The 243,793-nt window shown below is 45.7% G+C and overlaps 3 protein-coding genes and 2 long non-coding RNA genes across 7 annotated transcripts; 4 read left to right on the forward strand and 1 right to left on the reverse strand.

Annotated features, from left to right (window-relative positions):
* Nucleotides 1–40,009: 40,009 nt before the first annotated feature.
* LOC122096763 (formin-binding protein 1-like) lies at nucleotides 40,010–66,129 on the forward strand. Its single transcript, XM_042667322.1, has 3 exons — nucleotides 40,010–40,074; nucleotides 53,968–54,483; nucleotides 66,018–66,129. Exons 1-3 carry the CDS (start codon nucleotides 40,010–40,012, stop codon nucleotides 66,127–66,129), a joined length of 693 nt encoding a protein of 230 aa, XP_042523256.1.
* Nucleotides 66,130–72,303: 6,174 nt separating this feature from the next.
* On the forward strand, nucleotides 72,304–144,904 carry Golga4 (golgin A4). 3 transcript variants are annotated; one of them, XM_042667330.1, is made up of 25 exons: nucleotides 72,304–72,400; nucleotides 79,194–79,286; nucleotides 86,064–86,129; nucleotides 87,339–87,650; nucleotides 89,606–89,653; nucleotides 91,268–91,324; nucleotides 94,237–94,335; nucleotides 95,102–95,234; nucleotides 97,389–97,573; nucleotides 98,380–98,463; nucleotides 100,900–101,047; nucleotides 110,926–111,104; nucleotides 113,308–113,439; nucleotides 116,519–116,674; nucleotides 117,525–121,726; nucleotides 122,892–123,013; nucleotides 123,529–123,659; nucleotides 126,493–126,609; nucleotides 127,939–127,959; nucleotides 128,660–128,728; nucleotides 129,649–129,724; nucleotides 132,345–132,448; nucleotides 136,260–136,346; nucleotides 141,696–141,758; nucleotides 144,306–144,904. In XM_042667330.1, exons 1-24 carry the CDS (start codon nucleotides 72,332–72,334, stop codon nucleotides 141,723–141,725), a joined length of 6,720 nt encoding a protein of 2,239 aa, XP_042523264.1. In that variant the 5' UTR covers nucleotides 72,304–72,331; the 3' UTR covers nucleotides 141,726–141,758; nucleotides 144,306–144,904. The 3 variants fall into 3 exon arrangements, with proteins under 3 accessions (XP_042523264.1, XP_042523266.1, XP_042523267.1); XM_042667332.1 differs by lacking the exon at nucleotides 141,696–141,758; XM_042667333.1 differs by lacking the exons at nucleotides 72,304–72,400; nucleotides 79,194–79,286 and adding an exon at nucleotides 82,495–82,603.
* A 972-nt stretch (nucleotides 144,905–145,876) lies between these two features.
* LOC122096774 lies at nucleotides 145,877–161,081 on the reverse strand. The gene is made up of 3 exons (XR_006145385.1): nucleotides 161,070–161,081; nucleotides 155,950–155,958; nucleotides 145,877–146,005 (listed from the first exon to the last, which is right to left on the reverse strand). It is a non-coding gene; the product is annotated as an uncharacterized LOC122096774 (long non-coding RNA).
* Itga9 (integrin subunit alpha 9) lies at nucleotides 156,328–240,665 on the forward strand. The gene is made up of 28 exons (XM_042667334.1): nucleotides 156,328–156,409; nucleotides 156,994–157,100; nucleotides 157,557–157,680; nucleotides 163,731–163,798; nucleotides 168,400–168,529; nucleotides 172,408–172,493; nucleotides 173,416–173,484; nucleotides 175,327–175,464; nucleotides 176,167–176,272; nucleotides 176,834–176,928; nucleotides 181,605–181,695; nucleotides 183,068–183,113; nucleotides 187,503–187,657; nucleotides 190,472–190,632; nucleotides 207,870–208,022; nucleotides 208,728–208,804; nucleotides 215,760–215,910; nucleotides 224,849–224,935; nucleotides 225,707–225,786; nucleotides 226,955–227,044; nucleotides 227,305–227,413; nucleotides 228,221–228,328; nucleotides 232,267–232,392; nucleotides 233,793–233,912; nucleotides 235,800–235,901; nucleotides 237,912–238,031; nucleotides 239,781–239,890; nucleotides 239,973–240,665. The coding sequence occupies exons 1-27, from the start codon at nucleotides 156,400–156,402 to the stop codon at nucleotides 239,877–239,879; spliced, it is 2,808 nt and encodes a 935-aa protein (XP_042523268.1). The 5' UTR covers nucleotides 156,328–156,399; the 3' UTR covers nucleotides 239,880–239,890; nucleotides 239,973–240,665.
* A 41-nt stretch (nucleotides 240,666–240,706) lies between these two features.
* LOC122096742 lies at nucleotides 240,707–242,797 on the forward strand. Its single transcript, XR_006145381.1, has 2 exons — nucleotides 240,707–242,109; nucleotides 242,435–242,797. It is a non-coding gene; the product is annotated as an uncharacterized LOC122096742 (long non-coding RNA).
* The last annotated feature ends 996 nt before the right edge of the window (nucleotides 242,798–243,793 follow it).

A 243,793-nucleotide genomic window follows, 5' to 3' on the forward strand; every position in this document is an offset into this window, starting at 1 on the left:
TTTTTGCATATCTGTTGGTTACTATTTATCTGCTTTTGTCCAGAGAAGCTGATCTGAGACCCTTCCCAGATCACGCTTACTGCCATGTGCAGTGTGGCAAAGGAATGGCTTGCAGAAAGAAGTAATGAAGTCTGTGTGTCTAGCCTCCATCTACGGATGTGGCAGTTTTCAAGTTAAGGCACTAAAGGTGGCTAATTTATGATCCCTAGTGAGCCCATGTTCTTCCCATAATGAAAAAGCCCTAAAGCTGGACAGAAAGAGATGAGATCTTGGGGGTAGCAGCCCTGAACTCCCATTCTGGTAGAAAGGATGTTCTCCCTAGGAGAGTTTAGGGAGTCTGTGATGAGAAACAAAGTAGTCACCAGGACGGAATAGGCAAAGCCCAAAAGGCAGGGACTAACAGAACACTCCCCTCCCCTCATCCAAAATCTAAGACCACTGGACAATAAATGGTTGATGTGAACATTGCTCTGCCCTTTGACTGTGCTTGGACAATGTCCCTGCTTCTGTGTGTGTGTCTGTGTGTGTGTGTGTGTGTGTGTGTGTATGCGTGCGAGCATGCATGCACGAGCACACACACACACACACAATGGATGAACATAGAAATATTATTTTAAAAATCATCTCTAAAACAAGTCAATGATGACTCACGACTGTAATCCTAGCTATTCAGGAGGCTGAGATCTGAAGATCTCAGTTCAAAGCCAGCCCCAGCAGATATATTTGAGAGATTCTTTTCTTTCATGAACCAGCAAAATCCGAGAAGTGAACATGTGGCTCCAGTGGCAAGAGTGCCAGCCTTGAGAAGAAAAGCCAAGTAAAAGTGAGAGACTAAGATAAAGCCCTAATGCTAGCAAAAATCAAGCAAATAACTAATTAAAAAAATCATCTCAGAGCTTTCCTCATCTCTAAAATGGAATGATGAACAAGATAATGGAAGAATGAAGGAAGAGAATCCTGAAGGGCCTCAGTTCACCCCATTTCACCCCCAACACCTAGCAAATATACAAAATCACTTGCTCATTAGAGCCCAACAAACTAGGCCTGCCTACCCATGTTGTTTTAGTGCCACCTGCTGGTGCAGATGCAAAATGCTGCATGTTGCCATCCTATGAGACACTTAGGCAAGTGTCTTACTTGCTCCACAGACCTCTGGCCTCATTGGGTCTCATCTTATCTATCTGCTACATAAACACAGTAGACTCCTTCTGCTCCATATCCTGCATCTTCCTGGCTTGTAATTTTCAGATTATTTCTTTTCTATTACTTCTGCTGATCCTAGGGCTTGATCTCAAGCCAGGGTGCTGTTCCTTAATATTTATGCTCAAGGCTAGCACTCTACCAATTGAACCACCCCTCTACTTCTGGCTTTTTGGTGATTACTTGGAGATAAGAGCTTTATATGAGCTAGGTGTTAATTGCTCAGGCCTTTAATCCTAGTTATTCAGGAGGCTGATATCTGAGGATGTCAATTCAAAGCCAGCCTGGGCAGGAGAATCTGTTAGTTTCCTATCTCCAATTATTTACAGAAAAATCTAGAAGTGGTGCTGTGGCAAAAGAGTGCTACCTTTGAGCAAAAGAGCTCATGGATAGCTCCCAGATGCTGAGTTCAAGCCATAAGACTAGCAAAAAAAAGTCATAGATTTTTCTTTTTGCCTGGTCTGGCTTTGAACCCTGATCCTCAGATCTCAGCCTCCTAAGTAACTAGGATTACACACAAAGGCCCCTCTTATAGAGGTTCTGCCTCCTATCACCTTGACCTTCAGCCATCCTGTATGCAAGCCCCTAGACATCATCTCATCCTGCCTTGAGCAGTTAAGCACGTGGGCTACTGGGCATCACACTGTGGCCCATCACCCCTGGAAGACTTGTACATGAACACTGGACTGAATAGACCTCAGAGATATTTCCTTTTCTTTTTAGTCCCCTTCTTTGTAGAGATCTTCATTTCTTTGGTTTTCATTCCCAAATAATTTAATAATCTTACTGATATCTCTTCTTTCAAAACTGATCACACCTCTTTTGTGTGCCTATTTTTAAGGCCCTGATATGGATCTTGTGTCCTGTTGTGGCTTCTCCTGACCTGAGCGTACTCAGGAGGACTAATGCTTGTGCAAAAGATCTGATAAGTTTACAGGTTTATGAAGGAGTCTGGACGGATTCAATGACTGGATGGGTTTGTACTGATTTATACATAACACTAATTTAATATTTCATATTAATGAAATACAATCTTACTGATTACCCCAAAGCATTATATGTGTACTTATATACATATAGGTGTTTATATGTTTGTCTTTGAAAGAATGGCAGTTTTTATTTTAGAACTATTATCAAACACAAGAATAGTAATTAGTATAGTTGATATTTCCAATGAAGAAAGCAGATTTTTTTTGCCTCCAATCAACAATATTTATTGAGCATTTACAGTGTACTGAACACCATAGAACATACAGAAAATATTGTCCCTGCTCTGGAGGATCTTACATTCTGAAAGAAAAAAATATATCTTTTTTTTTCTCGGTCGTGGGGCCTGAACTCTGGGCCTGGGAGCTGTCCCTCAGCTCTTCAGCCTGAGGCGAGCACTCTACCACTTGAACACAGCACCACTTCTGACTTTTTCTGTGTATGTGGTGCTGAGGAATAGAAACTAGGGCCTCGTGCATGCAAGGCAAGCACTCTATGACTGAGCCACCTTCTCAGCCCCACCTGTCTTTTAAAATGGCACTTTTATTTGGTGTCTTCTGTAACTTTCTGAGGAAATATTTTGTAGGGTGAGATTTGATATAACTCAGACCCATCATTACTTAGAGAAGATTTAAAGGCAAACAATGGCAGAGCATTCAGGATAGAGTTTATAGGAGATACACAATCTCATTAAGTAAGGTGAGATGTGCTGCAGTAGAGGATGGTTAATAGTTTGTGGGATGCAAGCAAGGAAAGCAAGGGATCTTAGACAGTGAGTAGAGCCAGAAAAGTCATGTGACCTTTTCCGAAGTACATGGCCACCAAGGAGGAATGGTTGGTGACAAGACAGAAGGCTAAAAAAAAAAAGAACGGTAATTCTGTGCACCTGGCAAATAAAATTACCAAAATCGAAGGCAAGCTGAATCAAAAAATTCTCAAAAACCAAAACTGATTTAGAAGCACAGAATTTTCAGTTAATACTAACCATTGTCATGGTGGGTCAAAAACTTTGTGGCTTCCTAAGTTAGAAAATGCTATATATCAAAATTTTAACTGGAACATTATTTTCCAAATCAATTTTCCCCTCCCCAAGGAAAAACTTGGGTTTGTAGGAAGTAGTTGGTAGATAGATTAGTATTTTTGTTATTGTGATAAATTTTGCACTTTAAACTTGGTAAAAGCCCATTAGCTGCCAAAAGGGAGTAAGGAACAAAGTTATAATAATGTACAATTTCTTTTGAGGCATATCAAAACCAAAAGAATAATTTACATGAAAAGTTGTAGAGAAAACGGTAAAAATGATTACCAAACAGTTCGTTTTCACTGCATCTTTACTTTTACATTTTTGTTCATAGGTTGTCTAAAACAGTTAAATACAAATAAAATGTGTAGCAAAAATAATGAGAGCAAACAGCAGGTAATATTACAAATAATGGAATGTGAACCATTTCTGCCCTTATCCAGAGTTAATTGGGACACAAACTTTGTCTCAAATAATACTTCTGGTACTGTAGTCTAAGGTGTGCACACTGAAGTAGACTCTTCCACAGAAATAGATGATTCCAGAATGTAACAGCCATGGAATATCTGTACCATAGCCCTGCTACTGCTCCAAAATTTTCGAATATCCAGAATAACTACACCTGTGCCTGGAACCAATTTTCCCTTTTATTCCCCACCAGAACAAACCAATATGTAGGAAGATTTCTTCACTTCGACATGGAAGCAGTTTTAACACACACTGGCCCTTGTGAAGTCACCATGTACCAAAGTACATGCCAAACATTTACAACTTGTAAAAAATTCTACATCTTCATATTGGCCATTTGAAGATGAAAACAGATAAATCACTAAATGTTAACAGGCAATATCTATTCCCCTAATATTAAACAACAACAACAAAAAACCCTGAGAAATATAGAAATTCAAATAGAAGCAACATAAACCCGTCATAAATCATAAACAAACTATTTGTGGGACAGCATGCATGGCAAATAGTCTGCTGTATAAATTTTAGAATGAGGCAGACAAAAGTTGGAAGGCCATTTAATTTTCCCCTCCTTCTCCTGCTTTCACTTCATCTCCTCGGTTATCATATCTACAATGTCAACTTTTCTCTCAGTAACTACTTTATTAGCATGCAGTCTTTGAACCCCTCTTCACTTAATGTATCAAGTTCAGCAATGACTTCATCAAAACCTGTCTTTGCAAGAAAGCAAGCTTTCTCTGGGGAGTTCAGAATCTCATAATAGAACACTAAGAAGTTAAGGGCCAGACCCAAACTGATAGGTTTATCAGTTGTGAAGCTTGAACTCTGGGCCTGGGCACTGTCTCTCAGCTCTTCAGCTCAAAGCTAGTGTTCTACCACTTGAGCCATAGTACCACTTCCTGTTTTCTGATCGGTTTATCAGATATGAGTCTCAAATATTTCTTTATTGCTATTGTTTCTAACATATTTGTACGATGATTTCTTTTTTGCTGTGTATGTCCCTCCCCGATGGTATCTGGTAAAGAACTGCTACACTTGTGTTTCGTTGAAAATCAATCTTTCTATGTTACCTAGAATGGCCTTCATCTCCTGAGCTTGAATGATCCTCCCTACTCAGGCTTAGAAGTTGCTGGACTATAGTTGTATCACTGGGCCTGGAAAGATTAGGCCTACACAGTTTTTTGAGAAGAGCTCCTAGGGAGCTAAGAAGTTAGGAATTCTCTGGTGATGCTGCATTATCAGTAAAGGAACTGTGTTTTCCCAAATGATGCCTGACTATTCCTGACTGTGGCAAATGCCAGAGGTCAGGACACAAGCCTGGTTTCTAGAAGTGGCCCTGACTCTTCCCACACTTAGGACCTGGGATAACAAAGATTTATTCCAAAGTCTAATGGGTAACACCTGGGAAGATAATATGAGGTAGCTTAGAGTGACTGAGAGGAACTTTTAGGATCATAGAAAAGGGAGGAATTCACACTGAAATAGGGTATGCAAATGGAAAGACCAAAACACACTGGTTTGGGCCAAGCCATCAAGCTTCACAGAGACCTATCCTTCACTTCACACTTGCACCTCACCCACATTCCCCCGATCTCCCCAAGCCACCATTAGTTTGAACAGTAATGGTGGTGAGGTGCCTGTTCTAAGACCACTCCTCCCACCCACAGGATGCTTTTCACTATTTAGCTGAACAAATTGTTAAAGAAAAGATAATGGGAACACCATGAGTTCAAGCCACAAGAGCAACAATGAACATCAAAGAAAAGAAATGAAAAGTAAAGTAAAGAACCTTAAAGGAAAGGAAAAATTTGGAAACAGCCAAAAACTACTTAAGATTCCAAAAATGGAATTTGGACATTTCTGGGAAAGTGTTAGATTTTTTTTAAAAATTTAATTGGTGCAAGGATTATGCTGTATATCTAGCAATTCTGCTACTTTATTGCAGTGTATACATTAAAGCATGAAAAATGATCCAAGAATCAGTTTAGTGCCTGCGAATACCTTTTTATATTGAACAGGGAGCTATTCCAAAATGTAAAGAAATCAGATATAATTTACATTCAACAGAACTTATCTGTTAAACACGAACAGAAAGAAAAGTCTCATAACCTCAATTACATTAGTAGATCTAAGAATTAAAAAGCCAACTTATTTCATGCTTCCAATACTTGTCCATTTCTCAGATAGTCTAACAATGTGTCAGGAGACACACAGTGATTTTCATTAAAAAAAAAAACAAAAAACTCACCTATGCTCATGCGAAGTGGGTGAAAACCTCCCTATGCATCCCTGCAGTCCTAAGATACAGGGCCTAGCACTGGTGGAAACCTACTTCCTCTCAGAGTGGCACGATGCATTGTGGGAATTGTAGTCTATGTTGCAGCACAGATACTTTGAAAGTGCAGGTTTTTTATTCTTTTTTTAAAAGCAGGGCAAAGATCCTTCTGCGCATGTGCCTCCCCACCCACTGTGGGTGGTTCCAGCCTGCAAATTCCAGTTTCTTTCCCGTTGCCTTGCTGCTGGAAGTTTTCTCTTCAGTGGAGCTTGGGAGGTGTAACTTGAAGGGATCTCAGGCTGCAGAACCAATAACAGGTAGGAACTGCGAGCTGGATGCAAAACACAAGGCAAAATTGATCCTCCACATGTTCCTCCAGCATGAGGCTAATGATTTGTTCAGGGCTCAAGCGTGTGCTGCCACAACCCTTGTGCCTCCAGGTGCCAGAAACTGGCTTGCAACGTTCTGACAGCAAGTTGGGTGGTTCTCCAGAATAGGAGAAAGTGTGCATTTATATTTCCATGATGGTGATATTCTGCTGTTAACGCATGTGACCTTACTATCTTTGCCCAGGTGTAAGATGAGCATGGTAACAATTGTAGCAAAATTGTGAGGTGTGTGCCTGATTTGACTCCATTTATATTGCAGTTGTTTTTGGGGTTCCTGTGTTGTTTCTCCTACAGGTGTCTCTGCGCTTCTCCTTCCTTGTTAGCTTTCTTAGTACTCCTGGCTTTAGTTCACACGTGTTTGTACATGACCTTTCTAGCAACAGGTCTACATGGGATATTACAGTAGTGTGTGATGGTCCTGTTTTTTTTTTTTCTTTTAGTTGAGCAATGAATCTTAGCAATGTTTGAAGGAGGATACCTTGTCAACTCTGACAAGCCCTACAGAGCAGAGGCAGAAAGGCAAAGGAAGGACAACATGTTTTCAGCTTCCTTGCCTTAGCAAAGATTGGTTGTACTTCCTAGAACACAAGACTCAGGTGGTACTCTTTCCTCTAACTCTCCCAATCACTTGATGCTGTTGGAAGGTTTACACTAACTAGTAGGAGGGGAAATGAACTTGCCTGAGGAATCAGTCAGAACCTAGTGCTCAGAAGGGACATGGGGCTGTGGTTTGTGGTGGAGGAATTATTGTCACAAGTGAAACTATCTATCTCTGTTCTTACTAATTTATTCAGCCTGTTCACACTATCAATTCTTGTACATGATCTCTCAAATGTCTCACCTGTGGATATACTGATAGTAGCCTTATAGCATTGGCTTTTACCTGCAGTTGAGAATGTGTTTGTCACGAAGTGTTACAGAAGGAAATTAAAGTACTGTTTCTTGCTCAAAGTGGTGTGTTTTTTAGATGTAACGTATAATGAGGTTTTAGGTAGTGTTCTCTATTTTGTCTCAATCTGCTCAAAGAAGTATTATTTCACTTAAGAAATTCTTCATGGAAATTGAAGTCAATGAAGCTTGAACATTCCTTTAAAATATGTTAGTGAAACATGTTGATCCCTTTTATGCTTTGCACTTCCTATGGATTTTCCTAGCTTAAAATGTTACTGGCATGGATATTCTCCACTTTATCTGTCCTTGACAAGTTACAATTTCTCCACTAGATTACTGAGCCTAATTTACATCATTTAAAATGAGAGACTGCCTAAATACGTATTCCAAAACAATTGTTCAATAGAATTTAAATACAATACAATAAAATGCTCTTTTTTGTGTGCTAGACCTGGTTCTTGGACTCAAGCACTGGACATTGACCCTGAGCTCCTTTTGTTCCAGCATAATGTTCTACCACTTAAGCCACATCTCCACTTCTAGGTATTTTAGTAGTTTATTGGAGATCAGAGTCTCTTAGACTTTCCTGCCCCAGCTGGCTTCAATCTGTGGTGCTCAGATCTCAAACTTCTCAGTAGCTAAGATTGCAACCATGAGCCACCAGAGCCCAGTTACAAAATAAACTCTTTTAAACATAGATTATGTTTGTAATGAAATAATATGAAATAGCAGACTTTAAATTTAAGGAGGATACTCTAAATCCCAAAACAAAAAGAAAATATCCCACCCTGAAATCTACAACGCTTGTGGTTTTGAGTAATGGAATATGGATAATTAGCCTACAGAAAATTCTTGTAACTTTTTAAAAGTAAGAAACCATTCTTGTGATGTGGAACAATCCAAAATGAATGTACAAATATTGTTTTTAAGTGATTCATACTGTTTCTTAGCACAAAGGACCTAACTGAAGTTTACAGAGTAGATTTTCATATTTCATATGTCACTGTAAAGTTTATGTTATTTTATATAAAGAGTTTCTCTTCCATATAGTTATGTAAAAAAAAATCCTCTGGATAGTAGCATTTCCTGTGTAAAAGCCAAACAATAAATATACGAAAAAGCATATAGGTATTTAAATCATTTTTTATTTTTATAAATCTGTATTTTGGGGTGTCCTCAGCTTAGAATTTTGTGTTAGTATTATTTGTGCAACATAAGATTTTAATCTTCTGGTTCTTTGCTGTGATTGGGTGGTTGGTGTTCTGTCACTCCTATGACAAATATTTCATGTTTCATCCTTATTAAGCCCTTTATCTCCCAGAGAATGGCCACAATTCTTCACAGAATTGTTTAGGAAAGTGACCATTAGGGACTTCTCAAACCTGTATTTACATAACCTTTACTGATTACATAAAGTAGGCTAAATGACAAATTTCAAGTTATTGATCAAGGGTGGTCCAAGAATTTGGATGCAGGTAAATGTGCCATTTGAAAACCATTACTGAAATATTATAATACAAGTAATATGTATTATACATTTTCCTGTACAATTTTGCATGAGGTAATATTGAGTTATAACGTATATTCTCTCCATGGAGTTTAAATATATAAATTAATAAGACAGAGTGCAAAAGATACCACCTCACTCCAGTTAGAATGACTATAATCAAGAACTCTAGTAACAGATGCTGGAGGGGATATGGACAGAAGGGAACCCTACTGCATTGTTGGTGGGAGTGTAAACTTGTTCAACCACTTTGAAAAGTAGTATGGAGGCTCCTCAAAAGACTCCACATAGAGCTCCCCTATGACTCAGCAATCCCACTTTTGGGCATTTACCCAAATGTTCACAAACAAGACCACACTAAAGCTACCTGCATGACTATGATTATTGCAGCATTATTTACCATAGCTAAGATATGGAACCAACCCAGATGCCCCTCAGTAGATGAATGGATCAAGAAAATGTGGTATATATACACAATGGAATTCTATGCCTCCATCAGAAAGAATGACATTGCTCCATTTGTTAGGAAATGGAAAGGCTTGGAAAAAATTATATTAAGTGAAGTAAGCCAGGCCCAAAGAAACATAGGTCCCGTGGTTTCCCTCATTTGAAATAACTAGTATATGACTGAGTCAAGCAGAAAAGGTCAGTTAAGTTGATGTTAGGGAAATGAATCCTAAGATATGTATTCAAATGTTTTTTTTCTTTCATGCAATTGTTTCTAACACATTTATAAGATTATTTCCTTGTTGTTTTGTATGTCCCTCCCCCACAGTATAACCCCTGCTTTCACTGTATTTGATGTTGCCATAATTTGTGGAGGGGAAGGGAAAAAACAAATCCTTTAAAGAGGGATACAGGTGGACCCATTGCAACAATGAGACGTACAGTTGCTATGTCGAAAATGAACTTTACAACTTTGGTGGGGGGGAAAGGATGTGGGAGGGGGTGGGGGGAGGAGGCGGTGGGAAGGGGAAACAAAGGAGGAGGCTACAATGCTGGATAAGAAGTGTAGTCATTATCTTGCCCATGTAATTGTAACTCCTCTGTACAGTATGTTCACAATAATTTTTTTAAAAAAGTTCAATGGAGTTCCAGGACCCATTTTAATGAATAGAAAAATAATTCATACAACCCTAAATGTATTTCCTTAATAACTAGTGGTATTAAAGGTGTGGATTTTTGTTTTAATTATTCATTTATTTTTAGGAACATTAGTTTTTATGAATTCTGTATGTATATTAACCTAGAATACTGTTTGTCTACCAACTAATGGACTGTAGAGTCATCTTCAGTGGAGCATTTAATACTCTACTTGAGACATCAAATATTCTTCACCCATAAGAAGGCTTTGTGCTTTTTCACTTCATGTATAATGTTTTGAGCAGGAAAATCTGGGCATAATCACACAGGTTCTTTCCTGACTATGTCAATTGCCTTTTCTCCAAGCCATGCTTCCAGAATCTTCTCTTCATTGTCAACAGCAAGAAAGATTGAGAGGATCTCTGGTGAGTTGCTTTTTATATCTCATTTTTTACATTTCATTTTAGGAAGCTAAGTTTATCCAAGATTTAAAAACCAAAAAAAAAAAAAAAAAAAAAAAAAGATTCAGCTTCAAGAACTTGCTCCTAAATCAGGTAAAGATGGTTTTTAGAATGAGTAGATTATAAAATGTTACAATCTGTCTTATTGAGGGCAGACTTGCTTGGAGTTTTCTGATATGAGATAAAGTAGTCACACTTGTTTTGTGATTCAATGCCATTGAGGGGGTCACTTGTCATGTAAAGTGGGCATTTGCTGACAACTTGTCAGAGATCCCCTCCTTATTAGTAATGCTGAATTATGTTAAAGAGGTTTTACTGGAGTTTCTGAAATAGTGTGGTCATACACACAACTTCAAATGTTAGAGATTATTTAGTAAGATATATGTAATTAAATTACTCTCCATACATACTTCTTGGACTGCTTCCTGGTCTTTGATTACATAAAACCTGATAATATTTCCTAGAAAGCCCTCTGTATTTTTTCTAAGGTGTCCTCACAAGATTTTTTTTCTCTGCTCTCTTCATTCTGTTTCCTACTCATCATTTCTCTCTTTCTCTCACTTTTTATATATTTTCCTCCCTGTGTCTTCATCTCTTTCAGTTCCCCTTCTCTCCGTCTGTCTCTCACCATTTTTCAAATGCTGTATCTGGGAACTTGTTTGTTTTACTGATCAATTTTCCTTTGCTGACATGGTTCTTGGAATTGAAATTATTCTTACCCCTTTTATCTTTATGTCTGAGATGAAGGTTTGTTGTGTTGCATGCTTGGTGTCTAAATTCAAAACTGATGGGATACACCTACCTCATTCTCCACTGTGCCTTTCTTGTGCTAGTGTTGGAACAGGAACTCACAGGCCTCACATTCTGTCAGCTTCCTCTTTCAGTGTTGGCACTACTTGTTTTTATTCAAATCTTTTTGCATTGTAAAATAGTTTAGAGAGGGGTTACAGTTATGTGATTATATTTCCTATGGAGCATTGTTACCTGCTCCTTTGTTTTTTCCCTACCATTTCTTTCCTCTTAACCTCTGCAACCCCTCCCACCCTCCCTCACACAAATGGCATAGTTCGTTTTCAACCTAGTGCCTTGTACATCTCATTGTTACAATGGGTCAGCTTGTATCCCTATTTAAGCCTTTTGGTTTTTCCTTTCCTATCCCCAAATTAGAAAAATGTATATACAAGATGCAGGGTACTGCAAACAAATACAGTGAAAACAGGGGTTATACCTTGGGGGAAGAACATACCAAAGGAACAAAAAAAATCACATAGTACATTATAAAAGTGCATTAAAAACAATGGCAAGAAAGAGAAAAACCACTTGGGTTTCTGTCTTAGGGCTCATTTCGCTTCATATCATCTTATATGGTCATATGTACATAGCTTTTGACCATTTCTGCTTGTCTTAGACATGTACTAGTTATTTCAAATAAGGGAGACCATGGGACCTATGTTTCTTTGGGCCTGGCTTACTTCACTTAATACAAGTTTTTCCAAGTCTTTCCATTTCCTAATAAATGGTGTGATACCATTTTTCTGATGGAGGCATAGAAAAGCATTGTGTGCGTGTGTATGTGTGTGTGTGTGTATACACACACGTATATATGTATAAATGCATATTATGTATATATGGATATATATATATATATATATATACCATATTTTCTTGATTCACTCATCTACTAAGGGGCATCGAGGTTGGTTCCATATCTTAGCTATGGTAAATAAAGCTGCAATAAACATAGGTGTGCTGGTAGCTTTAGTATACCCTTGTTTGTGATCTTTGGGTAAATACCCTAAAGTGTGATTGCTGGGTCAAAGGGGAGCACTATGTGGAGTCTTTTGAGGAACCTCCATACTACTTTCCAAAGTGATTGAACAAGTTTACACTCCCACCAACAATGCAGTAGGGTTCCCTTTTCTGTCTGCATCCCCTCCAGCATCTGTTGTTATTAGTGTTCTTGATTATAGCCATTCTATCTGGGGTGAGGTGGAATTTCAAGGTTGTCTTAATCTGCACTTCTTTTTGGCTAGAGAAGTTGAGACTTTTTTTGATTTTTGTGTTTTTTTTTTAGAATGAAATTGCTCCATTTGTTAGGAAATGGAAAGTCTTGGAAAAAATTATACTAAGAGAAGTAAGCAAGGCCCAAAGAAACATAGGTCCCATGGTTTCCCTTATTTGCAATAACTTGTATATGTCTGAGACCAGCAGAAACGGTCAGATAAGTTGATTTTAGGCAAAAATGAACCCCATTAAGGATTCAGATGTATTTTCTTTCTTGTAATTGTTTCTAACATATTTATAAGTTGAGCCTTTTTTTAAATATGTCTTTTGGCCATTCTTATTTCCTCTTCAGATTAGATTCTTGTTAAGTCTTTAGCCCACTTATTTATTGGGCAGTTGTTTCTCTGAGGATTTGTTGTTGGGGATTTAATTTCTTGAGTTCTAAGTATATTTTAGATATGAGACCCATGTTCATTTTATGCCTAGTGAAGATCTGCCAATCTGTGGGTTTTGTATTGATCTTGTTAGCAATGTCCTTTGCCATGCAGAAGCTCTGCGGTTTCATGCAATCCCATTTGTCCAACCTTTTTTTGATTTGTTGTGTTTCTGGGTCTCTATTAAAATTTTGGCTGGTGCCAAGTACCACTAGAGTTTCTCCTATTCTTTTCTGTAATGTTTTTTAGGGTGTTTGTTTTGAATGTGAGGTTTTTGATCGTTTTGGAATTGATTCTGGTGCAGGGTTATATATACGGATCTAGCTTTAGTTTTCTACAGGTAATGAACCAACTTTGCCACCACCATTTACTGACGAAGTTGTCTTTCCTCCATTCTATTTTTGAGCTCCCTTCTCAAAGTTTAGGTGGATATAGGTCTGTGTGTTCATTTCTGGGACTTCAGTCCTATTCCATTGGTCCTCAAGTTTGTTCTTGTGCAATTACCAAGCTGTTTTGATTACTATGGCTTTGTAGTACAGTTTGAAATTTGGTAGTGATATTCTACCAGCATTGTTCTTTCTGGTATGGATCATTTTTGCTATCTGGGGTCTTTTATTGTTCCATATACATTTCTGGCTTGTTTTTAATATTTCATTGAAGAACTCGGACTATTGATAGGTATCGCATTGAATTTGTAGATAGCCTTTGGAAGTATTGTCATTTTCACAATGTTGATCCTCCCATTCCGGGAGCATGGTAGGTTTTTCCACTTCCTAAGTTGTGCTTTAATTTCTTTTTTGGCACTATCTCTTGAGCCACACCTCCTCCAATATGTTGATTAGCTGCTTAATTTGAGTTGTCTACCCAGTTGTCTGGCTTCCAGCCTCCTTAATAGCTAGGATAGGATAAGCATCTTGAGCCAGAAGCACTTGTTTTGTTTTGTTTTTACTTACTTGAATAGTTATCATTAATAGTTAATTGGATACTACAATAAAGTTAGATTATTGTTAACAGCATATTTAAAATTAATATTCAACCTAAGCTCCAGTATTTCATGTTTCAATTAAGTGATGTACTTTATTTCTAATAATTGTAGCTGTTCTTCTAACTGTGCTACATTTTCTTCACTAACTTTATGCTCACACAACTCCATGAAGAAATTGTTTCAAATTTAATTGATCTATTGTTATAGTGGTGATATATAGAGAGACTACCATTTCTTGGGCCAGGTATTGAGTACATTTCCTTTCATGCTGTGTCTTCCATACCCTCACTCTCTCCCAATGTTTCCCTGCCATCTTGACTCATGATTTGTATAGCTTACTTTCATCAGTGCCTAATGACCTCCACAGATGCGCTTTTTACCCCATTTCCTTCTAGTTCTCTGGCTTTCCCCCACTCTCCAGAAAAGATCCATGTGAATACACCATATATATTTAAACTTTTTTTGCCAAACCTGGGGCTTGAATTTGGAGCCTGTCCTGGGCACCATTCCTGATCTTGATTTGCTCAAGTCTACAACTCTACCACCTGAGCCACAGTGCCATTTCCTAATTTTTCTATTTATGTAGTGCTGAGGAATGGAACCTAGAGCTTCATGCATGGCAGGCAAGTACTCTAACACTTAGCTATATTCCCAGCCCCTATGTGTTTTTATTTCAAAGGTGAAGTAAGAAAGAGGCTACATTTAATATTCTATAAATCACAATGACGGAATACATTTCTTTGAGATCCATTGTAATTTCCCTGTGTTTATTTCACTCATAGAATACTATAAATATATCTTTTAATTTTCATGTATTTATAACATAACTTTAATTTTTCATATTGTTTTCTACACCATTTGTCTTCTGATTTACTATTAATCTTGGAATATGTGTCTTGATAAATGCAACACCATAGTATTTTTTTAAGTTTAAGATAATGGCATCCATGTGTGTGTTCGTGCTGATTTTTTGTCTGGTTGTTATATCAGTTAGTAAGAGGAGTATTAGTTCTACAATAGTAATGGTAGATTAAAGTATTAAAACTGCATGGTCTTTTAAACATGTCTTTGTACCTTTGCTTTTCAGCATAAATTTTTACTATCATAATGTATAATCTGTCTGTCATTATCAATGATCTATATATCTGTGGTCATATATTTTGGGCTGATGCTTATTTCCTACATATTATCACTATTTGTATTTTTCATCATTAACTTTTGCTCATGGTATCTTTGTATATTTTTTTTAATTTTTATTTCTCTCTAGTCCATGACTTTGGATTGCTCATTAAGTTTTCTTTCTTCTGTTCATGTCAGACAGTGCCTTATATATTTACTATATTTTACAATATAAATATGGTCTTATTTTGATGGATATTTTACTATTTAACATCTGTTTGTCTCATCTGATATTTATTTCTTATTTTGCTTCTATGTAACCTGCACACACCTCAAATTCACTGTAAATCACCTCTCATATAAGCTGCAGGCATTCTCCTGTACACTGTGAATTACCTCTGATACCAATTACAAATTAAATCTGATGTAAATAGTTGTTATACTCCATTGTTCATAGGATAAAAATAAGACTGCATGCTTAATACAGGTGCCCTACTTTTTCAAAGGTTTGTTTCTATGTTCCATTGAATTTGTGCAACTCAAAATTATGCAAGGACTACAAGATTTTTAAAAAAGAGTCTTATTAATATTCTTCATACAGAAATAAGCAGACATTTCATGTAAAGAACAAAGGCCATTCTCAGGCTGAAGCATAGCGCTTTAGCAGAAGTAAAATGTGCAGGAAAATTGTTATACTATAGAACTGCAAGAAAATGAACTTTCTACCCTGTGGGATTCTTTGTTAGGAACACAAAGGAAATTAACTTGCTGGATGCATTTTTACTACAAACATTAATCTTTACAATATTATCATAGTACTAGCAGATAGCATAATATAGTTACTTTTCAATGGGATTGAATGGAATTTATAACCTATGTATAACCTTTCTATTTTCCTTTTAAATTTTTGTAGAAATAATTCTTTGAACTCAGACCCCCATATTTGTGAGGCAAGAACAAAATTAATTGATCCATATGCAGGATTCACAAACTTTGTTTTTAAAACACCTATGTGTTTGTATATTGAATTTGCATTCCTTATGAATTATGAATATGGTACTATAAGTTTTCTTTTCACAAGAGAAATTACATACAATGTTTTCTATACATTCTTTTACCTACACATGTACCATTCCTTTAACTACACATTTACCTTTTTAATAATCTTCTCCTCTGTGTAGATCTATGTTAGCAATTTTTATTTTTCTCTTGATGCACAATAATTTTTTTTTTGGTCCGGTTGTCGGGCCTGATCTCTGGCCCTGGGCCCTATCCATCAGCTCTTCAGCTCAAGGCTAGGGCTCTACCACTTGAGCCACAGTGCCACTTCTGGCTTTTTTCTTTTTTGCTGAGGTGCTGAGGAATCGAACCCTGGGCCTCAGGCATGCAAGGCAAGTGCTCTACCGCTGAGCCAGTCACCTTCCCAGCCCCGCAGAAGAATTTTTATAGCACTTAAAATGAAGATGTGTTAATAATGCATTATCTTTCCCTAGGAATACCTTCAATCTATATTGTTAGAAGAGGCCCTTTGCCCAATGGATTGTGTATTGAAGTCTATTTTCTTTAAACACTTTATAGATATATTTTCTTTTTGTGTGTTAGTCATCATTCACCTCTGATATTATCAAGAATATTTGTATTCCTTTTAGACACTGTACAACAAATTAGTGCTGTATTTTATTCTAATTCTTAAAACTACTATATTTTTTAGATCATGTCCCAATTCATAGTTTTATTCTCTATCCTTCTTGTGGTGGTCATATTTCACATTTTTGGGGATCATCTTGAGCGTTCCTTAAGCCTCTATCCGTTTACATCCATCCTTCAACTAAGGCCTATTAAAATGCAAAGCTGATTAAGAAACATTTTATGGTAATAAGTAAGTATTTGGTGTGGTAGGAAGTAGTCAATGTTCACAAACGTTCATGCTGGCAGTTCATTTTTACATATGAAGGAAACAAATGGCTATCTATGACCATACTTTTATATCTAGAAATTTAATAACAAAAATAATTAACATCAGATGTTTTATTGTGAGAACTAAGTCAAATCTTATGAGAGCCAAATCATTCATTTACTATTTTTTGAGTAATTTACTCCTTTTAACATTTACCTGGATGCTGTGCTTTTTATAGATCTACTAATGTGTTATGTATTGCATATGATGTAATGGCCATGTTGTGACTGTTTATGAGAGCACTATTTAATAGAAACTCTAAATAGTATTGTCAGTAAGGCAGAATATGAAAATGCCGAAAACATATTTATTTACTTCATTGTTACCCAGATATGTAGTAAATATTACCAAAATAAGCTAAACACACACTTTCAGACTCCTACTTATACTTATTGTTGTCTTGCTAGGTTATTAGCTTCTTAGAACTGTTTTCTTGTCTTTATTGCTGGAACCAGAAATGGGTTCTAATGTATTAGAAAAACTTTGTATGTGTAATTACCAAGTTACTATGGAGGCAAATATTTCTACTTTGATTATATATTCTCTCATTTTATAAATAACACAGAAAGTTCCAACCACATTCTGTAATACAAAAGCATACATGTAGAAGAATGAAATTCTAGCTTTGGTGTTCTCATGACTCAGGGATTGATGGAATGTGCCCTTACAGAAGCTGGTGTCATTTGATGATGTGGCTGTGGAATTCAGCTGGGAGGAGTGGCAGGAATTGGATATTTCTCAGAGGACCCTGTATAGAGATGTGATGCTGGAAACCTATAGCATGCTGGTGTCCTTAGGTGAGCCAAAAATATCACATTAACTTGAAAAGTTAAGTATGGCTTGACCTCTGGGGGTTGGTACAGTGCCTCAGCTCTTCAGTTCAAGGTGAGCACTCTATCACTTGAGCAACAGCGCCTCTTCAAGCTTTCTGGTGGTTAAATTGGAGATAAGTATCTCACAGCTTTCCTACTAGGGCTAGCTTTGTATGGCAATCCTCAGATCTCAGCCTACTGAGTAGCTAGGATTACTGGTGTGAACCACTGGTGCCCAGAAAATGATTTGTTTTTAATAGATATGTGAATATTTCTTGAACTTTCAATGTCATGTGGATGCAAGATTCCAGTCTGTGGGAAGTGTCATTTGTTTTGAATGAAATCTTCAGGTAGATTATATACATACTGAGGCAATTTTATTTTCATTGTTCAAGAATCCAAATCAGCAGTTTGATAAAAGTTCCAAACTGTCTTCCGTAAAGAGAAGACTGTCTTCCCAAACTTGAGGTCATTATTGTGGGTAGATATACAATCTAGGAAACACATACATACATATATACATACCTATTTATCATTATTGGAAGTATGAACTGGAAAAAACTAGAGGGAGTATTTATAATCCAAACCTAGTACTAGATGCAGTGGTTCATGCCTGTAATTCTTAGGTGTGTGAAATATGAGGCTTTCAGTTTGAAGCAAAAAATGCCAGTGAAGTCTCCATGAGACTCTTATCTCAAGATAACCACTCTTAAACTGGAAGTGGAGCTAGAACTCAAACTAATAGAATGCTCACCTTGAGAAAAAGAATTGCATTCAAGTCACACAACATGCAAAATTAATTCAAACCTCGGAGAAATTCAACCATGGAGCCAGTGAGAAATGAAAGAAGATTTGGGAGCAACCTTGTTAACAGGATATCTGAAATCTTAAAACAATTTTGACACAGCATGAGCAATAGGTCTTTACTCTTATTAACAGGGCACACTGGTCCTAAACCTCAATTGATTGTCAAGCTGGAGCAAGATGAATAGCCATATATGAGAGAAGCCTCAGACAAGAATTTCTCAGGTGAGTTAAAGCATCTTGCATAGTGATCTTGGATCCAGAACTAAATTGGTAAATTCGTCTTGCTATGTACCGGCCAATAATATTCCTAATTCCCTTGAGTCCCATGTGTAGCAGAGAACTAGGTGATCTTTGTGTTAGACTTGTGAATCAAAAATGCATGTAGATGCACACTGAAATGTAAAGGTAAAGTTAGCAATTCTTTCTCTTTGTGGAAATTATTTTGAAAAATGAAAATTAGAAATGTGAAAAATGAGATTTAGTTTACTTTGAAACTAGGACTAGGGAGGTATAGCAAATGACTATGCCAAGGCTGCTATCCTCTGATAAGGATAAGGAGGGTAGAGGCCAGAATACAGAATCAAAGCTTTCAGTCTAGAGAGAATGATTAACTAGGTCGTGATCTGATGTGGCTTTAGTTCACGAGTCTGAGGGTTTAAAAGTCGGATGAGATTCTGTCTAAGGTGGAGGGAAACAAATTTTAAAATTTCTAAAGATATTTAATTCACAGTGAGAACTTATAACTGAAGAAATGTGGTTATAAAACTTTATTCTCAGGTGTAAGCAAAGGTTTGTATAAAAAAGGTACAATCTCCAAAGTTAGAAAATACTGTTCTCCTAATGTTTGAGAAGTAAAGTAGCACAATATATAAATTATTTTAAGAAAGTAAAACAATACAAAGCATCTATTCCCCTAAGATCAAGCAAAACAATTTTTGGGAAAAAATGAAGAATGCTGCATATTAAATTATACAGGTTAAAAAGCTAGCAGTAAATAGTTTAGTAATTTATATAAATAATTCCTCTGACATAAAAAAGAAGAAAAACCTGAAACACAGAAAAACATTTTCCATCATAAACTGTCAGTGTTACTCTTTTTTTTTTGTTGTGAAAACAATTTACAGAGGGGTTACAATTACATGGGCAAGGTAATGAGTACATTTCTTACCAAGCATTGTTGCCTCCTCCTTTGTTTTCCGTTACCATCCCCTCCCATCATTCCCCTCCAGCCCCCCGCCCCAGCCAAAGTTGTAAAGTTCATTTTTCGACATAACGTCTTGTACATCTCATTGTTGGAATGGGTCCACCTTCCCTCCACAAATTATACCTACATCAAACACAGTAAAAACAGGGGTTATACCATAGGGGAGGGACATATAAAGCAATAAAGAAATATCATATATATATATACATATATGTTAGAAACAATAGCAATAAATAAAAACATATGAGTCCTTATCTTGGGGTTCGTTTTGCCTAACATCAACTTATTGACCATTTCTGCTTGTCTCAGACATATAAGGGGAACCATGGGACCTATGTTTCTTTGGGCCTGGCTTACTTCACTCAATATTATTTTTCCACGAACTTTACAACGTTGGTGCGGGGGGGGGGGGGGGGGGGGGGGCTGGGGGGGGGAGGAAGGAGAAGGATTGGGATTGGGGGGGAGGGGGGAGGCTGGGAAGGGATGTGAAGGGTAAACAAAGGAGGAGGCTGCAATGCTTGGTAAGAAATGTACACATTATCCTGCCCATGTAACTGTAACTCCTCTGTACAGTATGTTCACAAATAAAATTAAATTAAAATAAAAAAAATATTATTTTTCCAAGTCTTTCCATTTCCTAACAAATGGAGCCATATAATTCTTTCCGATGAATGCATGGAATTCCATTGTGTATATATACCACATTTTCTTGATCCATTCATCTACTGAGGGGCATTTGTGTTGGTTCCTTATCTTAGCTATGGTAAACAATGCTGCAATAAACATAGTTGTGCTGGTACCCTTAATATGGTCTTGTTTGTGATGATTTGGGTAAATGCCCAGAAGTGGGATTGCTAGGTCATAGGGTAGCTCTATGTGGAGTCTTTTGAGGAGCCTCCATTCTATTTTCCAAAGTGGTTGAACAAGTTTACACTCCCGCCAACAATGCAGTAGTGTTCCCTTCTGTCCATATCCCCTTCAGCATCTGTTGTTATTACAGTTCTTGATTTTAGTAGCTCACTGGTAGTGTGTTTGCCTTGCATGAATAAGGCTCTGGGTTTGATTCTTCAGCACCACATAAACAGAATTAACTGGGAGTGGTGCTCTGGCTGAAGTGGTTGAGAGCTAGCATTGATCTGAAGAGCTGAAGGACAACACCAGGCCTGGAGTTCATGCCCCATGACAAAAAAGGGTGTAAGGAAGAGTATTACTTTCTTAATCAATACATTGTGGTGAAAGAAATTTATTTCTCATAAATCAATTCCTACTTTAATATTTTAAAATCTGTAACAGTTAAGATGGGAAAAATGTCTTTACATTAAGGAGTACTTGGATCTTATTTATGTTTTTTTCTTCTTTATGTGACTCATTTTAGACGTTCAAAAAATGGAGCATGTGATTAAGACTTACCAGGAAGGTCCAGATGAATGTCTGCATGACGTAGCTCTCACAAATATTAACACAATAGAGCAAAGAGTGAGATTAGTGACAACTTCTAACTTGACCTCAAAACAGAAGCCAGATCTGAATAGGAATGATGAGAACTCCTTAAGGATGAGGACGGACGAGTTCATTCAGTGTCAGAACATGCTCCACTACAGTGAGCCTGGTAAGATGCCGGCTGCATATATGCCTAATGTTTCTCCTGTAGTTAAACAATCGCTTAGATATTCAGAGGCTTTTAGTCAAAATTATGATGGTCCATATTTTGAATATGGAGGAGAGAAGATATTACATTCAAAGATGATATTCTTTCCACATAATTGGGTTTGCATCAGAGATCCCGCCTCTAACCATAATGAATATAGAGAAGAATATGAAAAATCTGCTCTTCTTGCCCAAGAACTTTGTCAGGGAGGGAGGTTTCCAGTCACTATGCCTCAGAAAAGAGACACAGGAGAGAATCCTTATACAAGTAGTGAATGTGAGAAATCATTCAGTAAGGATTTACACCTTACAAAACCTGAGAGGAAATATCCAGAGATGCCTGATGAGTTTAAGCAATGTGCAAAATCTATCTCTAAGAAGTCAAAACTAAGTTCTGACGAACCTAAAACAACACCAGAAGAGAAACCCTATGAATACAAAGCATGTAGGAAATTTTCCACTCAAAAGTCAGGTCTCAGAAGGCATCACAGAACTGATAAAGAACAGAAGTTTGATTAATGCAACAAATGTGGAAAATCATTTAGAATGAAGTCATACATCACTTTGCATCAGAGAATACACACACGAGAGAAATCTTATGAATGTGATAAATGTGGAAATTATTTCAGACAGAAGTCAGACCTTACTGTTCATCAGAAAACTCATACAGGACAGAAACCTTATGAATGTAATGTGTGTAAAAAGTCTTTCACCTGTAAGTCACACCTTACTGTTCATCAGAGAACACACACAGGAGAGAAACCTTATGAATGTAAAAAATGTGGAAAGTATTTCAGATTAAAATCACAACTTACTGTCCATCAGAGAACACATACAGGGGAGAAACCTTATGAATGTAACAAATGTGGAAAGTATTTCAGATTAAAATCACACCTTACTGTCCATCAGAGAACACATACAGGGGAGAAATCTTATGAATGTGACAAATGTGGAAATTATTTCAGACAGAAGTCAGACCTTACTGTTCACCAGAGAACTCATACAGGAGAGAAACCTTATGAATGTAATGTGTGTGAAAAGTCTTTCACCTGTAAGTCACAGCCTACTGTTCATCAGAGAACACACACAGGAGAGAAACCTTATGAATGTAACAAATGTGGAAAGTCCTTCATCCGGAGTTCATACCTCAGGAAGCGTAAGAGAATCCACACACATGAGAAACCTTAGGAATGTGATAACTATGGAAAGTCTCACCTGAAAGAAAAATAAGTTTGCATGATAGAACCAAAACCTGATAGAAGCCTTGTGAATGTAGCAAATGTGCAGCCTTTTAGCCAGAAGGCATATCTCATGGTTCCAAATTGAATGCACACAGGAGAAAAATCTTATGAATGAAAAAAATGTGGAAAGTTTTTGAGAAGTCATAGTTAAATTTTCATCAGAAAACACACAGGAGAAAACGAAACAAGTATCAAAAAAGTCCTTCACTTAGTAATTATGCATGGATGAGTGTTTATAGAGCACAGACAAGAAAGACAAGGTATGAATAATACCAATGTAGAAAATCCCACTTCGACAGCATAGCACAGTGTTCATAGGAGAACTGACTCTCATAGGAGAAAAGAAAACTAACAGGTCTAAAAAATACGCAATTTTTAATAGAAGTCAGTCCTCATTACATCCAAGAACATAATAAGGAGAGAAAATGCGAGTATAAGAAATGTAGACAAAGATTTAGCCAGAAGTTTCAGAGGGTTCTCTACATATTTCAGAGACCTAGAGACAAGGCAGAATGTCAAGTGAGCATTAGAGGACGTCTTTCAAGCAAAAATGAACCTTCAGCCAGCATTAGAGCACTCACACAAAAAAGAAACCCAGTATATGGAAACCTTTGGCAGAAACCTCTGTAAATTATAGAGAAATCCTTCATGGCAGAATTAAGCTAGGTGTAAGGGGAAACCACTCACTGAGCCAACATTTCTCATCCTCTCATTGTGTAGAGTAGGGATGATGCCCCTTCATATTATTCAGGGGTTGGACCAAAGGGATGGGTATCAATTACTTCCAGTCTTGACAAAGAATTAAGATAGTGAAATTGTTGACTTGTGTCTTTTATATTGAGGAATGGATGTTCAAGGAAATTTAATAAACACTTCTCAGAAATAGGAGCTCTGGACCTTTGAGATTGAACTCAGATCATCCGGAGTGGTTTGGTAGTGATAGATGGGGAAGGACTATCATGCTTTAATCCAAGGACTTGAAAGCATCAATTTCTCCACTGCTCCCCAAAAGTCTTACACTATATGTGTGGTCTATGTATGCATTATAACACTATTATTATTCCAATTCATTTTTTTAATGGAAGGTCTGTTGGATGATAATACTCCTTGTTTATTACAAAATGTACACAAGAATAAAATCTGTCTCATCATCTTTCATCCCCAAGTTCATGAAACATTCAGAAAACCTGAAAGAATACATATTTGGGAATACATTTTCTTTGTGTGTGGGTACAAGTCTTGTAGATTGAAATCAAAGCCTAGCCACTTTCCTTAACTACTTTTTCTCAAGGCTAAAATCTTGCACTAGAATCACAGTTCCATTACTAGTTTCTTTGGTGGAAAAATGAAGACATGATTCTTAAGCATTTGGGTTTGGATGAGTAATGCCAAAATGATTTTACTACATGCTGTTTTCTATTTACTACTGATGAGTCTGTTGTGAATTTTTAACTTGTACACCATGCTATCGTTCTTCTGAGTAATAAAACACTAGTGTGGATATTGTGGAGAGTCTGTGTTTTCTCACTGTTATGGAGGGTGAAAGTGAATTTCTGAAGAGGACAATATTGCTTTTTCTAGTTCCAAATTTCTAGTTCTATAACAATTTATAAGTTATGGTTTTGCTAAATTTAATTCTGTAGCAATTAAAAAAAACTAGACTCATGGAAAAAATGATGGACAAAAGCTAGCTAGAATACTTACAGATATCCATGGGATTATAGAGATAAGCAGAAAGAGGTAGGATTGTGCTAGATATTTGGCAGGGTAAAATACAGGCGAAAATGATCCTTGTGCGCTGCCTGGTGTCACATGACAGGGGTGCCTGGGTGGAGGGAACTGGTCCAGGTGCTCTGAGGGAAGCCCAGTGAAGAGGGGGAGGGTGTGCAGGAGGCTTTCACAATAAATTTCCTTGTATGTTTTTGGGTCCTATAAACATCCCCCCCTTACCTGACCAGGATAGGGGTCATTACATCATGCTATATGTCTGTTCATGTCTTGACTCCTGTTTACTAAAAAGTTTCTTCTTGTTGGCAGTTTTTTTTTTGAACTGACTATGTGGTTCTACCATGATTAGGCAAAGTATTACTGTTAAAATTCCAAAAACTTTAAATGGCCAATTTTAGCATTTAAGTGTGCTCTATAATCTGTGCACAAACATCTCTGTCTATCTATATGTAAGATATGTAAATAGTAATGGTTCCAAAGTTACCAAGTATTCTGCTTGCTAAAAATCTTTGTCAGTGGAAGTTGTCATTTAATCTGAATTGCTTTGTGACCTGACTATAAGCCAAATAAAAAAAACAGGCAGTTTTAAAAGGCCATGGGAAAGGAGTTAGAAAAGATGGTTTCCTTTCCAAAGTCAATGAAATTGGTAATTAAGTTGGCTGTGATTTATGTTATTTCTTATGTCTATCTATGCTAAGATTAAATATTGTACCTCTGACCATGACTGGTAAACTAAGCCTAAGGTTTTAATTCTCTGTTTCCTCTGCTGTGCACTGATCAACTCCCTTTATATTCAAGGGACCACAGTGTGTCAAGATGCAGTTTGCTCCTATGCATGGGAAATACCCACATAACAGAACAAAGTTGTCACAGCTGCCTAAACCAGTGACACCAGCCTGCAAAAGCCAGTGTGGTCTTTCACCAGTGGTCTTTAACTAGTGCATATAGAATTTTGCAGGTAACCAGCAAGAGATGCGACAGTCCATACACACTGGGAGATGCCACATCCTTGCCTAGACTCCAGCCTTGCTTAATCACACATGATGAAAAGCCTGCGAATTTCGGTAAAAAGAGAATAAAAACAAGCCAGTTAAGATATTTGTTTCTGGATTGACAAAAAGAGATTTGTTTCTGTAATGTTAATCACCACCATGTTAGACCATGAGGGGTGTATGAGCAAAAAATCTAAGTTGACTTAATCTCTAAAGGGCAAGAGATACTAAGTCTAGATTCTTGGTACAGAGCTACTGCATTAAAATAAACTGCTAATTTGCTAAATGTAACTCATATTGTAGAAAAAAATGGCCAGTTTAAACCTTCAGCCAAGAGGTAAAGGGTGTTGCCCAGTGTTTCAATGAAGAATTTAAATGCAAAGTAAAATGACTTTTCAAAAAGATTTAAAAATGGCCTCCCCATTGTCAGAAATTTGTGACGTTGTGGGGAGTGGCAGGCTTCCCAGAAAAAGGAAAGTTTAAAAGGAAAAATTGTCCTAAAGGTTGATTACAACATGGAAAATAAAAATTAGGATTACCAAAATGATTGTTTAACCTACTTTGCCATTATAGGTTTTTTATAACAGTTTCCTAAATGCCCACAATAAAGGACAGAGGACAAGTTTGTCAGATGTAATGTTGGCCCTGAATAAGTTCAAGGTAAGACCATGCTTTTAAATCTCCTTCCAGTGCCCATCGTTGGTGCTTTTACTTGGAGTAAATGTGGCCATAAGTAAAGACTCATTAAGCTGAAAAGTGGTGTGAAGACAGGCTGGGCAGACAAAGGTACTTGTGAGATTGTCATCTCTAATGTGCCAGCAGAGTGCTGAAAAGCAGAGTTGGTTTGGAGTTCCAAGTGGCAGAGGGCTAGTCTTGATCTGGAGAGTTGAGGGACAATACTCAAACCCTGAGTTCAAGTCCAGCAAGCAATGAAGGAAACTACTAAACAAGTACTTATCCCACCATGGAGAAAGGCATTCCTGGAACCCCGGGAATGTTGGAACATGCAGAGGCAGTAAGCCACTGGTCTTTGGATGGCAGAAATGGTATCAGATCCTGGAGTCACTTCTGCTTGGCCGTTCAAAGCTTGATCAGAGTCTGGAAGTCATGGGAAGATAATTTGTAGGCATGCCTAATACCCATGTCTGTCTGACTTGGCAGGGACTTGCCAGTCATCTATGGTACTGGGTTATAAAAGCTAAAGTTGTAAAATGTGAGGGATGATTGAAATCCCAAATGCTCTGTATCTGCTCAAAGTCCTAAATGGCAATCACTTTTGAGCTGGCCCAGCCACATTAATTTATCCATTAAGGAAAAGTGGTTGTGACCTGAGATTAGGTCCCTAATGAGATTTATCTAAAGGCCTACAGGGGAAGGCATCTTTGGAACCACTACAGATCAGGCTCCTCAGTCAACCAGAAAAATGCATTTACAAACCAAAATGTTAAACAAGATATGCTGCTATAGCCCAAGAAAGGGTCTGTACATTTGTTAAAGGTTAATGTTGTATGACTTTAAACAGGCTGCACAGAGGCAAGGGGCAGTACTTAGAATGTCAATCACTTGTAGTTTAAAATATCTACTGGGTTTTACTACAAAATTCTGACAAGCAATTGTTAGTCAATTATTAAGAAGTTATAGGTACCTCTATCTCATTGATCTCCTTGTTTCTTGAATTGGAAATATAAAGGGCTTTTATGACAAAGATTCCTTTTGCCACAGTTCAAAGCCATCCTGGGCACAAAGAATCTGTCTAAAACTCTATTTCCCAGCTAATCAGCCAAGAGCCAGGCTGGAGACATGGCTCAAGAGACTCTCACCTCCAAGGAACTCTTAGGTGGTAGAGCATTAGCCTTGAGCAGAAGTGCTCAGGAAAAGTGCCCAGACCTTGAATTCAAACCCAGTCAATGACAACTACGAAAACCTATCCCAGCAACAGACATTGAGACCCCCCCCCCCCCAGGACAAATTTAGTCCAGACAATGGACAACTATGGAGAGGAGTAAGAGGAGATTACTTCCTAAATGGAGTTACTTTATGCTTGCCCTTTCAAAATTAATCAGAGCAGGGAGATCAAGAGAAATAGTTGCTTGTCCACCTAATGTCCACACCTGTCTAACTTGTTAGTGGACAGAAAGTTCCAGTCTTGCTTTGTTCCCTGCTATTTGTATTTATAGTAGCCTCTGACTGGTACTCCCAAGCAGTCCATTATGTTCTCTGCTACCTGATTTCCCAAAAGACCTCAGACACCCTCTTTCTGCCTTTCTGCCCTGAGGATTTCTCCTCCTCTGTAATGGGCCACAACTGGGCTTATGCTCCAAATGGAACTTTTCCAGCCCATGGCCAATATGTGTTCTCCAATGCCATTTGTGTTAATGTTTAACTTGTTACCTTGTTAACTTGTTACCTTGTCAGTTTTTGCCTAATCTTTCCAAAAGTCTCTTTTAACAGGATAACAGCCCCCACCAAGCACACCACCTGGGAACAAGTCAAGGCCATCCTGTTACTACAGGCAACTGGACACATTATTTGGCCAAGCACCCCTTACTACTTTGCCCATTTACAGCAGGAAGACACTCTAGAAGAAACGACCTCCACACATATCCCCCGGCCTGGTACCCCTATTTTTATTAAACAACAAATTGGGGAATGTAAGCATTATGCCTTCCTATGGTCCTCAGTCCACACAGACCTGAGTTCCTCCCAACCCTGAAGTTCCCACCATCCAGCTGCCCCCTCCGTCTCTCTGCCCACACCCATGTAAGCACCCACCTACCTCACTTCCTGCCACAGACCCACCTTCTACCTGGATAGGGACAGATGCCATGTGCTCCATCTCCCAGGACAGAATGGCTTCTTTAATAAACCTTATAATAATCTTTCTCCAGTGCCTGCCTTCCTATGTGTGGTCCCCTGGGATGAGTGTGAAGGATCTTTTCACCTTATAGAGACCCAGTCCCTGCCACAGTCCCTAACTCACTGAGAACCACACAAGCTATTTTTCCTTCATCACACTCTGTCCACTTCACTGTCCTGATGACATCACTCCTTATGACCACTTCCGCAGGATCCTCCAAATCAAAGGGACAAAATTATCAGTACTCTCTTTCTCTCTCACTGTACTCTGAAAACCCATCTATAATTTCTGGATTTCCATGGCTAACATTCTCTATTTGGACATCAATATAAATAAAAAGATGATGTATAATTTCGGTTTCATGAAATTCTATCACTATATTTACCTTTCCTTTTGTTTATGTTGGTAGTTAGCTTTAAACTCATGGTGCTTTAATTCTTGGCTTTTATGTTCAAGCTTGACACTCTACTCATGCCACATATTGTATCACGAGTCCCCTTGTCTAATAAAGGCAGTGAAGGGGTGCCCCCTGTTATATTTATTCTTCCAAGATGTTTACAAAAACTACATTGGAATAACTATGATATTTTAAATAGAAAAAATTATATGTATATATTTTTGTCAATTGTGGGGCATGGACTCTGCACCTGGGCTTTGTCCCTCAGCTGTTCATCTCAAGGTTAGCGCTCTAATACTGAGCCAAGCACCACTTCTGGATTTTTGTATTTATGTAGCATTAAGGAATCAAACCCAGGGCTTCATGTATGTGAGGCAAGCACTCTACCATTGAGCCACCTTCCCAGCCCTATAAAAATGTTTTAAAAAATGGTTTCATCGCAGAACCTTAAATAAAAACTTAGTAATTTAATGGAATTTTGTTGCACATTTAAAAATAAGTAAAACATTGCAGAATTTTTTAAAAGATGAGGAATATAGATTAAGTAACATTGAGCATCTCATGTGTAAAAGCAACATTCAAAAAATCTGTATGAACATACTTTCATACCAATAGCTCAGATTTCCCATTCTCAGGAATTTGGACATGCAGCTGAGCATGTCCCAACTGTTCACAAATATGAACCTCTTGGCACTGAGTGACAGTTTGAGTAGAAGTCAAAACTTCATTCATCATCTCATCATCATGGTACGAGGTCATCATAGAATGTTTACATTGAGTGCCTGATACCATACACACTTCCATAGACAGTATTTTTTTCAAAAAGTGAATCCCACAATCTCATGTTAGTAGAATGTCTAGTTATACAATCATTTTAAAATGACAAAAAAATGAGCAGCAATCAAAATATACTTTCACTGATTATGAAAATTTCAATGTAAATTAAGGATATAAGTGACATGTAAAAAAAATAAAATTGTATTGGAGGAAACCCCATGTCTGCAAAGCCGCAGGAGCCTGTGAGCTGGGAGATCCAGGGACAGAGTCTTAGTCCCGCCTCACAGATACTCCATGAATATTATATGTTGGAATCATGTATTTCTGTGGAAGAGTCTATCTCAGTGTTCACACCTTTGACTTCAGCACCAGATCTGCTCTTTGAGACAAAGTTGTGACTCAATTAATTCCAGGTAAGGACAAAAATGGCTCACATTCCATTATTTGTAAAGTGAACTGATGTTTGCTCTCATTATTTTTGCTACACATTTTATTTGTATATAAATGTTTTAGCCAACCTAAGAACAAATGTAGGAACAAAGGTGCAGTAAAAATGAACTCCTTGGTATTCATTATTCATGTATATCAAGCAGAGCATTAAACAAAAAATCCTATGTATTTAATTGGTTTTTCGATTTTTTTTTTGCTTTTGTAATTTTTTTTCTTTTCTGATACGTGCCTCAAATACCCGTACTGTTAAAAAAAAAAAAAGTGAACAGGCAAATAACTTGAGCTGATGGCTAGCTTTGTTTAATGTTTTTTGAAATTTTCATGAACAATCCAAACATAATTGTTAAGAACACATGTATTAAGTTCATGTAAGTGGAATAAAAAAAATTTGAATGGACTTTTTTCAACTACTTTCTCTACAACTTTTTATATAAACAATCTTTTGGTTTTGAATCTCCTCTAAAGAAATTGTACATTATTAAAAAGTTGTTCCTTAGTCGCTTTTGGCAGACATTGGACTTTTACGAAGTTAAAGTGCAAAGTTTATCATAACTACAAAACATAACATAAACATAACAGAAAAACATAAAAACAAAAATCTAACTACTGGCAACCTCCTATATTCCAACTCTTCACCCAACTCAAAAACATTTTTTTTCCCTTTGGGGTGGGGAAAACTGATTGGAAAAGTAGTATATTCAAGTTAAAATTTTAGTATCTGGGGCTGGGAAGGTGGCTCAGTGGTAGAGCGCTTGCCTTGCATGCACTAGGCCCTGGGTTCAATTCCTCAGCATCACATAAGAAAAAAGAAAAAAGCCGGAAGTGGTGCTATGGCTCAAGTGGTAGAGTGCTAGCCTTGAGCTGAAGAGCTGAGGGACAAAAAAAAAAAAAAAAAAAAGAGCTGAGGGACAGCGCACAGGCCCAGAGTTCAGGCCCCATGACCAGAACCAAAAAAAAAAAAAAAATTGTAGTACCTGTCATTTTCTAAATTAAGAACCCACAATGTTCTTGGCCCATCGTGACAGTGCGTATTAACTGAAAATTCTGTGCTTCCAAGTCAGTTTTGGTTTTTGAGAATTTCTTGATACAGTTTGCCTTCAATTTTTGTCATTCTGTTTGTCAGGTACATAGGATTACCTTCCTTTTTGTAGCCTTCTGTCTTGTCACCAAACATTCCTCTTTGGTGGCCATGTACTTGGGAAAAGGCCACATGAACTTTCTGGCTCTACTCACAGTCTAAGAACACTTGCTTCCTTTGCTTGCCTCCCACAAACTATTTCCAACATCCTCTCCTGCAGCACATGTCTCCTTAGTTGATGTGATTTTGTATCTCCTATAAATTCTATCCTGAATGGGCTGTCTGTCATTTTTGCCTTTAAATCTTTCTTCTTTCACTAATGATGAGGCTGTTATACCTAAATCTCATCTTACAGAATATTTCCTTGGTTCTTTACAGGAAACATCAAAGAAAAATACCATTTTTAAAAGCTGTTTTTATTCTTACAAAATGTAAGTTCTTCCAGAGCAGGGACAATATTTTCTGTATGTTATATTGTGTCTAGTACACTATAAATGCTCAATAAAGAGTGATGATCTGAGGCAAAAAAATCTGCTTTTTTTATTTGAATTATCAGCCATACCAATTACTATTCTTGAGTTTGATATAGTTTAAAGTAAAAAGTTTGCAGTTATTTCAAAGGCAGACATATACACACACATATATGTATATAAACACACACATATATTGCTTTGGGGTTAGCTATAAGATTACATTTACATAATTTGAAATATAAAAATCAATGCTATGTACAAATCAATACAAACTCATCCAGTTAATTGAATTCACTCAGACTCCTTCATAACACCTGTAAACTTATCAGATCTTTTGCACAAGTTTTGGCCCTTCTGACTAAGCTCATCTCAGAAGAAGCCATGAGGGAACAGTCACAAGGCCCATATTAGGGCCTTAAACATAAACACAAAAGTGGTGAGATCCATTTCCAAAGACAGAATATCAGTAAGATTATTAAATTATTTGGGATTGAAAAATGAAGAAATGAAGATCTCTACAAAGAAGGGGACGAAATAGAAAGGAATTTAGTTCATTCAAAAACTAAAAACACAGTTACACAGTTCACCTTGATGTGAATAGTTTCTCTGACATATCAGCACCCTTAGCAAGGACCCCTGGTTCTCTTACTCAGCTTCTTCCTCCCTTATAAACTCCAAATATGTAACCCACAAAATGGAAAAAAAAAAATGCTGGTCATTGTGAAGTATTCAAGGAGGCCTCAGGACATAGTATTTGGCCAGACACCTATGGTTCAAATCTGTCCTCCTATCTATTCTGGAAGCTGAGTTCTGAGTCTGAGGGTGCGAAGTGAGCCTGAGATAGGGAGGTCATTGAGATAAATTTTTTAACTCATCATGAAAACGCCTGAGGAGGAAATGAGGTTCAAGTGCTAGAGTGCTCATCTTGAGCAAAAAAGCTCAGACTAGCACATAGGCCTTTAGTTCAAGCCTCAGGACCAGCATCAACACAAACAAAAATGCTTACTAAGTACCAGAAAAAACAATACATGTAAATAAAAATATCTAAAGCTGTTATCACAGGTGGTTTATATCTGTAAACCTCATATCTGAGCATTGAGCTTTAAAGGTAGCCAGGACAAAATATCCCAGGCGAACTTATCAACAAGTAATCATCAAAATGTGGGAAATGGAATTTGTGATGTGGCTCAAGTCATAGAGCAATAAACATGGGAAAAGAAGCTCAGGAATAGCACCCAGGGAATGAGTTCAATCCCTCATATTGGATATTTAACTGTGATGTATGCACATGTATCCCAGTTGTAGTAAGTGTGCATAGTTGTGCAAAAGGTACACTTTTAATAAATGCTCTTAGATGCAAAAAATGAGATTTTTCTGATGGGGCTGTGTAGGTATTTCTCACTTTAAATCTTTTACTAAATATTCCACTTCATTTGATTTGAGGACAACAGAGAACTCACTTTAAATAACTTTAGTAAGCCAAGTTTGTTTGAGAAGGCTTATAAATTATAACTTAGGAGGTGAAGCCAAGAATTTCCTTAGTTTGACAGCAACTCAGGCTAAATACTAGGGTCTTGCCTCCAAATTCTTCATCTATCTATCTATTATCTATCTATCATCTATCTATCTATCTATATCTACTGTCTATCAATCTTTTGTCTGTCTCTTTATATGTGTGTGTTTCTGAGTTTGTGTATGGATGTGTGTATATATTTATGTTTATATAGATATATATCCACATATATAAGCATACATACTTACATATATACACAAATAATATACTGCTAGGTTTGTGGAAAGAATGTTCACAGCCATGGTAAACCAGGATTGTGCTTAGTATCTTCTTCTTTCTCTTTCAATACATATTGGTCCAAATAGAAGTAGACATATTTTTATAAAACTGAGCATTTGAAAATTAAACTTATTTTGTACTGTAACACACATGAAAGAAAGAAACAGATAGCTAACAGTGGCTTTTGCCTCTAAGTCTAGATACTCATGAAACTGACATGTGAGGATCAAGGAATAGAGGAAGCTGAGATAGAAAAGCCTACAAGACTTTAGTTCCAATTATCCAGCAAAAATATGAGTAGGAGGCATTGGTTAAGACTTAGAGAGCTAGTTATGAGCAAGGAAATTCACCAAGCACAAAACTGGTAAAAAAAAAAAAGAGAGAGAGAGAGAGAGAGAGAGAGAGGAAAGAATCTACCATTAAAGCCAAGTAAATTAAAAAAAGATATCTGCAACAGAAAGTTTGCACAGATTTTTGTATCATGAAAATTCTTCAGCATTTATGTGTTCAGTAACAGTATAAGGACTTTAATTATTTGAATGTTATGACAGATTCCACTAAATGTAGGATTAAAACATGGCCTAACAAACTGCAAGATGGGACACCATCTTTGCCAGTTGTATATCTGAAAACAGAATAATAACCAAGATACAAAGAGAGCTCAAATAGCTAAACTCCCAAAGAACCAATCATCCAATTAATGAACCAGCAAAAGAATGGAAGAGACAAGAGTGAATTGAGCTCCAAAAGAAGTACAAATGAGAGCATCTGTAGATGAAGCAATGTTCAGCATTCCTGGCCATAAGAATATGGAAATTGAAAGGACATTGACATTTCATCTCATTCCAGTCAGAGTGACAATCAGCAGGTAAACAAGAACAACTGCTAGTGAGGATGGCAGGAAAAGGAACCACAAGGTTCCTATTTGTGTGAGTATAATTTAGCGTAACCACTAGGGAAAAAAACTGGTATTGAAGTCCCTCAAAAAGCAAAAAAAATAGAAGTCTCAGAGGATCCTGCCATACTAACCAAGAATTTAAGGATAGAATAGAGGCATTCATACAATTATCTCTATTGCTGCACTACTCCCAATAGCCAAACTGGAAGTACTAGATGAGTAGATAATGAAAATGGGGCTTAGACCTGACACATTCAAGTAATTTATATCTTGTATCTTATTCCTTCTGCTCACAATAATATGCTTTCAGAACTATCAATATCCAGGTTACAGAGGCATGCGGTGTGTCTCCCATCAAATAGAAGAGAAATCAGGGACCAAGAGTTTTGAAATATGTCTGAGCCTAGTGTTAGTGAGTTACAAAAACAGTCCATTTGTCTCAGGAAACTGCGCTCTACACAGTGAGCAGGGATGAATGTGAAGATTTTTAAAAAGTGGAAATGGTTGAGAACTCTAGAATATTTCACAAAATTCCAGGCAATCCATGTATGCTTGTTCCATGAATGAGCAGATTTTTATTACTGAATGTAAAGTATATGTGCTGGAGATCTTACCTCTGACACAACTTGAGGAGTTGCACATTTCCTGATTAGGCTATCTCTGCTTGTCTTGGTCACTTGAATGCAAAGAATCACAACTCAACTTTCATGTTGGTATTATGGTTTAGTGGTAATTCTCATCCTGGTAGGCAAGAGGACGAAATGAAAGACACCGAAGACTACATTTACAGAAGATTGGAAATAAGAAGTGAGTACTTAAGAAGGGTGAAGTGGGGTTATAGGGAAATTGGTGGAGAAATGAACAGGAGAAAAGTGGTGCTAATACAGTGATGAATCCAATGTATAACTCACAAAGTGAAGAATTGTAAGAGAAGGCTCATAAAGGAAAGATTGTGAGAATATTGACTATATTGTATTCATTAGCTGATTTGTTAAATAACAACTCTTTTGTTCAACTATATATGGAAAATTAAACAAAAAAGAAAATGTGGCATACATACATAGTATACACTAATTCAGCTACAAACAAAAAAGACATTTTTCATTTATTGTCAAAAGTCTACAAATGGCTATCAACTTCTTAATTCAAATAAATTAGGTTTATATGCACAACAGTTACGTGTTTTTGCTCTTCTAAAGAATTGAGCCTTGGGTTGGGAAGGTGGCTCAGTGGTAGAGTGCTTGCTTTGCATGCCTGAGGCCCTGGGTTCGATTCCTCAGCACCACATAAGAAAAAAGAAAAAAGCCGGAAGTGGCGCTGTGGCTCAAGTGGTAGAGCGCTAGCCTTGAGCTGAAGAGCTGAGGGACAGCGCCCAGGCCCAGAGTTCAGGCCCCAGGACCGGACCCCCCTCCCCCCAAAAAAAGAATTGAATCTTAAAAATATTCTTATGCCTATTAGTCATGGCCAGTAGACACATGAAGAAATGTTCAACCTCCCTAACCATAAAAGAAATGCAAAACAAAACAACTTTGAGATATTACCTCACCCCACTTAGAATGTCTATAATGAAGAACTCTAATAACAGATGCTGGAGGGGATGTGGACAGAAGGGAACCTTACTGCATTATTGGTGGGACTGTAAACTTGTTGAACCACTTTTGAACATAGTATGGAGGTTCCTCAAAGACTCCACAGAGAGCTCCTATATGACCCAGCAATCCCACTTTTGGGCATTTACCCAAAAGATCACAAACAAGACCATACTAAAGCTAACAGCACAACTCTGTTTATTGCAGCATTATTTACCATAGCTAAGATATGGAATCAACCCAGATGCCCCTCAGTAGATGAATGGATCAAGAAAGTATGTATATATACACAATGGAGTTCTATGCCTCCATCAGAAAGAATGACATTGCCCCATTTGTTAGGAAATGGAAAGACTTGGAAAAACTTATATGAAGTGAAGTAAGTCAGGCCCAAAGAAACTTAGGTCCCATGGTTTCCCATATTTGCAATAACTATTATAGTCTGAGACAAACAGAAAGTTTCAAATAAGTTTCTGTTAGGCAAAATGAACCCCAAGATAAAGATTCATGTTTTTTTTCTTTCTTGTGATTGTTTCCAACATATTTGTAAGATGATTTCATTGTTGCTTTGTATGTCCCTCCCCCATGGTATAACCCCTGCCTTCACAATATTTGATGTTGATATAATTGGTGGAGGGAAAAGGAAAAAACAAACTCTTTAAATACGGATACAGGTGGACCCATTGCAACAGGTCGTTAAATCGAAAAATGAACTTTATAACTTTGGTGGTGGGGGGAGGAGGATTGGGTGAGGGGGCAGGGGGAGGATGGGAAGGGATGGGAGGGGGAAACAAAGGAGGAGGCTACAATGCTTGATAAGAAATGTACTCATTATATTGCCCATGTAATTGTAACCTCTCTGTACAGTATTTTCACAATAAATTTTTTTTAAAAAAACATTCTATAAAAACAAAAAAACAGAAAAGAAAAATGAATTTTACAACTTTGGCAGGGGGTAGAGGGGTAGAGGAGTAGGGGACTGGGGGGGTGGTAAGGGAGTGGGGGGTGGAAAGGGGAAGGGATGGTATGAGGAAACAAAGGAGGAGGCAACAATGCTTGATAAGAAATGCCCTCACTATCTTGCCCATGTAATTGTAACCCCTCTCTATGGTATTTTCACAATTTTTTTTAAAAAAAAGAGGGGCTGGGAAACTGGCTCAGTGGTAGAGCGCTTTCCTTGCATGCATGAGGCCCTGGTTCAATTCCTCAGCACCACATAAGCAAAAAGAAAAAAAAGCAGGAAGTGGCACTGTGGCTCAAATGGTAGAGCGCTTGCCTTAAGCTGAAGAGCTAAGGGACAGCGCCCAGGCCCAGAGTTCAGGCCCCACAACCAGACTCCCCCCCCCCCCAAAAAAAAAGAAAATGTGGTATATATGCATAATGGAATTCTATGCCTCCATCAGAAAGAATGACATTGCCCCGTTTGTTAGGAAATGGAAAGACTTGGAAAAAATTATATTAGGTGAAGTAAGCCAGGCCCAAAGAAACATAGGTCCCATGGTGTCCCTTATTTGCAATAACTAGTATATGTCTGGAACAAGCAGAAACACTCAGATAAGTTGATGTTAGGTGAAATGAACCGCAAGATAAGGACTCAAATGGTTTTTCTTTCTTGCTATTGTTTCTAATATATTTATAAGATGATTTCTTTGTTGCTTTGTATGTCCCTCCTCCATGGTATAACCCCTGTTTTCACTGTATTTGATGTTGGTATAATTTGTGGAGGGGAAGGGAAAAAAGAAATTTTTAAATAGGGATACAGGTGGACCCATTGCAACAATGAGATGTACAAGACGTTATGTTGAAAAATGAACTTTACAACTTTGTAGGGGGGACAAGACTGGGGGGGGGGGGAGAACTGGGAGGGATGGGGGATGGGGAATGGGGACAAGATGGGAAGAGATGGGAAGGGGAAACAAAGGAGGAGGCAACAATGCTTGATAAGAAATGCACTCATTACCTTGCCCATGTAATTATAACCCCTCTGTATGGTATTTTCACAATAAAAACTAAAAAAAAAAAAAAATGAATACTCCTCAAGCCCTAGCTAGGCCATTAGAGGAGGCCTCATGCCTTCGTTACACTATTAGAGTAGGCCTTCTAACTAGGAATACAGATGATGTGAGAAAGAATAGTTCTGCAAACTAAGAACAGCATATTGTATTCAGGGTCACCTAAGAAACAAGTAACTACAAAAACATAATCAGACAAAATGGAGCATCATGCCATGGGGAAACATGACAGAGCTACTCAATTTCCAAGAGACAGAAAGAGGACTGAGAAGAAGTGTGTGCTCACTCAAAGATCACTTAATACAGCACTTCCGTGCTACACCTCCTTCAAAGACACACCTTCAGTGATCTGCTTCTTGGAGTTCATCCCCAGAGTCAACTCCTTTCTCCAAGTCTCCATCTTTTCTTGTATCAACAGGAATGATGGACCTGCCCTCACCATCGCTTCCCTGTGGGAAGAGGGGAGAGAGGAGGGGCACTTCCTGGCACTGAGGGAGTCCCCGTGATGGCACCCACAACAAGACACATCAGAACAGGTAAATGGAGGTCCACTCGGCCATGCCACTGTAGCAGGTGCAGTGCTGGGTTGGGAAAGGCAGCAGTGAATGTGGCTCCAGGTCCATGACCACCAGAGGACACAGTGGAACTGACCAACCCCGGGGCCATACTGGGGAAGGGTAGCAAGAAGGCCTCTGTGGCACGCCTCCCCCCCATTCATTCTCCAGAGGGCTCTAAGGCACCATGCATCCAGGTTTCTATAGCTCTGCAAGTGTGCATATGAGTCCCCTCACCCAGCTTCCAGTGCTTTCACATATGTTTCCGGTCCCTTGAGCCCCGCTTCTGGTCCTGTGTGTGTGTGTGTGTGTGTGTGTGTGTGTGTGTGTGTGTGTGTGAAGTGGCCCACTTACCTTGAACCAGCCGGTGCCTGGGAGGGCATCAAATACATGTGTGGTCACACACCCACATGGTCTACGATGATGGAGATCCATGTAGCCAGGCCAAAGACACCCCTGGGTTTCCCATCGCAGGGGCAGGTGTAGCACCAATTGCGGGGAGGACAGCAGCGAACACAAACTGGGTCCTGAGACCATCCGTGGATGCAGGGGAACCAAGCAACCTCAGGCCGGAGCCAAGGGAGGATGCATGGCAGACTCTGAGCATCCTGCTTCCTTCTTGGGTGGCCACTGTGGTTGTGTGTGTTCAGGCACATCCGGGTCTCCATGAGTGTGTGCGTGTGTGCATGTGTGTCCCTCACTAGCGTGCATGCTTATGTGCATAACACATACATACTCTCACCTTTGTGTGCACGTGCGCCCCTCCCTCACATTTCAGGCTGGGTTTCTTAATCTCCCAAGAGGTTGGAGATTAACAAAAGGATTGAGAATGTTGCTTAGTGGTACAGTGCTTGCCCTAACATATGCATGAAACCCTGGGTTCGATTCCTCAGTACCACATAAACAGCAAAGAGCTGAAAGTGGCACTATGGCTCAGGTGGTAGAGCGCTGGCCTTGAGCACAGAGAGGCTCAAGGCCCTGTGTTCAAGTCCCAGGATTGCAAAAACAACAACAACAAAGCTCACTGGAAAACGGGGTACAAAAACTATTTTATAGATAGTGCTCCAAGCCAGCAGGATGCCATGGTAGACCCCCCCCCCCCTCACTGGATGCTTCCAGCAGAAACTGGTAAAGTCTCACCTCAGGTCTGGGTTACAGTGATCGTGGGTCCTCCAGCCTCTCAGGAGATATAGAAGCCCAGCCTGGAAGTGTGAAGGAGGGGTGCGCATACATGGTGAGAGTATGCACGAGCGATGCAAATGAGCATACACCCTGGTGTGGGACACTCATGCACGCACGCACATGCACGCAGACTTGGATGAGCCTGGACCCACGACCAAAGAGCCCACCCAAGAAGGAAGTGGGAAGCTCAGAGTCTGCCCTGCATCCTCTCCCAGCTCCGGCCTGAGGTTGCTTGGTTCCACTGCATCTACTGACAGTCTCAGGACTGTTTTCGCTGCCATCCTCCCCCAACTGGTGCTGAACCTGCCACTGCTCCAGGAAACCCAGGGATCTCTTTGCCTGGGCTTCATGGATCTGCTTCTTCATAGTCCGTGTGGATGTGTGGCTGCATGCCTTTGATGCCCTCCTGGACTAGGGCTGGTTCAAGGTAAGTGGGCCACTTCACCGCACCCCACCCCACCCCCCTACCCACCGCGGTGGAACTGACCACCCTGGGGCCATACCAGGGAGGGAAGGCAGCCAGGCCTTTGAGACCCTCACCTTCATTCTCTGTGGGCGTCCAGGTCTGGAAGTGCGCACGCGCGACCCCTCACCCAGCTTCCCGTCATTTCCCGCATGCTTCCTGTCAGCGGCTGGGGTGGGGGGTGCGGGTTGGGGTGGGGAGGGTGAAGTGGCCCACTTACCTCGAGCCATCCCGAGCCAGGGAGGGCATCACACCATGTGCGGTCACATGTCCACATGGACTACGAGGATGGAGATCCACGCAACCAGGCCGAAGACACCCATGGGTTCCCATCCCAGAGGCAGGTACAGCACCAGTTGGGGAAGGATAGCAGTGAACACGTCCTGGGGCCTGAGACTGTTGGGGGAAACATTGGAACCCAGCAGCCTCAGAGAGGATGCAGGACAGACTCCAAGCATCCTGCTTCCTTCTTGGGTGGCTGTATGGTTGCCGGAGTCCAGGCTCATCCGGATCTGCGTGTGTTTATGTGTGCACGCGCACGTGCATGGGTGGCCCTCAGAATGTATGTGCATGCGCATTGCACATGCTTACCTTTCACCGTTATGTGTATGTGGCACGCCCCTCTCTCACACTTCTGGGCTGGGCTTCTTAGTCTCCTGAGAGGCTGGAGGTTAAGGGCTGCAAATGTGGTTTAGTGGTACAGTGCTTGCCTAGCACATGCATGAAACCCTGGGTTCTATTCTTCAGTACCACATAAACAGCAAAAAGCTGGAAGTGGCACTATGGCTCAGGTGGTAGAGTGCTGGCCTTGAACACAGAGAGGCTCAGGGACAGTGCCCAGTCCATGAGTTCAAGCCTCAGGACTGGCAAAAAAGAAAATTAAGTGAAGTAAGCCAAGCCCAAAGAAACATAGGTCCCATGATTTCCCTTATTTGCAATATCTAGTATATGTATGAGTCACACAGAAAAGTTCAGATAAGGTGATGTTAGGAAAATGAACCCTAAGATATGTATTTTAAATGTTTTTTTTTTCTTTCATGCATTTGTTTCTAACGCACTTATAAGATTATTTCTTTGTTGCTTTGTATGTCCCTCCCCCACAGTATAACCCCTGCTTTCACTGTATTTGATGTCGGTATAATTTGTGGAGGGGAAGAGGAAAAACAAGTCGTTTAAATAAGGATACCAGTGGACCTGTTGCAACAATGAGAAGTACAAGATGTCATGTCGAAAACGAACTTTACAACTTGGGAGGGAGGTTTGGTGGGGGGGGAGGGAGGATGGGAAGGGATGGAAAGGGTAAACAAAGGAGGAGGCTACAATGCTTGATAAGAAATGTACTCACTATCTTGCCGATGTAATTGTAACCCCTCTGTACAGTATTTTCACAATAAAAAAAAAATTTAAAAAAATTTTAAGAGTTCCAGGAAGATGGCAGAGGAGAAGCTGGAGGCAAAACAAGCTCTCGCATAGAAAGCAGTTTTAGAGTTCAGTGAACAGTCCTAAGCCAGAGAATCACACCAAGTGTGCCATCACAGGACAGAGAGTTAGGCCAGAGAGGGAAAATCCAGGCAAGGAGACACTTCTGAGCTCTTGCCAGCTGCTGCCGCTGTGGCGACAGCGGCGGTGGTGGTTGTGGTACCACCATACCTGAAACAGAGAGAGTCTGGGACAAAAGAGCCAGATGCGGTGGGCGAGCGGATTCTATTCAACACCAGCAAGAACCGACAAGGAGCGGACATCTTCATCCTGCAGTTCGCAGACCAGAGACGACCCAGGAACCAAGACCAGGCGTGAGTAGAAGCCCGACATCCTCACTCCTCCTCAGGGAGCAGAGGAGAGAAGGCCACCCCTCCCGCCCCAGCACCGGAGATCTCCATCTTGGATACAGACAAAGCTCAGCGGAGCTGCTAGCTCCAACTCAGGCCTTGGAATAAAACTAGGGTCATTTAGCAGGTCACAAGAACCTAATGGCGTGACCTGCCAGACTCAGCTCCACCCAGGGAAAAGTCACCCAGTTCGGGCGTCAGCCCTAGAAGTGGCTTTCTTCACCAGGTAATCAGAGCCAGAGGCTGCCCCTCCCTTTAGCAGCCTCGACAATCAATTGAAATTCAGTAAACAGAAAACTTGAGAGTGGCTCCAGGCTGGGCTCTGTGAGTTTCTCACAAACTAGCCCCCGGGAAAAGCTACTGTTTGCTGAAAGGTCTCAACTCTAGCCAGAACCTAGCCTCATCACAGCATCTCCAAACTTGAGGAAAAAGCCATCTCCCTCTTTTGTGATACTCAAAGCACACCCCCCTCCCATTGAACTAACTTGGGAGGAGGATCGAAAAATCCTGGGTAAAGCAGAGCATTTTTCTGCCTGTCCAAACAAACTGACTTAAGAAACCAACCAAGCCACAAGACCTCAAGCAGACCAGAGACTCCAACCAGAGGCTGATTACAGACACAAGGGAGATACAGGATTTTTCCCAACACTCCCAAAAAAATCAAAGAACTTTTCTTTTTTTTTTTTTCCTCTTCTTTTTTTTATACCTTGTACAAAAAAAATCTTTTTTCTTTTCTAAAACGTTTTCTAATTTTTAATTTTTACCTTTTTTGATAAAAAATGTTTTCTAGTAACTTTTTTCCCCCTTATAATCTTTATTTTAGGGATACATGTGTGTGTGCGTTTTTCTTTCTTTTTTCTTTCTTCTTTTAAAAACAAATTTTCTTTTTGTTTTTGCTTAGCGCGACTGAACTTCTGATCTTTTTTTCTTTCTTCCTTATCCTTCTCACCTTTTCCTCTCTTTTGTTCTTTTCTATGGGACTAAATTGTTGTTCTGCACATCCTCAGATAAACCCGTAGTTGACTATTAGACCCTATCGCCCATTGTGTACACACTTAATCCACAAATTTATTACTCAATTCAAAACTTCTGAGACTTAAATTCCTTAATTGCAATACTACTTCTTTATACCTATATAATATTTTAAGTATTTTTATTTTTAAATTTTTCACATCTCCTTTATATCCCTCCCCTTCTCTCATTATATTCACATTCTTTGAATAGTTTGTTCTCGAATCTGAACATTATTAATTTTTATTTTTCTATTTTTTCTGGTCTCTTTTTTTCCCTTTCTCTTTCTTCTTGTTTTCTCTCTCTCTACTTTCATCCTATCCAACCTATTTCCTGCTTTGAGAATAGGACTTAGTTAACTCTCCCTGTACCTTCCCACATCACTCTATTCCTATTTTTTACCCACATCTCTCCCTAACCCTAATAATTTCTGGTTTTCCAAATTCTTCTTTGCGGTTCCTAGCCCATTAATATATAGTTGTTTGATGTTGAATAGAGGTATCTGTTGAACTAGATTGTATCTGAAGACTATTGACTATGCAAATTCAGACTTTGGTTGATGCTTGCCTTAAGTTAGTGTTCTAGCACAAAACTGGTGTTACTTTCATCCCAAATGGGCAGAGTAAGCCAGAAAACCACAAGAAAAATGGCAAGTCTGGGTATCTCTACTCCCACTCATGATAATCAGGGGACAGAACAGATAATGAATAATCCAGAGGAGAGTTCCCAAATAGCGCTACAAACACTGCTGGCAAACATGATAAATGAAAAGACTGAAAACATACCAAGAACTCTGTATGAGCGTGATAGGGAGAGAGAGGAGGCAAACAAAAGGTCAATGCAGGAAAAGATTGAAAACCTACAAAGGACTCTGTATGAGCATGAGAGGGAGAGAGAGGAGACAATCTAAAGGTTTATACAGGAATATCATGAGCGTGAGGAAGCTACTCAAAAACTGATACAGGATTTGTGTGAGCAGCTTGAGAATACTCAAAGAGAAAGGCAGGAATGGTGTGAACAGGCTGAGAACACTCAAAGAGAACTACAAGAATGGCATGAACGGGAGGAAGCTAAGCAAAGAGTAATACAGGAATTGAGAGAGCAGGATGAGAATACACAAAGATCACTAAAGACATTCATGGGATCCATTAACAAAGAGCTGAAGGAAGTCAGGGAGACCACAAAGGGAATGCTGAATGGAACCAAACAAAAGGAATGGGAATCCAAGGAAACCATAACCAATCAACTAAGTGATTTGAGAATAAACACTGAACACCAAATTAAGGAAGTAAAGAAGTCCATACAAGATCTAAAACAAAGCTTCAACAAAGAATTTGAAGTCATCAAAGCTGACCAATTAGAAGTAAAAGAAATAAAAAACAAAGTAGAAAGTCTTGACAGCAGGTTAGACCATGCAGAAGATCGAATCTCGGGAATTGAAGATGGCCTAGATATTATAGAGAAAGAACATACAACCATCCAAGACAAGTCCAAGAAATATGATAGATCTATCCAACACTTGGAAGACAACATCAGAAGGCCTAATCTAAGGATAATGGGTGTAGAAGAGCACCTAGAAACAGAAGTTAATGGTCTAGGAAATTTGTTTAACAGGATCCTAGCAGAGAACTTCCCAAACATGCAAAAAGATAGGCCTATTCAGATAGAAGAAGCTTTTAGAACTCCAAATAGACCAGATCAGAATAGGACATCCAACCTTCACATTATAATCCACACAGGATCAACTCAGAACAAGGAAAAGATCCTTAAAGCTGTCAAGGAGAAAAGGGTAATCACCTATAAAGGGAAACCAATTAGAATCACCTCAGATTTCTCAGCAGAGACAATCAAAGCAAGAAGAGCCTGGAATGATGTATGCCATGCCCTAAAAACAAACAACTATCAACCAAGAATACTGTACCCAGCTAAACTCTCCTTCATAACTGAAGGCCAAATAAAAACCTTCCATAGCAAAGAAAAATTGAAACAATACATCTCCACCAAACCAGCCCTACAAAAGATTCTTAAAGATGTCCTACACATAGAAAACCAACAAGACCACAATAAAGGCCAAGAAACTGCACCCAAAATGAGAATCCAAGAACCATAGGAAGAACCCAGTGTTCGCAACCCCCAAGAAGGTGGATAACATGGCAGGAACTCCCAAATACCTCTCAGTCCTATCTCTTAATGTTAATGGACTGAACTCTCCAATTAAGCGACATAGACTGTCTAGTTGGATTAAAAAACAAGACCCTTCTATCTGCTGCCTTCAGGAGTCACATCTTGCCTGTAAAAACAAACACATTTTCAATGTTAAAGGCTGGAGCAAAATCTACCAAGGAAATGGCCCCCATAAACAGGCGGGAGTTGCAATCCTAATATCAGATAAAATAGACTTCAAATTAAAATTCCTGAGAAGACATAAAGAAGGCGCTACATACTAATTAAGGGATCTCTCCTTCAGGAGGATATTACAATTCTAAATATCTATTCGCCAAACAATGGAGCACCCAAATTTATCCAAGAAACACTACTTTCCCTCAAATCCCACATAGATCCAAAGACATTAATTGTTAGGGATTTTAACACACCACTCTCCCCACTAGATAGATCAACTCGGCAAAAACTCAACAGAGAAACCGCAGATCTAAACAGCGGCATAGATCAACTAGATTTAACAGACATCTACCGAATATTTCACCCAGCAGCATCAGAATACACGTTTTTCTCAGCAGCACATGGAACATTTTCTAAAATAGACCACATTTTAGACCACAAAGCAAACTTGTCCAAATTCAGAAACATTGAAGTTATACCTTGCATTCTTTCTGACCACAAGGGAATAAAATTAGAACTCAACACCAAAAGCCACCAAAGAAAGTCCAGTAACACATGGAGGCTGAACAACACACTGCTGAATCATGAGTGGGTCATGGAAGAGATTAGAAAGGAAATTCAAATGTTCATGCTATTCAACAAAAATGAGCACACAAATTACCAGCTCCTCTGGGACACAGCAAAGGCAGTACTCAGAGGCAAGTTTATAGCTCTGGGCTCCTACATCAACAAATTGGAGAGATCTGAAACCAACAATTTAATGACACATCTAAACCTCCTGGAAAAAGAGCAGCAAGATAAACCCCAATCCAGTAGATGGAAAGAAATAATTAAAATTAAATCAGAATTAAATGAATTAGAATCCAAAAAAACTATAGAAAGAATCAACAAAACAAAGAGTTGGTTCTTCGAAAAAATTAACAAAATTGACAGACGCTTAGCAAATCTTATCAGAAAAAGAAGAGAACACACCCAAATTAATAAACTCAGAGATGAGAATGGAAACATCACCACGAAAACAACCAAGATTCAGAACATTATAAGGGAATACTTCTCAAAACTTTATGCTGATAAGTTTGAGAACTTGACAGAAATGGACTTTTTCCTAGCAAATATTGACATGCCAAAACTAAACCAAGATGAGTTAAACCAGCTTAACAGGCCCATATCAATCATTGAAATAGGAACAGCAAAAAGAGACCTCCCAGCTAAGAAAAGTCCAGGACCAGATGGATTTAGAGCGGAATTCTACAAGGCATTCAAAGCAGAGCTCACACCAATACTCCTCCAACTATTCAATGAAATTGAAAGAGAAAGTTCACTACCGAACACATTCTATGAAGCCATCATAACCCTCATCCCAAAACCAGGCAGGGACTCATCAAAGAAAGAGAACTGTAGACCCATTTCTTTGATGAACATTGATGCAAAACTTCTCAACAAAATTTTGGCCAATCGACTTCAACAATTCATCCAAAAAATCATACACCACGATCAAACAGGATTCATTTCAGGGATGCAAAGCTAGTTCAATATATGCAAATCAACTAATATTATTCATCACATCAACAGGAGCAAGGATAAGAACCACATGGTTATCTCAATAGACGCAGAAAAAGCATTCGACAAGATCCAACACCCCTTTATGATGAAGGTTTTGGAAAAATTAGGAATCCATGGAACATTCCTCAATACAATAAAGGCTATATATGACAAACCTACAGCCAGCATCATACTTAATGGTGAAAAACTAAAGCCATTTCCTCTTAACTCAGGAACAAGACAAGGATTTCCACTCTCTCCACTTCTCTTCAATCTAGTATTAGAATGCCTAGCTACAGCAATAAGACAAGATGCAGACATAAAGGGGATCCAAATAGGGAAAGAAGAAATAAAACTCTCCCTCTTTGCAGATGACATGATCTTGTATTTAAAGAATCCCATAGACTGCACTCCCAAATTACTCAAGCTGATTCAAAACTTTGGCAAAGTAGCAGGGTATAAAATTAACCCCCAAAAATCAATGTTTTCTGTATGCCAACAATGAGAAAAGTGCGGCTGAAATTAGGAAAGTAACTCCATTTGTAATAGCCCCACAAAAAATAAAATACCTAGGAATTAACTTAACCAAAGAAGTGAAGGACCTCTATGATGAAAACTTTAAAATCTTGAAAAAGGAAATCAAAACAGAATTTAGAAAATGGCAAAACCTCCCATGCTCCTGGATTGGAAAGATTAGCATGGTGAAAATGGCAATACTTCCGAAGGCTATCTACAAATTCAACGCGATACCTATAAAATTTCCTACCTTATTTTTCAAGGAAATAGAAGAGGCAATCCAAAAATTCATATGGAACAATAGAAGACCCCAAATAGCAAAAACGCTCCTCAACGGAAAGAACAATGCTGGTGGATTATCAATACCAAATTTCAAACTCTACTATAAAGCCATAGTAATCAAAACAGCTTGGTACTGGCATAAGAACAGACCTCAGGACCAATGGAATAGAATTGAAAACCCAGAAATGAACCTACAGACCTATAGCCAACTAATCTTCAATAAGGGAGCTAAAACAATAGAATGGAAGAAAGACAGCCTCTTCAGTAAATGGTGCTGGCAAAATTGGTTAACTACTTGTAGAAAACTAAAAGTAGATCCTTATATATCACACTGCACCAGAATCAACTCCAAATGGGTCAAAGACCTCGGAGTCAAAGTAGACACTCTGAAAACATTACAGGATGGACTAGGAGAAACCCTAGGCCTCCTTGGCTCAGGCTGAAATTTTCTTAATAGAGACCCGGAAACACAACAAATCAAAGAAAGATTGGACAAACGGGATTGCATGAAGTTGCAGAGCTTCTGCATGGCAAAGGACATAGCTAGCAAGATCAATAGAAAGCCCACAGATTGGGAGAAGATCTTCACTAGTCATACAATGGACAAGGGTCTCATATCTAAAATATACTTGGAACTCAAAAAATTAAATCCCCCAACAACAAATCATCAAAGAAACAACTGCCCAATAAATAAGTGGGCTAAAGACTTGAAGAGAAACTTCTCTGAAGAAGAAAGAAAGAAGGATGGCCATAGACACATGAAGATACGCTCAACCTCCCTAGCCATAAAAGAAATGCAAATCAAAACAACATTGAGATACCACCTCACCCCAGTTAGAATGGCTATAATCAAGAACTCTAACAACAACAGATGCTGGAGAGGATGTGGACAGAAGGGAACCTTACTTCATTGTTGGTGGGAGTGTAAACTTGTTCAACCACTTTGGAAAGCAGTATGGAGGTTCCTCAAAAGACTTCACATAAAGCTCCCCTATGACCCAGCAATCCCACTTTTGGGCATTTACCCAAATGTTTACAAACAAGACCACACTAAAGCTACCAGCACAACTATGTTTATTGCAGCATTATTTACCATAGCTAAGATATGGAACCAACCCAGATGCCGCTCAGTAGATGAATGGATCAAGAAAATGTGGTATTTATACACAATGGAATTCTATGCCTCCATCAGAAAGAATGACATTTCCCCATTTGTTAGGAAATGGAAAGGCTTGGAAAAAATTATATTCAGTGAAGTAAGCCAAGCCCAAAGAATCATAGGCCCCATGGTTTCCCTCATTTGCAATATTTAGTATATGTCTGAGTCACACAGGAAAGATCAGATAATTTGATGTTAGGAAAATGAACCCTTAGATATGTATTTAAATGGTTTTTTTTCTTTCATGCATTTGTTTCTAACTCATTTATAAGATTATTTCTTTGTAGCTTTGTATGTCCCTCCCCCACAGTATAACCCCTGCTTTCACTATATTTGATGTCGGTATAATTTGTGGAGGAGATGGGGAAAAACAAGTCGTTTAAGGATACAGGTGGACCCAATGCAACTATGAGAAGTACAAGTTGTCATGTCAAAAATGACCTTTACAACTTTGGTGCGGGGGGGGGGGGGGTCGGGGGGGGGATTGGGTGGAGGGGCGAGGGGAGGCTGGGAAGGGATGTGAAGGGTAAACAAAGGAGGAGGTTACAATGCTTGATAAGAAATGTACTCATTATCTTGCCCATGTAATTGTAACCCCTCTGTAAAAAAAAGAAAGAAAGAAAGAAACCGTATTGCATTGTTAGTAGAAATATAAAGTAGTAAAACCATTCTGAATGGTGGTTTGGAGATACCTCAAAAAATTAAACAAAGACTACGATCCAGCCATACCACTCTTGGCCATCTTCCCAGAACATCACAAGTCAGAATATGGTGAAGATACTTGCACATTTATGTTCATTACTGCACTACTCACAATAGCCAAGTTATGGAAACAATCCAGATGCTCTACAACAGATTGTGAATTTAAAAAAATGTGTTGCATAAAATCAAGAACTCTAACAACAACAGATACTGGAGGGGATGTGGACAGAAAGGAACCTTACTTCATTGTTGGTGGGAATGTAAACTTGTTCAACCACTTTGGAAAGCAGTATGGAGGTTCCTCAAAAGACTTCACATAGAACTCCCCTATGACCCAGCAATCCCACTTTTGGGCATTTACCCTAATGTTTACAAAAAAGACCACACTAAAGCTACCAGCACAACTATGTTTATTGCAGCATTATTTACCATAGCTAAGATATGGAACCAACCCAGATGCCCCTCAGTAGATGAATGGATCAAGAAAATGTGGTATATATACACAATGGAATTCTATGCCTCCATCAGAAAGAATGACATTTCCCCATTTGTTAGGAAATGGAAAGGCTTGGAAAAAATTATATTAAGTGAAGTAAGCCAGGCCCAAAGAAACATAGGTCCCATGGTTTCCCTTATTTGCAATATCTAGTATAGGTATGAGTCAAGCGGAAAAGGTCAGATAACGTGATGTTAGGAAAACGAACCCTTAAATATGTATTTTAATGTTTTTTTCTTTCATGCATGTGTTTCTAACGCATTTATAAGATTATTTCTTTGTTGCTTTGTATGTCCCTCCCCCACAGTGTAACCCCCGCTTTCACTATATATGATGTCAGTATAACTTGTGGAGGAGATGGGGACAAACAAGTCGTTTAAGGATTCAGGTGGACCTGTTGCAACAATGAGAAGTACAAAATGTCATGTCAAAAACGAGCTTTACAATGTCGGTGTGTGGGGGGGGGAAGGGTTGGGTGGAGGGGAGGGGGGAGGCTGGGAAGGGAGGTGAAGGGTAAACAAAGGAGGAGGCTGCAATGCTTGGTAAGAAATGTATGCATTATCCTGCCCAAGTAATTGTAACCCCTCTGTACAGTATGTTCTCAAATAAAATAAAATAAAATTTAAAAAAAAATGTGTTGCATATACACAATGAATTTGGTCATCCACCAAAAAGAATAACATTGTGTCATTTTCAAGGAAATGGATGGATCTAACACAGATCATGTTAAGTAAGGTAAACCAAGGTCAGAGAGACAAATAGCACATTTTCTTCTCATATGTGAAAGCAAGATCTAAAATATAACTCTGGCTTAATTTCCAAGCTACTTGGTATAATAATGTCTAGCAAGCAAATGTACAAAATCTAGTACTCATCTACACAACCATAACATACTTTTCTCTACCAGTAATCCATCTTCTTGAATAAGAAGTAAGACATAGAGCATGTCGGCACCAGTGGTTCATGCCTTTAATCTTGACTACTAAAGAAACTCAAATCTGGCTCAAATGGTAAAGTATTGGCAGAGCAAACAAGCCAAACAAAGCAATCACAAAGACATAAGATCAAACTTCAGTGCCATTAAAAAAAAAAAAAAAAGAAAAGGAAGGGGCTGGGAAAGTGGCTCCGTGGTAGAGTGTTTGCCTCGCAAGCATGAGGTCCTGCGTTCAATTCCTCAGCACCACATAAACAGAAAAGGCCGAAAGTGGCACTGTAGCTCAAGTAGTAGAGCACTATCCTTGAGCTGAAGAGCTGAGGGACAGTGCCTAGGCCCAGAGTTCAAGCCCCACAACTCACAAAAAAAAAAAAAAAAGACCGGAGAAAGCTATGTGCTAAGGACGCAGGAAGCCCTAGATTTAATCTCTACTGGTTACTAAAAAAAAAAAAATACAGTAGGACAGTCCATTAAATTTAAGGGAAAATATAATGAACACACACTAGAACATACTATACAGAGACTCTTAGATTTCTGAAACTCCATAATCAAATTATTCAAACTTCAACTGATCCACAGAGCAAAGAATGCTATCAAACACATTGAATCATGAGTAGAGACTACATACAATTTTGGACCATTTGAAAATGCTGAAGACTTTTAATTTAACCACTCAATACTTTTCTATCTAGGCAGCAATGGTTTGGCCATTAATTCTTAGTATACTCCAGCGTCTCTACATTTTTGAGAAGGCAAAGTAATAATCATTTTCCTCAATAACTGAAATCACTAAGATTTATTGAGCATAACTAAAAGGGAAATGGCCAACTCTCTGAAGACTATAGACAGAAAGAGAGAACAAGATGCATGCCCTCTCTGTTAGGATCCCTGCAAACTGCAGAGTAGTGTGTTCTGAATCAACCAAATACTTGATGAGTTAGGAATCTGCGAATATAAAATGAATTATAATGACACCATTAAAAACTTTTAAATGGGCCAGGCACCGGTGGCTCACACCTGTAATCCTAGCTACTCAGGAGGCTTAGATCTGAGGGTCATGATTCAAAGCCAGTATGAGCAGGAAAGGCCAGGAAATTCTTATCCCCAATTAACCATCAGAGAACCAGAAGTGGTGCTGTGGCTCAAGTGGTAGAGTGCTCATCTTGAGCTGACAGAGCTGAGAGACAGCACCCAGGCCCAGGGTTCAAGCCCCATGACCAACAAAAAAAAAAAAAACTTTTAAAAGGGACCTATGCTTCTTTGGGCCTGGCTTTCTTCACTTAGTATAATTTTTTCAAAGTCTTTCTATTTCCAAACAAATGGGGCGGTGTCATTCTTTCTGATGGAGGCATAGAATATATGTATGTGTGTGTGTGTGTGTGTGTGTGTGTGTGTGTGTGTGTGTGTGTATACACCACATTTTCTTGATCCATTCATCTACTGGGGGCATCTGAGTTGGTTCCATATCTTAAATATGAAAACTTCAGGAAGTGGGATAGGTTGGGGAGGTGGGGAGAGAAGGGATGATAGCAGAAAAACAAAGGAAGGGGTAACAATGCTCAAGAGGAAATGTACTCATTACCTTACTCATGTAACTGTAACCCCTCTGTACAGTATCTTTACAAAAAAAAAATTTTTAAGAAAAAAACTTATAAATTGGAAAGAAAGGAGAAAGATGGGTTAATAAAGAGCAATAGAAAGTAAATTTGATCAGAGTACTATAGGATGGATGGATAGACAGATAGACAGACAGACAGAATACAATGAAATACCTTTGTACAATTCATTTATGTTAATAAGAAACCAGAAAATAAAATAAATTAAGTTAATCTTAGTGCATTCATAATCTCTTGGAAGAGATTATATACATCTGATTTTGGTATTTTGATAAAAATGTTTAGTTGAATATAAAGAAACACAGCAGGAGAATGGTATTATAACATTAAGTAGACTAATTGAGTAAGGAAAGTGGAACTTTGGAAAGCTTTACAGATTGCAAAATCTCAGAGCTGGACATTATAGGATGTATAGAAGTTTATTAATAGAAAACAAAAAAGGAACATTTAAGTAAACATAAGTTAAAAATTTTTTTAATTTTATTTTATTTTATTTGAGAACATAAGTTAAAATTTCATAGGCCAAACATATGTAAGATACAAAAATATGTGTTTTAAAAGCCCATAGTATTCTGATATGACTCAATTGAGAAAACTAAAAGTAAAAAGTAAAAGAAGCAGTTAACATGCAAAAGGAAAGGGGAAAGGAGCTTAGATGCTATGATAGGAAGCTAGACTTCATTCTGAAAATACAGGAGACATTGATGTTTTTTGAATAAAGAGCAGTTGAAAAGAACAGATCAATATTTTATAAATTAAAATATGATCATGTGAAAGCTAGATTATTAGAGAATTGAGACAGAATGATCAGATACAAAATAGCTAAAAAAGGAAACTTCCAAAATTATCAGATCTATAGATTATAAACCCTGATTCCCTTCCACTTAGGTAATATTGTTTTATGTACTTTAAAAAAGAAAAGAGTATGTATTTTAAATACTCTATAAGGGAGGACATTTACTAATTCATTTCCCTACTTATTCCAAATCAGAGAAGTTTTACTGTGTACATCTTTGACTTAATCTGCATTTCCAGTCTTGAAATTTTGTACCAATGTCACTAAAATTACTTCCACACTGTTATCTCAGGATAAATTGCAAGGGGGAAAAATTAACTTGCTACACATTAAATATGACCCAATAAAGTAACTGCCATAGGGTTTTCATTTTTATTCTTATCATTACAAGTTCTTCCTGTAATTCACTGCAACTTTTTTCATTATACTGGAATATCTTTGAAAGGTCTATAATTACTTTCTTCTGTTCCTCAATCTCTTCATTTAGTTTCCTGTTTTGGGAGAAATACTCTCTTTCTAATCTGAAAAGTTAAAGTGTCATATCATAATTTTCAACTATTACTATATACCTTTAAAACAAGTGGCTGATGTATATCATGATTGCATGCCAAAATTTATTTTAAATCCCACTGTGGAGAGCTGCGGGAGCCGACCAAAGATGGCACGGCCGCATGGCACGGCCAAGCCAAAGATGGCGCTGGCTTCCGCCTTCCGCCTTCCCGATGGCGAGTGCTCTCTGTGAAAAACAACTCCTTATATGGCTATGACTTGGCTCCTAGTTTGCTTCCGTGTTTGCAGCCCTATTGGTATATGCCACGTGGCACCTCGGGATTGGCCATCCAGGAGGCTTATAACTGGAGTGCGGGTGCGGGGCGAGTGAGAAGCTAATAATCAAGGTTCCTGAATAAACTGCTTTGAGAAGAATCCCGGGTCGTGTCTTCCTTGCTGGTCGAGGTGGATGCGACAAGTGGTGGCCCGTACGGGGATTCTTCTCGCCCCCTGCACCTGAGCTGGGGCACCGAGCTCTGGGATCAGTTTGACAACCTAGAAAAACACACGCAGTGGGGAATTGATATTCTTGAAAAATACATCAAATTTGTAAAGGAAAGGACTGAGATTGAACTCAGCTATGCAAAGCAACTCAGGAATCTTTCGAAGAAATACCAACCGAAAAAGAACTCAAAGGAGGAGGAAGAATACAAGTACACGGCATGCAAGGCCTTCCTTTCCACCCTGAACGAGATGAGCGACTATGCTGGGCAACACGAGGTCATCTCTGAGAACATGACATCCCAGATCACTGTGGACCTGGCCCGCTATGTCCAGGAGCTGAAGCAGGAGAGGAAATCGAACTTTCACGATGGGAGGAAGGCACAGCAGCACATTGAGACCTGCTGGAAGCAACTTGAATCAAGTAAGAGGCGGTTTGAGCGGGACTGTAAGGAGGCGGACCGGGCACAGCAGTACTTTGAGAAGATGGACGCTGACATCAATGTGACAAAGGCAGATGTTGAGAAAACACGGAAGCAAACTAGGAGCCAAGTCATAGCCATATAAGGAGTTGTTTTTCACAGAGAGTACTCGCCATCAGGAAGGCGGAAGGCGGAAGCCAGCGCCATCTTTGGCTTGGCCGTGCCATGTGGCCGCGCCATCTTTGGCCAGCTCCCGCAGCTCTCCACATCCCACTTTTCCTTTTTTTAATTAAAAGAATTATACTTTCTTAAATGGCAGACTTAAAGAAATAATACTTCTGCTTGGATAGCAGGCATTTGTACTATGTCTCATGTTACAGGCAAAACAGATTTGGGTACTGTTGGTGTAATCATCATTATTTTTGACAAACAAAACCCATTCACCACAGATTAGTTCAGAAACTCCCTCTGGGCTAAGAAAATCCTAAGAAAATGATTAAGATTAAGAAACCATTTTTAAATTAATGTACAACAATATCAATGGAACAAATACTTTATTCCTGAAAGTCTACTCAAGTACTAATGTGGTAGAATAGAAATCCAAAAGGAAGAATAATTAAAACATATTAGTGTTACCTTTAAAGACAAATGAATTTCTTTTTTATAAGTTTTTATTGTGAAAATACTATACAGAGGGGTTACAGTTACATAAGCAAGTTAATGAGTACATTTCTTATCAAGCATTGTTGCCTCCTCCTTTGTTTTTACAAATGAATTTCTTTTCAAAATAATCGACTTCCTATTTCAATGTTGCTCAGACTGATATTAAACTATGTTTAGATTCTTGTGTGGACATATGATGAAAGACAACCTATCAATATCATAGCTTAAAATTTACTGAGATAATGCACCAAATGTATAACTTAACTCAAATAATGTTGCCACTATTTTAACTTGCAGTCTTCCTACTAACTGTGGTAGACTAATTCTCTTTTATTTTTAGCCTGTAATATAGAACAGAAGATGATTTGGTATAAACAAATCCACAGTCCAGCTATAATCAATTCTTTTTTTTTTTTGTCAGTCGTGAGGCTTGAACTCTGGGCTTGGGCGCTTGTCCCTCAGCTCTTCAGCTCAAGGTGAGCGCTTGAGCCACAGTGCCACTTCCAGTCCAGCTACAATCAAATAAGGACCTAATTTTTTAAAGATCACCTGACTTCACTTGAACAGGTGAGGGGGGGGCAATACAAACAATTCTAGGGCAAACTAATTCTTTCATGTATTTTCTTTTTTTTTTTTTTTTCACCTTTTCTTTTTTTTTTTTTTTTAATTTTATTTTATTTTATTTGAGAACATACTGTACAGAGGGGTTACAATTACATGGGCAGGATAATGCATACATTTCTTACCAAGCATTGCAGCCTCCTCCTTTGTTTACCCTTCAACTCCCTTCCCACCCTCCCCCCTCCCCCCCCACCCAATCATACCCCCCCTCCCCCCCCATTCCGACATTGTAAAGCTGGTTTTGACATGACATTTTGTACTTCTCATTGTTGCAACAGGTCCACCTGAATCCTTAAACGACTTGTTTGTCCCCATCTCCTCCACATGTTATACTGACAACAAATATAGTGAAAGCGGGGGTTACACTGTGGGGGAGGGACATACAAAGCAACAAAGAAATAATCTTATGAATTCGTTAGAAACACATGCATGAAAGAAAAAAAAACATTAAAATACATATTTGAGGGTTCGTTTTCCTAACATCACATTATCTGACTTTTTCCGCTTGACTCATACCTATACTAGATATTGCAAATAAGGGAAACCATGGGACCTATGTTTCTTTGGGCCTGGCTTACTTCACTTAATATAATTTTTTCCAAGCCTTTCCATTTCCTAACAAATGGGGAAATGTCATTCTTTCTGATGGAGGCATAGAATTCCATTGTGTATATATACCACATTTTCTTAATCCATTCATCTACTGAGGGGCATCTGGGTTGGTTCCATATCTTAGCTATGGTAAATAATGCTGCAATAAACATAGTTGTGCTGGTAGCTTTAGTGTGGTCTTTTTTGTAAACATTAGGGTAAATGCCCAAAAGTGGGATTGCTGGGTCATAGGGGAGTTCTATGTGAAGTCTTTTGAGGAACCTCCATACTGCTTTCCAAAGTGGTTGAACAAGTTTACATTCCCACCAACAATGAAGCAAGGTTCCTTTCTGTCCACATCCCCTCCAGCATCTGTTGTTGTTAGAGTTCTTGATTTTTGCTGTTCTAACTGGAGTGAGGTGATATCTCAATGTTGTTTTGATTTGCATTTCTTTTATGGCTAGGGATGTTGAACATTTCTTCATGTGTCTATTGGCCATCCTTCTTTCTTCTTCAGAGAAGCTTCTCTTTAAGTCTTTCGCCCACTTACTTATTGGGCAGTTGTTTCTTTGAGGATTTGTTGTTGGGTGGTTTAATTTTTTGAGTTCCAAGTATATTTTAGATATGAGACCCTTGTCCGTTGTATGGCTAGTAAAGATCTTCTCCCAATCCGTGGGTTTTCTATTGATCTTGCTAGCTATGTCATTTGCCCTGCAGAAGCTCTGCAACCTTATGCAATCCCATTTGTCCAACCTTTCTTTGATTTGTTGTGTTTCCGGGTCTCTATTCAGAAAATTTCGGCCTGAGGCAAGGAGACCCAGGGTTTCTCTTAGTCCATCCTGTAATGTTTTCAGAGTATCTGCTTTGAGTTCAAGGTCTTTGATCCATTTGGAGCTGATTCTGGTGCAGGGTGATATATAAGGATCTAGCTTTAGTTTTCTACATGTAGTTAACCAGTTTTGCCAGCACCATTTACTGAAGAGGCTGTCTGTCTTCCATTCTATTGTTTTAGCTCCCTTATCGAAGATTAGATGGCTATAGGTCTGTAGGTTCATTTCTGGGTTTTCAATTCTATTCCATTGGTCCTGAGGTCTGTTCTTATGCCAATACCAAGCTGTTTTGATTACTATGGCTTTATAGTAGAGTTTGAAATTTGGTATTGATATTCCTCCAGCAGTGTTCTTTCCGTTGAGGAGCGTTTTTGCTATTCGGGGTCTTTTATTGTTCCATATGAATTTTTGGATTGCCTCTTCTATTTCCTTGAAGAATGAGGGTGGAATTTTGATAGGTATTGCGTTGAATTTGTAGATAGCCTTGGGAAGTATTGCCATTTTCACGATGTTAATCTTTCCAATCCAGGAGCATGGGAGGTTTTGCCATTTTTTAAGTTCTGTGTTGATTTCCTTTTTCAAGATTTTAAAGTTTTCATCATAGAGGTCCTTCACTTCTTTAGTTAAGTTAATTCCTAGGTATTTTATTTTTTGTGGGGCTATTACAAATGGAGTTGCTTTCCTAATTTCAGCCGCACTTTTCTCATTGTTGGCATACAGAAAAGCCACTGCTTTTGGGGGGTTAATTTTATAACCTGCTACTTTGCCAAAGTTTTGAATCAGCTTGAGTAATTTGGGAGTGGAGTCTATGGGATTCTTTAAATACAAGATCATGTCATCTGCAAAGAGGGAGAGTTTTATTTCTTCTTTCCCTATTTGGATCCCCTTTATGTCTGCATCTTGTCTTATTGCTGTAGCTAGGCATTCTAATAGTAGATTGAAGAGAAGTGGAGAGAGGGGGCATCCTTGTCTTGTTCCTGAGTTAAGGGGAAATGGCTTTAGTTTTTCACCATTGAGTATAATGCTGGCTGTAGGTTTGTCATATACAGCCTTTATTGTATTGAGGAATGTTCCATGGATTCCTAATTTTTCCAAAATCTTCATCATAAAGGGGTGTTGGATCTTGTCGAATGCTTTTTCTGCATCTATTGAGATAACCATGTGGTTCTTATTCTTGCTCCTGTTGATGTGATGAATAATATTAATTGATTTGCGTATATTGAACCAGCTTTGCATCCCTGAAATGAATCCTGTTTGATCGTGGTGTATGATTTTTTGGATGAATTGTTGAAGTCGGTTGGCCAAAATTTTGTTGAGAAGTTTTGCATCAATGTTCATCAAAGAAATGGGTCTATAGTTCTCTTTCTTTGATGAGTCCCTGCCTGGTTTTGGGATGAGGGTTATGATGGCTTCATAGAATGTGTTCGGTAGTGAGCTTTCTCTTTCAATTTCATTGAAGAGTTGGAGGAGAATTGGTGTGAGCTCTGCTTTGAAGGCCTTGTAAAATTCTGGTGTAAAACCATCTGGTCCTGGACTTTTCTTAGCTGGGAGGCCTCTTATTGCTGTTTCTATTTCAATGCTTGATATGGGCCTGTTAAGATATTTTAACTCATCTTGGTTTAGTTTTGGCATGTCAATATTTGCTAGGAAGAGGTCCATTTCTGTCAAGTTCTCAAACTTATTAGCATAAAGTTTTAAGAAGTATTCCCTTATAATGTTCTGAATCTTGGTTGTTTCCATGGTGATGTTTCCATTCTCATCTCTGAGTTTATTAATTTGGGTGTGTTCTCTTCTTTTTCTGATAAGATTTGCTAAGGGTCTTTCAATTTTGTTAATTTTTTCGAAGAACCAACTCTTTGTTTTGTTGATTCTTTCTATAGTTTTTTTGGATTCTAATTCATTTAATTCTGATTTAATTTTGATTATTTCTTTCCTTCTACTGGATTGGGGTTTATCTTGCTGCTCTTTTTCAAGGAGGTTTAGATGTGTCATTAAATTGTTAGTTTCAGATCTCTCCAATTTGTTGATGTAGGAGCTCAGAGCTATAAACTTGCCTCTGAGTACTGCCTTTGCTGTGTCCCAGAGGAGCTGGTATTTTGTGTGTTCATTTTTGTTGAATAGCATGAACATTTGAATTTCCTTTCTAATCTCTTCCATGACCCACTCATGATTCAGCAGTGTGTTGTTCAGGCTCCATGTGATACCGGACTTTCTTTGGTGGCTTTTGGTGTTGAGTTCTAATTTTATTCCCTTGTGGTCAGAGAGAATGCAAGGTATAACTTCAATGTTTCTGAATTTAGACAAGTTTACTTTGTGGCCTAAAATGTGGTCTATTTTAGAAAACGTTCCATGTGCTGCTGAGAAAAACGTGTATTCTGATGCTGCTGGGTGAATTGTTCGGTAGATGTCTGTTAAGTCTAGTTGATCTATGCAGCTGTTTAGATCTGCGGTTTCTCTGTTGAGTTTTGGCCGAGTTGATCTATCTAGTGGGGAGAGTGGTGTGTTAAAATCCCCAACAATTAATGTCTTTGGATCTATATGGGATTTGAGGGAAAGTAGTGTTTCTTGGATAAATTTGGGTGCTCCATTGTTTGGCGAATAGATATTTAGAATTGTAATATCCTCCTGAAGGAGAGATCCCTTAATTAGTATGTAGCGAACTTCTTTATGTCTTCTCAGGAATTTTAATTTGAAGTCTATTTTATCTGATATTAGGATTGCAACTCCCGCCTGTTTATGGGGGCCATTTCCTTGGTAGATTTTGCTCCAGACTTTAACATTGAAAATGTGTTTGTTTTTACAGGCAAGATGTGACTCCTGAAGGCAGCAGATAGAAGGGTCTTGTTTTTTAATCCAACTAGACAGTCTATGTCGCTTAATTGGAGAGTTCAGTCCATTAACATTAAGAGATAGGACTGAGAGGTATTTGGGAGTTCCTGCCATGTTATCCACCTTCTTGGGGGTTGCGAACACTGGGTTCTTCCTATGGTTCTTGGATTCTCATTTTGGGTGCAGTTTCTTGGCCTTTATTGTGGTCTTGTTGGTTTTCTATGTGTAGGACATCTTTAAGAATCTTTTGTAGGGCTGGTTTGGTGGAGATGTATTGTTTCAATTTTTCTTTGCTATGGAAGGTTTTTATTTGGCCTTCAGTTATGAAGGAGAGTTTAGCTGGGTACAGTATTCTTGGTTGATAGTTGTTTGGTTTTAGGGCATGGCATACATCATTCCAGGCTCTTCTTGCTTTGATTGTCTCTGCTGAGAAATCTGAGGTGATTCTAATTGGTTTCCCTTTATAGGTGATTACCCTTTTCTCCTTGACAGCTTTAAGGATCTTTTCCTTGTTCTGAGTTGATCCAGTGTGGATTATAATGTGGCGGTGGGATGTCCTATTCTGGTCTGGTCTATTTGGGGTTCTAAAGGCTTCTTGTATCTGGACAGGCCTATCTTTTTGCATGTTTGGGAAGTTCTCTGCTAGGATCCTGTTAAACAAATTTCCTAGACCATTAACTTCTGTTTCTAGGTGCTCCTCTACACCCATTATCCTTAGATTAGGCCTTCTGATGGTGTCTTCCAGGTGTTGGATAGATCTATCATATTTCTTGGACTTGTCTTGGATGGTTGTATGTTCTTTCTCTATAATATCTTGGCTGTCTTCAATCCCTGAGATTCGATCTTCTGCATGGTCTAACCTGCTGTCAAGACTCTCTACTTTGTTTTTTATCTCTTTTCCTTCTAGTTGGTCAGCTTTGATGGCTTCAAGTTCTTTGTTGAAGCTCTGTTTTAGGTCTTGTATGAATTTCTTTACTTCCTTAATTTGGTGTTCAGTGTTTGTCCTCAAATCACTTAGTTGATTGGTTATGGTTTCTTTGAGCTCCCATTCCTTCTGTTGGGTTCCATTCAGCATTCCCTTTGTGGTCTCCCTGACTTCCTTCAGCTCTTTGTTAATGGAGTCCATGAATGCCTTTAGTGATCTTTGTGTGTTCTCTACCTGGTCTCTCAATTCCTGTATTACTCTTTGATTAGCTTCCTCCCGTTCCTGGGATTCCTGCAGATCTCTTTGAGTGTTCTCAGCCTGCTCACGCCATTCCTCCCTTTCTCTTTGAGTATTCTCAAGTTGTTCACGCAACTCCTGTATCAGTTTTTGAGTAGCTTCCTCACGCTTATGATATTCCTGTATAAACTTCTGGGATGCCTCCTCTCTCTCCCTATCACGCTCATACAGAGTCCTTTGTACGTTGTCAAACTTCTCATTTATCATGTTTGCCAGCAGTGTTTGTAGAGCTATTTGGGAACTCTCCTCTGGATTATTCATTATCTGTTCTAACCCCTGATTATCAAGATTGGGAATTGAGATACCCGAATTTGCCATTTTTCTTGTGTTTTTCCGGCTTACTCTGCCCATTTGAGATGAAGATAGCACCAGTTTTGTGCTAGAACACTATCTTAAGGCAATCATCAACCAAAGTTTGCATTTGTACAGTCAATAGTCTACAGATACAATCTATTTCAACAGATACATCTATTCGACATCAAACAACTATATGTTAAAGGACTTCGAACCGCAGAGAAGAATTTGGAAAACCAGAAATTATTAGGGTTAAGGAGAGATGTGGGTAAAAAATAGGAATAGATTGGTGTGGGGAGGCACAGGGAGAGTTAACTATGTCCTAATCACAATGCAGGAAATAGGTTGGGTAGGATGCAAGTAGAGAGAGAGAGAAAAAGAAGAAAGGGAAAGGGGAATGAAAAGAGACCAGAAAAAAAATGGAAACGTAAAAATTAATGTTATTATAGAGATTAAAAGACCATCTATTTAGAGAGGAATGTGAATATGTTGAGAAAAAGGGAGGGACATAGAGGAGATGTGAAAAACTTTTAAAAAAATGCTTAAAATATTATATAGGTATAAAGAGGTAGTACTGCTATTAATGAATTTAAGTCTCAGAGGTTTTGAATTGAGTAATAAGTTTGTGGATTAAGTGTGTACACAATGGGGGATAGGGTCTACTAGTTAACTACGGTTTATCTGAGGATGTGCAGGACAAGAGTTAAGTCACATAAAGAAGAACAAAAGAGGAAAAGGTGGAAAGGATAGGAAAGTGAGAAGAAAAGATCAGAAGTTCAGTAGAGCTAGACAAAAAACAAAACGATAATTAAGAATGAAAGAAAAAGAGAAAGAAGACAAGAAAAGAAAGGAAAACACACATTCACGTTATTCCTAAGATAAAAATTATGAGGGAAAAAAAAGTTACTGGAAAACAATTATTTTTTCAGAAGAGGCAAAAATTAAAGATTAATAAAAGTTTTAGAAAAAGAAAAAAAAATTTTTTATATATATAAGGTAACAAAAAACGAGAAAAAAAAACAAAAGAAAAAAAGAAAAGAAGAAAAAAAAAAAAGTTCTTTGATTTTTTGGGGGGGGGGGAGGGGTGGGAAGAGTCCTGTATCTCCCTTTTGTCTGTAACCAGAGTCTGGTTGGAGTCTCTGGTCAGCTTGAGGTCCTGTGGCTTGATTGGTTTCTTAAGTCAGTTTGTTGGAACAGGCAGAAAAATGCTCTGCTTTACCCAAGATTTTGAGATCCCCCTCCCAGGTTAGTTTACTGGGAGGGTGATCTGCTTTGAGAATCACACAAGAGGGGGATGCAGTGATGGGGCTAGGTTCTGGGTAGAGTTGAGGCCTTTCAACAAACAGTAGCTTTTCCCTGGGGCTATTTTGTGAAAAAAACTCACAGCACCCAGCCTGAAGCCATACTCAGGGTTTCTGTTTTCCAATTGATTGTGGTGGCTGCTAGAGGGAGGGGCAGCCTCTGGCTCTGGTTACCCGGTGAGGAGAGCCACTCCAATGGCTGGCGCCTGAGCTGGGTGACTTTTCCCTGGATGGAACTGAGTCTGTGAGGTCACTTCGCCGTTAAGTTCTTGTGACCTGCTAAATGACTCGTTTTATTCCAAGGCCTGAGCTGGAGCTAGCCGCTCCTCTGAGCTTTGTCGGTATCCAAGATGGAGATCACCGGTGCTGGGGGGGAGGGGTGGCCTTCCCTCCTCTGCTCCCCGAGAAGGAGTGAGGAAGTAGGGCTTCTACTCACGCCGAGTCTTGTATCCTGGGTCGTCTCTGGTCTGCAAAGTGCAGGATGAAGTTGTCCGCTCCTTGTCGGTTCTTGCTGGTGTTGAGTAGAATCCGCTCGTCCGCTGCATCTGGCTCCTTCGTCCCGGACTGTGTCTCAGGTATGCCCCCGCGGCGGTGGTCGCTGCCGCGACCCTGCCGCCGCAGCGGCAGCTGCTCAGATGTGTCTGCTTGGCTTCCCCTCTCTTGACTAACTCTCTGTCCTGTGATGGCACACTTGGTGTGATTCTCTGGCTTGGGACTGTTCACTGGAACTCTGAAACTGTTTTCTATGCAAGAGCTTGTTCAGATTCCAGCTTCTCCTCCGCCATCTTCCTGGAACTCCTCATGTATTTTCTTTTGGATAAAGATACTCCAAGGTAAATTGGCTGGCTTTAAGACGAGCATATTTACAAGGAATAGTGCCTCGGACCGGCTCTGTCGGGACGACGGAGGACACCTAGTGGAGGTAACTGGAATAGGTGGGGAGATGGCAAACAGACAACTCACACACAAGAGGAGTGGATGCCTAGTGGGATTTATTGCAGAGGATAACAAGCTTTTATAGCAAAAGTCTCCATGAGAAAGGGAAAAAGGTTACACAATCTTGCTGCAAGGCTTCGTTCTTGGGTGGTCACCAGCTGGTCGCCTGATCTTGTTTTTTGGATGATGAGCTATGACGGTAGGCAGTTGTTTTTGGCTTTACCTCTATTTTTAAGAAATACAATTGGTTTCAATGTTTATCACCTATTAACCATTAACCAGAGCATCTGGGCAAGGTGCTGAACAGAAAGGCATGAACTCTAGTACTTCATAGTTACTTTTGTTTAGTTTTGTACTTTATACGTTTCAAATCTTTTCTAAGCAATTGTGCTTCTTTGCCATTCTTTAGAGGGTCCCCAATTTGTGGCCAAAAATCATGATATTCAGTATACTTTGTTAAATTCGGCCATATATCAAATTTAAGCTCATAGTGTCTTTTCTGTAACCCTTTCACATAATCATTTACTCTTCTCCATAGAGGCCTTAACTGTCTCATAAGATCTTTCTTGTTCCTTCTTTGATAGTAAGCACCAAGGAGGCCTAGATCTAGCAAGTCTCTCAGTAAATGAAAGAGAGTAATAGGAAGTTCTTTCTCCTAAGTAGTTTACCCAACGGTTGCCATTGAAACCAATTGTATTTCTTAAAAATAGAGGTAAAGCCAAAAACAAGTGCCTATCGTCATAGCTCGTCATCCAAAAAACAAGATCAGGCGACCAGCTGGTGGCCACCCAAGAACGAAGCCTTGCAGCAAGATTGTGTAACCTTTTGCCCTTTCTCATGGAGACTTTTGCTATAAAAGCTTGTTATCCTCTGCAATAAATCCCACTAGGCATCCACTCCTCTTGTGTGTGAGTTGTCTGTTTGCCATCTCCCCACCTGTTCCAGTTACCTCCACTAGGTGTCCTCTGTCATCCCGACAGAGCCGCGGACCTAACAGATTTCCCAATAGTACTGTAACACACTAAACAAGCTCTGGACAGTATGGTAACAGGTACCCAAACAGGTACTCTATGAATCGTGCATGTACCCTGAATGTACCCTAACAAACTCCAACCTACATGTACCCTAAATGTAAAACATTTCTTAATAAATACTCTAATGACTAATACATTGTCTAAACCACACAGGTAATCTTATGTGTACCCCAAATGTATAACCTGCACATGCCCTAGTACTGGCCCTAGTCCTAACATGTATCTTAACCCTAACATATACCCGATTATACACCCTAACTCTGGCCCATACTCACACCCTAACATATACCTTGACTGAAATCTATACACCAACTTGTACCTTAACTCTAACACCTTATGTACCTTAAAATGTACCTTAAGCCAGGTGCCGGTGGCTCACGCTTGTAATCCTAGCTACTCAGGAGGCTGAGATCTGAGGATTGCAGTTCAAAGCCAGCCTGGGCAGGAAACTCTGTGAGATGCTTATCTCCAATAAACCACCAGAAAACTGGAAGTGACACTGTGGCTCAAGTGGTAGGGCATTAGCCTTGAGCTGAAGAGCTGAGGGACAGCGCCCAAGCTCAGAGTTCAAGCCCCATGACCGACAAAAAAAATGTACCTTAACCCTAAAATTTATGGTAAACATCAACATATATCCTAACAAGTACCCTAAACACGTACTCTAAGTGATCCTTACATGCACTCTAACATGTACCCAAAATGTACCCTTAACACATACTCTAATATGTACCCTAACACATATCCTAACCCTAACAATCCCAAACACATACCATAACCATACCATGTACTCTAATGTATACCCTAACCACTAATATGTATAGAATCAAGTACCCTAACTCGTATTTTAAACAACATGCCCTAACATGTACCCTAATGTACCTTAAACCCAAACACTATCTTAACATGTTCCCTAACAGGTACCCCACCATACACCCTAACTGTGACCCATAGTCCCATCTTAACATATGCCTTAGCCCACACTCATACCCTCATACCCTAAGCCACTCAGCAATATTATGCCTCACCCTAAACCATCTGCGAACCCAAATCCATAACTGCATAACTAACACTTTCTATAATCCTAACGCCCACCCCAAACCTACATTAACCCTTTAGTATCAAGCTCCCTAATCCTCATTTCTGCGCTCTTGGCCCTCCATTTGTGTGCTTTGCCCCCCCCCCCCCAATCCCGCTCCCTGGATTACTTCCCCACTCTGGTCCCACCACTCTCCTCCTTTGTCCCTCCCTTCCTTGCTCTTGCACCACCCCTCCACAAGTCCCACGGCAGGCCCCCTCACTTTCGGGTTCTTGCCCCTCCCTTCTCTAGCCCCACCTCCAACAAGGCCTGCCACTGGATCACTCACTTCTATACCCTTGTCCACCCTTCTCATCCTTTATCCTCCCACAAGCCCCACCCCACATCTTCCATCTTCCCATAAGCCCCGCCCCTGGACACTCAATTCCTTGCTCTTGCCAGCCCCTCCTGTGCTCTGCTCTTCCACAAGCCCCGCCCCTGGGCCACTCACTTCCGTGCTCTGCTCCTCCTCACCCAGAGGGCGCAGTGAGCACTGACTCCCACCAGAGGACGCTCTAGGCTTGCACATTGTCCTCCTTTCCTCAGGACCTGGGGTGCAGTGAGGGCTAATTCCCACCAGAGAGTGTGCTATGCAGGTGGGAACCTTGTCACAGACCAGTGGGACCTGATGTGTCTGACAGGGAAAGAAAAGGCTAGGTTATGCCTTCTGCTTCCCTCCAAAGATCCTTATTAGAATGTGGACCTAACTCCAAGCTATAGGAACTGATTGGCTTCTGAGGCATAAAATGGAGTGCTTAGTGTGGAGGTGCTGCTCTAGCCTGAACATAATACCACTGGAATTCACCAAAGCAAACTGAAATACTTTGGAATGCCTGGTAAAATGTCTGTGAGGTGTATATAATGAAAACATTGACATGTGTCCTCTCACCCCCTAACCACCATGCCCTATGAAGGACATAGCTGACAGCACAGTAAAGACTTGGTGCCATTGATACAGGCCTGGGAGATGGCCAAATTTGTTCTGACAGGTACCAAGTTACCCAGCAGGAATGCATAAGCTGCTCTTCCTTACAGTGTTCATGCCCCTCTCCAGTCTCTGGAATGAACATGACTGAAAGTACAGGTTAAAAACTTGGTACAGCTGGACACTGGTGGCTCACTCCTGTAATCCTAGATATTCAGGAGCCTGAGATCTGAGGATCACAGTTCAAAGCCAGTCCAGGCAGGAAAGTCTGTGAGACTCATCTCCAATGAACCACCAGAAAACCGGAAGTGGTGCTGTGGCTCAAGTGGTAGAGCACTCGCCATGAACTGAAGAGCTCAGGGACAGCGCCCAGACCCAGAGTTCAAGCCCCACAACCAACTGAAAAATTAATAAAAACTTGGTACAGACTTTCAGATGAAGCTGGAGAGTAAGTTGGACCTGAGTCCATGAAAGCACTTTCTGGGGAGGGGGTGTCAGTCAAGCCACTTCTACATTGGGCCATACACCCAGATACTCTACTCACAATTCCTAGTGTATGGACTCTACACGTTTTCTTCTGATACCCTGCATATTTTGCCCTAAAGTGCTTACAGTCAGAGGAAATCAACACACAACAAAGGGCAGGCATGCTGGAACTGCTCCACAGGTAAGTGGGATTCTGTATAGCTGACAGGGAAAGTACAAAATAGAAACAGTCACATAGAAGCTCCTTTCTAGAAAATGACACATACCAGTCTAAAGGAACTGATTGGGTTATGAGACATAAAGGGGTGTGGCTCAGTACTGAGGTGCTTGCCTAGGTGTAGGAGACCCTGAAAACACAATAAAATTTAACTGCTGAGCACCAGTGGCTCACCCCTATAATCCTAGCTACTTAGGAGGCTGAGATCTGAGGATCATGGTTCAAAGTCAGCCCCAGGCAGGAAAGTCTGTGAGACTCTTATCTCCAATGAACCACCAGAAAACCAGAAGTGGTGCTGTGGCTCAAGTGGTAGAGCACCAGCCTTGAACTGAAGAGCTCAAGGACAGCGCTCAGGCCCAGGGTTCGAGCCCCATGACCGACAACAAACAAAAATGAAACATACATGCTCCTGGATTGCGACTCGCTGGAAAAAAATCGTTGACATAAAATAAGCACCATAGCTTCAATAAACTTCAGTAGCAGAAAAATTACCAACAGCAGATATATTTTTCCCTGGTTTTGACTATTTCTGTAGGATAATACCTAGAAGTAATGCTAGGATACCTGGAAATAATACTCAGAAAAAGATTCTGGCCACCATTTCTTTGTTTAGGGTGGACCTCTAGCATGCTAGGTGAGTGTTCTGGCCCCAAACTCCACCCACAGCCCTGTAGGGCTGACACCTAATGCAAGTAAGAGCATTCATTCAGTCAGTGGCTAAGGCATGCTGCCCATGCAGCCTGGACACACAAGTGTGGCCAGTATGGTCACTGCCTCCTAGGGGAGGCAGTCTACACATCCAGAATCACCTATGAGAGTCAGTGCTAAGGCATGCTACCTATGCAGCCTCCACACACAAGTGTGGCCAGCGCGGTCAGTGTCTCCTAGTGGAGCCGGTCTATACATCCATCATCACCTGTGAGAGCAGCCAGCCTTACAAAGCGGGAACTTCCAATAATCACAAACTATAACATGTAACAGTCTTTATTTTTTTCAAATTCTTTGTTGTAATTATGTGGTTACATAATTTCCCAAAATTCACAGTATTGTGGGATAGTGATGCTTAGTTAAAGTCACAACCACATTCTAACTTTCATAGGGCAAATTGTCTATCATGTTCTATAACATTTATGAGTTCTGTGAGCTTTGCAATAGAGTTATTTCTTCCACATTGGGTGATATGTACCTTTTTTTTGTTTTGCATAGCATCAGCTGTTCCCTATTTCTCCCTTGTTCCCTCCTTCCCATCACTGCCATTGAGTTGCTTAGTTCATTTTGATTAATGCCCAGCGCAGCTGATGGTTCTTGCTGTTGTATTTTTTTCCCTGATTTCCTCTACTTCTGTGTCGTCCTCCTGGTTTCCCTCCGCTGTGCACATATATACCATACATGTGATCAGCAGCATGGGGTTATTTAGTAGTGATTTGACCAGATGAGTAGAAGTCCTCTGGTTTTTTTTTGGGGGGGGGGAGGGTCCGGTCGTGGGGGCTGCACTCTGGGCCTGGGCTCTGTCCCTCAGCTCTTCAGTTCAAGGCTAGGGCTCTACCTCTTGAGCCACAGCGCCACTTCTGGCTTTTTTCATTTTGCTTATGTGGTGCTGAGGAATTGAACCCAGGGCCTCATGCATGCAAGGCAAGTGTTGTACCACTGAGCCACCTTCCCAGCCCCTCTTTGTTTCTTAAGTCTTGTTAATTTTGCATATCACCTTACATTTTGGATTTAACATCCACTTATCAGGGAGACCATGTGCCATTTGTCTCTTTGCACTTGGCTTACCTCGCTCAACATGATTCCTTCTAGCTCCATCCATTTCCCTGCAAATGCCATTATTTTGTCATTTCTAATGGCTGCATAATATTCCATTGTGTATAGATACCACAATTTTTGGATCCATTCATCTGTGGTGGGGCATCTGGGTTGTTTCCATATCCTAGCTATTCCGAACAGTGCTGCAATAAACATGGAGGTGCACGTGTCCTTGCATATTGGTTTCTGTTGTTCAGGGTAGATGCCTAGAAGTGGTATGACTGGGTCATAAGGGAGGTCAATATTTAGCCTTCTGAGGACCCTCCAGACTGCTTTCCAAAGTGGTTGTACAAGTGTACATTCCCACCAGCAGTGCAGTAGGGTTCCTCTTTCTCCACATCCCCTCCAGCATCTGTTGGCTGATTTGTGGATGTGGGACATTGTGACTGGGGTAAGGTGGTATCTCAGGGTTGTCTTTATTTGCATTTCCTTCACCACCAGGGATGATGAACATTTCCTCATGTGTTTCTTTGCCATTTTTATCTCTTCTTCTTAGAAGTCCCTCTTTAGTTCCTTTGTCCATTGAGTAACTGGTTTGTTAGGTTAGGGAGGGATTCGTTTCTTGAGTTCCCTGTATATACTGGATATTAACCCCTTGTCTGATATATTGCTGGTAAATATTCTTTTCCCAGTCAGGGGACTGGTGTCATAGCTTTCTCTCAACCAACAGCTAATAAAATGACAAGCAGCAGATAAAAGCTAGTCGTGGGGGCCGTTGTATAAACCATAACCCTGAGAACCAAGCCTTCTCCCCGGGTTTCCTCGGCAGCCCGTCCCCCGTGCCCCGCAGCTCGGTGGTGCGGGGCTGCAGCGGAGCGCCCAGGCCGGGATGTGAGGTCAGCATGAGGGAGTCGCCGTCCTGGGGATGTCCTGAGGGGGACCGAGGCAGGGCCTCGTGCGGAGGGCGGGGCCTAGGAACCGAGCGGCGCCCGCGGCCCTCAGCCCAGGACACCCGGGAGCGGAGTGGGCACCGGGGTGCCAGGAAGCGAGCAGTCCTCACCTGCGGACAAAAGGGCGCGGGGAGCCGGGCCCTCACCTGCCGACGACTCAGGGAGCGCTCAGCCTCAGAGAGCGAGCGAGGGCGGGTCTGAGAGCAGAGAGGACCACTGGGGGAGGGCAGTGCGTGAGGGGCGGGACTAAGAGCAGAGAGGACCACTGGGAGAGGGCAGTGCGTGAGGGGCGGGGCTAGGAGCAGAGAGGACCACTGGGAGAGGGCAGTGCGTGAGGGGCGGGGCTAGGAGCAGAGAGGACCACTGGGGGAGGGCAGTGCGTGAGGGGCGGGACTAAGAGCAGAGAGGACCACTGGGGGAGGGCAGTGCGTGAGGGGCGGGGCTAAGAGCAGAGAGGACCACTGGGGGAGGGCAGTGCGTGAGGGGCGGGGCTAAGAGCAGAGAGGACCACTGGGAGAGGGCAGTGCGTGAGGGGCGGGGCTAGGAGCAGAGAGGACCACTGGGAGAGGGCAGTGCGTGAGGGGCGGGGCTAGGAGGGAGGAGCACCGGGGAGAGAGCAGTGCGTGAGGGGCGGGGCTAGGAGGAGGGAGAAACGGGGCGAGGGTGGTGCTGAGGAGCGACGAGGGCGGTGCACGAGAGGGGCGGGGCTAGGAGGAAGGAACAAGTAACGGCTAGGGAGGTATGTGAAAGGGTGGGGCTAGGAGGAAGGAGCACTAGGTGGAGGGCGGTGTGTGCAAGGGGCGGGGATAAGAGGAGCTGTACAGGGCTCGTGGGGCCAGGGCGGTGCGTGCGAGGGGTTGGGCTAGGGGGAGGGAGAAGCACTAGGGCAAGGGCGGGGCATGCGAGGGGCGGGGCGCGGAGGGAGGAGCCTGTAAGGCTAGGGAGGTACGCGAGAGGGCGGGGCTAGGAGGAGGAAGGAGCAGTAGGGCGAGGGCGGTGCACGTGAGGGGCGGGGCTCGGAGGGAGGAGCCTGTAAGGCTAGGGAGGTATGCGAGAGGGCGGGGCTAGGAGAAGGAAGGAGCAGTAGGGCGAGGGCGGTGCGTGCAAGGGGTGGAGCTATGAGGGAGGAACACCTGGAGAGAGGGAGGTGCGTGCGAGGGGCGGGGCTAGGAGGAGGGGCAGGGCTCGTGGCGGGTGAGGTTAGGGTTAGGACAGGGCACTGACAGAATTCCAGCCCCACTGAGACGCCAGCCGGCTGCAGGCCCTGCAGCACGCCCCGGACCCCAAGCTCCAGGACTGTTCACTTCCCGTTCTTGCTCCTCCCCTCTCGCACTCTGCCCCCCCCATCTGTGTTCGGGATGCATGGTGCACGGGGTTATATCTCTGAGTTCAGGGTGCATGGTGCACGGGGTTATATCTCTGAGTTCAGGGTGCATGGTGCACGGGGTTATATCTCAGTTCAGAGTGCATGGTGCACAGGGTTATATCTCTGTGTTCGGGTGTATGTGTGTATATGTGTGGCATATATATGTGGTGTGTACGTGTGTGTGATGTGTGTGTGTGTGTGGTGCTGGCGCTGGCACTCTGGGCTTTGCACATTCGGCTGTGTTCTTCAAGGCTGTGTGTCCATGGCGGTCTTCCTTCATGTTCTGCGGTCCGCGTGGACTGTCCCCCGTGGCGCCCCGTAGCGTTCCCTCAGGAGCGCCCTCGCTGGCCGTGCAGGCGCACTGGGTCCAGGGCTCACCTGCCGCCGTCAACACCGCGTCCCCCGCGGTCTCGCTTCGCGTTCCGCGTTCCGCGTGGACTGTCCCCCGTGGCGCCCCGTAGCGCCCCCCTCCGGAGTGCCCTCGCCGGCCGCGCAGGCGCACTGGGTCCACGGCTCACCTGCCGCGGTGGCCGCCGCGTCCCCCGCGGTCTCGCTTCGCGTTCCGGGTTCCGCGCGGGCTGTCCCCTGCGGCGCCCCGTAGCGTCGCCTCCGGAGCGGCCCCGCCGGCCGCGCAGGCGCAGCGGGCCCGGGCTCACCTGCCGTTGTCGCCGCCGCGGCCGGGCCGGACTGGATGGGGGGCCGCCGAGGCCGGGCAGCGGCACCCGGAAGTGAGAGACGCGGCGGCCCCGCCGGTCCCCGCCGCGCGGCGCGAGAGCGAGCGGCCGGAGGCGGCGCCCCGGCCCGGCGCCCGCGGGCCCACGCGTAGCGAGGCATCCGACCCGCCCGGCCCCGCTCGCGGCCGGCGCCGCCGGCGCCATGTTCAAGAAACTGAGGCAGAAGATCAGCGAGGAGCAGCAGCTCCAGCCGACGCTCGCCCCCGCGCAGGTACCGGCGCCCTGGGGAAACCGAGGCCGCCGCTCCGGGTGGGGGGGGGGGGAAGGAGAGCGCGGGCGACCTCTGCCCTCCGTCCGGGTCCCCGGCGACCTCTGACCCCCGAGGTCCCGGCGTCTGGCGAGGGCCGCGGTCGCGCGCGCGTGACGCGTTTCTCCCGCTCGGCCCGGGGCGGGCGCCGCAGCCGCGTGACCTTGGCCGGAGTCGGGGATCCCGCGGCCCCCTGGTCCCCATGCCTCAGCTCCAGTCACAACCCGCCCCGGCCTGGCCCCACTCCCCACTCGGGACGGCCCCAGGCCCTGCTCCTTGGCGGTGGCCCCGGGACTCCCGCCTGCTTGGCTTCCGACCCCAACTCCTCCGTCCTCAGCGCTGTTGAGAGAGTAATTCATCTCATTCTTTAATTGGATTTTTTTTTTTTAATTTTGAATCTCCTATTGTTAAATTCCCCAGGACTGTTCCTTACTAACTTCTGATCTTTCATAGCATTCTTATTGCTGTATAAAGTTCCTATTTTTTTTTTATTTCTTTAAATAGGGCTTCTTTCCCTTTGTTTTCATGCTTTCTTTCATCTGTATTGGCTTTATTAGTTCTAGATCTGTTTTATATTGTTGAGCCTGTTTTTTTTATATTGGAATTTTTTGTTTTCCTTTACACATCAAATTCTCTGGACTATAAAATCCAATTTTCAAGGCTCTCAACATCTGGTGTTGTGTGCAAGTGTGTCATAGAGACACATTAGGATTCATTCTACTTACGGGCTAGAAACCGGTTATGAGGAGAAACAGGCACACATTAGTTATCGTAAGTCTCTTTAAAAAGTTAACTCGGTTTTTTCTAGAGAGGCGTGCTGTTTGGGGAAGGAGTCATATGTTCTATTCCTAAATTTCTCAAACCAAAGCAGGGCTGAAGATGTGGGCTCGAAGGTTTTTACTGTACACTATGTCAAGTATCACTTACACCCTCTAAATTTAGCCTCACTCCTTGCCTTTCACCCTTCTTTCTCCGTGTTAGAATCACTCAGTCTGAAGCCTCATTGCTTCAGAAAATGAACCCATGGTTCTTCGGTGGCTACAAGGTTAAGTGGACATGATATTTGTAGTTGATCTGTTTTTAGTCCTGCCTCTGAACTTTTGCATCTTGCTTATCCCTTTTGCTTTAAATCCTAAGACTTGCTTTGATTAGTGTAGTAGGCACTTAATATGGAATTTCCTAGTAATAAGAAAACCTCAATTTGGTGGTTTTGTTATCTTTAAGTGTGTTATGCAACATGAGATTAATTCCTTTCTAATCCCTATTTTGAGGGTAAAGTTGTTGAAACTCTTTGAGTTATTCTGGATTTAAGAGTAACTGTGTTTATCAACTTTGTTCTTACAAAGATTTGTAACAGTATGATGAAACCACTTCAAGTAAGTTGTGAATCAGGGACTGGGAGAAACCTGTTGATTGACAATATAGGTCAGAAAGTATCTCAAGAGCTGTTTGGTAGGAGTCAGGAACCAAGGTTGTAGTGCAGTGGTAGAGTATTGGCTAGCATGGGTGAGTCTTTAGCTTCAGCACTAATTTTGAGTATGAGTAGGGCACCAAAAGCCTCCACAAAGTTTCTGTAAAAATCCTAGCAACTTAGGAGGCTGAGGTCTAGTTTAAATCCAGCCTGGGCAGAAAAGTCTGTGTAACTCTCCAGTTAACCATCAAAAAGCTGGAAGTGGAGTAGTGGCTCAACTGCTAGAGCACCAGACTTGGATTAAAAGGCTAAAGGACTGTGCCCAGGCACTGAGTTCAAGCCCCAGTACCAGCACACACAAACACACACACACACACACAACCTATTTTAGTGGTGTCTCCATGTGAATTTTATTACTGATTTGGGGGCTTTTTTTGTTTTTGTTTTTTACTGTGAGTCCAAGATAAATCTGAGCAAGAGTCACATAAAAAATACTGCAGAAAGCCAGGTATGGGTGGCTCACACCTGGTAATCCTAGCTACTCAGGAGGCTGAGATCTGAGGATTAAGGTTCAAAGCCAGCCCCGGCAGGAAACTCCAAGAGACTCTTATCTCCAATGAACTACCAGAAAACCAGAAGTGTTGCTGTGGCTCCAGTGGTGGAACGCTGGCCTTGAGCTGAAGAGCTGAGGGATAGTGTCCAGGCTCAAGAGTTTAAGCCCCAGGACCCACAAAAAAAAAAAAAGGAAAAGAAAAGAAAAGCTGTGGAAATGAATAAGGGAATTAGAAGACCTTTGTACTAACCTAGATCTTAGAATACGTAACCGGAGCAGGCTTCAGATTAGATTATAAACCTTCCCTAAGTATCCCAAGATTCTCATGTTCACATAAGGAAATTGGGGATGACACCTCTCTCCTGCTTACCTTTCAGGAGGGTTATAAGGATGAAAAGTAATGAAAGTCAGAAATTATTTGTAATGGTTGAACATTTATTTATTCAGCAGTTGCTGTAAGAGAGAGTCATGCTGGGTGCTCTATTTGTCTTTCTTGCGATAAGTAACTCTGCGTGGTTGAAAGACAATACTTCCGGCTTGATGAGGACATGCCAGGATTTGTGGTGCGCGTGGGAAAACGTTTCTGGAGACATTAGGGCAGCACCTAAGGAATCTTCATAGGCAACAAAAGCAATGGTGTTAGTCAGGCGCCTGTCAGCCCAGCTACTCAGGAGGCTGATCTGAGGATCACAGTTCAGTGCCACCCTTGACAGGAAAGTTCATGAGACTCTTATCTCTAATATAAAAAAGCTAGAAGTGGTTTGTGGCTCAAGTAATAGAATACCAACCTCGAGTGAGAAAGCCAAAGGACAGCACCTTAGGCCCTGAGTTCAAGCCTCAGGTTTGAACATACATACATACATACACACACACACATACATACATACAAAAATGGCACCCATAAAAAGTACAATGGTATTGAGATGATAGGGCTTCAAGATAGTCCTAAAAGTGACTGCGTTCATTTTCTGACGTGGATAAGAAATTACAACGATTTGAATTCTTAATAGCCTGGTTCACAGTCAGAAGGCTGGAAGGACAAAAGTAGGTTCTCTGCTCATGGTCGTTTTGGCTAAAGTCAGGTATTGACCCGCTTCTGTTTTTTGTTCACTCTTGCCAGTGTTGCCTACAGTGATCTCTGTTCTCCTCTGCCCCTAGTTTGGAATCTGGATGACTGAGTGTTGGAATGCAAGACTAAGGGACTATGAGGAAATTCAAGAAGTTTTCTTTTTTTTTTTTCTTTTTTTTTTTTGGGGGGGGGGTCGGGTCATGGGGCCTGAACTCTGGGCCTGGGCGCTGTCCCTCAGCTCTTCAGCTCAAGGCTAGCACTCTACCACTTGAGCCACAGGGCCACTTCCGGCTTTTTTCGTTTTGCTTATGTGGTGCTGAGGAATTGAACCCAGGGCCTCAGGCATGCAAGGCAAGCGCTCTACCACTGAGCTACCTTCCCAGCCTGGAAATTCAAGAACTTTTCTACGTGTTCATGAGAGTAACTTAGGTTAGCTGGGCACCTTGTGGCTACCTCTGTTCAGAAGACTGAAACCTAAGGATCAAAGTTCAGAGCCCGCTTGGGCATAACAGTCTTGGAGACTTTTATCTCTAATAAGATAATAAAAACCAAGGTCCTCTTCCACGAGAACAGTTATGAAAGAATTCGGTCCACTCTTGGTTGGAGTACTGAGGTCCTTATTTCTTACAGAGCATCAAGGAGAGGGTCACTTTTAGCTCCTACAGGCTAACAGTTTCTTAGCACTGTGTCTTTGCAGACATTTTGCTTTCTTCAAGTGCAGTAAGAGTGCATCCCTGTCCTCTCAGGTCTGACTCTCTAGATCCATATTTGGAGGGCATAGGTGATGAGGTTAGGTTTACCCAACTAATCTTTGGTTGCTGCAGAGTGACTGATGAGTAATGTAATGTAGTCACCACAACAGGCACAATTTTCGCTGCTCTGGTATGCAATCAGCTGGCAAACAGTCACATTCATTTTGAACCTGGGCATATGATTCCTGGTTTCCCTAGCAAATGGCTTGGAAATCTGACTTCTCTCGACTGAGTTTTGTTAGAAGGAATGTAAATCTCTGTAGTATCTTTTTTTTCTCCCTTGAGGTGCTGGGGTTGAATCCAGGGCTGTGCACATGCTAAGCAAGCATTTGTCCTCTTAATCCCTGTTTTATGAGGCAGGGGTGTGTATGTGTGTGTTGGAATTCTTAGGTGCAGCAGAATTTATTATTCTAACTTGGTGAGCAGAAAAAGAATTGATTGAAACACGTTGAGGTGAGGCACCAGTGCTCACGCCACTGTAATCCTAGCTACTCAGGGGACGGAGATCTGAGAATCACGGTTTGAAGCCAGCCTGGCAGGAAAGTCTGCACAGCTCTTATCTCCACACAGAAGTTGTAAGTGGAGCTGTGGCTCAGCTGGCAGAGCCACTGTCTTTGAGGGCAAAAGCTAACAGGCAGCATAAAGGGCCTTCCTTCAAGCCCCGGTACCAGCCACACATATAACAATAATACATTTGATAGCTGACCATTTTCTTGAGGTTTTTATAAGCTGGCAGATCATTACATCTGGCCTCAGCAGGGAGATTACTGTAACAGAAGACCTTGTAACCATTGTAACTTGGACCCAGTATCCCTTCCTCTACCATGCAGCTCATGTGCACACGACTGCCAGAGGCTCTGTTCCTAGGCTGGCCAGATGAGGAGCGTCCATAGTTTGTGTCTCTTTTTTTATTTTTTTTGGGGGGGGTCCGGTCCTGGGGCCTGAACTCTGGGCCTGGGCACTGTCCCTCAGCTCTTCAGCTCAAGGCTAGTGCTCTACCACTTGAGCCACAACGCCACTTCCAGCTTTTTTCTTTTTGCTTATATGGTGCTGAGGAATCGAACCCAGGGCCTCTTGCATGCAAGGCAAGCGCTCTACCACTGAGCCACCTTCCCAGCCCCATAGTTTGTGTCTCTTAAGTCTCATGTGGGTGTGTCTGATTGGCTGACTTCAGGTTTCCTCCTCCAGACCGGAAAGACTGGGTTATTAAGCTTTCTGAGTTCTAATGTACAGACTTGCAAGACGTGTCTATAGAAAAATAAATTACTAGACTTGTGTTGTGTAGATGGTTTCCCTCTTCCTCTAAGGTAAACTGTTCTTTTGTTGGTGGTGTCATTGTTGTTTTTGTGCCTGTGTCAGGACTTGAACTCGTTTGTGTTCTCGTGTGGCTTTCTTTCTCATGGTGGGCACTCTTGCACTTGAGCCATGTCTCTGGTCCAACCTCTTGCTGGGTAATTGAGGAGGGTGTGTCTCAAACTGTCTGTGAACTGAGATGCCTCAGGTCTCAGACTCCTGAGTAGCAAGGGTTATAGGCACTAATCCTTCGTATCCAGTTTAAACTGTTCCTTTGACATAAAGAACTTTCCCATTCATAGACTACAGAAAAACAGTTGTATTTCCTATATGCTTCCATTACAAACTTCCAGTCCTCAATGTAGCTTCAAGTATGAAGTAAGGATGTGTTTGATGTCTCCCCTCACCCCAGCAGGTGGCCAGTTAGCCCACATCTGTGCTGATGTAAGAGATGCGTTACACTTCTCCAGAACTTAACTATTGAGTGCGTGTGTGTATCACTGCAGTATTGCTTTTAATTCCAGAGAAGTGACAGATCAGAGTCCTGCTCGTTCATTCATCTATTCATTTATTCAGTGCCCTCTGTATACACTACAAAAGGCATACACTACTCATTTCTGTGGACAGAGGAGCTCAGATCTGTGCTGCCACAGCTTTAAAGGAGGTTGGTCTTGCAGGTTTGGGCTCACCTTTGAGTAGACCTCAGACATCTCCTTTACTTTTCTGTGGTGAGTTTATAGTGAGGTTTGTGGTGTCTGGGCTTATCTCAGTATATGCATCTGGAGTGGATCCAAGTAGGTCTAGAAATGGGCAAGTGATATTATACCATGCATTTCATATAGTACTGGATACTTAAGAAACCTTAAACATGAAAAACCAAAAACCTTTTTTTAAAGAAATGAACTTTCATCACTGAACTCAAAGTTAGAACTCACTTTGTTTCATAGAAAATTTGCAAAGATCATCATGCTCATTTGCTTCTCAGTTGACTTTAGCTTCCTCAAATATTGTTATTTTAAAGTCCCATCATAGCCTTTTATATTAAAAGAGACACTGTGCAAAACAAGTTTATTTTGAGAAGAGTATGGTTGCACATGTCTGTAATCCCAGCACTGTGAGGAGGCTGAGACAGGAGGTTTCCAAGTTTGAGGTCAGCCTCAATAAGAGAGTGAATTGAAGGTTCCCTGGGCTGTGTGGTAATAGACCAACACGGTGTAATATTGTAGTTATAGATGGTAACAGAGTCTGCCTCATGGGCAGCCTGAGTCTTACAGTTGGTTCTGTTTTATTCTTTACTTTTTAAAACTGTGTTTGTGACGGGCACCGGTGGCTCACGCCTGTAATCCTAGCTACTCAGGAGGCTGAGATCTGAGGATTGTAGTTCAAAGCCAGCCCAGGCAGGAAACTCTGTGAGACTCTTATCTCCAATAAAAACCACCAGAAGACTGGAAGTGGTGCTGTGGCTCAAGTGGTAAAGCACTAGCCTTGAGCTGAAGAGCTATGGGACATCGCCTAGGCCCAGAGTTCAAGCCCCATGACTGACAAAACAAAAAACAAAAAAACAAAATTGTGTTTGTTTCCTTTCAGTGATTCATAGGCATGGGTAGAATAAAGAACTGACAGTGATCAGTAGTGATCAATATAGTCTTTCTAATTTGTATAATGATTTTGAAATACAGGGACCCTCCACCTCTTCAACACCAACCAGAGCTAGAAGCAGAGCCTCTTCATTTACAGAGCAACTTGATGACGCTGCTATCCCCAACAGAGAGGTAAGATCACATCTTCTAATATTACTCTTCACAAGAAGTCACTCTAAAATGTCATGCCACTGATGATAACAAAGTGAGAAAGGGTTTTGACAGGCCAGCAATTTAATTCCTGGGTATGGATAACACCGTCTTTTGTTTGGAAATAGAACTGATGCTTTTGTTTTTCCTTTGTGTGCCTGTATCAGGACTTAAACCCAGGGCCTTGCACTGGCTTAGTTTTTCCACTCAAGGCTAACACTGTACTACTTGAACCACATCTTCACTTCCAGCTACTTGCTGGTTACCTGGAGATCTGAAGAGAAGAGTGTCTCGGATTTGTCTGTCTGGGCTGGCTTTGAACTAGGATCCCGCAACTTACGCTTTTCTACAGTGTTTGTCTGAGAACTTTACTTTCAGAGGATGACATGCTTTTGGAATAATCTGGTAGAAGTTGTTTCAACATGGTGTAAGGAAATTTCCTGTTCCAACTGGTTAATGAAAGCTGAAAAGTAACTTAACTGGGTTCATATAAATGGTGGGACTTGTTTGGGCCAGTACTGGGGCTTGAACTCAGGGCCTGGGCACTGCCCCTTAACTTTTTCACTCAAGGCTAGCACACATATATTTGAACTACAGGTCCAACTCTGGCTTTTTTCCTGGTTACTTGGAAATTAGTGTCACATGGACTTATCTATCCAAGCTGACTTCAGACCTCAGTCCTCAAACTTCTGAGCACCCACCTCCAGACTTCTTTTTTCCTAAGATTTTCTATTACTTTTTATGTTCTGTCGCACAAATACAGAAAAGAGATGACTTGCATTCCAGCTGTAGAGTAACTTAATAAAAAGTGAATCTCCATGTTACCACCATTGCTTTAGTGCTTTCTCCCTTTCCCTAAGAGATTACCATGCTGATTGTGTGTGTGTGTGTGTGTGTGTGTGTGTGTCCATGCATGCGTATGTATACACTCATGTGCACATTCTAGAACTGTGGCTTAGACTCTGGGAGTGAAGACTGTCCCTTAGCATTTTTGCAAAGGACTGGCACTCTACAATTTGAGCCTCAGTTCCATGTCTAGATTTTTAGTGTTTAAATGAGAGTCTCACATAGACTTTCCTGCCTGGGCTGACTTGGAACCTTGATGCTCAGATCTCAGCCTCCTGAGTAGCTAGGATTACAAGCATGAGACACCAGTGCCCACCCACATAAACTTTGAATAAGATACTTAAATTCCACGCAAAAAAGGAAAACAACAAAGTAAAGCACAACCAGGATCGCAAAACAAACCTAAGAATTTTGGTTGGACTGGGCACTGGTAGCGCATGCCTCTAATCCTAGCTACTTAGAAGGGTGAGATCTGAAGATGGTGGTTCAAAGCCATCCAGGGCAGGAAAGTTGTGAGAGACTTACCTCCAGCGAACCACCTGAAAACCAGAAGTGGCACTGTGGCTTAAAGTGGTAGAGCACTGGCCTTGAACAAAAGAGCTCAGGGACAGCGCCTTACAACTGACAAAAAATCTTTTTTGGTTGGGGTAGCATTGAATCTGTGGATTAGTTTGAAGGAAGTCTCAATATTGTGAATCAAAATTGGTGATTTTTTTATAAAAATAGTATCATAGTGAGGCTTATACTCAGACATTTATAATGCTATTTATCGGATATGTTTCTTGGAGTGGAGTTAGATTATGTGCAAATTTAAAATGTTGAAGCTATTTCTAGTGGTGCTACCCTTGGGCTGGACAGTGACTATGAGTGCCGTGTTCGCTCTTCCCCACGTGTGGGCCAGCCCCTAACATAACTGCAGACGCATGGGAAGGATGGAGCATTTGGCAGGAGTGAATCCAGGGGCAGCCCTTGGCACGCTCTGGGACACCCACAGAGCCCATTCAGATGCCACCAGCTTCATTCATCATAACCCCGTGTGTTTTTGTGTTATTTCTATGCAACTTTAACACAGGTACAGATTTGTGGAATTTCTACCATCAAAAAAAATCACTCTAAATATGATTTACTAAGCATTCACGATTATCAGTGTTTTGGTGTGTAGCATAGAAGTATAAAAGAATATACCAAATAGATCAAAAGAAGTAGTGCGATAGAATTTATCTTTAAGACATGCTTTTCTTTTTCCAAGGTTTTGGCTGCACACAGTGGCTCACACCTGTAATCCTAGCTACCTTGGAGGCTGGTGGAGATCTAGGTTCAAAGCCTGCTTGGGCTGGAACTGGAGGCATACCTCAAGTGGTACAGCACCAGCCATGAGTGGAAAAACCAGAGGAAAGTGCTAGGCCCTAAGTACAAGTCCAGTACTGGTGTGCACACACATATACACAGTTTCTTCTCGGCATACTCAAAAAATAATAGGTTTGCACATATTGTACAGATATTTGTGTGTGTTTAAGTATATATGTGTATTTGGTCTTCTAAACACTACGTTGCAGCCTGTTTGAGTACATAAAAGATGAATGAACTGGTACTGTGGGTATGCATGACTCAAGCAGTAGAATGGTTGGCCCTGAGTTCAGTCCTCAGTACTGCCAAAAAAAAAGGGAGGGGCCCATATTTATGAATGTTATTCCAAAGTTTGTATTCTTTACATTTTTATGATCATTTTACTCAGGTATGATCAACATCTAAAAAACTATATGTATATCTCTTGTATGCAACTAAATAAATTTGGGAATTAAATATATACTGGTGGAGCTATCACCTCCCAAACTTTCCTTTTGTGTCCATTATTGTCATGACAATTGTTAGGGCTAAGGAGAGTTCACACTAGTTGTCCCTTTATAAAACATTTAAGTACACAGTAAAATATTGACAGCTGTCAGCATTATACTTTATTAAAGAGTCATAGAACTTACCTTGCATAACTGAAGCCTTCTATTTTGTGTTATTTATAGTGGTATGAAATTTTACTTCAGATTCCAAACATGATTTACACTATAGTCCTGTTTGCATATATTGTTTGTCTTCCAGTTAGCAACTTGTTTATAAGTTGGGTATTCAAATCCAAACTAATCAGTTCATCTCTTATGGCTGACCATTTCTAGCAACTGGGTATCCCTATGGGGGAGGTGGTGTGGTGGTGTTGGTGGTGGTGGTGGTGGTGATGATGATGATGATGATGATGATGATGGTGGTCACACAGTGGGAACACATTTCAACATGCCAGTATGACTTGTATTTCATCATGCGTTTTATTTTTGTACCTCTGCTGATTACACTGAATGAGACAGCTACTAGCTGGGATGATAGCAGAGCCTGCTTTTCTCTCTGAATATACTATCTTTGCTTTGGATTCCTCCAAACAGCCTAAAACACAGAATGACAGTGTGGTGAGTCCTTCCATGGCTTTTCTGCATTCCCTCTGTAGGACAGCAGCAATAACGTGGCAATTGCACAACTAGATTTTCATCTTGCTCTAGTCACTGACTCTTTCTCTAAAGCATCTTTCTAGTGGCCTCTTGCTAACCTACTACTATTAGAGCCAATGGCTGAGTTGTGGTGGCTGCGGTGCTTACTGACAGCTTTGTAACAGCACAATAACACAGTAGCAGCAACACAGGAACAGTCTGCACTAACACACACAGGCCAGGGTTACTGGGCCCAAACTCCCCAGGTTTCTCCCTCAGGAATGGTTACTCTTAACTGAAAGAAAGAGAAAGGAGTACATTGTTTGACATCTCTATTTTGCTACTAGTAGTATGCCAAGATTATTTTGAGATGTGATTTACATTTTGGAAGAAACAATTCATTATTACACAAATTCATCATGAACAGCTCTGGGAAAGTATATGGCTTCTGTGATAACAAGCAACTGTTATTTTGCAATCACCAGTAATAAGTAATTGCACTATACTTTGCAACTGTTGGTTTTATGAGTGTAAGACACCTGAAAGAAAATAATGTCATTTATCTGAATGGATTCAATTTTAAACTGTGTAAATTTTTTATTTAGGGAAATTAGGCATTTTCTTCGTTAGGGTCTCAGGTCAATTTGTAATTAGCAAGCTAAAATTTAGAAATATTTACCCAGTAAGGACAGCTTTCAGTGTTAGAGTAGAAATGAATGGAACAGGGACAGGGGCTCACGCCTGTAATCCAAACGACTCAGGAGGCTGAGATCTGAGGACTGTGGTTCAAAGCCAGTGGGGCAGGAAAGTCCATGAGACTCTCCTCTCCAGTGAGCCACCAGAATACCAGAAGTGACACTGTGGCTCAAGTGGTAGAGTGCTCGCCTTGAGCTGAAGAGCTGAGGGACAGTGCTCAAGCCCAGAGTTCAAGCCCCACGGCTGACCAAAAGAAAAAGAAAAGAAGAAACTAATGTGATTTGTCATCAGTGCCAAATCATCATTTCTGAACTTGGTTTCAGAGAAGAAAGCTGCTTAGGAAAATAATGGGGTAGTGGGTAGTAAGAGCTATATTAGACATGGATGTCTGAGAAACTGGCATGTCATTGGCTCTGGCTACAAGTAATACCGCATTGTTCCTAAACTGGGGAGTGAATCAGGAGTTCCAGTCAGAGAAAGCTGAGCAGTTTACTTTTAAAACACAGAGGGGCCTGGTGCTGGTGACCTGTCTTCCTAGCCAGTCAGGAGACAGAGGTTTTAGGATTGTGATTCAAAGCCAGCCTAGGCAGAAGTCCATGATACTCCTATCTCTAGTCAGCACAAAAATGGAGCTGTGGCTCAAGTGGTAGATAGCCAGCCTTGAGCAAAAAAGCTGAGGGACAGTGCCCAAGCCCTGAGTCCAAGCTCTTGTATCTCTCTCTCTCTCTCTCTCTCTCTCTCTCACACACACACACACACACACACCAAAACACAAAAGGATATGTTTTATACTTGAAGTAGTTGGAATAGAAACTTTAGGAAAGAACAGTGTCCGGTGCCACCCCTGCTCAGGAGGCTGAGATCTGAGGATGACAGTTTTAATCCAGACCCTGCAGAAAGTCCATGAGACTCTTATCTCCAGTAAATTACCAAAAAAGCCAAAAGTGGAACTGTGGCTCCAAGGGGTAGAGCACTAGCCTAGAGCAAAAAGAAACCCAGGGACAGCCCCCAGGACCTGAGTTGAAGCCCCAGGACCAGCAAAAGAAAGAACTTACATTTCCAACTTTCATAAGTATAGAACATAAAGTTCATTTGAATCTAGTATCTGTTTTCAAAAATGTTACCACGGTAAAAGTGGAAGGCTTTAGACTCTTTGAAAATAAATTTCAGAGCTAGGCATGGTAATGCCAGCTACTTGGGTGGCCTTGCTACTTCAGAGATGGAGTGAGTCTAGAAGGTCCCCAGGTCAGGACATTCTCCAATCTCAGATAACAAAATACGAAATGAACAAGAAAGGGAGGAGGAAAGAAGGTAGATAGGAAAAGGAAGGGAAGGGTTGGGGAGGGAGGGAAACAGGGAAGGAGAAGGAAAGACAAGGGAGAAGGAAAAAGAAAGAGAAAATCTTTAGTAAACTAAAAGCCTTTTCCTAACACATTAAGTTTCATATTTGTCTGATAAAAAAACTTTTCTCCCCATATGATGAATGTATAGAGTAGTCTATGTCATAATAAAAATGAAGTGAGAATCTAATTCGATGATAAGTTTTTACTGTATCTTTAGGGCTTGGCAGTCAAAAAATGATTATAGAAAGATTGAAGATGATGTACTTAAAGACAGGTTTGGTAGGGAACCTGTGTGTACGCATTAAAATTTGTTTCTTATTACCAAAGAATTTCCTCCAGGAAACGGTGTTGATGACTTTGAGTGTCGCCCAGTGTTGAGCTAACGCCATAGACGTCTCTTGGGAGAAGGCCTTTACACTGTCTCGACTACATAAGGACTTAGCAAGCACTTATCAAGAGCTTACTAAAACAGATATTAGGTGTTGAGCACCAGACTGAAAATGTAGAACGGGTCCTCTGAGACTTTATAATTTAATGTGCTGACAAACAGGTCAGTGTGTGTACTTACAGTGCAAAAGAGATGAGGTTTCGTACAAGCAAACATAAACATTAAGAATGCATTTGTGTAACAGGTGAGCCAGATGCAGCAATGCAAGTGAATTTGAAGCCAGGTCCTTGTGGTTCATCCCGATAATCCTAGCTACTCAGGAAGCTGAGATCTAAGGATTTTGGTTCAAAGCCAACCTGGAAAGGGAAAGTCCCTGAGACTCTATCTCCAGTTAATAACCAAAAAGCCGGAAGTGGAGTTGTGCTCAAATGGGAGGGTGCTTGCTTTGAGCCAAAAAGCTCAGGGACAATGAACACTCACTGAATTCAATCCCCAAGACCAGCACCATCATCCCAAAAAGAAAGAAAAATAAAGTCCAAGAGTCTCCCTCCACTCTCCAGTTGGCCATTAAAAAGCCAGATGTGGGTTTGTGTCTCCAACCTGGAGCAAAAGAAGCCAAGGGGCAGCACCCAGGCCTAAGTCTAAGCCCCTGTATCAGCACACACACACCAAAAAGATACATTGTTTGGAAGTGAAGCCAATCATTTGAGCATTATTTTATCATGGGGAACAATCACATTGCCTCTGTTTTATAGTTTCCTCTTTGAATCTTGCTGATTGAATCCCTAAGGAATTTTGTCGTGGGAGACTAGTGAGTACTGTGTACTAATCTTTGCTATTGGGTTTCACATAGTACAGCAAAGTGGATTTTCTAAATTGCCATACTAATTTTTCCTTGCATGAAAATATTCTAATAAGTGTGCAGTTACTAATTGTGTTTAATTGCTGAAAGTATTTTATAGGTCCTGATGCCTTTCGAAAATATTCCTTTATAATACTTCTTTCTTTTTCTCAGAATGCATCCACCCATGTTGTGAAGTCCTCAGACAATGTTAACAGAAGTGAATTATCTACTCCTCAGGTCTGTCACTAATGGTATTTTTTAAAAACAAGTTCCTTCAGAGTATGGGCCTGTCTGTTATGGTTACAGTCCAACATTCATTCAAACGATGATGTTCAAATATGTGATACCATATGTTTACTAACTATGGATTTGTTCTTAGTTTCTTAGGAAAGTTTACATTTATTTACTTCTTTATTTATTTTTGCCCTGGTACTAGGACTTGCACTCAGGGCCTTGTACTTTTCCTTAGTTTTTTTTTTTTTTTTTTTTTCCTCAAGGCTAGCACTCTACCACTTGAACCACACCTTCACCTCTGGCTTTTTGGTGTCTCCTTGGAGATAAGAGTCTTACAGACTTCCGCCTAGGTTGGCTTTGAATCATGATCTTCAGATCTCAGCCTCCAGAGTAGCTAGCAGTACAGGTGTGAGCCACCAACTCCTGACTAAAAGTTTTAAATGAAAGTAATGTCCTGTTATTTCTCATTTATAAAATTAATGGCACGGTGAAAGTGAAAACTTTAAAAATGATAAAACCAATTCCTTTTTACAGATTTTTCTCCTACAGTATATATTATCAAACTGAAAGATGGCACATTCTAATCTGAAAGAGTGTGGGAAAAACAAATCAAAAAGTACAAATTGAAATCTGTCAGTATCACAATTTAGTAATACAGAACAGAACCTATATTTATTATCCAAATCCACTCAGCTACCCAACCTAGAGACAGATATTGTTTAGTAGTCCATGAGGGCACCACGGGCTAGTCTTATGGAGTGCTGTGTAAATGGAATCAAAACCAAAAAAGAAAGAGAGGGGGGAATGGAAAGGAGAAATAGAAGGGACTGGTGTCTATCCTTCAAGGCTTATTCTAAGTCAATGAAAATGTACGTATAAGCCGAGCACCAGTGGCTCATGCCTGTAGAGATGGAGGTATGGTTCAAGTGATAGAGTGCCAGTGGTGAACGCAAAAGTGAAGTAACTGTCTCAGCATGTACACACACAAAAAGAAGTTACCTAATGTCTGTCTGTCTTCTCTCTTTCTCAAAAAACAATGTTTTATAGACACTATCAACAACTGAATTTGTTACAGCACAGATCACTACTGGGTCATAGGAGATAATAGAAGGGTGTGTGTGCGTGTGTGTGTGTGTGTGTGTGTGTGTGTGTGTGTTTGTGTGTGTGTGTGTGTGTATGTGTTGGAACTCACCTCCCTTGTTCTGGTTGCAGTCAGGTGACACTCAGACTTTTGCTCAGAAACTCCAGCTGCGGGTGCCTTCCATGGAATCTTTGTTTCGAAGTCCTGTAAAGGACTCTCTCTTCCGATCTTCTAAAGAGTCTCTGATCCGAACATCTTCCCGCGAGTCCCTGAATCAGCTGGACCTGGAATATTCTGCAGCCTCCTTTGATTCGCCTTCCGACATGGAGAGTGAGGCTGAGGATTCCTTAGGGAATTTTGATAGTCTCAACAAAGAACAGTTGATTCAGCGATTGCGAAGACTGGACCGAAGTTTGAATAGCTATAGAGGAAAGTATTCTGAGGTAGGAACCTGCCCTTTTGGCTTGTGCCAAAACATTTCCCCTCTGGCCACCTATTCTCTCATTTATAGGAGAGAGAAGGTAAATGAGTTTTACTCCTGATCTGTGGCAGTATTTAGTGGGAAATATTCCATGACATAGAGATAGAGGGCCTGTGACAAAATGCAGGGTAAGGTTTTGGAGGAGAATGTGGTCTACAGTGCTTTTCTTTTCGTTGTTGTTGTTATTGGTCGTGGGGTCTGAACTCTGGGCCTGGGCACTGTCCCTCAGCTCTTTAGCTTAAGGCGAGCACTCTACCACTTGAACCACAGCGCCACTTCCAGCTTTTTCTGTTTATGTGGTGCTGAGGAATCGAACCCAGGGCCTCATGAGTGTAAGGCAAGCACTCTACCACTGAACCACCTTCCCAGCCCCATACTGCTTTTCTTTTTAAATATCCCTTCACCGTTCTTAGCTCCCTGTTTCCAAGGTTACACAAGCAGAGAATTGAGTATCCCCAAATTAAGCTCTTTTGCCAACCAAATTCTTATTACTGATGGGAGTTAGTTTTCAGTAGTCTTAATTGGTTCATTCTAAAGTCTCTTGTATTTAAACTCTTTGTCTAAAATGAATCTTTTTGGGGGGAGGGGGAAGGTGTCAGTACAGGGACTCAAAACTCAGGGCCTGGGTGTTGTCCCTCAGCTCTTCAGCTCAAGGCTGGCGCCCTACCACTTGAGTCACAGCTCCACTTCCAGCTTTTTGCAGGTTAATTGAAGATAAGAGTATCACAGTTTTCACGCCCAAGCTGGGTTCAAACCATGATGCTCAGATCTCAGCCTCCTAAGTAGCTAGGATGGCAGGTGTGAGCCACCGGTATCCAGCTCATTATAATGAATCTTTTAACGCCTAAACCCTTGAGGATGACATAGTACAATCCGAGCACTTTGTTTTTAAGATAAAATTTATCAGTTGTCTTGCCTCTTGGGTTCCTTTCTATTGCGGTTAGAGTAATTCTTTAGGAAAGCATTTGTGGATTATATTACCCATGGCTTTAGGCAGTTAACTGTCACATCAACCTCTGAATTAGGTGGAAAATCCAGACAAATGTGCCTAAAGTGACATTATAAAGATATAGAATTTTGGGGCTGGGAAGGTGGCTCAGAGGTAGAGCGCTTACCTTGCATGCATGAGGCCCTGGGTTCGATTCCTCAGCACCACATAAGCAAAAAGAAAAAAGCCGGAAGTGGTGCTGTGGCTCAAGTGGTAGAGTACTAGCCTTTAGCTGAAGAGCTGAGGGACAGCGCCCAGGCCCAGAGTTCAGGCCCCACGACCAGACCCCCAAAAAAATAAAGAATTAAAAAATATAGAGAGAGAGAGAGAGAGAGAATTTTACCATTATTAGATTTTTTATATTTCATATTTTGTATATTATTTAATATTAACTGTTGTGTATCTCATTGGGTTTAATCATCTATAAAGGACTCTGATCATTTCTGACATTTTTCTTTTTTTTTTTTTTTTTTTGGTCAGTCATGGGGCTTGAACTCTGGGCCTGGGCGCTGTCCCTCAGCTCTTTAGCTCAAGGCTAGCACTTGAGCCACTGCACCACTTACAGTTTTCTGAGTGGTTAATAGGAGATAAATGTCTCAAAGACTTTCCTGCCCAGGCTGGCTTTGCACCATGAACCTCAGATCTCGGCCTCCTCAGATCTCTAGCCACTGGTGCCCAGCTCAGGAAGTGTCTGAGTCTCTCTTTTAATTTTATTTGAGTAGTTGTACAAAGGTGTTTGAACTCAACAAATCAGTTTATAAGTACAATACATTTGGTCATTGTTACCCATTCCATCATTCTTTCTCAGCATCACAATCATTACCCTGAAGTAGTTTATTAACTTCTACAGCAGGATGGTTTAGCTAGGTTTGAAAACTTAAATTCCATTTGTTGAGAAATGACTAATGTTATTGGTGTATTTGTTGTAGCTTGTATCAGCTTACCAGACTCTTCAGAGAGAGAAGAAGAAGCTACAAGTAAGTAGAAACGCTATACTGGCTATTTTTGACTCCTACATCCTTTTAAAAGTAGATAAGATCTTCCAAGGAGATGCTGCTAGCCCTTTTTAGATTATACTGTTTAAATCATACTGTTTAGCCCACTTGACCACTTCTGGAGATTTCGATCATCAGTGGAGGGCCCCAGAGGTTTTTCCTTATTATTTAGGGAGGTATAGATCCCTATACTGGTCAAGAGTTTGAGATTCATTTCAGTGTTTTCCCAGTAATTTGGTCTTCCAAGTAAAGTGTCACACAGCTTTCTTGGTTTTGGGTTTTCTTTTCTTTCTTTCTTTCTTTCTTTTTTTTTTTTTTGACATATTCAGTACTTCCTGGTTGTTCTTCAGAGCTAGACACTGCATTTGTGCATTTGTTATTTGTGCTGTAGCCTTACATTACACTACAAAAATCTCCAAGAAAGTTTACTCCAGTGTACAAGCCGTATTAAATACTTTGAAGAAAAATGGACCAATCAGATATAGTCTACCAGTGCCCAGCTCTCACTTTGTAAGTAGGCTTAAGTTACTGGAAAGGCACTCCCCAAAACAAACAAAAAGCTCCTTGCCAACAATGAAGCAATATATTAATTGCTATAAAGTGAAATACAGCACAAATATATTGCCATATATGTTACTGAGTTGTTGTTAACATGTATTTCTACAACTGGAAGTGAGATTTTTTTTCAACCATCTGTTTGTTTCCTTTATTTTCTCAGTAGACATCTCTGATGTTTTCAAAAGGCTTTTGTTATTTCTGTATCAAGGTCTTTCCAAACAGTTTCTTCCAGAAAGAATAACGGTTTTTGGAGGCTACTCTAGCTCTCAGTCAAGTATTTGAGATAAGAAACTATATTCTTCTGGATGACCCCCTTTCCTTTCTCTCTCCCTCCTTCCCTCCCTCCCTGTCTCTCACTGTCTCCGTCTCCATCTCAGTTCTTTTGTGCCAGTACTGTGGCTTGAACTCAGAGCCTGGGCACTATCTAGCTCAAGGCCTGCACTCTGCCACTTGAGCCATACCTCCACTTCCCGATTTTTGCTGTTAGAGATACAAGTCTTACAGACTTTTCTGCCTGGGCTAGCTTCAAACCATGGTCCTAATATCCCAGCCTGCTGAGTTGCTAAGAATTCAGGGTAAGCCACCAGCACCCAGCTTGTACTGTTGTATTTTTGAGATGGGTTCTTGCTTCTTGCCTGGGCCTGCGCTCGACCATCAACCACAATCTACCAATTATAGGTTTTCCGTCACAACTGGGTTATAGGCACACACCACCTCACCCAGCTTCTTTCTGTTGAGATGAAGTCTCACAGACTCTTCTTGCCTTGCCTGGCTTGGAATCTTGATCTTCCATTCTCAGCCTCCTAAGAAGCTAGAAGTGAGCATAAACCACCTGTGTCCAACTAACTTTTAACAAACCTCACCATGGTCACAAATCCTTGACATTTTCAGTCCTGGCCTCCAAAACCGCCTCTTCTTTGAATAAGTAGTTGTAATATTTTAAAAAGTTTGTTGGTGTCTTGTTTTGTTTTAACTAGTGTTGTATGCTATGTCATGCAGATCTTTAACTGATTTATTCTTGTGTTGTTTCATATGAAGGGTATATTAAGTCAGAGTCAGGACAAAGCACTTCGGAGAATTGGAGAATTAAGGGAGGTAAGTTGTAATGATTAATACTTGCAGACAGAACTTTGTTCTTTTATACTTTTGTTCTTTTATACTTACCAAATTATTGGATCTGCTAAATTAGTTTCATATCCACATTGTTATAAGAACACTCAGCCAGCTCAGCCTCACAGTTTTTGTAGGAGTTTTCTATGATAGAGGTTATGTTAAGGTTAATGACATAAGTACACATCTTACTTTGCCAGGTGCTGGTAGCTCACGCCTGTAATCCTGGCTAGTCAGAAGGTAGAGACCTGAGGATCAAATGGTTTAGAACCAGCCCGGGCAGGAAGATTCCCGTGAGACTTTTATGTTCAAACGCCACAACCGATCGCAAAAAAAAAGGAAAAAAAGAAAAACTTTATATATACCTTACTGTGCAACAGAGTGTGTTCAGCTGTGTGAACAGTCATTGGCAACTTCCAAGACTAAACTCTCTCTACCATTCTTTGATTGTTTGTGACAGTCCTGGGGCTTGAGCTCATGGCCTAGGTACTGTCCCTGCTTTTTTTTGTGGTTCATTGGATATTAGAGTCTCAAGGACTTTCCTGCCCCAGCCGGCTTTGAACTGCAGTCCTCAGATCTCAGCTTCCTCAGTAGCTGGGGTGACAGGCGTGAGCCACCAGTACCCAGCTTACCTGTTGAATATTCTAAGCACCTTTTTGTTTTTCTTAACCAACAATCTGGTAAAATTAAATAATGTTCTTTGCACTTCTTGGGTGTGATTGTCCATAAAGACTAGGTGGCCTTCCTGTGTGTCTTTCTGCCCAGCCATGTGTGGGAGTGGGCGGAACCACTCGTGGTTGTATCTGTTACCCTCAGAGTGCTTGGTGGGTGTTGTCCTCAAGTGCATCTGGTCCCTGGCTTTTCTCTGCTTGTTCCTGTACAGGCCTTGGTAACTCACTCTTCCCTTCTCCCTAACCATTTGTGTTTTGGTGTGTGGGGATATCTTAATACATATTTTTGTTGTGAAAATTCTTCACAGCTTTCAGCTTGCTGTTGTTTGTTTCCTCATGTTTTCTTTTTCTTCTTTTTTTAAAATTTTTTTTGTCAATACTGGAGCTTAAACTTCAGGTCTGGAGCTACTATAGTAGGCTGCACTCTCCAGCTTCAGTCACATCTCCAGTTCTGTTTTCTTCATGTTGTTTTCAAGACAGGGTCACAGGCTGGAAAGGTGGCTCAGTGGTAGAGCGCTTGCCTTGCATGCATGAGGCCCTGGGTTCCATTCCTCAGCACCACATAAGCAAAAAGAAAAAAGCCGGAAGTGGCGCTGTGGCTCAAGTGGTAGAACACTAGCCTTGAGTTGAAGAGCTGAGGGACAAGCCCAGAGTTCAGGCCCCACGACCGGGTACCCCCCCCCAAAAAAAAAAAAAGACAGGGTCGCAAACTTCTCTGCTCTGGCTGGCCTCAAATGGCGGTCCTTCTGCTTGAGATAGAATTGTAGGAGCAAGCCACCAGCTCTTGACTTCAACTTGATACTTTTGTTTCTAAATTGTTCAATTTTCTTTGCGTGTTTGTATGTGTATGTGTGTGTACACGTATATATGTATGTACGTACTGGTATTGGGGTTTATACTTAGCTATCTTCTTCACAGCTGGTGCTCTGCACTTGAGCCATGCCTCTAGTCCAGTATTTTGCTGAATAATTGGAAATAGTCTTGATGTTTCTTCCCGGATGTGTTTGAATCTTGATTGTTCAGGTCTCAGCCTCCTTCTTGAGTAGTTAGGGTGACAGGCATGAATCACCAGCTCACTTAGCGTTTTTGCTTAAAGCTGATACTTGACCACCTAAGCCATTCTAGTCAGCATTTTTCTGGATTCCTCCCTGGGCTGGCATCCTGAGTGGCTGTGGTGACAGGCACAAGCCATCAGCACACTGTCTACATCTTCATATACTTTTGTGTGAGTGTGCTGTTCCTGGGACTTGAACTTAGGGCCTGGGTGCTGTCCCTCAGCTTAAGACTGGCACTCAACCACTCAAGACCAGCACTCTACCACTTGAGCCATAAATCCACTTCCAGCTTTTTTTTTTTTTTTTTGGTCTGATTAATTGGAGAAAAGAGTCTTAGGGACTTACCTGCCTAGGCCTAGGCTGACTTTGAACCACAGTCCTTAGATCTCAACCTCCTGAGTAGTGAGGTTTATAGGTGTGACCACTGGTTCCCAATGATCTTCATATTCTTTAAGGAACAAAATTATTGGCCTATGTTAATGAGTTAACCAGTATTGGTGTCTTATGTGCCGAGTATTTTCTAATTAGTTCTAATTGTTACTTCTGGCATCCTATTTTAATTTGTTTTGTTTTGGTCTATCATGGGGCTTGAACTCTGGGCCTGGGCGTTGTCCCCCAGCTCTTCAGCTCAAGGCTAGTGCTCTACCACTTGAGTCACAGCACCACTTCTGGTTTTCTGGTGGTTAATTGAAGATAAGAGTCTCACAGACTTTCCTGCCTGGGCTGGCTTTGAACCCTGATGCACAGATCTCAGCCTCCTGAGTAGCTAGCTTGACAGGTGTGAGCCACTAGCACCCAGCCTGGCATCCTGTCTTAAGAGGTGAGCAAGCCAGGGGCAAGTGGCAGGAGGCTGAAACCTGAGGCTCTAGGTTCAAAGCCAGCCTTGGAAAACATATCTGTAAGACTCTTCTCTAATTAACCAGCCAAAAGCTGGAACTGAAGGCTAATTCAGGTAGTAGAGTGCCAACTATGAGAGGAAAACAGAGCAAGAGAACAGAGCCCTGAGTTCAAGTCCCAGTTCTGGTACCAGAGAGAGAGAGAGAAAGGGAGAGAGACAGAGACAGACAGAGTGAGAGAGAGGGGCATAGGCAAATCTGTGTTAGCTATATCTTTAAATTTTGGAAACTTTTTGTTTCTTTTGTTTCACACTGACAACTATAAAATCTTTTAGGAGCTCCAAATGGATCAGCAAGCGAAGAAACATCTCCAGGAGGAGTTTGATGCATCTCTAGAGGAGAAAGATCAGTATATCAGCGTTCTCCAGACCCAGGTAGAGGATGGAACTGAGAAGTTTTAATGAATTAGGTTGTTTTCTGTTTGAAGTGAAAGGCTGTTTTCACAAGTGTTTGCCCCCCCACCCCCTTTTAAGGATAACTTGGAGTGTTACATCTTTTGATTATTTGTAATGCCACAGACAAATGTCACAGATTATAATCAGCTACGTTGGGAATATATTTTATATTCTTCCTCCACTGTGGTAGCACTGCTACTGTTTACTCTGTCGCCTGTCGGTTTGTTTTTATTTTGTTTTATGCCCAGACTAGGGTATGAACTCAGGGCCTCATACTCTCACTTGGCTTTTTCACTCAAGGCTGATGCTCTACCACTTGAGCCATATCTCCACTTGTGGCTTTTTGCAGGTTGGTTGGAGATAAGAGTCTCTCAGATTTCTCTGCTGGTGCTCACTTGGATCTCAGCCGGATGAGCCAGCGATGCCCAGCCAGCCTCTGTCATTTTGTTGATGTGGTGGTAGTGGTGGTGCCCATCCTCAGGCTTGAACTTGGGGCCTGGGCTCTGCTCCTGAGCCCTTTTTGTTGAAGGCTAATGCTCTACCACTGGAGTTACTGCTCCGCTTCTGGTTTATGCCAAGTGCATGGGAGATAACAGTCACATGGACTTTCCTGCCCAGGCTGGCTTTGAACCACGAGCTTCAGATCTCAGCCTTGAAAGCTGCCAGTGCCTGGGTCCCCTGTATTTTTTTAAAAGAAAATATTACTTCTGTGCTTTCCTCCCCATAATGAAATACTTTATTTTAGGTTTCTCTCCTGAAACAACGATTACGTAATAGCCCTGTGAATATTGATGTACTAAAACCTCTCCCTCAGATGGAAACTGAGGCTGAAGTTGACACTAAGGAAGAGAACACAGAGGATAATGTAGAGGCAATAGGTAAGCATCCTTCCTGTTGAAAGTTTAATTTGAAAAACAGATGAGAGCCAGACACTGGTTGTCATCATAGCTACTCAGGAGGCTGAGATCTGAGGATCACAGTTGGAAGTCAACCAGCAAAGAACCACAGTATGGCTCAAGTGAAGCATAAAAGCTAAAGCAGATTGGAAGGTCCTGAGTTCAAGCTGCAGTGCTACCACCGAAGCAAGGAGAAAGCAGTAGACGACAGAATTGAGACATACAGGACAAGAGCTGATTAAAAAAAAAAAAAAAGTAATGAAGTAAGTGCCCTCAGTCTTAGCATTCCCACAAAGATGCAGAGGTTTCTGTTGTCCTTTAGTAATTTGTTGGCTAACTTTTAGGAGAAAGTAAGTAATTGTTTTCAGACTTGATAGTTGCATAAGCTACAAGAAGCAGTTTGTTTTCAATCTAATTGAAAATGATTATGTTATACTATTATGTTGATAGCAGTTCCTAGATTTCCTAGAAGCATGTCAGTCCATCTCAAGGTTAATAGATAATTCTAGGGGCTGGGAAGGTGGCTCAGTGGTAGAGCGCTTGCCTTGCATGCATGAGGCCCTGGGTTCGATTCCTCAGCACCACATAAGCAAAAAAAAAAAAGCAAAAAGCCAGAAGTGGTAGAGCGCTAGCCTTGAGCTGAAGAGCTAAGGGACAGCGCCCAGGCCCCACAACCGGACCCCCCAAAAAATAGATAATTCTATTTACAATTGTTTGGATATTTTATTTTTTTATTTTTTATTTTTTTGGTCCGGTCGTGGGGCCTGAACTCTGGGCCTAGGCGCTGTCCCTCAGCTCTTCAGCTCAAGGCTAGCACTCTACCACTTGAGCCACAGCGCCACTTCCAGCTTTTTTCTTTTTTGCTTATGTGGTGCTGAGGAATTGAAATCAGGGCCTCAGGCATACAAGGCAAGTGCTCTACCACTGAGCCACCTTCCCAGCCCTGTTTGGATATTTTAAATTTCATTGTTTATATTTATATGCGTCTATATTTGAATATGTCCATATTATTATTATTTTGTTTTAACTGGAAAATATAGAAAAGATTTTATCTCAAAGTTCGATTGTTACCCTCCCTAAATTTTGAGTCTTCCGTCTTCAATAAAAATTCCTACTTTTTTTATTTCCTAGGTATTTGATTGATTGTTTGTTTTTTTTAGACAAATTGGCTATCCATTTTCATTTCCTAGGTTTTTGTTTGCTGAGACAAGTTAGTTTGAAGCACGTTACAGATGTAACCTTCCAGATTAATGGGATTACAGGCATGTGCTGCCACCTTGCCATCCTGGTCTTTTCCCTTTCAAAGAGACTAAACATTATTTTAGTCTAGCCAGAATCAGAGTATCTTACTGAGCAGCTATCTGAGCAGTCAGTGTATCAGAGGATTTGCAGTTACTCTGAGACGTAAAATCTCACTCAGAAATGTAATGAAATGCAGAAAGCCATATCCGCTCTCAGGAAGAGATTAGAGCGTGGTTAGAATCAATGTTTAATAATCCTTTGGAGTTGGTATTGAAGATCACATAATTATGAATAACAGAAAGTAGTTGCCAAACTTGTTGGTTAAGAAAGGTGGATGCAATCAATGTTAGTTCTCTTCTGTGCCATTGTAGCCTCAAAAAAGGTGAATGCAGCCAGTGCCTATAATCCTAGATACTCAGCAGAATTCAAAAGTCTAATGAACTGCCGAGAAGCTGGAGTGGAGCCGTGGCTCAAGTGGTAGAGCACTCATCTTGAGTAAAAAAGCTCAGGTTCAAGGCCCAGGACTGGCCCATGCAAGCACCTACACACACACCTACACCTGAATATACTACCCCTTGTCTTCAAAAAATAGAGGTTTGTGAGAGGCCTGTCTGTTAGCTAGCCAGGCTTATCCTCTCCTCCTTGATCTAGCTTTTAGAGTATTGCAGTTTGGTAAAGGAATACCCTCCAGGGACTAGGAGTGTGACTTAGTGGGGGAACAGCTGCCTTATTAGCGTCCAGAAGACTCTAGATTCAGTGTTCAACACCCTCCCCTCAAGAAACGTTCACAAGCAATAGTATGCACGCCCGTGCACTAACAGAACTGCACCTGGAATTCCCTTCTATCTCCTCACTGATTGACCCTGTTCATGGTGCTTTACCGTTCCCTACTAGGAGAAGTCCCTTCTGCAAAAATGCTGGAAACACTTCAGCAAAGGGTTAAGCGTCAAGAAAATCTTCTTCAGCGTTGTAAAGAAACCATTCAGTCACACAAAGAACAGTGTACACTACTAACCAGTGAAAAGGAAGCACTTCAAGAACAGCTGGAGGAAAGGCTTCAAGAGCTGGAAAAGATGAAGGTAAAATTACAATGTTTCTTCTATAAAGTTCTGGAAAGATAGATCTCTCAGTTCCAATCTGAACCTTCCCTAGAAAGCCTCATCCTCTGTAGGCTGTGTGGAGAGGCATACTTCTCTGGATATACATCCTAGCTTTGGTAGCATTGATCTCCTGTACACTTCCGTCCTCCTAGCTGGGTAGCATTGGTCTCCTGTATACTTTAGTCCTCCTAGCTTTGGTAGCCTTGGTCTCCTGTACACTTCGGTCCTGCTAGCTTTGGTAGCATTGATCTCCAGTACACTTAGGTCCTCCTAGCTTGGGTAGCATTGGTCTCCTGTACACTTTGGTCCTCCTAGCTTTGATAGTGTTGGTCTCCTCTACACTTCCATCCTGCTAGCTTGGGTAGCATTGGTCTTCTGTACACTTTGGTCCTCCTAGCTTTGATAGTGTTGGTCTCCTCTACACTTCCATCCTGCTAGCTTGGGTAGCGTTGGTCTCCTGTACACTTTGGTCCTCGTAGCTTGGGTAGCGTTGGTCTCCTGTACACTTAGGTCCTCCTAGCTTGGGTAGTGGTGGTCTCCTGTACACTTTGGTCCTCCTAGCTTGGGTAGCATTGGTCTCCTGTACACTTCAGTCCTGCTAGCTTGGGTAGCATTGGTCTCCTGTACACTTCCGTCCTGCTAGCTTGGTAGCATTGCTGTGCTTGGGTCTTTGTGCACTTCCATCCTACTAGACTGTTAAGCTCTAACCAGGTTACATACACTGTATAAAATTGCCCTATAAAGATCAGTTTTATTATAGAAAGGAATTTATCTTTGTGTTTTAGGAGCTTCATATGGCTGAGAAAACAAAACTTATCACGCAGCTGCGTGATGCGAAGAACTCCATTGAACAACTTGAACAAGATAAGGTATAAGGACACCTGTGGCCCTCCTCTGAATTGACTGATAGCTGTGAGAAAGCTTTCCACAAGAGAGATCATGAAAATTTTGTTTTGTTTTATGCTTTGTTTTTTGTGACAGTACTAGGGCTTGAACTCAGGGTCTGGATGCTGTTTCTGAGCTTTTTTACTATAGGCAAGCACTCTTGTCACTTGAGCCACAGCCCCACTTTTAGTTTTTTTGTTGGTTAGTTGAAGATGAGAGTGTCACAAATTTGTCCTACAGTGACTAGCTTAGAATCATGATCCTCAGATCCCAGCCTTCTTAGTATCTAGGAACTGGCATTTGGCACTCTTTGTTTTTACAAAACTGTAACCATATTACCATTACCTCTAGCAATTAAAATATTCTTAGTATAATCTCTCAGTTTCAGATTTTTGTTTCATTTTATGAATCAAGATCTAGATAAAATTCTTTTTTTTTTTTTTGGTTCGGTCATGGGGCTTGAATTCTGGGCCTGAGCACTGTCCCTCAGCTCTTCAGCTCAAGGCTAGCGCTCTACCACTTGAGTTACAGCACTACTTCTGGTTTTTCTGGTGGCTTATTGGAGATCAGAGTCTCACAGACTTTCCTGCCGGGGCTGGCTTTGATTCGTAATCCTCAGATCTCAGTCTACTGAGAGGCTAGGATGACAGCATGAGCCACCAGTGCCCAGTTTAAGACCTCTATTAATAATTTATAGTTTCAATTGTCCTTTATTTGTTGTTCCTCCCCACTCCTATGGTGATTCAGTTTCTGAAGAAAATGAAGGCCCAGGGGCTGGGAAGGTGGCTCAGTGGTAGAGCACTTGCCTTGCATTCCTGAGGCCCTGAGTTCCATTCCGCAGCACCACATAAGCAAAAAGAAAAAAGCCAGAAGTAGTACTGTGGCTCAAGTGGTAGAGCCCTAGCCTTGAGCTGAAGAGCTGAGGGACAGTGCCCAGGCCCAGAGTTCAGGCCCCACGACCAGACCAAAAAAAAAAGAAAATGAAGGCCCATGGGCTGGGAAGATGGCTCAGTGGTAGAGCGCTTGCCTTGCATGCCTGAGGCCCTGGGTTCGATTCCTCAGCACCACATAAGCAAAAAGAAAAAAGCAGGAAGTGGTGCTGTGGCTCAAGTGGTAGAGCGCTAGCCTTGAACTGAAGAGCTGAGGGACAGCGCCCAGGCCCAGAGTTCAGGCCCCACGACCGGACCCAAAAAAGAAAAAAAAAAGAAAATGAAGGCCCAGGATTTTGTTTTAAAATTCCTTATTAGTAATGGCTATTGTTTGTTAATATTAGTTATCTGGAAGAGTCGTCCTATAAAGCAGGGATTTGGAGACCCTGTGGGTAAGGTAATGTTCTTCTTGAGAACATGAAATAGTTGTTACAAAGTCTGAACACCTTTTCAAGGACAAGTTAAACTACTCTCAGTTACTTAGTGTCTAATAATCGATTTCAAATGTAGTAACCCCACCCCCACCACCTGCCCTGTGGTCTTCATTTCTAGTGAGCATGATCCCTTCATAGACACACTGGCAAGTCAGAGGGCTGGGGCTCCTTAGTCACTGACAGTCCCAGGAGGAGGACAAAGGAACATCCAAGCAGATTACTCTACCTCAGTTTGATCCATCCTTTCTGAACAGTCAGTGGTTATATACTTCATTGTGGTCAGGAGGCAAGTTCAACAGCCTATGTCTAATTCCTTAGAAATGGCTTATTAGAGTAGGGGAAATTATAGCACATTTATAGAAAGGTTATAAAATCTTTTTTTCTTTTTTTTTAATTGAAAATACCATACAGCGGGGTTACAATTACATGAGCAAGGTAATGAGTACATTTCTTATCAAGCATGGTTGCCTCCTCCTTTGTTTCCCCTTACCATCCCTTCCCATCTCCCCCTCATACCCCCTCACACCTCACCCCCCTAAAATCTTTTATTAAAACATGGTTTGATACTTAAAAGGATTACACTTACTGTGAACCTTTTTAATCAAAAATACCTTGAGATACACTGAGCACCGGTGGCTCACGCCTATCATCCTAGCTACACAGGAGGCTGACATCTGACCATGGTTCAAAGCCAGCTGGGGCCAAAAAGTCCCCATGAGACTCTTATCTCCAATGAACCACTCAAAAACCTCAAGTGGAGCTGTGACTCAAGTGGTAGAGCGCTAGCCTTGAGCACAAAGAAGCTCAGGAGACAACACCCAGGCCCTGAGTTCAAGCCCCACAACCAATTTTTATATCTATATGTACATACATGTACATTGTGGTACCATACCGGGGTAACTAAGGAACAGAGCAGAACAGAACAGAGTTTGTAGAACTGAGTTTGTGAATACTAAAGAAATTCTTCACCTTGCACCTGGTTTTGGTTTTAATTTTGAGCAGTTTTAATTTTGATGCAGTTTTGTTATGAAATGCTTTAGTCTGCACTTCTGTTCAGGGAATGGTCATAACAGAGACAAAACGTCAGATGCATGAAACGCTGGAACTGAAAGAGGAAGAAATTGCTCAGCTTCGGAGCCGAATCAAACAAATGACTACCCAGGGAGAAGAATTACGGGAACAGAAGGAAAAATCTGAGAAAGCTGGTAAGAATGCAAGGTTACTGATTTTGTGTTGGAGCTCAAAAGTTATTTAGAGTACAGCTGGATGCTGGTGGCTCATGCCTGTCATCCCAGCTACTCAGGAGGCTGAAATCTGAGGATCGTGTTCAAAGCCAGCCTGGGCAGGAAAGTCCGTGAGACTCTTACTCCCAATGAACCACCAGAAACCTGGAAGTGGTGCTGTGACTCAAGTCTGGAAGGAAAGAGCTCAGAAAGTTGTTTGAAGTATTTGATCTATACTTTTTAAATTTAGTTCCATGAGGTCAGGCCAGGTGTCAGCAGTGCTAGGCTGAAAAGAATGTAGACTGATGTGTTCCCCATGGTGCTGTTCTGAGTACATATTGGGAAAGAAGCGATTTGGAGGGAGAGAGAACAGGGTGAGCAGGCTATAGAGGATAAGAGGTTTGAGCTAGGCTTCAAATAATGAATAGGCTGGACCTAACCAGAAGTGAGAACAAAGAAAAACAGACCCAGTGGCCATAGAGGATGTGTGAATCTGCTCATAATCATCATTTTTTACTGAAGTGAGGAAAGAAGTGATTCTATCAAGGAAATGATTCTTGAAATCATTTAGACTCTATTTAGACTTAGATATAAAAGGCAACAGGAGCCCGGTGCCTGTGTTTCATGCCTATAATCTTAGTTACTCAAGAAACTGAGATCTGAGGGTCTCAGTTCAAAGCTAGCCCAGAAAGGAAAGGCCATGAAACTCTTATTTCCAATTAACCCTCAAAAAAAGCCAAAGTGGAAACTGATGGACAGTGCTTAGGCCTTGACTTCGAGCCCTAGAGTGACCATTAAAAAAAAAAAAAAAAGCCATAGAGGCTGGGTGCCGGTAGCTCACTCCTGTAATCCTAGCTATTCAGGAGGCTGAGATCTGAGGAACACAGTTCAAAGCCAGCCCGGGCAGGAAAGTCCATGAGACTCTTACCTCCAGTAAACAACTAGAAAACGGAAGTAGCGCTGTAGCTCAAGTGGTAGAGTGCTTGCCTTGAGCTGAAGAGGCGGGGACAGCACCCAACCCCAGAGTCAAGCCCCATGACCAAAAAAAAAAAAAAGCCATAGAAAGCTGGACATCAGTAACTAATACCCTTCATCCTAGCTACTCAGGAGGCTGAGATCAGAAGATCATGGTTCAAAGCCAGCTTGGGCTGGAAAGTCTGATAGACTTTAATCTCCTGTTTAGTACCAAAACAAACACACACACACACACATACACACACAAGTGGAGCTGAGGCTCAAAGTGGTAGAGTGCAAGCCTTGAGCAAAAAGAGCTCAGGGACAGGGCCCAGGCCCTGAATTCAAGCCCCAGGAGTGGCACCCAAAAAGGCAATAGGAAAGCACAGTGAAATAGAAGACTGTGTTTTAAATAGAAGAGGTATGAAATGGGAAAATCAAAAGTGGAGAGAAAAGCGGAAATCCAAACTCAAGGGAAAGAGAGCTTCTGTGTTTTGACGGCACCATTGAGCACTGTAATAGCACAGAAATCTTTCTAAGATACTAACATAGTATCAAATTTTTTTCCTCTTCAGGTAAATTCTTTTTGTTGTTGTCGTTGGTTGTTGGTTGTGGGGCTGTCCCTGAGCCTCTTTGTGCTCAAGGCTACTGCTCTACCACTTGAACCACAGCGCCACTTGTAGTTTTGAGTGGTGAGTTGGGATAAGAGTTTCCGGGGACTCTTCTGTCCTGGCCGGCTTCGAACTGTGATCTTAGCTAGGATTACAGGTGTGAACCACTGCCGCCTGGTCCCTTCGGGTAAATTCTCATCCATAGAGTCTTGTCCTTTCTATCAGTTGCCTTATTTATGTATCTATGTATTTGCTTGTTTATTGTACAGGGTTTGTACTCGAGACCAGGACACTGTCCCTTAAGAGTTTTTGCTCAAAGCTGGCCCTATACCATGTGAGCCACCCCTCCACTTCCTGCTTTTTGAAGGTTCATTGGAGATAAGTCTCTTGGATTTTTTTCTGCCCAGGCTGGTTTTGATCTGTGATCCTCAGATCTCACCCTCTAGAGTAGCTGGGATTATAGGAATGAGCCAGCTGTGCCTGGCTTGTTAGTTCACTTATAATTAACATAGCCAATGTTGAAAAAAAGAAAAAAGGAACCCACACACCATTGTTAACTTCTTGCTTCCAATTTTACAAAGGGAATAAAATATTCTCTTTGGATTAAAAGTTTCCAGAGTTCACTTACTTTCATAAGCCTTGTTGTTTTTCCACGTACCCTGTCTTTGCTGAAATTGTTTTCTATGATGGGCTACATAGAAAACCTGTATTAAACCAGGCCAGCAGCTCACGCCTGTAACCTAGCTACTTAGTGGGCTGAGATCTGAGGATTGTGGTTCTGACACAGCGGGGCCAAACAAAGCCCAGAGACTCTTATTTCCAGTTAGACAGCAAAAAACTGGAAGTAGATTTGTGGCTCAAGTGATAGAACTCCAGCCCTGAACGTATGTATGGAACCAGAGTGAGAGGCCCTGAATCCACGCGTCAGTCCTGACAGTTTTGAAAGAGAAGAACTTGAACTAATAATTCACATGTCTTGCTTTTTAAATAATTATGTGTGTTCAGAAAATGTTCTTATTCTTTTGTATACTGTAGGCCAAATATACCAAAGACATTGAGCAGGTCATAGAGATTTGATGTTTATGGGACTATCACCATAGTTATGTATTTAAGTGTGTGTTATGTTTATGCATTTCTGTATGACAAACCAAAATCGTGTGTGTATTTAAGTGCTTTGTTACTTGCTAATGATTTGTGTAACAAACTTTCCTTAAGTCTCATAAAACATCTTTATTTTATGCATCCACACATGCCAATAAGTGAATCATGGTGCCTTTCCCAAGCCTTGTATGAACAGGACTGGGGTAAGGGCCAATATTTTTTTTTCTTATCATGGGTACTTAGAATAAGCTTTACAAAGAAAATTCCATGTATCTCAGGCAAGAAAAGGATGAGTTCAACTGGATTTTTTTTCAAAGTATGCCATGCTAGATAAATAATGCATACCTATTTTGGCACCAAATGAATATCTGATGGGAAATTTATTATAAATGCACCTGAATTGGATTCATTTATAGACCTGGCAATATTACATTACTCATTCACTACCCTCTGGCAGAACGCATTTCTTTGATGTAGGTATGGGGGTTTGGTACTCAGTGCCGAGATGGCGTCCCTTAGATTTTTCCTGTAGGGCTGGTGTTCCATATGTAAGCCACACTTTCACTTCCAGCTTTTTGCTGGTTCACTAGAGATAATAGTCTCACAGACTTTGCTGTCTGCCTGGCTTTGAACTACAATCCTCAGTCTGCCCCGTAGCTAGGATCACAGGCATGAGCTGGCCGAGGAAGGGTTTTGTCTCCAGTTTAGTAGATTTTCTTGTCTTTAAATCTTGACTTAGGCTGGGCTCTGGTGGCTCACGCCTGTAATCCTAGCTACTCAGGAGGCTAAGATCTGAGGATCACAGTTCAAAGCCAGCCCAGGCAAGAAAGTCCGTGAGACTCTTCTCTCCAGGAAACCACCAGAAAACCGAAAGTGGCGCTGTGGCTCAAGTGATAGAGCACTCACCTTGAGCTGAAGAGCTCAAGGACAGCGCCCAAGCCCAGAGTTCAAGCCCCATGACCAACCAAAAAAAAAAAGTCTTGACTTTTTCAAGATTCTGATGTTTAAGGTATTTAATAGGTAAATGGGCCTTGGGCTTTGGTGGTCAAACCCGTGCTATGGCTCATTGATGGAATGGACCCTGGGATGCATACTTTGGGAGTGCTTCTGCCTGTGTAGGAACTGCAGTACCAGAAACGACCACTGGGTGGAGTATTGGCTCGTTGAAGCAAGCCGCGTCAACTAGCTGTGGGTCTCAGAGAGGAAGTTACCTGGGGCTCCTGAGAGCTGGTGGGTGTTACAAGTTGTTAAATCAATAGTTACAACAAACACATGCTAACATTTATTTTCATGAAACATACCTACATTTTCCAAATGGCCTTTTTTTTTTTTTTTACCATTTTTGTCTATTGTTTGGTTTAATATGGTATAACTGGATTTCATGCTTAATCAGTTGATTCTGATTAACTAGAAAGAACTTCTGTTCTAGACAGATTGATATTTGTGAAGGAGAAGATCTCACTGATTCTCGGAAAGGGTCTTTGGAGCACGTGTTCTTTGTGTGTGTCCGTGCAGCTTTGTCAGCACTGGGGATTGAACTCAGACCCTCAAGTTCTCACTTGGTTTTTTCACTCAAGGCTGACTCTCTACCGCTTCATTGATCCACTTTTGTGTTTGGGCTGACCTTGAACCACAGTCCCCGGGTCTCAGCCTCCAGAATAGATAGGGTCACAGGTCTGAGCTATTCCTTTACTCACAGAAAGAGGCTTGATAGTTAAATAAACATTGACAAACTTTATTGATTTTAATTAGCTTTATTGCCTTTTTACTGCATTTAGTTTTCATTTTGTTGTTCTAGTCTTTTTTTCTTTTTAAGTTTAATACCACATGTGTTTTAGCCCTTATTGCTGGGATGAAAACACAGCTTGTTTACATACTTTTCCCCCCTAGTCATAGGTCGTGAACTTAGGGCCTGGGAGCTGTCCCTGAGCTCTTTTGCTTAAATCGAGTGCTCTACCACTTTGAGCTCTTACATACTTCTTTTTTTCTTTTTTCTTTTTCTTTTTCTTGTCTGTCCTGGGACTTGAACTCAGGGCCTGGATGCTGTCCCAGAGCCTCTTAAGACTAGTGCTCTACCACTTGAACCAAAGAGCCACTTCCACCTTTTTTGAGTAGTTTATTAGAGATGAGTCTCATGAAGACTTAATCTGTCCAAGCTGGCTTTGAACTCTGATCCTCAGATCTCAGCCTCCTGAGTAGCTAGGATTACGGGATCTGGCTTTACATACTTTTTTTATTTGCCAGTACTGGGATTTGAACTCAGAGCCTGGGTGCCATGCCTTAGCCCTTTTGCTGAAGGCTAGCACACTACTGCTTGAGCCATAGCTCCACTTCCAGCTTTTTGATGCTTAGTTGGAGCTAAGAGTCCCAGGGACTTTTCTGGCCAGGCTGGCTTTGAACCACAATCCTGGGATCTCATCCTCCAAGCTAGCTAGGATTACAGACAAGAGCTACTAGATCCTGGCTCACTCATTTTTCATGTTGTTAGCCAGCCTTTTACCACCAATAATTCGTACTGAGATTAGCATCCTTTCCACACTTCTGCATCTTTATTTGTTTCCGGAAGAAAAAGTAAGAGGAGATCCTGTTAGCCTAAACACAGAATTCTCTAGAACCGAGGACCGCAGTGTTACTTGGAACCACAAAATTCTGGCTGAGCTGTTAGCTCTGGATACAGAGAGGGGGAATTAGTGAAGTAGGTAAATCAGTGCCTCATTTTCCCTACTTTTATTTGAGAATCCATTGTTTAATGCATCTCCCATCCATATTAGTTTACTTTTGTGGAACACTTTCCATACGTCACCCTATGCCAAGTGTATGTGAGGCCATTCATGAACATCCATGAACACTGATGAAGGGAAGGAGTGGGCGGATCATTGAGCTTCAGATTGACAGCCTTTCTTACCTAATCCAGGAAAGAAGTGCTCGTATTTATCATCCCTCCCCTTGGACCGTGTGTGAACTTCTTGTAAAGGGAAGGCAGGTGCAGGGCAGGTCCTGCTCTGCGTCTTGCCAGATACTACCTCATTAAATCTTAGCCAGAGGTATGTTCAGAGTCAGCTCCAAGTTGTCAGTTTGCTTTGGTTTTTCATATGAGGCCAGGGTTAGAACTCAGGGTCTTATGCTTGCTGTGGGTCATGCGCCTAATCCTCTCTGCTTTGGTTATTTTCCAATGGGGGTCTCACATTTTCTTGGTGGGATGATTTAGACTGTAATCCTCCTACTTTGACACATAGATGGATGACGGGGGCTGTTACTTGTTTTCCATGAAGTCTTACAAACATTGATTCCACACTGGCCTTGAGTCAAAATCCTCCCCCTCCCTACCTCCCAAGTAGATAGGAGTCCAGGAATGAACTGCTGGGCCCAGCCTAAAATGTCTTTTGTTTTACATAGAAATTGCCTGAGATACATTGAATTTTGCTTGGAAAGAACACAACGTGTTCTTGCAACCCTCGGAGATAGTTCACGCTTACCCTTCCTGTCTAACCATGTATCTTGGTTTTTCCTCTTGCACGTTGGCAGACTTGTAATCGGTGGTTGTGTGCATGCTTTCTCTCTCCTCACTTATCCTTTGTAGTAAAAAATAAGTTGATGTGAACAGTCAGAACATACTTGTAGCACTTAGGTTGCAATCATAGCCTTCTGTGCAAAGAGTTTGGAAAGTAGTACAGTGTTGCAGATTATGAAAACCTCTTCCTTGTGTCTGGCAGTTGCTAGACCAGCTGAGATGCTACTGGTTTGTAAGTAAACTCTCAGTAGATCTTCCTAATGCCAAGATGGGACTGTGTTACAGAGTATGTTTATTATACACACACGCACACACACGCACACAGGTGTAACATGTGTTATTTACAGAAGAACTTAACATTTCTTTGGAACAAGATGGCAGAAGAAAGTGATTTTTAGTGTCAGAAGTTTTGTTGAGGGTTAGAAACCAGGGCAGATTGAGACATTCTGACTTGATAAGAAATACAATTACTCAGCGAGCTAGATCAGTGTTGGCATGTTGGCTGTGATCCTAGCTACCTCAGAGGCTGAGATGTGAGGATCGTGATTCAAAGTCCGTCCTGGCAAGAAAGTCCCAAGGCTCTCAGCTCCAGGTAACCAGCAAAAGCCAGAAGTGCAGATGTGGCTGAAATGGTGGAGCCTTGAACAAAGAGTCAAGTGGGGCTTGAGGCACCAAGTTCCAGTCCCAGCACCGGCATCAGACAGGAAGACACTTAATGCATTGCATTCTGTTAAGAGAAGCCATTTGTCACTGACAGGTTCTGAAATTCTGGCTTAGTAAGAAATACTATTACCCTCCTGAGCTAGGTCATTATATTACCATATTCGGATTTCTTAAATATTGCATGGATTGTTTCCTATGTCCTTTGTACACATCTGCCATTAATAAACCTATACAACTCAAATCATTTTATTATCTGTTGGGAAATTTGGGTGCTCCCGTCGTTGCATTTAAATGAGGATTACAAGAAGGTGAAGGTTTATCTTTCTAGACAGGAGGTGAGGTGGTTTGGTTTCTGACATAATAGAGAGAAGGGATAAAACTCAAAAGAACTGCCGGGCGCTGGTGGCTCACGCCTGTAATCCTAGCTATTCAGGAGGCTGAGATCTGAGGATCGCAGTTCAAAGCCAGCCCGGGCAGGAGAGACTGTGAGACTCTTATCTCCAATAAACCACCAGAAAACCGGAAGTGGCGCTGTAGCTCAAGTGTAGAGCGCTTGCCTTGAGCTGAAGAGCTGAGGGACAGCGCCCAGAGTTCAAGCCCCACGACTGACAAAAAAAAAAAACTCAAAAGAACTGTGAAACAAAAACCACCCTTCAACCATTGTATGGTGTAATGAAATGGTTTATGAAAAGCATTTTAGTGGATAAAACACTAAAGTTAGGATATAATATCAGATGTATCCTAAGATTTACTGAACGTCTTTAGAAAATAGTAGAAAATTATATCTAAATAGAAACCAGGGGCATGGATTTGTTTCATCTAACAGGTGAGAAAACTACATTTAATTTTGTGTTATTCTAAATTCTGGTATTAAAAGAACAGAGACAGAACATATTGTGTGGTATTGACTACATACATTCTCCATTTCGCTTAACTGACTGAAGGTTTTCATCTGAACAGTGTCAGAGAATCAAAACTATTTTCAGGTTCAAAACGATCTACAGAGCATCGACAAGATGTTTATATGGCTGGGTGCTGGTGGCTCATGCCTATAATCCTAGCTACTCAGAAGGCTGAGATCTGAGGATTGTGGTTCAAAGCCAGCCAGAGTCCGTGAGACTCTCCAATAAACCACTAGAAAATGGGAAGTGGTGCTGTGGCTCAAGCGGTAGAGTGCTCAACTTGAGCTGAAGAGCGCAGGGACAGCGCCCAAGCCCAGAGCTCAAGCCCCACAACCGACCAGAAAAAAAAAAAAGATTTATATGACATACTTAGAGGCTAAGATGCAGTTTTCTGTGATGATTAACAATAATGAAACAGTAGCTGGAAGTCAGTGGCTCTAGCCTAGATAGATCCTAGCTACTCAGGAGGCTGAGATCTGAATCAAGGTCCAAAGCCAGCCCAGACACAAATCCAAAAGACTCTTGGCTCCAAATAACCAACACAATGTCAGAAGTGGAGCTGTGGCTCAAGTGGTAGAGCAGCAGCCTTGAGTGAAAAGGCTGAGCGCACCTTGGCCCTGAGTTCAAGTCCCAGTACCAGTACACAAGAAAATGGAAATACACTTTTTCATTACTTGCACACTTTTTGCTTTCTGTCGTTAAGTCTTGAGCACAAACTAAGATTTTTTTTTTCAATTTTTTTTTTTTTTTTTGTCGCTTGAACTCAGGGCCTGGGCACTGTCCCTGAGCTTCTTTTTCTCAAGCGCTGTACCACTTGAGCCACAACGCCACTTGCAGCTTTTTCTGTGTATGTGCTGCTGAGGAATTGAACCCGGGGCCTTATGCATCCAAAGCAAGAACTCTACCACAGAGCCACCTTCCCAGCCCTAGATCTTACAGCTTCTCTTTCCCACAGTTAGTACTCTTTTTAATTGGCAGTATTGGGGTTTGAACTCAGGGTCCTGTGCTTGCTGTCCAGGTGCTCTACCACTAAAGTCAGAGTCCCATCCCTTTTTAGTTACCACTCAGCTAGGATCTCATAGTTTTGCCCAGATCCCATGTACAGCAGTGTTCCTGCCTTCTCTCTCGGCATGGTTGAGCTTGTAGGCCACCAGTGCCTACGTTACATTGATAGAGTCTCACTAACTACTGGCCCAGCCTGGTCCTACAACATGAGCCCAAGCAGCCTCCTCACTCTTCCTAGTTAGGTGAGGAAAGTAATCTTGTGATCATAGGAAGAATGACACTATTTCTGTTTGCTTGACACTAGAAGGTAGAGTCACACAAAAACAGCATTTTTCTGTTTGACTTATTTCTAAAGATGACCTGGGTGTTTGTAGGCAAACGCCAGTGTACTCAGACTGAGAGAGCTGACAGATAATCTTGGCTACTTGAGTGTGCCTCTGGGATTTAGGGTTTAGTTAAGCATTGGCTTTCTACTTCAGGGTTATAAAATGAGTAATGGCTGCCAGAGAACGTATTTATTAAACTGTGGAGCAATAATTTCTGTTTCCTAGTTGTTGGTAGAGATCAGCCTCTGTGTCTTTCTATACCTAATACAATTTATTGTTTTTTTAAAAAAATACTTCAGTCTGAGGGTAGTAATGAATCCATCATCCTAGCTACACAGGAACCATCAACACCCACGAGTGAGAAAGACATCCTGTTATGAGTATAGCATGTTAAGAACTGCAGAGCAAAGAAAAAGCAAATTGAGATTATACTGCATGGAGATAGGGCCTGGTGTCTCTCATTTCTTTGAATCTGTTGTAAGACACTAGTTGTAAGCCTAAGGAACTTTTTTTTACTTTAGTACTTATTTTCAAGCTCTTGAGGTTTGGGTCATAAATAAGAGCCCTGATATCAAGGGGTTTAAAAACAGCTCGAAAATAAATTGATTTCCACTGACAGTCCTTGTGAATCTGTTAAGCAGAATTAGCTCTGGCTTAGAATGGATGAAGTAATTTTCTTTTAACCTGTCCTGCTGCCGCTGCTTAGTGCCCCTCAGTTGAATGTATGAGACTTCAGCTCGGTGGTAGTGTCTCCTGAAGACACCTGTCTCTGCTCTTCTCCTTATAGCTTTTGAGGAACTTGAGAAGGCCTTGAGTGCTGCCCAGAAAACAGAGGAGGCACGCAGGAAGATGAAGGCGGAGATGGATGAGCAGATCAGAGCTGTGGAGAAGAAGAGTGAGGAAGAGCGCGCCGGTCTTCAGCGTGAACTAAGTCGGGTGAAACAGGAGGTCACGGGCCTCGTGAAAGTAAGGAGTCTGCATTGAAATGGGCTGCAGACATTTTGAAACTGATAACTTGCCTTTGTGTTTTTGTGCCGGTCCTGGGGCTTGAACTCAAGGCCTGGGCACTGTCCCTGAGCTTTAGGGCTCAAGGCTAGTACTCTACCATTTAACCACAGCTCCACTTCTGGCTTTTTTGATGGTTCATTGGAGATATGAGTGCCAGAGACTTTCCTGCCCAGGCTGGCTTCGAACCTCAATCCTAAAATCTCAGCCCCCTAAGTAGCTAGGATTGCAGACATGAGCCAGCCAGCGCCTGCTGTTTTTGCTTATTTATGTGTGCTGATAATGGGGTTTGAATTCAAGGCCGAGGCCCCATTCCTTAGCCTTTTCATTCTATCACTCGAGCCACAACTCTGCTTGTGGCTTTTTGCAGGTTACTTGTAGTTAAGAGTCTCATGGACTTTTCCTGCCTGGGCTGACTTCAAAGCTTGATCCTCAGATCTCAGCCTACTGGGCAGCCAGGCTTACAGGTGTGAGCCACCAGCACACAGCTGAATCTGAATTTTCCCCCCAGTTGTGGGGCTTGAACTCAGGGCCTGAGTGCTGTCACTGGCTCAACGCTGGTATTCTACTCCTTCAAGCCTCAGTTCCACTTCTGGTTTTTAGGTAGTTAATTGGAGAGTCTCTTTCCGGCCTGGGCTGGCTTTAAACTGAGATCCTCAGGGATCAGTCTCCTAGGTAGCTCGGGTTACAGGTGTGAGCCACTAGCACCTGGCTGAGTCTGATATTTTTTAAATCTGCTCTTTTTTTACACTGTAATCTTTCACTATAAGAAAGTTAATTTGTGCTTTAGACCTTGATCATTTCATTATGTTCGGGAAATAGCTTTAAAAAGTGCTATGATAGAGAAGTGAATTTACTCCAGAGGTTACTCTCTGGAGTACATTAAGCTTGGACTGTTCTCCAGGACACCATGTGGCTTACCCGGCTCCCTGATTTGTCAGGCTCCTTGAAGGGAGGCTGCCAAGCTGGTGCTTCTGCAAAATATCTTCTACAGAACTTGGTCAAGAAGGCACTTACCTAGTGTGTGTGTGCATTTGCCTGTGTGTGCGAAGTAGCCAGGCACTGGTGGCTCATGCCTGTAATCCTAGCTGCTCAGGCTGATGTTTGAAGATGATTCTTTCAAAGCCAGCCTGGGGAAGGAAACTCTGTGACAGACTCCTGTCTCCATTGAACTAGCAAAAGCCACAAGTGAGGCTGTGTGGCTGAGATGAGGTGATAGAGTGCTAACCTTGAGGAAAAATGCGAATGAACATTGCCCCAGGCCTGAGTTCAAGCCACAGCACTGGCACAAAAGAAGTGAACTGTTCTGGTTTTTGCTGCCTCTTTTCTCTGGCCTGTTTTGCTTTTGTTTCTGTTGTGCCCATACAGAAAAGTTCTTTTTGTGGCAGCTAAGCCTTTTCTTTAAGTGCCACCTGGATTCGTTTTCCATTGACGAATATATAAACGGAGAGGTAGCTGGCAAGGCCTGGCGTCAGGTTCAAGGCCTTGGGTTCAATCTCTCACACAACAAAAAACAAAACCACACACAAGCTCAGCTCTGAGTTCATGGCTCTGAGGTTTTGTTTTGGGGTTCTTTAGTATTTTGTGTTGTGTTTTGTTTTTAAACTGGGGTGGCCTCAAGCTCACAACAGAGACCACTCTATCCTCGAACTCACAGCCTTCCTGCCTGACCTCCGTAGTGCTGGGGTTACAGGAGTCACCCACACCTGACTGATTTTCTTGATTTTTATGTGTTTTTTCCCTCTGACACTCTCATGTTTACATTTGCTCATGGTTACATCTTTGATCCAACTGAAATTTATTTGATATGAAGTGTGAAGTAGGAGGGATTGAACTAAAACATTTTCTAGGTAAATAGTAAGTACTCTCAGATATCATCTACTGTTTGGTCCCCTGCCCAGCAGCTGCGATTTTTTTGTTGTTGTTGTTTAAATCCTTAAATAGTTGTACACATGGGGTTTTAGTTGAGCATGTCAGTTTGTAAGTACAAGGTGTCACAATCGATATCTCCTCTCTTATCCCTTCTTGATCCATCTAGGGGATCTGTTCCGATTTTTACTTCTGAAGTCACTACCTTGGTTAACCCATAACAAAGTATTACTTTGTGGAGGAGTTACGTATTTAATTCTGCAGCTTTTCACTTCATCCATTTCCTGATTTTCAGAAATCCTCAGAAGAACAAATTGCTCAACTCCAGAAGCTACATGCAAAGGAACTAGCTGAGAAAGAACAGGAATTGACTGGGAAATTTCAGACCCGTGAAAGAGAATTACAGGAACAAATGAAAATAGCCCTTGTAGGTAACCTGTTTTCTTTGGTGGTATATGAATCTCACATTGTTAATCAATTGCCTTGCAGCAGGTGTAGGAAGATCACAAAAGACTGTTAGAGCTTAATTTAGTCTTGTGTGATTGTCCAAGCTCTCATTTGTCAGAATTGTTTTCATCTATTCTTCCTGCCCTAACAGCAGGAAGGAAAGGAGATGATAGGTTACTTGAAGGGGTGCCTGCACACTTCCGCAAAAGGCCTAAAAACTACACAGTGTAATACTCGGAGTCCATGGGCCCTGAGTTTTGTCTGAAATATATTTGATTGTCTCTGGGTTTCTTGAAGGTGTTTTGTGTGTGTGTCCTGATGTGGGGCTTAACTCAGGGCCTGGGTGTCATCCTTGAGCTTTTTGTTGCTTAAGCCTAGCATTCTGCCACGTTTTTGTTGCTTTAGCCTAGCATTCTGCCGGTTTTTTGAGTGGTTAATTGGAGATAAGACTTCCCTGCCCGGACTGACTTCAACCTGATCCTCAGATCAAGGACTTTCCTTCCCCACTATCCAGCTGTGATCCTCAGATCTCAGCCACTTGAGTCGCTAGGATGACAGACATGAGCCACCAAGCTATCTGAAATGCATTGTAAAGCAGTAAATTCTTTGAAAATAAATTTAATTGGACTCCGTTGGTTCACACCTGTCTGTAACTGTAGCCTGTCAAGAAGATGAGGTCTAAGAATTGTGGTTCAAAGCCAATCTGTGTAGGAAAGACTTTGTTTCCAATTAGCCACCAAAAAGCCAGAAGTGGAGCTGTGGCTCAAGTGGTAAAGTGCTAGCCTTGAGCAGAAAAAGCTAAGGGACAGCACCCAGAGATTCAGCCCTAGTACCAGCACAAATGCATGCATGCCCACACACACGCACACAAACATGCACACACACATGTGTGCAGACACATCCTCAACAGACTGATACTCAGCTCATGGATCCCAGCGTTTTATCTAAAGTTCATTTTAAAGAGATAAATACTCTCCATTCATATGATGCTTAAAAAATAAATTTAAGGGCCAGGAAGGTGGCTTAGTGGTGAGTGCTTGCCTAGCATGCATGAAGCTCTGGGTTTGATTCCTTAGTCCTACATAAACAAAAAAAGGAAAAGATGTACATAATTAAATTTAAAATGACTGAGCTAACAAAAGCAGCAATTCAGTTGTGCAGACAAACTGTCATAGTGTGATTCAATCATTAAAAAAAAATTTCTATAAAATGCAAGTGCCTTTTTGTCTGAGTTACTATTAAAATATGAACTATCAAAAGTTAAATTTGTTTTTATATGAAGTTATTCATAAAATGCATGAAGTTAATATATTATTTTAAATGCATTTAGTGCAAAAGGGTGAGAGATATTTCATTTCTAACCCCCTGCCTTTCGTGAATGATTTTCTTTACTGTTAGTCAAATCTGAGTCTCCAAGAATCCCTCAGAATTTCTGCACTAGTGGTTCTTGCCCTGTAGTAGCAAGACTCCTTCCCGCTTGGCTCAGGAAGGCAGTGTGATTGGCTGAAGTTAGGTAATTAGTATATGGCTGTGAAATTTACTCATCACTGGATATATATGTCCTCTTGCGTGGTCTAGAAAGAAATCCCCACAGTTTACAATGGTGTTTAAAGTATATCAGGACAGCATAAAATAAAAATAGGGTAAATGGAAATTAAAGACAAAAAGAGACATAAGTATAGCTAAAAATAATGCTAAAAAGGGCCTTTTCATAAAGCCTTGCTATGGATTTTCATGCTGGAATAATTGGATTTTAGGGCAGAAGGCCTTGAATGTTGCCTTATCATTACTGTCTTTCAGTAAGACTGTATTCAGGTATAGGACTATGTTCAGATATAGTCCCTATAGAATAAGGAGCCAAGCTCCTCTCTCTCTCTCTCTCTCTCTCTTTCTCTCTCTTTCTCTCTCTCTCTCCTTTTCTCTCTCTCTCTCTTTCTCTCTCTCTCTCTCTCACACACACACACACACACACATTTTCCCACCTTTGAGCAAACTCTAAAGCTTTCCTCTTTTTATTTTTATGACCATATAGAAATTAATTTTAACTTTATTATCTCCACCCTGTATGGTGGCTGGAGCCTGTAATCCTAGCTACTTGGGAGCAAAGATAAGGGGATGGTAACTGAAGGCCAGCCAGAGCATGCCGTTGGCTAGGTTCAGTGCCACGCACCGTCTGCCCTGGCTACGGGGGAAGCACAGTGGCTGGGTGCGGTCATCCTCAGCTTATGGAGAGGCACAAGTCAGAGAATCACAACTCAGGCCAGGCTAGGACCCTACCTTGAAAATAACTCTGAGGATGGAGGTTCAAAGCCAGCCCAGGCACGGAAGTCCATGAGACTCTTATCCCTCCCCCCACCCCCCCAGCCCGCACAAAGGCCAGAAGAGGAATATGGTTCAAGTAGGTGAGGACCAGCCTTGAGCAAACAGTAAAAGGGCAGTGCATGGGCCCTGAGTTCAAGTCCTAGTGCCAGCAAATAAGTCAATTAATAAGTAACCAAGGCATAACATGTTTGGAAGTGTGGCTTATGTGTTACACACCTGTCTTGTTTGCACAAAGTCCAGCGTTCCATCCTACTCCCACCAAAAAATAAAATACTACTTACATTAAACAAACTAGTATGTCGAAACAAAACATTTTGAAGTCAACATTACAAAAAGTTGATGTTTTCTTCAGTCAACTTGTAATACAGAATCATTTCTTCAGAGCATTGTGCATCACCAGAGTATAATGACATTGACATTCACTGTGACAACTTAATGTTAAAAGTGCCCCTTTAGCTTCCCTAGCCAAAACCAGTTCTACACTTTCATCATTTTTCTGGTTCCTTGGAGGTGAGCGTCTCAGGGACATTCCTCCCCAGCTGGCCTTGAACCGTGATCCTCAGAGGTCAGCCCTCCATACCTAGGACAACAGACGGGAGCCCCCACACCCAGCTAACACAGCACCTCTTTTAGCACTGCATGTAGATCAAATGAAAAGCATGATTCTTGTAGAAGTATTTTGGGAACACTGGAGATTGGCATGGGTTTAAGATGTTATTCTGTTGTTTTCGGCACAGGAAAGAAGTCAGTCAGAATATTTGAAGATCACTCAAGAAAAAGAATGCCAAGAAGCTTTGGCCCTGGAAGAGTTAGAGTTGCAGAAACAAGCAGTCCTCACAGAAAGTGAAAATAAACTAAAGGACCTACAGCAGGAAGTACAGACTTACAAAACTGTAAGTTTGACAAGCACGTCCCATAGCGGTGAACTTGTGCATGAAAATCAGTTCTCTATCCATATAGAGATTTTTGTGTGTTTACCGTCACATTTTCTTTATTTTTTGCCTTCAGAGTCAAGATGACTATTTTATGAAATATTAGTAATCTTTGGAAAATTTATGTTTTAAGTACATACTTTTTGTTGTTGTTGTTGGGTTTGGGCCTGGGCGCTGTCCCTCTGCTCTTCAGCTCAAGATGAGTGCTCTACCACTTGAGCCACAGCACCACTTCCAGTTTTCTGAGTGGTTCGTTGGAGATAAGAGTCTCACGGACTTTCTTGCCTGGGCTGGCTTTGAACCATGATCCTCAGATCTCAGCCTCCTGAGTAGGTAGGATGACGGGTGAGCCACCAGCACCCAGCTAGTACCTACTTTTTAAAAAGAGAAATCTTATCATTTTGAGGTAGAAAAATGTATTTTTTTCAAAATTACTTTATAAAAGCTATAAAATATTATTGTATGCCTTAAGGTAAAAGCAGGAGGTGAAGATCCATTTTCCTAAAAGTTAGTACAATTTCTGTTGTAATTGGAAATGAGGTAGTAGGAGGTGGCTACCCAAATAAACTGAAAGAATTTAGAATTTCAACTTGTATTAAAAATGCTGTGTTCATAAAAATGATTGTTAGTAATTGAGCATAAACATCCTGCTTGTCCTTATCTTTGGTATGCTACGTAAAGTTACCTATATTTTCATTTTGAAATACTTCATTTTGAAAATGAAATATTTTCATTTTGAAAATACTTAGTCTGTATATCATTTTTAACAAAGTATGTTCTTTAATAAAATTATATCCATTTTCATTCACAGAGAATTCTTGAATTGGAAAGTTCCTTGGATAAAAGCCTACAGGAAAGCAAGAGTCAGTCCGAGTACTTAACTGTTCATTTGGAAGCTGAAAGAAATAAGTACAATAAAGAAATTACAGTCATGGTTGAAAAACACAAGACAGAACTGGAAAGCCTAAAACATCAGCAAGAGAACTTGTGGACAGAAAGATTCCACATTTTAAAGCAACAGCATCAGACTGAAATGGAAACACTTAGAGAAAAGTGTGAAGAAGAAAAAGAAACATTACTGAAAGACAAAGAAGTTCTTTTCCAGGAGCACATCGAAGACATGAATAAAAAAACATTAGAAAAGCTTGATGTGAAACAAACAGAACTGGAATCACTGTCCTCTGAACTCACAGAGGTCTTAAAAACCCGTCAAAGCCTGGAAGAGGAACTTTCTGTGCTCAGAGATCAGGCAGAGCAAACAAAACAAGAATTGGAGGCACAGCTGGAGGCAGAGAAGAAATGCCATGAACAACTCATGGACAGTGTCATGCAGGAACACGCAGTGTCTCTCCAGAGGACAGAGATCACATTGCAAGACCAGATCAGTGAGCTGGAGCTCCTTGTGAAGGAAAAGGACAGGAAGCTGAGCGAGCATCAGGTGCGTATGGAGAATTTAGAGGCAGAGATTCAAAGGTCTGAAGGGGAGCGTCAGGAGGCCACTGCCAAGCTGGAGCTTCTTCAGTCACACCAGGAGCAGTCAAAAGCAGATGCGGAGCAGTGGGCTCAGCTGCAACAGAAATTACTAGATCTGGAAACAGAAAGAAATCTTCTTACACAACGGGTGGTTGACGCTGAAACACAGAAGAGTAATGTTTGTGTGGAGTTGGACACTCAGAAAAGTCAGGTGCAGACATTAAGGCAGCAGCTGGAAAGCCAGAGTACTGAAACAGAGCAGAAAGTACAGTCTTTAACCCAGTTCTACGAGTCTCAACTTAAAGACAGTAACATGGACCACGAACAAACAAAGCAAATGCTGGTGGAGAAAGAAAATACCATTTTACAATTGAGAGAAGAACAGAGCAAAGAAATGGACATGCTCAAGCAGAAATTGTCAGCCAAGGAGGAGCAGATTAGGATTTTGCACGAGGAACATGAAAGCAAATTTAAAAAGCAAGAAGAAAAGATGGAAAAAATGAAGCAGAAAGCTAAGGACATGCAAGAAACCTTAAAGAAGAAAATGTTGGATCAGGAAGCCAAACTTAAAAAAGAGCTAGAAAATACCACTCTGGAGCTCAGTCAGAGAGAAAAAGAGTTCAATGCCAAAATGTTGGAAATGGTTCAGGCTAACTCAGCAGGACTCAGTGATGTGGTCTCAAGACTAGAAATAAATCAAAAGGAGCAAGTAGAGAATCTTACAAAGGTCCATCAGCAAGAACTTGGTGATGTCATATCAAGTTGGGAAAAGAAACTGAGCCAGCAAATGGAAGAAATCCAAGAGAAACATGGAGTCCAATTAGTGGAGAAGGAGCAGGAAGTCACCGAACTGAAGAGAAGGATCCTTTTAGTTGAGCGCCAGAAAGAAGAGATGGAAAAGGAAATGACCCAGCTGAAGGAAGAACATATGAAGCAGGACGCCAGATTAAGCGAATTCCAGGACCAGTTAAAGCAGAAGTCCGTGTACCTGACGAGTCTCTCACAGAGCGAGTCACAGTTGAAAGCGCAGCTTGAAAACGTGCAGGCCGACTTGAATCATTCTCTGAAGGAAACAGCAGTTCTTCAAGGGCAGATCGTTGAACTGAAACAGCTGGGAGAAAAAGAGCAACTTAAGCTCTCTGAGTTGTCCAACAAATTGCAAGTCACACAGGAAGAATTCCAGGGTTTGCAGTCTTCACATGAGACCTGTCAGGAACGCCTAGAGGCCAAAAGCTTGGAACTCAAAGCATGGCCAGCACAGCTCACATCTCAGCTGGACAGTTACTGTAAAAAAATGGAAGCCATATTTGAAGCAAAGACAAGTGAGCTCCTCCACATCAGCAGTAGTAAAACGAATGCCATTCTCACTCGGATTTCTCTTTGCCAACACCACACAACTAAGGTGAAAGAGGCACTGCTCAGGAAAATCTGCAGGATTTCTGAACTAGAAGCACACCTGACACAGCTCACAGAGGAGCGAAATACACTAACTAGATCTCTCCAGCAAGCCACACGTCAGTTAGAAGAAAAAGAAAATCAGATTAAGAGCATCAAGGCCGACGTGGAAAATCTTGTCACGGAAAAGGAAGCTCTCCAGAAAGAAGGAGGCAATCAGCTACAGGCTGCCTCGGAAAAGGAGTCTTGTATCACACAGCTGAAGAAAGAGTTATCAGAAAACATCAATGCCGTCACCCTGATGAAAGAGGAGCTTACCGAGAAGAAATCAGAGGTCAGCAGTCTGAGTAAACAACTAGCTGATCTGAACGCCCAGCTCCAGAACAGCATCAGCCTAAGTGAAAAAGAGACAGCCATCTCCTCACTAAGTAAACAGCACAGCGAGCAGCAGCGTGAGTGGCAGGACCAGGTGCAAGCTTTGTCTTTGAAAGTGGATGCTCTGAGTAAAGAAAAACTTGCCGCCCTTGAGCAGGTGCACCACTGGTCCAACAAGTTCTCCGAATGGAAGAAAAAGGCTCAGTCAAAATGCACACAGTATCAGAACACGATCAAGGAATTGCAGTTACAGCTTGAGTCAAAAAGCAGAGAAGCTAGTGAGAAGGAGGAGCAGGCCAATTTACTGAAGGAGGACTTTGATCAGCAGAATAAAAGATTTGACTGTTTACAGGTTGAGTTGGAAGATAAGAACAAGTTTGAGAAAAGGGTGTATACATTGGAGGCAGAGTTGAAGACCCAAACAGCAAGGATTGCTGAACTAGAGGGCCATGTTGCTCAGAAAGAAGTTGAAGTTGAGTCTTTGAATGAACTTCTTAAAACTTGCAATCAACAAAGGGATAGGGAGCAGGAAGAATTGGTTCAGAAACTTCAACACTTTCGAGAGTTGGGAGAAGAAAAGGACGGCAGAGTTAAAGAAGTTGAGGAAAAGGCCTTAAGACTTGAAAAGCAAGTGTCTTCCATGGAAGCCAAACTGGAAATGAAGAGGGAAGAACTAGAACACGTGACAAAAAATGCCCAAAGCAAAGATGAAGAGTTAAGGGCGTTAGAAAATAGATTTGAACTAGAAAATGCTGCCAAATTAGCAGAGCTGAAGAGAAAAGCTGAACAAAAAATTGCTGCCATCAAGAAACAGTTGTTGTCTCAGATGGAAGACAAGGAACAGCAGTATAAAAGAGACACAGAAAGCCGTCTGAGTGAGCTCAAACTAAAACTGCAAGAGCGAGAAAAGGAAGTTCAAATCTTGGAAGAACAGCTGAAGAAGTCATTGGGAAATTCTCCACAGTCAGACACACCAACTGTGTGCAAATCGGTAGAAAATATGCCCGCGCATTCTGGGAAGGAAGAGGCTGCGTCCCAGGGCTGTATGCAGAAGGCATGCAGAGAAAAAATCAGAGCTCTGCAAAGCAGTTTAGTTGAAAAGGACAAACTGTTGCAAGGGAAAGAGGAAATCATATCTTCACATTCAGAAATGCAGAGCAAATACCAGGAACTCTTAGTAAAATTAGAATGTGCTGAAGCGAAGCAGTGTGAGGATCAGGTTGTAATCAATTGTCTTCAAAAAGAACTAGAAGGAAAAAGGAAATTTCCCTTGATAGCGCCACAGGACATAGTAGGAGAGGGAGGAGAAAATGGCCCCGGGCCAGAGCAAAACTGGGAAAATACAGTTGATGTTGTCCAGAAGACTTTCCAGAAGAAAGACCTGGCCTGTCAGACCCTGGATCTGGACACCTGCTTAGTAAGAGAGAGGGAAGTACATCAAAGCAAAATAGATGAGTTGACCTTAAAGTACAAAACACTGCAGGCTCTATACCAACAGATGGGTGGGGACAGCCAACCCATGGAGGTCTGGGGAGACGAGGCTGAAGAAAAGTCAAGATCAGGTATGTTCCAACCCAGATCGCTCAGTAACACCGCATCTTCGCACAGTGACCTAGAGTTGAAGTTAGCAGGGGCAGAGAAGGAAAAGCAGAAGCTGAGCAAGGAGATCGTGAAATTGCAGAAGGACCTCCGGATGCTGCGGAAGGAACATCAGCAGGAACTGGACATACTGAAGAAAGAATGTGAACAAGAAATGGATGAGAAAATCAAGTAGGTTCCTTGTACGCCTGATCAAGTTAGCATAATTCATTTGGGTATTTTCACCTACCGAAAGTACTAAACATGGATCCAAGTTAAATACAGAAGAGAGAAAACAGTTCAGGATTGTTCCCTGGCTATTTAGGGGGAAGAGACTTGCACGCAAGATCACAGTTAACTAAGTCCATGTCCAAGTACTTTCTGTTGCTTATGACTTTTAGTAGTAGCATGATTATTATATAACATAGATGTGTGTGATCAGGGAGCTGGGAATGTGGCTTAGTGGCAGTGTGCTTGTTTAGCACACATGAAGCCCTGGGTTTGATTCCCCAGTACCACATACACAGAAAAAACCCGAAGTGGCACTATGACTCAAGTGGTAGAGTGCTAGCCCTGAGCAAAAGAAACTCAGGGGACTGGGAAGGTGGCTCAGTAGTAGAGTGCTTGCCTTGCATGCATGAGGCCCTGGGTTCGATTCCTCAGCACCACATATCCAGAAAAGGCTGGAAGTGGCACTGTGGCTCAAGTGGTATAGTGCTAGCCTTGAGCTGAAGAGCTGAGGGACAGCGCCCAGGCAGAGAGTTCAGGCCCCACGACTGGCAAAAAAGAAAAAAAAAAAGCTCAGGGACAGCACCCAGGTCCTGAGTTCAAGTCCCAGGACTGGTCAAAAAAAAAGAAGTGCACTATCGAAATTTAAACTGTGGAAGAAAAATTCTCTAATCCCCAGGACCGATCTCTCTGGAGATTATTGTAGTTTTAGGGTATCCTTCCAAAAGTTTTCCTTCCTAGAAGAGGACACACACACACACATAAACTTCAAAACTATTTTCAGTCCAGCATTCATGCTATAATCCTCCCTACTTGGAGACTGAGATCTAAGGAGTACTTTTCAAAGCCAGCCCAAGCAGAACAGTCCAGGAGACTTTTACCTCCAGTTAACCACCAAAAAACTAGAAGTAGAGGTGTGCCCAAAGTGGTAGAGTGCCAGCCTTGAGTGAAAAAGCTAAGGGACAGCGCCTAGGCCCTGAGTTTCAGCCCAGTCAATATCAGCATTTAATACCAGTGATGACATTCTGCGTGGCAGCGGTGAACTTTTTATGTGTGTGTGTACGTATATGTATGTGTGTGTATGTATATATATATGTATATAGTATGTCTATACATCTTTCTTACTCAGACAGGAACAGGAAGACCTTGAGTTGAAGCACAATTCCACATTGAAACAGCTGATGAGGGAGTTTAACACCCAGCTGGCCCAGAAGGAACAAGAACTAGAACAGTCCATCAAAGAAACTATCAGTAAGTACAAAAAGGAGTCAGTCACACTCAGCAGAGACAACCTTGAGCTTATTCCTATTTGTGGTGTCCTAAGTCACTAAACTAGGAGAAAGTAAGTTCTCCACTAAATTCTCTAGAACATTCTCTCAACTACCCTGCCAGTGAATTGTCTTAAGGAAGAGGAGGAAGTGGCGCCGTAGCTCAAGTGGTAGAGCACTCACCTTGATCTGAAGAGCTGAGGGACAGCGCTCAGGCCCCACGACCGACAAAAAAGGAAGGGGAGCTAACAGGTGAACCCTGAAGTGTTAGCTAGTGATTACTTGTCACCATACTTATGTTTGCTGTGAGGGTATTTTCGGGCACCTGCTTGTTTTGAGGCTCAGCATCTCATTGATTAAGCATCCTCAAGTGCATATACAAAATTGAGTTTTGCCAGATTCAGTGTGGAATGAAGATTCTTACATCCATTAATTGGGGTTCACGTATTCACCCTTGACTCATACACTTTCCTCTCTGTTTCTGTTTTTATTTATCAGATAAAGCCCAGGAGGTTGAAGCTGAACTTCTGGAAAGCCATCAAGAAGAGACAAATCAATTGTACAAAAAAATTGCAGAAAAAGATGATGATCTAAAAAGAACAGCGAAAAAATATGAAGAGATCCTTGATGTACCTTACTTTATTTCTCTTTTGCAATGTTGCCATAGTAGATTTCATGGTAGTGGTAAAGATTTCCTATTCCTAATGTCTAACCTGGTTTGTTTGGCTTTGTGTTGTTTGTGTACAATGTCACTCTGATGCCATAGTGCAATTTACAACGGACATCTAATCGATCTCTGCTGGGATTATAGTTTCCTGTTAAGGTTCTGCCACCCAATCAGTGCCATTCGCTTGCTAAATTTAAAGCAATAGTGAGCTACTGGGGGAAGTGGAGATCATTTTTTCCTCCTTTTTCCACAGACTCAATCAGACTAGACTAGAAGGAACTAGAATAAGAGTTCAGTAAGCCAGGTGCCAGTGGCTCACACTTGTAATCCTGGCTACTCAGGAGGCTGAGATCTGTGGTACTGTGGCTCAAGTGGTAGAGCTCTTTGCCTTGAGCTGAAGAGCTGGGGGACAGCGCCCAGGCCCTGAGTTTCAAGTTACAAATATCAGCACCCAAAGTAAAAAAATATTTTTGAGACTTTGTGTTTAGGAGAAGTCTATGTAATGGAGTAGTGTGTTTAGTTGTGGCCTCTTAGCTGGGATTTTTCCCAGAAAAGGCCAACTCATTCCATCCCTCCTTGATTTAACAATTTTTATTTATCTCAGTAGGAAAAAAAATAAAATGCCTCCGTGAAATGTTTTGTGTTTATGGAAGATTAGTTCAAATATTTACATTACTAATGGCTAAAGATAAGCTAGTGAATACTTCAAATAACAAACCCAAGAATATTATAAGCAATATACATTATTCTGTTAGATTCCTTTTCCACTAAATCCTCCAACCGTTATTTATTTCATTATATGCCAAGAGCCATTTGATGATTAAGAATCCAAATTCATCCAGCCTGAGATAAGAATCATAGTTCAAAGACAGCCTGGGCAAGAAAGTCTGTGAAACTCTTTATCTCTAGTTAACCAACAGAAAGCCAGAAATGGAGGTGTGGCTCAAGTGGTAAAACACCAGCCTTGAGCAGAAAAAAAAACAACTAAGGATGAGATGCTCTTGAGTCCAAGCCCCATTACAGGCAGCAGAAAAGAAAAGAAAGCAAAATCAGACCACGTCTGGTGATATGGTGGCGATGGTTATAATGGCAATGATGCAGATGGTAGAAAGATTGTGGTCCTTTGCTGTCCTTGGGCAAAAAGTACCTTATGTGCCTGAAACATAAACTAAAAAAATTAGCTGGGCGCCAGTGGCTCACACCTGTAATCAGTCCTCACCACCCAGGAGGTTCATGTTCAAAGCCAACCCAGATAGAAAAGTCCTGAGACTTATTTCTAATGAACCACCAGAAAACCGAGGTGGACTGTGTCTCCAAGTGGTAGCGTGCTAGCCTCAGGTGGAAACGCACAGGAACAGCTCCCAAGCCCTATGTTCAAACCCATGACCAACACAAGCAATACAGAAAAACATTCATGAGCTCAGGATATAGTTTATGTCCCATGTGTTCTAACGTCGGTAGTATTAAGGGAAAAAGAACATTCAGAATGAGAATCAGGCCCCAGGTGACCCTGTCAGCAGTAGAATATGATGTGTGGCTTTCAGTGCTTTCTTTGTATAGTCTGTAAGGTTTATTATGCAGAGATTTAAATAATTGTACATTCTCTGTACTGCACCAGAGTGTGTCTATGCTGCTTTTAAAGATACTCTTTTTTTTGAGTGCTTAAAAAATGGTGGAATTTAGTAGTTTAGTTATATCTTCTGTTCAGGGGCTGGTAACGGGACTTGAACTCTGGTCTACTGTGGTGTATGTAGTTTGATCACAATAGTGTTGTAGGCCTTAGGATCAAAATCTGATAACAGTCAGTTGTAGGTGGAACAGAAACTTGGAAATCTTTGATAAGTGAGGGTAGAAGAAATATCCTGGGGATAGTAACCAGCAATGCAAGGAGCTTGGACTTTATTGAGCATAAAGGAAACAGTTTTCAGCCTAGTTATGAGTTCAAAGCAAAAGCCTGTGCATCTCAAGGCTTATTTTTCCCAAAAGGACCGTTTGTACTGTGCTGTTGTTTTGGTTTTGTACCTGTCCTGGGGCTCGAACTCAAAGATTGGTCCCTGTGTTTTTCAGCGCAAGGCTGGCACACTTATCACCTGATCCACAGCTCCACTTCTGGCTTTATTTTTAATTTTGGTAGTTAATTGCCATGGATTTTCCTGCCCAAGCTGGCTTTGAACCAAGATCTGAAGACCTCAGCCTCCTTAGTAGTCAGAATTACAGACATGATCTACAGGTGCCCAGCTCTAGGGTGTTTAGGTGGGTTTTTGTTTTTGTTTAGTCATTTCTGTTGTTTGTTTTTTTCATTTTTGTGCTAGAACTAGGGCTTACAATCAGGAGTGCACACTCTTGGTTAACTTCTTGTGCTCAAGGCTGGTGCTCTACCACTTGAACCACGTCTGCACTTCTGGATTTTTTTTTAATTTTTTTATTTTTTGGGTCCGGTCGTGGGGCCTGAACTCAGGGCCTGGGCACTGTCCCTCAGCTCTTCAGCTCAAGTCTAGCGCTCTACCACTTGAGCCACAGCACTACTTCTGGCTTTTTTCTTTTTGCTTATGTGGTGCTGAGGAATCGAACCCAGGGCCTCAGGCATGCAAGGCAAGTGCTCTACCACTGAGCCACCTTCCCAGCCCCCACTTCTGGATTTTTTTGTTGTTTAATTAGATATAAGAATCTTGTAGATTCTTTTCTCAGGCTGGCTTTAAAACCTCGCTTCCTTAGTAGCTAGATTACTGGCATGAGCCACCCCGTCTGGCTACAGTCTTCTTTTGATGTTAACACACTGTTCTCTTATCCTAAAGGCTCGTGAGGAAGAAATGACTGCAAAAGTAAAGGGCCTGCAGGCTCAACTAGAAGAACTACAGAGGAAATACCAACAGAAGCTACAGCAGGAGGAGGAGGGGCCTGGCAGTGATCAGGTGGGAGGAGTGCGCATGCGTTTCATGTATTTCCTGAAATCATTGTCATTTCTGTGACTCTGCTGGCTCATAAATAGACCTAATGAGACTTTTCTGTTTTCCTTTTTTCTTTTTCTTTTTGTCAGTTGTGGGTCTCAAACTCACAGCTTGGGCGTTGTCCCTGAGCTGCTTTTGCTCAAGGCGAGAGCTCTACCACTTGAGCCACAGCACCACTTCCGGTTTTCTGTTGGTTCATTGGAGATAAGAGTCTCACAGACTTTCCTGCCCGGGCTGGCTTTGAACCTCAGTCCTCAGATCTCAGCCTCCTAAGTAGCTGAGATGACAAGTGTGAGCCACCAGTGCCTGGCTTATGAGACGTTAATCTCCAGAAAACCAGAAATGAAGCTGTGGCTCAAAGTGGTAGAGCACTAGCCTTGGGTGAAAAAGCTCAGGGACAGCACCCAGGCCATGAGTTCAAGCCCCGTGACCGACAACAAAAAAAAAAAGAGAGACCAAGAGAGTGAAATTATAGAAATAGTACATGAATACATTGCTGGTTGGAAAGAGTCAGATGAAGTACACAGAATAATAAAGCCCTTCCTAGGAGGTGATTGTGACTAATGGATTACTATCTATTACTTTATAGATAGAAATCATAATTGGGAGTGTGGTGACGTTCCACTCCTTTTTCAGTGTGTGTGTATGTTTCAATGTAGATATAGATCAGGCTTAAAATAAGTTTCAAAGGCAGTTTTTGGCTTGCTTGCTTTGGTTTGTGTGTGTGCTGGTCCTGGGACTTGAGCTCCTGTCCTGGGTGCTGCCTTGGCTCAAGTATGCTCTCTTCCACATGAGCCACGGTTGCACATCAGAGTTTCTCGGCCTTTCCCACTCAGGCCGCTTTGAACCTCAGCCTCCAAAGTAGCAAGGACAATGGACATGAGACCCTGAAGCCTGCCTTCAGTGAAAGTCGACCTCCCTTAAGTACAAAGCCCTGAGTTCTTACTACCTTTTTTTTTTTTTTTTTTTGTCGGTTGTGGGGCTTGAACTCTGGGTCTGAGCACTGTCCTCAGCTCTTCAGCTCAAGGCTAGCATTCTACCACTTAAGCCACAGCACCACTTCCAGTTTTCTGGTGGTTTATTGGAGATAAGAGTTTCACAGACTTTCCTGCCCAGGCTGGCTTTGAACCGCAATCCTCAGATCTCAGCAGGCTCCTGAGTAGCTAGGATTACAGACATGAGCCACCGGCGCCCGGCAAATTCTTACTTCTTGTCATGTCTTATCCTTCTGTTTTATAGCTTAGGGTTTTGTGTGTGTGTGTGTTACTCATTTGTTTATTTTTCCATTTTTAGGTAACAATTATGGAGTTACAGGTAAGCTTAGTTGTTCATAGAAATTGACTAAAGATATTACATTTTACATCTCTTTTAATAAGTTAAGACATAAGGAGGGTTTTTTTTTCTGCTTTTTTGTTGTTATATGTTAAGACAGATTTTTTTTTTTGGGGGGGGGGGGGTGGAGTCCAGTCATGGAGCCTGAACTCTGGGCCTAGGTGCTGTCCCTCAGCTCTTCAGCTCAAGGCTAGCGTTCTACCACTTAAGCCACAGAGCCGCTTCCGGCTTTTTTTCTTTTTTGCTTATGTGGGCCTCATGCATGCAAGGCAAACGCTCTACCACTGAGCCACCTTCCCAGCCCCAACACAGATTTTTTGTTGTTGTTGTTGTTTGGGGGGGGGGGGGGAGGGTTGGTCATGGGTTTTGAACTCAGGGCCTGGGCGCTGTCCCTGAGCTCTTTTGCACAAGCCCAGTGCTCTATCACTTTGAGCCACAGCTCCACTTCCAGTTTTTGAGCGGTTCATTGGAGATGAGAGTCTCACAAGGACTTTCCTGCCTGGGCTGGCTTTGAACTGCCATCCTCAGATCTCCACCTCCTGGGTAGCTGGGATTATAGGGGTGAGCCACCAGCGACTAGTGATTTTTTTTTTTTCATTTTTAGCAAGGATAAGTTACTAGAATGTGTCTAGTGGTGATGCACAGTTTCATTTCAGCTCTAACTTTTTGTTTTTTTTTCCAGACGCAACTAGCACAGAAGACTACTATGATCAGTGAGTCAGAATTGAAAGAACAAGAATTCAGAGAACAGGTATGGGCTGATGGTTGACTTTTATTTTGAACTAATCTAGTTCATTCTATTATGTAGTTGCATCTCAGCAAATAGAAACAAAAAACAGTAAGCCGGGTGCTGATGACCTGTGCCTAAAGTTCTAGCTACTCATAAGGCTGAAATCTGAAGCCAGTCCAGGCAGGAAAGTTCATGACACTCTTATCTTCAGATGGATGAACAAAAAGCCAGAAGTGGAGACATGAGCCTTAAGCAAAAACAGCCAAACAAGAGCTCAAGGCCCTCAGTGCATGCCCCAGTACTGGCAAAATAGATGAATGAATAAAAAATATGTGGAATAAAGTACTAGTGATTTCATAGCTGTCTTTGACAGTCTTCTGGGTGTTTTGCTATGTAGTCCAGACCTGCCTCACCTCATTGTCCTTGGCCTCCCTGGGCCTCCCAAGTACCAGGATTACAAGTTTATACCACCAGACTTGGCCAAACTTTTGCCCACATACAAGGAATATTAGGTCCCAAGTGCAGTCACTTTATATTCATTATCACATATGTTTAAACAAAAAAATTTGTATCCTGCTGTTTCTAATGTTTAACTGTTTGTTGTTGGGGATGGTAGTCACGGGCCTTGATCTCAGGGACTGGACACTCCCTGAGCTCTTTCCCTCAAATCAAGGCGAGCGCTCTACCACTTGAGCCACAGCACCACTTCCAGTTTTCTGGTGGTTCATTGGAGATCAGAGTCTCATGGATTTTCCTGCTCAGGCTGGCTTTGAACCACAATCCTCAGATCTCAGCCTCCTTAGTAGCTAGGATGACAGGCGTGAGCCACTGGCATGTGGCCTGTTGAACATTTCAGATAACAATTTGTATTTCTTTTTTTTTTTTCTGCTGGTATTGGTATATAAATTGTATAATGTGGTTTCAATATTTATTGTTTTTAGATTCACAATTTAGAAGACCGTCTGAAAAAGTATGAAAAGAATGTATATGCAACAACTATGGGGACACCGTACAAAGGTAATCTTTCAAGTCAGATTGTCTGTGGTCGTGTGTGTGTGCACACATGCATGTGCACATGTGCGTTCACACTCGCCAATACCAGGCCTAAACTCAGCTGGGCGCTGCCCCTGAGCTATTTTGTTCAAGGCTAATACTCTACCATTTGAACCACAGCTCCCCTTCCAGCTTTTTGATGCTTAATTGGAGATCAGAGTTCCACAGACTTTCCTGCCAGGCTGGCTTTGAGTCATGATCCTCAGATCTCAGCCTCCTGAGCAGCTAGGATGACAGCCGTGAGCCTCCAACTCCTAGCTTTGTCTGATTTCTTAATGGTGGACTTTCAGATGAGTTCTACTTTTGTCTTGGCTAATATATACTCTTTTTATTTTTTTGTACTTATTATTTGACAAATAAAAATGATGTGTATTTATTGTTTGCCACACATTGATTTGAAATATGTATTCACTGTGGAATGGCTAGATTGAATGCGTTATCTCACATACTTAAGGTTTTTGTTTTTTTCTGCTGGTCCTGGGGCTATATATAACTGGGTCTAGATGCTGTCCCTGAGCCTCTGTGCTTCTCTGCGCAAGGCCAGCACTCTACCACTTGAGCCACAGCTCCACTTTCAGCTGTTCTTTTGAAGTTCAGTGGAGATAAGAGTCTCACACACTTTCCCTGCCCAGGCTGACTTTGAACTGCAATCTTCTTGTGTAGGTAGGGTTGCAGGTGTGAGCCACCAGCACCTTGCTACTTAAAGTTTTTATTGCTAGAACTTTTAAAATCTATTCTCAGTGATTTTCATGATACAGATAAGCGGGAACCCATTCGAGGTGGAATAGAGGGGCAGTATAAGGTAGCAGAGAGAAGGGACAGATGGATGGGAAGAGGAAAGGTGAGTGAATGCAGCCAAACTACTCAAGGTACACATGTCAGAATGGAACTAGGGGACTTGAGGGGATAGGTGAAGGAGAGAGTGGAGAATGGTGGAGGGTGACACTGGACTAGACACACTATACTCAGCAAAGTCACGTTGGAGTACACAGCTTCTTACAGGTAGTTTTCAAAAAGAATGGTATACATAACTCACTGTAGTTACCATGTTGTATAGTGGATCTTTTGAACTTCCCCCTCTGTTTTGTATTCTCTGCCCCAGGCCCCAGGTTCTGGTAACCACACTTCTGTGAGTTCAGGGCGCTGTTCCTGGGCCTCTTTGGGCTCAAGTCTCGCTCTCTACCACTTCAGTAGATTATTGGAGATGACAGTCTCACGGACTTTCCTGCCCAGGCTGGCTTTGAACCGTGATCCTCAGATCTCAGCTTCCTGAGAAGCTGGGGTGACAGGTGTGAGCCACTGACTCCTTGGCTTTCAATGAGCCTTCTTGCAGTGCCAAGTCACAATATTTTGCAGTCACTCTAACATTAATAATTTATGGACTTCATCCTATGTCAGTTAATTCTGTGTTTCAAAACTTTTTGAATATTTAAGTTCAGAACGTCTCAGTTGGAATATTTAGACAAACTAGGACACTGTACCGAGGCACTAAATCCCTAATAAAATAAAAAGATGGTTTGAGTCATTGCAAAATATCTGATGCCAGTCATGTAATATTTGCAAATACCAATGTGAAGGAATATTTGTGCTGCTAATCTACTTTTTTTTTTTTTTTTTTTTGTCGGTCATGGGGCTTGAACTTTGGGCCTGAATGCTGTCCCTCAGCTCTTCAGCTCAAGGTTAGCGCTCTACCACTTGAGCTACAGCACCACTTGCGGTTTTCTGGTAGTTTATTGAAGATAAGAGTTTCACGGACTTTCCTGCCTGGGCTGGCTTTGAACCACGATCCTCAGGTATCAGCCTCCTGAGTAGCTAGGATTACAGGCATGAGCCACCGGCGCCCAGCTAACTCATCTACTTTTTAATAAATGTGTCAGAGCTTGGGCTGGGAAGGTGGCTCAGTGGTAGAGTGCTTGCCTTGCATGCCTGAGGCCCTGGGTTCGATTCCTCAGCACCACATAAGCAAAACAAAGAAAAAAGCCGGAAGTGGCGCTGTGGCTCAAGTGGTAGAGTGCTAGCCTTGAGCTGAAGAGCTGAGGAACAGCGCCCAGGCCCAGAGTTCAAGCCCCATGACCGGACCCAAAAAAAAAAAAAAAAATGTGTCGGAGCTGGACGCCGGTGGCTCACACCTATCATCCCAGATATTCAGAAGGCTGAGGTTTGAGGATCGCGGTTCAAAGCCAGCCAGGGAAGACAAATCTGAGAGATTTTTCTTTCCAATGAGCTAATAACAAAAGCCAAAAGTAGAGAGGCATGGTTCAAGTAGTAGAGCTCTGGCCTTGAGCAAAAAATACACAAAAGTATGACCCTGCATTCAAGCCCCAGTAATGGCCTAAGGAAAAACAAATTCATTGTGTCTGTTATAACCGTTCCTGTTTTCTCTTTGAGGTATGTCTATTATAATAATTCTTTCTCTGTGGATAGGTCACCGGATGGTGTCGCGTGTGTGCAGTGCAGCATGTATAATTACTATAAGATCAGTGCCTCTCTGTCTCATTCACCATTTTTCAGTGTCTCTGTTCTCAATGTAGTAAGAATAATGTGTCTGGTTTTGACTTTACATTTGCTATCTTTTATTTGACAGGTGGAAACTTGTACCACACAGACGTCTCACTCTTGGGAGAACCTACAGAGTTTGAGTATTTGAGAAAAGTGCTCTTTGAGTATATGATGGGTCGTGAAACTAAGGTATAAATTATGTCTGGTGATTTGGTGTGAGCCCGACTTAAAGGGAAATATATTTGACTGTTAATACACATACTGATACCTGTGTTCACTGTTAGCAGGTCACACATGCTAGTAGTAACAAGGAGTTGTATTGTTGCTCTTAATTAACAAAAGCTCATTAGCTGGCAAATCTTGCTTATATTTTTTACATAGGTTTTTAGATGCTATTGAATGCTGCTAAAATACTATAAATATTAAAATTTCATTAAGAATAATTTATGAAGGACATGGCTATTTTTGTTCTTCAGATCTTAAAATTGAGAAAATTGCTGAGGTCCAGTGGCTCACGCCTGTAATCCTAGCTACTCAGGAGACTGAGATCTGAGGATCACAGTTCGAAGCTGGCCTGGGAAAGAAACTCTGTGAGATTCTTATTTCCTATAAACTACTCAGAGAAAAGGCAGAAGTGGCACTGTGGTTCAAGTAGTAGAACCTTGAGCACAAAGAAACTCAGGAACAGACAGCTCGAGCCCTGAGTTCAAGCCCCAGGACCGGCACCAAGAAAAAAAAAAAAAAAGAGTGAATTAATAGACCGGAGACCCAGCCAAACACCAAAAGTTATGGAGCTGTATATTTGAATCCTTAAGATTTATAGAAATTATATTTCATTACATCAAATACTTTTCAATTAAAGCCACGTACTACGTGGCTCAGGTCTGTCAGCTGCTCAGGAGACTGAGATCTGAGGATCACAGTTGAAAGCCAGCCCAGGCATAAAAGTTTGTGAGACTTTTCTTCAGTTAATCAAGAAAAAGTTAGAAGTGGAGATGTGTTGCTCAAGAAGTAGAGCTCTCATGAGTTTAAGCCCAGTACTAACACGCGCGCGCGCGCACACACACACACACACACACACACACACAGCCAGTGTTGACACACGTGGTTTCATGGCCATCTTCAGTTGGTTCCTGCCTGGCAGACCCTGGCTCATCCCACCTGTTTTTTGTGGTTTTTTGGGGGGGTTTTTTGTTTTTGTTTTTTTTATTATCTGCTTCTGCACACAGCAAGCTTTATCTTATAAGGCTTTTAAAGAAAGTTAAGCTGGGCACTAGTGGCTCACACCTGTAATCCTAGCTACTCTGGAGGCTGAAATCTGAGACTCTTGGTTGGATACCAGCCGAGACAGAAAAGTCCTTGAGATTCTTATCATCCAATTAACCACCAAAATGTCCAGAGTAGAGGGGCAGCTTGCCTGGTAGAAGAGAAATGCTTAGGGCTGGGAGGGTGGCTCAGTGGTAGAGTGTTTGCCTTGCATGAATGAGGCCCTAGGTTCAATTCCTTAGCACCACATAAGCAAAAAGAAAAAAGCCGGAAGTGGCACTGTGGCTCAAGTGGTAGAGTGCTAGCCTTGAGCTGAAGAGCTGAGGGACAGCGCCCAGGCCCAGAGTTCAGGCCCCACGACCGGACCACCCCCCAAAAAAAGAAGAGAAATGCTTAGGCACAATGTCCAGTCCTGAGTTCAAGCCCCAGAACTGGCACAAAGAAAAAGTACCTCTATGCTCACATGTTGGTGTAGAAGGGGATTCGGTAAGCCCTGTGAGCTATGCTCCATGTACTGTCAATTATGGGTGTGGGTTGATACTGAAATGTAGTTTGTCCTCCTTTTCAGTAGACACATTATTGAAGGATTGACTCCCTAAGGACAAACGGGCAGGAGAGGCCTCTTGAACTTTACTTCCCAGGGCCTGAAGATACTATAGAGAGAGTAGAAAGACTGGTTACTTTTTCAAGATGGTGGCAAAGAGTCTCTGGGTTTTCCCCCGGGCTTTTTCTGGCAAGCTGTAAGGCTCTTCTAGATAATGAGCTGCAAATTCTGGGTCGGTGGTGAGCTTTAAAGGTGTGTTTACCCTTTAATGTAGTCCAGAAATGTGAACGAACAAAGATGCCTGTGCACAGAAGTGTAGTTGTTCCAGGATAAATGTCAAGTGCACTTTTGGGGGCCTTGAGATTGACATAATACTGAAATTAGAAAAAATGCTCTCTATACTTGAAAAGGTATGAGTTTTAAATTTTTGATATTTCCTTAAAAATAAACTTCTTATATAGTAATACCCAGGTTTGTTACTACCTGTAAATAAAAAGAAAAGACCGAAATTGTTACCACTTAGTATTTTTCCTGACATTTCATGCCACCTATGTACTTGATTTCTGGACTTTAGCAGACAAGATTGTATTCCACCAAGTTAATGCAAACTTAAATGAGGGTTTTGTAAAATTCTTTTTGAATCCCCAAGAAGAACTAAGTTTGTTTATATGTTTGTTTAAGACAAGCTGGGCACTGGTGGCTCACACCTGTCATCCTAGCTACTCAGGAGGCTGAGAGCTAAGGATCATGGTTCGAAGCCAGCCTAGGCAGGAAAGTCCATGAGACTCTTTATCTCCAATTAACCACCAGATAGCAGGAAGTTAACTGTGGCTCAAATGGTACAATGCTATCCTTGAGCAAAAAAAACACAGAAAAATAAGCAGCGTAAGTTTATTTGAAAGTGAAAAATCCATGAAAGAAAGGAGTGAGTGAGATCCGCCATCACCCAGAGAGGCAGCCCTGCCAGGATGTTGTGAGTGACATTTCAAGTGTCGCTTCTCCATGTGTCTGCTTTTGATCTTGGTGACAGCCGAGGCGGAGATGAAGGGAAGAAGAGGGCTGGAAGTAGAGTCTTGCCGCATCTGGGGTTTGTGGTTGAAAACATTTACTTGATCTTTTAGTTACACCCTTTTCTTCCTGGAAATGATACTTTTTTTTTTCCTAATGATGGAGTTTCTAAAACTTTTGACTAACACACACACACACACACACACACACACACACACACATTTAAGTCGCATGTAACCATGAACAAAGAATCTCTGGAGTCACTCTTTTGGACCCTCCCATCTAGAGGAGCACTAGCATAATCCCTAGGAACGTTCTACCACCTAACTTTGTGTATAAGCACTGAATTTGTTATCCTAACCTATTTCATAAGTGATATATCTTCTTTCCTCTCTGTCTTCCTCAAAACATCTCATCTTGATACAAAATAGGGACTTGCAGCCCTTTGAGGAGAATTTTCCAGGAGCTAATGGGTTGCCGGTCTACCTTAACGGGTATACTGTATTTATTAGATCTGCACAGTTTTTGAATCTTGTTTTACAAACCACCATGTGTAATGTTTTGATTCATCCTGTTTTTTCTACCAAACAAAACATGTGTGTTTCTTTCAGATGTAATTTCTATTAGGCTGATGTGCTGCATGTCTTGGGGAAAAAACAAACAAACCTACCAAGCATGCTTCGTGTTCATGCAGTAGCCCATGTTTATGAGATATATGATGTGATTTAGCTGAAGTCGGGCTTGGGGAGCATCTAATTGTTACTATTTAGATCAATTCCTCACTTTCATACATTTTGACTAATAACCTTTTCAAATCACTAGTAATTTGCAATACAATTAATCTGTGATAGCATAATATAAAAATAAAGTAATATATTCCCTGACAAAGGACCAAGTGCCTTCAACCCTCATAGCTTCCTGCAATTGGATTGGATTGGAAATGTGTGGCCTCACAGTAGTATAAACCCAACCTGGACACCCAGATGTTGTGAGGAGTCCTTTTTCATTGAAATTCTGGCAGGTGGCTGGCATTTCCTGGCCTGAGCACCTTCACATCATACTTCTTTGTCCGTGGCTTCCATTGAAAGCACTAAAGAATCCCACCGGCAGACACATCAGAAGGGGTTGAGACTCCCCTCGGCTGTGCTGTCTGTCTATGACCGTCTCTCTCCTCCCTTGTAGACCATGGCAAAAGTCATCACCACTGTCCTGAGATTTCCCGACGACCAGACGCAGAAAATCCTGGAAAGAGAAGATGCTCGGCTAGTGGTAAGCTGTGGAAGTAGACTGTGTGCATGTAAATATGGACGGATGGACAACTGGACAGATAGGCGGATGGATGGATATAGACAGATCGTTTTCTCTCACTTGCCTATATTCTGTGTTCTTTATCAAGTCTTTGAACTGATGAAGGATAGTGAATTTTTTTAATTTCTATTATTATTACACTCTAAAAAGCAATAATGAATTTACATAGGAGAATTTAACGTAGGGTGAAAGTGACTAGATGCCCTCAAGAGCATATTAATTATTTAAAAGCATCTTAACATATTTAATGATATGTGAAATTGATAGCCATATCTTCTAGAACTCATGCTGGTTAAAAAAAAGCCATTCTTGTATATCAAAGTAGCAAAGTTTTAGAACTTAACTATAATATTTCATAGATGACAGTTATTTATTCTATTACTATTACAGTTGATTTCCTATTAACTCTGGCTAAAATAATTTAGGCATTTTTGAACTTTTGATACCATACAACAGAAAAGTAGAAAGCAACTGAATTATTTTTTAAAAATGAAAAGAACTGTAACTAACCAGGCATCAGAGGCTCACGCCTATAATTCTATAGCTACTCCAGGAGGCTGAGATCTGAGGACGGCAGTTCAAAGGCATGTTGGCAGAAAAGTCCGTGAGACTTTTATCCCCAATTAACCAGCAGAAACACAGAAGATGAAAGATGCATGTCAGTGTAATGTATGCGCTCACCAACAGAAAGAAAACTCTTTTTAATAATCTTAGTTTGACAGCTGGGATGTAGCTCAGGGGCAAAGCGCTTGCCTAGCAAGTGCAATGTCCTGGGTTCCGTCCCTGGTACCAAAAAAGACAAAAAATACAGTTTTTAAAAAACCAACAGGAAAAACAAAGGAGGGGGTAACAATGCTCGACAGGAAACGTACTCATTTCCTTACTCATGTAACTGCAATCCCTCTGTATAGTATCTTTACAATAAAAAATTCTAAAGAAAAACAAAAACTAAAAATAAATTTAATTTGTTAGGCATGAATCATTCAGAGTAGAGGTTTTTCTAATTGATTGGGGTTTACTTTATTGATTTTTTTCTTTACTTTTTGTCGGTCCTGGGGTTTGAACTCAGGGCCTGGGCACTGTCCCACGCTTCTTTTGCTCAAGGCTAGCGCTCTACCACTTGAGCCACCGCACCACTTCCAGCTTTTTCTGTGTATGTGGTGCTGAGGAATCGAACCCAGAGCCTCATGCATGCAAGGCAAGCACTCTACCACTGAGCCACCTTCACAGCCCCTTATTTTTATTTTTAACCAATCAAGGACAAAAATCACATCTAACTAGATTCAGAAAAATCAGCTTTGACAGAATTCAACATTGCTTCATGATAAAACAACCTCAAAGAAACTAGGAATCAAAAATTCATACCTAACCAGGCACCGGTGGCTCACGCCTGTCATCCTAGCTACTCAGGAGGCTGAGATCTGAGGATCATGGTTTAAAGCCAGCCCAGGCAGGAAACTCCATGAGACTCTTATCTCTAATAAACTACTAGAAAACCAGAAGTTGTGCTGTGGCTCAAGCGGTAGCGCGCTTGCCTTGAGCTGAAGCATGCATGGACAGCGTCCAAGCCCAGAATTCAAGCCCCACGACTGGCAAAAAAAAAAAAATCATACCTAAGCATAATAAGAACTATGTATTTTAAGCCAACAGGCAGCACTATAAACTAAATAAGGGAAGCTGAAAGCATTTCCCCTCAAATAAGAAATGAAAGAAGGGTGCTTTACCTTCCCACTTATCCTTCAGGTTATATGTAGGTTTTATTGTTGTTTTTTTTTCCTTTTGTGTCAGTATTGGGGCTTGAACTTGGGGCCTTGCAAGGCTCTTTGCACTTGCTCCAGGCTGGCTCTACCACTTGGGCCATACTGCCACTTGGAGACTCGTGGTAGTTAGCTGGCGATAAGATTCCTAATGGACTCTCCTGCCTGGGCTGGCTTCAAGTGCTATACTCCGATCTCGGTCTTGGGAAACACCGAGGCCCCACAGGTGTTGTGTTGGTTCAGTTTGGTTTTTGCCATGCAGGGGACCGAGTCCAGGGCCTCACACGTGCCAGGGGAGCCTCACCTGCTGAGCCACCAAGCTAGCCACCCTTGGGTTTGTGGCTTGATTGGTTTTTGCTCCAGATCAGTCTTGTACCCACTCCCTTGCTTCTTCCCCTTTGGGGAATTTTTAAATCTCCTGAAATAATAAGTGTTTCAGGACACTTTTTAGAAAAGATTTTCATTCTTGCATAACATTCTCCCTTTGCCTTCAGGAAGATTCATGCAAAGTGATTTGACAAATAATCATGATATGTAGTGGTACACATGGTACTGTGGTATCAGTGGCTTTAACTAGCACTGTGAGACTCAGGTGGTTTGGAATCTTATTTTTTTAATGTTGCAAACAATTAAGAAACATTGTATAAAAAGGAGGTAATTGGAAGTGGCTCTGGGGCTCAAGTGCTAGAAGACTAGCCATGAGTTGAAAAGCTCAGGGACAGTGCCTAGGCCCAGAGTTGAAGCCCCACAACCAACAAAAAAGAAGATACTTGACGAACTTCAACTTGCAAATTGCTTTCCCTATGCTAAGATTATCTTGGCTAATGGTGTAAGAGCCAGCTGTGGTCAGGGCTGCCAGTCCAGTTCTGAGGAGGCCAAGGCACAAGGATCACTAGCGGAGGCCACTGGGGATTGCACAGTGAGAACTTGTCTCAGAAGGAAAAATGAATTCTTTTTTCTTTTTTTTTTTTTTTGGTTAAGTTTGTGGGGCCTGAACTTTGGGCCTGGGCGCCGTCCCTCAGAAATTTCAGCTCAAGGCTAGCACTCTACCACTTGAGCCACAGCACCACTTCTGGCCTTTTCTGCTTATGTGGTGCTGAGGAATTGAACCCAGGGCCTCATTGCATGCATGGCAAGCGCTCTACCACTGAGCCACCTTCCCAGAAATAACCACATTTTCTAAGCCTTGCATCGATGACTCTTCCTTCATCACTTAGTTATTCAATTTTACAAACATGAAAGTGCAGTCGTTTGGGGGATTGGTTTTGGGTTTGGAGGGCACACTTAATATATTTTGTATTCTGCATCTTTTTGTTTTTGGTTTTGGTTTCTTTTTGTCGGTCCTGGGGCTTGAACTCTGGGCCTGGGCGCTGTCCCTCAGCTCTTCAGCTCAAGGCTAGCACTTTATCACTTGAGCCGCAGCGCCACTTCCAGTTTTCTGGTGGTTCATTGGAGATGGGATTTTCACAGCTTTTCCTGCCCGGGCTGGCTTTGAACCATGATCCTCAGATCTCAGCCTCCTGAGTAGCTAGGGTGACAGGTGTGAGCCACCGGCATCCAGCTTTCTGCAATCAGGGCCTTGCTATTGCCAGAGAAGGCACTCTACTGCTTGATCCATGTTCCCTGCCTGTTTTGTTCTCATTAGCGCCTAACCAGATCTTGCATTTACGCCTGGGCTTCCTGAGCTATAATACTTCCATTCATGCTTCTCACAGAGTGGAGTAGCAGGCAGCCACCATGAGACCTAGCTTACTGGTTTGACGTGCTGTCCGCAAACTTTAATCTTCCCAGATAGCTAGGATTGCAGATGTGAGATACTGTGCCAACCCCACTTCATTTTTTTTTGTTGTTGGTGGTGGTGGTCATGGGGCCTGAACTCTGGGCCTGGACGCTGTCCCTCAGCTCTTCAGCTCTGGGCAAGCTCTACCACTTGAGCCACAGCGCCACTTCAGGCTTTTTCTGCTTATGCAGTGCTGAGGAATCGAACCCAGGGCCTCATGCATGCGAGGCAAGCACTCTACCACTGAGCCACCTTCCCAGCCTCCACCTCATTTTTTATAATGTATAACATACACATCCTGCTGTTTAGTTCACGTGTTTCCTCCTCGTTCCATTCACTAGGTTATTTGCAGTTTTGTAGTGCTGGTAAGCATAGAACGTCCATAGCCATACATTTCGAGCACTTCTGCAAGTTTTCCTCTAAGGTGTTAGCTATTGTGTTTGTTCCACTCACAGTGAATCGAACAGGTAACTGGAATGACACTGGGGGGGGTGGAGACTCAGCCTTGGGTTATCCTGCCTTAAAACCAAGCTGATGGTTTTGGAATGTGGCCATCTTAAAACAGGGCATAGAATGTACTTAAGATTGGCTAGGGCTGGGAAGGTGGCTCAGTGGTAGAGCGCTTGCCTTGCACGCATGAGGCCCTGGGTTCGATTCCTCAGCACCACATAAGCAAAAAAGAAAAAAGCCGGAAGTGGCACTGTGGCTCAAGTGGTAGAGCACTAGCTTTGAGCTGAAGAGCTGAGGGACAGCGCCCGGGCCCAGAGTTCAGGCCCCACGACTGGACCCAAAAAGAAAAAGAAGAAGAAGGTTGGCTAACGCACAAGCTCTGTTTGAAATTGAGTTCATTTAAACTGAAATTTTAGTTTGGTGTGTTGTTCCTGAAAACATTCCACTGTGAGGGTTAAAGGGAGATGATGTAACTGAATTTCGTATACACTGTAATGGAATTATGAGACAAGTCGTCTGCCCTTAGTTTGCCTAGCTGTGAAGGGTGCATTCAAGCATGAAATGCACCTGTACATGTTTAAATTTTAACATTGAAAGTTAAAAAGGGTCTCTCCTCTTCAGGCCACTCTCCTCCTGGAGAGCTGCTTCCTCTACAGCTTTCCTTTCACTTGCAGATATGCACAGTCTGTTTACCTTGAAAGAGAAAAGAAAAAAGAAATGGGTGGGGAGGGGAAGAAGGGAAAGAAAGAGGAGAGAAGGCTGGAAGAAAGGAGAGGAGGGGAGAAAAAGAAGAGGGAGGGAGGGAGGGAGGAGGGAAAGAGGGAGGAAAGGAAGTGCCGGGCACCAGTGGCTCACGCCTGTCATCCCAGCTACACAGGAGGCTGAAATCTGAGGATTGTGGTTCAAATCCAGCCTGGGCAGGAAAGTCTGAGACTTTATCTACAATGAAGAAAACACAAAACCAAAGGTGGTGCTGTGGCTCAACGTGATAGAGGGCTAGCCTTGAGCAAAAGAGCTCAGGGACAGCGCCCAGATCCAGAGTTCAAGCCACACAGACTGACAAAAAAGGGGGGGGGGGGGAGGAAAGAAAAGGAGGGAAAAGAAAGAAGAAGGAAAGAAAAGGCAAAGGGGAGAGAAGAGGGAATGGAAGGATTGGAGGAAGGTGTTCTGTGTTCTTTACGCTTTGTACATCCCTGGTTTGGGAGCATTTTACGTGCATTCTGTTTAGTTCTATAACAATAGATGCATAGAATCTATGCTAATCTATATGTTGTGTGGTCTTGAAACTAACCCACTAAGCTTCTTTTCTTCCTGGCTTTGTAGTTTGCCTCGGCCCGCAGTGGTATCTTCTGAGTAAGCCGCCGGCCTGTGCTTAGTTTGCACGTGGTGAGTGCAGAATGTGTCTTCTTATGCAAAAATCAGATGCGCTGCATGATACTAACCATCTCTTGTTTAATGAACATACATGATTGTGCTCTGAGTTAATGCAGTATTTTCTGGTCATTCTTCTCTAGAGGTTAGTAATGCATGATTAGGAACCATCAGGAACTCTTAAAGTCTGTGAAAGGGAAACAAAAATGCACTTTCTGGAGATAGAAGTGAAATGGCCCTGTACCACGTTGCTCACACCCATAATCCTAGCTACTCAGGAGGCTGAGATGCAAAGATCACAGTTCAAGGCAGCCCAGGCAGGAAAGCCTGTGAGACCCTTACCTCCAGTGAACCACAGGAAAAAAAAAACTGGTGCTGTGACTCAAGAGGTAGTGTACCACCTTGAGCTGAAGAGCTGAGGAAGAGTACCAGGCCTGAGTTGAAGCCTCAGTACCACATGAAGGACAAAAGGAAGGAAGAAGGGAGGGAGGGAGGGGAAGAAATATTTCACAAATCCAGAATTTAAGATACTACAAGGTTGCAGTAGAGTCAAGACTAGTTGAAATAATGAAAGCAAAAGTAAATGGAAGCCAGGCACTGGTGGCTCACGCCTGTCATCTTAGCTACTCAGGAGGCTGAGATCTGAGGATCTCGGTTCAAAGCCAGCCCGGGCAGGAAAGTCTGTGAGACTCTTATCTCCAATAAACTACTAGAAAACCAGAAGTGGTGCTGTGGCTCAAGTGGTAGAGTGCTTGCCTTGAGCTGAAGAGCTGAGGGACAGCGCCCGGGCCCAGAGTTCAAACCCCACAACCGACAAAAAAAAAAAAGTAAATGGAGTTTTATTACATCCTAGATCATGCACAACACAAGATAACACATTTAATCTGAGGATTTTCGGCAGCCTACTTTAATTGAACATGGTTGTTTCAGATTAGCACATTATTATGGTGAAATTATACCTAAAATCTTTCATACAATTGGCTGTTTTCTTATCTGAACCCCTTCCTCTTATTTCCACATATGATTTGTGATATTGTTATTAACATGATTTAGTTTCCTTGTACACGTTTAGGGTTTACCTTTAATTATCAGTTGAATGACCACCAGTAGGGATGAACTATACTTATACATATATCATTTAACTGTCCTAAGTGATTAAAACTATTGACTTTAAAAAACTATTCTTTATATTGTGTACAGTACAATAGCTGAGGATACAACAAACTGTTTTGTTAGGTCATTTTTATTGTAAATATATGAAAATCCTGAAAAAATTAATCCTGTATCTAACCCATGGCCTTAATATTTTCCTTTATCATATAATACATAATTTCAAATAAATGATATCATTTATCTCTAGAAATGCCAATTATATAGCATTTCTATTCATTGAATGTTTGCTCAATTCCTCCCCCCCCCTTTTTTTTTTTTGGTGGTGGTGGTGGTGGTGGTGGTGGTGGTGGTGGTGGTGGTGGTGGTGGTGGTGGTGGTGGTGGAGCTTGATCTCTGGGCTTGGGTGCTGTCCCTATGCTCTTCAGCTCAAGGTGAGCACTCTACCAGTTGAGCCACAGCGCCACTTACGGTTTTCTAGTAGTTTATTGGAGATATGAGTCTCACAGACTTTCCTGCCCGGGCTGGCTTTGAACCGAGATCCTCAAATCTCAGCTTCCTGAGTAGCTAGGATTACAGGCGTGAGCCACCAGCGCCCAGCTCGTGAATTTTTGTTTATGCCAATTACTCAAGCTAAAATTTCAAAATAAAAAGTGACAAAAGGACAGTTGGATATAGCAAGATATTTTTGTGGGTCTTCTTTGGGTTCTTAGGACCAAGATAAGCTAGTTTTTTAACAATAATTTGCCATAAGGCGTACTTTATGAATAGTGGAATCAATATGGGTCATTTATCTGTTGAGAAGACTTGCCATATTTTTCCTTTCCACTGAATATATACTCAGAGTTTGTCTCTGTTATACAGCCTTACTTGGCAATTCAAACCTCATATTTGATAGGACCACCAGCCTTGAGCATTCTAATATAAAGAATTTCCTTAGACTTTGGCTTTTGTTCTTCAGCATTTGCAGTGTTTTGAAAGAAATTTATTAATTCCAGCAGAGCTTGAGTTTTCACGTCACAGAGTTCTGAGGATAAAAGTTCAAGGCCAGCCCTGGCAGAAAAACTGGTGTCAATGAACAACCTGAAAACCAGGAGTAGAGCTGTGGTTCAAGTGGTAGAGCGCCAGCCTTGAGCAAAAGAGAAACTCAAGGACAATGCCCAGGCCCTGAGTTTGAGCCCCAGGACTGGTGGGCATGTGTACACACAGACACACACACACACACACAAATGTCAGTTTGAATAATTTCAAGAACACTAATTTCTAGAGGATTCTGCTAGGATTTCATATTCATTTCTACTTCTCTGCTGCCAGATCATAGAATGTAATTTTATTTTGGACTTGGAAGAAAGAAAATTTCAAAAACACTTGATCTTAAAATTCAAGTGTGTATGTTCCTGTGTTTATTTTCTTTCTGCCCCCTCATTTTCTTTTTTATCATACTTTCTTCAGTCATGGCTCCGGTCTTCATCCTGAAGGAGCGTGGAACGATGCTGCTGACCGCTGCCCTGCAGTCAGGAGGGAGGCCTTGCCCTGCGCATAGCTAAGCACAGTCGGATGGCCCGGCCCCAGACCCAGCACGGCTGCCTCCAGAGACCCCTCCTCCCTCCCCTCCCCTCCAGTGGAGAAATGGTGATTAGGGATTTTTCTTTTCCTTCAGTTTTCTCTTGGGAAGAATTTTATATTTAAAACAGTTTGGATAACCTCACCTACTCCTCTTAACAATGTCCCTTCCCCATTCTTTTTGACCCTCTTCTCCCTTTTAAAGAAATGCTTGCCTTTCTTATTTATTTTAGGGTGGTTTTTTTCCTTTCTAAAAATTTGTGCAATACGTTTTGAGGTAAAACAGTAATTTTTTCAGATAAATTAGAGAGTTTTATTATTACCCAGATTTTTTGAATATTTGCTAAAGATTTAATTCTTTAAGCTATCACACAGATGTCCCAAATGGCAGTACCTCATTGTTTACTGAGCTTTTGTACTTATATTTTTCAGAGGAAAGAATACTATTGTAAATTGTAAATAGTCAATAAATAACTATTGTATGCAAATCTATAACTGTTGGCAATGACATCTGGGAAGAAGAGATAAATAAAGTTTATTTCCTGTATTACATGTATTACTGTGTTTCTTTCAAGGTTGACATGTATTTCAAAATGGGTAAAAATTTATTTTTTCACTTGAGTTACTATGAGAACTGTCAGGATAGCAAAATGCTGAGCATTGGGAAAGTTTTCTTTGTGGGTTCAAAATTATGTGACCAAGTTAGAAAAAGCATAGAGTAGAAATGCCTCTTCTCTCCATACTAGACCATACTTTTTTAAAACTCTGGGCCTAAGCACTGTCCCTAAGTTTTTGTGCTCAACGCTGGTGCTTTACCATTTGAGCCACAGCACCACTTCCAGCTTGTTTTGGTCAATCGGAGATAAGAATCTCAGGGACTTTCCTGCCTGGGCTGGCTTTGAACCATGGTCCTCAGATCTCAGCCTCCTGTGTAGCTAGGATGATAGGCATGAGCCACCAGAACCCAACTTACTTTGATTCTTTTTCACCTTGAGGAGAGAAATTTCTGGACATGAAGACATGGGAATTACTCAGAGGGGTTCATACTGCCTTCCTCCAAAGCCTTGGGTTGTGGTCTAACCTTTGCCTCAAAATGGAGCCCTGGCCATACGCAGTCTAGAGGGCAGGGAGGGCTGCCCCAGGGGTACAGGCGTGCCCCATAGCTGACCTGTTTGCTGTTCTCCAAAGGAAGGACAGTCTTGCCGGTCGCTGGCGGCTCGTGCCTATCATTCCAGCCACTCCAGAGGTGAGGAAGGCAGGTGGAGCCAGCAGTCCTGTGTGATCTCCCTTTGACACAGGACAAGGATCCACACAGGAAACACTACAGGGTATTGTTGGATCTGCCCACACACACACACACCCAGAGCTGTGGCCTGAACTGCCCAAGTGGGCAGGAATCCCTATAATCCCAGCTACTCAGGAGGCTGAGATCTGAGAATGGAGGTTCAAAGCCAGCCTGAGCAGGAAAGCCCGTGAGACTCTTATCTCCAATGAACCACAGAAAACGAAGTGGTGCAGTGCCTCAGGGGTAGAGTGTTGGCTTTGAGCAAAACCACTCAGGGAAGCGCCCAGGCCCTGAGTTCAAGCCCCTGGACCAGCGGAGACTTTAGGTAACTGGATGGGCCCCTCATGGCCTGGAGCACTGGAAATAGCACTGACAGGCCCCATTTCTCCTCCAATCAAACAGAAGCCCTAGACTCCCATACACCCATTGAAATCCCATCCCAGAGTGGGTTCTGAGTCTGAAAATGCAGATCATTTGAAGGAGAAAACCTTGTCAGCAACAAGATGGGGAACTAGTTCAGGACTTCGTTCTATTTTGTTTCATTTTGTTTGCTTTGTCTGGGGCTTGAATTCCTGTTTCTAAGCTTTTTCACTCAAGTCTAGCACTCTACCACTTGAACCACAGCTCCACTTCCAGTTTTTTGCTGGTTCCCTGGAGTGTCTCGTGGAATTTCCTGCACTGCCCCCAGCTGGCTTTGAGCCACGATCTCAGATCTCAGCCTCTGCAGTAGCTAAGATTTTACAGTGTGAGCCACTGGCTCTTGGCTGTACTTTATTTTGTTTGTTTCATTTGCTTGTTTGCTCCATTCTTGGTGGCTGTTTTCTGTTACTTGTTCTTTTTCTCCCTCTTTCCTTATCCTAAAAACTCTTCTCTACTGATCTACAACTCCTGACAGCTAGCACTCTACCACTTGAGCCACAGTGCCACTTCCAGTTTTCTGTGGTTTATTGAAGAGTTTCATGGACTTTCCTGCCTGGGATGGCTTTGAACTGCGATCCTCAGATCTCAGCCTCCTGAGTAGCTGGGATGACAGGTGTGAGCCACTGGCCCCCAGCAGTTTGTTGAGTCTTTAGTTTTTCCAACTCCCTGGGTAGTTCCTTGACAAAGATTTTTTTTCTCCCATTCTGCAGATTTTCTCCTCAAACCACACAACTGTTTCCTCTGCTGTGTTAGCTCCTTAGTCTGATGCAGCCCCATTTGTCAATCTTTGTTCTTCTTTGCTGAGCTATTAAGATTCTACTCAGGAAGTTATTGCCTAGGCCAGTGTGTTCCAGTGCCTTCCCTATTATTTCCTGAAGTCATTTTAAGGTTTCCGGTCTTGTATTAAGATGGATTTATTAAGATGAATAAATGTTAGTGCAGACAGAGCGATAACGCATCGTTCCCATGTTTGACCCGTGAGTCTTCATTTCCCCAGCACCACTGATTGAAGAGGTTTTCTCCTCTTCAGTGTATTTTTGGAGAACCTTTGTCAAAAAGTGATGCTCTGAAACCAGGCGTGTTGGCTCACGCCTGTCAGCCCAGCCACTCAGGAGGCTGAGATCTGTGAGTTGGGGTTCAAAGCCAGCCTGGGCAGGCCGATTCACAGACAGCTTATGAAGATCTGGTATGGGTGAAGAAAAGTACCTGGGCCGTTATCTTTAGGATGATGCATATCACTGGAGAGACACTATTTCGGAGGATGAAAGCAAGGGACAGAAGTCTTGGTCCCATGGGATCTAAGCCAAGCCTTCAGGAACTCACAGGTGGCTCATGGGCAGAATCTAAGGAAGGGAGACCATCCTATGGGCCTGCAGTGAGCTCTAAGGTCTGACAATGGTCAGAATCCAAGCCAGGGACTGGGTATAGTTTGCAACATAGCTAGGGTGGAAAAGCCAGGCACCAGCAGCTCACACCTGTCATCCCAGCTACTCAGGAGGCTGAGATCTGAGGATGGAGGCTGGAAGCCAGCTTGAGCAGAAAAGTCCATGAGACTCCTCTCCAATAAACTACTCAGAAAAAGCTTGAAGTGGAGCTGTAGCTCAAGTGATAGAGCACCAGCCTTCAGAAAAAGAAGCTCAGGGATAGCACCTGGGCCCTGAGTTCAAGTCCAGGACTGGCACCAAAAAAAAAAAAAAAAAAACCACTTTAGAATCGAATTATAAACTGCTATCTACTGGATTGAAAGATTCGATCTCGGGACTGTAGTTCTGCTTTTAAATTAGATCTGGGCTGTTTTCATCTTTTATTTGTGGTACTTTGTGTTTTCCCTTTTTATTTTTTACATTATAAGTCAGGTAAAGAATACTTTTTCCTTTTTTCTTTCTTTCTTTTTTCTTTTTGTCGGTTGTGGGGCTTGAACTCAGGGCCTGGGCACTGTCCCTCAGCTCTTCAGCTCAAGGCAAGCGCTCCACCACTTGAGCCACAGCGCCACTCCTGGTTTTTGAATGGTTATTTATCGATAAGAGTCTCGCGGACTTTCCTGCCCAGGCTGGCTTTGAAACATGATCCTCAGATCTCAAGCCTCCTGAGTAGCTGGGGTGACAGCGGGAGCCACTGGCCCCCGGCTTGAATACATGTTCCTTTTGGACCATGTCCCCCTTCCTTCCCGGGTTTCCCTCCTGTCCCCACCCACAAGGTGTGGAGTTCATGATTCTCCCATCGCGTCCCGTGAGGACTAAGGCTGTCTCTGCTCACCCTGGGGTGTATTTATGCATTTATCATCTATCCTGTCTGATGCGATGTATTGATCTATTCTGTGGGTTGTGATGTGTTTACCGTCTATTCTGTGATGTGATGTATTTATGTATTTAATTATCATCTGTTCTGTGATGTATTTATGATTTATTCTGTGGGCTGTGATGTATTTACCATCTAATCTGTCTGATGTGATGTGATGCATGTATGATTTATCATCTCTTCTGTGGGCTGCGGGCTCCTCTGCGCAACCCGGGTGCTCCGCCGCTCTGACCACGGCTCCGTTCCTGTTTTGCGCGGTCGCGTGGAGATTACGTTTCATGAGGGTTTCTGCCCAGGCTGGTTTTGAACTACGGTCCTGGGATTATACGGGGTATAATGAGCAGGGCCTAGACCCCAGCCCCAGTCCAGGCGGGGGAGGGACGGACAGACGGACGCCGTCCCCAGCCGTCTCCGGGGCGCGGACGCCAGCTCGAGGGCACACGGGGACGTCGGGGGCCGGGGTGAGCGAGGCCCGCGGAGCGCGCGCAGCCCCGCGTCCCGGTCACCCGGTCACCCCGGCCTGGCGCCGACCCCAGCGCCACCCAGGACCCGCCGCGCTCCTGCGGAAGCTCCGTGCAGGCCGGATGCAGTCCATGGGGATGGCAGCTTACAGAAGCTTCCGGCACTCCAGGGAGGGGGTTCAGGGGTCCCGGGGAGGGGGCGGGGACGGGGCGCCAATTCCGCGCGGCGGGCGCGCGGGGCGCAGTGAGACCTCGAGGCCGCCAGGAGCCGCTGCAGCGCCGCCATCCCGCCCCGGCCTCCGCCTCCCCCGGCCCCGCCCCGCGGTCCCTCGGCCCCGCCCCTCCACCTGGCCCCGCCCCCGCGAAGCCCCGCCCTGGCGCCCGGCCTCGCCCCGCGGTTCCACCCACCCCAGCCCCGCCTCGGCTCCCGGCCCCGCCCCGGGGACCCCGGCCCCTCTCCTGCCCCGCAGTCCCTAGGCCCCGCCCCACGGTCCCCAGGCCCCGCCCCTCCACCAGGCCCCGCCCCGCGGTCCCCAGGCCCCGCCCCTCCGCCCGCCCCGCCCCGCGGGCGGCCCCAGCCCGGGAGGCGGCCGCGGGCCGGCGGTCGATCGCGGTGGGCGGCCTCGCCGGGAGGCCGGGACGCGAGGAGGCGGAGGCCGGTGCGGCGGAGGCCGGGACGCGAGGAGGCGGAGGCCGGTGCGGAGGCCGCGGAGGATGCGCGGACCCCGGCGGCGGGGCGGCCCCCGCGCGCTGCCCGTGCTGCTCCTGGCTCTGCTGGTCGCGGGGCCGCGCGCCGCCGCCGCCTTCAGCCTGGACCCCGGCCGCCCCGTGCGTTTCCAGGGCCCGCGCGGCGCCTTCTTCGGCTACGCGGTGCTGCAGCACCGGCACGACGGCTCGCGCTGGTGAGCACGGGGCCGGGCGGGGCGGGACCACGAACTACCCGCACCCCGACCTACCCCCGACCGGGACCCGGGACCCCGACCCGCACCCCGACCTGACCCAGACCCGGACCCGGTACCCCCCAGGCCCCGCCGCGGCCGACATCCGCCCCGCGGGTCTCCGGAGTCAGGCCGCTCCCGGGCCGCCGCGGGTCCTCGTCCCGCTCAGCGCGGCCGGAGCAAGGCGGGGGGCGGAGGGTCTGTCCCCGGAACCCGCGTCCCGAACCCGGGCCCCGCCGGCCCCCGCGTGGCCCGAACGCACGCCCGGGGGCGGCAGTTTGGGGTTCGGGGCTCGGGGTCGGGGTGGAGGCGCCCGGGCGCCCCGTGCCGTCGGCTCCGCTTCCTGAATGGCGGGCGCGGGACGCGGAGACGCGGGGCGCGGACGGGGGGGGCCGGGGGCCGGGGGATGACCGGGCCGCGGGGTCCCCGGGGGCCTCGGGGGCCTCCCGAGCCGTGCGGCGGGGTCAGGCCACCCCTCCAACAGCCCTGGCAGATGTGGAACAAACCCAGGCCGGCGGGGCCCCGCCCTCCCTGTCCACAGCAGCCAGCACCCGTGTCCCCCTCAGAACCCTGGTGCCCAGGCAGACGGACAGACACTGGACAGACAGACGACACCGGGCAGACAGACACCGAGCAGACAGACACTGGACAGACACCAGACACACAGACACCGGCAGACAGACACCGGACACACAGACACCAGGCAGACAGACGCTGGACAGACACCGGACAGACAGACACCGGGCAGACAGACAGACATCGGACAGACAGACACCGGACAGACACCAGGCAGATGGACACACACCAGGCAGACACCGGGCAGACAGACAGACACCGGGCAGGGCAGACACCGGGCAAGGCAGACACCGCGCAGACCAGAGGTGGAGGAGGCAGCCGGCTTCTTCCTGCAGGCCAGAGGTGGAGGAAGCAGCCGGCTTCTTCCTGCAGGAAGAGGCCGTGAAAGCTCTCAGAGAGGTGTCAGGAAACACCTCACCTCCAACTGCACAGCAAGGACAGTTCTGGGGTGCCGTCCAGGGCATGGCCATTGGCCAGATGAATTAAATGAATTAAAATGCCGGGCGCTGGTGCTCACACCTGTCATCCCAGCCACTCAGGAGGCTGAGACTTGAGGATCACGGTTCAAAGCCAACCTGGGCAGGAAAGTCCCTGAGACTCGGATCTCCAATAAACCACCAGGTAGCTGAAATTGAGACACGTGCCACTCAAGTGGTAGAAGAAAAAGAGTTAGGGCAGTTCCCAGGCCCTGCATTCAACTCCAGTACTGGCACAGGGAAGGGAAAGGGAAAGGGAGATGGAAGGAGAGAAGGAAAGGAGAGAGGGAGGGAAAGAAGGAAGGAGGGAAGGAAGGAAGGAAAGAAAGAAGGACAGAAGGAAAGGAACAAGGAGGGAAGGAATAAAGGCTGAAGAGAGGGAGGGAAACTTTGAAGGAAAAAATTAGGCTCAGCGCTGAGCCTATCTGAGTATAAGAACCAGTACTTAAGCTGGGCACCAGTGGCTCACATCTGTAATCCTAGCTACTCAAGAGGCTGAGATCTGAGGATCACGGTTCAAAGCCAGCCCCAGCAGGAAAATCTATGAGACTGTCATCTCCCACCAGAAAACTGGAAGTGGCACTGTGGACTCAAGTGGTTGAGTGCTTGTCTTGAGCTGAAGAGCTGAGGGACAGCGCCCAGGCCCAGAGTTCAAGCCCCACAAAAACAACTGACAAAAGAAAAAAGGCACCAATACTTAAATAATGCTCAAAAAAAAAAAAAAAATCCCAGTGGATTCAAGAAGCTATCTTCATTGAAAAAAAAAATCAAACAAAACGTAGGAATGCCTTCCAAGCTGAGGGGTAGTGAGTCAAAGATGGAAACATCACCCACAAATCTACTTGTGTGAGGAACTGTGGAGGAAAATCACGGCTTTCAGCTTTGTGTGTTGGGCTTAATGGAAGATACCTTATGATGAAAATAGAACCAGTTGAGGTGAGGGGCTGGGAGAGACGAGGGAAAAGACAACAGGTAAACAAGTGGTCGGAAGCACTGGCGGCTGACCCCTTGTAAAACTGCTTCATTGAGCATAATACATACTGTACTTAATAACATCACAAATTGTATTTATTTATTTATTTGGGTCTTGTCATGGGGCCTGAACTCTGGGCCTGGGCTCTGTCCTTCAGCTCTTCAGCTCAAGGCTAGCGCTCTACTCCTTGAGCCACAGCACCACTTCCAGCTTTTTTCTGTTTGCTTATGTGGTGCTGAGGAATGGAACCCAGGGCCTCAGGCATGCAAGGCAAGCGCTCTACCACTGAGCCTCCTTCCCAGCCCCCACAAATTGTATTTATAAAATGTAGTTATATATAATATATAATATGTATATGTTTACATATGTGTGAGTCCTGGGGCCTGAACTCAGGGCCTGGGTGCTGTCGCTGAGCTTGCTTTGCTCCAGGCTGGGGCTCTGCTGCTTAAGCCACATTTCAGATTCTGGTGTTTTGGGTGGTTTCTTGGATGAGCATCCTGCTGGTTTTGAGGTGTGTTGTTATTAGCCCTGACGCTGACGGTCCTGGTGAGGAGACGCAAGCGTGTGGGGTATCTGGTCTTGGTGAGGAGGTGTGTGGGGTGTCAGGTCTTGGTGAGCAGGCATATGGGGTGTCTGGTCTTGGTGAGCAGGCGTGTGGGGTGTCAGGTCTTGGTGAGGAGGCGCAGGCGTGTGGGGTGGCACCTGGTTGGGCTTGGGCCCCTTCCCCAGCCCCTCCCCTGGGACAGTGTGGTGTCATTGATGGCTAGGTTTCCAATCACTTCCGCGTGGACAATTCCGCTCCCCATCCCAGTCCCTCGTATTCTCTATTTTCTCCCCACAAACCTGCACTTCCTGCCCCTGCTCCACCCCATTCAGGGCTGGTTGGGAAACTGAGATTTGACTTTCCAAGTAGAGTTTCCTGGAAATGGTGGCCTCAGGCTTCAGGCCATTCTCCCTCACCCTGCTCTCTGCCTTTTCCAGTGTTTGGGGAGGGGACAGAGCACGTCCCAGCACCCCGTTCCGAGGGACCACAGAGATTTACTGGATTGTTCCATTGAGGACCCTAAGGGTGCTGTTTCCTGAGCTACTGCTGAATACAATGTGGGACAGAGGCAGCTATCTTGCCCAAGAGAGAACCTTCTAGAACAAGAAGACAGACTCCTCTTAGTCAGTCATCAACAACCCTGACAGCTGGGCACAGGAACTCACGCCTGTCATCCCAGCTCCTCAGGAGGCTGAGACCTGAGGATCATGGTTCAAAGGCAGCCCGGGAAGGAGAATCCGTCAGATTGATCTCCAAGGAACCAGCAAGAAGCTGGAATTGGAGGTGTGGCTCAAGTGGTAGAGCGCCAACCTTGAGCAAAAAGCTAAAGAACTGTGTGAGGTTGAGTCAGGCCCAGTACTGTACACACACACACACACACACACACACACACATGAGGAGCCTGTGGAGCTGACCCAGACACACAACCCCGAGCGCTCTTCCCGCAGCCACCTCCTGAAGAGGCTCCGCCCATGCTGTGAGCCATGGAGATCTGAGCTGTCAGTTCTCTTGGTGGACTTGGCACTGACCCAGGCATCATAGATCATCTCATCCTTACCTTCCTTCCCGCCAGGAGTTTTAGGAAATGAAAATAAAAGTAAGTCCAAGCTTAAGAAAGAAACTAAACTCTTAGAAACCACAGACTCACTGGGTCCCTGATAATTGTTTGTTTGGGTGTGCTGGTCCTGGGACTTGAACTTGGAGTCTAGGGTGCTGTCCTCAGCTTTTTCCTTGAGTCCGAGCAAGAAAATCTCACTGTGTGTGGGTATCTAGAATTCTGTGTTATGTGTCCTATCTCGGTGCCTTTCAGATCTAATGTCTGCTCATCAGGGAGAACATGTGCTATGTGTCTCTCTGAGCCTGGCTTATCTTGCTCAACATGACTTGTTCTAGGTCCAGCCATTTCCCTGCAAACGATGTAATCTTACTCTTCCTAATGATTGTGGAAAATTCCATTGTGTGGAGGTACCATGTTTTTTGGATCCACTCATGGGTTGTGGGCATCTGGACTGTTTCTGTGCCATGGCGGTGGTGCGCAGTGCGGCAGTGAACATGGTTGCGCAGGTGTCTTCATGGTTTCCTGGCCTTCTGGGTGAAGCCCAGGGGTGGTGTGGCTGGGTTGTGGCGAAGGTCTGCGTGTCATTTTCTGGCAACCATCCTGAGGAGGTGCACAAGTTCACGGCCCCCCCAGCATGCAGTACTACTCCTCTCCCCCACTTCCCCGCCGGCATTGTCAGAATTCCCAAGATTGGCCAGTCTAACTGGGGTGAAATGGGATCTCAGTTGTTCTGACTTGCATTTCCTCCACGGCCAGGGGTGATGAGCATTTCCTCATGGGATTCTTTGCCATTCTCACCTCTTCTTCTGACAAGTCTCTCTGTGGCTCCCTTGCCCATGTAGTGGCTAGCTCACACTGGATGGGATAGCGCACACTCAGTCCAGGCCAGCAAGTGCCCGTGCACACACTTGGCCCCGGCTAGCTGAAAGGGGCTGAGAAGGTTACACTCTTCAGGACACCGTGAGCGTTGGAGGGGCAGGCTCCCACAGACGCTCTGATCTTGTTTGTGGGTTGGTAGTTGCTCAGGTAGCAGGAATGTGGCTGGTGGCTTCTACCTGTGCAGGAACCTTGCTTCCTATTCTTTTAGCCAAGAAAGAATCGAGTCTGGGTCCCTTGGCCTTTTTAAAACTTTCCCTGCTTTGGACCTTCTTTGCATTGATGAAATCAGATATTGAGTTAGCTTTTGTCTCTGGCATCTTGTTTGCCCAACAGTGTGTTCGTGAGATTCATCTCTGTGCTGTCAGTTGAATGTTGCTTTTCCATTGCTGGAGAGTATGCAGTTGCATGATTTACAAACCCATTGTGGCATTCATAGGCCTCTGGGTTTTCTCTTATTTGGGGCTTTTCATACTCCAATGTGAAGCTTTTTCTGTCTATCTACATTGGATGTATTCCTGGAAGTGGAATTAGTGCGTGCAGAATTGACACATACTCAACTTCATTAGAAACTCATGCCGGATGCTAGTGGCTCATGCCTGTCATCCCAGCTACTCAGGAGGCCAAGATCTGGAAGATCGCAGTTCAAAGCCAGCCTGGATGAGAAAGTCTGTGGGACTCTTATTTCTGATGAACCACCAGAAAACCAGAAGTCGTGCTGTGGCTCAAGTGGTTAAGCACTAGCCTTGATCATAAAGAGCAGGGACAGTGTCCAGGCCCTGAGCTCAAATCCCATGATGGACAAAAACAAAAACAAAAAAGCCCACAACTAGTTTTCCAAAGTGGATTTATCAGCGTGCACTCCCATCAGCAGAGCATGAAGGCTCTAGTTTTCTACTTTCTTACACTTGGCCTTTTCCATCTTTCTGGTTTTAGCTTTCTAGTAATTATGGAGTGCTGTCTTATTGGAACTTTTTTGGTAGCTAATAAATGCTCCATGCATTTATTGGCTATTTGACTATCTTCTTTCATAAGGTATCTGTTCAAAATTTTAGTTCATGAACCTATTGCTCTATATTTTTTTTCTTATTAGTTTGTAGTTACAGATTCAGGACAAGAACATTTACTGGATTGTTTCTTTTTGGTGCCAGTTCTGGGACTTGAATTTGATCCTCAGACTTCAGCCTCCTGAGTAGCTTGGATTACATGTGTGAGCCACCAGCACCCAGCTCTTTGGCTAGTGTTTTACCTGCTGTGAGCTGTCCTTGAAGCTGTGTATGGAAGAGGGTTGCTGGGGTGGAACCCAGGGTCTCATGCATGCCGGGCGGGTGCTTCACCATTGAGCTACACTGCAGCCTCCGCCCTTCTTCAAGCTTTGATGCGCCTGGACCAGATCTAACACGCTAGCTGTTGTTATAAATAGGCTCTCCAAGAGCTAAGAACCACTGAAGTCACTGCAATGGACAGGAAAATAAAGAATCATCTCAGCAAGGCAAAACGTACTTCTGCAGAAGGGTGCGGCCATCAGCCAGAAATGTGTCAAGCAAGCAAACAGAGCAGGCTATCTGCTCCCCTATTTATACAGCAGACCTCGCCCCTCTATCTACTCCAATTGGTTGAGCTCAGAACCACAATCTGCTTGCGATTGGCTGGTTGGAATAGGATGAGATGTATTTATATAGGTTGTCCCTAATGTCGCAGGCCCCGCCCCTCTACTCCAATTGGCTGAGCTCAGGTTTACAATCTGTTCCCGATTGGCTGATTTGAAGAGGGTCAAATACGTTCATATTCGGTGATTTTGAAATAAGATTAATAGTGCACAGGAAATCCCAAAATACACTGGCCCCTCTGCTGTTTCTGGAACAATCTGAGGTGATGATAACAATAGCAATGATAATAATAATAAGAATTGATGGTATCCCAGCACATCTGTGACCAAACACCTCTGCTCTCACCCGCAGGGTCCTCGTGGGTGCCCCGAAGGCCGACTCCAAGTACAGCACCTCCGTGAAGGCTCCCGGGGCGGTGTTCAAGTGCCGCATTCACACCAACCCTGACCGCAGGTGCACGGAGCTGGACATGGCTCGAGGTGAGCCTGGCCAGCCGGGCTGACAGTGGCATCCGCTCCTTTGCTTTGCTCTTCTTCCTCGTGTCGGGTGGAGGAGGGTGGACTCATGGTTTCTCGCCAGCCCCCCACTCCATGCTCCTCCCTCCCTCCACAAATATGTGTCCAGGCCCCCCCCCCCCCCCGCCTGTCAAGGGCCGGGGTGCAGCCATGAGCAGAGCTCATAAGGACTGGGTCACTCTGGAGAAGATGAGGTTGGTGCTGTGGCTCAGACCTGTTGTCCTAGCTTCTCAGGAGACTGAGATCTGAGGATCTCAGTTCAAAGCCAGCCTGGGCAGGAAAGCCAGTGAGACTTTGATCTTGAGCTGTACTTCAAATGGTAGAGGGCTAGTCTTGAGCAAAAAAGCTCCAGGACAGTGCCCGGGCCCTGAGTTTAAGCCCCAGGACTGACACCTGCATACCACACACAAAAACACAGAACAGGCTAAAAATTTAGGAGCATCTGCAGTGATGGGGTTGATTGACGTTTTGTCTTAAGTTTCTCACTGCCTTACAGGTAACAGGAGAGAGCTCACTCCTCACCTGTGACCTTTCTATGTTTTCTGCAGGGAGGATTCGGGGCGCACCTTGTGGAAAGACCTGTCGGGAAGACAGAGACGAAGAGTGGATGGGCGTGAGCCTGGCCCGGCAGCCCAAGGCAGACGGCTCTGTGCTGGTAAGGCATGCTGCGGATACGCGGGGCAGCGGGCACCCAGGAAACAGTGATGGTCCAATAGGAAATGTTCCTGGGGCCCAGGTGTCTCTTCTATGCTACTGCTTAGATGACTTACCTTTTCGTGTTTGTTATTATTTTACTTTACTTTATTATTTTTTTTTTCCTGCCAATCCTGGGACTTGATCTCAGGGCCTGGGTGCCATCTTTGAGCTTTGGTGCTTAAGGCTGGTGCTCTGCCACTTGAACCACAGCTCCCATTTCCAACATTTTTTTGATGATTGATTAGAGACAAGAGCCTCATGGACTTTCCTACCTGGCTGGCTTTGAACCATGTTCCACCGATCTCAGCCTCCTAAGTAACTGGGATGACAGGCATGAGCCATGCCAAAGCCCTGCTAGGTACTGCGGCTGCTGTGCTTGAACGTTCCTGCACTTATCCTCTTTCTGTCCTTCTAGGCCTGCGCCCATCGCTGGAAAAACATCTATTATGAGGCCGACCACATCCTGCCTCACGGGTTCTGCTACCTGATCCCACCCAACCTGCAGGCCAAAGGCAGGGTGCTGATCCCGTGCTACGAAGGTGAGGATAAGCAGCCCCCCTCATCCTGGCTCACCCCTTCACACCCAAATACCCACCCTCCCCTTCACAAGGCCGCATGTTAATCACTAGGCAAACCTCCCTCCACAGTTTTGCCAGTCCTGGGGCTTGAACTCAGGGCAGGGCACTGTCCCTGAGCTCTTTTTCACTCAAGGCGAGTGCTCTACCACTTGAGGCACAGCGCCACTTCCGGTTTTCTGGTGGTTCATTGGAGATAAGAGTCTCACAGATTTTCCTGCCCGGGCTGGCATTGAACCGTGATTCTCAGATCTCAGCCTCCTGAGTAGCTAGAATGAAAGGTGTGAACCATCGTACCTGGCCTTTTTTTTTTTTTAAATTTATTTTTAAATGGCTTCTCAGGTTTATGTCTGGCTGGATGGGAGAGATGACTTGAATATACCCTGTTGGAACCAGGAAATTAAGAAGGAATAGGAAATGAAAAAATGAAGTTAGGACAGAACATGGAAATGGAGCCAGAGGTCAATGGCTCATGTCTGTCATCCCAGCTACTCAGGAGGCTGAGATCTGAGGATCATGGTTCAAAGCCAGCCCAGGCAGGAAAGTCTGTGAGACTCTTATCTCCAACGAACCACCAGAAAACTGGAAGTGGCACTGTGGCTCCAGTGGTAGAGTGCTTGCCTTAAATGAACAAGCTAAGGGACAGCATCCAACTCCTGAGTTCAAACTCTCCAACGTCATCACACGCGTGTGCGCATGCAAACACACACACACATACACAATTAGTTACTGTTAGCCAAGCCGTGGTATTTTAGGACTCCCAAAACAAATGAAGGCATGTGATAGAGCCGAAGCACAGATATTTCTTTTATCTCTGGCCCTTCAACCCACAGATGCAATGGCCCAGGCTTGGCAGGAACGGGACTGTCAGCAGGGCAGCTTTTTATTATGACCGAAAAGATCTCATGAGTATGGTACAAAGCCACAAAAAAGTATTCCAGTCAGAGTGCTGTCAGAGACTCAATTAGGAGCCATTGTGGCCAGATAGCTGTCACCTTAGCTACTCAGGAGGTTGAGATGTGAGGGTCGCAGTTCAAAATCATCCTGTGTAGGAAAGCCTCTGAGATACTCTTCAGTCACCCACCAAAAAGCTGTGGCTCAAGTGGTAGAGCACCAGCCTTGAGTGGAAAACCTCAAGAATAGCACCCAGGCCCTGAGTTCAAGTCCCAGTACTGGTACACACATGCATGCATGCTCTCCCCCCCCCCCACACACACACACATGATGCATGATACAATCAATATTTAGCATTGTAACCATTTTTTTCCATCTGGGGCTCAAATGATAGAGCACCAGCCTCGAGTGCAAAAGCTAAGGGACAGTGCCAGGCTCTGGGGTTAAGCCCCAGTGCCCTCACACACTCCAATAATAATAATAATAAGCAACTAAAGCAAAACTGGAGGGGTAAACATGGCTCATGTGGTTGAGCAGCAACCTAGCAACTGAGTTCAAACCCAGTACTCCCTAAACCAGGAAAAGACTGGTTTTGAAAGATGGGGTTTTCTTGAATGTGTAGCAGGGGCAGAAATCATCAGGAGGAACAGGCCTCATGAGTGTGTGTGTGTGTGTGTGTGTGTGTGTGTGTGTGTGTGTGTGACTTGCAATCAGGCCTGGGCGCCGTCCCTGAGCACTTGAGCCACAGCTCCACTTGCAGTTTGTTTTCTTTCTCCCTGTGGGAGAGGTGACTTGGAGGGCCGGGCAGTGTCTCTGCGGGCCCCAGCGCTGGGGGAAGCCTGGCATCTGTGTGCTGGAAGCCGGGAGGAAGCACTGGCCGCCAGACCCCACGCCTCTGTGTGTGGCTGGCAGGAAAGGCTTCCTGGGAACGCAGGAGCCGGGGTCACCGCCAGCCAGCCAGGGCTCCCTCCACCCTCTGCTTCCTGAGCCTCTTGGTAAAGGAAAGGGTGGGAGCCGGACTGCTCCCCACCTCCCTTCCCATGGCCTCCTGTGCAGGCAGGCTGCCCGTGCACAGGCCCAGGCAGGCAGACTCAAGTCTGTGCGAGCATGTGCGCGTGCGTGTGCACACACTCCACTTTCTGTTTCTTACTGGTTCACAGACTTTCCTGCCCAGGCTGGTTTCGAACTTGAGATGCTTAGAGCTCAGCCTCCTGCCGCAGGTGCCTGACAGGTCTTCTGTGTGAATCAGGGTCTTAAAATCTTAGGGTGTTCACACAAATCAGCCCTGTGTGCATGCTCCCTGGGTGTCTGGGAGGGCTTGATTCTAGCATCTTCCATGGATGCCAAGGTGCTTACATGTGTCAACTGTTTCCATAAGTTATGACATTTGTATATAACTGCTCATAGTCATTACCTTACCTCTGCATTAATTAATTCATTTATGTCGATCCTGGGGCTGGAACTCTGGGCCTGGCACTGTCTCTGAGCTCTTTCACTCAAGGCTCGCACTCTACCACTTGAGCCACAGCACTACTTCTGCTTTTCTAGTGATTCATTGGAGATCAGAGCCTCATGGACTGTCCTGCCTGGACTGGCCTTGAACTGTGATCCTCAGATCTCAGCCTCCTGAGTAGGATGACATGGGTGAGCCACCAGAGCCCAGCTTGTTTTATGTATTTTTATATATATATATATATATATATATATATATATACATACATACATATAATTTTTGCACACTCCCTTGCCCCTCAGCCATGGCGCAGGGTTTTGTTTCTGGTCTGCTTTCCAGGAGTTTCCCCCTTATAACTGACCAGCAGCAGGAATGGCTCACCCGCGAAGCAGAAGGAGAGTTTCACTGATGTTCTCTTTGGGATTTAGCGACTGATTAATGGCCAGTTACTGGAAAAACATTTCTAGGCGACTTAATGAGCCGAAAAGGGAATTACTTCGGATTTCCCCACGGCCTTTTCCCCTCTTCACCCCCGATGGACCCTCAGAGTGCAGGAAGTGGTCTTGTGTCCAGGCAGCTCCATTGTTCTTCTGTGTTATTTATTTTATGCTGTAAAAATGATGATGTTTGTTTTGTGTGTGTGTGGTTCTAGAAGCTTCCCAGAGCCCTGTGGTGGTTGGGAAGGTCATGGGTCATGGGCCGGGCTGGCCAGGAATGTGACTGCCATATGTAATTAATCTGAGTCCTCTTACCCTCGCTCTAACCTCCCCTTCAGTCTTGAAATGACAGTAAGCAGCGGGCTGTGTCTCCGGGTTCTGTGCAAGTAGCTCTCCTTGTGATAAGCCACAGAGATAAACACCAGTCTACTGGCTGTGTGACCCCAGACAAGCCACCTCACCTCTCTGGGCCTTGGTCTCTTGGCGTGTGGACACATGGGTAGGGGTTGCCGGACACTGGGGAGAATAGGAGGATATGAAGCAGAGGCAAAGACCACCAAGCCTGGGACATTCTAAAAAACCGCCCTCTGCTTTGTCAGCTTAAAAGTAAAGCAGAAAGTCAGTTTGCTGTGGCTTGTGCCTGAGATCCTAGGTTGAGATCGGGGGATCAAAGCCAGCCTAGGTAGGAAAGTCTATGAGACTCTTATCTCCATGTCACCACCCCAAACCCAGAAGAGGTGTGGTGGCTCAAGTGGTAGAGCATCAGCCTTGAGTGGAAAAAAAGCCCAGGACAGTGCCCAGCCCTCAGCTCAGGCCCCAGCACGGGCACTAAAGACATTACATAATAAAAATCAAATTAAAAAATTAGAAGCTCAAATGGACCAGCAGCAAGGGAATGTCCATAATTGCTTAATAGGAACTGGAGGATGGCGGGGAGCCCAGTACAGACAATAGGCTGTTTCCTTTCTTTTCCTTTTTGGTGCTGGTCCTACAGCTGGAACCCAGGGCCTGGGCGCTGTCCCTGAACTTTGTGCTCAAGGCTGATGCTCTACCACTTGAGCCACAGTGCCACTTGTGGCTTTTGGTGGCTGACTGGGGAATCCAAGCCAGGCCACTCGCAGCCTCTCTCCTGGGGCTGCTTTATATAGGGTCCCTCGGCTCCTCCCTCTAATGGCATGCTCCTGGTCTGATTGGTCAAGAGGATGGACGCGGGATGTAGGGAGTCTTCTGGTTGGTTCCCCAGGGCCTACTCTACATTGGGTCCCTTGGCTCCTCCCTCTGAGGGCCCGCGCTTGATCTGATTGGTCAAGGGGTGGACAGGCTTTTGATTGGTTCCTCCATCTCTACGTGAGGCTCCTGATTGGATGAAGGCGGGGGTGGCGGGGCCAGGCTGGTCTTGCTGAGTCCCAGGACTGCGGTGTCTGGGCGGAGCGCAGCCTCGCGCTGGCCCCATCCCAGTCGGGGCCCGGGGCCGCGGTTCCTGTCACGGGGGAGGACACGACGACGCCGGGCCCACGGGGGTCTGGAAGAAGCCCGAGACCTTCCTTCTGGAACAGTCTCGGGTCTGGATGGCCCGTGATTGTTGTGTGTGGCGGGTGTGTGGTGGGTGTGGCGGGTGTGGCGGGTGTGTGGTGGGTGTGGTGGGTGTGTGGTGTGTGTGTGGCGGGTGTGTGGTGGGTGTGGTGTGTGTGTGGTGGGTGTGGCGGGTGTGTGGTGGGTGTGGTGTGTGTGGTGGATGTGTGGTGTGTGTGGTGGGTGTGTGGTGTGTGTGGTGGATGTGTGGTGTGTGTGGTGTGTGTGGTGGGTGTGTGGTGTGTGTGGTGGCGTGGTGTGTGGTGTGTGTGGTGGGTGTGTGATGTGTTTGGTGGGTGTGTGATGTGTGGCGGGTGTGCTGTGTGTGTGGCGGGTATGCTGTGTGTGTGACGGGTGTGTGGTGTGTGTGTGACGAGTGTGTGGTGTGTGTGTGATGGGTGTGTGGTGGGTGTGTGGTGGGTGTGGTGGGTGTGGTGGGTGTGGTGGGGGTGTAGTGGGTGTGGTGGGTGTGTGGTGTGTGTGTGACGGGTGTGTGGTGGGTGTGTGGTGTGTGTGTGGTGGGTGTGGTGGGGGTGGTGGGGGTGTGGTGTGTGTGGTGTGTGTGTGGTGGGTGTGGTGTGTGTGTGGTGGGTGTGGTGGGTGTGGTGGGGGTGTAGTGGGTGTGGTGGATGTGTGGTGTGTGTGTGACGGGTGTGTGGTGGGTGTGTGGTGGGTGTGGTGGGTGTGTGGTGGGTGTGGTGTGTGTGTGGTGGGGGTGGTGGGGGTGTGGTGTGTGTGGTGGATGTGTGGTGTGTGTGTGACTGGTGTGTGGTGGGTGTGTGGTGGGTGTGGTGTGTGTGTGGTGGGGGTGGTGGGGGTGTGGTGGGTGTGGTGTGTGGCGGGTGTGTGGTGGGTGTGTGGTGTGTGTGGTGGGTGTGTGATGTGTTTGGTGGGTGTGTGATGTGTGGCGGGTGTGCTGTGTGTGTGGCGGGTATGCTGTGTGTGTGACAGGTGTGGTGTGTGTGTGACGAGTGTGTGGTGTGTGTGTGATGGGTGTGTGGTAGGTGTGTGGTGGGTGTGTGATGTGTGGCGGGTGTGCTGTGTGTGTGACGGGTGTGTGGTGTGTGTGTGACAGGTGTGTGGGGTGTGTGTGACGGGTGTGTGGTGGGTGTGGCGGGTGTGTGGTGTGGTGGGTATGGCATGTAGGGTGTGTGTGGCAGGTGTGAGTTGTGTAGCAGGTGTGTGGTGTGTGTGTATCAGGTTGGTGTGCGGCAGGTGTGTGATGTGTGGTGGGTGTGGTGTGGTGTTTGTGGTGAGTGTGTGGTGTGGTGCATGTGGTATGTGGCGGGTGTGTGTGGTGTGTGCAGTGGGTGTGATGTGTGGCGGGTGTGTGGTGGGTATGGCGGGTGTGTGTGCAGTGTGCAGCAGGTGTGTGGTGTGCGGCAGGTTGTGGTGTGGCAGGCGTGTGGTGGGTATGTGGCGGGTGTGTGGTGTGCAGCAGGTGTGGGTGTGCTGTGGGTGTGGTGTGCAGCAGATGTGTGTGGCAGGTGTGTGATGTGCTCAGGTGTGTGGCAGGTGTGTGTGTGGCGGATGTGTGGTGTGTGCGGCAGGTGTGTAGCGGGTGTGCAGCGGGTATGTGGCCAGTGGGGGGACGAGGCCAGCCCCCCACAGCACCCAGCACTTGGTGACACAGCTATGGCCGCCCTCTCTCCTTGCAGAATACAAGAAGAAGTACGGGGAAGAGCATGGCTCCTGCCAGGCGGGGATCGCAGGCTTCTTCACCGAGGTAGGTCCCCGCTGTCCACCTTCCTACTTTAGATATTTATTTCTTTGCTTTTTGGGGCAGTGGGAGGGAAGGTTGACTTTGGAGGCCCTTGGAGTGAGGCTTCGGGTCTCCCAGATTCTGGATCTCTCATGAAGGGAGTTTGTTTGAACCTGTGAGTGTGTGTGTATGTGTGTGTGCACGTGTGCATGCATGTGCGTGTGTTGAGTAGATGGGGGGCATCAACTGCAGAGACCACTGGGCAGACAGTTAGGGACTGGTGGCTCATTGGGAAATTCCCACAGAAGTCTCTTGCAGACACAGAAGCCAGTCAAGTTGGGCCTCATCGTGACTGAAGTTTTGTCCAGTGAGGCCAAGCACGGTGGCTCATGCCTGTCAGCCCAGAGACTCAAGAGGCTGAGATCTAGAGGATCGTGGTTCGAGGCAGGAAAGTCTCCATGAAACTCTCACTCCAGTGAACCACCAGAAAACCAAAAGTGGCGCTGTGGCTCAAGTGGTAGAGCACCAACCTTGAGCACAAGAAGCTCAGAGACAGAGGCCCAGGCCCAGAGTTCAAGCCCCATGACTGACAAAAAGAAAAAAAAAAAAGATTTGGCCATTGCTCGTACTGCAAATAGGGCTGACAAGAGAGGCCCCCTCTTGACACAGGGTTCTTTTGGGAGTGTGTTGGGGGGTGGAGGGCTGGGCTGGGATGTGAATGGCTGGACGGGGACGTGAGAAGGACCCTTCCTTGGAGGGGCAGATACGTGCCAGCTCCAGGGTAGTGGAGAAAATGCCAGGCTCTGCTGAATACAGTCCTGTGGGGCTGGGTAGAGGCAAGACAGCCCCTCTGGGAACTCAGCCTCCACTCTGGTTCCCAGGCTTCCTCAGCCTCAGATGTGAGGTCTTTGAACCTGCTGCCTCCCTCATTTCTGGAACACCAGCCATCTGCCACTGGCTGAGCAGGGTCAGGGAGCCCTGGCCGCGGCTGCCCGCCCGCTGACCCCTCTGCAGACTGACCCTCCAGAGGGGAAGTCTCCCCCATCCTCCCCAACTCCGCTGGGCAGGCAAGTCCCATGCCTGGGCCTGCAGGCCGCCCATCCTCCCTTCTCCTCCAGCTCTTGAGTCCGGCTGGGGTGAACATAAAGGAGGCTTTCCTGGTAACATATTTGTTTTTCTGTCGACTGGAATAACAAAGATGACAGATAGATTCTCATTTACGATACTCATCTGCACTAGAGAGTGCAAATCTGGGTAGGAGTTCACTCAGTGGAGAGTTTTCTTTTTCTTTTCTCTTTTTTTTTTTGGTCAGTCGTGGGGCTTGAACTCCTGGCCTGGGCGCTGTCCTTACACTCTTCAGCTCAAGTCGAGCACTTTACCACATGAGCCACAGCACCAGTTTTCTAGTGGTTTATTGGAGATAAGAGTCTCACAGACTTGCGTGCCTGGGCTGGCTTTGAACCATGATCCTCAGATCGCAGCCTCCTGAGTAGCTAGGATGACAGGCGTGAGCCACCGGTGCCCCCCCCCAACCAGCCCCAGCCCCAGTCACCCCGGGCTCAGGCCAGGTGGGGACGGACGACCATTCCTTTTAGGTGCACACAGGGCTCTGAGTCCTCCTCAGGTTTGGCATCTGCTCATCAGTGCCTTAGGGAGCTCAGTATGGTGGCTCACGCCTGTAATCCCAGCTGTCCTGGAGGCTGAGATCTGAGGATTAAGGGTTGAAGCCAACTGGGGCAGAAAAATCCATAAGAAACCTACCTCTACCTAACTGCTGAAAATCCAGAGGTGAGTTGTGGTTCAAGCAGTAGAGTGCCAACCTCAAACAAGGAAGCCTAGGGACCGTGCCCAGGCCCTGAGTTCAAGCCCCACTAGCAACGAGAAAGAAGTTTCTTGGTCTTGTGTATGTTGCAATGTTTGAGAAGGGATGAAAGGAGGCTGGACATTCGTGTTTCATCTTTGCCCTGGGTTAATCTAATTTTTGGTGGTGGTATATGTTATAGTAACGTTTAAAAGTTCTTTTAAAAAATTTAAAAATTAGCCGGGCGCTGGTGGCTCACACCTGTAATCCTAGCTACTCAGGAGGCTGAGATCTGAGGATCACGGTTCAAAGCCAGCCCGGGCAGGAGAGACCGTGAGACTCCTATCTCCAATAAACCACCAGAAAACCGGAAGTGGCGCCGTAGCTCAAGTGGTAGAGTGCTAGCCTTGAGCTGAAGAGCTGAGGGACAGTGCCCAGGCCCAGAGTTCAAGCCCCACGACCGACAAAAAAAAAAAAATTTAAAAATTGTTATAAGCCAATGTACAAAGGGGTGACAGTCCCAGAAATCAGGAAATGAACACATTTCCTTTTGGACCATGTCCCCCTTCCCTTGCTGGCTCCCCTTTTTCCCTCCCATCCCCACCCACAAGGTGTAAAGTTCATTCTCCACATCATGTCCAGTGAGGACTATGGTTGCCTCTGTTCACCCTCCGTCCCACCCCCCCATTTCTGTGCCCCCCTACCTTCCCAAAGACAGACAAATGGACGAACAAGACAAAAAGAAGAGAAAACAAAAAGCAAAAGAGAAAAAAGCCTCTCGCTTTCATGTCCTGGAGTTCATGTGGGTGAATATTATTTTGTAGGATCGGAGGCGCAATGGCCTTGGGCCTTTGTGTTCCCCTAGGAGCCTCCTCCTGGGTCTCCCTGTGTGTGAAGGCCTCGAACCCTGGGTCATTCATCCTGTCCCGATGTAGTATAGATCTAGCTTCCACTTAGGAGAGAGAACATGGCACCCTGTGTCTCTCTGAGCCTGGCTGACCTCACTTCACAGGACTTGTTCTAGGTCCATCCATTTCTCTGCAAATGAGGTAATGTTATTTTGGGTGTGTGTCGGTCGTGGGGCTTGAACTCTGAGCCTGAATGCCATCCCTCAGCTCTTCAGCTCAAGGCTAGTGCTCTACCACTTGAGCTACAGCACCACTTCCGGTTTTCTGGTGGTTTATTGGAGATTAGAGTTTCACGGACTTTCCTGCCCGGGCTGGCTTTGAACCACGATCCTCAGATCTCAGCCTCCTGAGTAGCTAGGATTACAGGCGTGAGCCACCAGTGCCTGGCCGTAATGTTCTTTCTTGTGGCTGTGTGAGACTGGGTGTGTGTGGTGTTGAGGGACCGCATTTTTGGTATCTGCTCATCGATTGTGGGGCATCTGGGCTGTTTCCGTAGCTTGGGAGGGGGCAGACCTCTTGGTAGCTGTGTAGAGGTCTCTAAGCACTGTGTCGGCTGGAGAGCACCCTGCTCGGAGTCCCCTGCCCATCGCCCCACCCCTCCCAGCCTGGATGGATCTGTGTCGTTGTCAGGACTTGCACCCCACTGCCTGCTTCCAGGTTGCTGTCCAGGCGTCAGGCTCTCTGGAGCTGCAGGTGGAGAAAGTGCTGTGTGCTGCTTGCAGTTAGTGCCCAGGACCTCACCGGTGTCCTCTTGTGCCCTTCACATTCGGGCCCTAACTGTGTATTCTTTTCCAAGCCCAAGGCCAGGAAAAAGCCTCACTCCTAGATAGGTGGCTCATGCCTCTCACCCCTGCTACTCAGGAGGCAGACATCTGAGGATCACAGTTCAAAGCCAGCCCCGGGCAGAAAAGTCCATGAGACTCTTATCTCCAATGAACCATCAGAAAAGCCAGAAGTAGCACTGTGGCTCAAATGGTAGAGCTCCACCCTTGAACAAAAGGAGCCCAGGGACAGTGCCAGGCCCTGAGTTCAAGTCCCAGGACTGGTATGCGTCCGTGTGTGTGTGTGCACATACACACAAGTGTTATTCCTCTGATGCACTCAAAGTTTGCCCTTGAGAACTAGTGAAGTCCCTCACACTAAAAGCTGAAGTATGGAGAATGAATGAATGAATGAATGAATGCCATATTTTCCCAGTGACAGATCCTGAGTGTGGAAAGGGGAGAAGCGGAGGAGGAAGGAAATAGGGAAGGAAGGAGAGAAGGGAGGTAGGAGGGATGGAGTGAAGGAAGGAAGGAAGGAGGGAAGCAAGGAAAGGGAGGGAGGAAAGGGAAGGAAGGAAGGAGGGACGGAAGGATGGAAGGGAGGGAAGGAGACTGGTTGGCACATAATCCTGTCACTCACCTTCCTGTCTTAGTGTACTATAAATTTCTCTTGCTCCTGATTCTTTGAACAGTGTAATTAATATGACTACTGTCAGGTATGTCCTGTGTAGCCCAGAAACACTTTGTGTCTATCTCAGAACACCTTAGATAACCTACAAGGCTTTTGTTGTGCATGTGTACGCCAGTCCTGGGGCTTGAACTTGGGGTCTGGGTGCTGTCTCTGAGTTCTTTTGCTCAAGGCTGGCGCTCTACCACTTGAACCATATATGGTGCCACTTCTGGTTTCCTGGTGGTTCATTGGAGATAAAGAGTTTCATGGACTTTCCTGCCTGGGCTGGCTTTGAACCACCACCTTTAGATCTCAGCCTCCTCAGTAGCTGGGATGACAGGTGTGAGCCACCAGCACCCAGCTTGGTAAGATATTTTTTAACTTAATTCTGATTCTTCTTTGGCTGAGACTGTTTCTATTGGGCCTCCCAACACCCTGGTCTTCCTCTGTATGTCTGTTCACCTTAGTGTCTCTTTCTCTAGGAGCTGGTGGTCATGGGTGCTCCTGGGTCGTTTTATTGGGCCGGGACAGTCAAAGTTCTGAATGTCACGGACAACACCTATTTTAAACTCAACGATGAGACAATCATGAATAGGCGGTACACATACCTGGGTGAGTAGCTTTATGAGACTCACAGGCTCACACCAGAACTGTGATTTCTTACCACCATGCTCATGAATATGGCTTAATTGATGGAAAGAAGTGTTGTTGCCTTTTACATCTGTTATTCTAATTAACTATGTTTTCTTCTTTTTCTGCCCCTGAACTCTTTTGCTCAACTCTAGTGCTCTACCACTTTGAGCTACAGCTCCACCTCTGGTTTTCTAGTGGTTCATTCATTGGAGATGAGAGTCTCATGGACTTTCCTGCGGGCTGACTCTAAACTGTGATCCTCAGATCTCAGCCTCCTGAGTAGCTGGGATTGACTGGCATGAGCCACCAGCGCCTAGCTAAATTAGTTACTCTTTTAACTTAATATCTGTCACATTTTGTGTAAGGCAGAGAGAGGAACAAAAGAAGAAGCAGTGAAAATTGTGATTTAGTAGTGGAAGGGGTGACACTGATCACGATGCATTGTGCTCATAAGCTGCCATGTTGGATGGAAACCCCTCTGGAGACTACACACAGATAATAAAGTAGAATAGAAAAACTGCAATTTAACAGAATGCTGATAAGCCCCTGGGAAGCAGACATTGATCATGACACAAGCAATACGATGCTGAGATTTAATTAGAGGCTGGAAAATGTTCTCAATTTGTCAAGACTTCTAATCTTTTAGAAAAGAGATAGGCATTTAATTTAGCAGATATCAGACAAGAGTAATAGAAGGTTGGGCACAGTGGTACGTGCCTTTTGTACATGGGATAGATGGATAGATACATGGATGAATGTATGACTGGGTAGATGGATGGATAAATGTGAATGGATGGATGGATGAATGGGTGGATGGATGGATGCATGAATGAATGCATGGATGGATGGATGGGTGTGTGGTAGGTAGATGGATGGGTGCATGCATGCATGAATGGATGGATGGGTGTGGGTGGCTTATGGGTAGATGGATGGATGGATGGTTGTGTTGGATGGATGGATGGGTGGATGTATATATGTATGAATGGATTGTGGCTCTAGCCACTACAGAGGCTGAGATAGGAAGCTTTTTAGGTCTGGAAGGTTTGAAGCTAGTCTAAGCACTGTAGCAAGACCCAAACTCAAAAACTTAAAGGAAGTCAGACACCAGTGGCTCATGTCTATAATTCTAACTGCTCAAGAGGCTGACATCTGAAGATCTCAGTTTGAAGTCAGTCTGGGCAGATAAATCCTAGATACTTATATCTCTAATTAACTGGCAAAAAGCTGGAAGTGAGGATGTGGCTTAAGTAGAGTGCCAACCTAGAGTGAAAAAGCTAAGTGAAAGTAAGAGACCCTGAGTTCAAGCCTCAGCGTGCATGCACACGCACACACACACACAACTGATCACTGTATGACAGTCATAGACAATATGTGTCATCACAAACTCAGGCATCTTAAAACCACAGCATTACGTTTTAGGACATTGACAAGTTTGGGGGAATTTATGACAACCTGTACAGAACACCTGGCCAAAAGAGTATGTTCAAAGTGCCAACAAAATGTGAAAAAGCAAGAGACATTTAGACTGAACTTAGGATGGGTCCTCCCCCAATCATTTTCTAATTCCTGTATATCCAGATTCTGTGGCTAACTGACCAACCACGCATCCATCTGTCCATGCATTCATCTGTCCACCCATCCACCCACTCACCCATTCATCCATGCATGCTTCCACTCTCATCTATCTACCTATCATCCATCCATAGATCCAAGCATCCATTCATACATACATAAATCCACCAGTCTGTCATCTGTTTGTCCATCCATCCCTCCATACATACATACATCCAAACATACATACATACATACACCCACTCATCCGTCCGTCTGTCCATCCATCCATCCATCCACCCACCTGTCTGTCCATCCATCTATCCACCCACCCATCCACTCATCCACTTATCTACCCATCCATGAACCCACTCATCTATCCATCCACTCATCCATCCATCCACCCATCCATCCATCCATCCACCCACCCATCCATCCACCTATCCATCTACCCATCCGTGCATCTGTCTACCCATCTACCCATCCATCCATCCATCCACCCACTCATCCACTTAGCCACCCATTCCATCAACCCACTCATCCATCCTTCCATCCATCCATCCATCCACCCATCCATCCATCCCCTCACCCATCCATCCATCCATCCATCCATCCACCTACCCATCCATCTACCCATCTGTCCATCCATCCATCCATCCATCCACCCACACATCCATCCACCCACACATCCATTCATCCATCCACCCACACATCCATCCATTTACCCACCCATCTATCCATCCATCCATCCATCCACCCACCCACCCATTCTCTTTGGAAGAGTTTGACATAATGATTAGCTGTGAGGGCTCTGAAGTCACTCCACTTGGCTTTGAGTTTCGCTCTGTAATTTGGGGCATGTTATATAGCCATATTTTGTTTATAGGCCCATCTGTAAGGCAGAGACATTTCTAGAGTTGTTAGATGAAAAGAAGTAATGACACCCAAAGACAGGTGTGAAATGCTGATAGCAGCTGTTGTTACTGTATATCCCAAACTGGAAACAGCACCAGCATTCAGCAGCAGGGACATAAAAACATGCATGTCCTGGAGATAGAACTTTACTCAACAGGAAAAAGGAGCCAAAGACAATGGTATGTGACGGTGTGGGTAGATGTCACAGGGGTTATGTTGACTAAAATTCTAGAAAGACAGTGGTCAAATATGGCAGTAGGAATAGAGTGATGGCTACCTATTGGAAGACACTGGAAAGAATGCATGAAGGAACTTGAGGGTTGTGATTCTGCGCCGATATATGTCCTTCCTTCCTGGTGCTCTACCACTTGAGCCGCCCCTCCCTCCCGCCTTCCCTCCTTGCCTTCCTCTCTTCCTTCATTCCCTCCCTCTCTCCCTTGCTTCCTTGCTTCCTTCCTCCCTTCCTTCTTGCTTTTGTCTGCTTCCTTTCACTTTCTACCCTCCCTTCTTCCTTCCTGGCTTCTTTGCTTGCTTGCTTGTTTCCTTCCTCCCTTCCCTCCTTTTTTGTCTGCCTCCCTTCCCTTCCTTCCCTCCCTCCTCATCCTTCCTTCCTTCCTTCTTCCCTCCTTCCTTCCTTCTTTCCTATCTACCTCCCTTCACCTCCCTTCTTCCCTCCCTCCCTTCTTCCTTCCTTCCTGTCTGCTTTCTTTCCCTTTTCTTCTATTCCCTTCTCCCTTATCATTATTATTATTATTTTTATTTGGCTGTTCTGTATATACTACACAAGTTCTCTGACACTGACCTATGCTCCTAGCCCCCACATCCACATATTCCTGATCTGGGTTGTCTGTGTGTGTGTGTGTGTGTGTGTGTGTGTGTGTGTGTGCATGTGCATGCTTCCATTACACTTTACACTTCCATTGTGCATGTTTTACTGTGCATATGCTCCAGAGAGAAAAACAAACACAAGCGCCATGCTTGTTCTGCAGAGCAGTCTTTCTCGTGCCCATGTCTTGGTTGAACGTGATCATTTGGGTTTATTTTTGCTTTGTTTTTATGCTGGTACTGGGGCTTGAGCTCCAGACCTCAAGCTCTTGCTCTCCCAATTGAGCCATATTCTACTTCTAGCTTTTTGCTGTTTATTAGAGTCAGTAGAAAGCTGGCCTGTTGGAGTTGTACATCTGGGCTTCAAAAACATCATTGTCACATCTCAGCCTCCTGAACAGCTGGGATTGAGGATGTGAGCTGCAACTCTCCCTGAACATGTGTTGTTTCGAGATGAGCCATTTAGCCAGATAAGAGGCAGGCTGGAGAAGCTTTTTTCTCTGGCACGTATTTTTCCTCCCTAACCTTCCTTCTCAGCTTTGATCTTTCCACCTATGTTATTTCAGGCTACGCAGTGGCTGCCGGACACTTTTCTCACCCATCCATCACCGATGTGGTGGGAGGAGCCCCACAGGATGAAGGCATCGGGAAGGTGAGGAGAGGCCCATCGCCAGACATGGGGCCGGGCAGAGGGCAGCACACTGCCTGGGGGAGGTTTGCCAGTTACTGTGACAAGCATTCTCCTGGTCGGCCCATGGTCAAGGAGGAAGTAACGAAGAACCTGGTGACATTCTCCTTCCCCATAACTTAGCATTCTTTTTGCCCTCAGTGGTTAATTTTTTAATTGTTTTGTGTTTGTGCTGGTCCCAGAGCATGAACTCAGAGCCTGGGCCCCATCCCTTAGCTTGTGAGCTCAGTCGAAGTGGGTACTCTACTGCGTGAGCCACGCCTGGCTTCTGACATTGGAGCTTCATTGGAGATAAAGAATCTCATGGACTGGGCTGGGAAGGTAGCTCAGTGGTAGAGCGTTTGCCTTGCTTGCATGAGGCCCTGGGTTCGATTCCTCAGCATCATATAAGCAGAAGAAAAAAAAAAGAATCTCACGGACATTCTTGTCCAAGGCTAGCTTTGAACTGCGATCCTCCGATCTCAGCCTCTTGAGTAACGAGGATGACAGGTATGGGCCGTGCCAAACGTTCTAGAATGCTCAGATGGCACCCAAGGACATCCTGGGAACATGTGGGTTCAGCTTCCAGTAAAGCATTGTGCCATATGGAGAGCGGAGAAAATCAGAATTGGAGCTGTGGCTCAAGTGATAGAACACCAGCCTTGAGTGAAAAAACTAAAGAACAAACAGCAACAGGACCTGAGTTCAAGCTTAAGTGCTGGCACACACAAAAAAAGAAAAAACCCAAACTGAAAGGCATCTTTCACAGGGTGATAATAGCTGCGATTTTTTTGTTATCGCCAGTCGGCAGACCCGTCCTGCCATGTGACTCAGGGGAAAATGATAAAGAATGTCTGGGCTCCTTAGCTCTGTTGTAAATGGCCGGTTTCCCTGCTCCGTTTCCTAGGTGTATATTTTTAGAGCTGACCGAAGATCAGGCACCTTGGTCAAGATTTTCCAGGCATCTGGTAAAAAGGTGAGGAGCTCCTCCTTTTCAGTGACTAGTTTCTGTCAGAGTAGTGAAATCACACGGGACTCATGCATTAGGAAACTTGGTTCAGCCCTGCACCGGTGGCCCAGGCCTGTCATCCCAGCTGCTCAGGAGGCTGAGATCTGAGGATTGTGGTTAAAAGCCAGGCTGGAAGGTCTGTGTGGCTCTTATCTCCAATTAAACACCAGAAAACTGGAAGTGGAGCTGTGGCTAAAGTGGTAGAACATCTGCCTTGAGTGAAAATGCTTAGGGACAGCGCCTAAGCCCTGAGTTCAAGCCCCAGGATTGGTATTTTTAAAAAGAAAGGTTTGCCAGGTGCCGGTGGCTCAGGCCTGTTACCCTAGCTGCTCAGGAGGCTGAGATCTGAGGATCCCAGTGCAGAGCCAGCCCAGGCAGGAAAGTCTGTGAGATTCTTACCTCTAATAAACCACCAACAAACTGGAAGTGGTACTGTGGCTCAAGTGGTAGAGTGCTACCTTTGAGCTGCAGAGCTGAGGGATAGCGCCCAGGCTCAGAGTTCAAGACCCATGACCGACAGTAAAAAAAAAAAAGTGATTTAAAGGCCATAGGTGTCCCCTCAGAAGGTTCTGTCAGTTTGTTCCTGCCTTTACTTTCTCAGTAAGGTGTACAGTCCGCACATTTCCTGGGATATCAGGTAGCAGTGTGAGCCTTATTATATTTTTATTTATTTTCTTGTGCCGGTATACTGGAGTTTGAACTCAGGGCCTGGGCGCTGTCACATAGCCTTTTCTACTCAAGCTGTCACCTGAGCCACACCTCCACTTCTGGCTTTTTGGTGATTCATTGGAGATCAGTGTCTCATGAACTGTCCTGTCCAAACTGGCTTTGAATCAGGATCCTCAGGCCTCCACCTTCTGAGCATCTAAGATCAGACTACAGGTGTCAGCCACCAGTACCAGACTTGTTATGCTTTGACTACTGTCTTTGTTTTTGTGGTTGTGGGGCTTGAACTCTGGGCCTGGGCACTGTCCCTTAGCTCTTCAGCTCAAGGTGATCACTACCGCTTGAATCACAGCGCCACTTCCGGTTTTCTGATGGTTCATGGGAGATAATAGTCTCATGGACTTTCCTGCCTGGGCTGGCTTTGAACCTTGCTCCTCAGATCTCAGCCTCCTGAATAGCTAGGATTATAGGTGTGAGCCCCTGGCGCCCTGCTTCTACTGTTTTATCACCTGTCAAAATCACATGGATTTTGGGGTTTGAGGCCCAGGATTTAAGATGATGGATAGTAGATTTAGCTATGGTTAAAGAATAGCCAATATATTGGGCTGGGAAGGTAGCTCAGTGGTAGAACACTTGCCTTGCATGCCTGAGGCCCTGGGTTCGATTCCTCAGCACCACATAAGCAAAAAGAAAAAAGCCGGAAGTGGCGCTGTGGCTCAAGTGGTAGAGCGCTAGCCTTGAGCTGAAAAGCTGAGGGACAGCGCCCAGGCCCAGAGTTCAGGCCCCACGACCGGACCCAAAAAAAAAAAAAAAAAAAAAAAAGAATAGCCAATATAAGCCTCCTCTGTTCCTCTATGAGATCATCTTATGAGATCTATCTATCTACACACACACACACACACACACACACACACACACACACACACACACACACACACACAAAATTTGAACCAGTACTGGGGTTTGAACTCCGAACATCACACTCTTACTTGTTTTTCTTGTCTTTTCTTTTTCCCTTCAGAGTGAGCACTTGATCTTCAAGATTGGGTGGGATGGGGATGGTATTTCCAAGGCAAACGTGCCCCTGGAGATCCAAGCCTGTGCAGGGGCCAGCGCTGACTGCCTTGTGTCGTCTGGTTTCAGATGGGGTCGTACTTTGGGTCCTCACTGTGCGCAGTGGACCTGAACGGTGATGGCCTCTCCGACCTGCTGGTGGGCGCCCCCATGTTCTCTGAGATCCGGGACGAGGGGCAGGTCACCGTGTACATCAACCGAGGGAATGTGAGTGTGTAGTGTGGGCAGAAGGGGAGGGGTTCCTCCCAGCATGCACTGCGCCCATCCCCTTCCCCGTCTCCTCCTGGGAAGGACTCAGGCCCTGTTTTATTTCGTAAATAAGTAGATACATATGTACATAGATGATAGATCGATGGATAGATAGCTAGATATTTGGTAGATGATAGCTATGCTGTGAGGAATCAATTTGACACGTCTGTGAGGTGTGGCTGATGGACATGCATGGACATGCACATACGTAGACCATTTTTATTCTGTGTGATTTTTGTCACCTGGAGTTGTGTGAAGGGTTTCACTTGGCATGTCGGCTTGTGGTCCAGTGCCAGTGTCGTCCCTTCCACCGACCTTTGGGTCCCTCCCCATCAACCCCTCCCTTCCTGACCCACCCCTCTCCTCAGGTGGCCTGGCCGACTTCTCCTGGGCCTGTACAGTCCCCCCACCCCGCCCTCCCGCACCCCAGCACCGCCTCAGGGCTCCTCCTCACATTTGCATTCACTGTAAATGAGTTGGGTGGAGCTGTAGGTCGCTGCTCAGAGGGGCCATGCCTGGGAATCCTCCCACATGTGTGTGCGCATGTGCACGTGTGTGTGTGCGCGTGTGTGCACACGTACTCATGCGTGTGTGTGCGCGAGCGTGTATGTGCTTGTGTGTGTGCACCTGTCCTCACCTCTCCCCTGTCTTCTCTCCCAGGCAGGCCTGGAGGAGCAGCTGGCCCTGGCCGGCGACCATGCCTACAATGCACACTTCGGGGAGAGCATTGCCAGCCTGGGCGACCTGGATGACGATGGCTTCCCCGGTGAGCCTCCGAGGACCAGGGCCTCTTGGGGGCAGGGCCTCCCACGCTGGACCAGGGCCTTCTCCATGTGCCAGCCTCCTCCCCTCTCGCTTCCTCCTCCCTCTCCTCTTCCTCTCTCTCGTTTCCCCCTCCTCCTCATCTCTCCCTCTTCCCCATCCTCCTCATCCTCTCCCCCACCTCCCCCTCCTCCTCCTCATTCTTCTTGTTTGCTGCCAGTCCTGGGGCTTGAACTTAACGTGTGGGCACTATCTCTTAGCTTTTTCACTCAAAGTGGGTGCTCTACCATTTGAGCCACAACTCCACTTTTTGGTTTCTTGACCATGCTGGCTTTGAGCCCTGATCCTCAGCTCTCAGCTTCCTGAGAAGCTAGGATGTCAGATGTGAGCCACCAGCTCCCGGTGACTTACATCTACAGTTTTCCTCCTTTGTTGGCTTTTGTGCTGGTAAAAAAAATTAACAGTTGAGAGTTTCCAGTTAAGAGACGGGTGGCTGGAATTGGGGCCGTGGTTTCTCTCGTTCCTGTGGGGTGAGGTGAACAAGCATCTGCTTCTCTCCCTGCAGATGTGGCCATCGGCGCCCCCAAGGAGGACGACTTTGCCGGGGCCGTCTACATCTACCACGGTGATGCCAGAGGGCTGGTCCCCCAGTACTCCATGGTGAGTGCTGAGCGAGCGCCATGACCACCATTCATCCATTCATTCCTCATTCCACACACAGGTGCAGCCGGACACCAGGGCTCACACCCGTCATCCCAGCCACTCAGGAGGCCGAGATCAAAGCCAGCCAGGGCAGGAAAGTCCGAGAGACTCTTATCTCCAATAAACCACCAGAAAACCAAAGTGGAGCTGTGGCTCAAGTGGTAAAGGGCCAGCCTTGAGTGAAAAACTAAAGGACAGCATCCAGGCCCTGAGTTAAAGCCCCAATACCAGTGTACACACACACACACACACACACACACACACACACACGCACGCACGCATGCACGCACACACAAAGATATATGCTATGCCTAGGTTACAAATGAAAACAAAATTATCTTGCTTTCAAAATTCCCTCCTCCTAGTAAGAGACAAAATAAGGATTGGAAGCATGGCTTAGTTGTTGGAGTACCAGTCAGTGAGCCAAAGGGGCTGCAGGTACTGAGTTCAAGTGTCAGTCTTGGGGCAAGAAAACGAAGAGAAAAAAAGATGCTGTTTATGAAATACAGAAAAGTGTTTACACAAGGTTTTTCTTTTATCACATTGAGGAATTCACTCTGCACTGACAAAAAAAATACTCAACATCTTATCCAAAATTAGAACGATTTATTTAAGGAGCTATTTATTAAGAAGAGAAAGCTTGGACTGGGAATGTGGCTTAGTAGTAGAGTGCTCGCCTAGCATGCAGGAAGCCCTGGGTTCCATTCCTCAGTACCCCCCACACAGAAAAAGCTGGAAGTGGTAGCACGCCAGTCTTGAGCAAAAACGAAGCTCAGGGATAGTGCCCAAACCCTGAATTCAAGCCCCAGGACAGGTAAAAATAAAATAAAATTGAAACCTCATCTCAGTCATGAAAAGCTGAATGTGGTTTCACACCTGTAACCCAGTCTCTGCAGGAGACCCGAGGATAGAGTATTGCGGTCTGTGGCTGATCTCAGCAAAACATGAGACCCTATCGGAAATAACAAACAATGAAAGGCCAAAGAGGTGTGCCTTAAGTGAACAAATATTTGCCTACTAAGTGTGAAGATCCTAGGTCAAAGAACTCGTACCAGAGAGAAGGAGGAAGCAGGCTTTCCTCTGTATCGCTGTCTGTGGACTATCTCTGTGCTGAGCTAAGGGAATGTAGATCTGGAGAGATGGTGGCAGGTATCAAAGTTGGCCAAGGGGCCCGGCTCAGGACTGATACAAGCTCTGGCTTTTGTGCCCCAGCCTGAGAACATGGGCGTGGTCCGCTGTGGCTTTGGCCCAGTCAGTCTGTTGTATGGTCCATCTAGCTGATGATCAGCACGGCTCCTGGGAAAAAGGAAGTCAGGCTCTCAACGGAAGCATGGTCAGGATATTTTACAAACGGATATGGCATGGTGCTAACTGTGCGTGTGCATGTGTATGTGTGTGTGCGCGTGTGTGTTTCCCAAAATGTCCGGGACAGAAAAGACCAGAAGTATCCAATCAGCACATTTTATTACGGAACTCTTAGAGAGTCATGCGCCTCCTCTTCATGCTTGCCTGTGTCCGCATATGTTATAAGAGGCAGCGTGTAAGTAAGTGCGAGTGAGATCTGTGTGTGCAAGGGGCGGAGGGCCTGGTGTTCCTCCCGCTGGCCGATTGCTCAGCTCAGTTGACTCCCTTGGAGGAGACATGCTCACCACGTGCTCATAGCGTGAGGCTGTGCCTCACGCCTGTCATCCCAGATACCGGGTAAAAGACTGATCAGAGGATCACAGTTCAAAGCTAGCCGGGCAGGTAGATCTGGGAAAGACCTAGGACCAGCTGATCAACCCAAAGCTGGAAGGAGAGGTTTGGCTCAAGAAGTAGTGTGCCAGCCTTGAGTAAATAGCTGAGGGAAGCCAAGCCACAGCTCTACTTCCGGTTTTCTGGTTGTTCATTGGAGATGAGAGTCTCACAGACTTTCCTGTGCGGGCTGGCTCTGAACGGCAGACCTCAGATCTCAGCCTCCTGATAGTAAGGATGATGGGTGTGAGCCCCCAGCCCCTGGCTCTCCATATTCTTTTCATTAGCTACAAGTAAGATCGGCAGCAGTGCCTACACTTATGTGAACAGTCGAGGTGGACGCTCCCAGCGGGGCATGAGGGCTGCAGCCCTGTCCCAGAGCCCAGCCCAAGGGAGAGGCTGACACCTCTCAGGAAACTACTGGGCAGAGGGCAGGGCACGTCCCACCCTTCCTCCTGGACCTCAGGCTCCTGCTTCCTGCTCCCTGGGGTTCTGTATGGTTGCTGGGTCAAATCTGCACTGAGAGCTGCCAGAAGCCCCAGCCAGCAGGCACCCACCCCAGCTCCTCCCCTCCTGCCCAGGGAAAAGGATTTGAGGAGCTTTGAAAAGAGTGGAGAGGGAGGGAGAGACAGAATAGGAGAGAAGACAGAGAAAAGAGACAGAAGGAAAGAAGAGCAGAGAAGCATGAAGGGAATAAAGGACAGGGTAGAGACAGGAGTGACAGAAAAGGAGTAGGAAACGAGAGAGGAGAAGGAAGAGGAAAGAAATGAGAGGAAAAAGAGAAAGATGAAGAGAGGAGAGAGGGAGGGAGGAAGAAAGGAGTTTTAGAGAGGAGGCAGAAGAGAGAGAGGAGAGGAGAGAGAAAAGAGAAAAATAGCAGGCGGACACTGGTGGCTCATCCCAGCCACTCAGGAGGCTGAGAGCTAGAAGATGGAGGTTCAAAGCCAGCCCAGGCAGCCCATAAGACTCTTATCTCCAATGAACCACCAGAAAACCAGAAGTGGCACTCTGGCTCAAGTGGTTGAGCTGAAGAGCTGAGGGACAGCGCCCAGGCCCTGAGTTCAAGCCCTGGACTGGCACAAAAAGAGAGAGAAGGAAAAAGAGGAGAGAAGGAAGGACAGGACGGGGAGGAGGAGAAAGAGGCGGCAATAGCATTCATTTCCAAGGGCTACCATGCCTATGATTTTAAGATTGGTGAACATCCTTTAGTGACAGTTTTCCCCTCCAGGTTGTGGGCAGGGTGGGCACGGTGTGCAGGAAGAAATCCAGAAACACTCGATTTCCTTTGCCTCCCCCCCCCCTTCCCATTCTTCCCGCCTTAGCGATTGTGATGTTGAACCTCAGTTCCTTCCATCCTCTTTCCTCGCTTCCCTCTCTCCAGCTTACCCTGAGAGATGTTGACATTCAGAGCCTCCCACGCCTTTTGACCTGGGAACCCCCTGGCTGAGCACTGGCAGTGCCTGTGATCTTTCTAGAAGGCACATAAACCACAGTCGAGCGCCACAATTTCTGGTTTTCATTTAGGGTTATTAGCACAGCACGGCTTATCTTCCTGGTGTTCTAGTGTAACGGCCTGCAGATGGCCCTGGACAACTGAAATCTGCACCCCTCCCCCAATGGACCCCCGTTCCCTCTCCCTTCAATCCAAGCTACAGGCCTGTCTTAAACCCACAAGCCCCTGAGCCGGGTGTCGGTCACCCCAGCTACTCAGGAGGCTGAGATCTGAGGATCCTAGTTCAAAGCCAGCCTGGGCAGGAACGTCCGTGAAACTCTTTTATCTCCTGTGAACCACAAAAAGCTGGAAGTGGCACCGTGGCCCAGGTGGTGGAACACCAGTGTTGAGCAAAAAAGAAAAGAAAAGGAAGAGGGCTCAGGGATGGCACTCGTATTAAGATCAAGACCCAGGACTGGCAAAGAAGGGAGGGAGGGACAGACAGAGGGAAGGAAGGGAGGGAGAGAAAAAGAGAGAGAGAGCCAGACAAACCCACAATTGATTCTGCTATGTTAGCATTCTTGGCTGTCAAAGTTCTATTTTTTTTTCTTTTTTGGTTGGTTGTAGGTCTTGAACTCAGAGCCTGGGTGCTGTCCCTGATCTTTTGCTCAGGGCTGGCACTCTATCTCTTGAAACACGGCTCCACATCTGGTTTTCTGGTGCTTCATTGGAGATGAGAGTCTCCCAGACTTTCCTGCCTGGGCTGGCTTTGAACCATGGTCCTCAGCTCTCAGCCTTCTGAGTAGCTGGGATACAGGTGTGAGCCACGAGCGCCCAGCAAGAAAATACGATGATGAAACACCTTCATCTGTACTTTTTTTTGGGGGGGGAGGTCCGGTCGTGGGGCCTGAACTCTGGGCCTGGGCGCTGTCCCTCAGCTCTTCAGCTCAAGGCTAGCGCTCTACCACTTGAGCCACAGCGCCACTTCGGCTTTTTTCTTTTTGCTTATGTGGTGTTGAGGAATCGAACCCAGGGCCTCAGGCATACAAGGCAAGCACTCTACCACTGAGCCACCTTCCCAGCCCCTGTACTATTTCTTACACAGTAAAAAATGTGCTTCCAAAATACAATTCATGAAAAGAAATAAATATCTGGGTGAAATTTAAAAAAAACATAAAAATTTCCATGTATGAGTGCCATTGCTGAGACTTGAGCTCAGGGCCTGGGTGCTTGCCCTTCACTTCTCTGCTCGACCATTTGAGGTGCACACCTCCTCTGGCTAGTTCACTGGAGGTCAGAGTTTCATGGACTTTACTGCCTGGGCTGCCTTGAACACAATCCTCAGATACCTGTCTACCGAGTAGCTGGGATGGAAGGCGTGAGCCCCTCACGTGGGGCTCCAGCACAGAGTCTTACCTGAGCCTCTTACCCCTTCCTGGTGATCCAATTTCCCTCCTGTGTGTTTCAGAAACTGTCTGGGCGGAAGATAGACCCCATTCTGCGGATGTTTGGGCAGTCCATATCAGGGGGCATTGATATGGACGGAAATGGATATCCTGGTAAGCAGATTTTCTTTCCTTCTTGATAAAAGCATGAAGTACATCAAGAGAGGTTTCTGAATGGATCTATTTGCAGTCTGCCCCACAATTCTCACATGCATTTTTAGATTAGGCACACAGTAGAACTGGGGTGGAGAGGGAGCTTTGCCTACCTGGTGGTCAATTTGACAAGCAGATTGTTCTTAAAGTTTTTACTTTATTTATCTATTTATTTTTGGTCCTGGGTCTTGAACTCAGGGCCTGGGCACTGTCCTTGAGCCTCTTTGTGCTCAAAGCTGGTGCTTTACCACTTTGAGCCATGATGGTGAGATGTCCAGTTTTTGGTGGTTCATTGGAGAGATGAGTTTCATGGACTTTCCTGTCCTGGCTGGCTTCGAACCTTAATCCTCCAGATCTCGGCCTCCTGAGACTGGGATGACAGGTGTGAGCCACCAGAACCCCAACTTTTATTTTTGAGTGCTTACATGGTCTCCTTTGATGGGGTTAAATACCACAAGGGTGGATTTGGGGAGATTTCTATAACAGAACTACTACTGAAGAATTTTTTAAAAATCTTATTCACATTGCAAATGATTGATAGTGAAACCTCAAGGTTAACTTTCTAAGTATTTTAACCTTATTCTGAAGCTTTGTACTTTATTTCTCCTTCCTGCTTTCCTGCCTTCCTTCCTTCTTCCTTCCTTCCTTCCTTTTTTTTTCTTTCTCCTTCCTTCTTTCTCTTTTTCTTTCTTTCCCCCTTTTTTCTACTTGTACTAGGTAGTCTCTTTAATTCACTGATATCCAAAGAATTATAAGAGGAGAAATACTAGCAATAATTAACAATAATAATAATGAGTTACCTATGTAACTCACATGTAAATTGTGAATTTACATATATGCAAATTATGATATTTACCTATAAATGTGAGTTGTGATATGTGTGTATAAACGTGTAAATTGTGTATACTAGAGACTCTATAGAAATGCAGATGGAATGGCTGAGGCCAATTTACCTAAGGTATAGCCTAATAAAGCCAATGTTTTATTATTCTAATGTACAAGCCCTATGAAATTCATTGACGAATTATAAAATGTTGGTGTGAATGAACTAATTCTGAAATTGGGTCTTTGAAACATGTTTCTTCAGTTCCCAGCAGCCACTTTTCAAAGCCTGAGTGGCCACGTGGCTTGGCTGCCATTTTGAACAAAGTGGTTCCGGTTCTGCAAAGTCATGACGTGGCCAGACTTGGCCGTCAAGGCCAGGCCTTTGTGGCCATGAGGGTGGGGGAATAGTGTCTGGCCATCAGGGCCAGGCCTTTGTGGCCATAACGGGGTGGGGGTGAGGGGCGGCTCCCACTAGATTCTGATTGTCGTGACTTCTCCTTGATTTCAGATGTCACTGTGGGAGCCTTCATGTCGGACAGTGTGGTTCTCTTGAGGTGAGATGCCGTCCCTGGGCCTTGGTTTCCTTGTCCATGGGGTAATGGATAGGGGGGTGAAGCACCACCAGTGAGTGCTTTCCCAGTGTCTTATCTTCATGGGACAGAGGAGTGCGTGCTTCATTTTCTCATTCTTCTTCTCTATTCCAAAGTCATAACCAATGGGCTTTGAATGAGTTGTAGATAGGAGATAATGGCTCTCTGGAGTTCCTGGGTAGCTTTGGATGGATTCAGCCCATAAACCCAAGAGCTATAAGGGCTATTGGTTTTGGTTTTTGTTCTGTTTTTTGTTTTTTGTTTTTTGTTTTTTTTCAATCCAGGGGCTTGAATACAGGGCCTGAGCGCTGTCCCTGAGCTCTTTGTGCTCAGGGCTGGAGCTCCACCACTTTGAGCCATATATATGGTGCCACTTCCAGTTTTCTGGTGGTTCATTGGCGATGACAAGCTCATGGACTTTCCTGAACAAGCTGGCTTTGAACCGCAGTCCTCTGTATCTCAGCCTCCTGAATAGCTAGGATGACATGCATGAGCCACTGGTGCCCTGCTGAGACTCTTGTACTTGTGTGCTATATAAGCATCATCATGATGCTCAGAGATCCAGGAAGCCTTGGCCATGCTTTGTTTGTTTTCACTTCTATACTCAACACCACCAGCTTTCACCCCTGCAGACCAGGATCCAGGGATCTCACCACAGCCACCTGTGGACTGTCTTCCCCCTTCTCTCCCCCCCCCCCCCCCCCCCCCCGCCCCGGCTGTATTTCTGTCTGGGTGAGTCAGAGAGGCAGCCGTGCATTTCAGAGCAAGAGCCAACACTTCACTTTGTACAGAACCTTGTGTGGCAGAATGTTCTAAAATAGACCAGTAGGAATCTCACAGCTGGACAAGATCCCAGAGGCCATGTCGGATCCAAGCCCCAGATTCTTCTCCTTTCTTGCTAACCCTCTCCGCCTCAGAGTCTCTCCCCAAGGGGTACAAGTCTCTTCTTGAATGAGAACTTACTAATTTCTTTTCTTTTTTTTGTCGGTCATGGGGCTTGAACTCTGGGCCTGGGCGCTGTCCCTCAGCTCTTCAGCTCAAGGCTAGCGCTTTACCACTTGAGCCACAGCGCCACTTCTGGCTTTTTTCTTTTTGTTTATGTGGTGCTGAGGAATCGAACCCAGGGCCTCATGCATGCAAGGCAAGCGCTCTACCACTGAGCCACCTTCCCAGCCCTTTCTGGTGGTTTTATTGGAGATAAGAGTCTCATGGCCGGGGTAGGGAATGTGGCTCAGTGGTAAAGTGCTTGCCTAGCATGCATGAGGCCCTAGGTTCGATTCCTTGGTACCACATAAGATTAATATAAGAAAAAGAAAAAGAATCTTTAAAAAAAAAAAAAAAAGAGTCTCATGGCCTTTCCTGCCTGGGCTGGTTTTGAACTGCGATTTTCAGATCTCAGCCTCCTGAGTAAGTAGGATGACAGGCGTGAGCTACCGGTGCCCGGCTAGAACTTACTAATTTCAAAAGAAGCAACCGGCCCCAAGTTAACTCTGAACACTGCATTTTTAAGACATAGCTCTGAGGTTCAGTATGACTTGGAGATCATGTGGCCTGGGTTCAAATCCTGCCTTGGTTCTTTCTTGGCAAGGCCTCTGACCCTTCTTCTGTCCCAGAGTTCTCAGTGACGCTGAGTAATGATAGTTCTGGGGTTCATACATCTGAAATGTTTAGGGACATTGCCCGGTGTGAGAGCCTAATAAATTCTACAATGTCTTATGTAAATCTGGTCAAATTTGTCTCCAAAAAACGAAACAGAGGGACAAAGACCAGGTGAAAAAGACAGGCAGATAAAGAGAGACAGAGAGAGGGAGTCAGCTGCTTCCAGGGGTGGGAAGGGTGAAGTAGCTGAGAGGCAGGATCAGGCCCCAGCTCCAGGCTGAGGGAGGGAGCCTGTACTGAACCAGCTCCTGAGACAGATTTGGGGCCCCAGGAGACCTCACTGGAGCTGTGGCTGAGAGTGAGGGGAAGGGGGTGCCCTCAGAAGGGAGCAGGGCTCAGGGACAAGGGGGAACCAGCCGTGCAGGCTGGGGGAGGTGGCTCATGACTGTCATCCCAGCTACTCAGGAGGCTGAGATGGGGGATCACAGTTTAAGGCCAGCCTGGGCAGGAAAGTCTGTGAGACTCTTATCTGTAATGAACCACCAGAAAGCTAGCAATGACACTGTGACTCAAGTGATAGAGCTCCAGCCTTGAGCAAAAAAAAACTCAGGCGCTGAGTTCAAGCCCCAGGAGTGACACACACACACACACACACACACACACACACACACACACACACACACACACACACACAGGAAATAGTGACTGCCCTGCTGAGTTAGAGATGGAGGCAAGTCTATATAGTGGAGAGCCAGGACATCAGGGAAACTTCTAAAGAGCAAACTGGCTGAGGAAGGGTTATCTGCAGCCATCCGTACATTCAGTGATGGGGGGGGAGCGGGGGTCAACTACACACTGGTTTTTTTTGGTCGGTCGCACTCTCCCACACACCCCATTTTCTTTCCTGCCTTCTCTTCTTGAAGTTGGGTGGATGTTAGTTCTGGCCTTGCCACCTTGGGCACACTCAGAGCATTGTATAGGGAGCATTGTATGCGTATGAGGTAATTATCCCTAAGCGCTAATGTCCCTTAATCTTGTTATGTCACCCGAGGCAGGAAGGCCAGGGCTCCTAGACATAAAAGGATTTCTATACAAGACCCTTCCCCCTTCCCCCCCCAAGAGGCAAGAGGGTGGGGAGGAGGACGTGAGCAGATGTGTGCCAAATCCCTCTCAGCTTTTTGCCCCTTGACCCCAGCAGCGTCCAACCTTTGAAACCTAGGGGTGCCCCATGTCGTGGTCTGGGGAAGGAGGGGGTTTCCCATGGTTCCAAGCCGAGCTATGCATGGGCCATTTCTTCTGCTCTTAAAGTGCCCTGCTGTTACCAGCCGAGACCTCATCAATCGGGTTCTTTGAGCACACGCTTTAGTGAGTGCTCGAGGTGGAAAAACAAAGGAGAGGCCTTGGCTAGCCAGGACAGGATCACAGCAGTTTGTGCTCACAGTGGCACAATGGGGAAATCTCTCGCTCTTTTGTAAAAATATTTTTTATTTTCTCTCCTGTCCCCACCCACAAGGTATAGAGTTCATTGTCCACACAGTGTCCAGTGAGGACCATGGCTGTGTGTGTCCACCCCTTACCCCTCGGTTGCTGTGCCCTTCGGGGGAATCTCCAGTGTGCCAGTAAAGTGGAGGTGTGGCTCACGCAGAGCACCAGCTGTGAGCAAAAGCACCAGACCCAGAGCTAACGCTCTATGCCTGGCACACGTGCACACACAAGTAATTCTTGAATCATGACTTCCATGGGAGGAACTTCTCAAAAGTACACTCCATCTCCTCCAAATAATTATCCTGAAGTAGCTATGCCTCACCCTGTTCAGTTCCACGGCCGGTGAGTGGGCATGTGCAGCTTGACCACATCGCCCTTTCTCCACGCTCCCCCGTCTCTCCCTGTACTTAATGAACTTTTAAATACCACCAGCAGTGGGTTGTTCATTTCTGGGGCTTCAACCAGATGTGTTTTACATTAATCATGAACTTGTTTTTATTAATGGGATCCTAACTGGTAGTAAGCTAATGATTAGTGATGTTCCAATTTGTTTTTCTTTTGTCCGTCATGGGACTTGAACTCAGGGCTTGGACGCTGTCACTGAGCCCTTTTGCTCTACCATTTGAGCCACAGCACCACTTCAGGTTTTCTGGTGGCTCACTGGAGATGAGAGTCTCAGGGACTTTCCTGCCTGGACTGGCTTTGAATTGTGGTCCTCCAGATCTCAGCCTCCTGAGGAACTAGGATGATAGGCGTGAGCCAGCAGCGTCTGGCTCACATTTCTTTTTATTGTTTTAAGGTATCATTGCCAGTTTTATTGAGCAGATTTGTACTTAACAGAACACTCTGGCCCTTCATAGCTGCATCATTCATATTTGAATTGAAGACTAATATTTTTAATGTTCCTTATCTATGTTTGTGTAGTTCATTCATTTCCTTCATTCCTTCCTCCTTCCCTCTCTCCCTCCTTCCCTTCCTTCCTTCCTTTCTTTTGGTGTTAGTACTGGGACTTGAACTCAGGGACCCCGGCACCATTCCTTTGGGTTTTTTTGCTCAAGGCTGGGGTCCTCCCACTTGAACCACTGCTCCAGTTCAGGCTGTTTGCTGCCTGATTGGAGATAAGCTTCAGGGATTTTTCTCTCCTGGCCAACTTTGAAATACAACCCCTCTGTCTCCTGCTGAGTAGCTGGGTTGACTGGCACTGCAACCATCCGCCTCCTCTGGTCTGATGCTGAGAGGTGAGTAACCCGCTTGACTTTTGTCCGGCAGAGCCAGGCCTGTCATTACGGTGGATGCCTCCATCTTCCTCCCTGAGTCCATCAACATCACAGCCCCGCGGTGCCACGACGGCCAGCAGCCTGTCACCTGCCTGACTGTCACCACCTGCTTCCGCTTCCACGGCAGACGCGTTCCAGGGGAAATCGGTCTGTACAGCCCTACTATGTTACGTTACTATGTTACGTTTGAAATCGCTTTGTCCGATTATTTACAGATAGTAGTCATTAAAAAGGAAAAAAAGCAAAGAAGCCTGGGGACGGAGCGGGGAAAACGTATGTGTTGGGAGTAGGGCCTTGAGGAAATCTTCATCTCTGCCCTCATTCCTTGAGAAGACAGGAGAAAGTTCAGGAAAACCAGAGAGTAGGGTTGCTCCTCTCCCACCCCGCCCTCCACCACTGAAGGAGATTTACTAGGAGAATGTCACAGCCGAGGCCTGGCTCTGACAGAGCAAGCCAGGAAGGGCCGGAGCTGCGCTGACAGGAGGCAGCTGCTCCTCCTGGCTGGGCCTGGGGGGCCGGGGAGCCTCGTGAAGACCGGCTGAAATGCATTACCATGTCATGGGGAGTTGGGGGGCGGGGGGGGGTAAGTCCGTGTCAGCCTTTCCATCAACATGACATCACTTGACACGGCGCAGAACAGCTGCCAGAGGAGAGGTCTGAAGGCGGGAAACATGTGGTTGGGGCTGGCTGAATCCCAGCCTGGGCCTGGCTGGGCTGGGTTGGATTAAGGGACCCCCCACCAGCACCCCAGGGGGGCCATGAGGCCAGCCTGAGCGCAGCCCTGAACCAGGCAGGCTGATGGCATGCTCTCCCACATGGGGCTCACGGCTGGCAGGAGCTCACCCATGGAGAAGGGCACCTGTGGCTCACTCCTGGAATCCCGGCTGCATAGAATGCTGAGATCCAAAGAGCGAGCTTGGATAGGAAAGTTTGTGAGACCCGTATGCCCAGTGAACTAGCAAAAAGCTGGCGTGGAGGTGTACCTCAAGTGGTAGAGGGCGAGCCTTGAATGAAAAAAATCTAAGGGACAAGAGCCCAGGCCCTGAGTTCAAGTCCCAGGACCAGCACACATGAGTGCATGCACAGACACGTGCATGCACACACACACACCAGAGTCAATGGAGGCCAGGAGGAAGTGCATGGGCGTTCGCTGTCATCCCATCTTCCTGTACTCATTTCCACCCAGCCTTGCTCTGTACTGAGCTAGCACATTGTCAGGAAGCTCACTTCTCTGCTGTTCTCTTCATATTCCAATCTCGGGGCGCAGGGCGTGGGGGGGCATATATTTCCTTTTCCCTGGGAGGATTGCTAAGTAGGGGTCAAGAGAAGTGGGACTCTGCTGCAAGCACCCCTCGGTGTCTGGCTGAAGTTCTTCCAGCTCTCTCACCCTGCTTCTGAGCAGGGCGTCTCCAGCCACAAGCATCACTGAAAGGAGCCTTGAAGCCTACGTCATTCCGAGGCACTTCCCCTTTGTGGGCTGATGCTTTCAGACTCTGGGACTCGTAGACAACAAATTAGGCAGGGTTTCGTCCTGGGAGTCTGGGTATGCTTGATTCGGCAGAGAGAGACAGACAGACAGACAGACAGACAGAGACAGGAAGACAGGAAAAGAGACAGAGCATGAGAGAGAGAGAGAGACAAAGAGACAGGCAGGAAAACAGCATGCAAATCAGAGGGGGGGGAGAGGGAGGGGAGAGAGAATTTGTAGTCAGGTGATGTTAAAAAAAAATTCTAACCAGTCACTGTGGCTCAGGCCTGTCACCCTAGCTAATCAGGAGGCTGAGATCTGAGGATCACTGGTTTGAAACCAGCCTGGGCAGGGAAGTCCGTGAGAGTCTTATCTCCAATGAACCAGCAAAAAGCCAGAACTGGAGCTGTAACTTAAGTGGTAGAGCACCAGCCTTGAGCAAAAAAGCTCAGAGACAGTGCCCATGCCTTGAGTTCAAGCCCCAGGACTACTCGTGTGTGTGTGTGTGTATGTGTGTGTGTGTGTGTGTGTGTGTGTGGTATTCTGAACTCTGCATTCTGAACTCTGCTCAGCAGTAGATGAAGTAAGTCCTTTCTCTGGAGGACCCAGGCCCCATGTCTTTCTAGGGTTTTTGTTTGTTTTGTGCCAGTCCTGGGCTTGAAGTCAGGGTCTGGGTGCTGTCTCTGAGCTCTTCAGCTCAAGGCGAGTGCTCTACCACTTGAACTACAGCTTCACTTCTGGTTTTCTGGTGGTTCACTGGAGGTCAGAGTCTCAGACTTTCCTGCCTGGGCTGGCTTTGAACCCTGATCCCCAGATCTCAGCTTCCTAAGTAGCTGGGATGACAGGCGTGAGCCACCAGCACCTAACTCATCCTTTTCTTTTGAGTGGTATGCTTTCTCCTGGGATGATTTCTCCTGGGATGATCGTGTCCATCCCGGGTCCCTCCCACTAGTCCAGCCTTGCCTTGGAAATCACCTGTTTCTGAAACAAGTCGAGGCAGACTCCCTGGCCAGGAATCTGCTAGCGCTGCATGGCAGCACCCCAAGGAAGCCATTAGAAGCAGCAAAAATAGGCCCTGGGTTCACTCCCAGAGGCCTGCCCAGGCCACCTTCCCTCCCTGGCTTTCCCTGGTGAGCTGGCCCTTTGATGGTACAAAGGATCAGCGCTATTGTTATCATCATTGTCATTATTCTAATAATGGAGCTTGAACGCACAGGCTGGGCGCAGTCCCTGAGCTTTTGTGCTCAAGGCTGGCATTCTACCACTTGAGCCATGGTGCCCCTTCTGGCTCTTTTGGTTGGTCTACTGGAGATGAGAGTCTCACGGGCTTTCTTGCCCAGGCTGGCTTTGAACTGCGATCATCAGATCTAGGCCTCCTGGGTAGCTGGGATGACAGGCGTGAGCCAGTGGTGCCAGACTTCTCTGTGGACACGGGGCTTCGCCGTCTGGAGTCTTACCTTTGCTGATCTTCTGGTCTGTGGTTCATTTGGCAGAACTCAATTACGTCCTGACCGCCGACGTGGTCCAAAAGGAAAAAGGCCAGCCACCCAGAGTCTACCTGGTTGTGTCCGGAGAGTCTGCTGGCCAGGTGGCAGAGACATTGCATCTGACCCATGGGGAGGAGGACTGCCGGGACTACACAGCCCACGTCAAGGTCAGGTTCTTCTTCATTTTCACATTCAGATTCAGATCTCTTAGTTGCTCTTCTGGAAGGGAGGGGAACCACACTCTCTTCTGTGTTGGTTTAGTTTGTTTTACTGATCTTGGTTGGGACTTGAACTCAGGGCCGGTCAGGCTCTGTCACACCTTAGTTTTTGCACTCAAGGCTGGCGCTTTACCATTTGAGCCACGCCTCCACTTCTGGCTTTTTGGGGGGTATTTCATTGGGAAGAGAAGAGTCTCTTGGTCTGTTGGAGTTGGTTTTGAACCATGATTGTCTGGATCTCAGACTCTGGCTTGCTAGGATGACAGGTGTGAGCCGCTGTTGGCCAGCGCTCCTTTGTCCCAACTTGGAACGTTTTATTTCATGGGAAGGAAATGTCTTACTTCTTTTCTTTGGACATTGCTCCCTTGGACTGTACTTTTCTTTATCTTATGGTGTTGAACTCTGGGAGGGATTACAGGAGTTCAGTGATGGCCCTGGCCTTGGCTTATTCCTCAAGGAGATTTCCCCTTGAGACCAGTTGTCTTTCAGAGGGCTTGATGCTGGATCACACTGTACCTGAAGCCTGTGTTTCTATTATTATGTAGCAGCTCCTAGTTAAGAGTTTCTGCATTTGAAATCTGGTTAGATTTTTTTTTTTTTTTTTTTTGGTCCTTGTTCTATGGTTTTCTATTTATTTTAGGAGGACATGCTTTTAGGCCTCTTCTCTCTCTAAATAAAACTTGCAAATGTTTTTCTCCGCCGCTGAATATTTGTTAAATATTCTTTGCTTGGTAATTGGGGAGGCCAGGCTTTGTTTAGTTACAGATCGTTTACTTATGGAGTGGCCTCTGTGGGGGGGGGGACTCCTGGCAGGGTGGGTGGCAGAATCCGTCAGCTTTGTCCCCCCCCACGTAGGGCCAGAGGGCACAAGGGGGAGAAGCTGGGTCGTGAGTAGGAGGCGTGTGAAGTCTCATCCACAGGCCCTGTGTGGTGGACACAGCTGGGTGAGCGCCATGACACTCACTGTCTCCTGATCTCCAAAATGGTCATGCTAACGCTTAACTAACCCCGAATGGGGTCATAAAATCTAAGGTTGCCAGGGCTGCTGGTTAACCCCAGCTGCTCAGGAGGCCGAGACCTGAGGATCATGGTTCAGAGCCAGTCCAGGCAGGAAAATCCGTTAAGCCTCTTACCTCCACTTAACCAGGAAAACAAAAAAAAAATAAGCTAGGGGGAGAGGCATGGCTCAAGTGGTAAAACGCCCGCCTTGAGCGAAAAAGCCAAGCAAGAGTGCCAGGCCCTCAGTTCAAGCCCTGGTACCTGAGCACTCATACATGCACACGGGCGTGCACACACACACACACACACACACACACACAAAGCACACACACAAATTAACAGTTGTAGAATGTCATAGCTCATGCCTATAATCTCAGACCCATCACAAGTTCAGGAGCAGCCCAGGCTATATGGTGAGTTCAAGGCCAACCTAGGCTGCCATTGTACAACCTGCCCAACAATAACAGCTGCAAACATAAGCAAACAAAAAGAATTTCATTTTGCAGGGTAGATACACTTGAGACACCTAGCATGGAATCTAATATAGCAGACTGCCCATGTGATTATTGCTTGGTTGGATTATACATTATTGCCAACATTTGATTGTTGTTGTTGTTATTATTATTATTATTTTGGTCTTGGGGCTTGAACTCTGGGCCTGGGCACCATCTCTGAGCTCTTTTCACTCCAGGCTGGTGCTCTACCACTTTGAGCCACAGTTCCACTTCTGTTTTCTGGTGGTTCACTGAAGATAAGTCTCATGGACATTCCTGCCCAGGCTGGCTTTGAATCTCGATCCTCATATCTCAGCCTCCTGTTTAGCTGGGAGGACAGGCATGAGCTCCCACCCTGTCATTCTTTCCCCTGGGCAAGGCTGTTTCTGTAGCCAGGACTCAAGTCAGGAACCTACCAGCTGTCCTGGGATGGAGGCTGCTGGCCACAAGTTTATAAACAGTGCGCTCTCCTGTTCAACCACCAGTGTAAGTGCTGTGCCGGGAAGGGCATTTAGCTATTCAGGACAAGTGTGCGCGCGTGGGCTTTGAGTGTCTGCAGTTGGTGGTTTATAGTTACTGGGGAGGAGACATTTTTCTCTTACACTTCCTCTTCTAGAAGGGCTGTTCCACAAATACTGACCCTCAAAATTTTACAACCTTTTTTTTTTTGGTGCCAGTCCGGGGCACTGTCCCTGAGCCTCTTTTGCTCAAGTCTGATGCTCTACCTCTTGAGCCACAGTACAACTTCTGGTTTTCTGTGGTTCTTTGGAGATGAGTCTCATGGACTTCCCTGCCTCAGCTGGCTTTGAACGGCGATCCTCAGATCCTCCTGAGTAGCTGGGATGACAGGCATGAGCCATCAGTACCTGGCTGCAAATGGTTATCCTCCCCCTCCTCCTCCTCCTCTTCCTCTTCCCCCTCCTCCTCCCCCTCTTCCTCCTCTCCCTCCCCTCTCCTCCTCCTTCCTCTTCTTCCTCCTCCTCCTTATTGTCCTCCTCCTCTCCCTCCCCCTCCCCTTCCTCCCCCTCCCTCTCCTCCCCCTCTTCCTCCTCTTCTTCTTCCTCCACTTCTTCCTCCCCCTCCTCCCCCCTTCCGTTCCCTCCCCCTCCTCCTGGCCTGAGCACCCTGGCCCCTGAGCTCTGTCCTCCTCCTCCTCCTGGCCCAGCACTCTGCAGTGCCTTCTTCCACTCGAGACCTGATCTGCAGTGCTGGTTGTTTTGTGCCTGCACTGGGCCTTGGCACTCCTGCTCGGCTCTGTGGCTCCAGCCTGGCCCTCTGTCGCTTGAGCCTCAGCTCTGCTTCTGGCCTTTTGCTGGTTCCTTGCAGATCAGAGACTCTGGACTTTTCTCCCAAGGCTGGTTTCGAACCATGATACTCAATCCCAGCCTCTTTTTTTTTGTTTGTTTGGGTCCGGTCGTGGGGCCTGAACTCTGGGCCTCAGCTCTTCAGCTCAAGGCTAGCGCTCTACCACTTGAGCCACAGCGCCACTTCTGGCTTTTTTTCTTTTTGCTTATGTGGTGTTGGGGAATCGAACCCAGGGCCTCAGGCATGCAAGGCAAGCGCTCTACCACTGAGCCACCTTCCCAGCCCCAATCCCAGCCTCTTGAGTAGCTAGGGTAACAGGCATGAACCATCAGTGCCCGGCTTGAAATTTGTTTTTAATCTTGAGAGTCAAGATTCAAAGTAGATTAGGTGTGTGTTTGTTTTCCTAAATAGATTGGCATTGTGTCTTTGTAAGCCTTTTCTCTCCGTAGACCTAAATGCTTTTCTGTTAAGCTCGCTTTCTGGTAGTGGAAGAAATGAGTGAGCGATGGTTCACACCCACTGTGATTTCATACACCTAGGTTCTTGTCAGTAGGACCCAATTGAGGGTAGTCTTCAGGGTTCCCTTTATTTATAGGCTCCCCTCAGACCCGTGAGACCTAACGGTTTTGTTGTATTTTTAGTGGTCTTGGACACAGTGAGAGGTTTTCTGGAAGCTCAGACCCTATGCTAACTTTAGCTAGACTTTCGGCAGGTTTGATTGAGTGCAGGTCCTAATGAGAGGAAACGTGATCCTTTTATTTTTCTCCACCCCTGTCATTTCGTTCTTACTGAGTATGACAAGCAGTGGCAGCCACTGGGTAAGTGGGTGTCTTTAAAAGAAATTTCATGACACACCATCAGGATAAATATACTCTCCCCCAATGCAGCTGGCCACTTGTGGGTGCATGTGCCAGCAGGTACCCTGCTGGGCTGGGGCTTTCCCTCACACCCTGCTTCCCCCTCTCCTTCCACCCTCCCTCTCCCTACTGGGGCTTGAACTCCGGGCCTGAGCACTGTCCCTTAATCCTTTTGCTCAGGGCAAGTGCTCTACTTCTTGAACCACAGCACCACTTCTAGTTTGTTTGGAGGTCATTAGAGAGGTGAGTCTCAGGGACATTCCTGCCCTGGCTGGCTTTGAACCACCACCCTCCAGCTCTCGGCCTCCTCCTGAATAGCTCGGATGACAGGCATGAGCCACTGGCACCAGCAGTTTTTTTTAATTCTGTAAAATGTCCATTGAGTTTGATGACCACGCTCTCCACCTCCCCCTCTCATCCTCGTCCACCTCATGTGTACCCCATACCGGAGGAGAACATCGTCCATCTTGTGTGCACCTCATTCTGAGGAGAAAGCTGTCCACCTCATGTTACCCTGCTGCTCAGTATCACCCCGTGTCACCCCGCTGCTCCATGTTACCCCACTGCCTGCCCCGTGTCACCCCGGCTCCTCAGGAGGCTGCAACGGGCAGGAAAAGGAGGAGCCTCTGACCTCTAGTTAATGACCAAAAAAGTTGGAAGTGGCACCGTGACCCAAGCAGTAAAGCACCACCAGCCTTGCATGCCCAGGCCCTGGATGCAAACCCCAGGACTGGCACCAAAAAATAAAAGCACGATGTAGTTTGCGCCCACACGGTGTTTCATGTGTGGAACCCCAGGTACTCGGGAGGCTGGGATCAGGAGAATGGGGGTTCAAGGCCAGCCAGGCAAGACCCCAGGACCAGCCTCACCCAATGGCCAGTCTAATGAGCATCTGTGGATGAGACAGAGGACGCGATGGGGTGGATCCAGTGTTCTTGTGTTGTCTGAGTGTTATAAACCAACAGTGGAGGAAGACGAGAGATGTCTGTTAAGTCAGGCACCAGTACCTCCTGCCTACAATCCAAGACACTTGGGGGCTGTGACCTGACGATCACTGCTTCAAAGCCAGCCCAAGGGCAGACAAAGTCGTGAGACCCTAAAATGGTTCACCAGCAGAATCCAGAGATGGGGGTATGGCTCAAATGGTAGTGCACCACAGCCTTAAGAGTCCAAGCTAAAGGATAGCACCAAGCCCTGAGTTCAAGTCCAAACAAACAGGTGGAGGAGGAGGAAAGAAGGAAGAAGAGGAAGAGGAAGAAAAAGAGGAGGAAGAAGGAAAAGAAGAAGCAGCTGCTTTCATAACTGTCAAAGGGCAAATCATCCTGGAGAATTTAGTTAGGGAAATTGATGTTTCTCAGCACTTTAAAAATGGGCGGATGGGTGGAAGGACTTCCCTGGCTGTGCCAGGCGGTGGTTGGAAAGTGTCTCTGACGAGTGTTTGCCGTGTGACCGGCTGGCTGACTCTCTGTGTCGGCCCCATCTCCAGGGAGGTGATGTAATTTGGGGCGTGCAGCGCTAATGGTGGCCCAGCCAGCTGCTGGCTCCATTCATGGGCTGCATGCACTGGCCACCATCAGGGGTGGCACCTCCTCAGCCCCATTTTGTCCATTCTCCCCTTGGTGATGGCAGCTGTCCCTCCATCGTCCTCATCATTTGTCTCTTCTTCCTCCTCCGCTGTCTTCTCTTTTGCCCCTGGTCTCCGGATGTCCCCCCTCCCAACCCCCCCCCCGTGTGTGTGTGTGTGTGTGTGTGTGTGTGTGTGTGCTGTTTCCCTCCACACTACAGGCCTGATCTTTGAAAACACATTAATGAGAGGAATCTGGAGCTGGGTGAGATATTTGTGCTTTTGTGTCTGATGAGCAGGAGTTAAGAAGTCCAGTAGAAAAAGCTTGGATTGTGGTCTCTGAAAGATATGGATGCTTTATTTATTTATCTATTCATTCATTCATTTATTTATTGTCAGTTGTAGGGCTTGAACTCAGGGGCCTGGGTGCTGTCCCTGAGCTCTTTGCTCAATGCTGGTGCTCTACTACTTGAGCCACAGAGCCACTTTCCGTTTGCTGGTGGTTTATTGGAAATCAGAATCTCACGGACTTTTCTGCCCGGGGCTGGCTTTGAACCAGGATTCTCAGGTATGAATAGCTAGGATGACAGGCGTGAGCCACCAGTGCCCAGCTGAGGATGTAAAATTCTCTTGCCACCTTTCCTGGAGGTGTAACTTCAGGCAGTTTGTTTTACTTGGCTCAGTCTCTGGGTATCCTATGTGTCACAATTTAAAAGGTTTGTCAAGACTGGATGAAGTGGTGTATGAAGGAAAAAACCCAAGCCGGGTGCTGGTGCTCACACTTGTAATCCCAGCTACTCAGGAGGCTGAGATGTGAGGGTTCTAGTTCAAAGCCAGCCTCGGCAGATAGATTGGAGAGAGACCTATGACCAATTAATCAGCCAAAAGTTGGAAGTAGAGCATTGGCTCAAATGGTAGAATGCCAGCCTAGAGTAAAAAAGCTCAGGGAAGCTAGGCACCAGTGGCTTACGCCTGTCAGCCTAGCTACTCAGGAGGCTGAGATCTGAGGATCGTGGTTCAGAGGCAGCCCAGGCAGAAAAAGGCTGTGAGACCCTCATCGCCAATTAACCAGCAAAATGCAGGAAATGGAGCTGTGGCTCAAGTGGTAGAGCACTAGCCTTGAGACAAACAACACGAAGTGCACAGTGCACAGGTCCTGAGTTCAAGCTCCAGTCTGGCACGCGTACATGCACACATACGCACACGAACACATACACACACTCTGTTTGGAGCCAGCATCTTCACCTCCGTTCATAATTCTTGACGCTTGAGACAATCTGAGGCGAGCTGGGTCAACTTTGAGATGGAAAGACGCCCTTCATGAGCCTGAGGAGCTGTTGCTCAAGTGGTGACAAGTGTCCTCCAACAAATCCACCATCCACAAACCTCATATTCACGGAATTAGTGTCATGGCGTTAGAACTGAGATAAAAGTCTTTGGCAAAACCTGTGAAGGATAGTTCCGAGAAAAGCAGGGGCCAGGATTTATAGAGTCTAAAAATAGGGGCTGAGGTACAGCTGTGTTTTAGCTTGTCAGCAGACCTATTGAGTCAAGGCAGACCCAAGGTTTTATTTCTCGGGCCCCTGAGGTCATTTATCTTGTTTAAGAAAGGGCAGCAAACATTTCCAAATAGGGGTGGTATTACTTTTGATTTGTTTTTTGGTCAAGAGCTTGAACTCATGGCCTGAGTGCTGTCCCTGAGCTGCTGCTGCTCAAGGCTGGTGTTCTACCACCTGAGCCACAGCACCACTTCCAATTTTCTGGTGATTCATTGGAGATCAGAGTCTCACTGACTTTCCCAGGTTGGCTTTGAACTGGCATCCTCCAGATCTCAGCCTTCTGAGTACCTGGGCTGACAGCTGTGAGCCACTAGTGCCCAGCTCCAGATGCCTGTTCTGCCTTTTGCCCTGTTCCAAGAACTGAACATGGGCAATGTTTATGGCTGAATAGGTCTCTGAATAAGGGAGTAATTATCACCTGGGGTGACACTTAATTGGATGTGATTCCACAAGCCATGCATTTTCAAGCAGGAAAAGAACCCTCAAATTTTAATTATGTTAATGAGTTTAAGAACCATTGACATATTTCTTACACTTCCCTGTTGAGGATAGTTAAACAAAATTCAGATCTAGGGCTGGGGATGTGGCTCAGTGGTAGAGTGCTCGCCTAGCGTTCATGAAGCCCTGGGTTCGATTCCTCCGTCCCACATACACAGAAAAAGCCAGAAGTGGCACTGTGGCTCAAGTGGCAGAGCGCTTGCCTTGAGCAAAAGAAGCTCAGGGACAGCGCGCCGCCCCTAGGTTCAAGTCCCACAACCACACACACAAAATCAGACTCACCAGGCCTAGAGAATCAGGTTGGGCCTAGAAATGCACCCTCTTTAGCACACGTCTTAGACAGATCATAATTCTGTGTGGGAAGCAATGGCTTACCCAGTGAGTCTCACAGATTTTCATTAATTGTCCAAGGAGAAATTTGATGATGGCTATGGGGATGGGGATGAGTTTGACATGATGATGCTAATGGTAGTGATGATTTTGGTGTGGTGGTGGTGGTGGCGGTAGTGATGATGATGATAGTGGGGATGATTTTGGTGTGATGATGGTGGTGATGATGAGGGTGGTGGTGGTGGTGGTGGTAAACATGCCCACATCATGCCGTGTCCCCTGCAGCTTTACGTGTTAGGCCTTGTGCGACCCCATTCACCCCAGCCCCATGTGCTCCTCTCCTGACTCACCTCTGCCAGCATGATCTCGGCGGAGCCAGGTGGGGCGTGGCCCCCAGTCTGCTGCCATTGCCGTTCAATTCCTAATTAGTAGTTCACTCCATGAGCATCAGACCCTGCCTGGCTGCACACCCGGACACCCAGCATGGCTTCCTGGTAAGACCCGCTCCACGCTCCGACTCTGTGCCCCGCCTGGGGAGAGGTGCTTCTAGAGGGCCTTGGAAAGTATCTTCTCTGACAGTTCTAACTGATGTGTAGGAGAGGTGATCAGTCGATATCTTTCTTTTTTTTTTTGGTCCAGTCGTGGGGCCTGAACTCTGGGCCTGGGTGCTGTCCCTCAGCTCTTCAGCTCAAGGCTAGCGCTCTACCACTTGAGTCACAGCACCACTTGTGGCTTTTTTCTTTTTGCTTATGGGTGCTGAGGAATCGAACCCAGGGCCTCATGCATGCAAGGCAAGCGCTCTACCACTGAGCCACCTTCCCAGCCCCTCAGTCGACAGCTTTCTGAAGTCAGGTACCATATTTTCTCCTCAGAAACAGCATGTCTGGTCTTTCACTCCTTCAGATTGTGAAGTCCATCTCTGACAGCGCCATTTCCAGAGCTGAGTGTGGGGGCTCGAACAGAGTCTCAGCTTACTTGGGTGTCAGAATCCCAGTGAGGCCAGCCCAGGCAAATAGATGACAGATCGACAGACCGAGGGATGGACAGATGGATGGATGGACGGGCAGACAGACAGACAGATGATAGACAGGGGGTTAGACTAAAGGACTAAAAAGACTCCATCTCAACCAATGGACGGGCACAGTAGTGTACACCTATCACCCAAGCTACATTGGGAAGCACAAACAGGAGGATCACAGTCCCAGGCCAGCCTAGACATAACATTGAGTGCCTGCCTAGCACGCACAAGGTTCTGAGTTCCAAACCAGGGTCCTCAGGCTTCAGCCTCCCGAGTGGCTGGGACAGCGGGTGTGAGCCACAGCGCTGGCTTGCTTTCCTGTCTCCTCCCCGCAAGCCCAAGCCTGTCCTCAAGCTACCCCAGGCCGGGTCTTCCCGGCTGGCTTTGCCCTGGTGAGTGATGATAGTGAGCAGGAAGGGAGGAAGTTGTTCCTGGCTGGGTGGAGGTCAGGGTGGGGCCCAGCTGGGCAGGGTGTGCAGTAGCCATCCCGTCCCAAGGAGGGCTGCTTCCTGTTCTCTGACCAGTTCTCAAAAGTCCTGGCGACCTCCCTCCCTGCCTCCCCCCTTGATAGGATTTCAAGGCCTCAGCCTTGAAGACGCTTGGTATTCCTGCACGCTGCGGTCAAGCCCAAGTATGTAACTATGGCTGTCCTTCGTCGCTGTCCATGGAGCTGTGGTGGCCTTCAGTCCCGACATCTTCCCAGAGATGCCACCCTTGCTGGGCGCCCGGGCGGCTGCCACCGTCATCCTGACCTCCTCAGAGGCCAAGACCTGAGGGTCTCAGGTCCCAGCTGCCAGGGCAGGAAAGCCCCCGAGACTCTGGACAGGGAGTTGCGGGCCAGCGAGTGGAGGAGCACCAGCCAGGGGCAGAAAGAGAGAGCCAAGCGAGAGCGTGAAGCCCTGAGCTCAAGCCGTCAGTAAGTGCACAAGACTGTCAGGCAGGCAGGCAGGCTGACAGACAGACACAGAGAGGCTGACAGACAGACTGACAGGCAGCCAGACAGGCCAACAGAGACTGACTGACAGAGACAGAGAGAAAGACAGGCAGAGTCAGACAGAAAGACAGGCAGAGAGACAGAAAGACAGGCAGAGACAGACAGGCAGAGAGACAGACAGAAAGACAAACAGGCAGACAAAGGAAGAAAAAGGGAAGGAAGAAAAGAAAGGAAGGAAGAAAGGGAAGGAGAGAAGGAAAGAGGGAAGGAAGGCAGGAAGGGAAGGGAAGAAAGGAAAGGAAGGGAGGGAGGGAGGGGACTGTGGAACATGGCTGCTCTCCTAACAGGTCTCCAGTCGCCATGGTCCGATGAAGTGTGCAGCGCTACCCTTTTGAGGGCATCCTGCCCAGAGAGGTGGCCTTTGCTGGCCAGGGCCGACCTGGGGTCCACTGCCTGTCTGCCCTGACAGGAACCGGGGCCCTGCTGCACCTCACAACCTGTAGCCTGAGAAAGGACCCATTTCTCTCCGGTCCCCCTCTCCCCCCCCCCCCGCCCACTCCCCCCCACTCCTCATCTCCCTCCTTCCCTCCCCTCCCTCCCCCCCCTCTTGGTTCCCACCTCCTTTACATCAGGTCTGTGTTGAGACACAAACTTTTGTTTATTTCGGAGGCGATGTGTCTAATGTCCCTGGAATGCATTAGCTGGAGCTTTCCCCCGTCTTGTTTTCATACTCAGTTCAGACCTTGGGACACAGCCACAGCCGGCTGGTGACGTGCCTTCAGTGGGACCTGTCGCTGGGAAGGAATTATCCCTAAGATGGGATCACTGGCATTGGGGGACCCCCCCCCATAGACGGTCCTGGGGAGGGGCTGAGCAGACTCCCAGATGCACCGAGAGCTCCTGTGCAGGGCTGGAGTTGGCCGGTGGAGGGAGATTTGGGGCCTGGAGAGGTTGGGGTAGATCCCTAGAAGGGTTTTAGGACGGCTGCCGACCACAGGGCTCCACTCTTCCCAGTCCCTGGGCCCAGCCGTCCAAAGCCAGCCTAGGCAGGAAAGTCCAGGAGACTCTCCATCATCTCCAGCGAACCAGCAAAACAAAAGCCAGAAGCAGAGCTGCAGCGGGGAGAGTTGTCAGCCTTGAACGAAAGAATCAAGAGAGCACTAGGCCCCGAGTTCAAGCCCCAGTACCAGCACACACACACACACACAAACACACACACACACACACACACACACACACACACACACACACAAAGGCCAAAGTCCCTTGCTTTCTACTTGGAAGCCTGGTCCAGGTTGACATGGGGTTGCTTTGCCTGGAAACAAAGGAAGGGCTGTTTCCCTGCACGATGGGTCTGCAGGCTCGGAAATGTCACCTGCCCTGGGTTCTCAAGGCAGTGAAAGGAAGCTAGAGGGGTGGTTCAAGTGGTGGAGCACCATGCCTTGAGCAAAATTTAAGAAAGCCAGGTTAGGTCTGGAGGCTGAGTTAAGCCTTGGGGTAGAGTGAATTCCATAACAACCAAGTGGGATGCACAGATTGGCGGTGGAACTTTGAATTCAGTTGTGTGTCGCAGTGGGGAGAGGAGGGTGCCCGGCCCTTACTGATGTTTGAAGATGCCCTGCGCACGGGGCCAGGGGATAGAGAGGCGAGGAGGGGAGCAAGCAGGAAGGAGTCCCATGCAGGGAGCAGCCTTTACTGTCTGTAGCATTCACCCTCACAAGACCTGGCCCAAGATTTGTCTCCTGTGGCGTTTGGAAGGAGTATTTCATACAGCCTTGTAGCAGCATGGGCCATGTGCCTCTCCAGGCTGTGGTGTGACTCATATTGAGATGCTACTCAGGGGTCTGAGTCCTCACTGTGTCCCCTGATGCTGGGGTCTGGGTCCTCACTGTGTTCTGACTGAGGCTGAGGTCTGGGTCCTCACTGTGTCCTGAGTGAGGCTGGGGTCTGAGGTTCTTACTGTCCTGAGCGGGCAGTGAGCTGTTCCAGCCTGGGGCTGAAGGCAGATGCTTTTGTGCCTTTTCCGATGGCCATTCTCTCAAGGAAGAATGGGTACTGGTGGGCTGGAATCACACATGGGATCCTTCATATGTAGTTACCTATTGAGGTCATACATTAGAATTGCTGAGCCTCTGTGTGTGTGTGTGTGTGTGTGTGTGTGTGTGTGTGTGTGTGTGCGCACACGCGCGCAGATCCTGAGGCTTGAACTTGGGGCCTGGGTGTCTTTCACTCAAGGCTGGCACTCTACCACTTTGAGTCCTATATGGCGCTGCTTCTGATTTTCTAGGTGGTTTATTGGAGATAAGCGTCTAACAGACTTTTCCTGCTCACGCTGGCCTCAAACCACGATCCTCTAGGTCTCAGCCTCCTGAGTAGCTGGGGTGACAGGTGTGAGCCACCAGTGCCCAACGGGAAACTACTGGGATTTTTTTCTTTATGACATGATCACTTGCTGAGCCGTAAATCATTTATTGAGTATCAAGCTGAACAGATAGACCCATGGTGGTTTGAATACTAAACAGCCAATCCAACAAAATGAAAAAAAGAAAAAAAAGTTGCTATTTTGATTCTCTTCTTTTCAGTCATGGTTTCAAGATTTTTCACGCCAACAGTGAGCTTAAAGGAAGCTTCTAGATGTCCTTCTCTGGGCCCATGAAGCAGCAGGATTTTTTATTATTATTTTATATATATATATATATATATATATATATATATGTGGTAATAATAAAAGCAGCCAAACCCTGTGTGGAGTCTAGAAAGTTCTTTTTGCCCCCTCACCCCGACAGACTCACACGGGGCAGCAGCTGCTGTCCGCTTAGCTTCCAGAACCATGTGGCTACGCTCAGGTCGGAAGCCATTGACCAAAGGACCAAATTCTTTAACACCCCTGGGGGTCTCGGGGGAACTTTGAAGCTTGGGCCTTGAACCATAAAATGGAATGGACGATTTATTTTAACCACAGAGACCCGGGAGCTCATTTAGCCTCTGAAAAGCATAAGGTTTCTCTTGAGTCTAAAGTGAGTTATTCATTGTTCTGGAAACCCCACGATGACCTTTCTCATTATATTGTGCTAGTAAGAAAAAGTCCTTAATTTCATTATTTGTGTGTGTGTGTGGTGTTATGTGTGTGGTACAGGGAATTGGATTCAGGGATTTCCTGCTCTTCCCTGGCTTTGTTTATCTGCACAAGGCTGGCAGACTACTGGTTGAACCACACCTCTGTTGTCTTTTTGCTGGTTAATTGGAGATAAGAGTCTTGAAGACTTGTTGTTGTTGGCCATGAGCCTTGAACTCAGGGCCTGGGTGCTGTCCCTGAGTTCTTTTGCTCAAGGCTGGCACGCTACCACTTTGAGCCATATATGGCACCACTTCTGGTTTTCTGAGTGGTTCATTGGCAATAAGAATCTCATGGACTTTCCTGCCCAGGCTGGTTTTGAACTGTGATCCTCCAGATCTCAGCCTCCTGAGTAGCCAGGATTACAAGTGTAGGCCGTGGGTGACTCTTTTCTAAGTCAGGAGCCAGATTCGCTGGATATTTCCTTTAAGAAGCCAAAGCAGCTGGGCACCGGTGGCTCATGCCCATCATCCCAGCTACTCAGGAAGCTGAGATCTGAGGATGGCAGTTCAAAGCCAGCCCAGGTAAGAAAGTCCATGAGACTCTTATCTCCAGTGAACCACCAGAAAGCCAGATGTGGCGCTGTGGCTCAAGTGGTAGAGCACCAGCCTTGAGAAAAAAAAAACAACACATCAGAGTTTGCGAATCTCATAGGGAAATAGAGGAAATTATGTGCAATAAGTGCTCTCTAGAGTGGGTGAAGCTTTTTGGGACTTGCCAAGCCTGAGTTCTGCCAGGCTGATGGCGGTGGATCACTAATGCACTGTATTGCGCACAGAGCCATGTATAGTGACCATTCAAGTCTTTAATCTAGCCGAGAAGCTTACAGAAGCAAGATCCCCTCACGTACTAGACCACTTACGTCCTGCTTTGGGGTGGACAGTTTCTGAAGCTCGTTGACTCAACCGTGTTTAGAACTCTGTCTAGCCAGTGTTTATAACTGAGTTCATGCAAAGATAAAGCTTGCTTGCTTTCTTTGCTTTGTGGCCTCTTTTCCTGGCATAAATCCCACCTTGGAAGACTATGTAGTGCCGCGTTTCCAGGACGCTGCATGTAAAGCTGTCTCTCTAGCCAAGGGTTACTGGCTTCGCATCTGCAGCTCCTTGCTCCTCGGCCCAAGAACTGGAGGATCGTGGTTCAAAGCCAGCCTTGGTCAGGACAGTCCATGAAATACTCCAGCGAGTCAGCACAAAGCCAGAATGGGGGCATGGCTCGTGGGAGCTTAAAGCTAAGTCAGAGGGCAAGGCCCTGAGTTCAGGTCCCAGCACTGACTGGCACACACAAGTAACAGGAGGGAGGAAGCAATGACTTTCTGTTTCTGTTTGGTGTCTCCCTGTGGCTCTAAGCTAAGGAAGAAGGCTTCCTTCCTTTCCTTTCTTCCTTCCCTTCCTTCCTTTCCTTCCCTCCTTCCTTCCCCTTCCTTCTCTCCCTCCTTCCCTCCTTCCTTCCCTCAGAGAACACAGCTGTGTGTGGGTTTCTGTGTTGTATGGTTGGGCAGCAGGTGTCAGCCACAGTCCCAGGGGCAACTTGTTGACAGCCATAGGCTGAGAGGTCAAACTGAGGCACTCTTGAGTTTCTCCAGTAAAGCTGGGAAGATGGACCTGCCAGTGCCCCCATCCCTTATCTGTGTGTTCACTCGGGCCCTGATGGCCTTTCTCCTCCAGTCTTACTCCATTCCCCCATTTCCCTGCTATAGGCAGAGAGAACTTTCTAGAATACAGACTCTAATCATCTCATGATCTCCTTGTAGGTTGTCTGTAGCTCACGGGACCGCATTTATATCTGCAAAGATACCTGGTTTGGCTTGTTGCTTTTGGTGCCAGCCCAGGGCTGGGCACTGTCCCTGAGCTTCTTTTGTTCTAGGCTGGCGCTCTACCCCTTGAGCCACAGAGCTACTTTCTGTTTTCTGGGGGTTTATTGGAGATGAGAGCCTCACAAAGCCGGGCGCTGGTGGCTCATGCTCATCATCCTAGCTACTCAGGAGGCTGAGAGCTGAGATCGCAGTTCAAAGCCAGCCTGGGCAGGACCGAGAGACTCCCAATAAGCCACCAGAAAACCAGAAGTGGCGCTGTGGCTCAAGTGATAGAGCGCTCACCTTGAGCTGAAGAGCTCAGGGACAGCGCCCAGGCCCAGAGTTCAAGCCCCATGCCAAAAAAAAAAATAAAGAAAAGGAGTCTCGAAGAGTTTCCTGCCCTGGGCTGGCTTTGAACCGCAATCCTCAGATCTCCGCCTCCTGAGTAGCTGGGATGACAGGGTGAGCCACCGATACCTGGCCAACACACATGCACACGCACACTCATATGCACGCACACATAGATAGGCACACACACATATATACACACACACAAGGCTATGTCATTCCAGGGCCGTCCAATGGTTAGAGCAGTAAAACTTTATCGACTCCGCCCGTGCCCGCCCCCTGAGGAACTCCTGTGCTCAATCCCTGGCGGGGGAATAGGGACAGTGGGCTTCCAGCTGCCACAGACCAACCCTAAGTGATGGGCGTCCTCCTCCTGGGGACAGCCAAGGACTTGCGGGCGCTGATCTCTGCGCCCCTCAGGGGGACAGGCTGGCCTCCTCGGGACTCCACCCCATTCCTCGGCCGGCCAGGGGCAGGCTTTGGCCCCAGCGGGCCCTAGGCTACCCCGACGAGTACTAGGAAACCACTCGCCACGGCCCAGAGCCTGCTGTGGGCACCACTCATCACCCAGATCCAAGGGCACGAGGTCCCCCCTTCCCCTCCCTTCTCCCCCAACTTCCTCCTCCTCCCCCCCCTTCTTCCTCCCTCTTCCCCCTCCTCCTCCCCACAACTTGAGGGTTGTGTGGCTGCAGATGAAGAAATGCCACTCATGCCGGCATCCCAGCTGCTCGGGAGGCAGAGATCCGCAGGGTCGTGGTTCAAGACCAGCCCTGGGCCAGAAAGTCCAGGAGATCTGGTCTCCAAAGAACCACCAGAAGACCGGAAGGGGCCTCATATCTATCTGGCTCAAGTGGTAGAACGCCAGCCTTGAGCAGAAGAGACTCTGGGGCAGTGCCCAGGCCCCAAGTTCAAGCCCCACCTGGACAAAAAATAAAAGCAAGGAAAAGGGCGGAAGCAGCACTCGTCTAGGCCGTCTTCCCTGGTTGTCTGTCTGCCCTTCCTTCCCCCGTGGGGGGCAGCGCCGTCCCCTCGGGCTCACGCACCCTGAGCAGATGATATTTTAGGGAGGTGCGAAGCCACCACTGGACTCAGTCTTTTTGGTAGGCTGTGATGTGCACATGCGCGCTGGAACTGAGGCGTGAACTTGGGGCTCCCCTCTCTCCCCTCAGCTCTTACTCAGGGTGGTGCTCACCCACTGGGCCACACTTTGTCCTGGCCTCTTGCTGGATCGCTCCCAGAGCCAGTCCTGCCCGGGCTGGCCTCGAACTGTGGGCCTCTCGCCTCAACCTCCCACGTCGCCGGCTCTGGAATGGCTTTGTACATAATGCACAGAAACAAAACACGTTTGCTTCTGGGTCCAAGTGCCACTTGGCTGTGCGCACGGCCGGCACTCAAGGATGAAAGTGGTCAGCCATGCCCAGCTGTGCACACGGCCCTAAGGCCCTAACGGCATGGGAGTACCAAGCGCCACCCAGGGCACAGTGGGGCGTCTGAGTGGAAACCCTGGGCATTGTGGGAAGAAGGAGCACTTGAGTGGGAATCCAGGGCATTCTGGGAAGAAGGGTCACTTGATCAGAAACACAGAGCTAGAATGCAGAAGTAAGTCCATTGGTCGTCCTCCATCGTGTGTGAAGTGTCCCCCAATTGCTGATGAAGCATTTTGAGCAGGAGCCCAGAGAATGGTGGGAAGAACCAGCAATTGAGTGGGAGCCGAGAGGATTGTGGGAAGGAGGAGCACTTGAGCGGTAACCCAGAGCATTGTGGGAAGAAGGGGCACTTGAACAGGAGCCCAGAGCTAGAATGCAGAACTAAGTCTTTGGTCGTCCTCCACCGTGTGTGAGGCGTGCCCCGATTGCTGATGAAGCATTTTGAGTGGGAACCCGGGGCATTGTGAGAAGTAGCACCTGAGCGGGACCCGGGGCATTGTGGGAAGGAGGAGTACTTGAGTGGGAACCCAGAGCTAGAAAGCAGAAGTAAGTCATTGGTTGACCTCCACGTATGAGGCGCCCCCCAATTGCTGATCAAGCATTTTGAGCCAGAGCCCAAGGCATTGTGGGAAGGAGGAGCACTTGAGCAGAAACCCCAGAGCTAGGATGCAGAAGTAAGTTCATTGGTTGACCTCCATCATGTGTGAGGCGTGCCCCAATTGCTTTTGAGCAGGAGCCAAGAGCATTGTGGGAAGGAGGAGCCTTTGGGTGGGAATAAACCAGAGCATTGTGGGAGGAAGACGCCTCATTTTGAACAGGAGTTCAAGGCACTAGGGGAAGAAGGACCACAGCGTGCTGCCTCAGGGCTCTAGCCCCCTCCTAGGTCCCTTTCCCCCTCTTTCATCTCCATTCCCCCTCACTGGCCCTGTGTTGTTTGTTGCTGCAGCCTAGGGTGCGAGATGTCATCAGCCCCATCGTGTTCGAGGCCACCTACAGCCTGGGAGCCCACAAGGCTGGGGAGGAGGAGGAGAGGGAGCTGCCGGCACTGACTCCTGTACTGCGCTGGAAGAAGGGGCAGAAGGTCGCCCAGAAGAACCAGGTCAGAACCCTGAGCTCACTGCCCGGCCCAGGGTGGCAGGGGCAAGACGGGAATAATGCCTGCCAGTGCAACGCCCGACCTGCTGCAGTGGGTGGTCTGAATTGTGTCCAGCTAGGGTGGGATTCAAGCCGTCCAGACGGTCCTCAAGTTGTTAGGAAAAATACCACCCCAGCCTGGGCAGTGGCTCTTGACTATTATCCCAGATACCCAAGAGGCTGAGGTCTGAGGATTTCAGTTCAAAGCCAGACCAGGCAGGAAAGTCCATGAGACTCATATCTTCAATGAACCTGAAGTGGTACTGTGGCTCCAGTGGTAGAGAGCTATCATTGAGCTGAAGAGCTCAGGGACAGTTCCCAGGCCCTCAACCTCCTCTTTGCTCCTGCAAGCAGGGTGATTGCCAGGAGTCTGTGGTAGAGAAGAGGAGCCCAGGGCCCAGATACGCAGTTGGGGAGGGAGCGCTTTCTAGTGAATTCATAGAACCTGGCAAAAGCATCTCTGACCAGTGCTTCTTAGAGTCCCCTTGTCAGCCTAGAGGTTTCTGAAAGCCTCTGGAAGGTCCCTCTCACCATGCAAGGCACCTGATGCCTTGGAGTGTGTAAAGGGCCAGGAGAATGCGTCCCTGCTGATTTACAAGGAGGAGATCAGCTGCAGTTTGCCCTTGGGTTCTTAAGTCTTGTTCCAATCGGCTTGCTGTGTCTTTCACAGACAGTCTTCGAGAGGAATTGCCTGTCGGAGGACTGTGCGGCCGACCTGCAGCTCCGAGGCAAGCTGCTGCTCTCCAGGTATGCACTCCTCTTACTAGCATCATTCCCAGAGAAACCTGCTTCTCCTTAACTCCAGGACCACTCGTCCTGAAGGCTCAGATTTCCCCATCAAGACAGGTAAACCCGGCCGGTGGCGCATACCTGTCATCCCAGCCAGTTTTGAGCCAGGGAAGGAAAGTATGGGTATCCTCTAATTAAACAGCAAAAGCCAGCAGTAAGACCATGGCTGAAGTGATAAAAGCACCGGTAAAAAAGCTAAAAATCTAGAGTTCAAACCCTAGTATTACTAATAACAAGGAAAGAAGTAGACTGTGATAGTGGGTTATGATGATAGACAAATATGGCCAGGCGCTGGTGGCTCACGCCAGTCACCCTAGCTACTCAGGAGGCTGAGATCTAAGGATCACAGTTCAAAGCCAGCCAGGCAGAAAAATCTGTGAGACCTATCTCCAACAAACCACTCAAAAAGTAGAATTGGTGCTGTGGCTCAAAGTGGTAGAGCATTAGCCTTGAGCAAAAGCGCTCAGGGACAGCGCCCAGGCCCTGAGTTCAAGTTCCAGAACACACACTCACACACATACACACTCAAGTTAAACTATTGGAAAATGCTTCTGACAAGGCCTCTGAAGATGCTGGGGGTAAGGGACACATTTGTTTTTGGTTCTCTGCTTATTAAAGTCACAGGGAAATCCGTCAATGCTTTTGTGAGCTCAAAGAAAATGTGGGCAATGGATTTCAAGCAGAGAACCCTGACATGGGAGCTCATGCACACTGAGCGGCTGCATGATGGACATGGAGTCTTTTCCATCAGACACCCAGAAACCAGGCAGAAAGAACAGCTCTAGGCCCAGCCCCAGTGGCTGTCTGCCTAGTGACTCAGGAGGCTGAGATCTAAGGACCATGGTCTGAAGTCAGCACAGGCAGACAAATTGAGGAGATTCTTATCTCTGAGGGCAAAAGCCAAAGGTGATGGTGTGTCTCAAGTGGTAAGCATCTTCCTTGAGCCAAAAAAAATAAAGCCAGGAAAAAGTGCAAGTCCATAAGTCCAAACCCCAATAACAACACAAGGGAGAGAGAAGAGAGAGAATGCTTTATTTCCTTTATCTCTCGTACAGCATACATCATTTCACAAGAGAAAAGATGCCCAGTTGGGAAAATTTGGTATATTTCATATATTTTGCTGCTATCTTTGGCATATTTTGTTATCTTTTCTTGCCTGTGACATTCATATGTGTATGAGAGAAAGAGAATACATGCTTTCTTGTGTATGCACAAACACACACACACACACACACATACATATTGGAACTTAAAGTTTGAACACTGTCTTTTAGCTTTTTCCCTCAAGGCTAGTGCTCTAACCACTTGAACCACACCCACACTTCCGCTTTTCGCTGGTTCATTGATGATCAGAGGACATTGCTGCCGGGACTGGCTTCAAACCATGATCCTCAGATCCCAGCCACTAGAGTAGCTGGGATGACAGGCGTGGGCCCCAGTGCCCAGCCTTCTGGCTGATTTTTGGGTTGGTGGCTGGGGACATTGTAGCCATCTTGGACAGTCCCCATGGGAGGCCCTGAGGCCTTCCTGATGCGAGTTTTGGCCAGTTGTCCAGCTGGCGGGCTCCTGACTGGCCGAGTGTAGCCCTGATGCAGGCGGGGGTGGGGAACGGCCTCACATCCTCCAACACCCCCCAGTGTGGTGAGGTCAGGCCTAGCGCAGAGCCTGGGGGACATTCCTCTGCACCCCTCCCCACCCGGGAGGCCCTGTCCCACATCCAGTGGTTCCTGCCATGCCAGTGATGCATTCCAGATGGCCCCAACCCCAAGCCTAGCCCGGAGCCATCCTGAATTCCTCTCCCAGGGACCGGGGAGGGAGGCTGAGCACCCAAAGGGACAGAACCACTTGGCTGTGCTTTGCAGAGGAAGATGACCATGAGCCTCTGCTGGGCCAATTCACAGGGACATCGGCATATGCTTACATGTTTACTTCATGTCTATCTGAACTTACACATGCGTAAACAAATTTACATTTTCATGTTCATTTTATGATGTACAATATGTACTATAATATTTGCATGTGTATTTCTTTCTGTATAGATATATAAATATGCTCATATATAGTAAACATATATTTATAAGCAGTGAATAATAAATATGTTTATATATTATATAGTTACATATAAATTAAATATGTAAAATATACTTACGTTATGTAAATATAGCAATATATTTACATATACATATGTAATATGAACATAATCTATACTGTAATATAAAAATGACATATATATAAGTACACAGTATATACTATATAGTATAAATTTGTAAATATGTACATTTTTGTGTAAATTTATATTTATATATGTGTCTAACACAATGTATATAACACATATATGATATTACATATCTAAATATACATGTTATCTATTTATAAGTATATTATGTATTTATATATTTTTCTAGTACTAGGACTTGAATTCAGGGCCTGGGCACTATCTTTTAGCTTTTTTACTCAGGGCGGGCTCTCTACCACCTGAGCCTCCATTTCTGGCTTTTCAGACTTCCCTGCTTGAGCTGGCTTTGAACTGAGATCCTTAGATTGCCGCCTCCAGCTAGGATTAAGGCGTGGGCCACTGGCAGCTGGTGACATGCTATTCTTTTTTTTTTACTTTTCTTGTAATTTTTATTTGAAAATGCTGTTCTTAAGTGCTGCGCACTTAACTGCAAGTATCTGAATCTTGATAGGGAGAACCCTCCTTCCACCCCATTCTCCTTCGTACATTCCATTCTTTTTCTCTCACTTTAGACTCCAGTAGAGAAATCAGTACAGGGGAGGAGGAAGAGGTTCTGCTTCCATCTCGTTGGATTTTCAAACTAAAAATTCAATCCCAGGAACCCCTTTCCTTGATGCCCTGCGAACATGAATCCAGGTGTCTTACAGAGAGGCACCTCCCATCTCCAACTGCAGCTCAGACCTTGTTGAGGCCTGTGCTCAGTAACTGGAAAAGAAAGAATCTGTGTGTGTGTGTGTGTGTGTGTGTGTGTGTGTGTGTGTGTGTGTGTGTGTGTGTCTGTGTCTGTGTCTGTGTGTCTGTGTCTGTATGTGTACGTACACATGTGCCAGTGCTGGGGCTTGAACTCAGGGAGCCATGCTCTTGCTTTGTGTTTACATGAAAGACTGGTGCTCTACCACTTGAGCCACAGCTCCACTTCTGGCTTTTTGCTGGTGCACTTGCATGTAAGAGTCTCAGGTGCTTTTCCTGCCTGTGCAGAGTTCAATTCGCCATCCTCAGATCTCAGCCTCCTGACTAGCTAGGGTGACCCACATGAGCTGCCGGTGCCGGACCCTTCCAGCACATCTCATCTTGGCGGTGTACTTCCTGGAGTTCACTCACCAGCCTGCATGCAGGAGCAGGAAGTCTCCACTCACTCTTCTGGCATGTTCCTTGTTCCTTCATTGCGATCAGTTTATTTTTTTATGTTTACTTTTTGGTCTGAGACCCAGACTCAAGCTCGGTATCTGAGCCTTGCTTTGGCTCATAGACTGGTGCTCTACAGCCCGAGCCACGCCTCCAACCCCAAGTTCATTTGGAACTTTGGCTCATGTTCTCTCCCTGGAAGACATCGATGAGTAAGTGGGTCCTAGGATGTGCTCATGTGTTTGCTCGTTTGAAACTCTAAAAATGGAAACGTTTTGGTAGTTTTCAACTAAAGTGCCAAGAAATGATTTCTTAAGAGATGTGTCCCAGACATCTGACCTCGCCCCGATGGCCTCCACAAATCTCAAGGAAAACTGTGAAGATCAAAAACAAGCATCTCAGTTGGGCACCTGTGGCTCACACCTATCATCCCAGCTTCTCAGGAGGCTGAGATCTGAGGATTAAGGTTCAAAACCAGCCAGGGCAGTGAGACTCTTATCTCCAATGAACCCCTCAAAAACAGGAAATGGTACTGTGGCGCAAAGTGGTAGAACACTCACCTTGAGCACAGAGAGGCTCAGGGACGGCCCCCCGGGGCCCCGGGCTCCAGCTCCATGCCTGACAAAAGATAAAAAAGTGCTAAAATATGAAATTTACAGAAAACTGACAGTTTGTATCTTTTTTTTTTTTTTAACCAGTTCTTGGGGCTTGAACTCAGGGCCTGGGTGCTGTCCCTGAGCTTCTTTTGCTCATGGCTGGTGCTCTACCTCTTGAGCCACAGAACTATATCTGACTTTTTCTGTGTATGTGGTGCTGAGGAATCAAACCCAGGTTTCATGCATGCTAGGCGGGCACTCTACCACTGAGCCACCTTCCCAGCCCTACAATTTGTATCTTATATTGACTATTCTACACCACATTTCTTTGTTTTTAAAAACAATTTTTATGGTTATTACAAAGGTGATGTACAGAGGGGTTTCGGTTCCATAAATCAAGTGAAGAGTGCCTTCATTTCTTCTTGGACAATGTCCCTCTTCCCTCACGTGTGTGTGTATACATACACATGTATATGTTATATATGTGTGTATACACATACATATACATACAAGCGCACCGAAGAGTTCATGTATAAAGCAATGTGGCCTGCTTCAAAGGCTTCCCCAGAAAATTGGAATTAATGGGAAAGTTTATCAGGGAATCAGATCCCCTGGAAATTAAAGGAAATTGTCCTTCAATAAATAAATAAGCACCCATGGAATGTCTGGCACACAAAACTGTGGCCTGATTGTTCGAGAATTTTGGCACGGCCATCCATGTGGAGTCCTTTTCTTTCTTCATGCTGTCAAAAGACTTTTCATGCCAAAGCCCTTCGCCACCCAATGGAGTCTTGTCATCTAAGGGCTCCAATGGTCTCCATCCCAAACAGAGCTCACTGCTCTTACGCCCTACCTGAGGACTTGCATGAAGTATATTCTCTTCTCTGGGGCTCAACTTTCTCTTTTTTGTTTTGTTTTGTTTTTTGATTCATTGTGGGGCTTGAACTCAGGGCCTGGGTGCTTTTCCTGAGCTTTTTCATGCCACCACTTGAGCCACAGCACCACTTCTGGTTTTCTGGTGGTTCATTGGCGATAAGAGTCTCACAGATTTTCCTGCCCGGGCTGGCTTTGAACTGCGATCGTAAGATCTCAGCCTCCTGTGTAGGTGGGATGACAGGCGTGAGCCACCGGCGCCCGGCAAGACCTGAAATGCTGATGAGAATAATGGGGCTAGGTATCTCCTGATAGGTCTCTTTTTTCCCAGTCCTTACAGGACTTCCGAAGGGCCTAGACGTGACAGGCTAGGACTAGAAAATGTGTGTGATGGCGGACAAGAAGGAGCATTTCGGGCACAGATACCCCGGGCACCCAACCCCAGCTCAGCCCACGGCCAGCCACCTTACCCACATTGTATCCTTCGTGTCTTTTAAAAATGGGTGCCATTAATCATGCCTGCAATTCCAGCTGCTCAGGAGACTGTACTCTTAAGGACAGCTGATCGAATCCAGCCTGAGGAGAAAGCCTGTGAAACTCTTACCTCCAGTGAATCATAAAAAAGCCTGAAGTGGAGCTGTGGCTCAAATGGTAGAGCACCGGCCTGGAGCATAAAAGATCAGAGACAATGAGCTGGCCCAAAGTTCAACCCCCCCCCCACACACACACATGCACACGTGCATGTGCGTGCACACACACACACACATACACACATAGGGACCCTGACATTAATACCCTGACTCACTGTGAGATTTCAGGAAGACATGTTTGACAGGACTCAGCCCCAGGCTGGCAAATTAGATTTTCATTTCACTTCTAAGAATAACTTCGGGAAGCAAAGATGGACTATTTTGGTCATGGGTTTAGAGCTTTCGAAAACACAGGAGAGACAGCTTCAAGGCTTCCTTGCAGTCTGGAGTTCACGCTGTACCCCGGACAGGTACCTGGCTTCCCTTCATCCCCAAAACACGCTTGAGGAAGGAGCATTGGTTCATAATTAAATGTCAAGAGGTTTGCATTACAGGGGCTGCATTACAACGTCTGGCCTGTGACCCCTTGGCATTTGCACATGAGGGGAATCAACTGGTACAGAGCACAATAGTAGAATTACCCCCACCACGGTGCTGAATTTCCCTCTGTTCCCTCAGCTGAATATTCTACCCTCCTAACTGTGGTCACAGTTGAGTGCAGTTCCTTCTTGAGCTAAAGCTGGGTTAGTGCTGTCTCATAACTCCAGGTCTGTCTATGACTCCTTTAATCTTACAAAAGCAAACGAGGACAGAAATAACCCGTTCATTGTTTAAGTCGAAGAAGGCCAACAATAATAAATAATTGCCACAATGGCTTGAGGTCAGGGTCCCTTCATGTACTGGAGACCGCTCAAGAATGCAGAGTTCTCCGAGTTCATTTTTCACATCTTGTTTGCATCCTCAGACCTCTCGCCTCCAAAGCCAGGCCCTCTGAGTGCTTGTTGTACATGTTATTCTTGTGGACACGCCAGGCCCGAGAGAGAGAGTGAGGCTTCTCCTCATGGATGGCAAAGGACGATTCTTTCCCCAAAATGTGTATACTAAAGTACTAGCCTACTGAGAGACTGAGTACTCGTTGTTGTTGGTCAGGGGGCTTGAACTCTGGGCACTGTCCCTCAGCTCTTCAGCTCAAGGCTAGCACTCTACCACTTGAGCCACAGCGCCACTTCTGGCTTTTTTTGCTGGTTCATTGGCAGTAAGAGTCTCCTAGACTTCTCGACCTGGGCTGAATTTGAACCTCAATCCTCAGATCTCAGCCTCCTGAATAGCTGGGGTGACAGGCGTGAGCCACCAACGCCCGAGACCTGAGTTTGCAATGAACTAGCAAAGGCCCATGGGCCCCATTGCCCTGACACTTGGCTGGTGAATGGGCTTCTGGGACTTGTAGTCCTGACTCTAGTTCCCGCCTACCACTTCCAAGCATTCTCCATGCCTGTGTTATCCCAGGGCGGGTTTCAGGGTGTTCACTGCTGTTGCTTTTGTTTAAATTGCAGTGTGGATGAAACAACTCCATATCTAGCTCTAGGGGCAGTGAAGAATATCTCTGTCAACATCTCCATCTCCAACCTGGGGGACGACGCCTACGATGCCAGCGTGTCCTTCAATGTCTCCCGGGAGCTCTTCTTCATCAACATGTGGCAGACGGTAAGCGGCCTGCCCTGGAGGCGGGTTTGGTCCATCTGGCGCAGCCAGTTCACCTTTCTGAGAGGGCGCCCTCAGCTGCGACGGTCCTCACAGAAACCTCAGCAGAGAGGGTCCCTGGGATAGAATTCCCTCTCCACTTGGACAGTATGCTAGTATAGTCATATGCTATACTAGCAGTATACCTCAGAGAATGCATGTATTATATGTCGCCTCGTGCACGCGCATGTATGTGTGTGTGTGTGTGTGTGTGTGTATCTGTGTGTGCACGCATGTGTGTGTGTACTGGTACTGGTACTTGAACTCAGGGCCTCATACTCTCATTTGAGCATTTCTTTTTTTTTAAATTTTTTAAAATTATTACACACGATTACCTATCATTATACGTGCTTTGAACCAAAAGCAACCAGTAAATAATAAATGGAATATAGATATAATTTACAACATTATAATGTGATAAATATAATGGAAATAATTGATAATATACAGGATAAATAAGTATAAAATAAGAGAAATTCCAAAATCTCCAATTTTGAATTGTAATCATAGAGGTGATGGACAGAGGGGTGACAGTTCCATAAGTCAGGAAATGAGCATGTTTCCTTTTGAACCATGTCCCTCTTCCCTCACTGTCTTCTGCTTTTCCCTCCTGTCCCCACCTACAAGGTGTAGAGTTCAGTCTCTACATCGTGTCCAGTGAGGACCACGGCTGCCTCTGTTCACCCTCCGTCCTCTATTTCTGTGCCCCCCAAAGACAGACAAATGAACAAACAAGACAAAAAACAAAAAGGAAAAAAAGTTGTTTCCATTTCCTGAGTTCATTTCGATAACTATTTTGTACAATCGATCGGATACACATAGGCATTGTGCCTTTCTGTTCCTCTCCTAAGTCACTTGAGTTTTTCATTCAAGATTGACACTGTACCGCACTGCCACTTCAGGCTTTTTGCTGGTTAATTGGAGATAAGAGTCTCATGAAGTTTTCTGCTCAGGCTGGGTTTGAACCACAGTCTTCGGATCCTGGCCTCGTGAGTAGCTGGGAGGTCAGGCGTGAGCCACTGGTGCCCAGCTTACACTGTCCCTTGTCTTCTCTCCCTGTAGCTTTTCATCTGGACCTTTCTTTGAGTAGGTGCATTTGTACATTTCTAGCATGTGTACATTCTAGAAAGTTTCAGCTATACCTGTAACCCTAGCTTAAGAGTCTGAGATCTGGGGGACAACACGGAAGGGTGACATAGATCAAAGTGCACTATACTCATAGCATGACTTACGCAGTTGTACCCTCCTCAGCTGGTGTAATAAAGTAAAAATAAATATATAAGATTTTTTTAAAATAAGGCTGAAGCTGGGCGCCGGTGGCTCACACCTGTCATCCTAGCTACTTAGGAGGCTGAGATCTGAAGATCACAGTTCAAAGCCAGCCCAGGCAGGAAACTCCATGAGACTCTTATCTCCAATAAACCCCTAGAAAGCCGAAAGTGGTGCTGGGGCTCAAGTGGTAGAGCACCAACCTTGAGCTGAAGAGCTGAGGGACAGTGCCCAGGCCCAGAGTTCAAGTCCCATGACCCACAAAAAAAAAAGGACTTGTCAGAAGAACAACTCTTTATTTGACTGGGCCTCCACCACTTGAGCCATACCTTCAGTTCCTAGAAAACACAATTCTTTTCGCAGAATATGACTGAAGCTAAAATAGCTTCTTGTCAAATGGAGGCTACCCTGGACAAGGCAGTGTTTATGTCGAGCCGCCACTTTGACAGACTCCTCCCTGAGGATTCTGGGAAGCCAGGGTGATAGAGGAAGAGACCCATGTCTCCATTTCTTTGTGTGACAGGGCCTAATGTGGGAGATGTGACAGCAGAATTGTCAGAGAAGTTCAAAGGCATTCCCTTTATTATTTTAAGCAGAGTATATATTTTTTGAAAGGATAAGCCATGAAAGGAAAATTAGCCAGATTCTCCATCAAAGAGAGGGAGTCCTGGGGCATTACCTTTCCCAGAGTCTCCCATCTCAAAATTCAAGATGGCGCCAGGTGATAAAAACCGACCCACTTCCTGATCTGAATAGAGCGAGAGAGAGACAGAAGAAGGATTTGCACAGTAAAGTGTTTGTGTAATGCTTTATTTGTGGGAGTGCCTGGCTTGAACCCACACCGGAGATTTCCCTCCCCCACCCCATATATAGGGGGAACACAAGGCGCCCAGTGTGTTGGGAAATCTGGGGAAATCACACATCTGCAGGTAGACACACCTCATCCTTCAGGATCTCAGCGGATGACCGACAGCCTGCCTCCACCCCGGCTGCTCGCCCCTGCCAGGGCACACACCAAGTCTCCATTGTGCTGTACTCTCCCATGTCTCTAGTTAATAACCGGGCGAGATGCTTCTAGACTTCTTGGCTGAGCCATTAAGATGATGGATTGAACTTACCGCTTGCCCTGGTTAAGCAAGCCCTGAGGGGAGACATTAATACTCAGAAAACAATGTTTTTCCCACCCCTTTCCTGTCCCCGACCTGCACCCCTAGGCCCGGACGACTTTACCTTGAACTTCCTGCATCTCGACAGGTAGAAAACCTTACTTGGCTCCGTTCCCAGTGGAGGGAAGTTTCTAGAATAACAATCAGCTCCTGATCTTCCATTTGGGGACTGTCAAAAGTAAATCCCCTGTCTTTATTTCTATTTTATTGATATTATTTTCTTGTGCTGGTAACTGGGCCTTTGGCACTCAGGGCCTGAGCACTGCCCCCTTAGCTTTTTTGCTTCAGGCTGATGCACTACCACTTGAGCCACACCTCCACTTCCACCTTTTCACTGGGTAACTGGCCCGGGCTGGCTTCGAACTGTGATCCTGCAATCTCAGCCTCTTGAGCCACTGGCACCAGGCCCAGCCCTGAGCATTCTGAATTGTTTCTCTGTCGTTGAGGGCACTGGAGAAGGCAGAGCCCAGCGGGTTCGCTGGCTGTATTCTTAGCAGGCAGGCAGCTTTGCATGGCAGCCAGCCCGGGGTAGAAGGTTCTGGTAAGAAACTCAAGTGATTATTTCTAATCACAGCCGCCACCTGGGCCTTGCATTGGCCGCCTGGGTTCGGCTCTCGCCTCATGAAAAGCTCTGTTTGTATATTCACCACATCGGGAAAGAGGGGAGCGCTTGGCTTTGGAAACATCAACAGAGCAAAAGCTGTGCTTTGCCACCTGGGTGGATGGAGAGAGCCGGCAGAGGGCGAGGAGAATTTAGAACACGCACATTCAGACCCCTGGTTGTTTTTCCTTCCCCTCCACTGACTTACTACAAGAGAGCAATTGAACAATTTCCTCTCTTAAGGGCACATAAGGAGTCTTGGTTTTAATTTTTTTTTTTCACAGCACATGACAGCATCTCTAATGAAAGAATAAAAGAAAGAAAGCTGGCCAGGCACTGGTGGCTCAGGCCCGTCATCCCAGCTACGCAGGAGGCTGAGATCTGAGGATCAGGGTTCAAAGCCAGCCCAGGCAGGAAAGTCCATGAGACTCTTATCTCCAAGGAACCACCAGAAAACTGGAAGTGGCGCTGTAGCTCAAGTGGTAGAGTGCTTGCCTTGCGCTGAAGAGCTGAGGGGCAGCACCCAGGCCCAGAGTTTAAGACCCACTGGCAAGGAGAAGGAAAAAAAAAAAGCAGCCTCACAGACTTTCCTGCTCAGGCTGGCTTTGAACTGCAATCTAGCTCTCAGCCTCCTGAGCAAATTGGGATGACAGGTGTGAGCCTCCCAGGGAGGCATGTCCCCCCCTCCCCATAATGATCTTAAAACATTAAAATCCGATGCGGGGGAAGCAAGGCTCAGCAGAGCGGGGCTGGCCTATGTGGACAGCCAGACTTCCAGGCCTGGGCTCATCTTCTCTGCATGGTAATGAGTCTTCGTGTCCAGTGCTCGCCAGGACAGCCGGGTGGCTGGGTTCTCCCCGTGAATCGGGTCTTTCTCGTGACGTCACGTCTCCTGCTCTGTGTGTGTGCGCAGGGCTGTGAAGGCAGGAAGCACGGTGGATCCTCTGGGGCAGACGCCATCTCTCTGAACAAGGTGCCCTTCAAGTGCTACAAAAGCCTTGGCTTCGAGGCCAAGACCCATGCCAGGCTCCCTCCATGTCCACCGGCACTGCCCGGGCCAGATCCGGAACTGCGGCCGCCTCCCAGCACCCATCTTCCTCTCTCAGGAAGATGACCTCTCACTCTGTGATAATGCCAGCCTACCATCCCAGCCACTCGGGAGTCTGAGATGGGAGGGTCACAGTTCAAAGCCAGCCTCGGGACGGAAAAAACAACCAGGGAGACTCTTTATATCCAGTGATGCACCAAGAGGCCAGAAATGGAGGTGCAGCTCAAGTAGTAACAACGATCAGCCTTAAGCAATAATAATGATAATAATAATAGTAACAATAATAATAATAAGCTAAGGGACAGCAACCCAGGCTCTGAGTTCAAGCCCCAAGACCAACATAAAAGAGAGAGAGCTTTCCAAATTACACCTGAGTGAATTCTCCCTCACTGCTCACTGGGAGAAAAGAATATTCTAGTGTGTGGAGGGAGGGGCAAACTGGGGTGGGCCAGTTTTCCAGAGTCACCCCTGGTTCTCTTCCCGATGGGGATTTAGGGACGCACCAGTAGGAAATGTTAACGCCTGTTAGGGCTGGGGGCCGGGCTTCTCCACCCATCAGACAAGGAATGGGCTGAACGCATCCTTAGGGATCAGGACAGGCTGTGTGAACGTGGAAAGGGGCGGCAGACCAGATTCTGGTCAAGATGGGGGTGGGGTCCCCAAAACCAGGGCCCTAACTCCTCTTCCACAAGGCCTCTCTCCTGGCTCTTTTGTTTTTTGTTTTTTAATTTTTTCTCCAGGTCTGGGGCTTGAACTCAGGCTCTGAGCTTTTTTTCTTGCCCAAGGCTTGGGGCTCTACCTTTTGAACCATACCTGCACTTGTGGCTTTGGGGGTGCTTAACTGGAGATGAGAGTCTTGGACTTTTCTGCTCAGGCTAGCTTCAAACCGTGATCCTCAGGACTCATCCCCCGCAGAGCCAGAACCCCAGGCCCAGCGAGATTTGGTGCAGACCTCGTCGTCTCTTTCTCTCCTTGTTCTCACTCTGGGTCAGAAAACTTTTGAGTGTGGAGGTGTCTAAAAACTTAGAATATCTGAAGTATGCCATTCAAGAAACTGTTAGCTAACTAAATAAAAAAAGGAATCCAGGTTAAAAAAAAAAAAAGATAAATAAGGGTTCATTTTACTTTCATCGCAAGTTCTTGCTGCTCCTAAAATGATTTATAGTCATTTTTTAAACATCTGAACACAGTTAAGGGTATTTCAAATAAAGGAATAAATGTGCTTCGACAATTCTCAAATATTGACTCGGGAGCAGATGTCAACATGCCCCTTTCCGCCTGGAGAATACTGTGTTTGCCTTCGGCCCTTTCTTCTCGTTTGCAGTATCCTCCACTATACTCTGAAGGTTTAGGGACAGTAAATAAAGCTGAGGGCCATTTTTTTGGCAGCTGTCTTCTAGATTGGCATGTGGTGTGTGTGTGAGTGTGTGTGTGTGTGTGTGTGTGTGTGTGTGTGTGTGTGTGTGTTGGGCCTGGGGCTTGAACTCTGGGCCCCGACGCTGTCCCTCAGCTCTTCAGCTCAAGGCATGAGCTCTACCACGTGAACCATGTTGGGTTTTCTGGTGGTTCATTGGCAATGAGAGTCTCATGGACTATCCTGCTCTGGCTGGCTTTGAACCGCGATCCTCAGAGCTCAGCCTCCTGAGCAGCTGGGGTACCAGGCATGCGCCCTTGGGGTGGGATAGGGGGAGGCTTCCATTGTTAGACGTTCATAGGACCTTTGCTCTCACCTGGGAGTGTTGCCCAAATGTAAAGTGTGATGCAAATGCTTCCCTGATGACATCGGTGGTCTGGCCGCCACTTTGCCCATCAGGAGACTGAGGTTTGGAGCCAGCTTGGGCTGAAAAGTCCACACCATGCTTAGATCCACACTAACCAGCAAAAAGACGAGAGTGGAAGCATGGCTTGAGTGGTAGAGCGCCAGCCTTGTGCACAAAAGCCCAGCAAGTACCAACACATGCTCATAGATGCTGACCGCCCCCCCATTCCCACCGCAGCCCTTATCCAGAACATTCCAGATGAAAACAGCTGCCTTCCACTCCCTAAGGCCATGGAAGGCCAGTTCATAGAGCCGTGGAGAAAGGAGAATCAGAGATACCAGTTCTCTGCTCGAGGGGCAGAGAGCCGGCTGCAAGACGGAGGAAGCGGGGCCGGAGTGGGAGGTGTTTATTCTCAGAGTTGTGGGGCTGGGCAGGAAATCTTCGCTCTGTGCCAAGGAAAACCTTGTCGTTCTTTTTTCCAAAGGCCTGGCTGAGGTTGCTGCAAGAGGCGGCTGTGGGGGGACTCACGGGGAGAGTTACAGCCTGGGCTGAGCACGGGGACCCGGGCATGGCTCTGCCTTCCCATTGGCAGATCACATTAATGGATGGATTTTTGTGTGCCAGTCCCAGGCTTGAACTCGGGGCCTGGATGCCCTCCCTGAGCTCCTTTTGTTCCAGGCTGGCACTCTATCACTTGAGCCACAGCGCCACCTCCAGTTTTTGGTGGTGGTTTATTGGAGATGAGAGTCTCATGGACTTTCCTGCCCAGGGCTGGCTTTGAACTGTGATCCTCAGATCTCAGCCTCCTGAGTAGCTAGGATTACAGGTGTAAGCCCCCAGCAATTCTACAAACTGTAGATCTGTCTCACGCTTTGAAACACCACCCTTTATTTTTTAAATTTGTTTTGCCAGTCCTGGGGCTTGAACTCAGGGCCTGGGCACTGTCCCTGAGCTTCTTTTGCTCAAGGCTAGCACACTACCACTTGAGCCACAACACCACTTCTGGCTTTTTCTGTGTCTGTGGTACTGAGGAATCGAACCCAGGGCTTCATGCATGCTAGGCGAGCACTCTACCACTAAGCCACCTGCCCAGCCCCAAAACACCACCCTTTAAAAGCCTTTCTCCCCACTCCTCCCTCCCCCTTCCCCTTCCTATGAGCCAGGTACACAGCGCATACAAGGGTCCACTCAGATTCAGATCATGAACAGCCATTTTGGCAAGTTTTCAAAAGCCTGCCTCCCTTTAGGGGGCTGTTGTTCAGGCTGTGGGGTGCACCCGGCCATGTGGGGTGGGATGAACCTAGCCTGCCACACATGGAGGAACAGGTGCTTACAGTTTGTCTGAAATGCTCAGGACCTAGAGGAACAGTTTCCGGATTTCCAGCCACTTCAAGGTTCACGGCCGGCCCCTGTCAAATGCATGCCCTTCCATCCCCCTCCTGCAGTTTAGCATATCTGGGGCCCTCTTTCTTTTCCATGGTTGTGGGGCTTGAACTCAGGGCCTGACCACTGTCCCCGAGCTTTTACACAAGCCCAGCACTCTATGATTCTAGCTTAGCAGAGAGGCTGAGACATGAAGATCATGGTTCAAAACCAGCCCAGGAAGAAAAAAAAAATAAAGCCACCAGACTCATCTCCAATGAACCAAAAGTAAAAAAATCAAAAAGCAGAGAAGCAGAGGTGTGGCCCCAAGGCTAGAGTCTTAGCTTTGCCTGAAAAAGCCAAGCAAGAATGCAAGGCCCTGAGTTCAAACCCCAGGACCAGCACCAAAAAACAAACCTGCAACAAAAAAAATCAAGAACTGGTGGCTCGGACCTACAGTCCTAACTACAAAGGACACCAAGATCTGAGGAATGCTGTTCGAAGTCAGCCCAGGGCAGGAAGGTCCATGAGACTCCTCTCCCTTTAACCACCAAAAAACAGCCACAAGCAAAGCCACAGCTCAAGAGGTAGAGCCTCAGGCTTGAGTGAAGCACTAAGGGACAGCGCCCAGGCCCCATGTTCAAGCTGCGCCCCACAATCCACAAAATAAATAGATAAATAAATCCGTTCATCCTGAAAGGCCTAAAATGGGGCCTGCTGCACAATTGAGAGTTCAGTGCTGGAGGCTTAGATCGTAGAGCACCAGCCGGTGAGCTAAAGTATCAGATACTTGGACAAAATACATAGATAGATAGATAGATAGATAGATAGATAGATAGATAGATAGATAGATAGATAGATAGAGTTCAATTAAGAGTCTCTCCCCTCCCCTCCCTGTTCCCTGGGAGCTGGCGGGCCTTCTTCTCAAAGTGGACAAAGAGGATAATTAAATGGACCCAGCCTTAAGTGAATTGAAATCAATATGAGTGAATTAAAATCAACTAAAGTGGTGAAGCCATGTTGGCTGGCATTCCATGTTTCTTGGGTTGAATTTTCTTTTTATTGTTTTTGGTCTTTTGTTTGTCAGTCATGAGGCTTGAACTCGGGGCCTCACGCTCTTGCCCAGCTTTTACCCTTCGGCTGGGCACCCTGCCCCTTGAGTTGTACCCCCTTCCAGCTTTCTGCTGGCTTGCTGGAGATAAGAATCCATCTGGATTGTTCTGCTGGAGCTGTGAGATGCGTCCAGCCTCCAATTCAGTTCCCTTCCTCAGCAGCTGGGATTGCAGGGGTGTGCTGCCAGCACCCTACCAGCTAGCCAGGTCTCCTTCTTTTTCTGCAAGATCTTAAAAGGCAGAATGAAGGAGTGGCCCTCTAGACAGTGGTCCCGAAGGAAAATTGGGCGGCCTTTCCATCCAGGCCTTAGGGGATTTCCAGTCACCCAGTGTGGACCAAACAACACTATCAGTTTGACTCATAGTGGTTTTATTCTCCATGCTTGCCTTCTTGGGGAATCGCATGGAAAAAGATGGGCGGGCAGAGGAGAAGGCGGAGGATTTGTCAGGGGAAAAACAGCAGCAACAGCACATCTCCTGGGTTCCTCAGCTGACAACCTCCCCACCCCCAAAAGAAATGATTCCTCCCTCCCCCCGACACACACCCCAACCACGTGGCCAACACGGTGCTGCTTCTCTTCCAGGAAGCCACAGGCACTTCCTGCGAGCTCCTGGCATCCGACTTTCTCAAGTGCAGTGTGGGATTTCCGTTCATGAGGTCTGCGTCCAAGGTAAGTAGCAGGAGCAGGTGCTTGGGCCCCACTCACCCACGGCGCTCGGCTCTGCACCCCACCACCTTGGCTCTGCACCATCTCCCCTGACTCTCCCCAACAGCCCCCAAGGTCTGTGGCAGCACTGCCGTCATCTTTTCCTTTCCTTTTTTTTTTTTTTTGTCAGCCCTAGGTCTTGAACTCAGGGCCTGGGTGCTGTCCCTGAGCCTCTTTGTGCTCAAGGCTGGCTCTCTACCACTGGAGCCACAGCACCACTTCTGGTTTTCTGGTGGTTTATTGGAGATGAGAGTCTCATGGCCTTTCCTGCCTGGCTGGCCTTGAACCGCGATCCTCGGATCTCTGCCTCCTGTGTAGCGAGCATGATGGGCGTGAGCCACCAGGACCTCCTAGGGGATCTAACTAACTTGGCCCGAGCTGGCCTCTACCCTCCATCCTCCTGTCTGCCATTCATCTTTTCTTTCCTTGCAAGGACACTAATTGAATCATAAGAAGCGCACAACTTAATCTCAACCCAATTACCTCACAAACACGCTGCCTCCAGATTGCCTTAGCTGGGAGTTAGTTAGCACTTCAAGTCATCTATTTGTGGGAGTCAGAAACTTCCCCTTAACCAGTGCCAGTGGCTCTGTATGGATGCACAATAAATATAGTTAATTAAGTAAATAAATAAATAACAGCTTCCAGAAGTTAGAAGTAGCAGAACATTATAGCTCTTGGAGGATGGAGTGCTTGTGGGAGCCAAATAACCTTTTTCTTTTCCTTTTTCTATAGTATGAGTTCAGCATGATCTTTGACACTAGCCACCTGTCTGGGGACGAGGACATACTCCGCTTCATTGTGACTGCGCAGAGGTAAGCAGGCAAGGAACAAAGTTACTGGATTTTGTTGTTGTTGCATTTAAAATAAAAGATTTAAGAGCTGAGTGCTGGTGGCTCACCCCTGTCATCCCAGCCACTCAGGAGGCTGAGATCTGAGGATCATGGTTCAAAGCCAGCCCAGGCAGGAACATCCTGAGTCTTGAACTCAAAGCCTGGGTGTTGTCCCTGAGCTTTTATGTGCAAAGCTGGCACTCTGCCACTTGAGCCACAGCATCACTTCCGTTTTCTGGTGGTTCATCGGAGATGAGAGTCTCACGGACTTTCTTGCCCAGGCTGGCTTTGAACTGAGATCCTAAGAGCTCTGCTTCATGCATAGCTGGCATACCCGGCTCTGTGGCAGCCTCTGTGAGAGGCTGATGTCACCCGATGTACAGAAGACAGACAGATGTCGGGCCTGGGTCAGGGGCGGCAGCCTTGGAGGGTCAGAATCACAGGGTATCATTGTGGAGAACAATAGGAGAGGGAAGGAGAAGAACGCCAGGGCTATTTTAGTATCCGCTCCTCCTCCCCACCAGCCCCAGTGCAGCTCTCAGATACCAGGCCAGCACACGGGCTCAGCCGAGGGAGGCCAGGACACGGTGTGGACCCCAAAGATCAGGACCAGCCAGAATCCGAACCTCAGAGCCTCGGGGGGGGGACCTCTTCCCTTCTACCCCAACAAGGCAGATAAACATCCCCACTCCCACCCGCCTTCTCCCTATCCTCAAACACCCTCTCCTAATCCCAGTTTAGATGGAGTTTGAATAGTCAGTCAGGGAGCATCGGCCTTCCCTCCTCCTCCTCCTCCTCCACCATCTTCCTGCCTACCAAGCTGGGGCCTGCAGAGAGGACTCATGAGACATCTGACCCCAGGCTGAGATTCTGAGGATTGAGGTTCAAAGCCAGCCTGGGAAGGAAAGTCCAAAGAACTACTCAAAAAGCGGCACCCTCTTTATGGCTCAAAGTGGTAGAGCACCAGCCTTGAGCACAAAACCTCAGGGGCAGCGCCCAGGCTCTGGGTTCAAGCTCCAATAACCACAACAATAACAATAATAATAACAATAATTACCTGAGGGACACACAGGGTGGTGTGGAGAATGTCCGGGTGAAGGTCCAGTGCTGGCTGCTGGCTCATGGCCACTCTTCTTCTTGTTGTACCCAGTGGGAATGTGGAGCGCGCTGACGCCATTCATGACAACACACTCATGCTGACAGTGCCGTTGCTGCACGAAGTGGACACCTCCATGACAGGGTGAGTCCTCCAGGACCAGGTGAGTCTTCCATGACAGGAGGAGTCCTCCGTGATAGGGTGAGTCCTCCAGGACAGGGTGAGTCCGGGAACACGAGGACCTTCCACGGAAGCCACCATCGGAACACAGGGGCCCTCCCATGGAAGGCTCTGCTTCTGGAATACGAGTGGATCTCTGGCCCACGTGGTTGATGGGGTTCTGGGGATGGCATGGCACGTCCCCAGCCCACATTGGACACTGACGTCCTTCTGTCCTCTCTCAGGATCGTGTCTCCATCTTCCTTTGTGTATGGGGAGTCTGTGGACAAGTCCAACTTCGTGCAGCTGGAAGACCTGGACTGCCATTTCCAGACCCTCAACATCACCCTCCAGGTATGCCCAGGAGACCAGCTCATGAGGCCCAGCCAATGTGATGATGATGATGATGATGATGATGATGATGATGATGATGATGATGATGATGATGGTGATGATGGTGATGATGATGTTGATGATGGTGATGATGATGTTGATGATGATGATGATGATGATGATGGTGATGATGATGATGATGTTGATGATGATGATGATGGTGATGATGATGATGGTGATGATGATGATGATGATGATGATGATGATGATGATGGTGATGATGATGATGGTGATGATGGTGATGATGATGTTGATGATGTTGATGATGATGATGATGGTGGTGGTGGTGATGGTGATGATGTTGATGATGGTGATGATGATGTTGATGATGATGATGATGGTGATGATGATAATGATGGTGGTGATGGTGATGATGATGATGATGGTGGTGATGATGATGATGATGATGATGGTGATGATGATGTTGATGATGATGATGATGGTGATGATGATGATGATGATGATGTTGATGATGATGATGATGGTGGTGGTGATGGTGATGATGATGATGATGGTGATGATGATGATGATGATGGTGATGATGATGATGATTGTCAGGTATGGGGTTGTGAACTCGGGGCCTGGCCTGGCCCTGAGCTCTCTTGCTCAAGGCTGGCACTCTACCACTTGAGCCATGGCACACAGAGCTCAGGGACAGTGCCCAGGGGCCACTCCGTTCCAGCCTCAGGGCCGTTGCCCCCAGAATGAATGACCACAGGATGGAAGTCTGTGCATCCCTCTGACACACTACCTGTGCTTCATCTGCAGGTCTACAATTCCGGCCCGAGCGCCCTCCCAGGCTCCTCCGTCAGCCTCTCTTTGCCCAACCGTCTGTCCTCCATGGGGGCAGAGATATTTCAAGTCCAGGACGTGGTGGTGAGTCCCCCGCGCTCTTTTTTCTGGTTGCTTCCAAAGACCTGGAGCTCTTCCTGCCTTCATGTGGTGTTGCTCCAGCGTGACAGCCCACAGTGCAAGCGCTCTGGACCTGAGTTCAGCCAGCACTCTGGAGACCCGGAATATCTAAAATTTCTGTGCAAGGTCGATTGGTTCACGATATAAGAAGTCTTCTTATGCAGGGTGCCGCTGGCTCCCAGCTGTCACCCCATCTGCTCAGGAGGTTGAGATCTGAGGATTGCAGTTCAAAGCCAGCCTGGGCAAGAAAGTCCATAAGACTCTTCTCTCCAGTGAACCACCAGAAAACCAGAAGTGGCGCAGTGGCTCAAGTAGCAGAGTGCCAGCTATGAGCTCCTAAGACGATGGCTTTCAGGAGGAACTTGCCGCTACCATTGTTCTTGCTTTGTACCAAGATGGGGACTTGAACTCAGAGCCATCCCAGAGCTTTTTCACTCAAGACTGTTGCCCTAGAACCACAGCTCTACCTCTGGCTATGTGTGTGTGTGTGTGTGTGTGTGTGTTTGTGTGTTAGAGAGAGAGCAAGAGAGAGAGAGAGAGAGAGACAGACAGACAGATGCATGAGATGCATTAGAAGGATCTCACAGACTTTCCTGCCCAGAGCTGACTTTGAACCATGATCCTCAGATCTCAGCCTCCCACGTGGCTAGGATGACAGGCGTGAACCACCAGTGCCTGGTTCGGATCATATTTATTTCTGGGTGATGTTATGTAAACTCTAGGTGAAGCAGGAGGCTGCCTCACCCAGCAGCCCGGGCCCTAGGTCCAAGCCCCACCCAGTACCAGCACCCCCTCCTCCCTGCTCAGCCATTGCCTCTCTCCCGCCTGGCAACCCCACACGGAGCCCTGCTGGTGTAGAAACAGGCTGGGTTGTTAGGAAGTCAGCAGCAGGAAATTACAGTGAGGATAAACAGAGCTCATCGGCCAGGGCTAAGACACATGGTTCTCATTTGACCCGCTGAGGGCTTGTTATGTGTGTTCGGGAAGCAGGCACGGGAAGTCGATTCCTCTGACATGTGCTCCAAGTCCTGACCAGAAAAGAAAAGAAAAGAAAGGAGAGGAAAAGAGAGATTGCCTCACAGACACAGAGCAGCAGTTATCTCCCTGGCTGCCAGGGAGCTCGCCCCGTCTCCTCCCCTTTAATCATGGAGACAGGTAACCTGAACCCCATTTCAGGCCTCCCAGGAAGCCCCTGGAGTGGTGGGGTTTCTCTGCTCTATTATTGTACAGGTTCACAAGTGGGGGACCAGTGACTCATGCCTGTGACCCTCCTCTCTCTGTCTAGGAAGCCGGGATGTGGGGTGGCAGTGCAAAGTCAGCCCCGACAAGCAAGGCTCTATGAGTCTCTTTATCGCCAGTTAACCCAGCGGGAGGGGGGGGCTGCGCCAGAAGTGGAGCTGTGACTCAAATGGTAGAGTGCCAGCCTTGAGCAAAGGAAAGCTAGGGGATAGCACCTAGGTCCCAATGCACCACACACACACACACACACACACACACACACACACACACGCTCAGATCTCAGATCTCAGGCATGCTATGTCTCCTCCAGAGGAGGCGGGGGGCTGGGGGGGATGACTCTTATGATCCCAACCAGCAGATGGGCTCCGCTTACAAAATGTATCCTTCGTTATCTGCAGCAGGAGAAGCATTTGTGGCGGCCTGTCCACAAATTTTTTTTTCATAAAAAAAAAAAAATCCGACCTCAGAGCTAGGAGTGTGGCTCAGTGGTACAGTGTTCGCCTAGCATGCATGAGGCCCTAGGTTCGATTCCTCAGTACCACATAAGCAGAAAAAGCCAGAAGTGGCACTGTGGCTCACTCAAGAGGTAAAGTGCTAGCCTTGAGCAAAAAAAAAGCTCAGGGACAGCATCCAGGCCTAGAGTTCAAGCCCCAAGACTGGCAAAAATACAAAAAAAAACAAAAACAAGAAAGCTATGACTTTCTTGCCCGGGCTGGCTTCAAACTGCCAACCTCTAGATCTCAGCCTCCCAAACTAACAACGAAGGGTGACACCGGCGTCTGGCTCCTGTACTGATCTTTATTTCGAACTTTACGGTCCTGAAGTTAATGTTGCTGTGGCCACCGTGGGAAGGTGACGGTCCCTGGGTGCGCAGGAGGGGCTCGGATCAGCAGAAACATGCCCTGGGCCTCCCGACCCCAGAGGGCGTGCAGAGTTGGGGGGGGGGGGGCTGGTCCTCTGTTTACCCAGTTGTCATCTCTGTGTTGATGTAATGTGATCTGGAGAAGCAGTGGGTGGGAGGGAATGTCGCCTGGCCCCAAGAGCCAATGGTGAATAGGGGAACAGGAGGTAACTAGAAACACATGTGCGACCACCATGGTCCCTGGACCCTGGTCTCTGGCCAGCACCACCTCGGCTCTCCCATCCAGCTTTTTACCCAAGAACCATCTCGGAGATGACGCTGGTTCCATCTTCCATTTCCCTTTTATTGGCGATGGGCCTTGGGGGTGAGGAGACGGAGCCTTGGACTCCGAGTGACCCTCCCCCGTCCGGGATGAGCATTGGCTTCACGCGTGCGTTCTTGAACTCAGGGCCTCCTGCTCTTCTTGCCTGGTGCTCTACCGCTCGAGCCACACCTCCACTCCCAGCTTTCCTCTGGCTCCTTAGAAATAAGTGTCTCTCAGATTTGTCTGTCCTGGGACTGGCTTCGAGTCACGATCCTCGCAGCTCAGCCTCCAGAGTAGCAGAGATGGGGACCTGAGCCACTGGTGCCCAGCCTGCCTGGACTGCCCGCCATTGGTGCTGGCCGTGTTCATCCTGGGCTCTAGTTCCCAGAACCATCAACTGTCTGGTTTCCTACCCACACGTGGTGTTTGCTCTGGGGTCGGGGCAAAGGGTCATATCTTTCCAGAGGCAGGGTTTGGGCTTTACGGGCGTGTGGCTCATCCCTTCGTCCTTGTGCAGACGCCGGGAAGAGCTTTGGGCCTCTCCTTTCTCCCAAAGGCCAGAGGCCGTGTCCCTGGGCGCATGGGACTCGACCGATGTAAGAGATGCAGGAGAAGAAGGGGAGCACGCAGAGCTGATCAGAGGAAAATAGTCACCATGGCTCAGTGGTAGAGCACTCATCTAGCATGCACGAAGCCCCAGGTTTCATTCCTCAGTACCATATACACAGAAAATGCCAGAAGTGGTGCTGTGGCTCAAGTGGTAGAGCGCTAACCTTGACCAAAAGAAGCTCAGGGACAGTGCCCAGGCCCTGAGTTCAAGACACACACACACACACACACACACACACACACGCACGCACGCACGCATGCACGCACACTGCACACACACACCAACTGGACTCAAGGAACAGTCATGAAATCTTCCCTAAATACTTCATTCTATGTTAGAGATCTCGCCATTCCTGACAGACTGTTTCAGGCTGGTGTGATTTTTTTCCCCCAAATATTGCTTTTTTTTTGGGGGGGGGGGTCAGTTGTGGGCCTTGAACTCAGGGCCTGGGCACTGTCTCTGAGCTACTTTTGCTCCAGGATGGCGCTCTACCACTTGAGCCACAACACCACTTCTGGTTTTTCTGGTGGTTCATTGAAGATCTGAATCTCATGGACTTTCCTGCCCTGGGCTGGCTTTGAACTGTGATCCTCAGATCTCAGGCTCCTCAGGAGCTGGGGTGCCAGGCGTGTGCCCTGGCGGAGGGACAGGTGCCAAGTGAGGAGGCCTTCCTCCTCATTCCTTGTGGATGGAGTTTTGGCTCTTCACCCACTTATGGTGGAGCAGGGAGGGCAATGACATAGCATATCCCGTCATATGGCCCATGCCAGACGGCCTGGGCCTCGGAGGACCTCCTTCCCCTCCCCAGTCCCCCTTGCCTCTCCCCCCCCACCCCCGCCCTTCCCTCCCACACTCTCACAAGACTCCTCTTTCTCTTTTATTTCCAGGTGGCCCAGGAGAAGGGAAACTGCTCCTTCCAAAAGAACCCCACACCCTGCGTCGTCCCCCAGGAGCAAGGGAACATCTTCCACACCGTCTTTGCTTTCTTCACCAAGTCTGGGAGGAAGGTGTTGGTAAGGAGGGCAGAGCCCGGGCTTCTGCTCCACACTTCTCCCTTCTCCACTATGGCTTCTGTTTTGCCATCCACCGACTTTAAAAATCACCAAGAGGAGCTGGGAAGGTGGCTCAGTGGTAGAACGCTTGCCTTGCATGCCTGAGGCCCTGGGTTCAATTCCTCAGCACCACATAAGCAAAAAATAAAAAAGCCGGAAGTGGCGCTGTGGCTCATGTGGTAGAGCGCTAGCCTTGAGCTGAAGAGCTGAGGGACAGTGCCCAGGCCCAGAGTTCAGGCCCCACGACCGGACCCAAAAAAAAAAAATCACCAGGACCAAGTTGGGCACCCGCAGTTCACACCTGTCATCCCAGCTGCTGAGATGTGAGGATCGTGGTTCAAAGCCAGCCCAGGCCAGGAAGTCCCTGAGACTCTTACCTCACATTCATGAGCCCCCACCCCTTGCACAAAAACAAGCCAGAAGTGGCACTGTGGCTCAAGTGGTAGAGCGCCAGCCTCCAGCAAAACAAGCTCAGGGACAGCACCCAGGCAGTGAGTTCAAGCCCCATAGCCAACAACATATCTGAGGACCAGGTTGTCCAAGTACAATAAACATGGGTCACAATGCATCAGGAATGCTTACATCTGTCCTGTTCCTTGTCTAAGTTTATACTGTCTGCATCATTTTTCCTTTTTATTTTATTTTATTTTTTTTTTGGTGGTCCTGGGGCTGGTACTCTGCCACTTGAACCGCAACTCCACTTCCAGTTTTTTGGTGATTTGTTAGAGTTAACAGTCTCAACAGATGTTCCTGCCACGGCTGGCTTTGAACTGTGAACCTCAGATCTCAGCTTTCGGACTTGCTAGGATTACAGGAGTGAGCTATGGGCAGTAATTTATATTTATAATTTATATATATTTTTTGTTTTCTTTAGCCAAAAGAAAATCTCCCATGATTTCTTTCCTTTTACGTTGACTATAAAATGAGCGGCCATTTGGTACTGGACAAGCGAATGAAAAAAAATAAAATAGCCTGGCTGTCCTTGGAAATCCCTTCGGTTTTTTTCTCTTCTGAAAAGATTTCTCCCTCTAATGGTAGGAAGGAACAACTGCAGTTTTCTTCTTGTTTTTGGTCTTTTGTCTTCACTGGGGCTTGAACTCAGAGCCCCGTGCTCAGGCTTGGCTTTATCACTCAAGGCTGGCACTCTACCATTTGAGCCCCCCATACACTTCCAGCTTTTTGCTGGCTCACTGGAAATCAATCTCATGGAATTGGACACCCAGGCTGGATTTGAACTGTGAGCCTCAGATTTCTGCTCCTGAGTAGCTGGAATGACAGGCCTGGCTCCCCGCGCCACCCTCCCCCCCCCCCCTCTCTCTCTCTCTCTCTCTAACAGCTAGTTGTCTGCGTTCTCTCCTCAGGACTGTGGGAAGCCAGGGATCTCTTGCCTGAAGATCCACTGTGATCTCAGCGCCCTGGGCAGAGAGGAAGGCCGCACCATAGAGATTCACACGCTGCTGAACACGGAAATACTGAAGAAGGTACGTCTGAGAACACGCCTCTCGGAAGTACCTCCCTGCTGGCACCCGCGGCTCTTGCCCGTCAGCCCAGCGACCCAGGAGCCTGAGAGCTGAGGGTCAGGGTTCGAAGCCAGCCCAGGCAGGAAAGTCCATGAGACTCTCATCTCCATGGAGCCATCACAAAACCAGAAGTGGCGCCGTGGCTCAAATAAATGGCAGACCGCCAGCCTTGAGTGGAAAAGCCCTGAGGTTTGAGCACAAGCCCCAGGAATGAAGGAGAAGGAGGGGCAGGGGGAGGAGAAGGAGAGAAAGAGGAGGAGAGGAGGAGGAGGGGGATGAAGAGGAAGAGAAGGACAGGAGGAGGAGGAGGAAGAGGAGGAGGAGGAGGAGGAAGCACTTCTTTGTAGAAAGCGTTTGAATTGGCTTCTCCACGCTCCTGCTGTTCTGGGTTAGTTTGACTTTGCTTTGCTTTCCCTTATTTGGGTTTGTCATTGTTGTGCCAGGCTTGCTGTCTCAGGGCTGGGATTACAGGCGTGTGCGACTGCTCTCAGAGCTCGGCTGCCCCTTGTGAACCTCTTCTGCCAGCGCCCTTGGTTGCTGTAGGAATACCAGATGTCGGAGGAGCGGTGTGTGGCCCAGGGAGTCCTGGGCTTCACCCAGATGTGCGGGGTGGGGGGTACTCGACTGGAGAGACCCCGGCTTCACACAGATGTGACTCCGCCTAGTCTTCTCTTTCACGAGCTCCCTAGCTGCTTAATTTGCACCTTCAGGTTGCTGCTCATACTGAAACTCTACAGTCTGACTTCTCTGTCTGGTTTTTTATCGAGCGCCTGGCCAATGCCAACTTCGCAGGTCTGGAAAGTACGGATTTTTGTTAAATTTATTTTTATTTTGTATTTTTTGCCAGTCCTGGAGCTTGAACTCAGGGCCTGGGCACTGTCCCTGAGCTGCTTTTCCTCAAGACTGGTGCTCTACCACTTGAGCCACAGCGCCACTTCGAGTTTTCTGGTGGTTTATTGGAGATCAGAGTCTCACAGGCTTTCCTGCCCCGATGGCTTTGAACTGTGATCCTCAGATCTTGGCCTGCTTGGCGGGCATGAGCGAGCAGCACCCGGCTTGCATTTCTTCTTCTCTAGTGTGTGTGTGGGGGGGGGGGGGGGAAGAGGGGCTAATGCCAGGCTCCTTAGCAAAGCCTGGATCAAAGCAGAGGTCAAAGCTGGGCCTCCACTGTTTCTGGAGACTAAAGCAGAATTATCTGTCACTCTGACACCAGCGTTGGCCTCCCTCTTCCTCCTCCTCCTCCTTCTCCTCCTCTTCCTCCTTCCAGGAGCTGAGCCTAGGGCCCTGGGCTGTCACAGCTCCCTGAGGACCAGAAACGAGGCCAGATGTGCAGTTGGCCTGGGCCTCAGGCTCCATGTTTATTTTCCTTCTGACCTCAGATCTGGCCCTGCCAAGGGAACTTGAGGGTTTGATCGTTTTGGCCTTCACAAGTTCACCTCTGAAATGGAGGATCTGATTTTTTTTTCTATCCCCAGAGAATTCAGATTATTTTTCTTTTCTTTTCTTTTCTTTTGTTGGTCCTGGGGCTTGCACTCTGGGCCTGGACACTGTCCCTCAGCTCTTCAGCTCAAGGCAAGTGCTCTACCACTTGAGCCACAGCGCCACATCTGGTTTTCTGGTGGTTCATGGGAGATCAGAGTCTCACGGACTTTCCTGCCCAGGCTGGCTTTGAACCAAGATCCTCAGATCCCAGCCTCCTGAGTAGCTGGGATGGCAGGAGTGAGCCACTGGCACCCGGCTGTGATGAAATTCCGCTGAGATCAACGTGGGACGTGGAAGCTGGGTGCTGTCAAGTCTGTCAGGGAAAGTCGCTGTCACTGGGGTGAAAACATGCCATCTGCTCCACAGGACAGCGCCTCTGTCATCCAGTTCATGGCCCGAGCTCGAGTGAAGGTGGAGCCGTCCTTACGGGTGGTGGAAGTGGCCCATGGAAACCCGGAAGAAATGACGGTGAGTCTGCTGCTGTCAGCCTCCCATGCAGCTAGGGTGACCGGCGCAAGCTCCTGGGATCCAAGACTGTCTGGGTAGAGATAGATCTGTGAGCAGAGGCAGGGTTAAGGTGGAGTAAGGCCTGGTCAGCTTTAGCTTCCAGTCCCGTTACCCACCCATCCGCTGAGGCTTTTCTGTGGTTTAATCTTCGGCTCCGTAGGGTTCCTTGTGAGGTGAAAGTTTCCAGCAGTGATTGTCCAGAGGAAAAAATGAAATCTGAGCCGGGTGCCGGTGGCTCATGCCCATCATCCCACCTACTCAGGAAGCTGAGACCTGAGGATCACAGTTCAAAGCCAGCCCAGGGAGGAAAGTCTGTGACACTCTTATCTCCAATGAACCCAAAAACCGCAGAAGTGGAGCTGTGGCTCCAGTGGTAGAGAGCTAGCCTTGAGCTCAAGAGCTGAAGGACAGCGCCCAGGCCTGAGTATAAACCTCAGGACTGGCATAAAAAGAAAAAGCACAAGCCCCTGAGTTCAAGCTTCAGTACCAGCACCACACACACACACACACACCACACACACGTGCAGGCACACACACACGTGCAGGCACACACACACACGCACACACACATGCACCCAAAACAAAACACTTAAGCTTGGTATGATGTCAAACACCTATAATCCCAGCTTACAGGAAGGCAAAATGAGGAGGATCACAGACTGAGGCCAGTGCTGGACAAAAACAAAACAACTCCTTGAAAAACAACCATAGTAAAAAAGAAAAGAAGGAAGGAGGGGAGAGGGGGAGAGAGGGAGGGAGGGAGGGAAAGAGGAAGGAAGAAGGAAGGAAGGAAGAAAGGAAGGAAGGAGACAGAGAAGGTCCTGGGGGCCTGGCTCAAGCTGCAAAGAGCCCACCTTATAGACAGGCACTAAATCTAAGCTCCAACAAAAAGGAGAAAAAACAAACCACAAGAGGACACAGATGCGGTGGGAAGAACTCACAGGTGAGGTGCTCTATGTGCAGACGGAAATCCTCTAGGCACAGGGCCGGAGCGGCCGGAGATGGGGTCCAGGAAGTCAGGGTGCCCCATCCTTCCTGAGGGGGTGAGGCAGCTGGGGTTCAGGAAGCTGGGACGTCCTGTCTTTTCCTGAGGGGTAAGGCAGCTGGGGTGTGCGTCCTGAGGGGCGAGGCTGAGTCACGGTACTTCCTCCAGAACACCATTTCCGATCGAGGCTGTGTGAGATCACGCTTGGACGGACGGACAGACAGCCTGGCCTGGGCTTTTCATTGTTCTTTCTTTTTGTTGGGTTTTCTCCCCTCCCATGGGGGAGGGAAACGTGAACGCACCTCCCCTTCATCGTCATAATTTTAAAAAGAGACAAAGACATTTCAAAATGAAAATAATAATAGGAAGATTCTCATCGTCAGGTTTTTAAGGATTTTTTTTATATAATTTTTAATTTTTTTTTTCTGGTCCTGGGGCTTGAACTCAGGGCCTGGGCGCTGTCCTTGAGCTCTTTTTGCTCAAGGCTGGCACTCTATCACTTCAGTTTTTTTGCCAGTTAATTGGAGATCAGCATCTCTCAGTGTTGCTGCCTCTGACTTAGAATGCTGATCCTCCAATCTCAGAGTCCTGGTCTCAAGCTAGGACGACCGGCATAAGCCCCAGACCACAGGACAGGACTGATATCCTCATCTCCTGTGACAAATGTGGATGGTGCCACGGTGTGTTAGCTTGGGTCCCAGAAGGCAGATGCCCAGAATTCTACATAACCACCAGGTACCCTCAGCTCACACCTGTCATCCCAGCTCCTCAGGAGGCTGAGATCTGAGGATCGCAGTTCAAAGCCAGCCCGGGCAGGAAAGTCCATGAAACTCTTATCTCCAATGAGCCACCAGAAAACCAGACATGGCGCTGTGGCTCAAGTGGTAGAGCGCCAGCCTTGAGCAAAAGCAGCTCAGGGACAGTGCCCAGCTCTGAGTTCCAGTATCAGTGAGATTTCCCTACTGAGGCTCTGGTTTGCTTCCTAGGCCGTCTTCGAGGCTCTGCACAACATGGAGCCTCGGGGCTACGTGGTGGGCTGGATCATCGCCATCAGTTTACTGGCCGGCATCCTCATCTTCCTGCTGCTGGCCGTGCTGCTGTGGAAGGTGAGTGGGGACCGTGGGCCCGCAGCCTCCGCCCCACCCTGGGCTTCCCAGATGGGTGGCCACCCCATCTCAGATCCCCTTATAGTTCACAGAATTGGGGAGACAAGGCCCCCTGCCACCTAGAAGTGGAAGTTTGTTTTGTGCTTTGTTTTGTTGCCAGTCCCGAGACTTGAACTCAGGTCCTGGGTGCTGTCCCTGAGCTACTTTTGCTCAAGGCTGGCGCACTGCCACTTGGAGCCATATATGGCACCACTTCGAGTTTCTGGTGGTTCCTTGGAGATGAGAGTCTCATGGACTTTCTTGCCCAGGCCTGGCCTTGAACTGCGATCCTCCAGATCTCAGCTTCCTGAGTAGCTAGTGTGGCAGGCGTGAGCCACTAGCTCTCAGCCTACAGGTTAAACAATTTCAGGGCAATGTAAAAGCAGAGGAAAGCTGGGCACCCAGGGCTCACGTCTATCATCCTAGCTGCTCAGGAGGTCAAGATCTGGAGGATTGTGCTCCGAGGCCAGCCTGGGCAGGAATGTCTGTGACTCTTATCTCCAAAGAACCATTAGAAAACCGTACGTGGTGTTGCGGCTCAAGGGGTAGAGCACCAGCCTTGGATTAAAAAGCTAAATGATTGTCTGGGCCCTAAGTTCAAGCACCACTTCTGGCAAAAAGAAAGAAGGAGGGAGGGAGGAAGGGAAGCCAACATTCCTTTTACACGGCTACTACCAGACCAGCACCTTCGCGGCCACTTATTTCCAACCCCATCCACAAGACCCTCATCTTACAACTGTCAGGAAAAAAAAAAGAAATTCTGGTTCTTCAACACACAGCCCTCTGCTGCCATCTGTCGGGACGTAGTTGTACTAAATGCATCTGGCTGCCGTGCAGAACGCACCCGACTCGGCCGGGTTCAGCTGTGGATTTTGTTTTGGTCAATTGTGGGGCTTGAACCCAGGGCCGGGGCGCTGTCCCTGAGGTCTTGTCCTCAAGGCTGGCACTCTACCACTGGTGCCCAGCATAGAGCACATTATATTTAAGATGTACTCTTCGGTTCAAAAGCAGACAAATGAACCATTGAGGAAGCTTAACTGTCCTTTCAGGAGATCTCACACAGTGTGACAGAAACCCTGGCCCAGGGCTGGTGGCTCACGCCCATCGTCCCTGCTACCCAGAGGCTGAGCTGTAGAGAATCATGGTTCAAAGCCAGCCCAGACAGAAAAGTCTGTGAGTCTCTTTATATCGCCAGTGAACCACCAGAAAACCAGAAGTGGCACCATATATATGCCTCAAAGTGGTTGAGTGCCAGCCTTGAGCAAAAATTGCTCAGGGACAGCGCCTAAGCTGTGAGTTCAAGTCCCACGGCTGACAAAAATGAACGCTAAGGGACAGCACACAGGCCCTGAGTTCCAGACCCATTTTTTTTTTTTTTTGGTCGGTCATGGGGCTTGAACTCTGGGCTTGGGCGCTGTCCCTCAGCTCTTCAGCTAAAGGCTGGTGCTCTACCACTTGAACCACAGCACCATCTCCAGTTTTCTGGTGGTTTATTGCCCAGGCTGGCTTTGAACCGCGATCCTCAGATCTCAGCCTCCTGAGTAGCTTGGATTACAGGCGTGAGCCACCGGCGCCTGGCTCCAGCCCCATTTTTCACACACACACACACACACACACACACACACACATACACACAGCTGCCACGCTGAGTCAAAATGTTCCCCTCTCCAACACTACCAACTGCGCCCTTCCTTCTTTCCTGTCTTGCAGTTGGGCTTCTTTCGCCGAAGGTACAAAGAAATCATCGAAGCGGAGAAGAACCGGAAAGAAAACGAAGACAGCTGGGACTGGGCGCAGAAGAACCAGTGACCTGCCTGCAGTCCCGCCCCCATCATGTGCCGCGGGTCACCTGCCTGCACAGGCCCCGCCCCCGTCACATGCCACCGGTCACCTGCTCTGGGACCCTCCTGTCACGTGCCGGCCGGTCACATGCCTGCGGCCCCTTCATTTTGTGTATCTTCCATATTTGGAAGAAAAGGAAATCTTCTCCAGATTTTTCGGAGGCCCCTCTGATGCTAATTTTGTTTTTCCCCCTTCTTCCTCCTCATCTGCTCCCATCCAGGTGCTGGCCTGAGAAAGCCACTTCCCCTCAAGTCACAGGACTGGCCACCACCTCCTCCACCACCACCACCTCCATCTCCTTCTTCGTGATGAACTTTCTTAGGAACGTGAGTGTTAAGAAAGAGGCAAGCGATATTTATGAAGAAAACCTGCATGGTGAACCCTCGGGAAAACGGTTAACCTACAAGTATTTTTTTTATATATGTGTATATATGTATATATATACGTATATATACATATATATGTGTAAGGTTTTTTCTATAGATATATATATATATATATATTATGTGTCTATATTTGTACCGATGTTTTCTGAGTTCTGTTGAGTAGTTAGTTATGACTTCACTCAAGCACTGAAACCCCTCACCTGGAAGTCTGAGAATGACCCGGTGGGATCCGTATGCAAATTTTTTTAGCAATAAGAATATTGTACATGGAAAACTTGCCGTTAACAAGCAAACGAACAACAACAAAGACTGGCAGCCGGACGCTGGTGGCTCACCTCTGTCACCCCAGGAGGCTCAGCTCTGAGGATCACGGGTTTGAAGTCAGCTCCTGGGCAGACAAATCCCACAGACTTCTCTCCAATGAACCATCAGAAAAGAAAAACAAGGTGGGAACGAACGCTTGGCTCAAGTAGTAGAGCACCACCAGCCTCGGAAGGAAAAAGCCACATTGGGAGTACAACACCCCAAGTTCAAGTCCCAGTACCTGCACCAAAAAAAAAAAAAGAAAGAAAGAAAAAAGACTTGCAGATAAACTGACCTGAAGAAACCGCAAGGACGAATCTGCCACGTGGTAGGACTGCACGTGCAAATATATATATATGGATTTGAGGAACACCCTAGCGTCCTACTTGTGAGCTTTGTGCTCAGTGACAGGTGCTTTTCTACGTGCCTTTCTGGGGAAGGTTCCAGCAGTCATTTGGACAGGAAGCTCAGGTTCCCCCCAAGTGTACTCTGCCATGACTTCCCCAGCCAACCTCTCTCCTCGCTCGAGCTGGCCAGGCGAGGCCCCCAGCCAGTGGTGGGCTGTGGTTCCTGGGGACAACCTGCAACCTGTGTGCCTTTTTCCGGGTCCCAGGGACCCCGCGATGCAGCAAAGGGAAGACGTCCTGGAGGGGATGACCTGAGCCCGGGTCACCTCCGGCCCTCCAGAGGGCCAAGCTGTGCCTCAGTTGTCTCAATTGAGAGCAGGGGAGTCCTCGCATTTCTCCTCCTGAAACCAGGGAGCAGTGAGCCTGGGCTCCATGCCTGTGGCGGCTGGAAGTCATCTGTTGGAGAAGGAAGGCAGACCCCAGTGTGATGCCCTCCCCATAACCCGAGGCCGACCCTGGCACCCACCACCCTGGCCGCCCATGGCTGGGGTACAGCACGGCTTTCCTGCAAGGACGGACAGATGGAAAGTGAGGTGCACACCCCAGCAGTGGCCGCTGCCCCTGCAAGCCAAGAGCCCCTGACAAAAGCTGGTGAAGGCCCCGGGCAGGTGGCGTGGCCAGGGTTGTGTTTTATGTTTCCTTATCAAGCTGTGGAAAGTCTGAGAACATGGCCAGAGAGGTGCAGGACTCCACCTCCGAGGGTGCAGGTTTCCCTGCATGGCTGCTGCAAACACCTAAAAAAATATGGGTGCAAAACACGTGTGCACGAGAGGCCACCGCAGACCTGACACAGAGCACGCGGCTTCTGGAATCTTCTTAATGCAGATGGCCCAGATGCATGGAAATTAAGACCAGGGCCAGATCCCCTTCCTGTGAGCCAAGATGCTAGCCAGCGACAGCTCCAGGGAAGGTGTGGAAGGGCGGCCCAGGGAGACCAGGCCCCTCACGGCTGGTGCACTGGGCCACATCTGTCATCCCGGCCACACAGGAGGCTGAGGCCCGGGAACCCCGGCTCCAAGCCAGTCTGGGGCGGAACTGTCTTGAAGACTCTTCTCACCAGTAAAACAGCCAAAAACTAGACACGGAGGTGTGGTTTGAGTGGTAAGTGTGCCAGCCTCGAGAGACGCTAAGGAACAGCACCTAGGCCCCATGTTCAAGCCCCTGTACGCACACACGCACACACACAATTTGAGGGATACACGCCATGGGGCACAGGCCCACACGTGTGACACTCTAGGCTTGATTCCAGGATCACAACTAAGTCAATGGAATTCTCCTCAGGGAGATGGCCACGTGGAGGCCCCTGGGCCTTAGGGAGATGGCCACATGGAGATGGCCGTATGGAGCCCCAGGGCCAGGGAGCGGGCCTCTGTCAGGCACCTCTGAGAACGTGGGGCCTGTGTGACATGCTCTTTGTTGTCACCAGTGGACTCGTGCAACGGCCAGTGGAGAATACATTTCTGGAACAGCTGGAGGGATGACCAGGGTGAGCCCAGTGGATGCTGCGATGTCTTCCAGCCCTGGATGGGGTGATGAACGGCGTGAGGTGGCCTGGGCCTATCTGGTGTCTTCTTTGTGGCTGTAATGTGTCAGGTCCGAGGTGCCCGCGTGATTGGCACAGTGGGCTTTTGTAACTTGTCTGCATGGTGAGCACCCCTTCCGTGGGCTTCTAGAAGGCTCTGTCCCGTCCCAGGAGGGGGTCCTCGCGGTCACTCAAACTGTGTGGGACATGCCGGGTTTACACAAGGATAAAGACGTGTATTTCACAATAAAAGACGGCTGCACACGGCCCACACATGTCTACCTTCCTTTAACAGCCACCCATGAGGGCACTGGGGTGGGTGCACGGTGCAGGACACGGGGTGAGTGTGCGGGGTGCATGAGGGCTTCGGGGTGAGTGTGCACACCACGAGGGTACTGGGGTGAGCGCACGACGGCGCCGGGGTGAGCGCACACCACAAGGACACCAGAGTGCGCACAGTGCACAAGGACGCCGGGGTGAGTGTGCGCGGTACACGGTGCCGGGGTGAATGTGCGCGGTACACCGTGCCGGGGTGAGTGTGCGCAGTACACGGCGCCGGGGTGAGTGTGCGCAGTTCCCCGTGCCGGGGTGAGTGTGCGCAGTACCCCGTGCTGGGGTGAGTGTGCGCGGTACACGGCACCGGGGTGAGTGTGCGCAGTTCCCCATGCCGGGGTGAGTGTGCGCGGTACCTCGTGCTGGGGTGAGTGTGCGCGGTACAAGGCGCCGGGGTGAGTGTGCGCGGTACACCGTGCCGGGTGTGTGTGGTACACGGCGCAGGGGTGAGTGTGCGCGGTACACCGTGCCGGGGTGAGTGTGCGCAGTTCCCCGTGCTGGGGTGAGTGTGCGCGGTACACCGTGCCGGGGTGAGTGTGCGCGGTACACGGCGCCGGGGTGAGTGTGCGCAGTTCCCCGTGCTGGGGTGAGTGAGCGCGGTACCCCGTGCTGGGGTGAGTGTGCGCGGTACACGGCGCCGGGGTGAGTGTGCGCAGTTCCCCGTGCTGGGGTGAGTGTGCGCAGTTCCCCGTGCTGGGGTGAGTGTGCGCGGTACACAGCGCCGGGGTGAGTGTGCGCAGTTCCCCGTGCTGGGGTGAGTGTGCACGGTACACCGTGCCGGGGTGAGTGTGCGCGGTACACGGCGCCGGGGTGAGTGTGCGCAGTTCCCCGTGCTGGGGTGAGTGTGCGCGGTACACGGCGCCGGGGTGAGTGTGCGCAGTTCCCCGTGCTGGGGTGAGTGTGCGCGGTACACGGCGCCGGGGTGAGTGT

The sequence above is a fragment of the Dipodomys spectabilis genome, unplaced genomic scaffold (assembly GCF_019054845.1).
Source record: "Dipodomys spectabilis isolate Male_0828 unplaced genomic scaffold, ASM1905484v1 ptg000388l, whole genome shotgun sequence".
Lineage (NCBI taxonomy): Eukaryota > Metazoa > Chordata > Mammalia > Rodentia > Heteromyidae > Dipodomys > Dipodomys spectabilis.

Bases quoted from the DNA above. Each gene is read 5' to 3' on its own strand.
- Golga4 (XM_042667330.1), top strand. From the start codon at position 72,332: ATGTTCAAGAAACTGAGGCAGAAGATCAGCGAGGAGCAGCAGCTCCAG. The intron at 79,287-86,063 runs GTAAGATCACAT...TCTTTTTCTCAG, and splicing joins CTGCTATCCCCAACAGAGAG to AATGCATCCACCCATGTTGT. The intron at 87,651-89,605 runs GTAGGAACCTGC...TATTTGTTGTAG, and splicing joins ATAGAGGAAAGTATTCTGAG to CTTGTATCAGCTTACCAGAC.
- LOC122096763 (XM_042667322.1), top strand. From the start codon at position 40,010: ATGGACTACGAGGATGGAGATCCACGCAACCAGGCCGAAGACACCCAT. The intron at 40,075-53,967 runs GCAGGTACAGCA...CCTGCACCTGAG, and splicing joins CATGGGTTCCCATCCCAGAG to CTGGGGCACCGAGCTCTGGG. The intron at 54,484-66,017 runs GCAAACTAGGAG...TCCCTTCTCTAG, and splicing joins GATGTTGAGAAAACACGGAA to CCCCACCTCCAACAAGGCCT.
- Itga9 (XM_042667334.1), top strand. The intron at 181,696-183,067 runs GTAAGCAGATTT...CCTTGATTTCAG, and splicing joins GGACGGAAATGGATATCCTG to ATGTCACTGTGGGAGCCTTC. The intron at 183,114-187,502 runs GTGAGATGCCGT...TTTGTCCGGCAG, and splicing joins GACAGTGTGGTTCTCTTGAG to AGCCAGGCCTGTCATTACGG.